Raw genomic sequence first — 210,556 nt, 5'->3', positions numbered from 1 at the left:
GCTGCACATGCACCCCTGAGACCTGGGGGCGAGTGTGGGTCTGGACTGTCCTGGGAGCCCTCCCCCATAAGCCCCTCCCACCTGGGCTTAGTGTGCAGGGTGTCCAAGGAAGGCAAGGCTCCAAGAAGCAGGCAAAATGGCCCCGAGGGGTAGGGCTGCCACCTTCCACCTGCAGGATGCGTGGCCAGGGGCACATATTTGTGACAAGCACAGACGAAGTGTGGGCCACAGCCCTGGCACTTGGACTGCAAATGCTGAGTCCTAAGGACACCAGGCATGGTCCTTGGCCTCAGAGACCACAGCTCTGGAGATGAGAACAAGTCTTAAGGTGTAATTGTGATGCAATGTGATAAGAGCTGGAACAATGCAGCTCAGCAGGCTTCTCATCTGGGGAGAGATCTTAACTGGGTCTTGAAAGATGAATAGGAATTCACAGATGGGCCAGAAGGGTGTTCCAGGCAGACACTAACTCGCCACCTCTCACAAAATATGGAGTCCATGAGTCCTTCACTGGGCTATATTTTCTCTGTCACCTCTCGGCTTCTGATATTGTCACTCTTGGCTATTGGAGCCAGCAGAGAGCCAGATGGAGGAAGAAAGTACGAAGTCATGTCAATCGACATCTCTGGGTGGGCCTTGGTGCCGCACACCTCCCAGGAGCCTCCTGCTGACCAGCTGTCACATCGCTCTGCAGCTGCCTTGGGAGTGGGCCCCCTCCCACAGTGTCTGCAGTTCCTCCTGCCAGACCCTTCTGCAGGTGGCAGCCATGGTGACAGATGCAGGGAGGCTCCTGTCTTTTGGCATGGTTTCCACTGAGGACACATGGGGGAGGGGGGTTAGGACTTGCAAACGTGTCACCCACCAACTGTGCAGGGGGCAGGGGAGAGAACAGGGTCCCAGTGAGTCCGGACAGAGGCCATGGTCCTAGGATGCTCCTCAGAGGCCCCCTGGTTTCCTGTCCCCAAAACTAGGCCAATGCCTGTCCTCCCACACATGGTGGGAGAGGGGTCATATGACAGCCCCTGGGTGTTCAAGGGAAGCCAGGTGTCTAGCTCAAGGTATACTTGGGGTGGCATCACCAGTGACCTCTAAATCCAGAGCTCCTTTGAGCTTGGAACTATTGCATCAGCCCAGGTGCTGTTGCAGCAAGGAAAGTCCCCAGCAAGAAGTGGGTGGATGATGGGGACACAAAGGTAGAGATAAGTCAGAAATAAACAGAGCTGATAGCTGGGGATACGTGTGTGGGAACACCGGACTTCTCATTGACAACCTGCCTTCTGGACTAGGGGAAGGGGGAAAAGGGAGAGTTTATCTCACCCACTGAACAAAGAAGTCAACAGTCTTGAGACTTGTCAAGATAAAAGCACCAGATGGTCTCATAAATTCTGGGAAAAGCCACAACAAAATAAAAGGGGGCCTTGAAATCTAGTCTGTTGTCCAAGATATCTAGCAAAGAACCTTTGAAACTTGTGTATGTATGTGGGGGGGGGGGGGGGGGGGGCGGTGGTATAAAACCTCTCAAGCCCCCACTGGCACACGCTCAGGCTAGCTGAGTTGCTCGCTTATGCTATATGCCAGGAGTATTTTTCCCCCCCTTTGGTTAATGCTCACCTGAGGATATTTTTTCATTGATTTTCAGAAAGATTAGAAGGGGAGGAGGAGGGAGAGACAGAGAAAGAAACATCGATGTGATTATGGATATGAGTGAAAATAACATGAACCTCGGACCAATAGTGAACTCTGGGCAAGAGGGAAAAGGATGAGTAAAGAAGGCACATTTATAATTTTATTTTTTATATAAAACTAGAGGCCCCGTGTATGAAATTCAGGCATGGGAGGGGTGTCCCCTCAGCCCAGCCTGAACCCTCTCCAATCTGGGACCTCTTGGGGGATCTCTGACTGCCAGTTTAGGCCCCATCCTGGGACCTAAACTGTGTGGACATCCCTCACACAATCCTGGACCCCTGGCTCCTAATTACTCACCTGCCTGCCTGCCTGGTTGCCCCTAATTACCCCCCCTCCCCCCCCCCCCCCCCCCGCCAGCCTGATCGCCCCACACTGCCTCTGCATGCTGGCCTAATCACCCCTAACTGCCCCCTCCCTGCTGACCTGGTCGCTCCTAACTTCCCCCCTGCCGGGCTGGTCACCCCCAACTGCCCCCCCTTCCAGCCTGGTTGCCCCCAACTGCACCCCCACCTGCCAGCCTGGTCGCCCCTAACTGCCCCCCCCCCCCGCCGGCCTGGTTGCCCCTCATGGCCCCCCTGCCGGTCTAGTCACCCCATGCAGCCTGCTGTTCAATCATTTGGTTGTCTCTCACCAACCCCCCTGCTGGCCTGGTTGTAGACAGCCATCTTGTGAGGGCATGAGGGTTAATTTACATATTATCTCTTTATTCTATAGGATAAGGGGCATTGAAGCAAAAAGAACAACAACAAAAAATCCAACATCTGTACATCTGGGTAGTGAATATATAGATGACCATTACTTTTTTTTTTCTATCTAATGAAAAGAGAAATATCACCATTTAAGATTTTTATTTTTTTAAAAACATAAAGTGGTTTGGGAGGCAGGGAGAGGAGGTGCTGAGGGAGGGTGAGCCTGGCAGAAGGCAACCCGCTGGCTGGGATCAGAGCACTGGGCTCCTGGAGGCTGTCACTGTCGAAGAGATGTATCAGGCCAGGGACAGGGCAGAGGACCAATTAGAAATCCTGCTAGCATAAATAAATAAATGAATAGATAGATAGATAGATAGATAGATAGATAGATAGATATAGATAGATAGATAGATGTTTCAAGTCAGCCCTAACCGGTTTGGCTCAGTGGATAGAGCGTCGGCCTGCGGACTGGAGGGTCCCAGGTTCGATTCCGGTCAGGGGCATGTACCTTGGTTGCGGGCATATCCCCAGTAGGGGGTGTGCAGGAGGCAGCTGATCGATGTTTCTATCTCATCAATGTTTCTAACTCTCTATCCCTCTCCCTTCCTCTCTGTAAAAAATCAATAAAATATATTTTTTTAAAAAGTCTCAAGTCATTTCAAGTTGTCTTGTTTAATTCTTAGTCCTTGTGCTTCTGCAGTATAATCTCAACTTTCTCTCTACATTAGATTTGCCAAATCCGCTGAAGATGAGGACCTGGCTGTGTCCCTTTGGGCGGTGGGGGGGTGGGTGGAGGTAGGGTGACCTGGCATCCCAGAGGGGAAGCGCCATGTGAGTGCCCACGTTTCATACTGCTCATCTCTGGATCAGATGCACAATCCCTGTGTCCTCCAGGCCGTGGGCCGTCTCATCCTTCTCCTCAAAGTACATCTGAGAAAGAATACTAGAGATTGCGATTCCGGCTTCTCAGAAATGACCCCTAATTTGTTCAATCACAGGGTGGTGCTTGTTGACTGCTCACCAGCAGAAATGGTCTTAGATTTGTGACTACAATGTAGAATAAGAACAGTCAGAATTAAGAGAGTCTTACATCCCTTAAAATGCAACCTTGTTGAAAGGTTAGAGTTGCTGGTGCATGGGCAGGTTAAATAGCCATCTCAGATGGTGAATAAAGAAAAAATGAATTTATTTAAGAAAAGGGGATGGGGGAATGAGGATACCCAAAGGGAAGGGCTACACAGCACTGAGCCAAAGGGTATTGGGCCAATATACTCAGGACAGTGAAACAAGGAAGGGCATAGAAGCAGCAGGAGAGGCGGGGCTGGGCTGCCTTAGCTCACTGGGAGGTCAGAGAAAAGGGGCCTTGGGGACAGGCGGAGGGGGTTAGCGGGGATGAGCTGCCACTGCCCACCGTTTCCCTGGTTGCAAGGCTCATGGGGCCCCTTAGAAGTTAGGGGACACATGCCTGTGGGGAAAGGAGAGGGGGAAGGAATGGCACAGGCATGCTCCCCTGGGGGAGAGTGCTCACTGGGTCCTGTGTTCTGAGTGTATTTGTCGCTCTCTCACGGCTGGGAATCTTAAGGGAGGTTTCAGGGGAGGGTCTCAATAGGATATTCATCAGCTTTCTGGGTGTGCTCTTTCAGGGTCGAGGTCTCCACTGATTGGTTGGCACCAGGGCAGCTAGCTGGTCCTGAGGCAGCCTTGGGGTCGCTGGTCTGGTTTTGCTGCTTTTCTGGACCTGGAGCTAAATATAACTGAGGCCTAGATGTTATCTCTAGGGGGGACAGGTCAGGGGGTCTAAAACCAAATGACTAGGCTATGCTAGGCTTCCCTGGGCACCAGGTTCTTGTTTTCCCAGTTTTGCCCTCGCTAGGCATTGGGGCTTTCTGCCTGGTGAGTTTCTGTACCTGGCCCAGTGTCCTTGCTCTGCTCATGTCTGCCTAATAACTATCTCATGCTTGTTTTTCCTGCCACATCTCCAACAGTGATTAGCCCAGCACTAGAGAGTAGTTTGGGGAGAATTAAAAAGACATTGAAAGCAGATCCCACCCTTAAGAATGTTGTTTGCCAAAAACGAAACAGAGCATTCTATCAGAACTGCAGAGAACCTGTAAGATGCCGCAGGTTGAGTCTTAGGTTGGGAGGCAGCTGGACTGGCCTGGAGGCACGGGGCTGTTCCCACAAGGGCAGGGAGAGCTCTCTGTGGAGGAAGGTTCCTCACCGCTGGCCACTCTCCCGGTGGCTGCTGGCAGGACTCTGGCTGGTTTGTGCTAAAGGGGCCCTGTGGATATTTGCTGGGCTTGCAGCAAGCAGATCTTTTTTGTGCTCACCATCATTTCAGAGGCCTTTTTCCTGCTGTAATGGGTTCCCCTTATGAAGAATTTAATCCACCATGGAGTTGAAAACAGAGTGTGAGATTGCAAAGAATGTCAACATGCACAGGCAAGCGCTCCCCCCACCCTGCACCCCCTTCCTGTCCCACTCGGTTATAAAGGTGCCCCCACGTGCTCAAGACTCATCATAGCCCTGTTTTGCATATCAAATGGCAAGAAGCTAAATAGCAAGGCTCATTAGTCCATTATTCATATGTACATAGCTCTCACATGATATCTTCCTTCTGCATGTCTTCAGGGGTTTTACCAGAGTGATATTTGTTAAGCTCCCACAGGCGGAAACGTTATTGAACCAAGAACAATCCATCAATATTTACTAAACAGCCGCTGTGTGCACAGGCTCCTGCCAGGTGCTGTGGGAGGTTGCCGAGGGAGGAGATGGAGAGGTCACTGTTGATAAGAAAGCTGTAGTCGTGGAGGAAACATCACAACCTCCAAGGCATCCGCACTGTGGAATCCATGTGGCTTTCCTGCTGCTACAGCCACTGCCCTCTAGTGGATCCACCCATAAAGGATTGAGTAGGTGAATACTCGAACTTCAAAATCAAATTCACAAATAAGCGTGCAGTCCCATGGGTGGGAGAGATCTGTGCGCACGGGGCCTTGACGTTAACGCCTCACGCTTCCTAACAGAGGAAATCTTAAAGGAACAGGAGACTCTGAATTGAGCCACACAGAAGTGATGTGACTGAGTCAACGAGGAGGCATTGCCTGAACGTGAGAAACGGGGAGATGAAGGAATCCCCTCTCAGGGAGAGAAGGCGCCTCTCTCTGGGGCATCGGGGCTGAGTGAGTCTGTCCTAGACTCAGAGCAGCTGTGGTGGAGGAGACCCTGGACAGCCCCCCAGGCAGGAGGGTCCCCAGGACCTGGTTTCCAGATGGAAGATGCTCAAGGACCAAGCACAGTGGTCATGACCCTGGCCCTTCATCTTCATCTTGTAGTGAGGAAGGTTGAGAGAGGGTGGCCCGGTAGGGTTAGAGACAGAAGATGGGGTTCAAGCTTTTGTGGGTGTCACGGGTTCCTGAGGGACAGCCATGGCGCCCGCGATGGGGGTGGGCCTCCAGCAGTGATGTGCAGGGCAGCCTAGTGGGTAAACCACCATCATCACACCACCAGCGGGTGTAGCTGCCGCTATGACAGGAGATCCACATGAAAGCAAGGCTTCATTACGTGTGACGATCTTGAGATGCAAACTCTAAGGCATTCTCGGTCCCCCATGACTCCATTCAGCGCGACTGGGTCCAACGCGATGCCCAGCCACGCTGGGTGGCCTGCCCAGAGCAGCTGTCCAGTCCTGGGACAGACCCTTGGCTTCACCCGCCCTCCCAGGTCTTCTCCTGAGCCGCCTCTGCTTACTGGACGCCGCTCTCTGCTCTGCTCCCCAGTACCCCGACTGTGGGAGGATGGAGGGCCTTGCCGGGTGATTGTGGGGGTAGGTGGGTTATGAACAGGATAAGGGATGCTGACCCTGCCTGCAGCGCAGGAGAGGAGCTCAACAGTGCTACACCCTGCAGTTTGGAGTCGCTATTGAGTCGATGGGAAGCCATCAGCAGTGGAGGTGGAACACTCTATCTCCGCACGTTGATCGATCCCCGGTGAAGCAAACCGGGGCAGACGGGCAGGCACCTGCGCTGGCTTTATTGGCTGTAATGAGGATCATCTGGGTCAGAATTCGATAGGCTCCGGTCCAAGGTACACTGTGCAGAGCAGCACGGCCATAAAGCAGGAGCGTCTGAGAGTCGAAGGCTGATTAACAGCTCGTGGGGTTAATGTCAGGTTTAAGAGGGAGGAGGAGGTAAAGCAGGCAGGGGGCAGTGGCTGCCAAGGCTTTAGTCGTGAACACAAAATAAAAAATAATAACAAATAGAACCCTAAGCCCCTTTTCAGGAACTACAAAAATAATTTACAGTAATTTTGTATGGTATAAGACAAAGTGAATTTGTTATCAGTGGAAGTATTTTTTTGATAAATGTGTCATTAAAAATGCAATAATTTATACTATGATCAATTTTTAACATTGATTTTACTTTTTGGAGAAACACTGATGTGTCTATGGCAGTGGTTCTCAACCTGTGGGTCGCCACCCCCTTGGGGGTCGAACAACCCATTCACAGGGGTCGTCTAAATACATCCTGCATAGCAGATATTTACATTATGATTCATAACAGTAGCAACATTACAGTTATGAAGTAGCAACGAAAATAATTTTATGGTTGGGGGTCACCACAACATGAGGAACTGTATTAAAGGGTCGCGGCATTAGGAAGGTTGAGAACCACTGGTCTATGGGATTTTGAAATCAAGTCGTCAGATAACTTACCTGTTGAAGGTCTGAAGATAAGTTTCAGGATTCTTATTTTTAGTATTATTCTCCTTGTTAGCGTCCTGTGTTTCTTGACCAGTATTCTTTTCGCTTTGTGCTTTTAACCAAGCGTCATTATGATAAAAATATTAATCAACTCTCAAACACTAGTAATCAAAAGTGGTTTAAGGACGAAGATGCTGAGCTGAGAGCAGGGGGCATGATCCTGATGCCAGACAGAGGAGAAGTCAGGCCAAAGCGCCTACCCGGGAAGAAGGACAAGATAAGCCACGAGTCACAACGGAGATACAACCCTCACAAGTACATCTGTGCCGATCAAGAGCCAGGCAAAGGTATTCTACTCCACAACGTGGGAAGAACAAATGATGGAGGCAGAAACCTACACAAGCACCGCGGATGTGCCCTGGGAGGCGTGCTGTGCCCATGGGGGACCATTTGGCAAAGTGTTCAAATATTTCAGTCAGGTGCTGGTCTTCTCTGTATTGAGCTATAAGCGTTCTTTATCGATTCTGAATGCAAGTCCTTCATCAGATACATGCTGTGCAAGTATTTTCTTCCAGGCTGCGACTTGCCTTTCATTTCCTTAACAGCATCTTTCAAAGAGCAAATCCTTTTAATTTTGAGGGAGTCCAATTTTTCTGATTCCCACTTGAAGTATCTTCGCCTAATCTAAGGCCACAAAGAGTTTCTATTACATTTTCTCCCAGAGTTTTATAGCTTTAGCTCTTACATTTTGGAGTTATGACACATTTCGAATTATTTTTTCAGCATGAATTTGGGCATTTTCCTTTGTTTTCTCTTCTCTGAAACACGGGCAATTTTTACTGTCCTGAATTGTACCCCCAGGAAGCTAATGTAAAAAAGCAAACACACCTCAAGGTGTAAACATCACCAGGATCCGTATCCCCATTGTGAAGGCAGTGAACTGGTCAATGGAAGGTGGTTCTCTGACTGAAGTGGGTGGCCCCCCGAATTCATATGTGTGACTGTACTTGGAGACGAGGCCTTTATGGACATAATCAAGCTTAAATGAAGTCGTAAGCATCGGACCCTGATCTGATAGGGTCAGTGTCCTTATAAGAAGAGGAAGAGAGACAAGAGCTCTCCCCTCTCTCTCCATGTGCATGTAAGTCCTCCTGTGAGGACACAGAGAGAGGGCGAGGCAGGGAGAGAGCTATTTCTAACCCCCAGGTGCAACTTTAAACAGAATCTCTCCTTCTCGAGCCCTTATCAATAAAGTCAGGCTGATGCGGCTTCATAAGCTTAGCAACTTACACTAGTTAGTGAGATCAATTTCTTGACGTTAAGCTACACAGAGTACCTACATGCCTGAGGTGCCCAGTAGGGGGCAGGTGAAGGTTGGAGAATTCTGTTCCTGTGTTGGCCAGCAGAGGGCACTAGAGGGAAGGCAGCCTAGTGAGCATCGTTGGCCCTGGGAGGCTCTTTAGTGTGAAAACACCTCAGATTCATTAGCCATGTGTCCAAATGGGACAAATAGAAGGGTCCTTCCTTCCCCGAAGTCATGTTCTTGATTGTGTGAAATTAAGATTGAACATGTAAGTGCGGCGCTTTCTTTGGGTCACAGGAAAATAAATCTGGAAGCTCATGAGTCCTTATGGAAACCTGGTTGCCCAGCCCTGGAGCCAGGGCACCAGCACATCTGTGTCTGAGCTGCCAGGGAGGGCTGGCTGCGCGGGAGCTGGGATCAGACACTTTCGGGGTCCATGGGATGGAGGTGACGCCTCTGTTCCCAACCCCCCAGGTGGCAGGGAAGCTAAGGAAACTCCCAGGGGTGTGCTGGGAACTCCCACCACGTCCCACAGATACTGACAGGCCTTCGGGGAGGGGCAGAGGCCTTGAGCAGGGAAGGGAACACCGCCAGCCGCCAGCCGGGCAGACCCCCAGGGCTTTCCCGATGAGGGGGCAGCCTCGGCAGTCAAGCCTGCGATGGGACCACTGCCCACTGGACCACAGCGTTCGCCAGGGCCACTGAAGAACCCGGGGAGGGGACTTGGCAGGGATGGGCCTCCTGCATGAGGAGGTGGCTCCTGGAGGGGCTGATGGGCACTGAGTACATGGGACCACATTGGCATCCTGATTAATGGGGCCTGGCCTATTGGGAAGTAGTGTGTTAATGATAATATTGACTAGCATTATGTTCTCATTAGCAGTCGCTATGTGCCCGACACTGTTCTAAGCTCGTCTCATGAATTAACTCATGAATCCTGTCAAAAGCCTGTAGGGAAAGGGGCTATTAACACCCTCGCTTGCACATAAGTAAAAAGAGGCACAGAGCGTCTAAGTAACTTGCCCAAGGCCGCACAGCTCGGAAGTGACTTCGGTACAGAAACCGTGATCAGCATAAGTGCAATGCGCCTTTTTTGAAGACCCGATACATATAGTATTATTGCAGCGCCCAGACTCCGTGGGGCTCCGTGGAGGTGCACATGAGGCTGTGGCCTTTCCTCCTCCTCCTCTAGGCAAAGGGGTGTCTCCCTGAACCCTGAAGCAACAGCCAGGGTATCTATGCGTATGCACCACATAGAATGAATATTTGCTACCGGTAATGAGCACACAGGCGCTCCTCACTACTCATGGACTCCCTATTCACAAAATTGCCTGCTCGCTAAAATGTATTTGCAACTCCAAAGTCAATACTCCCGGTGCGTGAAGTCACAGGCTGATGCGCGATGCGCAGAGCAGTGAAAACTCGGGGTCCAGCAGGGTTGTCCCATGAGGCCCAACAAGGTGACCCTCTGCCTTCCTGTTTCCACTCTGTAAGCGCATGCCTTTTCACGGCCTGTGTAGCATCTCCTGGCTGGCATTTTTGTGCTTTTTGGTGGTGATTTTGCTATGTGAGTGGTCCCCAAGCTCGGGGGGCAAGGGCTGGCTCGTGTCCTAAGGGCAAGGAGGCTGTGGTGTTTCTTAGAGAGAAAGCAGGTGCTAGACCAGCTTCCTCGGGAGTGAGCTGTGGCTGCAGACGGCTGTGAGCACAATGCTAGTGAGTCAACAATATAAATTACATTAAGTTGCTGCGAACAGAAGCTCACACCAAGCAGTGTCACGTATGGATCAGTGGATGGAATTGGTCAAGACGCTCTTGGGAACGTGGGCGTGTTTCCCCATCCCAGCGGTTCAGTATTTGCTAATTCAGTGCCGGTGATTTCCTAGGACATAACCACCTTGAAAAATGAGAGCCAGTTACGTATATTCAAGGTACAGTGAGTGGGCAGTGACTATGCAGTGAGTGTGCAATGGGAGTGCAGTGGCTGTGCAGTGAGTGTGCAGTGGGTGTGCAATGGGAATGCAGTGAGTGTGCAGTGGGTGTGCAGTGAGAGAGCAGTGGCTGTGCAGTGGGTGTGCAGTGGGTGTGCAGTGAGTGTGCAGTGAGTGTGCAGTGGGAGTGCAGTGAGTGTGCAGTGGCTGTGCAGTGAGTGTGCAGTGGGTGTGCAATGGGTGTGCAGTGGGTGTGCAGTGGGAGTGCAGTGAGTGTGCAGTGGGTGTGCAATGGGTGTGCAGTGGGTGTGCAGTGGGAGTGCAGTGAGTGTGCAGTGGGTGTGCAGTGAGAGTGCAGTGGCTGTGCAGTGAGTGTAATGAGCAAGTGCACAGCCTGCAGCACCCACCCGCACCTGGACGCAGTCACGCTGGCCTGACGCTGTGTGGAAAGGGCTTTGATATACAGACACAGGGTGGCCCTGCTTGGTGTCCGGACAAGAGGAGCAGTCAGACTCCTCTGCCCAGGCTCTCCTGGAAGGTGCTCCATTGAGTGGGGCCAGTAGGCACCGGGCAGTTCACATACATTACTTTTCATTCCCACCACCACCAGCGAGGGGTGTAAGCATGACCCATGCTTTACAAACAGGACTCCTGGAAACCTGAGAGCTAAGAGGAACGCCCAACACCACACACCTGGGACACAGCCCACACATGCACTGTGGTGTCCCTTCCACCAGTGCTGCCTGGTCCCTCTCCTGTGATTGCTTCTCAAACACCTTCATCACCTGAACCAGCCAGCAAGGGCCTGCGTGAGCCTCAGGAGCCAGGAGACCAGGGAGTGTGTGTGTGGGGGGGGGGGGGGGTTCCCCTTCCCCTGCTCCTAAACGCATGGTCGCTGGCGGACCCTCTGCCCCGAGCCTCACCCTCCTCACTGTCATCAGCATGACTGCCAGAGCCCAGCGGAGACTGTGGGTGCCTCTGGGGGGAGAGGGATGGAGGGAGAGAAGCAGAGAATGGAGGAGGAGACAAAATAACTCATCACAGGAGGGAAAGGAGGGGAGGGATGAGACAGAGGAGGACAGAGAGAAGGACAAAGAAAGGTTCGTTTTTCTGATGGGAGAGGGTTCGTATGCACCAACCATTGCTCCGGGGTCAACAAGGACCCCCTGGTGGCCACGTAAAGGAGGAGGAGGAGGGGACAGCGCAATCCAAGCCACGATGGATGCCGAGCAGTGAACTGCCACCAAGGGCTTTGCAGCCGGCAGGAGCTACCGTATCTGAAACAGAGGAAAACGTCCCAAGGACCCCCAAGCCCCTAGCAAACGCCACGGAAATCGCGTAAGACCCCGCAGTCAGTCATCAGAAGGGCCATGTGGGAGTCGGCTCAGAATGAGGGTGTGAAAGCGCCCAAGAGGACCCCAAGGGAGGAAGCGGGGTGGGGTGGGGCCCGAGAGGAGGATTTTGAGAAAACGCCTTCAGGGTGGGCCCCCAAAGGTTCCTGCCAGTGGCCCCCACTCCGCCTGAGAACAAGAGGTCCGTGGACCAGAAAACGCCCACGCTGGCCAGAAGCCAGGAGCTCCCGCCAACCCCAGAGGCAGGACAGCCACGCGCCAGTTCTGGGAGCGGGGCCTCCAGACTCTCGGTCCAGGGGCTGGCAGGGGTCATTCATGTGGCCCCTGGAGGGGGACTTGGCCTGACCCCTGGCTTGGCCGGGCTGGCGGATGGGCGAACCTGTGAACCGCACCCTGTGGGCGAACGTGAGAAGGACCGGCGCCCTGTGATGAACAAATGCACGAACGCCCGTGCCTGTCTCGTTGGCCATTGGTCCCGAGTGTCGCTGAGACCCCGAGCTCCAGCAGCAGCCACCCACTTATTCAGCTGGCGAGTGTGCTGTGAGCAGGAGGAAGGCACGCCGGTGACTGGAGGCCATAGGTGGCCTCCTTCCGCAAAGCGTTGTCCCGGGAGGTGACAGGGGCCTGGCACCCAGTTCAAAGGCAGGTGGTCCGAGATGCCTCTGGTCACAGTGAAGTGATTTTGTAGTTGCATTGAAATCACATGTTACTGCGAGAGGCTTGAGGGCTGAAGTCATGTGAGTGTGTATGCAAACGACCGAGTGCAGGAGTTAGAAAGTGAGGCAGATTCAGGGACTCGCTTACACGGGGCCCTGGATTGCTGCAAGCGTTGCACGACACAGCGGATGGCTTTTTGCTCTTATGGGAAATGAAAGCGCATTAAAGCTACACACACACACACACACACACACACACACACACACACACACCTATCTCCGCCTCTGCGTCAATGAAGCCAAAATAAAATGGAGCAGATGTTAAGGGTTTCCTTTATTTGAAGGCACTGAATGTGAACCCACTGAACCAGGTAAAAAGCGACGAAGAAAACCCAGGCATTCAGGAAACACGGAACAGGAAACGGATGAGCTGGTGAGTCCTCTGGTTGTTTCAGAACATGCAGGAGCCGGCGGGTCCTCTGAAGCCACTGCCTCTTAATAGTGACAGTCTAGGAATTCAAAATGAGAGATGCTGGTGAGAGGTCAGGGAGCCCGGAGCCTGAGCTAAGGGTGCTGTGGGGCCAAACGTGCCCAGCTGTGCCCGTGGAGGGAGCTCCCCTCCTGGGACAAATGTCCAGGGCTGGGGTGTCCTTTGGGGACCACTTTCTCCAAACAGCTGGCCAACTGCCAGGTGGACCCTTAGGTCACACTTGGAAATTTCTGCAAGTGAAGGCTGTGCTCTTCAAGGACCAGGGCCCTCCTCCCGTTTGGGGGAAATGCCTGCTTTTCCTTTAGCTTGCCAAACTCAGTGTCAGGAGACACATTGTGACGGAGGAGGGGGAGGGGCTGGGCCCTCCGGGACTGGCACTGAAGCAGACGCTGGGGCAGAACCTGACATACGTGGCCACGTGAGAGAACATGAGGGCCACAGAGAGGAGGCCACGTCTGCTCTGTTCCGGGCCCCGTCCCCGGGACCCAACACAGCGAGGGCATTTGGTAGCACCCAAAAATGGGGATCGGACTGTGAGGCCACCGATGTGGCCGCGGTCCAGGGGCGTGGCTGAAAACGCTGTGCTTCTAAACCGTCATAAAGACCCATGATGCCGTGTGGCTCTAAACCTATCTGAAGGATGCTGCCGTTGCTGAGAACATTCTGGAATTGCCTCACAGTAAGGGCAGGCTCACCCATCAGTCTACTTGTCCCCTGAAATGGCCACCCCTGGGTCAGGAGCCAGGGCCTCAGTGGCATTCAGGCAGGACGTCCAGGGTAAGGACACCCCCTCCCCAGCCCCCACCTTCCCGAGCAATCCTCGTGCCCAGGCCCCAGACGGCGCGCCCTCGGCGCCGGTACCTTGCACGGGCTTTGGGAAGAAGCACCAGGGCACTTCGGGGATGGTGTCGGAGAAGCAGCACTTTCGAGACGCGCAGTCCTCGGGGCTGATGCCCGGGTAGCCACAGTTCACGCGGGCCGACACTTCCATGACACACTCCTCATTGTCTGATCGCCATCACCGGGGTTGGGAGAGGAGCAACACAGAGACTCAGTTAGACCTACTATTAACTAGGAAATTCCCATGCGCCCCCGGGAACGCCTCTGGATTTACAGCCGGCATGTGTCAGGAGGACCTTCTGGGGCTGGACCACCCAGGGCCTGCGTACGGGTAGGGGCCAGCGGCTGGCCACCCCTTCCTCCCCACAGATGTCACAAGTCAGAAGACCTAAAGTACTGGGGCCTCAAGTACGTTATTTTTCTTCTCTGGACTCGATATTCCCCTCTGTAAAATGGGCTGCCCATATCGAGTCCAGAGAGGAGAAATAACTTTCAGGTTCTAAAGCATTTAGCACAAGTATTAAAATCCTCGAGGGAGGCTCCTGGCCCACAGCCAGCCTCAGAGCCCGGGAGCCTCGCATTCAGTCCCAGGGACTATGGGCGAGAGGCCGGGGTCTGAGTTCCAGGCACGCCAGCCTGCATTGCATCCACTTTCTTGTGTGCACGCCGTGGGATTGACGACCTGCTCCCCTGAGCATCTGACATGCAGCCACTCTCAGAAGTGGTCCTAGAAGACTTAACGTCCTAACACTGAGTCTGTGAGCAGTCACGTCAATGAGGTCCCATGAAATCCTCCTTCCCCTAGAACAGTGGTTCTCAACCTTCCTAATGCCGCGACCCTTTAATACAGCTCCTCATGTTGTGGTGACCCCCAATTTCATTGTTACAAATTGTACATAGTTAAAGCATCGTGATTAATCACAAAAACAATATGTAATTATATGTGTGTTTTCCGACGACCTTAGGCGACCCCTGTGAAAGGGTCGTTCGACCCCCAAAGGGGTCGCGACCCACAGGTTGAGAACCGCTGCCCTCGAAGCACCTTCCGGTCCCGCTTTTACAGAAGGAGAGGCCCCAGCGTTGTTTATTTCTTCAAATACAGAGAAACGGGTTCTGTACACACACGGGCTCCCACATAAGTCTGCCAAAGGGGGCAAGGGCTGGCCCTTGGGGCTCCAGGTGTGGACACAGGTGAAGGGGGACTTTCTCTTCCCTTTGGCGGCCTGGGCACCTGTCCCCAGCACCGTCAGCCGGGGCCTGGGCTGCGGGCTGCGGGCACAGGAAGAGGCCCCGCTGCCCTGCAGTTACCTTGCATGGGGAGGGGGGTGAAGCACCAGGGCACCCCGGGGACGGTGGTGTCGAAGCAGCAGCCGGCGGCAAAGCACTGGTCACTGGTGATGCCCGGGAAGCCGCAGTTCTTCCTGCTGTCGGGGTTCATCCTGGAGCACTGGCAGGGGGCTGTGGAGAGACGCGTCACCACCCTCTGCGCTGCCCTGCCCTGGCACGCCCGGGACACCGTCGTGTCCACCGGGGAAATGCAAAGTCTTGTCTCATCCACATGGGACAGGGCTTTGCTGCCATTGTGTCATTCATAAAATATATAAAAAAATAAAATAACCTTCTAGAAAGAGGTGGACAGATGGACCCACGTGGAGACCAAGATGAAAGGTGATCAAAGCCGGACTCCAAGGAGCCCCTGGTTGGGCCTCCTGCCCAGTCCCTCTCCTCAAGCAGGCCCCCCAGCACCGGAGGTCACCCCGACCTTGTCCGGGAGAGAGGCCTCTCTCTGAGGTCTCACGGACCCCGGGTATCCTCCCTGAATAGCAGGAAAGCAAGTGTGAACGTACACAGGGCTGCACGTGTGGCCCACACCACAGGTCTTAGGTGCCTTTCCGCTGCTTCCTCCCTCCAGCGAACGCAGCCTCCTCCCTTTCCTCCCGAGAGAAGCCGGCAGGAACGGAGACCCCCAGGGGAGCTCCCATGCCCCACTGGGTTTGGGCTCTAGCAGGTTCCCCGGGCTCGCTGGCCCAGAGGCCCCGCTGCCCAGATGTGGACACGGAGCCGCGGAGGGTCACTTCGGGGCGTTCACTTACAAGGTTTCCCGGCCCCCGCCATGGCGCACAGACCCAGGACGAGGACCGCTGCCAGGAGCCGGGCGCCTGCCATGTCTGCGCTCGGCTGCACGCAGGGCCGCTGCAGAATGCAGGGTTCCCGCTGCCAGCGGGCATTTTATCGTTGTCTCTCTGTTTGCTCAGCAAGCGGAAATGACCTTTCTCTCTCACCCCTGGCCACAACACTTTGGATCCTTTGTTAGGAAAGGGGGCTGAGGTAGCTCGGCCGGGAGACAGAGGGCCACGCAGGCGAGGCTTCCGGGCCACGTGCCATGCTCTGGGCACCAGCGCGGCCTCCCCTGCCTGGCCTGGAGCCGGGCCGTTCCAGGATGCCAACGTGGAAGACTGGCCACAGGCATGTCTGGAGCTGGGCCCCACAGGGTCACACCCAGGAAGGCATACGCCATGCATTTCTCCAAATAAAGTAGATGGCTACCACAGGAATTAAACAATATATATATTGGGCCCAAGGCTATCTGGGGAAATGCCCAGGCCAGCTGTCAGCAGAGAGAAGACCCCTTCCTTCAGGAATGGGAGGACCTCCAAGGAGGGCAGGAGACCCCTCCTCCACGGTGCACAGTTAGGGCTCTCCTGGCCCCTGGCCAGCACTTCCTCTCTCCATCTTGGGGAGGGGGCTGCTCTCCACAGAGATGAGTCTGACTAGGTGAAAGGAGAAGCCTGGTGAGTGCAAAAATAAGTTCATTTCAGCCACCCTCCGAAATTCCTCATTTTATCCTCCATGGAGCTCTCTGCATTTCCCAGGAGGTGGCACCTGTAACCGCTGTGCCCAGGGGTAAGATGCTCTGGATAAGGGAGTCTGTGGATGGAACAGAGAGAGAGGAAAGAAGCTGAAGGGGAGACACTCCACAGATAAAGAGGAAAGATGTGGTGGGAAGGCTGAGAAGGGGTCAAGCTCCCCACCACCACAGGAATTACAGGAGTTGCCAATCTGTAAATCATTGGTTGCACAACCAGGGACCCAAAGGTGCGTGGAATCCAAAACCCTGGGTCCTCAAGTCTAAAGAGCAGGCGTCATGCTTCAGGGTTTCTGGGCGTCCAGTCATGACATCTCCAGACTAGGTCCTTGACTGCCCACCGCTGTGCAACCAATGGGGCTCCATCTTTGGAAACTTTGCAGAGTCAACTTTCCCTGCCCCATGTCCCTGCCACCCATAGTCACCACCAAGACATAAGCTCCTTAATCATCTGTTCTCCCCTGGTTTCATGTCCTCTCTGTTCTCTCTGCTTCCTGTTCCTGGACCTGACTTCCCACTGCCCACATCCTGACCCTTCCAGGGTTCCCGCTGAAGCCATCTGATCTGTGCCAAAAACACAACTTGTCATCCTCAACCCCCGTGTCCCTCCCCCTCCTCTGGCCCTAACAGAAGCCTGTGTCTCCCCTGAGATGCTCCCTTGCATCCACCTTGGGCAGAAGTGTTCAGCCCCCTCCCCAAGGCACCAACTGCCCATACCAACTGCTTTTGTGAAAATTGGAGGGGGGGGGGGGAACCCATTTCTTCAAGACAAGTTACTTCCACGTGTGGGGAAATCACTATAGTAGACAGTGCTGTTTGCAGTATGAGTGGCACCCTATGTGAACATGGAGCTGTGCACACATGTGCATCTCCAACTGTATTGGCTGTTCATGCTCCCATTACATGAGCTCAGACGGGTGCTAGACATTGACCTTGAGGCTTGATGTCTCTATCCTCACACAAAAATGATGCTCCTTGGAGATGCAGGCTGCGAACCATACCACTTTCAATGCCTTGCCTCACTGTCATCTGCAAACCATCATTCTGTCTCCTTTCCTGCAAGTCTTTATAAGTCTTAAAAGGATAAATTTAATCTGCAAATAAAGCAACTGCCTAACAGAATAAAACTTAGCATTTGTTAAGGAAAATAACAAAATCCAGACACATAATAATGTTTAACACAAAACCAACATTTACTCATCAGATGAAGAAGCATGACCCATAATCATTAGAAAAATCAGTTAATAGAAACAGACACAGATTCTGCACTAAAGTGCTCAAATATTTAAAGAGAAACATAAAATATAATAAGATTACAAATTTTAAAATTTGAATAAAGAAATGTAGATGAAAAGTGAACCAAGTGGAAATTCTAGACATGAACAAATATATCTGAAATGAAAAATTCACTGTATGGGCTTTAGAATAGAAGAAAAGGCTGATTCACTTGAAGCCTGTGCAGTACATATTCTCCAAACTGAAGCATACAGAGCAAAGATATTAATAAAAAGTTGAATATAACCTCAACGACCTGAGATAATATCAACCATTCTAACATACATATAATTGGTGTAGCATTGGAAGAAGAGCGAAAAAGTACAGAAGAAAAAATGGCCAAAATATTTTTTGAAAACTTGAGGGGAAAAAATATAAACTCATAGGTCCTAGAAGCTCAATGTTTTTTAGAGAAGTTCTAGGTTCACACGGAATTGAGCAGAAGGTATTTTTTCAGTCAAACCAATAGTGAACCTGTCCATTGTAAACCTGTTCTCTAAGGGATTTTGAAGGAAGTCCTTGAAGCTGAAGCTATGGTGGTCCCTTAGTGCAGGGCATGAGTTCTCCAGGTTGCTGCAGCCAGGTCCCACCCACCTGGATTTATCCGGTTATGGCACCTGTTTGACCTCTGTAAGCATTCGCATTTACAACCCACTCTAGTCCTCGTGACTTCTCACTTTGTTTGCTACAACTGTCTAACTCGTCTCTCAGCCACAAATAGTTTTGTCCCCATCCAGACCAAAGTCAGGTGCCTTAATCCTATATAATAAAAACCCAGCAACCATAACGGTGTAACAACCAGAACAACTGCTCAACCAGTTTCTCTGAGGTGCATTGACTACCTCTCGGTCCCTCCCCCCCTTATCCCCTACCCACAGGCTCCTATCGCAGGATAGCGAAGGGAGAACCATGGGTAACAGGGGTGGGTGGTGGCGGGGCAGGACTGGGAACTGGTGAGTGGGCAAAAGATGGCCCTGAGCCCTAACCGGTTTGGCTCAGTGGATAGAGCATCGGCCTGCGGACTGAAAGGTCCCAGGTTTGATTCCGGTCAAGGGCATGTACCTTGGTTGCAGGCACATCCCCAGTAGGAGGTGTGTAGGAGGCAGCTGATCAATGTTTCTCTCTCATCGATGTTTCTAACTCTTTATCCCTCTCCCTTCCTCTCTGTAAAAAATCAATAAAGTATATTAAAAAAAAAAAAAAAAAAAAGATGGCCCTGATCGCAGGCTAGGCCTAGGGACCCTACCTGCACATGATTTCATGTGCTGGGCCTCTAGTTACCTTTATAAAATGAAAATCTATATGTGTCACTTCTCTGCCACTCCCCTTGCTTCTCACGTCCCATAAAGTACCAGGTATGAGTTTCCTGAGTAGGAAAAGCAAGACCCCTTTATGATCTGGACCCACATACACCTCCAGCCTCTTCTGTTGCTGGGTCTCCCTCACATTGTAGAGCTATCACACTCCTCTACACACACCTTGGCCTTTGAGCCTCTGCTTGTGTGTCCTCGTCTCTCTCAGTGCCTTCCTAACTCCCTCCTGTACTTTACCTCTTAATTCAGGAGTCACTTCTTCCTGAAAGATTTCCCTTACTTCCCTCAGAGAGATGACAGGTCTCTCACCCCTCTCCCAAGAACCTTTTGTTCACCTGATTCAAAACATCAGCTGCACCTACATTTTAAGTGGATATTTACTTTTCTTTTGTTAATTGTTCCAAAGGTAACAGCTAACACGTACTGCAGGCTAACAAGTGACCTAAGGATTTCACAGGCTGGATCATATCCTTACAGCAATGCAAAGGAAGGGCTAAAGCTATTGCCCCATTTTATGGTCCACACAGGAAGATATCTCACTCAAAGAACATAGCCAGTAAGGGCAGGGTGAGACCCAGAGCTGGGCCTGTCCACTGTGTATCTCAGCACTGGACCCAGGGCCTGCACATCAGGGACTTCCTTAAAGAGGGGAGTGGAGTAAAGTAGTGGATAGACTGCACCCCAGGAGCTGAGGAATGGGGACTTCCCACCCAGTGTTGCCTGCTACCCAAATTACCTGTAGAATCCATAAGATAATATCTAGACATTGATATATGCATGTAACTGAGGCCAGCCTCCTCGCACCTCTGGATTACAGTGTCATTTGTAAAGGGAGGTGGGGAGAGGGCTTATTGAGTGCTCTCCAAAGTCGCACGTGCCTCCTAAAGCCCAAGAAGAATCATATCTCATTTTACACTATCATCAGGGAAAAAACATTTTTATTACCATTTACATGTCTAGTGCCCCTAAATGTAGAAGAGGGGTGGCGTGGGGGGGATGAACAACATACAATTCAGTTTCCTGCCCAGCTTTCCAGGTTTCTGGAGTTTGGTTGTGCTGATCAGTGGAATGGGTAAATAATAGAGTCTTTGAAAGCCCATGATTAAATATATCTACTTAATAAAGAACTAAGCCGAAGCTAGGAGAAGACATACACAGATGAACTAATGCTGGTGAGAATTTTGACACAGAGTTTGGGAGGGAATGAAATTCAAAATTTCTTGAGGAGTTATGTTTGGGAATATAATTGGGTGGATATAACTTTTAGCACATTTCCCAGTGTGCTGTGCAATGTGATTCATCCTTGTACTTCTTTGAAAGACTTTATTCAAGATGTACATCACTTTAAGATGTCTCTTTGGTATCTGAGCGGGTGCTTTGTTTTACTTTATTTGACACCACCCTAAGACAAGCCACAATCTTGATCTTAAAACGTCAAAATATTTAAATCATTTAGGTTACCATATCTAGGCAAACTGATATATTATAGTAGGAGTTGACAAACTATGGGACATGGACTCATTGCCTGTTTTTAAAAATAAAACTTTATTAAAACACAGCCATGCCTATTTATTTACACATTTGTTTATGGCTACTTCCAAGCTGTGATGGCAGGGTTGATTACTTGTGACAGAGACTGTATGGCCCACATATCCTAAAATATTTACCATCTGGTCCTTTAAGAAAAACAAAATCTCCCCTAGCTGGTTTTGCTCAGTGGATAGAGCACCATCCTGCAGACTGAGGGGTCCCGGGTTCGATTCCGGCCAAGGGCACGTGGGGGGCGTGCAGGAAGGAGCTGATCAATAATTCTCTCTCTCACCATTGATGTTTCTATCTCTTTCTCCCTCTCCCTTCCTCTCTGAAATCAATCCTGTATAATAAAAGCCTAATATGCTAAGTGTCTGGTCGACCAGTCGGCTGTTCAACCAATCAAAGCATAATATACTAATGATATGCTAAGGCTGCTCAACCGCTCACTATGATGTGCACTGACCACCAGGGGGCAGATGCTCCGACCAGTAGCTTAGCTTGCTGCTGGGGTCTGGCTGATTGGGACTGAGCGAGACAGGCCAGACACACCCTGGAGCCCTCCTGCAGTCCCTTCCCGGCTGGTCAACCTCTCACATCCCTCCCCGGCCAGGCCGAGGGACCCCACTGGTGCATGAATTTGTGCACTGGGCCTCTAGTGAAAAATAAATAAATAAATCTGCCTTTCCCTGTATTATCATCTTAAAAACTCTCTAAAAATAAACTTTTAAAAATTTGAAAATTGTTGAAAGACAATTCTCCATGCGCCTCTCATATCTGTGCATGTCTCCCTAACTGTCCTTGTGGTCTGGGACCTAAAATTAAGACTCAGTGTCCAGTGGAACTGAGAGGGCCTCAGGTGGCCTAACCACACGTCCTCCTCCCCACCTGTCCCCACAGATAAGATCCCTGGCCAAGCCAACCTCCTTATCAGGGGACAAGGCACAGTACCTGCTTGCCCTGGGGCTCTCACTTCCCTGCCAGTCCACAGAATTATTCAAACAAGCCAATCTCATGCTCCGTGGGAACCATGGGCACCCTACCTTCTTGATGCAGCAAAGCCTCCTCCTGCAGTGCCTCCATGGCTCACTCTGTTCCTGAGTGCACCCCCAGGTGGCCCTGTATGACATGTGGGTCCCCCACTCCCAGGCTGTGAGCATATGTGATGCAAGCTGGAGGTGATCTCAGCTGTCCAATGTTGGCCATCCCCACAACCCTGGATGGAAATACCCAGCCACCACCAAGGAGATGTGTAGGAGGCTGTCAAAACAGCCCTTCATGCCAGACTATCCTTCCAAGGATGTTTGTGGAGCAAACAATCTGGGAATGCAGATATGGCACTTCCATCTGGAGCAGAGGCAGGCAAGCTTACTGCCCCTAAAAAGATTTGAGTCCTTAAGAAGTCAGGGTTCCTGTCCTGTAATGCAACCCACTGTGTGTTCCAGCATTTGTCTGAGCCCATCTGTGCCGCCCCAGGACGACTTGGGGGCACAAACATGATGACCTCAAGCTGCTTGCTGCACGGTGAGTAACACAGTCCTTTATCTCTGAATCAGGATTCTCCTGTCTTCTGCCAGCATCCATAAAACTATCAGCTTGCAAGTAGGGTAAACTCTGAGCTCTTCTGAGTTCTTGACATTGATGACCTAGAACAGATTAAGTAAATAAACAAAATCCCTACAGTGTTTGCCTTTAGCATAGAGGTTCCCTACTTATTAGGCCCACTCAACTTTATTGCACCTCATATGTACATAGATATATGCAGATCTGCCCAATTTAATCTGTTCGCTACCCCCAAAATGTCCAACTCAGGACAATATTAAGACCTGAGAAGAACAACTAAGAACACACAATCCTACATACAGATGATGTATTATAGAATTGTACACCTGGAACCTATATAATTTTATTAATCAATGTCGCCCCAATAAATTCAATTTTTAAAAAATAGAAACACCTTTAAAATACTGCAATACTATACATCTTTCTTTTACTAACTATAATCTTCTGTCTGCTCGGACCTTTAAGTGGATGGCTTTTTTCTAATAGCCATTGACATTTGGATCAAATGTCTAATTGTTCCCTAGTAGCCACTGGTGTTTTCTGTTGCACTCACATTTATTGAATATTTTCACAACCTGCCCCTCCCACTCCCTCCCATTTCACCTGCACAAAGAAAGGCGAGGGAGTTTTCTTAAGTTAACAATATCCTTCTCAGCGACTCTGCAGATATGATCTTAAGCCACAACTTGGCTGGAGAATTGGTTCCTGGCCTGGTCTTTAGTTCAACATCGTCTGAACAGAACCCTATTGTGTGGGCATTTATCAAGGAGCATTGGTAACCTCCAGTGCACTACCAGCCACAGAACAAACAAGCTCACGGATCGAACTAAGACGCTCAAGCCACGGCGTGTGTGACATCAATCAACAACCCAAAGCGAGAGCCCGGGCAGGTTAGCACTTCCCGCGGGTGCGAGTGGAATGACCGCTCCCCTGGATCCTGGGTCATGAGTTACTCTGTCCTGTCCCTCTTCGCCTTTCCAGCAATGCATGGTAACCAGGCCCAAAACTGGGGTTTGTGCAAGGGGCCAGGACACGGATGGTGCCTGAGGCCACCGCACGCTGGGGCTTTTGTGAGGCGTCTCAGAGCTGGCACTGCAGGCCCCGCTGGAGCCCACGGTGACCCACAGAGCAGCCCCGCTGTTAGTCTGCTTCTGGGCTGACACCTGGGGCCCAAAGGGACCATGATGAGCGTCACAGATGAGTGCCTGGCTCGCGGATGACATGGCAGAGCTGTCAGCCTGGACATGCACTGCTACTTCTGATGGGTGGCCTCTCCGGCCTCTCCCATCCATAGTAACACTTCTGCTTATTCCATCCTTTAGATCAGGTAGCACACCCTGCAGGTTACTGTCACCTGCACCTCAGAGGGAGTTCCCGCTCTCTGTACCTGACACCACTAAGCCATGTATTCAGATGTGGGAGTGATTAGGGGGTTTTCCCTCCCCTGGCTGAAGTCCAGCGGTTTTAGGTGCAGGAGAGCTCTGGCCCCCCATGACCTTCCGCACAGGTGTCCTCAGCCTAGTTTCCAAAGCTGGGGGAGAAGAGGAGCTGGGGTTCTTTAGGGACTGTGTGTGCCTGTGTGTCCATGTATGTGTGCATGTGTGTGCCTGTGTGCATGTACGTGTGCACATGTGTGTGTGCATGATATGCTCCCCAAACTGTTAACTGCTCCTGTGCCTTATCAGCAGCGCTGTTCTTACTAAGGCTTGTTATCACCCCAGCTGGCCTTTCCCCTCCACCCTCCGTGTGCTTCAAGGACTGCAGTGACCCAGAGAGGTACCATTGCTGCCTTAAGACACCAATCTGCCCCCACCTCCTTTGTCCGTGTGCTCATGGCTTAGAGAGACTTAGGTAGGGATGTGGTGTGATACCAAGCACCCCCATCCAGGTCCCCCACCCTGAGATGATCACTGGGGTATTGAAGGGGTGTATGCACCGGGGGTGGGGGGCTGCCGTGGGTGGGGGTGGCCCTGGGCAGGTTCTGAGGCCTAGATTCCTGGGCGTGAGGAGGAAACATCTCATTCTTCTGGGGCCTTTCTGGATTCTCTCCCCAACCTCCTCCTCTCTTATCTCACCCCACCTGGCTCTGAAAAGGAAGTGGCATGTCACCCAGGGCCTCTGTCCCCTCAGGGCCACCTACCCCACCTGTCACCACACCCAGCCTTCAGCAGCTCCCCCCGGCCCCCAAGAGGTGAGTGAGTGCCGTAGGTCCACCGGACATGTGTGGGCAGGCCGAGGAGGGATGGCACAGGGCCTGCTCCTGACATCCTTCTCAGCATCTTGGTTCTGGATCCCTTGCGGGGGCATGGCCCACAGCCTCGCGCTCTGTCAGCTCTCCGTCCTCAGAGCTCTACCTCCAGGTCTCTGCCCCCGCCCGCCACCACCACCCCCCACTGTCGGAATTCTTCTGGGTTTTTGTGAGTTTCCAGAAGGACAGTGTGGCACAGAGCAACCACATCTTCTTCTGCACCCGCTCTCAGTCCTGTGCAGAGTGCTGGGCCATGACGGGACAGAAGCATTGTTGCGGCCAAAGGTAAACTGAGTGGGGGGGTGAAAGGATTAAGGAAAGACAGACAAGAGAATGAAAGCTAGGTCTCGGTGGGACGCTGCTCCCTGACGAGGACACAACGACAGAGCCCACAAGCCGTGTCTTTATTTTATAGCAGATGCCATGAGGCAAAGTAGGGGTGTGATCACGTTGTTTACAGCATTCTCGTGAGCTCCAACCTCACTCAACTACATGCACCTGAACTCTAGCACAAGGCACGTGGGGCTACGTGTTTGAACCATAGGTTCAAGCTTACACCCACAGCCGTTGGCTATGATTGTGCTGGGTGGGCCCTGCCCTCCAGCTGGGACTTGCACGTGGCAATGAGAGGACCCTGTCCTCTCATTAGTCCGAGGCTTGAACCTGGCCAAAACACCGTAACTGCGCCCCACAAAGCATGCCGTCATGCTGAGCGGGGACACCCCCACAGGAGCCCCCAGTCATCTCCTCCACGAGAGGCCTGGCGCCCAGATGGCGGGGCCACAGGATCCACACTCTGGGGGCGGACACTGGAGGAGCTGGGCATGGATCAGGCCTCGGATGCTTTCTGTAACCTGATCGGGGGAGGGGGACGCTGATGCCGCCAGCCCTGTATCCATTCCGTCCCTTCACTGGGCCAGAAGCCAGGGAAACGAAGGAAGGTGGGGACCCACCGAATCGGTCTCCTTGTCACTGGCCTCCGGGCCCGCACGCTGACGCATTCGCCGGGAGGAAGGTACCCGCTGCTGGATGTCCCTGGCAATAAGGCCTCCGAATCAAGGAGCCCCCAGTCTACATGTCGTGGCTCCCTGGGAAGTGTCATTCCACCCGCACAGCCCTCTGGGTGGGAAAGGGGCAGGACCACATGAAAAGCCTGCTGTGAGCCCCACCAGGGGCCTCAATGTGTCTCAGAGCCACGGGAGGAACAGCATGGGCGCTGTCCCTGTGTCCCACACCCCTCCTGGCTTTCTCTTGATGGCCTCTTTGAAATTATTAGTAAACCTGAACGGCGGGCAGATCCCTGACTCGAGAGTGGGCTGTGCCGTCCAATCGGGGGTCTGCTTGCCCTGCGGGTCATTCAGCACTGTCTGCGCCTTGGCCTCAGTTACAAAATGGGGTGAGGACTAGGAAGGGGGTGAGGGTCAAGAAGGGGGAAGGGTCAAGAAGGGGGGAGGGTCAGGAAGGGGGGAGGGCCAGGAAGTTGGGGGGCTGAGACTGAGCAGCTTATTCCCAGGAACTATTGCCTCCAGAGGCTGTGACAGGAGATACTGCATCTCACGAGGGATCAGAGGCAACCATCGGTTTCCCTTTACCTGAACTGCCGGGCAGAGGTTGTGAGCGATCAGATCAGCTATGGACACGAGAGAGAAGGGACATTTCTCTGCACATTCTCCAGTGAGGAAAAGCCCCGTGATCCCCACAGCACACAGAACACGACACACACGGCGGCACACGTGTGTGCAGCTGGCTGCGTGTGCTGGGGTTCCCACCCTGACGCCCCTGCCCGTGCACGCACTCCTGGCTCCTGGGCTCTGGACACACTTGTCCTGGTGGCCACGGGTCAGGGGAGTGGTCGATCTGACTGGATAGTGGAAAACACTGTCCACGCCCAGCTCAGGCCCCTCTTCCTCTTGGGAACCAGCTGGCTGTGGGAGCAGAAGTGCTCCCCTGCTCCTGGGACCCCCAACAGTTGTGCAGGTTGTGTCCAGTGCGAGGGCACCTGAGAGGAGGAGCCAACTGGGGGAGCGATGGACTGAGCTCCTGGGGCAGGAGGACCGCCCGGAGCTGGTGTCTTCTCCTCACTCTCCCTGCAGCTGGGGGCCGGGGCACCCAGGGCCGCTCTGTCACACCACTGGCCCGGGGGGCCGTCTGTCCAAGGCCAGGGTGTCCTGGGCAGGTCCACTTGGCTCCCTGTCCTCCCATTTGCCTGTCAGTGATAAGGTGGCATGTGGCCTTCGCATGCCTCCCTTTCGGAGGGTGGTTTTCCTCACCAATTCCACACTGTCAGCCCCACAGAATTGTTCTTCAAGATGACAGCCAGTTTTGCTCAGTGGATGGAACATCGGCCTGCGGACTGAAGGGTCCTAGGTTCCATTCCGGTCAAGAGCACATACCCAGGTTGCAGGCTTGATCCCCAGTAGGGGGCATGCAGGAGGCAGCCAATCAATGATTCTCTCTCTCTCATGGTTGATGTTTCTATCTCTCTCTCTCTCCCCCTCTCCCTTCCTCTCTGAAATCAATAAAAAAAATTTTTTTTAAAGATGTCAGCTCTGCAATTTTTTATTATTAACACTGTCAGACTCTGCCATGGGTTTTATCTCCTGAGCCAGTGTCCACCGGGGGGAGGTGAAGACATTGACAGGTAACTTTTGCTACACGGCAGTGGGTCATCCACAATGGATTTTGCAAGAACGTTGATAGAGTTTGGTGCCTATTTTCATGACTTGACAAGGGTGTGGCTGGGAGGTGCTTCTGGAAGACTTTGCCATGAAGGGCCTTGTGCAGAGACCCCGGTTGCTAATAGCCACCGAGGCAACTTCTGCAGCCCTGTGGCCAGGTCATCCTCTCCCCCACCCCTCATCTCTCACCGGGACTGTGAATCTGTGTATCACCCATGACAAGAAGCCAGAGGGGACAATGAGCACTTTTCTTGAAAGAAAGAAAAATCATTTTTTATTTTTAAAGAGAACTAAAAGCAGAGTAGCATTCATCTCTATTAATTTTCAGGTCGATTTTGAGCGAGAAAAATCAAGGCAGACCATCCATGCGGTGAGCCGAGGCTGAGACGCAGAAGCTGGAGATGAGGGGGTGGTGGCGAGGCTGAGCGGAGGCCAGGGGCGGGGGGCGGCCCATTCTAAGTGTAGATGCGACTCCCACGGAAAGCGGCTAAAACTCACACTCCTCTGGAAGGGAAGGTGCGGGAGAAGAGATGTTAGTGAGGAGGAGGATGTTCTCTCACTTGGCAATGATTCCAGGGCATTTTTGACTTGAAAGTATTAACGGGAAGACTCTTCAGAAAACATGGACCGTCTTCTTGTTTTGTCGTTCCCTGCCCTCCCACCCCAAGCCAGCTCCGCATCACAAAGGTGATTCTTCAAAGCATTGGGGCGGGGGGGGGGGGGGGGGGGCGCAGGTTCCTCCCCACTGGTCTTTCAGCCCCCCCTCTCCATCCCAGACCCGGATTCATCATGATTTAGGCTAAACCGCCCCTCCCGGGCCCCTGTGGCCACGCTCCGGGTGAAAACACAGCTGGCAGTGCAGAGTCCCGAGGGCCCGTGGGGTTTTCTCACGCATCCCACGCTGTCAGCCCCACCGCGTTGCCATGGACGTACCTTCCGGAACGTTGTTGACGATGTTCAGAGGGTAGAAGCACCACGGGTGCCCGGGGACAGTGCTGTCAAAGCAGCAGCCCTTCTCTGCGCACTGGGCGGGCGTGATGCCCGAGAACCCGCAGTTGCTCCTCTGGCTCGGGGCCATCACGCACGTCTCTAAAGGCACACGGGCAGGGGGCACAGGTAAGCCCGGAGCCGAACTCCTCGCCATTTCTACCCACACCCCGTCCCGCTTCGTTCTCCAGTTACATCAGCAACCGGCTGGCGCGGCCGATGCAGACCCAGGCCTCGGGGTCCGGGAGGGAGACCCTGTCCTCATTTCCTGACATGAAAATACGTCATCTCAGGGAAACTGCAAGGTGCCCGGAGTCTGTAACCTGCACCTACCTGGACAGCGTATTCATTCACTCATTAATTTCAACGAACAATTAGTAAGCATATTTACTCAATCAATACCTCTATTGGGCACTGTTTGTGTGTGCTAGGAACAGGAGATGACACAGCAAACACAGGCAGCGCGGGTCCCTCAGAAACCGAGCTCCTGTCGGGCTCTGTGCCAGGTGGTGGTGACCCAGAAATTAAAAATAAAGGCATGCTTGTTAAGAGACCAAACTCAAATGGAGGAGAAAGCCAAGTATATGTGCAAAGCAGCACAGTGCGACCATCCTAGTGTGTCCAGGTCAAGCACAGAAAGGACAAGTGACAACAAGGCTGAACAAAGCAAGGAGGGCTTCCCGCAGGAGGGGGTTGACCTCTTGAGGATGGAGCAGTGGGTGTTCCAAGCAGAGGGAGCAGCATGGTCGATGGCGGTGAAGGGGGAGAGCAAGGTGTGTTCGAGGAGGTGTAAGTCCGTTTGCAGAGACGATGCAGAGGTTGAGGTGGGTGGTCTGAGAGGAGCTAGGTCAAGGGCTAGGGGACCCAGTTTCAGCCTGAGAGCCACAGCTTTCACCAGGGCAGGGATGAAATGACCCAAAGTGGAAAGCACCCAGGGCAGACGGGCCAGCTGACAGCTCCCTCATGGTCTGGCTGCAAGATCTGTGGGATCTGCACTCGGGGCCAGAGGCTCTGAGAAGGCGAACGGGGCAGGCTGAGGCAGGCAATGGGAGGGGAGCCTGGGAGAGGGGGCATAGGAGGGTAAGGGCTCAGAGGTGCACATGGCCGTGCACCATGAGTGAGAAGACAAGGGGGATGAGGAGCGAGGCCTTGGGAGCATCGACAGTAAAGGGACAGAGAAGGAAGGAGGCTGAATAGAAGGAGGCTGGTCAGAGGACAGGTGAACCGAGATTCAGGGCAGAGGTGGGCACAGTTGGCCTTGACCCGGGGCATCTGACTCCGTGAAAGACAATTCCTCCAAAGACAGTTGGATGTGGGACACCCCCCCCCCCCCTCTAGAACAGGGGTGGGCAAACTTTTTGACTCGAGGGCCACAATGGGTTCTTAAACTGGACCAGAGGGCCGGAACAAAAGCATGGATGGAGTGTTTGTGTGAACTAATATAAATTCAAAGTAAACATCATTACATAAAAGGGTACGGTCTTTTTTTTGTTTGTTTGTTTTATTCATTTCAAACGGGCCGGATCCGGCCCGAAGGCCGTAGTTTGCCCACGGCTGCCCTAGACCGAGAGAGCAGGACGCCCACATGCATTCCTTTGTGAAATCCAGCAAAGCACGCTAACATAAACAAGTAATGTTGATTCAGCACTTTGTAGCTTGCAAAGCACTTTTCACAGACATCACAGACAATTGATCACACTCCGAAGATAAAGGCCTTGAGACACAAACAAGTTCCAAGGAAGCAGCAGTGCCCTCTCTCACTGGGCAACTCCCATGGACTAATATTGATGCAACACGAACCAATGGGGCAGGTGGTTTGGACTCTGCAGAGCACGGGGCCCAGAGAGGTTTTCGGGATGCCCACCTGTGGAGCAGGCACTGGGACATCTGTGTAGACTTTAGCTCAGTGGTTCTCAACCTTCCTAATGCCACGACCCTTTAATACAGTTCCTCAGGTTGTGGTGACCCCCAACTTCATTGTTACAAATTGAACATAATTAAAGCATAGTGATTAATCAATATGTAATTATATGTGTTTTCCAATGGTCTTAGGCGACCCCTGTGAAAGGGTCATTTGACCCCCAAAAGGGTCGTGACCCACAGGTTGAGAACCGCTGCTTTAGGTGGTCCCACTGCCTGGGGTAGGGTTTGGCTGGGACATTTGGAAGTGCTATTCATACACCCTACATCAAAGCTTGCTCTTTAAAATACGACATTCAAGAATAGCCTCATAGTGTCAGGACTGGAAGACAGCGCCGACCAAGGAATCCCAGTTGCTTACAGCAGTTCTCCAAGGTCTCACGGGCCCTTTCTCCCGCTGCTACTACCACTTGCTTTTGCCTTCCAAACCCTCTCAAGGGCCCAAAACAATGCTTGGCTCAAAACCACACACTGTGAAACAAAGGCCCCCATCAGGGGTACCTCTCTATGCCCATGTGTCCCCCCGCTCCCCTCAAGAAGCAGGAAGAGGGCTGCTTACCGGTCTGGACCTGGGCCAGGCTGCTGAGGGCCAGCGAGAAGACCAGGAGCAGGACGCAGATCACCTTGGGCTCCATGGTGGCCATGCCTTTCTTCTCTCTGCTACCAGGAGAGTGCAAGTCAGGGGTGAGAATCTGTCTGAGCCCTCGATTTTAAACCCGGGCTCTGTTTGCTGAAAGAGTGTTAGATAACATTTGCCTAAGGAGGGTCTCACAGTCCTCCACTGATTAAAAGGTGTTTTCTAAACACGGGCAAGCCACACGGACGCGTTTGCTGATAGAGGGAAACTGTGTCTCGTAGTCATCTTGGCGAGGGATTTGAGATTCAGATCATCCCGCTCTTATCCATGGGAGTCTCCTCAGTCCACTGGTCCGTATCGGCTAATGTCAACAGTACACTCACTGGAAAGTGATTCATAGCGAGAGATGGCCCACGAAAGGCGCAGTTGTGTGAACAGTGGCTCACGGGGTCCCTGCCACACAACTCAGGGAGGAGAAGGAGCAGACAGCCCGCCCGCCTGGCCTTAGCCTTTCGACATAGGCCATTTTCAACCATTTTGAGAATCCAAGTCCTGGGCAGGGGGGAGCTGACCTCGGCAGGATGAGCAGGAGAATGACAGGCCTGCCCCCCCCCTCCCCTCCCCAGGGGACTTGAACTTTAAACTTCATCTTCCCTCTGTTAGTGCTGTCTGGTTAGACATTTCCATGGCAACTTCATATGTGAGCTGAGCACCGTCAGGTTCTTCCCCGAGGACACAGGGCCTGTGCGGAGCGGCTCAGGGTCCAGTCGGCACTGCCATCCTCCTCACAGGAACTAGTGAGCATTGTTACTTATTTATCTGAATTAATTCTTTACTTTTCTTTTCCTTTAAAAATGAAGTTGCATGTACAAGAGCAGACATGGAAACTGATGAAGTAGAGGTGTTCTTCCCTCTGGCGGATCCCTTTCCCCGTGTCTGTCAGGTCAGTTGCTCACGTCCTCCCAGGGGATTCCTCAGGGCCACCTCCACCCAGCTGCCTGCAGCCCTGCCTTGCTCTGGCTCTTCCTCTGTCATGGCTTTTTTTAAAAAATTTATTTTTATCTTTGAATGTCTGAAGCGATTCCCTTACACGCCATGTTTGTTGTTTACTGCCCCTCCCCAGTAGAATGGAAGGGTCCTCATGCAGGGGCTTGGTCTACTCTGTGCATTCAGGTGGCCTCAGCACCTATAATGGTGCCTTATTAAATAAACTAGAGGCCCGATGCACGAAATTCGTGCAAGAGTCGGCCTTCCTTCCCCCGGCTGCCAGCAGCGGCTTCCCTCTGGCACCCAGGACCCGGGCTTCCCTCAGCCCCAGCTTAGTCCGGAAGGACATCCAGAAGGATGTCTGGTCTAATTAGCATATCACGCTTTTATTATTATAGATTTCCATTGAGGAATGGATGGATGGAGGGGTGGATGGATGGATTAATGATAGTAGGAATTTTTTTTCTTCAGTGAGAGATTAGGCTCCAAGGAAAGCAAATCTCATCTGGGACAGAAGAAACCAATTCTGGTGGCACCTTGATACCCAACTTCTGCCTTCTAGAGCTGTGAGACAATGTTTCTGTTGTATATTCAGTTGAGGGTACTTTGTTTACAGCCGACCTAGGAAACTAGTACAACCAGGGTGACTGCACTGGACAAAGAAAAATACTTGGACTTTCTGAAGGTCAATAAATAGTAACTCTGAGGGCCATTACATACGAGCTCTGAACTGACACTAATATTCAAAGGCCCAAGCCCCACGTGATTCAGCAAATAGAGAAACTGGATTTCAGGTGTGAGATGGTATCTTGGCTCAAGTCCATCTCCTGGATCCAGTGAGGTCACACCCATCCCTTGGGGATCCCCCCAGGCCCAGGATAGATACACTCAGTAGCTGCATTGCTTCTCTGATCCTTGGAGTGAGGGATGTTACCGTGGAAGTCTCTCACCAAGACAGTGAACCAAAACTAGCATCTCAGTCCAGGAGGGACCTGCAGAAATCAATGCCACCATCAAGGACTTGAGCTTGCAGCCATGGTCATTGCACATGCCCGTTGGCCTCACCTGTCTGGCCAGGTGCGTTGTGGAGAATGACTTGAGAGCAGGGTCAGCACAGGTTCACGGTACATGTCCAGGTAGTCGTTATTTCAGGCTTGGTGGGCCGCACTTGGGCTCTGCCATGTCATCCTTGTTTTATTTTTGCAACCTTTGAAAAATGTACAAATCATTCTTAGTTTTCAGGTTGTGCAAAAGCAGGCCACAGGCAGGATCTGGCCCACAGACTGTCATCTGTCAAGCCCTGTGTATAAAGTGTCACAGATTTCATCAAGTGGTGATGACACCTGCAGCCAGGGAGCTGGATGTGATGTCCTTCCTGGAGCAAACTCCCTGGCACCTGATATGCAGCCATTGACCTAGAAGATGTTTGCTTCCCGCCCCCACCCCCATCCCATTCCTTTCAGAAAAGATGATCAGATGTCTTTTGCCTCCGCATGACAGGGGCAGCAATATACTGCTACGATGTGAACTTGGGGTTGTGTCTCGTCTGCATACTCAGGAGAGACCATGAACATTTTGCTAAACATCCTTCCGGCCTGTTACATTGTAGACTTGATGTTGAATTAACTGGATTTTGAAAACCGGAAGATGCCTTAGAGAAGCACACGTGTGTCAGAGATTGGAGCTGCGAAAGTCCAGGAACCTGGCCCTTTAGTGGACATATCCTCTGTGAAGGGAAAGATGAATGTCTGCACCTGTTCCACTCACCCAGTACCTCCTCACAGGCCTCTTTGGATCTGGGAGGTAATATAGACTACATTTGAACAGGCCGGTCTGGCTCATTTACCAGCTGCCAATAAGGTTTGAAATTTTGAGTGGAGTCAGAATAATAAATGGCTCTGCAGAAATTGGTCCAGGCTGTCACACAAGACACCCTGCCACGTGGGCCCAGAAGTGTGGACGGTTTGTGACGTATCCACGGCAGACATCGGCGTTGTATGGCATCTTGGGGAAATCCAAGATGAAAAACAGCAGGTTCCACATTAGTTCTCTGTCACCATGTGACAAACGACCCCAAAACTTAGCGATTTAAAACAAGAAACACTATCTCACAGTTACTGTGTGTCGGGTGCTGGGTGACAGCTTAGCTGGATTCTCTGACTCACAGGCTACAGTCAAGGGGTCAGCCGGGACTCAATTCAAACTTGTGAATGTGAAGACGTCACGGGGCCACGTAGGAAGTGGGGACGTCCCAGTGGCATGGGCTCAATACCGCGAGTTTCTCCTCATAGGAATTGACTCCACTTCTGAGTTCCCATCCTGCCAGCAGCAGGGGCTGGTGCATGATCCTGGATGTGGCATGGTCCCAGGAGCAGTGGCTGGCAGCCTGGTGGCAGGTTGGTTCCATGAGAGCGTATCCATCACAGAGGGGCAGGATGGAGGGCCTGGGTCTGTACATGCCCTCCCTCTGAGCCGCAGCTGCTGGCAGACCAGCACTGGGAATTTATAGAATGCATAATCCCGTGCAGGGGATGCATCACAACACATTTCAGGGCCAGGAAATCTAACAGCCTCCCTGCAATTCACTGGCCTTCCCACAGGCCCATCACCCAAGAGCAGATAGCTTGGCCGAATGATGGGATTGTCTGCTCCGCTGCCAGTGGGTGGATTCCCATTCGGCACATGCCTAAACCAAAGTGCACATGTCCAGAAAGCACACAACAGACGAAGGAGTGGCGTTCCTCATGTTAAAGGAAGTCACTGCTGGAGGAAGTTTTGCTTCCCGTCCCATGGCCGTGGTCTTACGGGTTGGAGCACTGTTGGTCCAAGAGAGGCTGGCTTCCACGTGGAAACCCCACTGGCAATGGAGACTGACCTCATGCCAGTGAACCAACAGTCAGAGGAGGCATACCCACTAGAGGAACTGGTCCTAGGAACCGAGGGAAACTGTGTAACTGCTACACAGTGGGGATGAGGAGGGAGATGCGTGTAGCCCAAGGCGGTCACTGGGGCTTCTGTGAGTGCTTTCTCACCAGAGGTCCTGGTCGATGGGAAACTGAAGCAACCCAATACATATAAGACCCACAAGGACCCAGATCCTATAGATGTGAAGATCTGGCTCACTCTCACCAGGCAAATGACCACGCCCCGCTGAAGTGGGCCATACATGCGGAGGGGGCTGGGGCCACCAACTCTGACCCTCTGACCAACAACCAAAGCAGTTGCAGTAGCAGCTGTTTTACATAAATTAAAGAAAGTAGCAAAAACTACTTAACTAATTTCTGGAAGATTTGGGTATTTCTTGGGTAAGCCTTGAAAGCAATAGATAACAGAAATAACAGAATAACAGAAATCATCTAAATGTATATTACATATGTAGGTAGAGAGCAAATTTAACTATGTAAAGTATTTTAAACTTCTTTAACTGTAAAATGTTTATCATATATATGATGAACGAAGGTTTAAAATCTTTGACATATAAAGAGCTTACACAAGTTGAATTTTCAAACCCTGGAACTCGAATAGATAGATGCAAAGAGCATGAACATCCAATTACAAAATTACAGGAAATGGGAAAAAATTATTAGCAATCAAAGAAATCACCTAAGGTAACAACAATGTGCAAGCCAAGCAAGTTGTCAGATTTTGTCTTTTAATCAGAAGAGTCCATGCTGCTGAAAGTCAGGAAAACACAACCTACACCCACGGGCGGCAATGGGCCCACCTTCATGGTGATCAGCGTGGGCCTGGAAGCAAGGGGCCTAGAAAGAGCACTCGCTCTGACCCGGTAAATCTCCTTCAGGGGGTGCCCTCAGGAAAGAATCCCAAACACAGACAGATCGTCCCTTATAAAGATGTCCTCAAAAGAAATCTTAGTCATTGTAAACAATTGTAGAGAATGTCGGTTGGACGACGCACGGTGAAATGCGAAGCTCCGTGGAGTCTGTAAGAGCCTGGAAACGCTCATGCCGCATGTTAAGTCGGAAAGAACAGGGTCAGGTTTACAAACAGCTCAGCAGGAAAAGGAGAAAAAAGAAGCCACCCCAGGGGGTGGGCCCGAGGGGTGCAAGGATGTCACACCGGTTTCCTCGGTCTCTGTTCTCCTAGTTACCGAAATGTTTCTATAGTGAGCAATTATTTTTGTAATTGGAAAACATTATATTTTTAAAATAAAATGTAATGATTTTGCTGTTCCCCCAAAAAAGGGAATGAGGAGAGTTCCCCTGCCCCCAGTCGGTGAGTCAGGAGGCAGTCACGGAGGGGTATTTGAGCTTGGAGGGGTTGCGCGCGGGCCACGCCTCGCTGACATGCCTGCCCCATGACCTGCTTCCTCATACCTTCCCTGAAGTTAAACACAGGAGTGGGGCTGGTGTGAGCTGCCTATTATCTCTTAGATTTCAGCAACCCCGGGATTGAAGCCGCCCACTCCCACCCCTGGAGTCCTCGTCCCACCCAGCCTATTCCAGACCCCCGTGTGGGGCATGCGGTGCAGACTTGCTCACGAAGGAACCAGGACACCTCTGGGTGCAGAAGTGGTAGAAACAGGGACCTCCCCCAGGCCCCTCCACACTCCTCCTGGACTCACCCCAGCTCACGCTTCCCCACCTTTTTGGCTCCAAAACCACTGTTAAGTCCTAACTGTGGGTCCTGGAAATGTAAAGGTAGGAGGAGAGACGGGACACAGATACTAATTCCTCACCTCCAGGCCATCCCTGCCTAACCCCCGACTCCGCCAGCCTGCAGTTACTTAAACCTCCAAGCTCAGCTCGGCACCCCTAGGTCTGAACAAAGCCTTCTCCCTCCCAGCAGGTGAGTGTGGAATTCACCTGCTCGTTCCTGGCCTGGGGTCCAGGGAGCGGGGGTAAGTGTGGGCACCGTACCTCCCCCCTCCTCTGTATCTCAGTCCCTGAGGTGAGTAGACTGGCCGGCCCCCTCCGCTCCCGTGATGCTGACTGCGCCCTTCCTGCCTCCTGCGGACCCTGGTGGGGTTTGCCTCTCTGGGCCCCAGTGCTTCCTCTCTCCTGACTGTGAGCACTGCTCAGTCCAGCCCTGTCTCCTGCTCCCATAACCCACCACGCTCCCTCCTGCATTCGCTCCCCCTCCCCGATGGATCCCTTTGATGTGGTTCTTCGGTCCATTTCAATCCATGTCTACCCCCGACATAGGTGTGGGGGTACAGTTTTTATTTAAGGCATGAGGATTTCTATCTGGCCTGCACCGCGTGAGAGATCCAGCTGACAAAAGGACAAGAAGAATTACATGTGCCCTTCCCGGTTTGGCTCAGTGGATAGAGCGTCGGTCTGCAGATTAAGGGGTCCCAGGTTCGATTCCAGTCAAGGGCATGTACCTTGGTTGCAGGCACATCCCCAGTAGGGGATGTGCAGGAGGCAGCTGATCGATGTTTCTAACTCTCTATCCCTCTCCCTTCCTCTCTGTAAAAAATCAATAAAATATTTTTTTTTAAAAAAAGAAGAATTGCATGTAAATTACCCACAAGTAGCGCTTCCCCAGGATGGCAGCCGGCAGTCCCTGCACTGCCCTATGTTACATGTCCCGGGGACCAAGGCCTGAGTGCCCACTGGGTCAGTGAACAGTCACTACTGACCAATGGGGAGACTTTCACGTACTGCACGAAGGCTGTGAACTTGATCATCTCTAAAGATCCTCATTGAACTGTACTTCTAATTTGTACCTTTCATTCACTTCTTCCTTTTTCATTTACTTTTTCTAAGTACAGTTGCTGAGAGCTGGGCTCTAGAACTCAGGCAAACCTGATGGCTTGCCCACCGGTTGGGGAAGGGTGTATAAAGGATTATGATTCCCGGGCCAGGTCCTATTTTGTCGGCTGTGTCCTTCCCTGGTCTTGTGACCCTGCTGGGCAGTGCCTTCCTGAGGGCAGAGGCCACAATGACAGGCGTGGCACCATCAGAGGGGTTGTGGAATAGGCCACCTGTCTGACTTAGTGTCTGTCAGTATCCTAGCTTCTGCGAAATCCTCGCATCTGCTGGAGACAAAACCGAAAACGTTTCTCCCACTCCCACCATTAGAGTTGCTCCTGGGAGTTTATGCAAAGAGAAACGACAGAAATAGTGGCCTAACAAGGGTCCTGTTCTCTCTCCATAAACTCTACCCAATGCAGGTTATAAAGGAGGGTTCGGGGGAGGGGGGCGGTACTGGGATGAGGTTAAAAAATACCCGAGCCCTGTGGTTGCTCTGAGAGCGGGGAGGCCTCGAGCCCAGGCTTCCTCCTCCTGCGCTTTATTTGCTGTTTACTCCAGGGCGGCGCTGCCTCCCTTAGCAATGAAAACCACATAGTCACCTCGAAACAGTCTTCATCCTAACGTCCCAGGTGTCAATCACAACCCCAACACGTCACCACACAGAATAAGAGCCAGCCTGTGCCACTCAGCAGCCGTCCCCATGGTCGCCAGCAACCAGAGTTTAAAAAGTGAGTGGCTCCACTTTTTAAAATAAAGTATAAGAGATCAAGGTCCCCCCTATGTTATTCTCTCTCTTGCATTCTCACTCGCTTCCTTCCAGAGGCAGACAGATGTGGCTGTGAGCTGCTGAGCTGGGAGCCGCCCCGCCCGGGGTCCCACATGAGACACCCCATGCACGTGGCAGGGAACGGCCTCTGACCCACTCCGGGTCTGTGACATTCTACTGCCAAACCCTCCTTTAGAAAGCAAACGTCGTGGTTCTTAAGTGTTCTGACGGGGCGTTCAAGCTGCTGCTTTGCAGCCCGACCCTCAATCTTTCTCACTTTTCCATAGGCGGATACCACTGTTTAAGACAGTGACATGGCTTTTAAGAAATTATTTTGAAAATAATTTAAAATAATTTTAAAATAATTTTAAAATTTCAAAAGCATTTGTCCTCACCAATCAGCAAAGCCTCAAAATATACGAAACAGAGACGGATCCAGCTGAAAGGGGGACTAGGCAAGGCCACGGTTATAGTGGAGACATCGACACCCCCTCCCAGGCACGGCTGGGGGGTCTAGACAATATCAGCCAGGACTCAAAAGACCGGAACTCCCCCACAGCCAGCAGAACCGGCCTGGTGTTTACAGGGCATTTCACCCGGCAGCTGAATACTCCTTTGTTTCTAAGTGCCCGTGCACATTTATCAACACAGACCATACCCTGGGCCATGAAATAAATCTTAACAAATCTAAAAGAACTGAAACCACACAGTGTGTTCTCTGACCACAACTCGATCAAACGAGACATCAGGAACAGACAACCGGAAAATCTCTAAGCACGGCGAAACTCAGTCACACACAGAGCAAAAGCAAGTTTCAGACACATGCCCACAGGCACACACACACACACACACACACACACAGAAATTTCAAAATAGGCAGACCTGAATGAAAAGGAATTACTCTCTATATCAAAATTTGCGAGACTTGGCTAATGCAGTGGGGAGAGAAACATTTATTGCATTAACTTACATTAGAAATGAGAAAAGGTCTCAAATAAAAAAACTTAAGTTTTTAACCTTGAAACATTAGCAAAACAAACCCAAAGCATTGAGAATGAAGATAAGAGCAGAAATGAATGGAATTCAAAATAGGAACACAATAGAAAAAATAATTGAAACAAAAAGTCTAGTTCTTTGGAAAAATCAATAAAATTGACAAATCTATAGCAAAACTGACAAATATTAAAAGCAAAAAGGGACTAATGATATTAGAAATGAAACAGGAGAGATCAGTACAGACCCTACAGACATCAGAGGATAATAAGAGACTATGATGAAGTTTACACTCATAAATTTGACAACTTAGAAGAGATGGACTAATTTCTTGAAAACTACACAGACACACACAAGCATACACACACTCAGACACACACAGACATACACATAAACACACAGACACACAAAGGACAGTCATAAGATAGGTGCATAATTAACTTATTAAAAACTGCCAAACTGTGTTCTAAAATGATTGTTTCCTTTTGCATACCCACCAGGAGTGTGTGAGTTCCATTTCTTCCACATCCTTGCCAATGCTTGGCAGGTCAATCTTTTGAATGTACCCTTTTAATAGGCGAGCAGTGGTTTTAATTGGGTTTCAAGATGTTGAGCATTTTTGTCAGGTGTTTATTGTCATCTGTATATCTCCTTAGTAAAAGGTCTGTTCATATCTTTTGCCCATTTTATTTTTTATGAATTGTGGCTATTTCCCTACTCATTAACAAATCAGCAGTTCATTTTGTTCCTCAAAACAATCAGACACACACTCAGACACATACACACAGACACAAACTAAGGCAAAAACACAGACACACAGACAGACACACAGACATACACACAGACACACACTAAGGCATAAACACAGACACACAGACCACACACACACACACACACACACATACACACAGACACACACTAAGGCATAAACACAGACACACAGACAGACACACACACATACACACAGACACACACTAAGGCATAAACACAGACACACACACAGACACACAGACATACACACAGACACACACTAAGGCATAAACACAGACACACAGACAGACACACAGACATACACACAGACACACACTAAGGCATAAACACAGACACACAGACAGACACACACACATACACACAGACACACAGACACACACTAAGGCATAAACACAGACACACAGACAGACACACACACATACACACAGACACACACTAAGGCATAAACACAGACACACAGACACACACACATACACACAGACACACACTAAGGCATAAACACAGACACACACAAACACACACACACATACACACAGGCACACACTCAGACACATACATGCAGGCACACACACTCACACACAAGTACAAGTAAAATTGGAGAAATCTGTGTAGGTCAGTGGACCTTATCATTGTCAATATCCTGCTGTTATACTGTACTCTAGTTTCACAAAATGTTATCATCAGGGAAAACAGGACAAAGTTTATGAGCCCTCTCTGTGTATTGTTCCTTATGACTGCATGTGACTCTATGGCTATAAAAAGTTCAATTGAAAAAGTCCGATAAGAATGTTTCCGAAATCACAGTTCTTATGACGACCTACACCAAGCACAACCTTAAAAATCATTTCATGGTTATTATTTCTTTCTCAACAACCGAGTGTGTGACTGGTGATGACTCCTGTCCTGGAAGATTGGGAATGTGCCTGGAAGTGTTTACACCGCCCTCCCCCAGGGCCTGTACTGAGAAGATAACACCCCCCACCCCCACCCCCTTACACAGGCCCCACGGACGAGCCCCTGCTTGAGCCGTGGGGAAGAAGCCAGGCTGTTCTCACAAGTCCCAGCCACAGGCCTGACACCTCATGGGGTGCAGGAGGAAGACTCTGGACTCTTGCCTTGGGCCCTGACGCCTGCCCACAGTCTCACCTACTTCCTGCGCTGGCTGTGACTCAGTGGGCACCTGCAGGTGTGGCCTGGCCGCAAGCAGCCCTCCACAGTTCCCCGTGTTCTTCCTCACAGGAAGCTCTCGTGAGCCAGGAGAAGGTGCGATGCAGCACCAAGGTCACAGGCCCAGGAGGCAGTGCCCCCAGCCTGGGAAACAATCTGGAACTTTCCAGGGACCAGGAGGATGGAGTGGGAGTGGCTGCCCTCCCCAGAGCCCCACCTGGTGGCCAGACGTGGGGAGTTCTTAGGTTTCCTTTTGAGGAAGGCTCTGAGGGCGGGTGTGATGATCCAGAAGCCACCTGGACCAGGGACCATCCCTGATCCTATCCCAGCCTTTCCCCTCCTATTCCTCTGGTGTGAGAAGATGCCCTAAATTAAATGACAGCAACCGGAGGGTGCAAGGAGGCGGTGAGGGAGGCTAATGCGTTAACAACTGCAGAGGAAAAACAACAAAACACTGCTCACATTCCCGAGTGTGCGTTGGAACTTTGAATTGACTCCCAGGAGTGGATGCACAGGCTCTGTGTGAGGCGCCCCACCGGCCGCCGTGCAGACACACACAGAAGTCTGTGGGGCGACTCTGACGTGGCAGGGAGCATCCAAGTACCATCGCCAAACGGTGTTCCCTCCCTTACTTCCTCTATCCCCTCTCAGTCTCGGACCTCCTGGGGGGGGGGGGGGGCGGTCTCTGGAGCCGCTCCCTCCCCAAGCACCTGGGCCCACGCTGCTGAGAGACTCACCCACCTTCCCCACTGTTGCCTCCAGGCAAAGGCGCACGTGTACCTTCTCGTGAATTCATCTGTGAGAAAGCACTGCAGCGGTAACTCACCAAGCGACCTGTGTGTGTAATGGGATGACGGTTGTGTGGGTAACAGGAAGGGGCTCTACTGCTGCAGGCGCCTGGCCGGCTAATGGGGCGCTGCAGAGAGGTAGGGAAGCTTTTGGCTCTCTTTAAAAAACCCAGGTGTTTTTAATATGTTTTTAAATTGATTTTAGAGAGAAAGAGAGAGAGGGAGAGAGAGAGAGAGAAAGAGAGAGAGAGGTGAGAGAAATATCCATTGGGTGCCTCCTGCACGCCCCCCTACAGGGGATTGAGCCCATAACCGGGCATGTGCCCTGACCAGGAATTGAACTAGCAGCCTCTCAGTGCACCGGATGATGCTCAACCAACTGAGCCACACCGGCCAGGGCTCCTCTTGATGACATGTGACTATCTGCTCTGTTGGCCTCAGGACCCGCCGTGCCGGTGAGGTGGCCCTGGCTTATCCCACTGTTCTGTTTCTCACTCTGAGTCTCATGATAGAATATGAGGCCATGCTGATCTGCTAAGAAACCTGTTCTAACAGAAACACGCAAGGCCCACCATGTACATAGAAGAGATCAGATTGAAGTGGCCGAGCCTCTACAATCAACCAAGCGTGTGGTTTCAGTTCACACGAGCAGTCGGTACACATTCAGACAAGCTCCCACTGAGCACGGCGTTGGGAGAGCATACGTCCTGTGGAAAAATGGGACAAGAACACACCAGGCTCCAAGTGCTACGAGACCTAGCAGACATAAGCCTTAAACTAATCACTGGGAGACTGTGTTCCCACAAGAAGGAAGCATGGGTTTGGTTCTGGTACCTGGGAATAAAACATGTGGATAGGGATATCTACAGTGACAGCCCCTGCAGTGCTGGGCCGCGTGGCTGCTGGGCCCATGGCTTTGCATGTGGACTTGCTTATGTTGTCACTTGTGTTGAAGGGCTGCTGCAGAGAAAACCTAATCGACACGTGGGAAAGGGTAGCACTTCTTAGTGAAGGTCAGAAAGGCACTTCAAGGTCATTTTAGCCCAGCGCCCCAGTGGCTCGTCAGAGGCCCTTAGAAGCAAACTGTTCTGGGTGGAGAGGTGGTCCGCCTCTCGGCTCTGCTGGTGGTGCCAGCAAACTGAGCACCGAAGGCATTTGCTCATGAAAGTTTCCAGCCGGGAATCCATGGAAGGACGGGGATGTCTCCATCGTGGCAGGAACTCAGCGTGGTGGCTTGTCCCCTTTCTCTTCAAGTTTTCAAGTCCCTCTAGAAATAGAAACGTGCGTGTTATCTTTTCAGCGCTTTCCGTCATCCCTTCCCCATTAGGATGGAGTGGGCACCGGCATTTTAACCTAGTGAAGCCGGCTGTTCTCTGCGATTAACGGGGACGGAGCGGCCTCTGCTGGCGGAGGCTGCCAGCTCCCCACGACCGCAGGCTCCTGTAACACAGCTCCCTCCTGTGGCCCCTCCCAGCCTGCCCGCCTCTGTCTCTCATCGCCGACCCAGATGTTTTCCGTAGTTTCCACGTGAACTTCCCAGCTCCTAGCATCATGTTCCTGAGTCCCGGCCTAGTCGGGGCAATTTTGTTTTAAACTCCAAAGAGACAGAGAAAAACCACAGGATGAAATGGTGGTCCAGCAGGCAGTCCCATCCGCTAACACATGGCAATTCCCTTCAAGATGTGCGAGCTCTGGGAAGGCCCTCACATCCATGTTCCAAAGGGGCAACTGAAAATGCAGACCCCTCCTGCCCCCCGCAAAGCTCTCCTGGGAAGGGGAGCCTCTCCGGTCTTCCCGGGGGACACCTGCAGAGAGACTTGCTAAAGGGAGAGTCTCACCCAGCCAGCGTGGCTCGGTGGTTGAGCGTCAACCTATGAACCAGGAGGTCATGTTCGATTCCTGGTCAGGGCACATGCCCAGGTTTCGAGTTCAATCCCCAGTAGGGGGCATGCAGGTGGCAGTAAATCAAAGATTCTCTCTCATCATTGGTGTTTCTATCTCTCCTCTCCCTTCCTCTCTGAAATCAATTGATAAACATATATTTACTTTAAAAAAGTGTGTGTGTGTGGCGGGGCGGGGGGGTCTCACCCTGGCCTTCAGTGGGCCGGAGGCAGCTCAGATGCTCTCGGGTATCAAGGAACCCATCCGTCACAGACAAAATAGCTCTCCCAGCGTCATAGAGAGTGGAAGCCGTTTCTAAGCCCGACGGAGAGCCACATGGCTCTAAATGTGTTCTCACACGGGGCCCTGAGACCTCGGGCATCATGATCACTAGGGCCCCACCCACACCCTGATCACGCCCCCTGGAGAAGGGCCCCAGGGGCGGCAATGTCCACAAACAGCCAGGTTGAGTCCTGGGCACCCCCACCTTGGAGAACCGCCGATTCTGCGAGGCAGCCTGTGCTGGGGCTGGCGTCCTGCTCTGGGGCCTTCGGCAGGTCCCCTCACCTGTAATATGAGGAGGGTCCCAGGGCCTGCCTGCCGGGATGCTGCTGGGACCTCGGGCGGCACCACTGCTAACAGGCTTGCCCACCCCCAGCCTCCTCCACAGCGTGAGGACTGGGAGGTGGTTTCTCCCACTGGCACCTGTTTCAGGCTCAGCTTTCTTTACCAGCCGCTCGTCACACGAACCCTCAGGCCCCTGCGTGCAGCCTCGTGGAGGGCGCTCCTCCGTGGCTTCGTGGGCGAGTTCAGACCTGCTCCTGTTTCCTGCCCTCCACGCACCAGGCCCACACCGCTGTCCGCACCCCAGGCTCCCACTCACGGGCCATCGAGGCCATCACAGGGCAGGCCTGCTCCTTCCTCCATCTCCTCTGACACTCGGCGAGAGGCTGGTGGGTTTGGACTGAGTTTTGTGCTACAGAGCTTAGTGCGGGGCCAGCCTGCCAGCAAACAACCCGCTGATGCTTCCTGAGGGCCTGTCTTCCAGCATTTGCTGCCCTGCCCAGCCCCTCTCCCCCGTGGGCACTGAGGCAGGGCCTGTGGGCACCTGCGGGGGGCGCAGCTCACAGCAGCAGGGCTGGGATGCACAGCAGGCTGAGTGCCAGGCCTGGGCCTGGGCCTTGCACAAAGGAAACTGCTACGGAACTTCTCACTTCAAGCAAAAATTCCCAAGAAAGACAGGAAATTAACGCCCAGGTTCACATGAAAGGTCTGATGTCCTTCTTAGCCCATGGTTTCAAGTCAGAAGGGGTCTTTAGGAAGGCCTGTGGTCCGCATGGACAGAACGCAGATTGCTGGATGCCAGAGGCAGAAGGAGCGGGAAGGGGCTGATGCTTATCGAGGTCTTGTTGCAGGAGATGAAATGTCCTGGGACTAGAGAGGTGCGCACGGCTCTGTGAGTGCGCTAAATGCCGCTGGAGGCTCACTTTAAAACGATTGACTTTATGTCACGCAAACGTTGTCTCCATTAAAGAAAACGACGTCTTTGAAACTGGTCCAAAGCGTGATGTGGGGCTCAGAGTCCGAGATCGAGTCAGCAAATATTTGCGGAGTGGCCGCAGGTAGAGGTGCCCTGCTTCCCAGGGTCCTGTGCGGCCTGGCCTCACCTTCCTGCAGCCTCCCCACACACACACCTGCTTCCTGTCCCTCTGGAGTCTCCATTCCTTCCTCTGGGGGTGTTCCTTCTTCCTCCCCACCTTCTCCAGGGCTCCCCCTGCCCACCTGTTCCTCCAAGACAGCCTCACTGACCCCTCTCCCAGGTCCCCTCCAGGGAGGCCCCCCAAGCACAGAGCTGCCCAGGCTCCTCCTGGTCAGAGACTCTCCATCCCATCCCTGGCCCCTGGCAAGGTTCAACCCCCTTAGTGGCCGGGGGGGTCCTCCCCGACCTGTCTTGCCCTCATCCACCCACTATTCCACGCACACACATGCCCACTCTACTTGTCCCCATCCCCAAGGACTCCCTCCCCTCGGCTGCTTCTCTTCCTTTCCCTGATTGGTGGAGGCACGGTCACCCGTGTGTGCCCACCCTGCTCATGTCCCGCACCCAGGAGCCACAAAGTCGCGGCTTGACGAATCAACAACTGATGGCTCACTCCCTGGCTCTATAGCAGGACTGGAGTCATAGAGGGCTGACGGGGACCAGCGGGAGCTGGGCGGGCACTGCACCCACCTCCATCTGCTCGTGAATCCAGTCCAGGAAGGAGGTGATGCGGGTGTAGACGCCGGGCTTGTTCACGTCCGCACAGCCGATGCCGAAGCTGGTCGCTCCCACCAACTTCCACTCCCTCCTCTCCTGGCACACCAGGGGTCCCCCGCTGTCTCCCTAGACAGCAGGCAAAGAGACTAAGGGCCACAGAGCAGGCCCCGGCATGGCTGTCCCTGGTTCTGGCGCAGGATTCCCCGGTCACCGCACCACAAAGTCCAGCGTGAGGAGGCGCTGCGCTCCCCCGGCAGCCCTTGTGGACCTGAGTCAGTGTCCCTCACAGTGGGTCCCGTCCCTCTGACGGAGCCCCAGCCATCTCCCAGCAGACACTGAGCCCATGGAGGTCAGGGCAGCTGCGTGCACCCGAGGGAGCTCTCAGAGGGAGGGCCCGCCTGGCCAGAGCCTTTAGCTGACCTCCGGACCCAGGCAGAATTGGGGTCTCACCCACTGTGGCTTTGGAGGCCCCCCTTCACAGGTTCCCACCTGCCTCCCGCCTCTTTGGTCCCCCTGCAAATCTGAGAACCGGGGTGGGAAGGAAGCATCCCTGAGTCCCCTCCTCCCGCCCAGCACCCAGGCAGAGTGGGAGCTGGTAAACACGGGCTGGCCGGGAAAGGGCGTGCTATCTCGAGCAAACTTCTTCCCCGGGCCTGTAAATTTGCTCTCCAGTCAGTCACAGGGAGATGCCGGCAGTGGCCTCTCCCATGGGCTGGGTCACCGTAACAGCCTCGCCTCGTCCACGGCCATGGCCCCTGGAGGTCACGGCGGGCCCCTACCTGGCAGCTGTCCACTCCGCCTTTCAGGTAGCCGGCACAGACCATGGAGGGGGAGATGATGCCGCCATACACGTCCCTGTGGTTGCAGATCTTGTTGGAGATTAAAGGCACAGCTGCGTGGTTGAGGACCGGGGAGGCGTCGCCTGTGTCACAGGAAGAGGGGAACGTGCAGTGGGAACTCAAAGGGCACGCATCCGGGGTGGGGACCAGAGCCAGGGGCACACTACCTACCACCACGGGCACTTCAATGGCAGAGCCATCCGCTTCCCTACACGGACCAACATGGGAGGAGGGGGGGGCAACTGTCACCACCATGGGCCTGCCCGGGGCCTACCCCGGGTCAAGCATTTGATCCACAGCAGGCTGTTTTGTTCTCAGAACAACCCAGGTCACACAGAAGGGAAGCTGCGGCTTGTGAAGGTCACACACAGCTCTTGGAGGAATTTGGGGGTGGTCTGCAGAAAAATGTCCTCCCACAGGTGTCCACGGTCCAACCCCCAGAACCTATGACCCTGTCGCCTTACATGGCCACAGGGACTTTGCAGACTTGAGATGGGGACATGATCCTGGGCTCTCCAGGGGGACCCCAGGTATAATAACAGGATCCTCGAAAGGGTCAAAGGAGAGCGTATGATGGTGGAAGCAGGGGTCAGAGAGGAGAGGGATGGAAGGTGCTGTGCTGCTGGCTGTGAAGATGAGGAAGGGGCCACAAGCCAAGGAATGCGGCCGCTGGAATCTGGAAAAGGCAGGGAGCTGACTCTTCCCAGAGCCCCCCGAAGCGTTGCAGCCCTCCTGACACCTTGATCCCAGCCCACCAAGTCTGATGCAGGACTTCCGGGCCCCACAACCGTGAGAGAATGGGGGTCATTTGTTGCAGCAGCAACAGAAAATTAACGCACCTGCCGTGGATCAGCCTCAGCACCGACCCAAGACTGATACCCTCTAACTTAACCTGTTGGCAAACTGCATTATCTTTATGCTTTAAAGGCATAAAGCAGGCCAGCCCCGTTCTCATTCCTATAGCATGTATCCACAGGTGTGGGTCTGCGCTCCCCAAAACCCTCATTTTAACTGTTCTATGAGTGTGAGTGACACAGTGCTTTCTGCACGGGCTTCTCTAATCTGCTCACATGTCCACGAGCCCCACAGTGAGGACCACCTGGCCATGAGCTTGGGCTGAGATGGAACCTGTCCCTACTCGGTACACAGGACCCAGCGAAGACAATGAAAGGATCCTCGCTGGGCACTCCAAGTTTATGAATAACAACACGGATAGGGCCGTGGGTGGGGAGCACGAACACGGTCCCAGACCTCCCACCACCTGATCGTGTGAGCCCCAGCAAGGTGCTCAGCACCTGACTGCTCCCTCAAAGTGGGCAGGAGCACAGTGCCCACTCAGGGCTGCTATGAGCACAGGCAGGAGCAGTGCCCCCTCAGGGCTGCTATGAGCACAGGCAGGAGCAGTGCCCCCTCAGGGCTGCTGTGAGCACAGGCAGGAGCAGTGCCCGCTCAGGGCTGCTGTGAGCACAGGCAGGAGCGCATTGCTCCGCTCAGTCCCTGGTACACGGGGAAACAAAGCTTAAAGCGTTTGTGGGAGAAGCGTCCACTGTGGGCAGGAAGGTGTGGCCAGCCGTAGGGGCGAGACCCTGCGCTGTGGGTCTCTGGGTCTGGGCAAACCCCAGGTGCCTCGGACACTCGGGAGGGGACAGATGCAGCTAATAAATCTCAAGAGGAAATACTGAACCCTCTCTCCTGGATTGAATGGTGCCTCCCGCAAACATGTCCACCTGCAACCTTAGGCTGTTGGGAATCGGTCCATGCAGGTGTGATTAAGGAAGAGTCTCAAGATGGAACCCTCCTGGATCAGGGTGGGCCTTCACTCCACCACTGCTGCTCTTCTAAGAGGAAGGAGAGGGGAGCCGAGACAGGGGCGGGAGGCCATGTGAAGGCCGGGACAGAGACCGGAGCGATGCCTCCATGGTTTGAGGAACACAAGGGCGGCCGACTACATTTGTTGGAGTAGTTGCCTCGCACCCCCAGCAGGGACATGTGGGTGTCCCACAGAACATCACGTTGGGACATGGGAGGGGGACATGTCGGTGTGGACATCTACCCCAGCCCTCTCCTTCCGGGCTCCCTGGACTCAGAATCTGGACTCCAGGCCACTTACCTCCTTCCTCAGTGGCCCCCCATCCCGACGTCCAGCACATCTTCCCGTCAGGAAAGTTCTCTTCGGAGTTGGGCAGACAAATCGGTTGGACCATCTCTGTTTAAAGAGGAAACAACAGCTCTCACATCTGGGCGCTAACCATCTCCCAAGGAAAGGTCAAGACCAAGGTCATCTGAAAGCCATTAGCTCAGAACAGGGACCCCCTCCCCAATCAGACCCCTACAACTTCAAAACAAGCCTATGTGGCAGCAGCGTATGTTCTAGAAAGGGCCAAATGCACCCAGGCCACAGCAGCATAAAAACAGCCACAGGCAATGATAAACAAATGGGTGTGGCTGTGTTCCAATAAAACTTTATTTACCAAACAGACCAGGGGTCAAGTTTGGCCCATGGGCCACAGCTTACCCACTCCTGGTCCAGACTGTGGGCACCTGGCTTTACAGAACATCCCTCCATGGGCATCCTGTCCCTCCTGTCATACTTGGAGGCCACAGCTCACCTGTCCATATGGGCTGTGTCACATAAGCCTCCACCAAAGTCAGGGTCACGGCTGTCATGGGGCTTTCATGTGAACACAGTCTGAGGTGTGCTAAGCCTTCTGGGTACGCCGATAATGGAAAGGTAGAGAAAGACTATAGGGAGGGCTTGTTTTGATTTTATCCAAGTACCAGCGTTGGCATCTCATTTTTGTATAAATCAAACATCATTAATAATAATTTGCACATGAGCACCACCCTTCCAATTTCTCTTTGTTTCTCTGGCAGGATTCGTGTCACGTGCAGTGTTACATGTGCCCTGCAGTTAGCACACTGCTGACTCTGCCGCCGCTGGTCTGGTGCCAGCGTTCAGCTCTTGTACGGGGCCCTGCTCATCACCGTGCCTGCACCCCACGCTGCTGTACCCCCGGGGGAGGGAGGTTTGATTTGGGAGTGGGCTCATGAGGCTTTGTTTATAGCTTCAAAAAGTTTGAAAGTCCCATCCCTTGTGGCTTTTCTGTAACCTCCACCAGCCACATCCTGACACCTCCCGTAGAGAAGCAGAGCGACTCAGGGAGAGGAGGTTTCTGGGTATTTCAGGAGCCGAAGATGCCCAGCATCTTCCAAACCGTAAGGAAGCAGCTGCAGGAAGGACCCGCCATCACCCGCTGGCTGGCCTGGGACGCACTTCCTCTCTTCACCAGGATCAAGACCCTGGGCAGGTGGGTGGCACACGGGCAGGGGACCTCGCCACGACCAGCACCGGACAGAGAAAGCTCTTTATCCCCTCAGACCAGAGCCCCCCTTGCACCCCTAGAGGCACCGGGTGGCCTTGCCAGGGCAAGTCCCTTTTATGCCTAGGTGGCACCACAGAAAGAAAATGGCACCGGTGGGAGCCCCAGGAAACCCGACAAACCAAATTTATCAAAATAGAACCACAGAGGCTCTGAAATGAAGTTAGCATCACCGTAGTCCACAGTGACCTGAACTGGGTGACCACCTGCCGACACTGAAGATGCAAGTCGGACCCAGCGTCTCCTAGCACAACAGCCTGGAGTCCTGAATACGATCGGAAGCATCTCATCATACCAGGGACCAGGAAAATGCCCACTTTGATGAGAAGAGAGCCGCCTGATGCCCACACAGAAGTGAGTCAGATGTTGGGGTTGCCTGACAAGGCCTGTAAAGCAGTGTCCTAAAGAGGCCCCCACAAGCAACTACAGATTCTCCTGAAACACATGCGAGCCACCGAATGACAAAGAAATCCGGACGCACCGTCGAAGGTGAGCGGCCCCGCCAGCTTCATGAGGGCGATGTCGTTGCCCAGCCTCTTGGGCTTGTACTTGCTGTGGTAGATGATTTTCTCCACCAGGTGGGAGGGGGCTGGGCTGTCCAGCAGCGAGACGAGGCCCACCTGGATGGTCCATGACTTGGGGAGGTACAGGCTGCAAGGAGAAGACAGGGAGGTAAAGCAGGGACAACCCAGCCCCTTTCACCCGCGGGGCTCAGGTGTCCCCAGCCCCAGCCCCAGGGAGATGGCAGGTGTGTACGGCCCTGCTGGCCTGTGCTCGAACCCACCTCAGCCCCCTGCCCTGCAGAAGCACAGAGCCTCCCTCCCCCCACACGTGTCCTGCAGTGGCCTCCCTCCCTGCACCTCTGAGCAAAGCAAAAATAACAGGGAGCAGAAATAGCCAAGTGTTTTCTGCGGTTTTTTCCTCTGCTCACCTCCCTTGAGGGGGACTCTTTGCCCCTGGAACCCTACACTGTCTCTCACCCTCTTGGCCACCACAGGGTCCACCGTGACCAGCTCCTGGGGTCTAAGACCTTTACGTCGGTGGTTTCCTCCTGTGTGGGAGCGTCCTATCTTTTCTGTGAGAGCCGCGGCCTGAGGTCTCCGCAGGCCATGGTCGTGGGTCCACAGCGAGGAGGGAAGGTCCCTCCACCTGGGTATGACTTTGGTCCCTTTGCCTGCTCCTGGACCTGCCGCTGACCACCCAAATCCGCCCGGTCCCATCGCGGCCCGGACTGGACCCCTCCCAGGAGGCGGAGCACTCACTCATAAACGCAGTGGGCAGCGGTCACGATCCACACCGGGGTGATGACGGAGCCCCCGCACAGGTGGTAGCCCTGGAACTGAAGGCTGGCCTGCCAGGGCCACTGCGCGGGCGAGGACATGTTTCCGCCAACGATGCGTGCGGTGTGGCCCATCCTCAGACCGCAGGCTGCCGGGGGAGAACGGGGTTGGGGTTCCGTCCCACAGACCCTCCTCCCCTGACATCTGCCCCCTCACAGAGCTCACAGCCCCGAAGAGTTCTGGGAGGAGAGGCACACGGTGAGGGGTGGGGACAGGCCCCCCGAGACGTGGGATGAGTGGGGTGTCGTGGGGGTACAGTGGAGAGAGTCCATCAGAGCAAAGAGCCTGATGCTGGCCGCACCCCTCCCCCAGGTACGCCCAGGAGGAGCATGGGGAGCCTCTCACAGCCCCTCCTCACTGACACAGGTGCCCGCGCACCTGCCTGACTCCTCCAGACCCAACCCCTGCAGCCAAATGCTGCCCCTCAGCCCCCACCAGCAAGAAGGATGGCCGCCTGGGGGTGGGTCTGGGGCACTGTCCCCGGAGGGGGTAGAAGGAGGAGGAAGTCAGGCCACTGGAGCCACTACAGTGACAGGACCTCACGCCCAGTCACTCTGGGCTGCCTCCCCCACCTGACAGGTGAGACTGGGCAGACCCTCCTTGGAGGTGGAGTCCACAGACTCCCACAGGGCACCTAGGAAGAGGGGGCTCCGAGGAGGAGGGGATCTGAGGAGGAGGGGACCTCGAGGAGGAGAGGAGGGGGAGTCAGTGAGCGAGCTCTGGCTTCCACTGACCTCTGTGTTTGTAAAACTCCTACCTGTGCACTTCAAGGTGACCACACGACCCGAGGCACACCCCTCCCTAAAGTGGAGAAAGAGTGGACTTAATGACAAATCCCCAAGGCTGTGAAATGCACATTTTTAACTTAATCTTGGGGTAAAAGAAAAATAAACTCTATTCCCCTGCTCTTGAATACAGAGTGCAATTTTAGCCTGTGTGACAGGCTTCCCTCAAAATACCGGCAGCGTGAGGACTGCAGGCAATGGGGTGGAGCACTGCTCAGCTCTGCGGAGCTGATGATCAGACACACAATGCACTCTGTCATGCAAACATCTACCGGGGTCATCCCTACGTCACAGTTACCCCAATGTTCTTCACTGGCCCCCGGGGGACTTGGAGTGCCCACTGGACGGGTGGCAGGCTCTCCTGGCACGAAGTCCTTGAACCTGGGACACACACCTGGGCCAGGACTCCTGGAGCAGAGCTGTGACTGCCGAGCCTGGCAGGCATCCCTCTGTGTGGGTGGGAGTGGCACCTGCTTTTCTCATATCCACCCGGACCCCTTCCTAACTGTCCTGCTGTCAGAGCCCCAGTCCCGCCATGAAACGGGCTGTCCCTACGGACTGCGTGTGTGCCCAAGGGTGCCTGTCAATTACAGGACGGACAGGGTGACAAACTTGTTTCCTGGAGCAGAGGACACACTCCTCCAGGGGTTTGGTCCAGGCACCAGGGAGAGCATCGGAACTGGGGTTCAGAACCCTGACTCTCACCAGGCAGGCGACCCCTCTAAGCCTCAGGCACCTGGGGTCACTTAGGGACACTTCATTCTACCTTCCTCCTGACTTTGAGGAACATGAAATGTACATGGTACATGTTAAAGGACTTTGTGAGCAAAAATGTTTCTTCTTTTTAATCATCCCTCCCTCCTTCCTCCCCCCGAAACACACGGGAGCCCCTATTGTGTGAGGTACAGTACCGTGGTTAGACGTACGTGCGCGTCACTGTTCCTCCTCCCCGCTCCTCCCTTCCTCTGCCGGCCACATTTGCTGGTTTGGGGTTAGGTTCTTGCAGCCAGCGTGCCCACCCACCTAACCACGCGGCCAGCCCACCGTGACTCGGAGGAAACGCTCCCGTGCCTCTGTGTCCTGGCGGAGCCGCGCACCCCGTACTGCGGCCTGCCTGGCGCTCACCTCACGTACACCGACTGGTGCAGAGCCGTCACCTTGTCGTCTGGCAGGAGGTGGTTGATGGAAACAAAGTCCTCCTGGAACTGCTCTTCAAGCATGTCCATTCGGAGGGTCTTTGAACTGACGTAGCTACAAGCACATTGGGAACAGATGCGGCGTGAAATTCACTCCGTGCTCCACACCAACCTGTGCCCAAGTCCCAGCACCACAAGTACCTTCCTGGGGACATAGTGTACCCCAAACTGTCATGTACACATGTCACAGTATCCCACTGGGGACATAGTGTACCCCAAATTATCATGTACCCACATCACAGGTACCTTCCTGGGGACATAGTGTACCCCAAACTGCCATGTACCCACATCACAGGTATCCCACTGGGGACATAGTGTACCCCAAACTGTCATGTACACATGTCACAGGTATCCCACTGGGGACATAGTGTACCCCAAACTGTCATGTACGCATGTCACAGGTATCCTACTGGGGACATAGTGTACCCCAAACTGTCAATGTGCCCAAGTCACAGCATCACAGGTTTCCTACTGGGGAACATCGCCATGTTTCCCCCAATAACCAGTGTGCCCAAATCGCACTATTACAGGTACATCAGGGGGATGTCACTGTGTCCAAGAAAACCATCAGTGGTTTCCTCTTGCCAACTCATCAAGGCATTCCATTCTAAACCTGGTGGAGTCTGGAACGGAGGGCCCTTCTGGCTCCACCCATGAGCATAGGCTCCGGGCACCTGGGCAGGAGGGCCAGTTCCTGATGCAGCTGGGTGGGACCCTGACACATTCCACTGCACAGACCTCTGGTTGGCCGGAAGCCAGCCCCAGAGGGAACAGAACATAGAACTGGGTGGGTGCTTCAGGTGGGCACCCAAGTCAGGACGCCGAGCACCCCAAGAACAATAGGTCGGGGAGAATAATTTCCCAGTCTGCCCAGAGTGGGCATGGGTCCCTGTCAGAGAGATAAACACATGGGAGGAAGAGCGTCAGGGGATACCAGCAGCAAGCACATGGAGAAAGTGCCCGGAAACAGGCCTCCTGGAGAACAATGGTAAAGAAGGTCCAACTTTAGGAGTATGTGTGTGTGGAGGCGGGGGGGGGGGGGGGAGGGGGGGCGGGCGGGGACTTGTATCTGTGCTTGTTCACAAGGAGGAAAGTCTACAGGATTCTTGTAGGCACTTGAGTGGTGGTGTTGGCTATTGTCGCTGAGCTGAAATTGCAGCTGATTTCTGAGTCACTGGGGAGATGGAGACAGACCTCAGGGGTATAGGCTGAAGGGCCTCTGGGGTTTCATGGGCTTTGGAGAAAGGAGCTAAGAAAGGAGCTATGATGAATCAAATTTGAAATTGGAGGGTCCTGGAGGATTCAGAGCAGTGAGCCTTAACCACCCAGCCCGTTTCCTGAGATACAAACAGGGATGTGTTTTCAAGGTCACCCCTGTCGCCACGCTCACTTCCTATGTGGCATGTGTGACTCAGGAGCCTGCCTGCTTTGAGCTCAGAATCAAGAGCAAAGAGAGGAAGGTGACATGCAGGCTCCCGTGGAAGACGGCAGTTATCGCATCAAAGGAAGGGACAGGAGAGAGAAAGAGGCCCCTGCACCAAAGAGAAAATGTGTCATTTTAGTGGGAAAAAAAAAGTCACACAGACAACAGCAAACACCGAAAAGTGAAGATTTCACTACAACAGTTCTTTCGCCTACACGTTGCTAGGCAACTGTTATGAATACTTGTGTTATCACCAAACTGCTGACTTTTTGCACTTGGTTATCTGGGGCTGCGTGGGAGTGTGTGCAGGGATGAGGGTGTGACCCCCAGGACCAGGAGGGGTGGTGCCGAAGGCTGCTCCATAGCTGAGACCTGGGGCACTAGGGGCTGGGGATGTCCTTATCTCTGAAGCTCTTTATCACATTATCACATATTTGCACCTGAGTCTCTCCTGGCCCTGAGACACTCCCCGAAATGCCATTTCCTGAGTGATCTTGAGTACCATTTGGTGTGCCGGGGCCTCGGTTTGCACACCTTGAAGCGGAGAAGGTGATGTCTGTCATCATGGGGCTGCCACGAGGGTGCAATGTGAGAGGAGATGCAGCCCTGGAAACGCCCAAGTGGTTGTCTCACCATGACCACTATTCATGTTCTACCCGTCACCTGGAGGTTCTCCTTGCGTTACCTTGGAAACCCCAGCTGGGCACAGGCGATGCTAGCGTGGTGGCCTTTCCAGTCGTCAGAGCACATGGTCCTCCAGGCCGCCTCTGTGAACACCTGGAGCACGCCATTCTGACCGCTCACGCGGACTGGCCGGCGCCCGAGCACAACAACCGGTCAGTGGCCAGCAGAGCCCTGAGGTCACCGCAGAGATTTCTCTGCAGCCAGCCCAGACCCTCCTCTGCTGAGTCTGACCTGCTCCTCGCCCACAGCGCCCCACCCTCACAGGGACCCCTGGCTGCCTGGACCCCCTGAACTCTCTTGGAGATCTCTTATTATTGCTCATGGGGGCTCCTCAACCCAATTTAAGCTTCAGGGAACACCACCACCCTTAAACCCAGCCCAGGATCTCCTGGGGGCCCGTTGGATTGCAGTTGAGAACATAATTTGACACTAGCATTACTTGGACCCATTTCACAGATGGGAAAGGCGAGGGCCCAGTGGTGCTAACTTCCTCCTGTGTCTACAGTGAAGAGGCAGGACCTTACCACATCGGTACTCATCCTCCCCGGCTTTGCAGTCTGAGACACCGTCACACCGAGCCGTGAGTTCAATACACTTAAAAGATGACCGGCACCTGTACTTTCCGGAACAGTCGAAGTGGACTGAGGGCAGGCGAAGACGGGAACGTTAACAGAGGGCTCCCTCAGTACGCAGCACAACAACTATCCACCTGTCTCAGGCCCTTGAGCTTGCCCATCAGTAATGAAGCACCACTGAAATTGCACCTGTGTCACAGCCCAGTTTCTGTTCCAAATTCCAGGGGGTGGGGCTGCTGCACCCCACTCCGTCTCACTAAGTGGCCTTGAGCCACAACTGGAGGTGAACTTAGACCCCAGAGGGCTCAAGGTCAGGAGAGAAAGTGCATTTCAGCAGACCGACCAGCTGAGCCAGCTGAGCAAGGAGCCCCGAGCGAGGACTCTTTGCGGACCCCCCACCCCCCACCCCCCGCAATTGGTCCACCTCCTGTTGTCTGACTCTGGGCAGCGAGTGAAGAAACTGCAGACCACACAGCCGAGCAGGTGGAGAATTACACTCACCTGTGTTCCAGTATTTGAAAGAGAAACTGGGATATTGTTCCCTGTGAGAGACCATCCAAGTGACTCACTTTCCCAAAAGCCACAAGCACCTTCTTTTAAAAATAGCAGGCGTGCTGGGCCTGGCCTGAATGGCCTCCTTGTCTTCTCCCCCAGCCCTGCACCCGCCTCCTGCCTGTGGATTCTATTTCATCAGCTGCCCGTGGACACTTCTAACTGGGCAGGTTCTGTGGTGACAAAGCCCCGAGCGTGGCCAACAGCCCCTGCTGGGCCCCAGGCTGGCTCTACGTTCACACAGGCAAGTTGAACTCAAAGCGGGCAACCCCAAAGGATGTTTGCCTCCAGTAATTAAGGCTGGGTGGCTGGCAGCACCACGATGGCGGAGGGGGGAGCTCATGAAAGTTTAAGTGCCTGGATAGGGAGTTGAGAGCCTACTGAATAATAGATCATACTCACCGCCCAGACCGATGGCCAGCGCTAGTATCAGTGCGATGACCCCAATGACGATGATTGGGAAGAACTTCAACGGCAACAGAGACAGGATCTGTGCGGCCACTGCATCCGCATCTGAAAACCCAAAAAGGGGGAGGGGGCACAGAGCAACAAATTTGAATAAAAGGAAACTTAAAATTTCACTTCATTTTCCCGCCCTCAAATGCAGAGAATGTCCCAGTCAGAGAAAGTTGCCTTCATTTAGGGAAGGGCCACCAGCCAGGGCACATTCTCTGGAAGTCCAGCCCCGCACTCTCCAACCCTGACCCAATTCTGTTCATCATAGGTTAAGAGATAGTGTTATAGGTTGAATTGTGTATCCCAAAACAAATACGTTGAGGTTCTAACCCCTAGGACCCCAGAATGTCACCTTATTTAGAAATAGAGGTAGTGAAGTTCAAATGAGGACATTAGAATGGGCCCTATTCTGTCTGGTGTCCTTACAAAAAGGAGGAATTTGAACACAGAGGCAGACACACACACACACACACACACACTCACTCACACACACACTCACACACACTCACACATACACACACACTCACACACACACACTCACACACACACTCACACACACACTCACACACACACACACACACACTCACACAGGGGGTGATATGAAGGGACATAAGGAGAGGCCATGTGAAGGTAAAAACAGAAATCGGGGTGATTCATCTTCAAGTCAAGAAAGACCAAGATTGTCAGCAAAACAAAACACCAGAAGCCAGGAAGAGGAAAGGAAGGGTTCCCCTGCAGGCTTGAGAGGGAGCATGGCCTGTCAATGCCTTGATTGCAGACTCTAGTCTCCAGAATGGTGAGATGATATTTCTGTTGTTTTGAGCCACCTACTTTGTTTCGTTGGCCTGAGGAAACCAAAATGAAGGGAAAGTAGGGCACCAACTTTCAAGGACATTTTCCCACAGACAAGGGTGATGTGTACAATCCACACGGGGTACTTTCAGGAGAGGGAGAGCTGGGACCTCTGGGAGGGCCACCAGATGATGTAGCAGGACCATTCTTCACGGGTCTTGTGCACAGAGGCACCGATGGCCTTGGTTCCAGAGTGACTTTCCGAGGATGTTGGCAGAGCAAACAGTCTTAGAAGATAGAGACAGTGTTTCTCTGGAGCAAGGGATGGGTTTATTGACTGTGCAGCTTAATAAATATAATGTCTTCCTTTGAGGCAAAGCTTGTGCAGGTTTGCTTACAGTCCATTATAAAGATTCCGGTTCCCTTCGCCGGAAACCTTCGCCATGGGTTCCTCAGCTGTAATGCAGACCCACTGTGTGTGCAACTTATGCCTGGGCTGCTCCACATCACCTCCATGGGACTTGGTGGGCAAGAGCACCAACTCAAACAGGATGTAGGTGCCACTTGTGCTGCGAGTAAGACGTTTCTTGTCTTCTGCCAGCATCCCTGGAACTGTGACAGGCTGACTTGTTAGCTTGTACCAGACCCTTCCCAGCTCTTGCTACAGTACCAGGCAGATTGGGTGGAAGGAGATGTGAAGAGCATTAAGATACCCAGAAGTATGAGCCTCTCTGCACAGCCAGGAGGATTTCCAGGGCTCCCTTTACTCTCAAAGGAACAGGCCATTTTAGGCAAATTATCTCATCAATCCTGAAAATCCATGCATGCCTAAGTTGTCTTCCCTTAATTTAGGAAGGCTGGAAAGGAGGAAGTGAAGAAAGCCTCCCAAGAGCCAGGCTATCACTCAGAGACCACCCCTGCCTCTCTTCTCTGGTCTTGGAGACGCTGAGCCAAAAGGTCTTCCGTGAAAGAGCCAATAAGGTCTCCCCCGACCTGTCTTTGGAAAGACACAACTTCACCTTCTGGCAATCGTATGATTATAAAATGGGGCACGTGCAGGAGGCAACCAATCAATGATTCCCTCTCATCACTGATGTTTCTAGCTCTCTCTCCCTCTCTCTTTCTCTCTGAAATCAATAATTCAAGGCAGTCTTAAAAAGAAGAGAATTTAAATATGGGGTTGGGAAGAAAAGGGGGATTGGGAGGAAAAGGAGGAGAGAGCAAGCAAAAGAAAAGGATAAGAGGGAAAACAGAAGCAAGGGAAATAAGGACACACGTGCAACATATAGTCCTAAGTGACCATGGGGATAGAGCGTGAGAAAGGAGGGGAGACAGAGAGACGAACCCAAGCTCTTTGCTTTGGCCTGGATGAGCAGGCGGTTCGTTCACAGTTGCCTTCTCAGCACCTAGGACAGCCCCTGGTGCCCAGTAGTTCTTTTTGTTTTGTTTTTAATGTTTATTGATTTCAGAGAGGAAGGGAGAGGGAGAGAGAGAAACATCAATGATGAGAGAGAATCATTGATCAGCTGCCTCCTGCAAGTGCCCCACTGGGGTTCGAGCCCAGAACCCGGGCATGTGCCCTGATCAGGAATCAAACCATGACCTCCTGGTTCATGCTCTATCACTGAGCCACCATGGCCAGGCCCCGGTAGTTTCTAATAAATACAGTGGGGCCTTGACTTACAAGTGTCCCGACTAATGAGTTTTTTGAGATACAAGCTGTCTCTCGGCCGACTTTTTGCTTTGAGTTGCGAGCTAAAATTCGGGTTACGAGCCAGCTTCAAATACCCCACCGCTAGTTGGCGCAGCGAACATCACAGTGAACGACACAACATCAGCCCAGCATCATGTGTCTCACTCGTTCACTTTTTTATTTGACATACGAGTAATTTGAGTTACGAGCTCCGTCATGGAACGAATTAAACTCATAAGTCAAGGCCCCACTGTAATAGTAAATTGAATGGATGGATGGATGGATGGATGGATGACATCATGATAACAAAGGTTGTTTTCTCAGGGTTAGAGATCAGTTCCTTTCAAGGCAACAAGAGCATGGTCTTGAGTTAACAGAGCAGAAGCCTCTTGGCCACCCGCCCCCACCCCCCAGAAGCCTGCACCAAGTTAATGTCTGGCTCCTGCAGAGATGCCTTCAATCCATTTACAATTTAAAAGTCAGCGGAACCCCAAGAATGACCTCATATTATTCCAGTTGTTCTCTATCTAAGAGTTAACTTAGGACATGAATCCAGATTGTGGAGTCAACGGTTGTTCAGTTAGAACATTTGTACCGTTCACATTGGCCCCTTTACTGCTCCACCACAGAGCCCTGTGGGCGCTACCATGGCCCCACCCCCCTTCTTGTTCTGTCTTTGAGAACATGCTTAGAAGAAAAAGCAAGATGCACAACATCTCTCCAAAGAGGAATGCAAATAATAAACAAGCATAGAAAAAATTCAACCTCTCTGGAGGTTGAAAAAAAATGCACAAATTAGACACAACTACCTATCAACTTCCCAATCCATTATTATTATTATTATTCTCACTATAGTCCAAAGTGAAAGAAAATGGTCCACCAAGTATAGTCAATAGGGGTTTGCAATATGTAAACTTTTTGACAAATTTGAAATATGTACCAAAAGTTTAAAAATGGATGGAATTTTTGACCTAGTAAATTCAGTCCTAGGAATTTACCCTAAGATGTCATTATAAATATACACAAATATCTACCTACAAGGATACTTAGAGGAGTGACGTTTATAATACACAGGAAACAGCCTAAATGAGCAACAGAAGAAACTGGTGAAATAACAAATGGATAGAGACAAATGAATGATGAGAAACAAATGAATGATGGAGAAGGGCGTCGGCAAACTTTTTCTGTAAAGAGCCAGATAGTAAATATTTTAAACTTATTGGCCATTTGGTCTTTGTTACAACTACTCAACTCTACCATGGCATGAAAGCAGCCATAGACAGTATGTGAATAAATGGATGTGTTACAATAAAACTTTATTTGTAAAAACAGGCATTGGGCCAGATTTGGCCCGTGGGCCATAGTTTGCTAAACCCTGAAGAATATTTAATTAGTTAATGCCATGGAAAAATAAACATGATACAGTTCAGTTAAAAAGAAAAGTTTCAAAATGGTACAAAGAGTATATGTCACTTCCAAGGGAAATAGAGATACGTTGAAAGAAAAAAGGCAAGAAATCCTACCAAGAGTGCTAATAGAGTTATCCCTGAGTGATGGTAAAATTGTGGGCAACTTTCAAAAGATCTTTTTGATTAACTGTATTTTCCAAATTTCTATAATGAACAATACATTGTTTTATTGAAAATGAAACGTTTTAAACAGCTTTTGTTCCTTCCCACTACTGGGAATTCATCATGAGGAAATAATCAAAAATTAGCATAGAGATATATGTATAATGCTATTCATGTTCATATTATTTATATTATAAAAACATTAGAAACAACTACATGTCAAATGGTGATAAAATGGCTATGTAAATGACACATATACTTGATGGAATGTTGTGGAACTATGTCAAAAAGCATTTATAAAAACCAAAAGCACGTGGAAAAACACCAGTCTGTCGGCTCCATGAGTGAACGCGTACTTACAGGCAAGGGCAGCAAGAGAATGGATGTAGACCTTAAAACCAGGTAAAACTGGGGGATCAGGTGATTGCAGGGTACTTTTAAAAGTTACATTTATGTTAATTTGAGAGAAGGAAGTAGTTTTAAATTGTGTATCTTTTCTTTTACTTGGAATCTCTCCTCCCATCTCCCATCCTGTCCACTAACCCCCAACATCAATTGTGGTTTAAAGGGAATCAGTAGGGTAGCCCCTACTCATGCTTTCCGGAATCTCAGCCAGAGCCCCCAGGGGTCCCCTTCACAGCCCCAGAGGCCAGATCTCCTGACTGTGTCCAGGACCAGCGCACACAGCGCACTGTGACAGATCCTGACAGACTGACCAGAATGAGCCTCTTTGGAGAGGCACTAGGAGCCCACTGTTTCTCCACATATTCGTAACTTGTTTACAACTCCAACTGCTCTGTTGCTGGGAGCGACGCCATTGCCTGCTGTTGGAATTTAATCTAAGCCTCTAATACTTTCAGAGATGCCCATCCTATTTTAATTTTCCGGAAGTGTTGGTGAGCGCAGGTTCTCAGGACTTCCTGAAGGGCTCAGGGTCTGGCCAGGATCCGACCCCTAAATCCCAGCGGCTGTTGGAGCCTTCATTCCTGAAACTCTCCATCAGAGAATGCAAACCCCCGTGTCCAGGGAGTCCGCAAGGGGCTGAACAAAACAGCCCCTCGGACACCCCGTCTGTAAACTACAGAACCACATGCGTTTAGTGTAAGGACTCCTGGTGAGATATTTCCCCAGAGGGACACTCAGCCGCAGCACATTTGTCATCTAGATGGGGGCGGGGGAGGGAAAGGGAGGGCAGGGTCGTGCAGAAACCACACCTGGTTCCACCTACCTGGTGTGACAGGACTTATTTTCAGGTCATCGAGGCCAAAAAGGGATCTGAAGGAGAAGGGGGCTTCGGCGGCGGGCGGGTCGTTCTCCCCCATGGTGACTATTTCAGGGCCTCTGAGGTTCGGCTCCACCTCCACCTCCACCTCCTTCACCAGGAAGAACAGAAAGTGTTTGCTTCCCTGTTTATAGTTTCAGCCTCAAATGCATCTTGGTTGTGTCCAATCTTTGAAGTCTGACAATCCTCATCAAGCAAATTCAGTACCGATTAATCAAAACTATTTCTCTGGTGGGCACGCATTGTTTCCCAAGCTACGACGGATAACAGAGAAACTTCGGGAGTTAGCGAACAATGAACTTAATTCTGCTAAAATAACGACTTTCGCAATGCTCGTCCGACCAATCTTAAAACCAACTGAGTGCCCAGCTTTAGAGATACGGCCTTTTGCCATTTAAAGGTTAGCGTTCCAGAATTTCACAGAAGATAAATTACTTTCAAAGCACATCCCTCCTCTTTTATCATGGCTGTTCGTCTCACATAAATTCAACCCTTTGCCTGCACATGTTATAAGTCTATACAGACATAAGAAGTTCTGATACTCACATCACGTCCGAGCCCCTCAAGTGTCAACGGCCCTGGGGAGAGGACACTGGCCCACAGTATTTGTAGCTTTCCTGGCTCTCACAGCCATGACCTAATTAAGGATGAAAGTATCCGGGCCCTTGGGGTGCCTGGTCCCCGCCCCACTCTCATAGCAAAGGGAGGAGTGGCTGGCACCAAAGCTACACTGGGGCTCTGTTTCTTCCTGGAGAATTCCTCCTATCGCAGGGCCCCAGAGGCCGGAGCCTTTGGAATTCATTCCCAGTAACTCCTCCAGGGGTGGAGGGAGCGAGGGAAGGGCCAAGTGTCTCAACCACACCGCAGCTCCCGGCCCCAGGCAGCAGGCGTGACCGCTCAGCTCACCAAAATCCAGAGGTCCCGACAGGCACAGGAGCATAGACCCTTAGGGCACCTGTCTTACTTCCTTTTCGTTTACCTGTTGTCATGTGTGCAACTCAAAAAGGAACTGTTGTCGGCGTTGGTGGTATAGTGGTGAGCATAGCTGCCTTCCAAAAAGGAACTGTTAAGCCATTGAAAGTAGGCTTTGTCTTCGTGCTGTTTCATGTGCTCACAGGAAAACCTAAGTGAGACTGTGCGCTTAAAAATGTTTCTCTCATTCCCACCATAGGAGGAGCTTTGAAGAGCATCCTAGGAAAGTAATGCACTCACAGTCAGCATCTTTGACTATGATTCTGGCTGATACTGGCTGGTTAGCTGTCAGCATGTAGCAAATGGCACAGCCTAATTTATAACAAGAATAGGAATAAAGGCTCAAATGCTTCCTGCAACCGGGAACCCAGGTGAGGAAGCCCCTCCCCAAACACGCCATGGCGGGCAGGTGTCACCACATGGAGGAAGGCAGAGGCGCCATCAGTCCGCAGCGTCTCCTCTCCCCGCCACCCACTTCACTCACCATTTCTGGAGCCGCCATCATGAAAGGCACAACTAATTTCCTTTTTCATTATAAAAGCAAGCGGAATGGTGAGCCGGCGGCCAACGGGTTAGTCCAACCGGGAAATATTTCCAAGTCACTCAGCCTTGTCGACTCAATCGTCACAGCAAATGGCATGGTCGTGGGCGACGGTGTAACCCAACCTGCGTGTGGCTATCAGGTGGCCATCGGCGGCATGACCGCGGGGACCAGGGCGGGGGAAACGTGGCTGCCCTTTAATTAGTAAGTAAGGTAAGCAAACCTTTGCAGAACCCTCACGTCAGGGAGCTGTTGGAACGCAGGCTCTCCTTTTACTTAAAAGAGCAGGGAGGTCTGCCCAGTGCTGAGCAAGCGCACCAAGAGGCAGGTGAAAGGCTTGGTGGGGGTTCCCGTCCCCCCATGTGACTGAGCCCAAGGGTAGACTTGAAGCTGCTCTGAAGACAAAAGGCAGGGAAGCTGACCGTTCTCACAGCCAACTCTCCACAGAGACACTGCGCATGCCGTTCTCCGGGGGCCTCTGTGTCCCAAGGGGTTTCTGCACACAATGCGGCTTAAAGATGTGTTATCGGGAGAGAAAGGGCCCTGCCGCTCTGGGCCCGGTGGATGTGAAACGTGCACTCGTTTATTCACAAATATTCACGGGCCATCTGCCATGAGGCCAGGCATCTAGACTCAGAGCAGGTGGCAGAGGGATCAGAGCATCCACCTGTGGTCTCAGGTGGTGACAGACGCTAGGAAGGGGTGAAGCTGGGGGAGGCTCAGTGAGGGATGGGACAGGGTTGGGGGAGGAAGGCCTCTAGGCAGAATGATGTTTCAGGAAAGACCTCGGCCATGTATCAAGTGGGTCTTGTGAGCTACGAGGGGAGGTTGTTCCAAGCGTGGGACCATCAACGCCAGGTACCCAGAGGGGATGAGCTGGGGGTGTCTAAGAAACCCCAAGAAAGCCCATGTGCTTGGAGAGGCCAGTGGGCGGATCATGGGGCCCAGGCCATTGGAAGGAAAGACTCTGGTTGATTTCTTTGTGGTGGAAAACGGGGAGGAGCTGAGCAGGGCAAGGCTGGGGTCTGAGCATGTGCACTGAGTGCTGGGGCGGGGTGGGGTGGGGCAGGGTGGGGTTGGACACAAGGGAGAGCCTAGAGTAGGCTGCTGAAAACCTCCGCCACCATGGCTGTGACTTGGCCACAGTCCTAGTGGTGCAGATGGAGAGGGCTGGATTTGCGGTTGCTTTGAAAGCAGAATTGGCAGGATTTGCCAATCGTGGTTTCATTCAAGCTCGTTTTCCTGCCTCCAGCACCTGCCCAGGCACCTAGCCATGTCTTCTGGATTTAACACAGATCATCCTTCAAGCTCATAATCCCTTCTTCACACCTTTCCTAACTATGTCCTCTGTTCCCTGAACAAACGTTTAATTTTTTTCCCTGTTGCTCTTGAAAGATAACTGTTCAAGCTAAGAAAAGGGGTTCAGCTAGATGGGTATTTCCTGGTTTGTATAATTAAGCTTTTCCTTTAAAGGAGAATTTTACATTTTAATATGTTATAAGCACAATTGCTCAAAAAGTGGTTTATCATTTAGGACAGAAAAATATATTTGAGTAGAGGCTATATTTCAGACCCCAAATCTAATTTTTTCCCTCTAGGGAACAAGCTTTGCCTATTTTTTTTTTTAATATATTTTTATTGATTTTTTACAGAGAGGAAGGGAGAGAGATAGAGAGTTAGAAACATCGATGAGAGAGAAACATCGATCAGCTGCCTCCTGCACATCACCTACTGGGGATGTGCCCACAACCCAGGTACATGCCCTTGACCGGAATCGAACCTGGGACCTTTCAGTCCGCAGGCCGACGCTCTATCCACTGAGCCAAACCGGTTTCGGCATTTGCCTATTTTCTGACTTTCACATTTAAGCTATCAAATTCATTTGTTCATGAAATTATGTCATCCTTTAAATTTCTCAAAGAAAAAAGATATTATTTAAAAATATAGTTAACTTATATTTAAAGGTGAAACGTTGAAACCTCTTCCTCTAAGATGGAGAATAATACAAGGAGATGCACTATAGGCACACACTATGTCTAGTCAACATTGGAATCCAAGCCAGTGCAATGAAATCAAAGAGGAAGGAAGGAAGGAAGGAAGGAAGGAGGGAAGGAAGGAAGGAAGGAAGGGAGGAAGGGAGGGAGAAAAGAAGGGAGGGTGGAAGGGCAGAAGATAAAAAGAAAAAAGAAGAAAAGAAAGGAAAAAAGAAACTTTAAAAGAAAAGAATATATACTGCTAATAAATAAATAAAACTATCATTATTCATAAACAAAATTATTTTTGGACATTATCTTAAAAATTCTAAAGATAAATGATTAGAACTGACAAGTAAGTCAAGCAAGATTTTTGGATACAAGTTCAATGTAAAATTATGTTAAATCAATAGTATTTTTATTTATCAGCAACAAAGAATTCAAACATGAAATTTTAAAAAGATATAATTTACAGTGGCATCAAAAATGACCCAACACCTCAGAATAACCCAATTAATACTGCAAGACCTATCACATAAATTTTGATAATAGAATTTAAAGAAAATAAAGACCTGGCAACTCTATGCCAGGAAATCTGACTTAGACAAAATGGTCGCATTGTTTGAAAAAACAACTTAATACAACTGATACAAGGAGAATACTCCTATATCTATTAAATAAATTAAATTCATAATTTAAAACTTCTGAACAAAGAAAATTCTAGGCCCAGATGACTTCACTGGTAAATCCTTTCAAACATTTAAGAAATAAGTTCTACCATCTTACAAAAACTCAGAGAATTGGGAAAGAAATACTTCCCAACTCACTTATGAGGCCAAAATAATGTTGATGCTTAACGTGACCAACTGTCCTCATATGCCTGGAACTGAGAGGGGTTCTGTGATGAACACTTTCAGGGCCAAGACCAGGAAAGTCACAGAAAAACCACAGTGAGTTTAGCCACTAAACCCTAACAAGGGAATTACAAGAAAGGAAAACAACAGGCCAAGCTAATTCACAAACACTTATGCAAAATTCTAAACCAGGTATTAGCAAATGAAAGCCAGCCCTCCATGCAAGGCTAACGTTATGAATAAGGTTTTATCTTATGTTTTTTATTGTGGTTTCAATTGACATTTTCCTGGAGACTAATAATGTTGAATATCTTTTCACGTCCTCATTAACCACTCAGGTATCTTCTTCTGTCAAGTGTCTATATAGATCTTTTGCCCATTTTTAAAGTGGATTGTTTTCTTATTATTGATTTGAGAATAAATGTGCAAAAAAAAAAAAAAAAAAAGAATAAATGTGCATACATATACTAGAGGCCCGGTGCATGAAATTCATGTGGGGGAGGGGAGGGGTTCCACTCAGGCCAGCCTTCACCCTCTACAATCCGGGACCCCTTGGGGGATGTCCAACTGCCGGGGATCAGGCCTAAATCGGCAATCGGACATCCTTCTCACAATCCTGGAACACTGGTTCCTAATCTCCTAATCGCTCACCTGCCTGCCTGCCTGGTCGCCCCCAACTGCCCACGTCCCCCCCCCCACCCCCGCCACCGCCAGTCTGGTCACTCCACACAGCCTGCTGTTCAGTCGTTTGGTCGTCCCTCACTAACCCCTGTTCCGGCCTGGTTGTAGGCAGCCATCTTTGTGAGGGTGTGAGGGTTAATTTGCATATTACCTCTTTATTATATAGGATTACATTCTGGATATGCTGGATACAACTCCTTTGTCAGGTGTATATATGGTGATATTTTCTCCCAGTCTATGGCAGCATTTTTATTTTCTTTTTTGGTGTCTTTCAAAGAGCAGGCCAGGGATGCTACAGTGCAGAAGGGGGCAAAGAAGGGCCCAGCCCAACATACCAATAGCTCCAAGGCTGAGCAATTCTGCTCTCGAACTTACCAGGATCCCAGGAGCTCCCCTGCCCCCATCCCCGCCCAGCCTCCTACTTATCTCTTCCATCCCTAAAAAAGCAGCCACTCTGCTAGCTTGTACATCAGTTTTTGAACCTTATATAAATACAAACATATAGCATGTGCTCTTTGGTCCAAAATTATGTGTGTGAAATTAATCCACATAATTGTTTGTAGCCATAAGAAAAACCAAACAACCCATTTTAAAAAGGCCGAAGACTTGAACAGGATCTTCCACAAAGAGTCCACTTATGTGGCCAATTGCCTGTCTCATGGTGCTCAGTGTCATTGCCATGCAGGGAAATACAACTTAGAACCACAGTGAGATACCACTACACACCCCCGATTGGCTAAAAGTGAAAAGACTGCCAATATCAAGTGTGGACAAGGACGCAGAGCAGCCGGGGGAATGCTCACCCACTGCTGGCGAGAGGCAAATGAACAACCGCTTTGTAAAACCACTCGGCAGTTTCTAATGCAGTGAGGACCTGTCCTGTGAGCCAAAAATCCCTCCCGTGGGTAAGTACCTAACAGAAATGTACCTCGGGCACCAAAAGACATACACAAGAGTGTCTGCAGCAGCCAGACAACGGAAAACCACCCAAATGCACATAGACAGAGAAATAAATGATGGTACATTCATCTCGTAGAACGCTACCTAGCGATGCAGAGCGCTAACTATGGCTACAAACAATTATGTGGATTAATTTCACACACATAATTTTGGACCAAAGAGCACATGCTATATGGTTGTATTTATATAAGGTTCAAAAACTGATGTACAAGCTAGCAGAGTGGCTGCTTTTCTAGGGACGGAAGAGATAAGTAGGAGGCTGGGCGGGGATGGGGGCAGGGGAGCTCCTGGGATCCTGGTAAGTTCGAGAGCAGAATTGCTCAGCCTTGGAGCTATTGATATGTTGGGCTGGGCCCTTCTTTGCACCCTTCTGAACTGTAGCATCCCTGGCCTCAACCGCTAGATGCCAGTGACAAACACACTGCCCCCCTCATTTTGAGGATCAAAAATGTCTCCAGAGGTTGCCATGGGGGAGCCAGAACGCCCCCATTTGACAGCCAGTTTTATTGCTGGTCCTGGAGGAGTTAGGGGTGTGTGCTCACTTTATGAAAATTCATTGAGTGGCACATATACAATTCAGCAACTTTGCTGCATGCATAAAAACTTTTTTTTAATGTAAAGCTTTTAAAATTGAAAAAAAGAAGCCAATGAATAACTAAAAGAGCCAAAAAATTTTAGAGTGAGCACGGAAGATAGGTACAGTGCAGTGTCTTGTCTGCACATAAGCGACTGAGACCCAGGTCATGCAGGTTCTGTGGCTTCGGACCCCAGTGGAGAACCCTCTGCCGGGCTCCCTCCCCCTCCCCCTCCTCATGCAGACTTGCTCCCAACGCCGCCCAGTCAGAGCCAAGGCTGGCTCTGCGCAGGGACCTCTGGGACCCGAACCCACTGTGGAAACAGGGTGGATGGGCACTGCACCCCAGCGCCCTGCAAAGAGCACTCTGAAAACCAGTATCACATGCAAACAGGATATTAGGTTTTGTCAGAGAGATCAAAAAAGGCTTGAGGTTTTTCTTCACAGCCTCAGCCGCTCCTGCCGCTCCCTCTCTGGCTTTATCTACTCATTTCAGTCGGAGGCAGGAAGAGATGGCAGCCGGGGAGACCCAGGTCTACGCCAAGGTCAACAGCAAGCTCAAGGCCCGCAGCGCCGCCTCCCTCCTGGACCCCCTTCTGAACCTGGGCTTCCCAGCACACACCGCGTGAGTACTCCCCGCCGGGCACCTGCCCCTGGCGCCCAGCCTGACCTTTCTGAGGTCCCGGCCACAAAACTGCAGGCCGCTCTGAGCACCTACTTCCTGTCGAAGGGGCGCCTTGCAGGGCGAGGTACTGTTGCTAAATTAGGCCCTTTGCCCCTGTCTTTAAATGATAGGATCGGGACCAACTCTGTTGGCCGATTGGCGGGGGCGGGGGGGGGGGGGCGGGGGGGGGGGGGGCCTGAATTTGTGAACATTGGAAACCACGTGTCACCATGGTGCCCCCATTTCTCAGGGTGTGGAGGAGCGTGGGGCCTGTTGTAGCCTCTTTGTGGGCAGCTCAGTGCCTCAGAGAGGACTTTTCAAACTCTAATCTGAAAGGCCCCACCACCCAGTCGGTCTCTAATTCTGGGACCGGTGAGGTGAGGATGTTTCTAAATGGTGCAGGAAACCATCCGTCCTTAGGAAAAAACTCGAGTGCTCGAAAATGAAACAAAATGGTTAAGAATCGACTGGGCTAGCACGATCCTGTGTGTACAAGGAAAAAGCCCACACGTAGAAAACTTGAACCGTAGGAGTCACCCCTCTCAGCGAGGGAAGAAATCCCCAAAGCGACGAGCTGTGATACTGACCCTGGCTTACAGCTGCCACAGAAAACCGATTTCTTAGAGCCGGTCCTTTCCAAGGTTATTCACGTGGAAAATACACCAGAAGTCCCCTTAGGTAGCCCTGGATGTGGGAGGGGGGCAAACTTCCCTTGAACACTGTAACGAAATCCCAACCGAATCGGATGGAATAGTGTAGAAGCTATCCGTTGTCCTCACACTGTGTTCACAATAACCCGGGGCCTGTGAGACGGAGCGGAAGGCAGCGTGAGCAGGGTGCCTGCCGTGTGCGCCCCATCCCCAGCACCTGACATCGGGGGGCAGAGGGGGACACTGAGGCGGGGAGCAGGTGACTTCCTACCTCGGGCAGGACCCAGACCCCACTCTCTAAAGCACCAAGAAAGCCGCGCTCTGTCACACCACTCGCACTGTAGCCTGGACACACACTCAAAATTCCTTCCAACTTAAACATCGGCCGCATGTTGGGGGTAGGAGACCTGTTTTAAACCCCTCATTAGTCTGAAGCACCCCAGGAAGGCTCTGAGCCAAGGCCTCTCTGGGGGAACCGCCCCAACAGGCGCATCCCCTCGGTACTGGCCACCTGGCAGCATTGAGCCGCAGCCACTTTGGGCTGAATCCCTGAACCAATGCCATTAGCCGCATCCCATTCTCTTCAATTTGCTCCGGTTCAGTTACATTGAGCTCAGTGACTGTACCTCCCGGTTACAATGGTGAGAACACACAGTCAGGCCGCAGGGCCCGCAGGCTGGCAGGGGAGGATAGAGGACAGGAGCTCACTGAGACGATAAGCAAGGTGACCGTGTGTGTGGCCGGGACACAGAGGGGCTGCACACCCTCCTGGAGGCGGTTTCGAGCGGGCTTTGGAGGGCGATGTTTGAACCGAGCCGGGAAGACATGGGTGTGTGGGCTCGGGACTGCATTTGGCAGGGACACAGGTGTGCAAGCCAGGCTGTGACTCTTCCAGCTGCCGGAGGACCGGGAGTGTGTCCACCTGACCCTGGTGCAGGGTACACGGGGGGTGGGGGGAGTCAGACTGCAAGCGTGGGTGGACCTCAGGCATGAGCCCTTGGCCTCCAGGCCAAGGACTGAGAGGAAAACGGGCAGGGCCGGTGAGCGGTCTGCATGTCCACAGAGCACAGCGAGGGCCCGGGGAGGACAGAGACCTGCTCTGCATCCAGCTGTGAAGTGTCCAGCCCCTGGGGGACAAGGGGCAAGGGACAGGGCCACTGTGTGGCAGGGCTGCCCCCGCCTCTCGCCCCTTCCACACACACTGGAAGGCGGGTTCTGAATGCCCTTGCATCCGCTTTCCTGTAGGCTGAAGGCACTGGCAGCCACCGGGAGAAAGACGGCGGAGGAGGCCGCAGACTGGTGAGTGGGGCTGTCTGCACAGGGGAGGGCCTGTGGCTTGAGGACTCGCAGGGTGGGCCCTAGGAGGTGCTCAGTGCAGTCTGGTGAGGCCGGGCCACCTCTGTGCCAGCCCACCCAGCACTGGGGGAAGGGAATAAGGAATCCACCTTTAAAACAGAAAACAAGAGAGAGAGAGCTTGAAACAAGCCCCTCTTCACTTAAAATCGGATTTAATCCGATGCCGCCGTCAAGGAAGAAAACAAGCCACGTGACTTGTTGCACAGCCAGCGAAGAGCCCTCTGCCGACATAAAATAGAGGTTGCCGGTCCTCCGGTTGCCGCTCGCTAGGCCGCCTCTGGGGAGAGGATTTCCAGGGGTTGTAAATGTCCCGAGAATCCGCAAGGTGATCTTAGGGGCGCCAGGTGTTTGGGGGCGGGTGAGGAGCTCCGGTTCCAGGCAGTTCCCACCCACCAGCTATGTGACTCTGCACACCACCCACGGGCCTCGGTTGTCTGCTCTGGGAATCTGGAAAGGGCACCCCGTTCTCTAGAACCCGGACCTGCCTGAATGTGCCATGATGCCACCAATCTGCCCTAGGCGGGAAGTCCCCTCACTCTGCCCCGAAACAGCCACAGCGGAACTCAAACAATAAAGACCGGGTCCCATGAGGCTGGGGTGCCCTCCACGGAGCAGGCGGCAGACACTGGCAGGGGGTCTCTGAGTGTCCAGCACGCCCTCAGTGGGAATGCCCTTCCTCCTCCGGGAACTCTAGGCCAAGGGCAAGCACGTGGCCCCTCCACAGGACAGAGAAACACCAAGGCTCTGGGCTAGGCTCGCTCTAGTCAGCCGCCAGATTTCAATTAGAAACCAAGCCCACCGCTGGGAAGGCCCTGGTTGGTCCCTCCGCCATGAGACTAGAAGTCCGACCAAGAAACTGGGAGACGGTAGGATCCCCCAGTCTCAGTCCAGAGTGGGCCCAACCTCACTCATAACCAGGGAGCTGCAAATTCAGCTGCCCTTCAAGACAACAGGACCTTGAAGGGTTGGTGAGGGAGGGGAAAGGGGTGGCCTCTTACTTTCCTGGTTGCAGCGTGAGGCATCTATGAACACTGAACGTGTGGGTAACAGCCCAAAACCACAGTTCCAAGTCTAAGGACATCCTCTGGAGAAATACAAAGGGGCTACAAAAGCAGGAACAAGACCCTTAATTACAGAGTTAAAAAGAAAACTGTTTGAATGCACACCAATGGGATGGCTGAAGGGAAGATCGCACATGTGCATACGTGATGGGATGTTCCACAGTCCTGAGAAGGTTCCTGCTTAACCAGGAGTGTATGTATTAGCCTGGGGGAGTCGGAAAAACATTGCTGAGTAAAAAAATGCAAGTGGCAGAATAATTTCAACAATGGCTTATGATTTATATAAAAGACATACACAAGTGCTATCTATGAATTTATTACTTACGTATCCAGAAGAAAACAAAGCAGATTAACCATTGAGGTTGCCCTCTAGAAGGGGGAGGAGCCAGGATGAAGGGGAGGAGCCAGGATGATGAGGGAGGAGCCAGGATAAAGGGGGATGGGTTTTTTTATTACTATTAGGGAGATGTATTTGCATGTAACTAATGTTTTCCCCGAGTGGTTGCCTACTACTTTCTAAACTTAATATCATCTCACAAGCACTTCCCTGAGTCATTAGAAATTCTTCAAAACCACAATTTCTAATGAACAGATACGTAAATTCACTATTATTTATCTAGTTTGTCCTTCTTTTCTATTGTAAATAGCCCTACATTCAGTATTCCATACATGTAGTTTTTTCCATACGTTTTGTTTTTCCCTTTGGCTAACTTTCTGGAAGTAGACTTATTAGTTCAAATGGTCTGGGTATTTTAAGGCTCTTGACACATACCAGTAAGTTGCCATATACAAAGGAGGCAAAAATTCACCCTTAAAGCTCACTGCACCTTTACACCATTGAGCATAACTTTCATCCTTTGAAAAATATTTTGTTCATTTGACAGGTGAGCAAATGGTTGTTTTAATTCTCATTTTTCTCATTAATGAACTTGAGTTTTGGTTTGTATATTCTTTTTCCTTGTATCGAAAATAACTTTTTCTGAGGTGAAAGAAAATATCATAGCCACCTAAATTTTGTCTAGTTCTTTGTGGGTTTGATTTTTACATTGAATTGGAAGTGTGAGATAAAATTAAAATGAGAGTATTTTCCACAAAATTTTTCAACACTAAGTGGATGGCTGGACCACAAAGGTCATTTGAAGACCAGGTTTTACTTCACTGTCGCCTTTCTCTCAATTTCTTGACCTTTGACCAGGGGATCAGACTAAGCTGGGCTTGAACCCTGAGTGAACTCTGGCCCCCTCTGTGGCCACGGGAAGCTAACGTTTGGGGCTGTCACAGTGAGGTGGCTGGAGGACTGGTGGATGTGGCCTCGGGTGCTCAGCACGGCCTGTTACTCTGTCCTCCCAGGGGAGAGAACCTTTTGTCAGGACACAGGTGACAGTGGCCGCTCTTTGTTGCAGGCTGCGCTGTCACTGCAATGACCCTTCTCTGGATGACCCCATCCCGCAGGAGTACGCCCTTTTCCTCTGCCCCACGGGGTCCCTGCTGGAAAAGCTCCAGGAGTTCTGGAGAGAGAGCAGGCGGCAGTGCACGAAGAACAGAGCTCACGAGGTCTTCCCTCACATAACGCTCTGTGACTTCTTCACGGTGAGTCGGCCCCCGCTGCCTCTCAGGCTCATTACCATGGCAGCTGAAGTCATTTTCGGTGATAACTCGGCAGGGATGGGACGACACTGAGGGCAGCCACATGATTTGTTCTTACAGGGCATGCACAGCTGTAGTGTTAGCTGACCTCTGTGTGAGATGTCCCTTACTTTCCTCCTCGCCTTTATCTGGTCAACTCCTAGTCATCCTGCAGAACCCAACTCATTTATCCCCTCCCTTTTCTAAGTCTTTCCCCGATTCCCAGGCAGAAGGGATGGCTGCCCTTTGTGCTCCCACCTTCCTTTTGTCTGTATCTCGATTGGCACTTTCCTGTTGTGTGACAATGTGTCTGGGCATCTCTGCATCCCTCACCAGTCAGAACCCCTCAGGTAAAGGTGGAGGCTTCCCTCATCTGTGTACCCCCAGAGATTAGCACGGTGCCTGAAACAGGGGAGGTGCTTCAGAAATGTGTGATGGATCAACCGAGGAATGGGTGAGCTTGGCCAGTCACAAATGCAGGACTGTTCCCTGCCTGGAGGACCAGCCCTGACTTAGAAAATGGTCCAATAGGCAGCTCCGTAGGCTTCCTGGGCTGCTCAACAGAGAAGAAAGAGGTGTGAGAAGGAGGGAGGGAGGGACAGACGCCACTTCCTCTGTGGCTCCACCAGAACAACCTGGAGAGGGCACACCCTGGCCCAGCCCTGATGCCAGCTAACTCTGTGGGTTCCACCCAGCAGTCAGGCCGGGCAGTTCAGGCAAGATTCTCCAGGTGACTGATGGGAGCCTGCCTGCAGCTTTGGGGTGAGGAGTGGCATTTGGCACTAGGGAGAGTATTGAGACAGAACTGAGTGCAGGGAACTGGGGGGCAGTGTCTATGTTGGTTCACGGTCCTCCAAGAAGCAGCCCCCAGAATTGGAAGTGGAGGAGATTTCTGTGGGAGAAACACCCGTGAGGGATAAAGGAGAAGGAAGGATGGCCAGGGTGAGCCTTGCAGGGCTGACACCTGTGGATGGGGGTGGGGGAGATGGGGCACCAGAGTCTCACCTGCACTTGCTGCTCCCAGAAAGATGGGGAGCCTGAGAGCCGAGACCCCGCCAGGGGCCATGACTGACCCAATCACTATGGGAGGGTGGCCTGTGGCTGGGTCACAGGTGAGTCCCCGGGCGCACAGGTACTGCCCTCCTTGCTGTAGGCTCTGAGCAGTGCACCATGGCTGCCCTGGAGTCTATGGAACCGAAGGCTGCCATGCGGAGCATAGCCCTGGGCCACAGGGCGGAAAGGGTGCTGGCTCAGGATGTGATGCGGAGGCTGAGTCAGCATGACAGGGCCTGAGGGACTGTAGTTAAGTGGCAAGGGATTTCCTACCTTGAAGGAATATTCCATTCCACAAAGAATCTTAACCTGAAATCTCTAAGATACTGAGGACCAGGTATAGCACAAATCCCTAACCCCAAACACATGAACCAGATCAATTACGCTGCAGTGTGGGATAATTTTTATTAATTACATTAACCGGTGTTAAAAATACTAAACGACCTGGAGACTCTTATGCTTAGTGAAATAAGCCAATCTGAGAAAGACAAATATCACCTGATCTCACTTATTTGTGGAATCTAATGAACAAAATTAATTGACCAACAAAATAAGACCTGAAGCATGGAGGCATGGAACAGACTGACATCCTCGATGTGGGGGTAAGGGGACCAGGAGAGAGAAACCAAAGAACTTATATACTTACTAGTGGTCCGGTGCACAGAATTCGTGCACATTAAAAGGGGATTAATTAGAGGAAATATTTTAATACTGCTATTTGCCCTTTCTCTATAATAGAAGTGTCAGAGATGAAAGAAAATTAGTAAAATGTATATGAAAATCTTCCTCCTGTCAGAGACTGGGGCGCGCTGCGGGACCCAGAGTTAAGTCCCCACACACCCACGGTGCCTCAAAATTGCACAAGACCCAGACCCAGCCGGCCGCACCCCCATTGGGCGAGATCCAGACCCAGTGGGCCCCACCCCTGTCAAGCCCTGCTGGGCAGGGGGTGCAGCCTCAGGTCTCCTGGCCTGGCACTGGGCGGGGGGCACAGCCTCAGATCCCCCAGTGCACCCTCAGGTCCCCAGCCCAGTGCCAGGGCAGGGGGTGCTGCCTGAGGTCCCCTGTCAAGCCCAACCAGGCGGGGGGCGCAGCCTCAGGTCCCCTGCCCTGGCCCAGTGGCACACAGCCTCAGTCCCTGCTGATTGCTCATTAAGGCTCCTTATGGGAACTCAGCCTCCACTGTGGGCGCAGCCATCTTGTGTTATGGAATCCCTGCCTCCGCTATTGGCGCAGCCATGTTGACCGTTACTGCGTGGTCAATTTGCATATTCCCTCTTTATTAGATAAGATATGCATAGCCCATGGACATGGACAAATAGGGTGGTGGAGACCTCAGTGGGGGGGGTGGGGGTAGAGGCTGGGCAGAAAGGGGTACAGGGGGGAAAATGGGAGACATCTGTAATACTGTCAACAATGAAAAATCTATTAAAAATTTAAAAATGATAATCAACGGAGCCACTTTAAATGGAGCCGGAGCTGCCATCCCAGAAATGCCCTGCACATCTCATGCCTCAAAGCTCGGAATGTTAGAACAGGCAAAACAACCTTCAACTGGGCCTGAGCAACCTTGTTTCCCAAAGGGCTGTCCGCAGGGCTAACCAGAAAGCAGTTACGGTGACTCCTGGGCTGAAAGTTAGAAACATCGTTTAGAATTAGCGTCGCTATAGTAGCTTATCTGCACCAATAGCAATGCCTTCCTTCTATGGATGTAATTGCCCCCCTTCCCTTTCCCATCAATATACCCTGATCTTTGTCTTCTGCCTGAATCTGTGCTTCCCACACAGCTGTTCTTGTCTTTGATCACAAGGCAATGCCATTGCCTCTCACTTTGAAAGGCCTCTATTTCAGTTTAACATGGTGGCCTGGTAACAAGAGCTGAGCGAGCACATGGCTGTCCCTTCCCGCAGTGTGAAGACCAGAAGGTGGAGTGTCTGTACGAGGCTCTAAAGAGAGCTGGAGACAAGGTGCTGGGCTCCTTCCCCCCGGCGGTCCCTCTGGTTCTCCATTCTTCCGTCAGCTACCTCGGCTTCTTCGTGAATGACAGCCCTGCGGACGTCATCCGGGAATTCGCCATGACATTCGCCACGGAAGCAGCTATCTTGGCAGGTAGGCAGCCCCAGCCAGTCGAACACACTCGGCCGGGTCAATAGAAAGTGGCCCCTCTGTGTGGGGGGCTGTGCTCTCCCCACTTGGACACCGTGGGTGGACCCCACACAGGAAGCATGCAGGCTGATCCTTAGCACAGTGATGGTCGAACAGCTGGCTGGACCTGCATCAAGGGTGCACCCATCCTTGCCCTGGCCATACCCATTCCCCCCTCTCCCTTGCCAAGCGACTTCTCTGATACGGCCTTAAGCCAAGGCTGAACGATTTCACCAGCTCCTCCCTAGGGAGTAGGTGTCCTTACAAAGAATGCAAACAGGTTCTGAGAACCAGCAGTGTCTTGTCTCAAAGTGGGAATAGCCTTGTTTGCATCGATTTCAAATGGTTTTCTAAACACTTGCCATATTCCAGCTGCCGAGGAAACTGTCCCAGGTGGACGTGTGGAGCTCTATAAAGACAGGGATTGTCTGCTGGTGGGCACACAGGGGGACAGGGGTCTCTCCCAGCCCTGTGCCCAGCTTGAGCAGTGACCCTCACCGAGTCAGTGCTGTGTGTAAAACACAAGTCCTAGCTGGTTTCTTTTAATTTTTAGGCATGAGCTTAGTCCTCTCTCCTTGACTTCTTGGGGAAAGATTCTTTGAGAATCAACAAAATTCCTTTTTCTCCAAATGCCAGTCTTCACACCTCCCCAAAAAGTGGGTCTCCTGGCCCATTTCCCAAATGGAGGCACTGAGGCTCTGAAGGGTAGTATGTCTGCCGCAGGTCACTGTCATGGGTTGAATAGTGTTCCCTAAAATCCCTGTCTACCCACAACCACAGAAAAGGACCCTATTTGGAAACAGGGTATTTGCAGACATAACTGGTTAAAATGAGATCACACTGGCGTGGGCTGGACCCTAAATCCCATCGCTGGTGTCGGTGTCCTTGTGAGAAGAGAGGAGACCCAGGAGGAGGCCACAGGAAGATGAGGCGGAGATTGAGTGACACAGCCACAGCCAAGGAGGACTGGAGGCCCCAGGAGCTGCGAAAGGCCGGAAGGACCCTCCCCTAGAGGCCCAGAGGGAGTGAGCCCTGCCAACACCTTGATTGGAGACTTCTATCTTCAGAACTCTGAGGGAACATGTTTCTGTTATAAGCCACCCAGTGTGTGGCAACTGATGAGAACAGCCCTAGGGAACCAACAGTCTCCTACCCAGTGGGTGGTGGAACTGGACCTCGAGTCCAGCTCCGTCTCACTCCCCACCGGCTGGGTTTCATGCTGAGCAGCCACGGTCCTGAGAGATTGGCCTTGACCTCATGTCCATCTCTGGACCCCGAGGAGCCTCTGCCCTGCCCTTCCCTTCCGCTGCCTGTGCCCTGCACCTGACCCTGAGGGCGTAGGAGGGGCCAGCTCCGGTGTCTCTTGGGTCCCACCCCAATGAAACGTCCCCTTGGGCACAGGGCACAGACAGAAGAAAAGACAAGGGCCCATTCAGAAACAGGGTGACTCACTGATGGCCCCGATGTGGAGACCAGTGGGTCTTTCTCAGGCCGCACTGACTCAAATGGTGAGGCCCTGCCCCCACCGCTGAGACACCCGAGAGAAGGAATTTCCCCGACACCCACTCACTCTCCTGTCTCAGGCTTCTCACCTCCACGGTGTCTCGTTTGCCACTAAAGGCGGGTGCATCGTGGGCGGGGCTGCCACGTCCGGGCTTCAGGAAGTGCTCACAGCACCCGAGACATTTTTCAGGGGAGAAAGGCCTGTGTGCTGGTGTGTGCTGCCCGGGGGAGGGGAGGCCGTAACTGATAATTACTGAGACTCCGAGAGCCTGGTTCCCACAGCAGCCCCAGCAGGCAGCCCTCACTAACCTTGTGCTGTTGCCACGGAGGCTGAGGCAGGCTAAGGTGGCCCCCCAGTAGGGCAGAAGCGTCTAAAGCCAGGGCCATCTGACACCAAACTCAGAACTGCTCCGTCCGTCCGTCCGTCGGTTTGTCGGTCACCACCTCCCAGAACATAAAGTGCTCGTGGCGTCGCTGAAATCAGACCCTGGCTGGCTCGACAGCCCTGAGTGAGGACCTGAGGGCTGGGCCCCAAGGGCAGAGACCCCCAGGAGGACCAGGGCCAGTGAGCGGTGTCCGAGGGACGGTCCTGTTTAACAGAGTCACGTTGCCTCTGGTGTTTTCTCCCTGAGACTCTGCAGCTGAACAGTCATTGACCCAGAGAGGGAGCCCACCAGTCCTGGCCGCTGGTGGCACCCTGATGACAGGGAGGGAAGCATCTACTCCGTCCATGTTAACCAACTGCTTGGGCAACTCGTTTACAAACTGATAGGCCCAAACACCCCCTAAAATCCATATCTCTACGCCCACCTCTCTTACACTTCCTTATAGAATCTGCAGGTACCAACCAGCTCCTCTAAAGGTGAGCTCTGCGAGATGGCATAAGCCGGCCGAGGGTGCTCCAGGGCGGAGGCAGGGAGGCCACGTATACAGGCCTGGGCAGCTGAGCCTGGGCGCGTAGCCATCCTGGCCGCGCAGTGCTGACGGCGGGTGTCCCTGGGTGTACCCGGTTTTGCAGACTGCACTGTGAAGCCTTGCACCAAGCAGCTGCACCTGACGCTGGCCCACAAGTTCTACCCCCACCACCAGAGGACGCTGGAGCAGCTGGCCAGAGCCGTGCACCCCGGCCACAGCTGCCAGTGGACCGCGGCGCTGTACTCGCGGGACATGCGCTTTGTGCACTACCAGGTGAGCGGCCGGACGGGCGGGCAGGCGGGGTCCTCCCACAGGAACCAATGCATGAATGGCCCCTCCGACCAAGCACTGACCCCAGCAGCCCTCCACTGGAGGCATTTTAGTAGAAGGAAAACCTTCTATTCTTTCTCTAAAACTATTTCTCTTTTCGTACAATTTGCAACTAGCGTTCTTTTATATATACAGGATGGGACAAACGTAGGTTTACAGTTATGAGTACACAAAACAGTTTATTCTTATATTATTTATTAATTATTGTATTATTTTTCCATACAAACAACTGTAAACCTACTTTTGCCCCGCCCTGTATAAGTTACAGACACACAACTTGGGGGGGGGGGGGGGCGAATAAATGGAAGCATTTCTGGTCATTAAAAATAGAGGATTGCAAAGGTTTATCAATATATTGTGTTGCTTATTAATTTATTTAGATAATGATTTGGGCAAAGACTTTCTCTCACTAAGTTGATTCGTTCAAATGGAAACCATGCAGTGCTCCTTACAGACGCACAAAATAAGTAGGAATGAATCCACCACGTTCCATATTGTAAGAGAAGCTATAAAAAACTTCACAGCAAGGAAGGTAGACGTGAAAGTCTGATTATACTTTGAGATCTTTCATATAAAATGTAAGCACAAAGATAGATGGGTAGGTGGGTAGGTAGGTAAGTAGGTAGGTAGATGAATAGATGATAGATGAAATGATGGAAAGATGGTCAGATAGAGAGATGACAGACATGGTAGAGAGATGATGGATGATAGATCGATGATAGATAGATAGATGCATACATGCACAGACAGATGATAGACACCAACATTCATTTCTAAATCTATCCAAAGAATTCTATGCTGTGTTTTGTTATATTCTGCACTGTCATCAGACAAAGGCTTGGGGAGTGTCTTGGAGACACAGCCCCCTAGGCAGCCTGAAAGCCAGAGCAGGAGCCTCCTACGGTCGTCCTTCCCAGCACACGTCCTTGCAGGAGCCGTGACCACCTTTGCCTCTCTCGCAGACCCTGAGGGCCCTGTTTCAGTACAAGCCCCAGAACGTGGACGAGCTGACACTAAGTCCCGGCGAGTACATCTTCGTGGACCCCACTCAGCAGGAGGAAGCCAGCGAGGGCTGGGCGATCGGGATCTCGCAGCGGACCGGCTGCCGGGGCTTCCTGCCGGAGAACTACACGGAGCGAGCCAGCGAGTGTGACACCTGGGTGAAGCACAGGTGAGCGTCGCCTCTAGCAGCTGCCCAACGGTCTCTGAGTTAGTGCCCGAGAGCGTCCCCCTGAAAACAGTGGGCACAGTGTTGGCATGCTTCCCGACCATTCCATCGTTGGTAAAAATTGCCTTCTCCGTGCCAGCAACGTTCTCCCTGCAGGGATACGGTGAGTGTCCTGGCTGATTCGTGGTTTTCTGCTGATAACGTTCAAAATACATGGATTGCTCTAATGGCTTCTAAGACCATACTCCCAAAAGACTGCACAATACCACTTCCTTCTTATGGATATAAATTATCATCAGAGGTCCTGTGCTTGGTTTTACTTATCCTTCCATCCAATGGATAGACTGTAGGGTCCTACGGTACATTATTGGTTTCCTATTGCTGTGTGATCATGTCCTTAACAGCTAAACCACCTCCATGTATTATCCCACAGTTTCCATGGGTCAGGAGTCTGGACATGGCTTAGCTCAGAGGCTCCCAAGGCTGCAGTCAGGTTTGGCTGGGGCGGGAGGGTTATCTGAGGCTCACATGGTTGTTGACAGAATTCATTTCCTTAGAGTAGTTACTTCACAATTAATGTCAGTCACTCCTTGTGACTTCAGCTGGAATTTATTTTTTATGTTTTTATTGATTTCAGAGTAAGAAAGGGAGAGAGAGAAACATCCATGATGAGAGAGAATCATTGATCAGGTGCCTCCTGCACGCCCCCTACCGGTAACCAAGCCAGCAACCCAGGCATGTGCCCTGAGCAGAAATCAAACTGTGACTTCCTGGTTCATGGGTTTACACTCAACCCCTGAGCCACACTGGCGGGGCTAGAATTTCTTAATTTTAGCATCTTTAACATTACCTGAGAGTCTGAGGATTTTCACCATCACCAAGTACTGGTTCCTCTTATTTAACAACTAGAGGCCCAGCGCACGATTGAAATCGCACGAAGAGGCGCCCCGCCTCCCACCATGTGAGGAGGCACCCCGTGGGCCACCGCAGGAGTTGGGCCGGACCCGCGCCATAGGTGGCCGGGACCCGCACCTGACTTCCACCCCAGGCCCCCCCTGTCCCTCTGCTCTAGGCCACCGGAGCCGCTGCGCCAGCTCAGGCAGGCTCCCCTATGTCTGTCTCTGTCTCCATCTCTGCTCCGGGCCTCACCTGTGGGCACAACCTCCTCCTGTCTGGTCATGACCCATCACAGCGTCCCGGCCTAATTTGCATATTACATATATATATATATATATATATATATATATATATATATTCTTCCCTCAATTTCTCTCTCTCCTCACACCTTTAACACACTGCGTGGATGTGTCCTTAGCCACATAACCAACTTCCTCACTTACAAGTTCTGCTTTCCACAGACAATTTCACTAAACTTTTTTCCACTACATAATAAGGACACCCCCTTCCTTCAGTTTCCTATAATGTGTCTCACTCCTTCTGAGTCTTCACCAGCAATACCTTTAACATCCATATTTCTATTACGGTTTAATAGTAATTTTTATATTATATAAGGTGGGGCTGAAGTAGGTTTACAATTGTGAGTATGCAAAACAAGAGTTTATTCTTGAATTATTATTGATTGATTATTGTATTATTTTCTATACGATAAACCTACTTTTGCCCCACCCTGTGTATGTATAGATATATAGATAGATAGATAGATAGATACTAGTCTATAGGTAATATTTAATTATTTATAATATAATTTATATTTTGTTATATTACTTGTATTATTTGTATTATAACATATACATACATTGCACACATGTATGTACATGTACATATATGGATTTATTACAGGGAATTTCCTTGTGCAATTGTTGGGACTGGCCAAGCAAGGGCAGGCAAGAGGGACGGGAAGGAGCCCACAGCTGCCTGGAAACCATGGGCGAGCAAAAGCTGGTGGTCTAGGTGTGACAATCCAATAAACTTGCATATAAATACATATCATGCAAGGGCAGGTGGATGAGCAGTTGCAGACACAGCTGCTACTTGGAATCTCTGAGCTCAGGGAAGCCCTAAGCCTTTTTTAAAGACCTTCCAACTGAATGAGTCAAGCCCAGCCAGGACACTCCACCTTTTGATTAACTTAAAGTCAACTGATTAAGGACTTTAATCACATCTGCAAAATCTCTTCACAGCAGCACCTAGATGGCATTTGAGTGGATAACTGGGAAAAGGTGTGTGTATGCTTTCAACCAAGACCTAAACTGCCTATGGAAGAGATAGCTAAATTTAAAAATAAGTCAGTGAGCTAAACTGGGGTACGTCCACACAATACAATAGTTGCAATTTTTTGAAATGGTCATGAGGAAGTGTTTTATGTAATCCTAGGTAAGTTGAAAAAAATCTTAGGTAAGTTGCAGAACACAGTGTATAGTACCATTTGTGGAGAAAGGATGAAGTTAAACATACTTGGCTATGCATATCCATGCATGATATGTATTTTAGGCAAGTCTCTGTCTCAAAGTTCCCTGGAAAGGAGAATCTCTAGAAACTTCTAACAGAGGTACCAGTGAGGGGTGGGGGTTGAAGCTGGAGGATGGAACAGGAATAGGAGGAAGACTTTCTAGAACCATTCCTTAATTTTTACAATTTGAACGCTATAATGTATTACTTATTCAAAGGAGAATTTAATCCATTTTAAAAGTAAAGATTATAAGGGAATTGGGTCAGAGGGAGAGAAGTCAGACGATCCAGGGCTGAGGTTTGTGCCCCAGGTGCATGCTGTGAGGTCCCGGCTCCAAGCTGTCCCACACCCAATGGGAGCAGGGCTGTGGCTTCTACCAATGACCACAGCCATCCCACAGGCGGGTAGACCAGTTGCTCGGGAGAAGCACAATTTTGCAGGTGTAGACAGGGTCATGGATCCCATGGGCCACCAGAAAATCACAGGATGGTGGTGCCACCAGGGACTGCAGGGGTCATCAAATACCTCCCTCCCTCCCTCTGGAGGGCTGAGCACCCTCGGACCCAGGGGGTAGAGAGGCTGGATGATGTCATATAGTTAAGGAAGCGCTTGCTTCCTCTTAGTACCAACTCCATCCTCATCTGATCCAAGACACTATTTCAGCAGGAGAGGAGATGCCGGTTCCAGCCTAACAGACTGAGTTCCAGGGGTCGTGGGGCTCCCCGAGGCCCCTGTCCTTCAGTGGGTCTCCTCTGAAGGACAGGGGCCTCAGACCAGAGAGTTTCACTGTCGCCAGGCAATTGGCAACCTGGATGTTTCTAGAAGACCTTGTAGCAGATAAGCTTGTTGCTATAACATTTTTTACTTCACAATTAATGTTAGGCACCAAAATAATCATTCCAGCCTTTAAGCCTGACATTTCTGGGACTGTTCTCCTCAGAGACAAATTTCCCTTAGGAATTAGTAAGTATTAATAAAAACTGCAACAAAAGGAGAGAAAAGTAAATACTAGACTAGGCTATGGGGCGTCTGCTTGGCTGTGTTTTAGAAGTAGCCCGTCCTCCCTGGGGGAGCAGTGAGACAAGCTGTGACATGATTCTTGGCCAGAATGGCAGATAGCCAGTGTGCTGTCAGACTTGGGGTCCTGGCCCAGCCTTTTAAAACTGTGCTTTAAAAAAAAAAAAGCTTTGAGTAGTGGGCTTGTGGTCAGATGGCACTGTCCAGAGGCCAGCTTAGCTGCGGGCAGATGTAGATACCCCTACAGCATCAACTGCAGGGCTCACCCTCGGCCCCTGCACTGGTTGGCTTGTTGCAACCCAGTCAGCAAGAACTGCCGGCCTTACAGCACCTGGGAGCAGATGCAGGAGGAGTCCTTCCGGGACACACTTCCAGGTGTGAGTCTGCAGCTACGATGCTCATTGCTTGGCGACTAAAACATCAGGCACCCCTCACCAGTACAACAACCTCAGCCTAGACACCGATGGTTCGTTCCAGTAGCCTGGATTTCCTTGACAACAATTCACATGACAATGTTTATCTGTTACTGTGAAGAAAAGGATCAGGGGTGATGGAAGACTGTAGTCTTGAATCGCAGCAGTTTTCAACCCTCCACACAGAACAGTGCACGTAGCATATCGTAGAACCAAGAGCAGAGAGGCCCGGAGGGTAGGGCTTAGAGAACATTTAGTCACCTTCTAGCCGAGAGGAGGTGTCCAACACTGAGCCTGTAACTTCGCAAAACCACAGTGTGAGCTGGTAGCAAGCAGCTCCGATGGAATGATGGTATTGTTCCGGGCTGAACTGTGTCCGCCCAAAACTCACATGGTGAAGCCCTGACTCCTGGCACCCCAAGATGTGACTGCGCTTGGAGGTGGGGTCTTTCAGGAGGAGATTTGGTTAAAATGAGGCTGTTAGAGTGGGCGCCAATGCAATCTGATTGGTGTTCCATAAGCAGAGAGATCAGGACACAGACACCCAGAGGATGACCACGTGAGGACACAGGGAGAAGTCGGCCATCTACTAGCCAAGGAGAGAGGCCTCAGGAGGAACCAACCCTGCCAACACCTGGATCTGGGACGTTCAGCCTCCAGACTGTGAGAGAATAAATTTCTGTTGCTTAGCCACCCAGTCTGCGGTACCTTGTTATGGTGGCTTTAGCAACTAATCAGGGACCTTATCCACACAACCCCATTTAAAAGCCAGGGAGAATTTAAACACATCTATGGTATAAGTTAACCAGTAGGTGTTTCTTTTAAGTTAAAGAAAAAAACAGAAATATTCAAATGTGAGGTCCTTTCTCCTCTCGTTGCCAATTCCATGGTCATTTTGATTGCGTTGCACTTGAAATACTAGCAAAAACAAGTCAATTTTGTCTCTAACTGTAAATTGCACGGATGTTATTTATAGATAACGAGGCTGCTGTCTACACGGCGAGCCACAAGCAGGGTGCGGGTGTGCCCCCCTCGCCTGCAGGAAGAGGAAACCAGCCAACATTTCCTGTGTCAGTACGAGACTATGAATAGCGCTTTCGCTACTGAGAGCGTGTGCATTTGAAGTGGGAAATGTCAATGGTTCGACTATACTATCGGTGTTCTGGGCCTATGCTCAGCTAAAGCTCACATCTCATATGAACACACTGAGTCTATTCGACCTGGTTACCACCCATAGGAGTTTACAGCTCAAGACAGGACAGGCAACGTCATGGAAAGAGAAGGTACAAGTTGCAGACAATGTAAGAAATGCATTGACTAAAGCAAAACACTGTGAGGATGACGAATGGCCCAACGCATGTGGCCCATGGTGGTGGAAGCAGGCGACCTGAGCCGCTGGATGGTTGAGATGATGCAGGACAGGTGCCCCTGAGATGCTCCCGGCTCTGTTCCTCCTCAGGGTCTTAGGATGGAGGCTCGGAAACTAGTGGTTTAATGAGAACTTGGGGCCCTAAGGCCTCTATAAGAGAATGCAAACTCAACAAATGGGCCGATAAGTAGAAACACACCACATTCGTGATTTAAAAGAATGAATCATGTGAACATAGTCATGCCTCCTGGAGTCATTTCCAGGTTTTAAAAAATTCCAGGAAAAATCCCAGGGGCGTCGTTTTCTGGAACTTCCATGAATAGCTGAAAAGTTTATCTGGAAGAATAAACAGGAGAGATACGCCGAGAAAACTTGGAAAAATAAAAACAATCAGAGTAGTTAGCCTACCAGATGTTAAAAATGTATGACAAATCTATAATATGGTTTTGGCTGGAGGGAAAAAGAAAACACAGATCGGTGAGACAGAATAGCTAACAGAGCAGTACACTCGGGATATTGAGAAGTTCACATCTAATAGCTACATCAGAAACAGGGAAATAGTCTGGCCAGTGTGGCTCAGTGGTTGAACATCGACCCAGGAACCAACAGGTCACCAGTTCAATTCCCGGTCAGGGCACATGCCCGGGTTGTGGGCTCGATCCCCAGTAGAGGGTGTGCAGGAGGCAGCTGATCTGTGAAGTTTCTCTCTCATTGATGTTTCTCTATCTTTCTCCCTTCCTCTCTCTCTAAAAATCAATTTTAAAAACATATTTAAAGAAAAGAAGTAGGGAAAAGAATGGGTGTAAAATAAATGGTATTTTACATGACTTCACGTCATACACTGAAATCAATTCCTGGCAAAGCTAAGAATTAAACAGAAAAGGAAAATTACTTAAAAATGGAAAGCAGTTTAAATTAGTGTATTTCTGATTTCTGGACTCTCTGGGGAGAGCTTTGAAAGCACATAAGGGATGGAAGAGGTCTTAAAGAGGCATTTAGATCTGTCTCCCTTTTTTAAAAACATTTTATTTATGTATTTATTTTTGTTAATCCTCACCCAAGGATATTTTTCCATTGAATTTTTTTTTGTTTTTAGAGAGAGAGTGGATAGAGGGAGAGAGACAGAGAGAATGACACTTCAATGTGAGAGAGACACATCGATTGGTTGCCTGCACAGGTGCCTGGATTGCAACCAAGCCTGCAACTAAGGTTTGTGCCCTTGACTAGAATCAAACCCAGTGTGTTCACTGTTCATTCATTCCTGCATCCCAACCACGCCGACCTTTACACCACTGGCTACTACAGAGGGTGACTCTAGGAGATTGTTGCACAGTCTGCTCAGGCTGCTGTAACAAGGTACCACAGGCTGGGCGGATAAATAGTAGAAACTATTCTTTCACAGTCTTGAGGCTGCAAGTCCAAGATCAAGGTGTCTCTGGGGCTGGCTTCTCCTGAGGCCTCTCTCCTTGGCAAGCAGATGGCTGTCTTCTCCCTGTGTCCTCACATGGTTGTCCCTCTGTGTGTGTCTATGTCCTAGTCTCCTCTTCTTATAAGGCCCACCCTAGTGACCTCATTTTACCTTAATTACCTCTTTAAAGACCTCCTATCTCCAAATATTGTCGTATTCTGAGGTCCCAAAGATTCAGGACTTCAACTTACGGATTTGGTGACCAGGTGGCGAGATGGTGACAAACGGCCACCATTGACTCGGGATCTTTTCCGTGCTGAGCACTGAGCTCTTTGACCTCATCATTTCGCTCGTCCCCACCGTGACCTTCCATCTGGACGTGTACGTGCAAGACCAGTGCTTCCCACGTCATCCTGACGCAGCACCTCGTTTCCTCTCCCACAGGACATACACCTTCAGTCTGGCCCTGGACCCGAACCCCAGAAAGGACGGTGAGGCCAGCAGCAGGCGGAATGGGGAGCTCCTTCCCCCGCCACGGCCAAGGAGTGCCGGCAGCCTGCAGGCCCTACAGGTGAGGGAGCCCTTTTTGTAAAGTGGGGCCCTTTGTATTAACTCTGAGTAGACACAGCCTCACGGTGCAGCTTTTGTTCTATAGACACATACCCCCTGCTTCCCAGAGTAAAGCACAGACAGGGTGGGGGTGGCAGGAGGCCCTCCCCTTCGGAGCTGAGGCATTACGCTGCTCTGTCACCTTGGCACAGAGTGAACCCCACCCCACCCCAAAAAAACAGCTGTGAAGCGGCCTGCGCTCCAGAGAGGCCTGCTGAGTCTGCAGAGTCTGCAAGAACAGGGAGCACATGGCTGTAACTCATCAAGACGCTAGGACACAGGACAGGGAAGGGACAGGGACACAGCCCTGCCTGGAATCCAGGCTCTCACCCGATTCTCTCATTACAAGCTGGGTGACCCTGATGAAGTCCCCTCCCTCTGGGCCCCCAAAAGATGGAGCTTCTGAGCTTGCAAGTCAGGCTGGGGGAGGTAAGGAGGCTCAGGGCAGCCTCAGGACCTGGGTCAGGGGCATGGCAAGGGCATCTGAGCCCACCACCTGCATGGGGAGCATCAGGGTGAAGGCCGCGGGCAGGTCCCCCAAGGAGCAGGCAGCATCCCTCTGGACAGAGCCCCAACCTTCCCTTATGAGGAACCCAGGGGTTGGGCAGCACCTAAAGCTGGCCCCTGGCCGGTTCCTCTCCAGTACAAATGCCTCTGTGGCCTGAGTGAACAGTCCCTCCAGGTCCCTACTCTGTGCCACACCCATTACTTTAGGCTTTCATTCCAGCTACTACCACCCCAACCAGCACAGGTGGCATTAGTCCCACTCCGTCCCCAATTTACAGATCTGAAGACTGAGGCCTGCAGAGGCTGGGAAGCTTGTGGGAGTGCAGACACCTAAATGCCCCCCACATTGGGCTATTTTAAGAATTACATGAGACGGGATGTCCCTTGTCCACTGCAGGCCAGGCCCTGGGGCTGATAGATCGTTCCTGCCCAGAGGGCAGGGCCACGGCATCTGGCTCATCCTGTGTCCCAGAGCCTGGCTCAGGTCCGGCCCACAAATCTCATTGGATAAACCATGGAATGGCCTTAATAAGGGCCCTGATCAAGACTCCCGACTGAATCACCCTCAATCCAAAACGCCATCCCCAAGAACCCGTCAGTCCCCCGGAGGCTGCCTTCAGGCTGGGGTGGGCTCAGTTCGGACAAAAGCTGAGCACAAAACGGTGGATGCTGGGGAGACAGACGGCATCGCCATTAGCCAGGTCTCCAGTTAGAAAGAATGGAGCAGGGCAGAGGAGCCGCTGACGGCAGCTAGAGACCTGCCAGCCACAGAGACAAAAACGGGGTTCCCACCCCCAAACTGCCCAGGCTCTGGAAGGCGCAGTGGAGCCTGAACTCACCAGGTGGAGAGTGTGAGAGCATACATAAACCAGGGGGCTCCCCAAGACTGGACCCCCTTTCCAGATTGATGGGCAGGGAGAAGCTGGAATGAAAGACTTGCGCTAACAATAGCTCGGCCTGTGTCTGAACTCACTGGTGCTTTAAATGCATGAAAACCTAACACACGCCTCCTGAGTTCTGAACGCTCTCACCTGGTCTGCGTGTGCCCCCTCCAAATCGCAAGAAAAGAAAACTGTGGCATCAAGTTTGGCAAAATGGACATGTAGTGGCTGAACAATGTCCTCAATGATAGGAGTTCCTAATCCCTGGGACTGTGAATGTTACTCTCTAAGAAAAAAGGGCCTTTGAAGGGTCTTGATGGGGAAAGTATTCTGGATTATCCCGGGGGCCCTAAATCTAATCACAACTGTGCTTATGAGAGGAAAACAGAGCGAATTTGATTTGCACAAGAGGAAAAGACACAGCCACACAGGGAAGAGGCCACATGAGCACAAGGCAGAGATTGGAGTAATATGGCCACAAGCCAGGGCTTGCTGGCGCCACCAGGACCTGGAGGAGGCAGGAAGAACCCTCCCCTATAACCTCTGAGGAAGCACGGCCTCACAGACACCCTGATTTCAAAGTTCTATTACCCAGAGGGAATTGAGGGAATACATTTATTTTGTTTAAAGCCACCCAGTTGGTAGCACTTGGTTGCAGCAGCCGCGGGACACACATACCGCACCTCATGACTAAAGAGTCAGCACAACCGTGTTGTTCTGTGGACCCCAGGGCTCAGTCATTCCATTCCCCATGGAACTTTCACTGTATCTAAATATTCGTATTGCCAAGCTCTGCTTTTCAAAGTCAAAGTGCTCCAGGATCTTCTAGGGAAGAAAATGCCCCAAATCCAAACCCTCATCCCAACGCACTGAGAGTACGCTGAGACGGTCAGTAAGCAGACAGCAGCCAGGAGCACCTGTGTGCCTTGCAAACTACTTGCAGCTCAAGTAGAGACGAGGGAATGGGACAGGATATTTTCATATTCATTCTTGGAGGGGAGAGGAATCCTGGTATCAGTATAGGCAACCCCTGAGCCACCATATGCAAATTTGCAAGACAGCTTTCCACCTGGAGCTCTGCCCTAGGAGGTGGGTGTTGGCGTCCAGAACCAACAGCTGCGAACTCCAGTAAGAGAAGATCATGGCACTTGCTTTGCCTTGTCCCTAGGCCCTGGGGTGATGGTATTAACAGGTGGGGCCTTTGGGAGGTGCTTCCGTCCTGAGGGTGGAGCCCTCGTGAGTGGGATTAGTGCCCTTATAAAGGAGACCCAATAGCTCCCTTGCCCCTTCCACCACGTGAGGACACAGAGAGAAGTCTGCAACTAAGCAGGGGGCCCTCACCCAACCACGCTGGCACCCTGACCTCTGGCACTTCCCCCCTCTGGAACTGGGAGAAATAAATGTCTGTTGCTTATAAGGCACCCGTGTGTGGTGTTCTGTTAGAGCAGCTGGAATGGACTAAGACAAGAGATAAGGACTAGGAAGAGCCAAAGAGTAGAGAAGTTAATGTGCTATGATTTGGGCATTTTGTTTCTTTTCATTTCCTTTATAATGTGATAATGCTCAGGAGATAAAAAGGTGCAAGAAATTAAAGACATTGGAACCTGCAATTCCTAGTCCTCTTTCACTGTGATGACGGTGGTAAAATGGGACGTAGCTACGGACCAAGGAAGGAAGGCACCCATACCCAGGCCAGCTGTTGGACGACTTCTGTTTTTGAAGAAGTCTTTTAATGCAGATGTTAAATTGCACATTTTAACAATGTTTGGCTATGCTATTCAACGGATGGACATATTTTTTAGCATGTCTGTTGCTTACCCCAACTTTTCTCCCCTTCCTCCATCGCAGGCCACCATCGTGAGGAGAAGCGTGCTGGTGGTGCGCCACGGGGAGAGAGTGGACCAAATCTTCGGGAAGTCGTGGCTGCAGCAGTGCTCCACTCCTGACGGTGGGTCAAGGCCGGGCGGCCTCTAACCACAGAAACAACATGAATCTAACAACTGAGACCACTTCCCAGGTTTCCGAGCTAGATTCCCCAGGGTACCATTCTTTAGAACGACCCCATATAATTTTACACAGGGAATGGATGCATGCTACATCTTCCCTGTAGGGGTTACATGGAAGCATTTGAGAGTGTGCATTGTCTATGAGTCTCTTAGGTCAAATGCATTGTGGGAAATGAAGGAACAGCTTCAATAGTAAGCAAGTCCACTGATGTGACACATGGCCAGTCCACTTACTTCCACAGCACGCACAGTATTTGGTTAGTGAGTGCAGCCCTGACTTCCAAACAAGTCACCCTGGCCTGCGGTCTCTGAACCCTCAGGTGCCAGCACATACCCTATCTCACAATCAACTTGCCCTATCTCTCCCACTGATCTTCACTGCAGTGGCCACTTCCCTACCATGTTTGGCTATCTTTCTCAACCAAAGGACATTGTCTCTTGCTCACCCCAACTGTACCCCTCTGGATGCCAAGACTGTGAACAGTGCTTGGAAATACAACATACCCACAAGCTGATCTCCGTACTGAGGATCCACATCTGTATCAGTGCTTGTCCCCTAACGGAGAGCCACAATTTCTAAGCCAAGGCTAACTGCATACACGAAGGTATTAAATGAACACAATGGTAAAATTCGTTCACAGAAGCTGGGCTAGTCTGGCCCTTGGGGAACCCTTCAGGAGCCCAACAGGCCAAGAAAGGAGGAAATAAATTGGGACAACCATTAGCAGATGACCAGCACACACCAGGAAAATTCTGAGTAGATGACATCATGACTGAATATACCCCTAAGAGCCCACAGAGGTAGTGCTGTGGTTGTCTCTACAAAACAAGGTCAAGTAGAGACACCAAGTCTCAGGAAAGAAACAATAGGACAATAGGTGGATGTAAGGAATAGTATTTGGTCATCTAGACAAAAGATCAAGTCACCTATTAGGGAAAATATTTTAAGGCACTGAAATTACCAGCTTAAAGGAAACTCCTGGTGGATCTTTATATATAGGACTAGAGGCCTGGTGCATAAAAATGCATGCACTGGAGTGGGGGGGGTCCCTCAGCCTGGCCTGCCCCCTCTCACAGTCCAGAAGCCCTCAGTGGCGGGAGGCGACCCGGCGATCAGGGGAAGGCCACACCCCCATCACACCTCTGCTGCTGCCACTGCCAGCAATGCAAGCCTCAGCCAGACCTGGTTACCTGAGCCTCAGGCTGCCCTGGGCAGCTGGGCAGCCAATGTCCGAGGTTTGCCTGAGCCTCAGGCATCGGCTGAGCAGTGCCATCCAAGGTTTGCCTGTGCCTCGGGCCGGACCTGGGCAGTTGGGCGACTGAGGGGACTGGGGGACTCCAGAGGCAGGCGTGCCAGCAGGGCTGAGGGGATTGGGTGCCGCCATCTTGTGGCTGTGGGCTTTGCCATCCTTGAGGGCGTGACAGTCAATTAGCATGTTTCCTCCTTATTGACTGTGGGTGCCTCCATCTTTCAGGTCGGGGCAGTCAATTAGCATACTCCCTCCTTATTGGCTGTGGGTGCCGCCATCTTTGTGACAGCATGAGGGTCAATTAGCATATTCCCTCTTTATTAGATAGGCTAAAGAACCCCTTGATAAAGTGAGTGCTCACAGTCTAATTCATCTGCATTTCACAGACTGTGCTGTTTAATCAATGACAACAGGGCATTTGGGGGCACTGCTGGCCTCTCCTCTGATTCCAGTTTTCCTCCTGATTTGTGCTCACTTCTGGCCTAAGTACTCACACCTCATAGGGCCACTGACTTCCCAGTGGTGCTAGCCCAGAGCACCCCCTATTCTGTAGACTCCACTCCCATCAGAACCTAACCTTGCCCCATGGCCTGGTCTTCTGAGCTCTGCTCTTTGCCTCTAGCAGTGATCACAAAGTGTCACCGAAGGCAAAAAACCTAAGTGGAGCAGGTTGACATCTTTTGAATCCCAGAAGCCTTTGAGAAGATGACACAACTGATGGACCTTCTCTTTGAAGAAAAAAAGAGAAGCAAACACAGCTAATACTTTGGCATTTAATAAAGCCCTTTACTTTCACAGATCTAGAACAAATACTCCAAAAATTTATATGGAACCAAAAAAGACCCCAAGTAGCTGCAGCAATCTTGATAAAGAAGAACAAAGTTGGAGGGATCACAATACCGTATATCAAGCTAAACTACAAAGCCACTGTACTCAAAACAGCCTGGTACTGGCACAAGAATAGGCACATAGATCAACGGAATAAAACAGAGAACCCAGAAATCAACCCAAGCCATTGTGTTCAATTAATATTTGACAAAGGAGGCAAGTGCATACAATGGAGTCAAGACAGTCACTTTAATAAACAGTGTTGGGATCATTGGACAGGTACATGCAAAAAAATGAAACTAGATCACCAACTTACACCATACACAAAAACAAACTCAAAATGGCTAAAGGTCTTAACTGTAAGTTGTGAAACCATAAAAATCCTAGGAGAAACCATAGGCAGCAAAATATCAGACATCTCACAGAGCAGAATTTTTACCAATACATCGCCTAGCCGTGGTCGGCAAACTGCGGCTCGCGAGCCACATGCAGCTCTTTGGCCCCTTGAGTGTGGCTCTTCCTAAGCCTTAGGAGTACCCTAATTAAGTTAATAACAATGTACCTACCTATATAGTTTAAGTTAAAAAAATTTGGCTCTCAAAAGAAATTTCAATCGTTGTATTGTTGATATTTGGCTCTGTTGACTAATGAGTTTGCTGACCACTGGCCTAGGGCAAGAAAAACAAAGGAAAAAATAAACAAATGGGACTACATCAAAATAAAAAGCTTCTGCACAGCAAAAGAAACCAACATCAAAATGAAAATGGAACCCACTGTATGGGAGAACATATTTGCCAATGATACATCTGATAAGGGGTTAATTTCCAAAATATATAAAGTACTCATACAACTCAACAAAAGGAAGACAAACACTCCAATTAAAAAATGGGCAGAAGACCTGAAGGGACATACAAAAGGCCAAGAGACATATGGGAAAATGTTCAACATCACTAATCATCATCAAAGAGAGGCAAATTAAAACGACAATAAGGTACCACCTAACACCTGCCAGAATGGCTATCATCAATAAATCAACAAACAACAGTGCTGGGGAGGATGTAGGGGAAAAGGAACCCTAGTGCACTGCTGGTGGGAATGCAGACCAGTATAACCACTACAGGAAACAGTGTGGAGTTTTCTCAACTAAAAATGGATCTGCCAAGTGATCCCACTTCTAGGAATATATCCTAAGAAAACAAAAAATATCAGAAAGAATATATGCACTCCTACGTTCATAGCAGCACAATTTACAATAGCTAAGATCTGGAAACAGGCCAAGTGCCTATCAGTACATGAATGGAGAAAAAAAAAACCTGTGGTACATCTACACAATGGAATACTATGCAGCTGTAAAAAATAAAAAGAAGAAGAAGAAGGCTGTCTTACCCTTTGAGACAGCAATGAGGGGCCTGGAGAGTATTATGCTAAGTGAAATAAGCCAATCAGAGAAAGACAAGTACCACATGATCTCACTTATATGTGGAATCTAATGAACAAAATAAACTGATAAACAAAAAAGATCCAGAGACATTGAAGCATGGAACAGACTAAAGTATTTCAGAGGGAAGGGGGCAGGAAGAGATTAACCAATGAACTTATATTCATATATGCATCGCCCATGGACAGACAATAGTGCGGGGAAGGCCTGGGGAGGGGAAGGGAGCTGGGTGGAGGAGGCCAGTAGGGTGGGGGGAGGAAACCTGCAATACTTTCAACAGTAAAGATACATTTTTTTAAAAAAAAGAGTGGGTGGTCCTTTCCAAAGAACCAACAAGATGGGGGATGTGGAGCAGAAGAAGTGGACCTTCCACAAGTTCACGTACCGTGGCGTGGGTCTCCGTCAGCTGCTTGACCGGTCCTGTGAGCAGCTGATGCAGCTGTGCAGTGCCCAGCACTGTGGTGGCTGAGCCTGGGCCTGCAGAACAAGGAGCAAGGAGTAAGGAGCACTCGCTGCTGAAGCCCTGTCTGTTGCCCAGAAGGAGGCCCCGCCCATGGAGAAGCCTGCGGAGGTGAAAACGCACCTGCACCTGCAGGACATGATCACCTGCGGGAGATGGTGGGCAGCGAGGTGGGCGTGTACAACCACAAGTCCTTCAACCAGGTGGAAATCAAGCCTGAGATGATTGGCCGTTACCTGGGCAACTTCTCCATCACCTACAGGGCAGGAAGCACAGCTGGCCGGTATTGTGGCTACCCATTCCTCCCCCTTCATCACTCTCGAGTAGCCAACAAAAGCACAAACTTTTAATGGCCTTTAAAGTCGATGATTCAGACAGTTTCTGCCAATGGAATTTCCAGGGAGGGAGCTTTCAGGAAAATCGTGCATGAAAACTAAAATCATGGCATGCAAACTAGCCACTGCCTGCCTCTGCATTGGCGAAGGGCTGGGAGGCTGAGGGGGTCTGGTGTGGGGTAGTCAGACGCTGCCATGTGGTGTACACGGGTCGCAGGAAAGGAGCTGAGCTGCTAGAACCCTGTGCACCAGGTTTGGGGGTGACTTGGGAGGAGGTGAGGTCTTGGTGTGGAGTGGTGTCCTCTGTAGGATGACGGATAATTTGACAATGAGATCAGACCTACCTCTTACTGACCTCTTACGGGAGCCAGGTTCTGAGCATTATCTCAAGGATTCATGGAAACATTCCCCCTTTAACCAGTGGTTCTCAACCTTGGCTGCACATTAGAATCACCTGGGAATCTTTTAAAAATCTGATTTCTGGGCCTCATCCTCCGGAAATTCTGTTTCTTTGTTATGGGGTGGGGCCACAACCTTAGTAACAAAGAAAGAATTTCCGGAGGATGCGGCCCAGAAATCAGGATTTTAAAAAGATTCCCAGGTGATTCTAGTGTGCAGCCAAGGTTGAGAACCACTGCCCTTTAACTGATAAAGAAGATTAAGTCATTTGCTTCTAATCACACAACCAGTAACTGGTGGTGCCAGGATTTGCACCTGACTGTCAGATTAAAGCTCAGGTCTAAGTGAACCATGGTCGGGGGGTGTGGGGGAGGGAGTCCAAGGAATCCCTAGATTCCAGTCTCGCCTCAAGTGATTGACTGAACAATGCACAGTGCAAGGGCACCGCTGGCCATATGGATTCCGTCCCCATCAGCAATATGACACACTTAAGCTATGGGAATGGTCAAATTTCACTAATTAATTCATGCCAACTTGAGATTCTTATCAAATTAAGCTCTATCAGTCATGGAGACACTTGGCTCTTCATCAGGAAAATTGTCTGAGCGAATCTTCAGGAAGGGTCAGGAGAGGACATAGAGGGTCTGGAACCTGCGTTTCCTATATTTGAGGAAATGTGTGCACGTTAAAGCGGCATTTTCTCCTCGAATTGAATCCACGTTGTAGAACACATTTGATAGAAACACGGTGGTAACAGTTTAAATACTGACCATGCTTCTCACGTGGGCCTTGATCTTGGGAGTGTCGTGGCACTAACTCGGGGGAACTAAATGTCTGGTGCGTGTTTGTGCTTTAGGGAAGTACTACCGGCCAGACCTGAACTTCCCCTGCAGCCTGCCCCAGCGGAGCAATGGCATCAAAGGCTTTGAAAACGACCCGCCATTATCGTCTTGTGGAATTTTCCAGTCCAGAACGGCAGGTATGTTGGGGGGGGTCATTCTATTAGGAATAGTAACAATAATCATGGCAATGTTTATCATTAATGAGTATTGTGCCCTTTGAGGCCCGTAGTAGCATTATCCCCCCTTCTGCTGATGAGGAAGCTGGGGCACAGAGAGGTTAAGTAAGACACCCAAGGTCACACAGCTAGTAAGTGGAAGCTCAGCGATTTGACTCAGGAACAGATGGCTGGGGAATTCGGGAAGAATGAAAGGTATGGAAAGAATGGCGAGGGAAGGAAAAAAATTAGTGACCACTGTGTGCACTAAGGGTGTCATTTAAACACACACACACACACACACACACATCCCCTCTTTGATTTTATTTCAAAATCCATCACTTCAGGCTTTTGTTTTATGTCTGGGGTTCTGGTTCCACATGATGGATTTTTTAGAAGAGGCCATTGAGTTCATCTGGTCTTCATTCTATGAATTAAGAAACTCAAGTCTAGACCCAGGAAGGCACGTGGGCTTCCCGAGTCACAGCTGGTGAACAGAAGCAACTCACTGGGACCTGGTGTTCCTGCCCCCCAGCCCCCCAGCCCCCGTGGTGTGATGTAAACTTTTAGTCCCTGGCCATCTGGGCAGGCAGGACAGCTCTGTAGCATTTGCTGAGTTCAGTAGTGCAAATAGTGTGCTCACACCAAGGCTGGTGTCAGGATCACTGATGTGAGGTCACTTAACGTGGAGTTAGGGATATGACACGTTTGGGACTCCCACGGATTAGTGTGACCTGCCCCCCCCACAGCCCTGCCTGGGCTCCTTCACCTGCCACACACTGTGGTGTAGGTGTGTGTTTCTGTGTATGGTATGTGGGTCTGTGTCTGTGTGTACATACCGTGTGTGTATGTGTGTCTGTGTGCACTGTGTGTGGGTATGTGTGTCCTTTCTGTAAAGTACCTTTGCAGCTCTGTGTTTCATGCCTAAATTCTCACCTGGATGTTTGCACAGTCTCCATGTGTGTATTTGGGAGTATCTGTGAATGGGTAGATATGCGGGCAATTGTCAGCCTCTGTATTCGTGTCCTGGGACTGCCATAACAAAGCACCACAGATCGAGTGGCTTCATCGACAGAAATTTATCGTCTCACAGTTCTGGAGAGATCACGGTGTGGGCAGGTTTGTTTCTTCTGAGGCTGTGAGGGAAGGACCTGCTCCAGGCTTGCTCCTTGGCTCCTAGATGGCCGCCTTCCCCCTGTGTCTTCGCATCATCTCCCTCTATGTGTGTCTGTCTCTGTGTCCAATTTCCCCCTTTTTATAAGGACAGCAAACAGGTTGGATTAGAGCTGCCCTCATAACCTCCTCTTAACTTGATCACCCGTGTAAAGACCCCATCCCCAAAGGAAGCCACCTTCTGAGGCACGGGGGGTTAGGACTCCAACATATGAATTTGGGGGGACACAATTCAGCCCATGACAGTGTCCACTAAAACCTCCTGACTCTAGAGCTCCTCCTGAAGAGGTCCCCTTCTTTACCAAGGATGAGGCCCTCTGATGCTGCAAGAGGAGGTGTGGTTCACAGTGTGCTTCCATGAGCTTCAGGTTTCCATCCCTTCAGAATAAGCTAACAGGAACTGAACAAGCACCCACTTGTTGGCTCACAGTTCTATAGATCGGACACGCAGACACAGCATGGCTGGGTTCTCTGCTCAGGGCCTCACAGCCTGAATTCAAGGTGTTACTGAGCTGAGTTCCCATCTGGAAACTCTTGGAAGAGTTTCAATCTCATCAGGCTATAGGAGAAGTCAGTTCCTTGTGGTTGTAGGACTGAAGTCCTCACTCCACTGTCAGCACAGGGCCACACTCAGTTCCGAGAGACCACCCACATTTCTTGCCACGTGGCCCCTCCATCTTGGAAGCCAGCGGAAGAGTTTCTTACATGTTGAATCCCTCTGCCTTTGAATCTCTCTGACTCCTATGGCAGCCGGAGAAAATCTCTGCTTTTAATGGGTTCACCTGAATGGGTCCTGCCTTCTTCAGGTGGTAAGCCTCCCGTCGGAGCTGCCACCTCGGGAAGTTACAGATATACAGAGGCATTTCCCACCTGCTTTTTTCCAGGAGAAGCACTACTGGACAGCGGCATCCGAATCTCCTCCGTCTTCGCCTCCCCGGCCCTCCGCTGTGTGCAGACAGCCAAACACATCCTGGAAGGTGGGTGAGAACTCAGGGACCTGCTCAGGATGCCTTGACCTCATGGTTATTCTCCAAGGGGACAGGGTGATGAGCAGAGGAGAGAACTGGATGAGAGGCAATGAATGGCCACCTGAGTCCTAGACAATTATGGACCAGCCCTCTCAGAACTGTTAGCAGGCTCTGAGCCCCTTCACATTTCTATGCCAGGATTGTAACTGAGTACCGGGGCTTGTCATCACGCTGTCCACCTTCAGCGGCTTCTGTTTAAAAAAACAAAACAAAAAACAAAAAAAACTTCTGGGGAGGAGCATTCAGAAAGCCAGAGAGCTGGGAACTGCTGTGATCCTTCCAGATCCAAAAAGCATGACTCCCAGGGCAAGGGACTCGGCTGCTGGGAGCTGTCCAGCACCATCAGAGGCTGATGTGTATCAGAGAGCCCCTGGCAGAGCTGCTGGGCCTCCCCCTACAGGAGGAAGGACAGTCCTGCCTGCCGGGAGGGGCAGCTATTTGGGGGGCCTTGGTTCTGCTCCTCCCTCTGGACCCTCCCTGCCATCCTTGTGTGGGGAGGAGGGACATGATGTCGTTCACCATGCCAGAGACAGCAAGCCCTCCACGGTGGCAGGACAGAGGGAGAGCAGGTGGACACAGACACCACAGATGGGCAAGTGTGGAGGAGCGGCTGGCTTCTTCTCTCTCAGAGACACAGGGGTCAGGTCCCCAGCTAGCGTGAGAAAGGGGAGGGCCACTGCAGGTTTGAGGAGCTCTGAAGGTCTGAGATCTTATCAGGGAGAGGGGCCAGGACTTGGCCTGGAAATAGAGGATGGCCACTGGGCAGCACACAGAGCCCTCTGAGGTCAGGGAGCACTTCACACCGAGACCCGTCAGCTGGGCGTGGGGCTTCCTCCGGGTGCTGACATGGAGAGCTGGGTCTAACTCTGGGCGGGTTCAGAAAGTGAGTGCAGTGAAGCAAGAGAGGGGAGAGGAGTTGGGGGTGCACCCAAGAGGATGAGGGTCCTTGACTGTGGATTGTAAGCCAGGTAAGGTGGGGAGTTAGAGGCCAGGGGAGGTGAATAGTAGAGAAAAAAGGTGAGCTCAGTGGAGTAAAATCCTGGTGGGACCACTAGAGTTGACTTTTATTTTATACTAGAGGCCTGGTGCATGAAATTCATGCCCTCAGCCCAGCCTGCACCCTCTCCAATCCAGGACCCCTTGGGGGATGTCCAACTGCTAGTTTAGGCCCGATCCCAGTTGGATATCCCTCTCACAATCCAGGACCGCTGGCTCCTAACTGCTCACCTGCCTGCCTGCCTGATCACCCCTAACTGCCCCCCTGCTGGCCTGGTAGCCCCCAACTGTCCTCCTGCTGGCCTGGTCACCCCCAACTGCTTCCCTGAAGCCTGGTCACCCCTCACTGCCCCCTGCCGGCCTGGTCGCCCCCAACTTCCCCCCCCACCCCCGCCAGCCTGATTGTCCCATGCAGCCTGCTGTTCAGTCGTTTGGTCATCCCTCACTAACCCCCCTGCCGACCTTGTCGCCCCACGCAGCCTGCTGTTCAGTCATTCGTCCGGTTGTTTCAGTCATGAGGGCCCCTGGCTTTTTATATATTGGGATAATAAGAATACTATTGCCCTAGCCGGTTTGGCTCAGTGGATAGAGCATTGGCCTGCAGACCAAAGGGTCCTGGGTTCAATTCCAGTCAAGGGCACGTACCTTGGTTACAGACTCCTCCCAAGCGCGGGCCCTGGTCAGGGCTCATGTAGGAAGCAACCAATCAATGTGTTTCTCTCACATCAATGTTTCTCTCTATCTTTCCCTCTCTCTTCCACTCTCCCTAAAAGAAAGAAAGAAAGAAAGAAAGAAAGAAAGAAAGAAAGAAAGAAAGAAAGAAAGGATATTATTATCATTATTATTAATATGCCTGTTAAAGGGCACATGTTGACACATCCTCTGCTAATTCAGAAAAACAAGGGTGCTGAGCCTTCTTCATAGGTCTTTGGACATGACCAACCTGTTTTTCAGACTGACATCTGAGACACTAACGTGCTAGACTTTATTTCAATGCCGTGTCCGTGAGCGTCCAGATGAACCACCTCCCAAAGTGTGACCACAGAGCAGTGGCCTACAAGATGTCCTTGAAAGGAAGCGTGGCCAGCTCCATTTGGCAAACTCTTCTGACTGCTCCTCTCTGTGATGTATTCTCAGTGGACGGGAGCCCTTCACAGCCGGGGAGCACGCAGGGGCCTGCAGCCCGGCCCACTCTGTTCTAAACCTGCTTGGACCGGGGGTATAGGACCAGGACCCTTTGGTCTGCAGGCCAATGCTCTATCCACTGAGCCAAACCGGCTAGGGCAGTGGTCAGCAAACTGCGGCCCCTTGCGTGTGGCTCTTCCACAAAATACCATGTGCAGGCGCACATGTACAGTGCAATTGAAACTTCGTGGCCACACTCAAGGGGCCAAAGAGCCGCATGTGGCTCGCGAGTCGCAGTTTGTCGACCACTGGGCTAGGGCAATAATATTCTTATTATCCCAATATATAAAAAGCCAGGGGCTCTCGTGACTGAAACAACCGGACGGACGACCAAACAGCAGGCTGCGTGGGGCGACAAAGCCGGCAGGGGGGTTAGTGAGGGATGACCAAACGACTGAACAGCAGGATGCATGGGGCGACCAGGCCGGCAGAGGGGGGAGTTGGGGGCAGGTTTAGAACAGAGTGAGCCGGGCTTCAGCAGAGGGAGCAGGCTTAGAACCCATCCATGGGCCGGGGGTACATTTTGGGAACTGATTTTATTGCCAGCATTTGAGCTTAATGTCGTTTTTTTTTCCATTTCAAATAAAAGCAGCAAGGTCTATTTTTTTCCACTTAAAAAGAGATGGTCTTACTTCATAGGCATTTTGGTCAAGACATAAAATGCTTGGGAAGGGTGAGCTGGGAGGAGTCAGAACGTCCCAGAAGACAGCTCCCTTCCATCCGCCAGCTTGTGCCCAGTCTGGTGTGTTTGTCAGGAGACACTCCCGTGTGACTAGCACCCCCCACGATTAGCTCCATCCTCTCCGTGGGTCATTGGATTGGCCAAGTCCTTGTTGGTGGGCTCTCATCCGAGACCCTCAGCAAGGCCCAGTGTTGATCTGGCTGTAGGCTTGCACTGGGCAACCAGGCCGGGCACCGGGCTGGGCCTGCTGCTGGTGGTGCGGGGAGACTGGGAGGCTGTCCTTCCCTGGTGGACAGAGGGTCATCACTCCTCGGATACCTTCCAGCTATCTCGTGGTTTTTGTCTCAGAAATAGCAGAATCCTGGGTGGTCACAAAACAATATTGGCCAAGTGAAAGTATCACATTTTTGAAAGGTGTTATTTAGACCTAGGAAGAGTCTTATTTGCATAAAGCCAAAGCGGACACTGAAAAAGATAAACACTTGAATTCTGTTGACTGCAGAGCTCAAACTGGAGAGAAAAATAAAGATAAGAGTGGAGCCCGGGATCTTTGAATGGACCAAATGGGAGACGGGCAAAACCACCCCGGCCCTCATGACCCAGGAGGAGCTGAAGGAGGCGAATTTCAACGTCAGCACCGAGTACAGGTATGCACTTCTCACGGCGTCTGCGCTGGGTTTTCCAATTCTTGTTAAAGACAGTAAGGAGGGACCATTGCAATAGGGGCTGTGCAGGAGGGAGAGATTGGACTCACCTCAGAATGCTATTAGGACAAGCGGGGTGCAGAGTTGGTAGATGGAAGAAAAATATTAAGAGGGTATCATGATTCTTGCTAAACTGACCTAACAGGATTCCTGCTAAAGGCAGACCAGGATGGTCAGACAGGGAAGGGTTGTGGGGAGGGGTTGCTTGGATATCAGGAAGAGGGATCAGATATGCAGGTGGGGAATTCTTGCTAAACTGACTTAGCAGGATTCTTGCTAAAATGGACCCTACAGGGACAAGCATGAAAGCAGAAAGTTCGGGCCAATTGAGAAAGGGCTCCAATTGGTCAAAGAGAGCACCTGAGTCGCTCTCTGCCAGTGGCTGGCTCTTCGCCATCACAGCCCCTTGTGGTGCTCAGTGAGAATGCACATACACGTGGGACTGAACACCAGCCCTTTGCCAGGTTTGAACACAGACTGGAGCCTTGAGCAGAGCCAGCCTGGAGCACTCACTCCCTCTCCAGTAACCACAGCTCAATTCTAGGTTCCACCCCCACCCCCACCCCCACGCAGGCCAGGCTGTCAGCGCTCCCTCTCTCCCCCACAGGCCTGCGTTCCCCATCGCCTCCCTCCTGCCCGCGGAGAGCTACGACGAGTATGTGCACAGGTGTGCGGTGAGCATGGAACAGGTCGTCAGCAGCTGCCCACAGGACGGTGAGTGCCTCCACCGGGCTCAGGATGAGCAGCCCCAGGAGTTGGGGTCTTACCGGTGGGATGGAAACTGCACCATTTTTTAAAACATATTTTCGTTGATTTCAGAGCCAAAGGGAGAGGGAGGGAGAGATAGAAACATCAATGATGAGAGAGAATCATTGATCAGCTGCCTCCTGCATGCCCCACACTGGGGACCGAGCCTGCAACCTGGGCATGTACCCTGACCAGGAATCGAACCGTGACCTCCTGGTTCATAGGTTGACGCTCAACCACTGAGCCACACCAGCCAGGCAGGGCTGTTTTTGAACCTGATAATTCTCCAACCTCCTCCCCACTCCCAGGAACAGAGTGGTACATCACTGCCTCTGTGGTAACCGAGCCCGTAGACACATACTCCCCAGCCACTTAGGCCCGAGGACCCCAGTTCTAGGACTGAGAGCCTATAGGACCTAGGACTGCAAGATCAACACAAACCACCTGTGCCAGACTCTTAGGAAACAGAAACTCGGAACCGAACAACCAAATGTCAGGACATGTTTGCTCGACAGTGGGGAAACCATCTGTGGATCATTGCAACCATTAGAGACATTTGAATAAGGTTGGGAATATGGAAATATTAAAGAATTTTTGTAAATTTTGTTAGGTGTGAGAATAGCAGGATGGTTGTGTACAAATGCAAAGTCCTTGTCACTTGGAGGTGCAAACTGATGTTTGCGATGTGCTCTAAAATAATACCGGGGGGGGGGGGGGCGGGGTAGAGAACAGATGATACATGGGCTACATGTGGGCAACTGTTGGAGCTCCATGGCAGGTATGTGGGGTTCCATCAGACCCTTCTTCGGTGTGTATTGGAAATGTCCATAGTAACAAGTTAGAAGTCAATTTTCTAGAAATTGAAGTCAGCAAGCATGTCTTGAACACAGCGAAGTGGCCAGCATCCAACAAGACATGGTGGGCGGTCTAAGTGAAGAAGACACACTCTACCCTCGAGGAATTTGAATATTGTTGGGGGAGGGGCACCAACATCTGGAATATGACGAATATTAATGACACGAAGAAGAGTCTCAGAGTCCGTAAGAGACCACCGGCCCGCTTCCCACCTGCGCTCTTTCCGTCCCTGTCCCTCACCCCGGCGATGCTCCGGGGATGAAGAATTTCTGACAGGGAACACGGGCGGCAGCTGAGCACCTGGCCCCTCCCAGAGAGTCACTGAGACGTCTACAGGAAGAGACCCCAAACCTGGCCAAACCCGGCACCCGAACACGCCTGGCCTCGAGGATGGCCGCATTGCCTGTTGACTGATCTGAACCTGGGGAAATACTTCGGGAAACCATGTCGCAGTGACATTTGATTAATTGTCAAACACCTGTTGCTACAGTTATTGCCACAGGACATCAGAGGACAGAAAGTGACAGGGCCTTTCACTGAGCTTTCGGGGCCCCACCCTGCCCACCCCTCTCGGGCTGTCCCATTGCAAGCCTCCGCCACCAGCTAAATGTCAGTGCCAGGCATGAGCCCCCCTTCAAGGGCCCCCTGCAGTCCTTCGGGAACTCAGATGCAGGACCACGGCTCCGTCAGCTCTGATGTCCACGGAGCACCGTGTGTGCTGCTCACCGCAGGGAGCAAGCTCCTCCGTCCCTGAGGAGGCGGCCCTGGGTAGGAAGAGGAGGGTTGGGAGGTGAATGCGCCCCAGGGGGAGGGCCCATGAGCGAGGCAGGAGGGCGAGGGGTGTGGAAGCAACAGGAAGTCCAGCTCATACCTAGCGATCCCCTGGCACCGGCGGGCCCTTCACAGGCATTACGTAATCTGCTAAGTCCTCGCCTTCCCGTGGGGTCTGAAATACCACCTCCCAGCACAGCACCCTAGCAACCAACCATGAGATTGGAGGCCAAAGATCTGAGCGTGAAATTAATAGGAAATACCACAGGAAGAGAAGATCAGAGCTTCAGTCTGGGCTCACAATGGAGGATTTGTAGTCACATTAGGAGGTGACTGGCTTGAAGGGACTGCTCTGTGTCCGCCTGGCCTTCCGAGGGAGCGCTGGCCTGATTTCCTCCTCTAGGTGGAGCCGGTGAGTCGGGCCCAGACACCTCCCTGACTCCCAGGGCGTGAACCTCCCCAGCTCTGCTTTGTCCTGGCTCTGGCTCCCAGGTCCTGTCACCAGAGGGAGACTCACTCAGCCAGTGGACTCTGGATGTCCTTACCCACCGTGAGTCATCAGCAGGCTCATCGTGATCAGCCAGCTGATAGTCCTCAAGCTAATCGGATCAGCTGGCTGATGATTCTCAAGCCAATCGGATCAGGCTGGGCGGCAGCCGCCACTATGTCCCAAGAGAGTTGGCGGCTCAGAGCCCGCTGCTGGCTCACATCACGGCGAGGTCCCACCCCAGATCCTGCCTGAGGATGTGATACCCTCTAACGAACCAACCATTTACAATGAGAGGCGGGAGTGCTTTACTGAGCCATGACCAGCCACACCTATTCTACCCCCGGGCCTCGCAAGGTGGCGGGGGGCACCATGAGGTAGCCTCACCCCAGGAACTGTGGGGACCTCCAGTCTAAGAAAGGCGCTCCCTGTGCCTGCTTGGACCTTGAGCTGTTCTTCTTCCCAGCAGGCGTCATCCTGATCGTGGGCCACGGCTCAACGCTGGACTCCTGCACGCGCCCGCTGCTCAGGCTGCCGCCCCGGGACTGCGCGGACTTCGCCCAGCTGGTGAGAAAGGTACGTGCCCGCCCTTCCTCTTCAGACCACAAAGTCAGGCAGCCCAAGGACGCAGGGTCATCACAGGCCCTTCTCAAAATGACAACAAGCAGCCTGACAGCGCAGGGCAGCAGGGGCCCGCCTGTCCCCTGAGACTGTGCCCACAAGCTCTCATGCACAGGGCAGCCTTGGGCAGGGGGCTGGAGGGCGAGGTTGTCATCTTGATCATCAGGGTGGCAACTCTTGCCATTTGCTGCCAAGATGATATTTTTTTAAAAAATAAAAAAAGACATGGGGCTTTTTAAAGGCCAGTCCACATGATAATTCCTTGCAACTCCCGGAGTTGAACAGATGGTCCAGTAAGAAGTAAGCAATTTGGATAAAAAGAGAAAGGACAACAGCTGGACTGGCTTGCTCTAGGGACCCAGGGGGCAGAAAGGAACCCCCCCGTACCCCCCGTACCCCGCCCCCCCCCCCCCTCGCCCGCCTCTTGCCTTGGGAGCCGTCCAGCCATGGGACACACAGAGTTTGTTGTAGCTGCCAGAGTGCTCAGGGCTGGCTGGGCTGTGTCAACAGTTCTGGAAAAATCAAACCGGTGACAGACGCGTCGAGAAGGATAATGGGTACTTGGACCAACTTGTGGGACGTCACCAACAAGGCAAAGGTTGCTTTATCCGGTTAGTGAGGTGAATTGAGGCGGGCAGACTCAGAAGCTGAGACCTCACCCCCTGCCCCCACAATCTCCTCAGGGTCAGATGCGCCCTCTGCCCTTGTCTTTGTATCAAATTGACCAAGGAATTGACCAATGGCCTTGAGGCTGGGAGGACAGTGTGTAGACAACAGCTGTGATAGAAGACGAGTCCTGGACATGATTCCGTCACACAAAACTATCATGGCGCCACTGGCCACGGCTTGTTTGCGCAGGTGTGGGCAGCAAGGTGTCGCCCGGCCCCGAGGGGCCTGGGGCTGCAGAGGAGTCCAACCACATGGGCTCTGTGCCTGCGCAAATCACTTGTCTCCCTGAGCCCCTCCCGGCCCTCCTCTCTCACCTGGAGAGCATCAGAGAGCTTCTGCACCTGAGACGCTCGGTCATCTGTGCAGCGGGTGCCCACTCTCTCCTGATCCAGTACCCTCTGGATCTGAGAGAAACTTGTCCAGGTGGAGTTCCCAGGTGTCTCCAGGTGGTGTTGCCCAAGTATGACCGAGATGTGTCTGAGCTCTCCGGGTTCCAGGACCACCAGCTGACCATTGTCCGCATGCATGGCTTGAGCCCCCCCAGGCCACACTGGGACACTTCTGTATAGGTTTTTCTCGGGGTCTCCTGGAAAAAAAGTGTTGCTCTTGCTTCTGCAGTCATCACTGTCTCCCCCGTGTGCTCCTGTGCTGCCCCCATGGGCCGCTGCAACCGTTCCCACAGCCCCGGGTCTCCTGGGGGTCCCGTCTCCACACAGACAGCCGTGCTGCACACACAGGCACTGGCGAGAATGGCATGTTGCTGCTGTTCCAAACCCATTCCTTTTAGTGACCATATCCCCACCCACACCCCAGCCCTTGGCCTCCCTTCTGGAGATGCCAGCCTTGAGTTTCCAAATTCCTGTAACTCTCTTTGTTTTGTAAATATATTTTTATTGTTTTCAGAGAGGAAGGGAGCAGGGGAGAGAGATAGAAACATCAATGATGAGAGAGAATCATTGACCGGCTGCCTCCTGCACACCCCCTACTGGGGAGCGAGCCACAACCCAGACATGTGCCCTGACTGAGAATGGAACTGTGACTTCCTGGTTCATAGGTCAAGGCTCAACCACTGAGCCACACGGGCTGGGCCTGCAACATTCTTGTGCTGATGATTTGGTGTCCACACCACCCCACCCCCAAATAAGCTGCTCTCGCAGGTCAGAAATTCATCAAGGAATTCTGCCCAACCCTGGGCCTTCTAGTCAGGGGCAGCAAGAAACAGACCCTCTGCTCGCCCCTCACCCACCATCACACCCTCCCCCCAGTCTCTCTAAGCAGAAGGAGGGAGTCATGACCCCTGAGTCAACACTAGCCTCCACTTAGATCCCCCACCACTCCCGTGTGATGGAATTTTTGCAAATTCTGTCTGACCAAGGAATTTCTAGACATTAAAAAGGGAGAGTAAGGAAAGGAAAGCAACACAGGTAAACACAAAGGCCTTCAAATCAAAAATCTACTTCAACACGGTCATTTCACAGATGAAGGAGTTGCCTCAAGTTCCACTTTGTCATTTTTTCCCGGGGGTCTGAAAACTCATCACCTGGATCTTTCTGTGATGCTAAGTTTGAGACTGTACGCCACTCTTCTAATGGTAGACAGGGTTCTTAGCCTTGGCACTGGCACCCCAGGCACGTGGGCGGGATAACACTGTGCATTGTGGGATGCTAGCAGTACCCCTGACCTCCACCCACTGGATAGCATCCCCAGTTGATAGCATCCCCATTTCCTATTGTCCTGGGCGCCCCCCTACCCCACTAAGAACTGCTCTGTTAGGTGTCGAGGCAGCAATGACAGTCTGGGCACATCACGCCAGCCTCCAAGGCGCACCTGTCTGTTGGCGTTAGAACGAGTCTAAAATTGATTGACTTGGTATAAAGTATTAATAAGTGATGTAACTCTCCTCTAGATCCCTTCTCTGGGAATGTGCTTCTGCGAAGAAAATAAAGAGGAAGGAAAGTGGGCGTTGGTGGCCCCCCCTGTGAAGACACTGACCCACGGCTCCAACTCCGCGTTTAACTGGAGGAACTGGATCCTGGGCAACTGAGAGCCCCCGTTATGTTTGCACAGCTTCACAAGGAAGAGGCGAGATTCATACGGAGGCTGAAAGATACTGTGATGGGAAGGTACCTTAGTCCCTCCTAATGGGATTGGTAGAAGCACAAAGCGCACTTTTAGGTTCCAGGCAGCCTGCTGTGGCTTTCAGTTCGTTGCCGCCACCTGTGGGTCTGTGGCCTTGCAGGCTCAGCTGCCCGATGCCACCCTGTGACTTGTGTCTGCCATGTGGTTTGGAGGGCAATAAGAACTGTGACTCTAATTTCCAGGGATTAAAGACCCACCACACACACACCAAAGGTTATTTCCACTTTATTTTATACTAGAGGCCCAGTGCACAAAATTCATTCACTGGGGGTGGGGGTTTCTTTCGGCCTGGCCTGCGCCCTCTCACAGTCTGGGATCCCTTGCTCCTTACTGCCCGCCTACAGCAGAGGCGAAAGAGGCTACTACCACCGCCGCTGCGCTCGCCAGCCGTGAGCCTCGCTTCTGGATGAGCAGCGCTCCCCCTGTGGGAGCTCACTGACCCCTGGTGGTCAGTGCGCATCATAGCGATTGGTCGTTCCGCTGGTCATTCCGCCATTCGGTCGATTTGCATATTAGGGTTTTATAATATAGGATGTTCCTATTTGCCAAGTTCCCAACTGTTTTTCCCTTTTCTATTTCAATCACTCTTTGGCTGTGTGGGGCAAAAAGAGGTAGAATGTTCAATAAAAGGGAGAAACCAGACCAACACCAGGAAACTGCTGCTTGGTGACCCCACCCGGGTATTAGTTTCCTGTTGCTGCTGTAACAAGGCACCATCACGGAGTGCTGAAGATAACACAAATTTTAACACACACACACACACACACACACACACACACGATTTATTCTGTTGCATTTCTGGAGATCACAAGTTCTAAAACAGGTCAATAGGAGGCACTGGGGGGATTTATTTCATTGCCTTTTCCAGCTTTTATAGTCGCCCCACCCCCACTCCTTGCCCCATAGCACCTTCCTCCATCGTCAAAGACAGTGGTGTCACATTTTCAAGTATCCCTGGTCCCTCTGTCCACTGCCTCACTGCTTCTCACTTCTGACCCTCCTGTCTCCCTTTTGTAAGGCCTTTTGTGGTGACATTGGGTCCATCCAGTGCAGATAATCCAGGATCATCTCTGCATCTCAAGATCCTTAACTCAATCCCACCTGCAAAGGCCCCTTTGCCCTGAAAGGGAACACATGCACAGGTCTGGGGATTGGGATGCGGATATCTTTCAGGGCCACTCTTTTTTAAAAAATGTTTTTATTGATTTTTAGAGAGAAAGGAAGGGAGAGAGAGAGAGATGAGAGAGGAACGTCACCAATCAGCTAGCTCTGGTTCACAACCCCAGCATGTTGCCCTGACCGGGAATTGAACCAGTGACCTCTCCTGAGTCAACGCTCAACCGCTGAGCTACACAGGCCAGGCTTCAGGGGCCACCCTTGAGCACATCACTCCCCAGCATATCGGGGCTGCTATTACAGGGGCCCAGGTGTAAGGATTTGAGACATTCCTCCCCTTGGTGTAGGGTGTTTTCAGCTTCTTGTTTATCTCTTTTGATCAAGTGGAAAGGGGAGAGAAGCTTTGAAAATGGGGGAAATGGGTTCTGCCCTGACTAACAGGTAACACAAACCAGACAGGGGCCCACGGCAGTGAAATCTGCCCAGGTGACAGGAGTAAAATGGTACCTCTGACGTTGAGAAGTTGGTCCAGGTGGTTGATAGGGGTCTCACAGTGGTGTCCTCTCAGCCCAGCCCTTTGGAAGAAAAAGGAAAAGCCATCCAAGTGCTCAGAGTAGGACATAGTCATCCCTGGATGTGCTGCCCACCCCAGGCCCTCTGCTTGCTCCCCTGGGTACCCGGTGCCACACCGACCTCACTAGTCATCATGAAGAATAAAAGCTTTACAGGTCAAGCTAATGGAATTTGGGGTTGTCCACAGGTGTCTGGATTCACCCTCCCAGGGGTGAGGCTTCTGGGTGTCAGGCCCCTGGATAATAAGAGGGGCAGATCATGTCCTTTGCAAGGGACACTGAGAGGTGCTTGACTCTCCATCTCCAGGTTAAGTGTGCAAGAAACACCATTTTGTTTCTATTTTATAATTCTGGTTCTGACTAGACCCACCCCCCAATTCTGCTGCAATGACAGAAAACCTAGTTTGGTCCTTCTTGGCTTCCAGAATGAACCTCATTGTAAGAACTGAATCCTGGGAAATGGGCTGAATAGGGCAGAGATGGAAGTGACTAAGTTTCCAACTTTATGAACTAACAAGAAACCAAATATTAAACAAAGAAAGAAAGATTTCTGACCAGCGTCCTCTTCCTTCGTTCCTGTCCTGGAGCTGGTCCTCGTGTTTACAAGCCTAGTCTGACCCCCTGCTGACGTCATCTGGAAATGGACGTCCTGTTACCAGGAACTCCCACTTCCAACACCCATCACATCAGCTCCTTGATTTCCTCACCTGTGGGCTTAAAAGCACAAACCTGGAAGGGACTCTCGCGTTTTGACATGGCAGATGTTAATGATATTAATACACCTTGTGTTGCAATGACTGGATGGGAGGTGGTGAAAATGGGAGGGGTAGCTGGCCTCAGGCTAGCAGCAAAGGAATCGAGGAGCCTAACTCGGTGCCTCTGATGGAGAACTGCTTAGGGACAGGTCTGGGGCCACCGCAACCTGGCCAACACTCTCCTGTGTTTATCTGAGAAGAGTCATCATCATTTTCCCCTGAATTAAGTCTTATTTTAGGACCAAACTTGGGATGTTTTAAATATGAGTCATGTTGGTGAATTTTATAGACTGAATTGTGTCCCTCAAATTCATAAGTTGAAGTCCTAATCTGAGAACAGGTCTTTAAAAAGGTCATTAAAATAAAATGAGGTCATTGGGGTGGACTGGTGTCTTTATGAAAAGAGTAGATTAGAACACAGACACACACAGAGGGACAACCATGCGACCCATGATTGTGACGTATAGGTGTGGGGTCAAAGGTCAAACCTCAACCTGAACTTGTCCAATGGATGCCTTCTTGAGCACCCATGAGCTCCCCTGGGGGCTCCCAGAAATATGTGTTGTGTTTTATGAGAATCACACAGGCATTCTTATTGTCTAGGTGCTTTCCTAGTGTCTTGAGGGAAAAGAGAGGGAATTCAGTCTGTAGTCACTGTCCTAGCCCAGCCGGGAGTCCACTCCGTCGCCATCTCCTATGGAGGGGCAGGTGTATGGCAATTCTTCATCCTAGGAGAAGACACGCTAAAACCAGGGCAAGGCAACCTGGGAACTCTTAGTTTAAAGAGCTGGAAGCACAGGCGATTTCAACAACAAAGGAGAATGAAAAATTTATTTGCAACTGTAAGCCATTTTCACAAACAACTAAATATGAACTATCAGTAACTGATCGGTGTTAACTCCCCGAGCGCCGGGCGTTGGGTGGCACAGGCCCCTCACTTTGGGCCCATCTTAGTCTGGAGGATCGGATTGTCTAGTGTCATCTTCTTCGAAACCCACATTTCCTGGGAAGGAAAGGGAAACATGAGTATTTGATATGAACTTTTTTCTATTTTAAAATTCTTTATTTGCTGAGTTGGCATGTTGCACTGGATGGTTGTCCATGTGAGGCTGTCCTGTGCATCATAGAACATTTAGCAGCATCCCTGGCCTCCACCCCAGAAGATGCCAGTAGCACTGCCCACCACCCTGCCCAGCCCTCCAAGTCTCTAGATGCTGCCAAATGTCCCGGAGGCCAAAACCACTGAGCCAAGGCAATGTCCTTCTGTCCAGGCTGTTTCAGGAACCTGAAGTCTCAGACACCAGCTGGTCCTGATGTCATGCCCACTCTCTCCCAGCCTGGTTCTCAGATCCTCATCCTGAGTATTGCTCACGCCGGCCCACTTCTCCTGCTCCCCCCACCTCGGGTTCTGGGTGGGGAAGGCCTTCCCAGGACCTGCAGTGGCAGAAGCTTCTAGATTAATGGTACAGTCAAACCCATTTAAAAAGGGCTGGTTGCCAAACCGGTTTGGCTCAGTGGATAAAGCGTTGGCCTGCGGACTGAGAGGTCCCAGGTTCGATTCCGGTCAAGGGCATGTACCTTGGTTGCAGGCACATCCCCAGTAGGAGGTGTGCAGGAGGCAGCTGGTCGATGTTTCTCTCTCATTGATGTTTCTAACTCTCTATCCCTCTCCCTTCCTCTCTGTAAAAAAATCAATAAAAAATATTTTTAAAAATAATAATAATAATAATACATTAAATAAATAAAATAAAAAGGGCTGGTCCCCGCCTGGCCAGTGTGGCTCAGTGGTTGAGCATTGACCATGCACTAAGAGGTCACCGTTTTGATTCCTGTTCAGGGAACATGCCCGGGTTGGGGGATTCCATCCCAGTAGGGGGCATGCAGGAGGCAGCTAGTCAATATTTATCTCTCATTGATGTTCCTATCTCTCTCTCTCTCCCTTCTAAGAATCTATTTAAAAATATCTATATTTTTTATAATAAAGGACTGGTTCCCAACACTGCCAGCTCCTACCCCTGTGCCTCAGCCCTGCTAAACCACGTGACAATACACAGCCAAGCTCTGCATTTCTAGCGGAGGCCTGCTCGCCTGTTAGAAACGGAGATTAGCCGAGAGCAGAGAGAGAGCGTCCGCGGGACCTGCTGTCCCTGCCGTCGCGGGAGGTTTGCAGGAGTACCTGGGAAGGAGCAGCACCCCTGTGGGTCCCACGTGAGTTCACAGAAGGAGCTCAGAGACCTTCTCCCAGCCTGGCCCAGGGTGAGGGTCAAAGGGAAGAGATTCTCCCAGCCTGCCCAGCGTGTGTGACCCCCCAGAGCTCAGGCTCACCCTGCTGGTCTATGTTGTCGAAGCGGAACTCCTCCCGGCCGTACTCGCCCTCCTCCCTGAAGGTATCAGCGTCTTCCTCTCCGGGCCTCATGAAATCGGCCTCCCCATCTGAGAGATCCGCTAGGGGCTGGGCCTCCTCTCCAGGCTCCCCCCGGGCTGCGAAGAAACAAAGGAAGACAGCGTCCAGCAGGCAGCAGGCCTGTGCAGGGTGGCTGCTTCCTCCCCTGCTCGGGACCTACTCTCCCTCCTGCCGAGAGCAGCACCCAGCTTCTCCCTCAGGGGACCACGCCTTCCCAGTGCTCCAGCCCAGGCTGGGCCAGCAGAGCTTCCGGTCCCCGGTCACAGTGACCGTTCTGGGAGGATGACTATGTCCCAAGGGTTCTGAGGATCAGACTGAGAAAGAAGCTCTCTGCTCCCCGGGGCTCTCGAGCTGACTGGGTGACAATCTGATAAAGTCATTGAGGATGAGTCTCCAAGGGGAAGAGAGCAGAGCCCCTGCCTGTGAGAGGAGAGACCCAGAGCTGCGGCCTGGCCCAGCCACGCCTGAGGCTGGCTCCTCCCGCCCTCCCAGCTGTGTGAGCCAATGAACTGTGTTATTTCACTGAGGCCAGCTTGACCCGGCTCTAATCACTTGCAATTCTCCAGCATCCCAGGCCGCCTAACTGCCCCTTGGGAAGACCCCTTGTGAAGGACTCGTCCCCCAGCTGCTGTCAGCTGGCTTTCCCGAGGCCATGCCCACAGGCAACCATTGGCCAAGGTGAGGGGAGAAGTGTTCCAAGGGACTTTAGCTCCAGGGGCTTCCCATGGAGTCAACCAAGGTGTTGAGGGCCTGAGCCATGGCTGGGCTCTATGCTCTCAGTCCTGCTGATTCGGGCCTTGGAGGCCCGGGTCCCAGAGCCTCTTCCTCATAACCCCATGCACATGGGAGGAACCAGCAGAGGCTGTGCTCAGCCCGCCGCACCCCACGCCGCCAGGGGCCGTACCCTCGGCTGCTGGGGTCTCCTCCTGGCCAGGCACATCCACGGGCGGCGGCTCTTCAGCGAGGGTGGGTGTCCACAAGGCCAACTCTGTGATTTTGATAGCTTTCCATTTTGGAAGGGTAGTTATTACCGACTCCTCCTCCTCTTCCTCTTCCACTCTTTCCTATTAAAGTTTAAAAATGTGAACTTGCCTACATTTGTGTAAATGAGGTGTGGGGTTCTTAGAGGAAGGGGAGAAAAGGCAGGTGTGTAACTGCACTTGAGCACCATTCAGAGAGCAGATCAATTGCCAGCTTCCCAGGTTCAGTCTACGCGGCTCTGGAAGGCACTGGGATGGGAAATGGAAGGGCAGCGGGACACTGTGCCTACCCTCTCCCTGCTGGCGCCGGGAACGCCTGCGGACTCACTCCCCAGCCCTGGAAGAGGTATGACGTGACCAGGCCGAAATGGGCTTCTCCATGCGCTGCTCAGCCACCCTTTCCTGCTCTAAGATTCCTTCTACATAATAAAGCTAGCACTGCAGGAAGAGGAGGCCTCGCAGCTAAGACAACCTTGCAATGATGTCGAAGGGGATAAAGACTGAAGCTCTAGTTTCACAGATTCTGGAGGGAAAATAAAATTCCAGAGCAGCTACTTCCCGTGGCTCAGCCACAGGAGGAAAGCCACGGCATGCCACCACCCCGTGCCACGAAGCACAAGCCTGAAGCCAAATCCATGTGCTTGTCTCCATGGCCAGCATCCACTTTTATTCCATTTTCAGTTTTGTAAACGTTGCTCACAATAAACTAATATGAGTCATGAAACGGTTGCAACGTGTACTTTGAAAAACACTGTTCCAGGACTAGCGTCAGTAAACTTTTCCATCAACTATCCGGGGCTTTGCTGGCCACCTGGTGTCTGTGGCCACTACGCACCCTGCCGTTGTCGTTCAAAACAGCCGCAGGTGACGGGTAAATGAGCAGCGTGGCTGGGCTCCAGAAACCCTCATCTACAGAACAGGATGTGGAACCACATGCTCTGAGGGTGAGGATGTAAATGGTGCCGCCTCGAAGGAAAACTTTGGGAAGTTCCTCAAAAAACGAACCATAGAATCACCCTATGACCCAGCAATGCCGCTCGGAGGTATACACCCAAAAGGACTGAACATAGAGATTCAGGCAGATATGCAGCATTATTCGCAGTAGCCAGGAAGTAGAAGCAACCCAAGTGTCCGTCAATGGGTGTTACTCAGCCATTAAAAGGACGTCCTGACACCTGTTAGAACATGGCCAAACGCTGAAAACACTATACTAAGTGGAAATCCAGACACAAAGGACAAATGTATGATCCCACTCATATGAAACATCTAGAACAGGCAAATTCATAGACGGAAGGTAAATCAGAAGTGACAACTGGGGGGAGGGGGAGGAAGACACTGTTCAACGGAGACAGAGTTTGGAAATAAAGAGTTTCAGAGATGGATGGTAGTGATGGCTGCATGACAGGTGAATGGATTAAATGCCACTGGAGTGTACACTTACAAATGGCTAAAATCGCAAGTAGTGTATGTATTTTAGCACAATTGAAAAAAAATCAAAACAGGCTGCCACCAGGTTTGGTCCATGGCTGCAGATCACCACCCCTTCGCTAAGGGACTGCATTCCCCTTTGGGAGCCAGAAGTGAAAATTTAGGCTTTTCTGTTTCATCACAGTCTGACCCTCACCAGAGCACAGTGGTGGCCGAGGACAAAGGTCCTTGAGTCAAGTGCGCTAGTTCACAGAGTTATTCCTGAATGGGGACAGCGGTGGAGGTCTATATCAATGTTTCCCTCCTTAGATGTTACCGATGTCCTTCCAACTTGCTTCTCATCATCCTGAAATACTGACTTCTTTTTCTTTTTATTAAATTTATTGGGGTGACATTGGTCAATATGATTATACAGGTTTCAGGTATGAGTTCATATGTTACAAGACCTATATATTGCACCGTGTGCCCACCGCCCCAAATTAAACCTCCTCCAGTCACTATATCTCCCCCTTCCCCACTCAGAAAAAGCTAAGAACCATATGATTTCACTCAACAGTGTGGTGGTTGCCAGAGGGGAAGGGGGTGAAATACTGACTTCTAATTTAACTTTCGCCCCAAGAGCCTAAACTGAAAAATATATAAGATGTGTGTGGGTTTTTTTTTTTTTTATCACTTCACAAGTTAAAACAACTGCTCCATCACCAATAAGACCATGGAGGCTAGATTTGTGACTAGTAGCAGTACAGTGAATAGCAGGTCCTTCAAGGGCCACATAAGAGGTGTCCAACCGCAGGGAGAGCAAAAGCAGGAAACAGTCGCTGTCAATCGAACAACAAAGCCAGTCAGATGTGTGTTAAGTTCGGGGCTAGTGTGTGGGCGACACACAGAGACAAACATGCTGAGTAGTAGAACTGCGTGGGAAGGTGGCGTGTCCCGAGGACTTCTGGACACCCTCCTCACACTCAGACTGGACGTCCTGGGAACCAAGAAGACACGATGCTCAGGGGTAGTGGGGGCCTCATGTTTAGCAGCAAAACCAATCACTCCAGCCATTTCATGTTTTATAGTTGACTGGGAAAATGACCTGGCCAAGGGGGTCATTGAGATTCTGGTCACAGAAAGAAGGTGGACATCAACCCACAGACCTTGGGGAACCACGGGCTGCTTTGGGGAACACAGTGGCTATGGTGGAGTGATACAAGGGAAGTAGAACACCACAGGGGAAGGAACCAGGAGAAGAGCGGGGCTGAGGGCCTGCCTAGTGGGGGGATGCCCTGGTGGGGTGCCCTGGGTGAGCCTTGGGATTGTGGGGGTGATGGGTGATGCCTGAGGTATTTTAGTAAATTTCTTATTATCTACAGGCCTTAGCCAGCCAATAATAGCAGGAATACACACACACACACACACACACACACACATTTAGATGCCTAATAGTGACAAATTAGCTGGCTAATTTCAAAACGAACCACAGAATATCAATTTAGTATTAATATTAATGTTAAGTATTAGAAAGGAACAAAAAGAGAAAATTGTAAGTGGCGTGAGTCATCCAAATATACCCGAAGCACTGGCTTGTTGCACGATGACATCGCCGTGACATAGAGTTCAGTGGACATTTCTGGGCCCTAGCTGCCCAGAGCCCTCTGGCTGGCTCAGAATTAGCTGGTTTCTCTGCAGGAAACCAGGCCTGGCTTTCAGCAATCACTGTGACATGATCTCGTTGAGTTCTGGCAACGAGAATGCAGTTCCAGACTAACAGAGGCAAGTGAAGAAGGAACGGGGAAACAGGAAAGTCCCTGAGAGCTGGCACCACTCTCCTCTGCGGCCTCTAGGGCAGCGGTTCTCAACCTGTGGGTCGCGACCCCTCTGGCGAGTGAATGACCCTTTCACAGGGGTCGCCTAAGACCATCCTGCATATCAGATATTTACATTACGATTCATAACAGTAGCAACATTACAGTTATGAAGTAGCAACAAAAATAATTTTATGGTTGGGTCACAACATGAGGAACTGTATTTAAAGGGCCAGAAGGTTGAGAACCGCTGCTCTAGGGGGTCGATGTCTCTGGGCAGCTCTCCTGCCCACAAGTGCAGGAGACGACAAATCCCCTGCCACTTACCGCATCTGTGACCCGATACTCCCCGTGCTGCTCACATCCAATGTCAAACACATACTTCCCGGGGCCCATAGGCTACAAGCAAAGAGAAACCAAGAGGTACTTCACTCTTGAGAGTCAGCACCCAATAGGTAGTCCAAAATGCTTTAGAAATGCTACCCCCATAAAACCTACCCGCATCGTGCGATTGGGGGGGAAGTCCAATATAGGTCAAAGAATGCGTTTAAGAACTAACGGCTAACGGAGTTGCAAAGTACAGGGCCTATTTTGTTTGTTTTTAAAAACTTAACTACATTGAATCCCTTTATACAAGTAATGCATTTATTACAAAAGTTTTACTAAGTCCACAGCCACGGGCAAACTAGATAGAGATAGAACTACTAATAACATTTTGATGTAATCTCTGTAACCTTGTTTCTAGGACAGAGGGGTCTTGATTTAAAATCTGATCATAATTACATATACTGACTGCTACTCGGTTTTTACTAGACATATGGCATGAGTGCCTTCCCATGTGTACAAATATTCTTCCACAGCACCAGTTGTCAACCTGTATTTTATTTCGAGAATTATAATCTATTTTACTTATTCGCTATTGCCAATATTTGGTCTGCTCACACTTTTCTTGGACAAAGACTGCCAGAGTAAACATATTCTGGGTTAAATCACTGTGTACACTTTGGAGAGGTTCCTCTGGGTAAAGTTTCAGAAATAACATTTCTGGACAAAAGTTTGCACAGTATATATACATGAGAATGAGGCTCCCACAGAAGCAAGTAAGAGCCTCGTTGTCCTCAAACCCTTGTTTTTTTTCTGGACCTTAACATTTTGCTCTATCTTTACATTTTTAAATATATACACAAATCATTGTAAGTCATATCTTTTAAGTTATTTAGTAAGGTTGAATATTTTTTAATATTTTGACCATTTAAATCACATTGATTGATGTGAGTCTTTTATATATTAACCTTTGCACATGTCCTAACCCCATTCATCACATAACTCTTACTAGTAAATTTCCTTTCTAGTATTTTCTAATCTCTAAGGGATTGTTTTTTGTAGGGAGCGGCTACAGGGCCACAAGTAAGTCCCAGCTTGGAGGGCAGAGCTCTCTTAGCATAATTACGCTTAACCTTGTAGCCCTCCCTAGTTCCTTCCTAGGTAGCTAATGGGCTGTGGGAGGTGCAGCAAGTGCTGCCAAAACAAGGTGAAACTCACAAAAACATTGCAACCATGTTGATTACTTCCTTGTTTTGCTTTGACTATAAAATAAAGCCTCATCCAGGCATGGGAGATCCACTGAGCCCCAGCTGTATTCTCTTTGTCTGTCTTCTTTAATCCTTCACCACCGCTCCTCAGGTTCGCCCTTGGCCATGCTGGCATGGCACGGTTTTTATTAGGCAAAATCTCCTGGCTTTTTGTTTAGAAAGTTTTCCTCATTTTAAAGTTAATAGCCTATTTTTTCTCGCAGTGATTTTTGTTTATATTTAAATCTTCATTTCTTTGAGAAAGCGTCTTTATCTATAAGCTGGAGGACAAACGCTGATTTCCTTTTTCCGCCCAAACGGTTACCAGCACCATTTCTTGGCTTCTCCCGTCATTTCCTTAGTAATCTGAAATTACATTCTTATCACACATCCTTGCATCTATCACTAGACTTGCTGCTTCTCTGATCTGTGTATCTCCATCCTAATGATTACCCACAAGGGCAATGCTGGGAACCACATGGGCAATGTGTAGGTTTGAGGAAAATGCACTGCTTTGCAAAGACTAACAGGAGAATCTGAAATTAGGGCTTAATCATATGTAAATGAAAACTGAGTTTAAGAGAGTCTGAGGCTACTTCATTGTATCCGTTAAGTAATTCCAATGTTAACATCTAACAGCGTTCACTTGCCCAGCAAACTCTTTCTTCAGGGACAGTGTCTGCTCAGCCCCGGATCAGAGCCATAGGAACACCAAGCTGGTAGGTTCTGAGTCAGTCGGGGTTTCTCTGCACCCCATCAGGGCTCAGACAGAAGGGCAAGCAGAGCCACAAAGTCCTGCCCACGGAGATGACCGGAGTGGGTACTGCAACCTGGAGGCCTCAGACCCAAGGTCTGGTGCTCCAGGCGGTTCTCCGGTTCCACAACCACCAGGTGAGGAGGGGCTCACAGTCTTCCTCCCCAGCTCCAGCCCTGCACCCCCCAGGGGAGAGAAAGTCAGAACCCCCACATGCTCAACCACAGAAAACGTTCAGCTGTTCCCGGCAAACGAGGATCTCACAGCTGATTCCCCCATGAGACTGAGCACACACAAGAGGACAGCATGCCCCGTGTTAGAGGGACGTGCCCGGCCACTGCTGGGAGAGACTGGGGTTTACTGAGATGCAGAGAAACTAGCCAGGCTCCCCGCCCCCACCAAACTCTGCCCTCTGTGGGTTATCAGGATGCTCAGAGGTAGACACCGCTGCCCTGTTTCCCATATGCGGAGGGATGGAGGGTTTCCCCGGGTTTCCAGTATTTCCCGGGCACACGAATACACAGGCTGGGGAGAAGGGTACTGCGGACTTCATGGGCAAACATCACTTCCTGCTGACTTACGTTTTTGTTCGAGAACTTGCCCTGGTACCTGTGGTTCAGGTGAATGATCTCGGCTGCGCCCTCCTGCTGTCCGTTCACCCAGGTCCCCACGTACTTGCTGCCGGTCTCTGCATAGAAATAGGTGCCTTGCCCATGCCTGGGGGAGACAGGGGCACAATGCCTTTAGATCTGAAGCATGAGAAACCTCCCGGGTGTGTAGGCAGGCCGTTCACTGAGAGGCCCTAGGCTGACACAGGGTCACGGCCATCATCTTCTATCTCTGCCCCAGCAGAACATGGCTCCTGCTCCCTGTGCCCATGCATGGGGCGGGCATCGCCTGCCGGACAGTGGGGGCCTTCCTGCGGGTCAGATGGTCCTCTCGTGAAGAACAGTGCTCCTGGGAGCCGAGGCTCAGTCCCCAGAAGGTTCTTGCTCTGTGCCCTCCCCCACCCAGGGCCCTGGGGTGCAGGACCCACGTGCTCTCCCCCACGGGTCTGCACCTGCATCGGCCAGCAGCCTCGCCTAAAAGCCTGGCAGGGTTTGAACTGCCTGGCAGACTTGGCACGTGAACTTTTGTCATGATTCTTAATAAGAACTTTTGTCATGTTTCTTAACAAGACATCGTCATATTCTCGTTACATGAATTATCTACAGGACTAAAGAGAGAACCAAACCTTTGGTGGGCGAACCACTCTCCAGTGTAGGTGTCGTTATTGACATAGTAGTAGACGCCGTGGCCTTGCCTCAGGTCATCCACCCACTCCCCTGGAAGACACGACACAAAAACAAGCCCTGGTGAGAAGGGAACCCACCCTTCATCCCTGTCCCTTTCTACTCCGACTCCCCACCGGCCCCTGCCTCCCGGCCGGATGGCATAGAGTAGAAAGCTGGTTGAGGGAGGCTGAGTCACACGGTAACTGAGCACGGGGGTGGGCCCATGTATGCATCAGGGCCACAGTCACGTGTGTGTGGCCAGCAGCACAGCGAGGGTTCAAACCAGGGCTTGCCTGCCCTGTTGCCGGCGGTGCCAGCACCACACTCCTCTGCCTTGTGTGTGGTTAGGGATCCAGCAACCACATCAAGGCTTGATCCTGGCCAGGTGCCAGCATTTCACTCCATTCCCCACCTCACCCTCTGGTTTCTAAGAGGTGATGACATCCCATAAGTAAGTGGTTACGCAGCCAACATTTACTGAGTGCTCCCCGTCCATCAAGCATGATTCTGAGTGTTCCACTTGTAGTAACTCACTGCAAATGAGAAGCCAAGGCATGGAGGGATGAGGTCCCCTGTACAAGGTCACACCGTGTCTTTTGGGGTCACAACTCTTTGGGGAAATCTGATGAAACTAGATAACTTCTTCCCAGAAAAGAAGCCCAGAACATAGAATTCTGCACACAGTTTCTGAAGGCTCATGCCCACCCCCCACTTGTCTCTCTTCCCAGGAACTTCCTTTATCCCTTGTTGGAAGACTAACACTATAGGCACCACCAGATGACAATGGTGCCGGGGGCAGCAGTGGGGTTCTTGGAAATAAGGGAACCAGGATCTTCCTGAGACATAACACTGGCATGTAAAGAACTATCGCGGAAATAAGAACACCAGTTTAGTCCAGCCGGTGTGGCTCAGTGGTTGACCATCGACCTATAAACCAGGAGGTCAGGGTTCGATTCCTGGTCAGGACACATGCCCAGGTTGTGGGCTCCATCCCCAGTAGGGGGCATGCAGGAGGCAGCTGATGAATGATTCTCTCTCATCATTGTTGTTTCTATCTCTCTCTCCCTCTCCCTTCCTCTGTGAAATCAATAAAAAAATATTTTTTAAAAAAAAAAAGAACACTAGTTTAACAAAGCAGAATGCCTCTCTGCCCAGAAGCCCTCAGTGAAGGCACTACCAGGTCTAAACAAGCAGCATGTTCCTCAGAAGAGAGGTCTACCAGAAATGGAAACAGCAAAAACAACTTCAAAGAGACAAATGCTACCAAGCGTTGAACGTCCTGGGTGCAACCCACTCCCCAAGGTCTGTGCTTGCCCAGCAGCCTCCTCCCCTGGCATTTGCTCCTCAGGACACAGGCTCACAGGAGAGAATGTGCTGGGCACAGGGACAGTCACATTTCTCATAATTGCAAGGCTTTCTGGTTTCTGCATCAGCCCTGTGAACATAGGAGCACAGTGTGTGTTTGTTGAGTGACTGACTAATCCAGAGGACTTTAAACTTTCTCATTCTTCTCAGTAGTCACAGAAGAGTTCAATCCCAAGAGCAGATGTCTGCGGCACAAAAAGCTGCTTTGCGAGAACATTTTACCTTCATATCTTGATCCGTCTGGGTATATAAAAATGCCTTGACCATGTTTTTTATTTTTAACGTATTCTCCAGTGTATCGAGCACCATTTTTAAATTTGTAGATGCCCTGAAACACATTGATTATAGGATTCATATCATTCCTGAGTTAAATACTCACTAGTAGAGCATTAAATATAGAAAACTACCCATGCGAGTCACCGATTCTGACCTGGCCGTGTCTTTTTCCGTGTTCATAGCTCCCCTCATAGGTATCCCCATTGGGCAGTCTGGCTCTCCCATGGCCGTGCCTTTCACCTGCCTCATTTCGTTCCCCTTCATATTCCTGGCAACAAGAAAGTCAGCATAATTACAGCTGCCACCGTTTGAGTGCCAACCATGTGCTAAGCATTTTATAAATAGTATCCCACTGAATCCTCCCAGTCCTCGGAAAGGTAGTTTACCATACCTGGGCACTAAAAAATTACAAACCTGCCTGGCTGTTTTGGCTCAGTGGATAGAGCATTGGCCTGCGGATTGAAGGGTTCTGAGTTTGATGCCAGTCAAGGGCACAGACCAGGGTTGCAGACTCCATCCCAGTAGTGGGTGTGCAGGAGGCAGCCAATCAATGATTCTCTCTCATCATTGATGTCTCTGTCTCTGTCTCTCTCTCTCTCTCTCTCCCTTCCTCTCTGAAATCAACTTTTAGAAAAAAAGTTACAAATCCAGTGGGGCCATTGAGGAGAGAAACTAGACAGCTGACTGGGCAGGTGTTGTAGGTTGGGTTCCCTCAGAAGCAGACCCTGAGCAAGTGGATTTTTTTTAAGTGCTCCAGGGAGAAACCAGGAAGAGGTAACAGATACGGCAGAGGAGGCCACCAGCACGGCTCATGTCCAGTGATGTCCCAGACTCAGCCTCATCACACAGGGGATTCTGGAGTGCACATCACCGCAGCTTGCCCTGGCTTTCAGCACCAGCCCCTGGCTGCCTAGGTTGGGCTCCTGGCACTTCCAGCTTCCAGGTGGCTCCAGTGCATGGAGGGGCTCATGGACCAGTAAAGCAAGTAGGAGCTGGGAGATGGAGGTACAGAGCTAGTTGAAAGGTATGGTAGCCACAGAAGAGGTGCTAGGTTTTTCTGTTAATTGGAAACTATTTCAACCCTGTGCCCTGCGCACACACAGAGGTCAAGGCTAGGAAATGGCCTCCCTCTGGCTTAGAGAGGTTAATCTCCCAACAACATATGCTCACACAGAGCCCCGCTCACCTCACTGTTTGTGGGTGCCTTACCTCCTCTCTATTGCCTGAATCAAGGAACAATTCCAATAACCTGGGTCGGTCCCACAGAGTGAAGAAAGCACAGGTGAATCTATTCTAGACCTAAATGGTGAGCTCTCCAGGAAACCTTGGCTGAGCCCGAGGTGGCCTCAGCTTTGCTTGAAGGCTGCCAGGAAGCGGCTCTTCGCCATCCACCCCAATCCTGAGGAACCAAGCCCACTGCTCAAATACTCACTCAACAATAGTATGCCCCCTTGGGAGGAGCCAGCCATCCAAGAAAACCGCCTGGGTGGGAGGTAATGGCAGGGAGGAGGTTGCTTGGGCCTTTGACTTGGAAATCTTTGCCTTTAACGGGAGGAGGGTTGGGGAGGGGGACAGAGCGAGAAGGGATGTGGCCAGCGGACGTCATGACGTTTCCCCTTTCACCACCGACTTCCGAGACGCAGCGCCCACTGTGGCCCGCGTGCTCTTCGTCCCTGGCTGGGCCTCCCGGAGCAGGGGGCGGGGGCGGGAGTGGGGGGGCCGTAACTGGCCTCCAGACCTCCCTATTGTGCGAACCCGGCCTGACCTCCGGGAGTCCGCCTGCCTCCGCGCACCCCAGGAAGCCCCTCCCTCTGCCGAAGCTCTCACCCCAAGATCAGTTTCTCCCTCCTCCTCCAACTCCTCCGAGCCCAGGTCCGACATGGCCTCGCCTCAACCTAGATCCCCGCCGCCTCCGGCTCCACTCTAGCTTGTAAGTACCACCACCGCGTCCCCGTCGCCATAGAGACGCGTCCAGCCCCGCCTCCCTCCCGGAGCGGGCGGAGGGATGGGACGGCGCCTGGAGGAGCCACCCGCAACCCTCGGGTGCTGTCATAGCAACGGGACACATCGGCCAATCGCCGCCCGGGACAATAGGGAGGCGGGGCCTGGGGCGGACTCGGTACCCGCCCGCTGTCTAACCCTATGCCACGTGGCTGACCCAGGAATCCCTGTTTTCGGGCTGCTGGGTGATGCTGCAACGCGGAGCCACCCTGAGTCAGGCCCCTAAAGAGAAGGGGCGCAGGAGGCGCTTGGGACCACCTCCAGAGAGAGCTTCACCCTGTCGGGTGTTGGCACTGGCCCTTCCGACCCGCTCCTCGGTTTCTGGGGCACCTGCGGACTTGCCGCGCCACCCCACCCTCCGGGCTCGTCCCGCCCTGCGGTGTTGGGGGTCCACAGAGCTGTGTCCTCTGAGGTCATTCGTCGTGTTCCTAAGCCTCTCCTGACTCAGAGGCAGCTCTGACCTCTTAGCAGATGCGCGTCCACGTGCACACACGCACAGGCGCTCGCATGGACTTACACAACTTCCACTCCTCTTCCCGTCACCTGACGTCTCCTGCAGACAGCTGACCCCGCCTGCACAGGCCGCTCTTGATCTCTTTCCCAATTCCCCGGTCACCACGGATCCAGGCCGTCTACTCACCCTGTAATCTCCAGCAGTAGCCTCCAGCCTCGGGCCCTCTCAGCACCCACACTCCTCCTCAACCCAGAAACCCAAATGCGGACCAGTCTCACAGGATGGAATTCAGTATCTCCATGTTCAATGCCCAAGCCATCTTCTTAGCCTCAGGGCCCACCATCCCCTCCCCTTCCTGCATTTGTTACCTGCTTCATACAAAACCAAACCACAGGCAGTTCCCCCAGATACATCCTTCCCGCCCACTTCTATGCCTTTGCCTGTGCCATGCCCTCTCCCTGAAATGCCTTCCTTCCCCCAGCTCTATCCATTAACAAGCATAGCCATTCTCCAGACTAAGGGGCCACTTCCCCCAAAATCCCCAAATTTATAAGGGCACACTCGGGGGTGTGTGGGGGGGGGGGGGGGCGGTATGGACTTCAACTCTATGTATCATCTATCTGTCCATCATCCATCCATCATCTATTTTAAAGGTCTGAGTGTGACAAAATGCAATATCACTTCTATGTGATGTGTGTATTCATATATATTAAGCATATTTCTCTGTATTTTAATTTTTTACTTTAAATATGTGAAAACTCCTTCCTGCAGCTTCTATAGATACTTCTAGTTAGATGCCCTTACTCTCTCTCTCTCTCTCTCTCTCTCTCTCTCTCTCTCAACTCCCATAGTACCTCAAATCATCTTTATCACACACAAGACAAGTTCTGTCTCATATAATAGTCATCTGTGTGGTTATCTCATTTCTGGATACTCAGAAGCCGTGCCACCCTTATATTTGTCTCCCCATGCACCTAGAAAAGTGTTTTCACACAGTAGATGCTCAACCAAGCCAGTGAAATATGGTCGAGGTGGATTTTTTTAAAAATATGTTTTTATTGATTTCAGAGAGAGTAAGGGAAAGGGAGAGAGGGATAGAAACATCCATGATGAGAGAGAATCATTGATCAGCTGCCTCCTACACATCCCCTACTGGGGATTTAGCCTGAAACCTGGGCATGTGCCCTGACAGGATATCAAACCTCCATCCCCTGGTTCATGAGTTGAGGTTCATCCACTGAGCCACACCAGCTGTGGTTGAGGTTTTTGTTTGTTTTGCTTTTAATTTGTTTTACTTAAAGAATCTTCTTGTATGTGGAAATACACAAGACCATTAAAATGAGAACAATCAATGACTATTTACTCAGAGCTTGATCTAGCAAGGGAGTAAGCCATTGTCATTTGCATTTGGCAGACTCCAAGGTAGGCAGAGATGTGGGAATACTTTATAGGAGAAAAAAGGGAAGGCTCGCGTGTACACTGATTGGAGGTTGTTGATGTTGGGCATCAGCAGGAATGCCAGGTAGAAGTAGGGAGTCCTATGTGATGGGTTAGTGTGCAAATTCAACTTTCTGTCACTGGTCCTAAGTTGTAAGTGCAGGAAAAAAATGAGATAAACTCTCCATCATTAATCAAGTCCTGGCCCCTTGAGATCAATTGTTACAGGGTTACTGTTTGTTCCTGGATCAGCTGGTAGAGATAGCAACCGGATTTCCTACAGGTCTGACTTACAGCAGCTGGCATTGTGGGATGTTCACTGCAGAGAATGGGTTGGTTTCCGGGGCTGGTTGCTGCAGGTTTGGGGTCAGAGTTCTATGTTTACATATGGTCTGTCCAGTGTACATTTGCATATCCAATTTCTAGTGTGTTTTTGCAAATTACACAAATAAGTGCTTCATCTTAAATCTAAATATTGTATAGTGCTCTTAGTTGCTTTTGAAATTAAAACCTTCCACAATAATCATAAGCCAATGATTTTATTTCTTTAAATCTAATATTCAAGTCTTAAAAATAATTTATCAAAATGGAAGAACAAGAGGTCTTGAAGTCATTGTCGTCTGAGAAAAACATTGCTTACCTTCAGCCAGAATGCCCAAACTCTGGGATCCCAGGGCTTATCAGATTTGGTCACCTCAGGCAACTGATGAGAAGCAAAGTTTGCCACCCCAAAATATACCTTTTTGGAATATTGATTATTTTAAGCTGGTTGTTTTTATGAAATAAAAGACTCAGGAAGAATCTTTGACCCTCCCCCTTACCTGCTTAAAGGAATTCACATAGAAAAACCTGCTTAAACAAAGAGAACCTCACCTTAGCATCACAGTATGAATTAAGTGTGATAGGCAGACAGGAACCTCTGTGTCCCACTGTTCCCGGGTGGCCCGGATGAATTTGTGTACCAAAGGTTCGCTCCTTCTCATCTACCTGTGCCTTGCCTACTCTCAGGTCCTATATTCTTAAGAAACCCCGCATGTACTTATGTAACAAATGTGATTATTTTTCTCCTGTTGATCTGTCTCACATTAATTTGATTATTAGACCAGCCTGAAGAACTTGGGTAGAGAAAAAATTATTTTTCTTCTCCCTCAAAACTCACTTGTACGCTGGGCCTCAGTTTCCTATTCTGTAAACTGGGTAGAATAAACCTTAACAATCTCAAAGAGCTTCCATGGGGATCAAAGATGATATTTTATTAATGTATTGTTATTTATTATGATAACCACATAATGCTAATAATGAAGAAATCACATACCATTAATACAAAGGTCCCCTCCCACCCATCCCAAGGTGTGGTGTTTGCTGTTGCTGTGGGGGAAAAGGGGAGGAATGGCTGAGTAAACATAGAGTTTGATCCTGCTGGCAGCATTATGGATGCCAAATCCACAGATGAGTAATCCGCAGATCCTTCTGAACACACAAACCATGCAGACCTTTCCCTCAGAAACAATGAAATAATGGAAGGTGTAATCTTAACCAAATCTCAGGCCCAAACACATGGCTTAGTGAAAACAAAAGTGAAACAATTTACAAGCAAATTAACACACAAGACCTTACAATTATATTGTTAATTAGTTGCAAAGATGAAAAGATTATAAACAACCAAATATAACAGTTTTTTGTGGGGATGGGGGCATGAGGAGTTTGGAATAGGTCATTATTTTCTTCTTTAAACATGGCAGTTGCCACGTTTATTACAATTGAGCACGTCTTTAAAATAAAAACATCAAAAATATTTGAAGTGTTAGAAATCTGGAATGGTAATCAAGAATACACAAATAAATGTTAGTTTTTTGCATATAAAAATAATTGTCAGAAATTTAAATTTCAAATTTGCTCTAACAATGACAGTAACTATTTGCTAAGTTCTGACTCTGCTGGTAAGTTTTAAGAGTTTTATACGAATTATCTCACTAAATCCTCATGGTCATTTCCCCATTGCACAGCTAAGGAAAGGCAACCTCAGAGAAATAAAATTATTACTCAAGATTATTCAGCTAGTGGGACTTAAACCAAGCATTCTGACTTAAGAGCCATTACTGTCCATCCCTACCCTCTCCTGCCTCCCAGACCTCCGATTTAGATGAATCACTGGTTTTCTGGGAGTGGCCTTAAACCACTTAGGAAGCGGTGAAGCACGGCTCAATAAGTCTTAGACTGAAAGAAAAACAAACAGAAAGTGGCTTAAGCAAACCCCGTTCTAGATCACATCGTTAGCAGCTGGCTGCCTAGCCATAGTGCTAGGAAATCCTAAAATTCACAATTCGATTTATGTCCCACGCATGCGAACCGGTCAGAGTTTCTCCCCCCAAAAATCTTCCAATACAGTAGTTTCACTGCACTCCAGGTTTAGCAATTGTCCAAATAAGGTAAGACGGAATACACCACAGGGCTGCAGCTCAGCTCCCAGCAGCAGCCACTGGACAAAACCCAAACTCCTTCCAGAAACACGTTGCTCCCTGCGCAGGTCAGGCACAGCCGCACCTGCTCTCTTCCCCTGGAGCCTGGGGAGTCCTGGGGAGAGCAGTTGATTCCTGGCACCCCACACTCCCCGACCCCCTATCCCCTGGGTGTCTTAGAAGTGCTTGGTGATCATAGAAGCAGCTCATTCCAATGCCGGAGGCCCTCAAAAGGCGCTTAACTCGTCTCCCTCCTCCCTAATGGGGAATTCAGGGCACATAGGGAAGGGCATCCTTTGCTACCTCTTAAAAACCTTGTCGGGGAGACACTTCCCATAACCCACCAGCAGGGGCGTCCCATAATCCACCGGCAGGGGTCTCCCAGCCAATATTTCCCATCATTCACCAGGACGGGCTTCCCAACATGCTCCAGGAGGATTTCCCATCATTCACTAGGACGGGCTTCCCATCATGCCCCACGGGGGATTTCCCATCATGCCCAGCAGGGCACTGGCACAGAGGCAGCCATTCCTGGAGAAGGGCTGGTCCTAGCAGCAGGGCCTCAGGTGAGTGGAGAGGAAGCTGCCCGCGGTTCCTCCTCCACTCCCTTTCCCCGGAAGAAGTTACCTTCCTGCCTTTCTCACACATAAATGAGAGAAGCCGCCTCTCTCTACCGAGCTCCCCGCCAAGTCCGAAATGAGAGTAAAGCAAGCCCGGTCCTGGCGGGCCGTGGCCCTCTCCGCCGAGGCCCTGGTGAGGGGTCCTTCTGCTTCCGCATGGCACTGCCCCGGGAGAGACCCTGTCCTGGAAGCCCTCCTGGGTCCCCTTCCTCTGCCACACCTTCGTGACCCACCTCCAGGCTGGGGGCCGGGCGGCCTGGCAGTTGCCATGACAACTGGCTGCCCAGGACAACCCAGAGAAAAGGCCTTAGGAACGGAGGGGAACCAGAAGAATGCAAACAGGGTATTTTGTTTTTTATTTAAGCGTCTAGCCACCGCCCAGATAAAAAGCAGGGACATGCAACAGAATGAATTCAGGTCCCTCTTAGCTATGGAAACGTGAGGCTATTAAAATATTTGTATTGCAAGGTTAACTATTATGTACATGCACATATATAGACATACACATGTAGACATAGGTAGATATATAGGTAGATATCAAAAAGACAGGAATTGCAACTTCTCTTTTTTTAATAGTTCTTATGGCATTTAGTGGGTAGGCGTCAGACCCAGGATCTAACCCTAGCTGTTTGCTTCTTTCTGAAGCCAATTCACCCATTTGTAACAAGAAGACAATATGAACTGCCCCCTTGGGGCTGCTGCACGGTCTAAATAAGATGTTTATAATGAGCTTAGCACAGTGCCCAGCACACAGTAAAGCACTTAGTGGATGTTAGCTGTTACTTTACTAATTATACTGTCACTCATAGAGTAGGCTAAGCACCTTTTGTCTATCAGTCGGTCTTTGGGGAACTTTTGACTCATTTTCAATCATGATTTCTTCCTGACCAGGATCACACTGCTAAAGATGGTTCTGTCAATACCTGTTAGTGTCCACCAGAAGCTAGTCCGTGATGAAGAGATTATGCTTAATGCATAAGCATTAGCACCAATATACAGGAGGGTGGGAAGAGACTGGAGTTTCTAAAAATACATCAATGTTCAGATTCTTAAGTGTTAGTAAGTATTTTAAGTGTTTGAGGTTCTGTCTCTTGTAAAAATAGCAACCAACAAGGAGGAAATAAACAGATACATCCACAGCTTGGGATATTGAAGATACTGTCATCAAGAGAGGAACACAAATTCTTTTCCGCCCAGAAAGAAGGATTATTCAGCAATGCACCGCAACCAGTGGGGCAGCCGGGTTAGTGGGGTCAGCCAGGGTGGAGATGGGCTGTCAGGAAATCCCGCAGACTGGAAGTTCATGTTGGGCAGCAGCTCAAGGGTAGTGACTCATCGCTGCTCCCCTCCCCCACCACATAGCACAGTGCCCAGCATATAGTAAGTGTTCAATCCACATATGCTTCTCACATTGAATGTTAGATCTGTTTTGCCACACAGCTGTACTTGATGCAACACTTGGGAAAGAAGAAAAAAAAAGCAAAGTACATCCGTTTTTAACTCTTTTTATTATCTTTTTTAAATTTTTATTCTTCTTAAATCAGATTCCATTTTCCAGGGGCTCTCTCAATACATCAGTTAAATAACTACAGCTGGATGTGCTGTGTCCCTAGGTCATAAGGTCATACTTGGGAGTGGAAGGGGGAGGAGGCTATGAGGAAATGAGAAAAAAATTACAGACCCGTTTGTGGCAAATTCTGTTAAAAAAAAAAAAATTAGCCAAACTGTGATACCTTGTGGCTACATGTTAGTTCCTCATTCTAAAATGGATGTCACTCTTCCCTACCAGTGGATATGGAAGGTTGGATCTACTTTTTATATTATAGATGGCCTTGCTTTGGCCAGTGGTGGTGGTGGGAGACCCCATGGTACAAGGGGCTGCACCTTCCAGGGGTGGAGCATTAAAACCAAATACATACTATCTACCCCATTGCCTCCTAGAATGGCCCAGCCCCAACTCTCTCCAACAGAGTGACCCCGGCTGCTCCCTCGCCTCACCTGCTGTGAGTAACTTTTCTTCTTTGCTAATGTAATGGGCAGAGCAGCGTCTCATGGTGCCTTTACTTTGTATTCCTCGGTCATTTGTGAGGGTAAGCCCCTTCCCCCAAAAGGTTATTTCTCATCTACATTAACTACTGTCAGTTATTTAGATCCGTTTTCTACAGGATGCCCTCATCTGTCCGAGTGGTTGTCCCTTCTTTCTGAAATGTGATTCCCATGTTTCTCTCCCTGGTAAACAATCCTTCAGCTCTACTACCTTACCCAGATGTAACCTCCTTGGGGATACCTTTCCTCGTTGCCTTAAACCCCTTCAGACCATTGCTGTGCTGCTTCTGTCCCTGCACAGTTGTGACATGTTTCCAGGTCACCCCCTCCCCCACCACCACCTTGACCCCCCCCCCCCCACCCCCAGTCTAGCACAGAGCCTGACATATAGTCTAGGCTCAGATTATTAAAATTACTAAATGCTGTTGGCAAATTGGGAAAATACTGGTACAGTAAAAGATAAAGAAGAAAGTGAAGATGATCAATAGCCTCACCTCCCAGAGATGGCCAGTCCTGGCCTTCTGGTGTGAATCCTTCTAAACATTTTAAATGCATACCTATTTGCACTTCGTTTCATTTATTTGCCATGATCTCAGACCATTATGTGGTGAAGATGTCAAAACTTCTTCAAAAGTGTTTTAAAAGACAATAGTAATATTTCACTTTAAGGATAGTTGACTCAATCAAGGTTCTACGAAAGAATGAATGGACATGTTTAATACAAGTGTGAAGGAGGAAGGGGTGGTACTTGAGCATATTGTGTTCCATTACTTTATTAAGAAAATACCGTTTCAGGTGTCTCTTCTGGGTACCTACTCTGGGACCATCACCAGAAGCCCTTTGTCAGCCCTTGTCTGTCTGTCTTTCTCTCCTCCCCAGGAGGATCTGGCTCCTAGGCCAAGCCTCTGGGCAGTTATGGACCAAGTACGGTGGTCAGGGTTACTGGATGAATCATTTCCCTCCCCTCTACCGAGGCGAGAGCCAGTCAGAGTTAAACCAGGCCAGCGGTGTTGGGTGTCCCAGGACTGGCCCCGCGCCATCTGCACACTGAGGTCTGGCACTGAGAAGGGCCGGGCCGGGATCCACTCTGGGCCATGCTAGGCCCCTGACAACCGCCTCCAGGCAGAGTTGGAGCTCGTGGGCTTAGTGTTGTTTATTCAGGGCACTGGGCACAGGGTCTCCATTGCAGGGGCCCTAAAAGTGTCCTGTTGAACAAGAATGGAAATGTAAAAATATGCATTTATTAAATAAGCAGAATCAGTTAGGAGAAAGTAATCTCACTTCACTGGTTCATTCCTCGGATTAGTTCCCTTAGTACAGTCAAAAGGTTGTTTGATTCATAAAAATTGCAGTATTCAATAAATGCATATTTTTTTCCTAAAAGAGTTTTAAAATCATTGACACCAGAAAATGGATAGCATGTTCAATAAGGACTGGGGGGGATTTTTAGGTCCTGTGGCTTGAGGTTCTCTGTAGTCTTGTTCCGATTACATTGTGAGCTCCCTGAGAATGGACCTGTCCAATTCACCTTTGTAGCAAGGACAGTGCCTCACAAAGCGCTCGGTGGGCCTACAGTGAAGAGAAGCCGGCAGCCCCTGCAGCTGGGCTCTAGTTCCTCCCCAGGGCGCTGGGGCCTTTCTCAGCCACCGCGCCCCTTACCACGCACAGTGTGTCCCGGGGACACGCTCCTCACATGGACAGTCCTCTTCCCTGGAGAGACTGAGCTCCTGGACAGACGGTCCTTTCTGAAAAGTCTTACTTCACATCACAACCCCAGGTCCTAGCAAGGGCCTCATTCTGCACATAAAATCATTCTCCTCCTAGTGACTCTCAGGTGAAAGACCAAACTTTTCAGAGTTGCCTCTTAAGCCCAGGAAAGGAGTGACTCCTCACTGCAGGTGGGGGGATGGCAAACGCCCTCCCTTCAAATTGGGCCCATCCACCTGTTTGTCCTCTCAGCATTGGGCTCACTGACACACTCACACCGCCACACAGATGGGCACCCATAGAAATTAACCACCTCCTTCCTTCCAGCCGTCCCTAGTTAGTGTTCTCACTTGTTACCCTAAGTCCTTGGTTTTCCTCAAACACCAGAGGCCACCTCCGCTCTCCTCGCTTTCAGCGACTGACTTTACCTCCTGCAACAAAGGAAAAACAGATACGAACTCTCAGCTCTTGTCTTCCCACCTACAATGAGCTGCCTGCAGAGTGCCTTCTCCAACCTGGGGCTCATTCCTCCTCCCGTGTTTTGGATTCCTTTTCTTTCTTCCTCTGAGGGGACTTGTGTCCTTGAGGGTGCGGCCTCCTTTCCTGTACATACCTGCTGGCGTCCTCTCTTCTAACTACTTGAGGAGCCGGCCTCCAAGGAGAAATGGCAGATTCCAGGTCTGAGGCAGGAATTGTATGAAATGAGCTCAGAACAACATCTTGTCACAATAGAAAGCAAGGACACTATCATGTACCAGGGTCATGTCAGACGGACTCAAGACGATTAGTAGAGGCCCCCACTGGCCAAAGACGGGCAAATGAGCTGCAGTCAGGAGCGTCACTGCAGTGGGTCAAAATGCACCAACTGTGACTGTGTCCACTGGCGCATACAATAAAATGCCAAAGAAATGCATGGGTAACTTTTGAAGAATACTAGAAAACCAACTCATTTTGAAAAGTGGCAAAAGAGGGAGCTTGCATTTATCCTGCCTTTCCTATGCAAACTGTACCTCAGGGTCCACTAATTGATATTAAATCATTGAAGAGGAGTCCTCTTTACAGAAGTGTGCTAGCAACGAGGAAAGAAAGACTGAAAATAGCAGTTTCACCACTTCTGTGGATTCTGACTTCTGATGAATTAATGAACCTAGACAAGGAACATCTAAGACCGGAAAGCTGACCAGATGCCATGTGCTTGCATTGAATCTACCCAAGTCTGATTGAGCCTCTAGCCCTCATTGTCAATTTCAGAAAAAACATGTTAGACCGAATCATGAAGACAGCGTCAGCACAAGCAGAGGGAGGGAGACTGCATGACGAATGGCCTGGCCTCTATAACAATGACGGCAACACATTGCTGGGGGAGGGGGGCGGGGGGGGGGGGGTGCTGGGGAAATCTACAGAGGGGAGACCTAGGAGACACAAGCCATACACGTGTGGACTGTTTGGATCCCCATTGAAAGACAAACAAAACTGAGGGCCAGAACATTTTCAGGACAGTCAGGGAAGTGAGAACATGGGCTGGGCACTGGATGCCATTATGGAACTGTTCTTGTTGGGGGAGCCTTGATGATGGTATTGTGGTTACGTTTAAAACCATACCTTTTAGAGATCCACATTGAAACTTTACAAATGAAATATAATGTCTGGAATTTGCTGCAAAATATTCCTGGGGAGAAGGAAGTGGGTCGAAACAGAAAGGACAGAAGGTTGGCTATGCATTGATCATTGATGCAGCTGGGTATTGGGTACGTGGGCTTTACTGTAGTGTTCTCCCTTCTTCTGTATATGCTCGCAAACATCCCTACATTTAAAAATATCCTTCCTCCTCCCCCAGTCCCTCTCCAGCCTTGGGCCCTTCTCTCTCCTCCTCTCCTGAAACGTTGTCTGCTCCCTGCTGCCTCTTCTTCCCCACGCCCACTCAATCCCCCCAGCAGCTGCCGCCCACCCCACCTCCATGGACGCGTCAGCCACGATCTTCTGGGTGAAGCCAGTAGACCTGGCTTCTTTGCAGCATCCCACTCTCTCTCATTCTGGAAACACTGCCTTCCTTGTGCTTCTTGGACATCACGCTTTCCTGGCTTTTCCCACCCTCCATCCATGGTTCTGGCCCCCACTCCCTGCCTGGCCCTGAAATATTAACCCCCCTGGGGATTCAGTCTAGTCTCATGCTGTCAGTTGCTGTCAATACCAGGCCTCCTTTACTAGCCTAGGCTTCTTCCAGAGACTCCAGACCCACAAATCCAACCCTGGTCAACATCTCCACTGAGAAATCCCCCAGGAACCAAATGCTCAAAAGTACAAGTAAATTCCTAGCCCGGTCTCACCCCAAGTCTGTGTGTCCTCTGTATGTTCCCTCTCTCCATGAAGACTCTACCACCCACATAGCCGCCCAGGCCAGACATCTGGGTGTCATCCCGGCTCCTCTCTTTCCCTTGCCTCCTTTATCTCACCTTCTAGACCTTTCTGGAGTCTGCACTCCCAACAACCATAATCTCAGGTCTGGATTACCACAGGAGCTCTCCTCCCCTCTCCACATTATTTGCACCATCGCCGCTCCCCAAACCAGCTTGCAGCTTGCATTGTGCTCTTGGCCAACTCCTCCTCTGCTGCCGAGATGTGACCACCTGTGACCATTTCGTCAGGGCGAGGTGACCCCCTCTTGCACCCCGTGGTGTGTCCTCTATTATAATGTGTAGCAGTGCTGGGGTTGCTGGTTACCTGTCTACTGCCTTCATTTGAGGGGAGGGGCATCAGTGGGGCTCTTGGCCTCCATGCCTGGGCTGGCCGGTGGGAGGCAGGAGGAAAGGAGAGTGGGCTGTTTGTTCCTGCTCCTTCCCTGCTGGGCTGCACGTCCACAGCGGCTGCATTCCCTCCCCACACTCCTCCTCTTATCTAGCAGTTTCCTCTGCAGCCTCAGCTCTCTCTTTCTTCAGGCTTAGGGTGCTAAGGGCTTCCTGATGTTGCCACCCTGGGGATGCATTTTTCACTCATTTCCCCTTATGTAATAGCCCAGTGCTGGGTTAAATAGTGACCCCCCCCCCCCTAAAAAATGTCATTTCCTTCCTGGAACCTCAGAATGGGACCTTAATCTGACAAGTCACCCCCCACCACCACCACCACCTTGACCCCACCCCCCCCCCACCCCCCAGATGTAACTAGTTCAGTTGAAGCCCTACCAGAGGAGGGTGGCCCCTAAATCCAATATGACTGGTGTCCTTAGGAGAGGAGAGACACACACACACACACACAGAAGGAAGATGCTATGAACAGACGCACAGGAAGACACCATGTGACGACAGAGGCGGACTGGAGTGATGCAGCTACAAGCTAAGAAACACCAGGAGAGCCAGCGACACCAGACGCTAAGAGAAAGGGGCGGGCAGATTGTGGCCTGGAGCCTCCAGAGGGGTCATGGCCCTGCCAGCACTTTCATCTCGGATGTCTGGCTGGCCAGTGTGGGTACTTGGTTAGGGCAGCCCTAGGGGATGAATAGAAACCCTTCCCCTCACCCTCACATCCGCCTCCCTGTTCTTGCCACCTGGGCTTTTGCTCTATGAACTCTTCAAAGGCAAAGACCCCTTGTTGACCTGAGGCCTCGGTGCTGGCACAGGGCTGGCCTCCTTGGGCACCCAATTAACCCCTGTTGCGTAAGAGTGAACAAACCTCTCATTTAGTCCTCCTCTCGTACTGAAATAAAATCAAAACAAAAGCAAAGCAAGCATGAACGTTTTGGGTTAAGGCAGGGTCCTGCCAAGGCAGCGTGCTCAGTTGGCAGCCCGGAGTCTGGGCACCTGGAACCCTGGCCACCGCTGTGTCAACGGCAGCCCGAGGGCAGCCCGCAGCAGGCCTAGCACACTTGGCCATGATTTTGAAATACTGGATCTGAAAAATCCAACTGGATTGGAAGTTCACTGGATTCTCACCAGAAATGTCAATATTACACATCAATGAAAGAAAAGGGAGAGTTGTTTGGTTCTTTAAATATCAGTTCAACTGTTGTAAAATTTGTGTGATTGTAAATAACGGCTTCAAAGCTAGCTACCTGTGAGAAGGAATGTCTCGATAGTGATGTCCCAGCTGCCTGCTCTGTCCTGAGCTTGTGTGCAGCCATGTCAAGCATAAAGCCTAGATGTTTTTCTTCGGACCAATCACAAGCTTTCATTTCAGAATGGGAACTTCTATGTGGGAGTCTTATACAAACTTACTGAATCCTCTAATGCATGTTTAACTATTTCTTATAATCCTATAAAAGATTAATATTTGCTAAATAACTAAGTCTTAATCTTTATAAAATTAGAAGATTAATCTTTCCAATTAGCAAATATGATCTGGACCACCCCAGGTCCCCTCTGGTTTTGCCCAGCGTGCCATACAGATATTTTCTATGTGAAAAACATCAGGCTGCCCTGTACTGTCCACACTGCATTCATTCGTACAGTTACAAACATGGATCAGTGTCCTCCAAGTCAGTGCACAACCTGGGGAATCTCTCTGACCCCCAAGATAGATTTAGAAGGAACTAGTCCCGGCTCATGTGGTAAGTCAGGATGAAGAGGTGTCCACAGTGCCCGGAAGTGCAGTGAAGATGGCCAGAGAGAACGGAGAATGCTGACCTGCCTCAGAGTTCGTGCTCACTTGGAAAGGCTGGGGTGGGAAGGGCCAAGACAGAAACACCAACTCGTGAGAAAGCGCTTGTCTTGGAAACTGCAGAGCCATCCAGAAGGTTTGGGCAGGAGGCTGCAAGCATGAGTTCAGGCCTTGCTTTCCAGGTACTAAAGAATGTGCTCTCCTTCCTGCAGGCGACAGGGATCCTGAAGGGTGTCCAGGAGTGACAGCATCCGACCTACTTCAGGACAGCAGCTGGAGGCAGCTGGGAAAGCTCTGCCTGAGGGAGAGCTTGGAAGTGGGGAGGCTGATGCCCAGGTCCCAGGAGAGCGGAGGAGCCCTGAGCAGACTGTGGTGTTAGCCAGATGGAAGCCAGACTGGGCTGGTTTGGGCATCACCAGGAATAGAGCTTTAGGGGAAGGAGGAGAAGGAATTGGCCGAGAGAGGAATTCCACAGAAAGAGTCCTTGCCAAAGAGAGAGAGAGAAGTCCAGAGGCCCTGGGCTAGGGTAGGAGGCACCCTGTTGCTGTACCTTGGGGCCACAGTGAGGCCGGCAGGTTTCCTTTCTGCATAAACAGTTCTCAAAAGGATAAAGAAGGGGTGCATTTGACATGACCCAGCTCAACCAACAGGAAAGGGTATAAGGGTGCTCTGGAAAGGGGGGAGGGGCTATAAGGCCTGGCAGGGAGGAGGCCTGCCTAAGGGGTGCTGGGCAGGGCAGGGCAGTGTGCCTCGAGGTCCAGGGCACTGTTCATACAGACCTTTGGAGCACTTACAGCCTAACCTTGGTGGGTTCTAGCCTTAAGGATTGTTTTAATTAGGGGCAGTCTTTCAGGAATTTCGTGGCAAGGTGTTTTTCTGCCTCTCTTTGCCCTCCCTGGGAGCTGGGACCTGGCTGTGTTGGATGCAGTGTGTGCTGGGAGTGCTCTGTGGGTACCCCAGGCTCATCTATGACCCAGCCCTGCTAGGGGCTGCCCAAGGTCAATGTTTGGCAAGAAGCGAGAGTGGAATTCCGAACGGTGTCCCTTGGCTGATACTGGGTTGACGTGGAAACTGTCTGTGAGGCCCCAGCAATGGTGGGTGTCAGTGCAAGTGACTGGGGCCAGGCTGGAGTCCAGAACGGCCGTGTGAGCTGCGTGCCACGCGTGTGCAGGTGTGATGGGAGATGGTTCAACACAGCCTGGCCGTGGCCCCATGTGCACTTAGTAGAGCACCAGCTTCATGGTTCTGACCCTTGAGAAGGGGCAGCGGGCGGAAAGGCTGGGAGGCCCAGGCGGCCCCCTTTAGCTGGTCCTGGCTTCGCGGCCATTAGGTAAGACCTACCTTACAGACACGGGGCCTTTGGGAAGCTCCTGGTGGCCAGTGGAGAAATGCCAGGTGCGAGGACACAGGATTCCCCAAGAATCCTGAGCGGGCACGGCGGGTGGGAAGTGAGGGGTAGGGGACGGCCACAACCACCCAGGCCCCCCCAGGGCTGTTTGGGATCCCGGGCCGCTCCGAGGCCTGGGGAGGACCAGGCAGGGACTGAAGGAAAGGGGAGGGGCCGAGCCGCTGCCACCGCCCGCCGCGCCCGCGGCCGCAGGAAAGCGAAAGGGCCGCAGGGCCTCGCGCCGCCCCAGGAAGTCGCGAGCAGGAAGCTCCGGGAGCCTGCCGGCTGCGGAGCGGGTCCGGCGGCGCAGGTGAGGCGCGGGGGCTGCGATCGATCCACGCGGGGACCCTCCTCGCCGCCTGCACCTGCGGGGCCGCGGCCGCGCTGCACCTGCCGCCACGGGCGACAGGCGGGGACGCCGTGGGCGGGGGCGCCCGCTGCCCGCGCTGTGGGGGCGCCGCGCCGGTGGGACCCAGTCCCTGCGCCCGGCTCCCCCTCCGCCCGTCTTTGTGCTGGTCCGTGGCCGAGCCGGGCGATCTCGCTCTCCGAGGCCTTTGGAATAAGGGGTCCCGAGGCGCGGCGGCGCCCCTGCCGGCGTCCCGGGCTGCGCGGACCGGCATCCAGGCAAGTGGAGGCGAGGGCGCCGGGCTGGGCCAGAGCCGCGCGCTGGTCCCCGGGCAGGAATGGCACGAGCTGTCGCCGGTGCCTTCCCACCCGCCCCGGCCATGATAACAGCCAACAGCCGGTGCCCAGGGACAGGGCCGGGGGAGACCCAAGCATTGTCCGCCTCGCTGTGGGGACGTGGGCGTGCCCGCCGGGTCCACCTGCGCCGGGACCGGCACCGGGGACAGCCGCTTCAAAAGCCGCCTGGAGGCTCCGCGTCAGCACCCGGGCCTTTGGGTTGTTTGTTGAGCAGCTGGTTCCGAGCCCGTGAGTCTCCCTGCCAACACGGGCGACGGCGCCTTCTGTATTTGTAGGGCTTGAGGCGCCAGCAAGTGCCCCAGCCGCCGGCCACCGCCGCGCGCCTGTTTCCTTTCTCCCAGCTTCAGGCTGCCTCAGCCGGCGACTGGAGACGCATTTGAATGGAGGACTCTGGAAAGTCTTCTAAAGGCGGAACCCTCAGCCTGTCTTTCCTTTAGTCTGCGGGGCTCACTACCCGGAAAGCTCGCCTGACCTTGAACTTAAATTGGGTGAGGTGGTTTGCGTGGGCAACTAGCCCAGATTTACCCCCGTTGCTCGCTCCTTAAACTCCCTTAGATCCAGCTTGCCGGCTGCCCCAGCCCTGACTCCTCGCACCTGCTGGGCCTGCACTGGCCGTGGTCCTAGGGGAGGAGAGGATGCGCTTTTGTATTTGAGCCTCAGGGAAGCGCTAGGGCCATTGTCATTCATAGTTCACATGGAGCAGAGCCTTTAAAGCACAAACCACAGAAAGTGTTTTCTGGAAAGGAAGTTCCTCTCTCTCAGAACACGTTTTGGGGGGACATGCAATTCTCACCCACCTTTGCCTTAAAAGAAGATCCACTGGAGAAACTGTGTCTTTAATGGGCCCTTTAAAACACGCGTGGGCTGGTTTGAGTACCCACAGCCACGCTGCAGCTCTGGGAAGACCTTCCACCTTACTCTGGCCTTTACTGTGGAGTCTCACTATTTTCTTCTCCGGAGAGCACAGGGCTCACCAAGGGGGAGTCTGCGGGTGCCCCCCCCCCCCATGCTAACTTCCCTCCGGCCGTTCCTAACGGTTGACTAGTTGGGCTGTTGGGAAGATAAGAAGAAAAACGTGTGTTTTGCACATTTTCATAAAGATGCTCTAATGGGTGTTTCCCAAGCTGCCCTCTGACAACAGAATGAAACCGATATTCTGACACTTTCCCTGTTGTGGTGGTGAGGTCCAGGGGACGCCCAGTGAGAGCCATTTTTCAAAAAGCCCTCTGATGTGCCTGGGCTGTGTGCCCACAACAGGTCAAGTCAAATGATTCCCAGTTCTGCTGCCCTCTCCTTGAAGGGGCTGGGCCGCAGGAAGTGAGGTGGAGGGGGAGGGGACTGAGGGAAACTGGACCGACCAGATTTGGCCCCACTTAGTCCAGCAGCTGGCCTCATTGTTCCTCTGGAGTGAGCACAGGCTGCCTCTTCCTCGGAATGGCCGGAATGGCCGTGGGCTCACCTACGGAGGCCTCGAGGTCCCGCCAGCGCTCAGTGGAATGATTTTCTGAGGGCACTGCTCGCGCTTTGGAGGAAGAGGACTCATGACACTGAGCTCTTTTTCTTTAATTGTTTAAAGAATTACATAGGTCTCCTTTCCCCCCATCGACCCCTCCCCGGATGACACTGAGCTCTTAACACCCCACATGTAGACTCGCAGTCTTCATGTGCCCTAATTGCACTTACTATGAGGCTGTAGCACTTGCTCACCTGGTTTACAGGAGGAAGAGCCCGCATGATTTTAAAAGAAAGGAAGCTTTTCTTCCCGTTGCTTTTCCAGCGCCTTCTGGATTGTTGCTGCTGTTACAGGTTTGACCAGAATTGAGTTGAGGTTGGTTGACTGACGTAGTGATGGCAGGAATGAACGCGGGGAACGGGTCTAACTGAAAAGACAGGCACTTACAAATCTAAGTGTAAGTACTCCAAGTCTGAACTGTTTGCTGTTATTGTCTGTTACCCCAAGGAAATGTTTTGAAGACATTAAATAAATATCAGCTTCTTTAAATCAAGATTAGTGTTTACTCAAAAGTAGCTTTCTTTTTAAAAATTATATAACCTGTGACTTTTCAGTGAGTGTAAGACAGAACGGCCCATGCACTGTGTACCCTGGGAATTGTGTTATTTAACACATTGGTCCAAAGGCTCCTTGTTGCCAAGTGTAGAAGAATGAAAACTACAAGTCATGGCTTTGGGACAGGAGACCTGCCTGGTGTGCTGGGGCCCCTTTTCTGTTTGGGGACACCCCTATGCATTCCTTTCTGCCTTCAGAATGGGGTCATTTCCCATGGCTTTTGGGGTGGCCTCAGGAGAATTGGAGAAGCAGCTAAGAGGTGAAGTTCATTCCCTCAGCTTTAGATGCATTTTGATTCAGTTGCAAAGCCACAATTAAATGATTGGTTTGATGGCCTGCCATCTGGTCCAGGCCCACATTCCCCTCTGTTATTGTGGCTCAGCTGTGGCCTGGTCCAGCGTGGGTGGAATGGAACACGTCCGGTTCCCTGGCCTGCTCTGTAACCACTGGGCGCGTACTGGGTTCACGTGAATGTCAATATTCTGTAGAGTATTGTGATTAAGGTTGAATGGGTTGATCTCTAGATGCCTTCCAGATAGAGATGAACTCAGTGGTTCTTTTTATATCATCAGAACATCATGTGAAATTCAGTTCAGTGATCTCTGACCAAGCCCCGCCCCCCTCCCCAGGCAGACGCTGTGCTGCCACCTAGTGGCCCTGGCGGTGGGCATTCCCATCACCCGGGAAGGCCAGCTTTGATCTGGACTGGCTAACAACTGTATAGGGAGTTCCTCCTGCCCGGGACTCCAGGGTGCCATTGTCAGCACCCCTGACTTTTCAACTCCTCTTTCTCATTGTAGAGACCTAAGCCTCTGCAGAAAGGAGGAGGGGGCACGGGCCGAACAGGACATCTCCGCTTCCAGCCTGTGCGAGTGCAGGGACGAGAGAGAGACTGGGAGCCAGGATTACTAACCTCTTTATGAAGCGTCTGATTTCGTGGCCAAAGCTCTGAGGTCCACGTGTAAATGGCTCGACTCCCTGCCGGCATTCGCTTCATCATCTCATTCTCCCGGGACCAGTGGTAAGTCCTGGCGGCTCTGGCCTCAGCATGGCCCTGAGTGTGGGCGAGGGCCACTGTGCAGCCGGCTCTCCCCGCTTTCATGATAAAATGCACACGGATGCTGTCCTCCCTGTAACCATGGAGTCACTTAGCGGTGGTGGAAGCTGTGAGGAATGTTGCCGTTGTCCTCCGTCTTTGGCTCTGGCGCTGACAGGTAGCATGTGGACTCCTTCATGGTCTTCAGTGGTTTCTGTAATAATCACAGCTCCCACAGAAAAATGACCGCCGACCACTGACAGGGTTATAACATGCCTGTGAGTGAAAAGTATATGAACTCTGAGCTCAATGAGTGGCCTAACTGGGGCAGAGCTCCCAGAGAAAAAGTGAAATCTTAACAAGTTAGATGCTGACCAGAACGCAACTCTCTCTTCCGAGACACCCTGCTTGTGTGCTCTGAGAATCCTTTTCCGGGAAGGGCGGGAGTGGTCATGAATTCCGTGCCCCTTGGAGGGAGCCGATGGTGAGGACAGAGTCTAGAGCTGGGCTCTCTGGCCTCTAACCCACAGTCTCAGTGGTGTCTCCCCTCCTGATCTTATTTGGGAAGGAAAAGTTTTCCTCTACCCTCTTTGGTTCCGTAATTGGGAGCATGCAAATAAAACTGACAAAAAGATTCACAAGAGAAAAGAAACTTAATCACATATATATAAGAGTTTACAGAAAAATGTAACTCCAAGAGGTATTAGAATTTGGGGCTAATATGCCACCTTAATAGGGGAAGAGGAGGAGGACAGGGACACTGATGGGAAAACAGATGCCTTTTTGGAAATGTGAGTGGGCCTTAGGAGAATGGACGGGAGATATGATAATGTTGGTAGTGTCTGTGGGTGTGAGGTAGACACTTCTCACCTTCAGTAATGAGTCGGTCTCCCCTGTGTCCTCCCAGGGAGGGACTTAGGACAGTTGAATTCTTTCAGGGGCTCTGCTTTTAGACATAAGAGATTTCAGGAACTCAAATGCTTTCCCCTCAAAATATTTTTATGCCCTAGTGGCGTATTCTGGACCTCTTCATCTCATCACGACAACCCACCTGTGGTCTCCACACCCTTTGCATCTTCTCAGGCCTCTGCTGGGTGTCAGGAGGGACTTCAGACATGTCATTCTTTCCAGAGCAGTCCCCTCATTGACTCATTTCATGCCTACTGCAAATCTAGCCACGAGTGTTCCAACACTGACCTTTTATTTGGGGGGAGTTTAACTTCTTGGTTTTATAACTTTATTTTGATATAATTTTCAAACTCACAGAAGAAAGTTAAAAGAATGTTACAAAGAACTCCTGTGTATCGCAGATTCTTATTTTTTTATGGGTGATCCCTACAGAGATAGAGCAGGGCTTCTCTAACCTCAGTGAGCATGTGAATCACCCCGAGAACTTGTTAAAATGCAGATTCTGACTCATAGGTCCGGGGTGGGCCTGAGAGTCTGCATCTCCCAGGCGATGTGCCATCAGTCCATTGGCCACACTTTGGGTAGCAAGGGTACAGAGTATTTGTCTCAGTTCTCTTCCATCTCTACTTCCAACTTGTTCTTTGACCTTTAAAAGTTATTTTTAGCTGAGATTTAGCAATCCTAAAGAGACTGGCTTTAACATTCCTACGAAGGACATTTTCTATGTGTTTCTACCCAGCACACCCGCCCCTTTCTAGCATCACTTTGACTTCCGTTGGGGAACTGACATCCCTCCTTTGTGTGCAGTTGGGATAGGCAGGTGAGTCTCAGGGCTTTCCGTCTCACGGCAACCAGTGGAGGCCCTCAAGGCCGAGGCCTTGTTCCCAGGACCTTCCTCAAACAGCGAACAGCGCAGGTGCAGCAGGAGGCAGGGCGGAATCAGGGGCAGGGGGGTGGGAGTAGGGACTACAGGTCTCTCTCCTGGGCTTTGAATCTCAAGTACAGTGACCTAGGGCAGCTTTGAGGCCTGGGCTCCACCTGCAAACAAATCCAAAGCACTGGTGTTTTTTGCTTCTGCGTGCATGTGCGTGTGTGTGTGTGTGTGTGTCTGTGTGTGTGTGTGTGTGTGTGTGTGTAAAATGCCTTATGAACATTTGAGAGTAAGTTACAGACATTATGTTGTTTTATTTCTAAATACATCAGCAAGTATTTTCTATAAACAAGACATTCTCATATAGCTACACACACAGATCAAAATCAGGAAATTTAACACTGATTAGGTTCTATCATCTAATCCATAGTCCATATTCAAAATCCTACCAGATGTCCGATAATGTCTTTATAGCTTTCTTCCTGGCCCAGGATGCAGTCCAGAGCTGCACACTGCATTTAGCTGTCCTGTAAGTTTAATCTCCTTTCATCTGGACTGTTTCTTGGCCTTTCTTTGTCTTTTATGACCTTGACATTTCTGAAAGGTACAAGCTTTTTTTTTAATAGACTGTCTTTTGTTTGGGATGTATCTAGTATTTCCTCCTGATTAGATTCAGATTTTGTCAAGAATACCACAGAAGGGAAACAGCTGCTCACTGATGGTGAAGGAGTTAAAAATATGGGCAGGGAGGGACTGAGTGAATCGTGTGGTATTGGATAAGAATTAAGAGGAACTGGTGAGAAAGCAGGGGAGAACTAGATGTATATGCCTCTGTGTGTGTACGTGGTGTGTGTGTATGTATTGCAGGGGTCCTCAAACTACGGCCCGCCGAAAACATTTATCGGGCCCGCCGGGTGTTTTTGCCACCGCTGCCTGTCCTGCTTAGCAGCCGACTCGTTCCGGGCCCGCAGTGCGCATGTGTGTGTGTGTGTGTGTGTGTGTGTGTGTGTGTAAAATGTCCTATCCCTGCCCACCAAGAGGCCCTGGGAACAGCAACACACCACAACAGGAGCACACCTGGTGCCAGATCTTGGTATCTATGTGCCGTTTCCCATAGAAGGAGCTGGGCATCTTTGGAAACTTGGCTATGTCAGCACTGGGGCAGGGGAAGTAAGAGGAGCCAGGAATATCTCGCGCCAGAAAATAAGGGTGTGCTTAAGAACAAAAGGGCTCTCACTGCCAAGTCTGAGATGATTTGATATTTAAATTAAATGATACTAGTAATGGATTATAGCCTTTGAATATAATTGGAATCCAGTGAGTCCACGCGGCTATAATTCAGTAAGTGGGTAAGCGGGAGAAAGGAAAGCCCTTCCCCACAGCAGAAGGGCAGCTCCTAAGGACGCGGGAGTGTCCATAACCTGGACAGCCAATCTGTCACCATTGGCGATGCTTAGTTTAGGTGAGGATCACCGAGGGACGCACAGTCTTGGGGGAAAGTTGGAGGAAGAGCTTATTTACTTAATCTCAAAGTATGTTCCCACAAGTTCCTTACTAGTTACTTAGAGAGAAAGGTTATAGCTTCCCTAAGGGGAGTGGGGGGGTGTCTGGCAGGCAGCCCCTTAACCAAGTGATCAGGGCTGACGTCACCGAAGTCATGTGCCTCCCTAGGATGCTGTGAAAAGGACTCGCATCACAGCTGTGTGGTCTCATTGTTTCTAAATTAAGGGTGTCTTTGGGCTAATTTCGGTGCCAAGTCAGACTGCTCAGTGACTCTCATCTACAGCATTTGTGTATTCCTTATTTGCATATGACTGAGATAAATAACACTCAAAGGAGGAAACACATTCTGCATTGATCTTACCATGGAGCAGGCTGCTCTTCAGCTGGGAGCATTTCTAAGGAAGCTTAGAAGGTGCACCTGTCCTGTGCCATCATTGTCAAGATGGGCTTTTTTTGCTAGAAACTTGGGATTAACCCAAACACTCTTCCTGCAGTATTGGTAGATGCAGAGAATGCTGGAGTCAGGCATAACTGCACAAAGTAAGTGGGACACTGATGAATGAAAGGATCCGATCATTCATTTTTAATTGTGTTTTCTTAATATTCACAAGCCTAAATGTAACACAAAACACAAAAGCAGAGGACTGTATTAGTGTCCTAGGGCTGCTGTAACAAAGCACCACACACTGTGTGGCTTAAAACAACAGACATGTATTCTCACCGTTCCGGAGGCCAGAAGTGTGAGATCGAGGTGTCAGTAGGGCTGCTCTACTGCAGGCTCTGGGAAGAGTCCTTCCTGCCTCTTCCAGCCTCTGGCGGTGGCTGACAGCCCTCTGCCCTCCTGTGCCTGTTGTCACAGGGTCTTCCTGTCTGTCTGTCTGTCTGTCTCTGTGTCTTCACTTGGCTTTTATAAGGATGTCAGTCACTGGACTTAGGATCTCATTGGATTTGAGGTCATACATGAGTTAAGTATGACCTCAGCCTAACTAATTACATGTGCAAATAAAGTCACATTCTGAGACTCATACTGAGTTGCACACTGCCTCCCTAAATTCATGTCCACCCAGGAGGGCAGGTCCTTCTGTGCCCTGAGACCCAGCCCCTCACCCTGAAGAACTCGTCCTCTTTCTGGCCTGGAAAGGCTGGTGACTTTCAAGTGGAGTGATGGCTGGGAGTGATAATTACCCAGGACAGAGGCGGCGGAGATAGGAAAGAGGCAGGAGGGACCCCAGCCCACAGAGGAGCCATGGCCACTGGCCTTGGTGGTGCTGGGATCCTCCTCCAGGCTCCTCCTGGGGGGAGCCCCTCTCACTATCTCTTGCTAAATACTTTTTCCTCCTGATGTATTTTTTCCCCTTAAGAAATGTTTTTCCATAATAGCATGGTTCAAATTTTTAGACTGGAATGAACTTTTATCTTCTTACTAAAGTATCTTTTTTTTTTTAGATGCCCATATATTTCAGCACTCCCCCTCCCCCTCAACCCCCACCTCACGACTGCTTTTCTCATAAACCAGAAAGAGCAGCAGGGCTTTGGCCAGTATTTTTATGCATTGGCCTTATTCATAGCTTGTCAGCATCACTCAGTTTTTCTCATTGAGGTCAGTGAGATATTTGTGTCTCTGCCTTGCTTGTGTCCTTCGGAAAAGTTGCATAGAAGCTAAAAAGTAAAAAATATGATCGTCAGTGCCCAGGATAGCCACTTACAAGAAGCTTGCAGTTAATTTTGTTTCAGACTACAGAATCATTCCTTTCTGTCTGCTTTGTAAACATGTGTTCATCTTCTGAGTCCCAGATTTCTCTTTGATTATGGTGTTGTTTTTGTTGTTGTTGTTATTAATCCTCACCCAAGGATATTTTTCCATTGACCTTTTAGAGAGAGTGGAAGAGAGAGGGAAAGACAGAGAAACATCGATGTGAGAAAAACACATTGCCTCCTTCACACACCCCAACCAGGGCCCGGGCCAGGGAGGAGCCTGCAACCACCATATGTGCTCTTGACCAGAATCGAACCCAGGACTCTTTTGTCCACAGGCCAATGCTCTATCCACTGAGCCAAACCAGCTAGGGCATTTATAGTGGGGGTTTTTTAAATGAAAGTTTAAATAGTTTCAATTTGGACCGAACAGAAGTCTCACTTTTAAAATATAATATTATAGTGATACTAAAGGCCCGGTGCATGAAATTCATGCACTCAGGGGGGTCCTCAGCCTGGCCTGCATCCTCTGGCAGTTTGGGGGCCCTCAGGGGATTTCTGACTGCTGGCTTAGGCCCACTCCCTGTAGGGAGGAGTCCTAAGCCAGCAGTTGGACATCCTTAGTGCTGCCACAGAGGTAGAAGAGGTTCCAACCATTCCCGCTGCATTCGCCAGCCATGAGCCCAGCTTCTGGCTGAGCAGCACTCCCCCTGTGGGAGCACACTGACCACCAGGGGGCAGCTCCTGCATTGAGTGTCTGACCCCTGGTGGGCAGTGCACATCATAGCGACCAGTCGTTCTGCCATTAGGGTCAATTTGCATATTAGCCTTTTATTATATAGGATGATCAATAGGATTCAATACTTGATAATGACTGAATGAATAATATGCAGCATAAGAAAATTTAAGAGTTACAGTGGCCATGTATTCCTCATGCAGCTCATGTTATTGGGCATCATTTCCTACACTGTTTTGTGTTTCAGGTATCGAACTTTCATTTTCATTTTGACATTTTTGCTGTATGCGAGTTTCCACTTATCTCGAAAACCTATCAGCATTGTTAAGGTAAGAAATCATAGAACACTTAGTTTCTTATCCTTCCTGTAATCTCTGTAAGGAACTAGTCACTTTAAGAGACAACTGACAAGGGGGGCGGTGGGGGGGGGGGGGGCAGGGAAGGTAAATGGGGAAAATGAATTATGTAGAAGCAAGTTATTTGGCAGCTTTGCTTTTTAAGTTTCTCTTTTCTGAATTTAAAATGTTTTAGGATTTATACTTTCAAAGGTAGTATACTCTCAGTAATATTAGTTGACAGTTTCAGAATCCTAAAGTATAGTTCAATATTTATTCTTGTGTGAATTTTCTCTCCAAAACATCCAATCCTAAATTGTTCCCAAATCACTTCTATGATCATCATGCTTTGACCGTGAGTTGGGCTGTGGTGGTGGCTCTTCGTTATTCTTAGAACGCCGAGTTCCTGCTTGCGTGATGGGCGGGCAGGAAGCTGTTAAACTGGCATTTAACTAGACTTTGAGTAAAGAAGATTCGAGTAGATAATAGCCTACATAATAGCCAGTTAAACTTGACTTTGAGTAAAGAAGATTTTATAGCCTACATACTAGCCAGTCATAACCTGGGGAAAAGCAAGATAATTTTCTGACCCTGTTGGAATTCCATCATTTTGCCTATAGATTGTCAACAGGCTTGGGTGGCGTTTGACTCTTCATTGTAGGAGGAACAAGGAAATTGTCCTTTGCCAAAGACAGCTCGTTACAGCTCGATTGTCCCTCCCTCACTTTCTCATCCTTGACAGGACACTGACCCAGGACTGTAATTCTTTTGCCCTCTGCAGCCTTTCCTCCACTCCCTGTCAGTGGTCTGCTGAGGAAAGCTATTTGGCAGATAGCTACTTAGAATTTGTAAAGCAGAATCCTTGGCTAGATTTTTAGGGCAGTGCCCTGGTGATGATGACATAGCCACATGAGCACAGGGCGAATGAGTCCCATGCACCATGCTCACCCAGAAAATCATCACCTGGTCGAGCTCTGGCCCTTTGCCAATTCCCAGAAGGCTCCTTGTGCCCGGCCATGGTAATCAAGGTCACCATGGAGTCATTTTCCTGTCCTTGAACATCGTAAATGGAAATAGAGTCCTACCCTTGGAGCTCCTTTGTGTCAGGCTTATTGTTTGTGGGGGGTATCCTATTCGTTGCATACTATTCTCTTGTACCGCCGCAGCGTTTAGCCCAGCCATATAGATCTAGCGAGATGAACCCGTTGGTCCATTCTGGGCAGGTGGCCCGAGGATGATGGGCAGTGGTCCAAGGATGACGGGGCAGGCGGTCTGAGGATGACAGGCAGTCAGCGTTCAGCTGCACAGCTGCTCTGAGCAGTCCTCTCTGGTGCCCTGGACATGCTGTGTTTGCTCTGTGTGCTCAGGAGCGGGTCTGCGGGAGAGCCCGGGAAACCGTACCCGCCCGCGTTCTGTGGTCCCCAGGCAGACTGCCCACGGTGACATCCTCCCCTAGAGCCAGGACCCCTAGGAAAGCTGATAAGAGGGGGCGCTGTTCTGACTCTGCACCCCTGCTGAGTGCCCTTTCTCTCTGGCCTCTGTCTCCCGTGGGTGTCCCAGGGTGAGCTCCACAAGTACTGCGCTGCCGAGAATGAGGCTGAAGTCAGAGTCAACAGCCAGAGCCAGAAAGCCAGCGCCCTCCCCTCTCCCCAGCTACCGGACAATGAGACGGACTGCGGCTGGGCCCCGTTTGGTGAGTTCTCTGTTCCTGCAGCTCTGAAGTGGGCTGTTCTTCCACGGCGGGCGCTGGGATACGCTGGCGTGGCCCACTCCTCCGGCTCCTCCAGCCTTGCTAATTCAGCGCAGTGCCCATGTCCTCGAGGGTAACTGTGTCCAGGGAGCTGACCTACCACAGTCCCACTCCCCCAGTCACTGCCCTGTCACGGGGCCTGTGTGCAGAAGTGTTACCCCCAAACAAAGATCCTCTTAGTGGGGAAATCTGACCACGGTTTGCATGTCGTACTTGTCAGAGTGGGAAGTTACGGTGCGCAGAGCACAGACTGCGGGTGGAAGGGAGAGACCACTGAGGCCTGGTGCGGGCTGGCCCAGGCGGGTGCTGGAGGCAATGAAGAAATGCATGCTCACCCTGAGGCAGGAGGGTCTATCCACACAAACAGTGACTGCCTGGTGGTTGTTTGGAATGTGGTGGCTGTATTTCTGTTTGCCAAGCAGCCCAGCAGCACGCATCCGCCACGTTCTCCATCCTCCTCGGAGAGCAGAGGTTCTGTGTATTGTTGCCCCTCGGGAACGCGCACTGACATTGAGTGACAGCTAAGCACCACTCACCTCCACCTGTTGCTTTTCACCGTGCAGATCAGGACAACTACCAGCAGCTGCTCGGGGCCCTGGACTACTCCTTCCTGTGCGCGTATGCCATCGGCATGTACCTGAGGTAGGTCCGCCTGAGCTTGCGGGACCCTGGCCCGTTACACCATTCCATGCAGAACCTTCTCAGGTGTGTGAGCCGACGAAGGCAGGATGCGTGACACTAGGCCCCGCCTGCAGACCCCTTACCTTCCAGTCTCTTCTCAGAGACCAGGAAAGAGTGAAAGCCGGTGCGCACTGCTGGGCAGGGTGGACTCTCCACGAGGCCTTCCTGGCCCTTGGGTTTCGGACACGGCAAGCCCTGCCGGGATGTGGTCACTGAGGAGCAGGGCACTGTAGTGGCTCCTCGTGATGCTCAGCAGAGCACATCCTCGCCTCTGCTTTCTGGGGCCGCCATCTGTTTACGTCCCAAATCACTGAGTCCACGGCTTACCCAGTGTGTGCTGCACGTGTCCACCTGCACACACAGGCTCCTCACCTGAGCGCAGGGGCTGTGCGGGTGAGGATGCAGAGACACTGCTGGGATCTGACTCCCGGCTCCACCACCTGCTCATGTGGCCGTGGGCAAGTCCCTGTACAGCTTTGCACAACGGGGGAAATAGTCGTTCTCACCCCAGAGGACAGGTGGGGATGAATGCGTTAATGCATGCAGGGCGCTCGGCACGGTGCCGGCATGTGGCGCATGCCTAGCATCTGCCACACGTGATTACTCTCCTGGGTTCTCCTTGCTCCCATTCTTGAACGGACTAGGAAGGCGGTACATGTTAAATGAGTAACAGCACATGTTGGGGATGGGTTAAATACTGGAATGATGTCAGTCCAGCCGGGTTGTGGGGGAAATGAGCATAATAGAAAGTAAGGCCTTTAGCCCAAGAGGCTTTTGTTTGGAGACTGAGATCTTTAGAGATTTGAGAATCTCGGGGATTCTGTCCATGTTGAGCCTCTTCCCTGAGACCCACCAGATGCGGCATCATCAGGACCTGGGCCCCGCCCTAGCCCAATGCCCTGTGGGTGGGTGGTGCCAGCCGGGCAGTTCCCGCTGGTGGAGGGCGGTTTCCTTTCTTGTGTTTGCGTATTTGCATGGTGCTGCAGACATGGGCACAGCAGACAGGGAAGCTGAAGCGAGTGGCACAGCAGAACAGGAGAAGTACGTGTAAGCCTCCGGCGTCTCAGGCCGGGGTGGCACCCAGGCTGCCAGCCTGTCCCATCTTGAGGAATAATGTTTCTTCTAAAGATTGCTCTCAGTGGACACCAACAACCTGTAGAATAAAAGACCCACAGCTGGAGTATGTTTCTCTCAGTGACTAGAAAACAGTATTTAAATGTCCTTCTCAGCTGGGAGTGATTTTGTCCCTCAGGAAACGTAGAGCAACATCTGGGGACATATTTTTTAAATATGGTTGTCCCGGCTGGAGAAAGGGTGCTCCTGGCATCCAGTGGGCAGAGACCAGGGTGCTGCTCACATGCCACAGCACACGGCACAGCCCTCGCCACGAAGGTCACCTAGCTCCAGGTGGCAGGAGTGCCGAGGTGAAGAAACCTGGTTTAAATGAAGTGCTTCTATCATTGCTTATTTACCAGCAAAGACCCTTTTTCAGGCAGCTGGCCAGTGAGCGTGACCACGAGAATCTGGCCAATGTGGAGTCCACGTGGGCTCTCCACTGCAGCAGGGGGTACACCGCTCCCTGGCATGGCCTTTCAGCGCCACCTCGGCATGCAGATGGTGTGGCACGGCAGATACAATTAGACTTGGTGGGGACCTTCATGGCCAGCTCCTGCCTGGCAGGTGTCAGCAGGTGTGCGTGGCCTAGAGTCGGGTAAACATGGAATGATGTCCATTCCATCAGCCTCTCCCGGTGACTTAATAGCAACTCCAGGCCAAGAGGTTTGCTCATGGTCACGGGTGATTCCTTTTTATGATGTTTGCCTACAGTTTGACAGTTGAAATTTTAACTGGATGTTATTTATATAAAAGCAGGATTAACTAGCCGGGCAAGTTTGTTGTTTTTTTTAATTGGCTGCCATCATATGTGTAAGCCATGGTGTTTGATGTTTATTACTTGACAGTTAGTGACTGTCACTAGAAATAAAAAGTCTTAAAAGATGTTTCCAATGACCAGTTTCTGGTTAATAAACGCCCTATTGGGAGGTCATTGTGATTAAATCTTCTTGGAAACAGTAGTGCTCTGGAGTTCTAAAAGCTCCGAGAACAGCTGGAAAGCATCCGGAAGGAGATCGCTGGATCATTTGTACTATGGGTGTGTTTGTTTTCTCATATTTGTCTTTCTTTTTTTTCTCCTCAGCGGCATAATAGGGGAGCGCCTGCCAATTAGGTATTACCTAACTTTCGGAATGCTGGCCAGTGGTATCTTTACTGCCCTGTTTGGGTTAGGGTATTTCTACAATATCCACAGTTTTGGATTCTACGTGGTAACTCAGGTAAGGTCTGGGTCGATGGCTCACCACGCATGGGGTTTCCATGATGAGCTGGACAGGGTGTTCATGTCGCAGGTCCCTCCCTCCACCAAGAGAGAAGATGGCAGGGGGTGGAATCGGGACGGGGGGCCTGGCAGACCTGTATCCTGTCTGACATCAGGGTCAGTGCTGACATGTAAGGTCTCTCTTCTGTCTTCTCTGAAATTCCAACATCCATGCAGTTTTCCTTAAGTTTCAGGATTTGCCTCTTTTAAAAAAATATATACTTTTTTATTGATTTCAGAGAGGACTGGAGAGTGAGATAGAGATAGAAACATCAATGATGAAAGAGAATCATTGATCGGCTGCCTCCTGCACGCCCCACACTGGGGATCAAGCCCACAACCCAGGCAGGTGTCCTGACTGGGAATCAAGCCATGATTTCCTAGTTCATAGGTCAACACTCAACCATTGAGCCACACAGGCCGGGCAGGAGTTGCCTCTTAGGGAATCCTATCTGTCCACACCCCAGCTGGGAATCAAAGCAGGAGCCCTCTGCCCTCATCTGGATGAGTTTAGATGTTGTGCCTGTGACCAATCAGACCACTCAGGAGTCAGAGGGGTGTGGGGTGCAGCGAGGGCAGGAGGAAGGGAGGACGTGGGCGTCATTGGTGATGGGACAGGGTTGGAGGTCGTCAGTGGGAGGAGAGAGCCTAAGGGTGCTCACAGCAGGTGAAGCCAAGACAGGCCCTGTGGCTTTGCCCTTCCAGCTGGGCCCAGCCCTTCCTGAAACACTTGGCTACTGCCCATCCCAACGTTCTTGAGAATAAATATTTACTAGAAATGGAAAATTACTTAAAATAATGAGTTCAACTTCAGAGGCTCTCCAGATAGCCTAGCGGGTGTTATAAAATCATCAAAGCAAATTAGACATAGTTTACCTTTAAAAAGGTTGCCACGGACCTTGAAAAAGTTGGACTGTTTTAATTACAAAAGCAAGTTACACTTTGTAGTAATATTTAAAATTATAAGGAAGGAGAAAAAAATTTCCCCAGAGTTCCAGCACATTCCTGGAGGGAAGGCCATGCCTGGCTGGCCCTGAGGCTGGACCGGCGTGCAGCCCCAATGGCTTCTGCAGAGCTGGTTGTCCCAGGGGTCATTGTAAGAGGTGCAAGGCGGGACCTGGTTTCATGTCGTCTTGTAAAGTTGCCCCTGACGCTCCTGAGATTAAAGTGAGCTCATTCACTAGTGCACTTGCTAAGTCCCTTCTTTAAAAAAAAAAAAAATATATATATATATATAGAGAGAGAGAGAGAGAGAGAGAGAGAAGCCTAAGCGACCATTATGACCAGAATGACCAGTTGCTATGACACACACTGACATCCAGGGGACAGACGCTCAACACAGGAGCTGCCCCCTGGTGGTCAGTACACTCCCACACCAACCGCCTTTGGCCAGCAGGCCCCTATCGGTCTGCCACCCGCCCTCCACCACCCGCCCGCCATTGTGGTGGTGCAGCAGCAAGGGAAGGAGGAGGAGGAGAGGCAAGGAACTGCATGGTGGTGGGGCGCTGATGATGGCAGCATTGGTGTCTGGCATCCATTCCTTTCACACCCAGCTGACTGTCACCTCCTCTCCTGACCCTGCTGGGGCCTTTGGGCCCCGATTAGCCTGGCCCCGATCGGCCCTGATCACCAGCCAGTTCTAGGGACCCCACCTGTGCACAAATTATATATATATATATATATATATATATATATGAAACATCATGCCCCCTACTTGGGATCGAGCCCGCAACCTGGGCATGTGCCCTGCCCAGAATCGAACCGTGACCTCTTGGTTCATAGGTTGACACTCCTCAACCACTAAGCCACACTGGCCAGGCATTAAGTCCCTTCTTGAAATGTAAGCTCAGGGTATTCTTAGAAGGAGGAGAAATACTTTCTACAGGCTTTAGCTCAAAGTTAATCTCACTTCAGAGTATCATTAACAACAGTATTTTCTTCACAACATAAGAAGTGAAAGCATGCAATTTGCAAGCCATATTTATAGGACTATCACATTTCTAGATAAAGAAGACAATTTTTTCTCTTCTTATAAATTTGGATTAGACAGCGATTGAACCCCTTGGCCCCAGGCTGTTAATAGTAGTTCATCTTCTAGCAAGAGATTTCCTTTTCTTTCTTTTCCCCACAGGCATGTATTAGATCTGTAATTATAAATATAGATTAAAATCTCTGGCTCTTGGGGCTCACATCAAATAGGGTCTGACCCCCTTCTTTTGTGGGCACCCCAGCTGTGCTCCCAAACGTGCGGAGAAGGGCAGCGTCCGTGAGCCCCCTGAAGCAGTGCTCCCCGCGAGCTGAGCCTCCCTTCACTCTCTGTCACAGGTCATCAACGGGCTGGTGCAGACCACCGGCTGGCCCAGCGTCGTCACCTGCCTCAGCAACTGGTTTGGAAAAGGAAGGTGAGACTTTGTAAAGTGTGTGATTGTCTAACCACCTGCTGTACGCCTGGGACTAAAGCAAAATAACATTGAAGGGCAACTGTCACAGAAAAATAAAAGGTTTTAAAAAGGAAGGTGAGAAAAGGCCACCCTGTTTCCAGCAGCATTCTTTTGTAAAAGATTTTTTTTAAAAAGACTTTATTTTCAGTTTTTCTTTAGATTTATTGTGTATGGGGGCAGGGGGGGGGGGGGCGGGGGACGACACTTTAACTAGTCTATTAAATAAAATTATTAAAACTACTGGGACCAGAGGTTCTGAAATGCAGGTGGCCTTTGTTCCAGGAGATGCCCACCCTGCTGTGGGCGGGGCGGGTCTGTGTCATTCTGCAAAGCTGACCAGCAGCATGGCCTTTTCTGGCCTCCTGGGGGCCTGGGAGATGTGCAGAGGACACCCTGCTTCAGGCCACATTAAAAATAAGTCCCAAGGCACATGGAAGTGTGACAAGTCCTGACTAGTCACCCAGCGCCTGGGAGCAGAGGTGCGCTCGGCCTCTGATGACCTGACTGCAGTCCAGATGCCACAGTAATGCTGTGTGACCCACAGCTCCGGCCAGGGCTAGGGTTAGGAAGTGTGGGGAGATACTGAAAATGGGGAACGAGAACGGGAAGCCAGCTCCCTGAGCCTTATTCAGCTACTCCATCCATTGGGCCAGTCAGCGGAAACTCGTGTTGATGGACTAGTTCATCAAATGATTGGACTCAGTCTGCAGAAGCACACATTTAAATTTGGGGTCTTCCAAGAACTTCAGGAAAAGGCCTCATTCCTCTTTTTAATCATCAATAAAGAAGCTCTGAGCGAGATGTGTAAACACACCTAAGTCTCCGAGGTGAGAGGAAGCCCAGTTGTCTGCAAGCATCCCAGCCCTGCGTCATGCAGAAGTTCCTGCACCGCCTCTAGTCCTCGAGCAGCTCTCATGCGTGGCACCAGTGCCGTGTCCCACACAGCGGGCCCACGTGAGCTTCTGGACATCATTTGCTGCCTTGTGTCTTGTGTTGCAGGCGAGGTCTGATTATGGGGGTCTGGAACTCCCACACCTCAGTGGGCAACATCCTGGGGTCCTTGATTGCTGGCTACTGGGTGTCAACGTGCTGGGGCCTGTCCTTCATCGTGCCCGGAGCCATCGTGGCAGCCATGGGGATCGTGTGCTTCCTCTTCCTCATTGAGCGTAAGTACCCGTGGCCTGAGAGAGGACCACCCCCGAAGGGCTGCGGCACGCGTTGCTAAGAGAACGGGCTGTTGCTTTGTCCTGTGCAGGTGTGTGGTTGCCCTGGCTCCCTCCACACCAGGTAGACTTCCTTCTTCAGGTGCAGGCTTCCCCGTTAGCTGTTTCTCTGCTGGTCATGCTGGATTTCCTACTGTTTCCTGGTTTCTGGAGTAACAGGTTGAAATTCCTCCCACCTGTCCCCCTGCCCTGCAGCGTCAGGCATGCGGGGTTTTCCTCGTGTCCGGGAGTCTCTCGACTTCCTCAGGCCTGCCACGTCGCTCACCTCCAGGGGCGCGGTGCCCGGCCCGCACCTGCTCACCCAGACCTTGTGTGCTTTCTGATAAGGTGTATCTTGGACAGTGTTGTAAAACCATGGCACATATATCTTACCTGGGTGAAGAGTGTCCCATTCTAGACTCAATTCCAAGCTTGTTTTAATTGAATTTTAAATTAATTTTTAAAATAGAGGCCCAGCAGGACAAAGGTTCTTAGGTGTGCCAGCGGTGGAGAAGCTGGTGCTGCCGGATGCCAGGGCGCTCAGACTCACACGCCTTTAACTGGGCCCGAGTGGCACCGAGTTCTGGGAAAGGTCCTCTGTGCCACCTGTCTTCCTCCAGGCTGGGTCCTGCCCCCTGCTCTCCAGGGCGCCTTCACGCATTAGTCACCTGAGAGCCAGGCACTTCCTCTTCGCCAGCGCAGGGTCCCCTGGATGCAGTGCCCTGTTCTGCCCGAGGTCTGGAGTCCACAGTGACCTTTATTCTCTTCCTCATCCGATAAGAGGCCGGTGCTGGGGGAAGGAGGAGGGTGGCAGAGGGCGGGAGCTTGCCTGCTGGCCTGGCCTGGGATCTGAGGGCCAGTCCCTGCGCAGGTCCATCCGCAGGGCCGGCCGGGCAGGATTTCCAAGAATAAGGAAGCGTTGGCTTGGTCTTTTGTAATCAAATGAATGAGAGCTCCTTCCCACTGAGCCACCATTCCTGTGGCTCCCGCGGGGTGTCGGGTTTGGGAGGCAGGGGTGGTACTGAGATTCTGAACAGAGAGCTTTCCTGGAACTGCCTTCCCATCATTCCCATCCCTCTTGTCAGCTTCCTCTGATTCCAGGGGTCCCCCTGCTGACTTCCCACTCCATACTGTGGTGACCGTAGGGCTCTTTCTCTCCTCCTGGGTCCGCTCTTGGGGCAGAAATGCCACCAGAGACCATGCCTGTAAGGCGGTCCTACGAGATCTTACCGATGTGGGGGACAGGTGAGCACATCCGGACCGACACTGTGCCTTCTGCTCCCCTGGCTCTCCTGGCCACAGCCAGCACTGACGGCGGGGGAGGTGCCATGGAACCGAGCCCGGCCACCGAGCCCAGCCTCCCTCCTGGCTGCTCTCTCGTTCCTCCGCTTGGTGGTTTTTCTGACCGACAGTCTTAGCCTCCACCTTATTAGTAACTGTATTCAGGGTTCCACAGCCCCTCAGTGAGGCCCCTATCCCTGTTCTTCTTGGTGCCACCAAATCCTTCCCTGCCCCTCCTTCCCAGCTCACCCCACCTCTGGCCGCCTCTCCCGCAGGTTCCATACTCTGGGGGGCAGTGTCCTCAGTGCACTGGGTCTCCCACCAGAGCCCTGGTCCTCCAGTACCTGATCTCCCTCAGTACCTCATCTCAGTACCTCATCTCTCTCAGTACCTCATCTCACTCAGTACCTCATCTCACTCAGTACCTCATCTCAGTACCTCATCTCTCTCAGTACCTCATCTCACTCAGTACCTCATCTCACTCAGTACTTCATCTCCCTCAGTACCTCATCTCTCTCAGTACCTCATCTCACTCAGTACCTCATCTCAGTACCTCATCTCTCTCAGTACCTCATCTCACTCAGTACCTCATCTCAGTACCTCATCTCTCTCAGTACCTCATCTCTCTCAGTACCTCATCTCAGTACCTCATCTCTCTTAGTACCTCATCTCTTTCAGTACCTCATCTCTTTCAGTACCTCATCTCTCTCAGTACCTGATCTCACTCAGTACCTTATCTCAGTACCTCATCTCTCTCAGTACCTGATCTCACTCAGTACCTTATCTCAGTACCTCATCTCAGTACCTGATCTCTCTCAGTACCTGATCTCAGTACCTGTTCCTGCAGTCACTCTGCACCGCTGGCACTTCCTTCGGATGGCTCATTGCTGCTGGAGGTTGGCTGTCCTTGTCCCACTGCCCTGGCTACTCCTCTCTCCTCCCCCAGCCTCTGCTAAGGCCGGTCCCCCATCCCTGGTTCACGGCCCACGGGCACCTTCCAGACTTGGTGTTTGTCTGCCTTCCCACTGCAGGTCTCCCTTTCAGCCTCCTCGGTGTCTCCCACGGCCGCAGCTCTGCCTCTGAGGTCACACCTGCCCCTTGATTTAAAATCTGAGGTTGGCTGTGATTTGTGTTGGAATGAAGACATCTCTCAGACTCTTCCTAATAATGAGTGAGCGCACTCCCTGCAGCTGTTCTTCCCATGTCATCAATAGGCCACTTTCAGGAGGGAGAGGGAGTGGCTACCGCATGCCGTGCGCTTCCTGTGTTCCAGGCCCGGGCCAGGCGTGTGGCTGCCCAGAGAAAGGGCCTGAGGCTCAGGTGCTAACAGACCTGCCCAAGGTCACTCAGCAATGGGGATGTTGGATGTGACCAGGTGCCAGCTCACCGTTCAGGCTTTCTTAAACTCTGGCCATGGATCCCTTAGGTCCTGGGATGGGTTCAATTAAAAATAATTTTTTTTATTTAGATGATAATCTTTTTTAAATTTTATTTTTTAATTGAGTTTATTGGGGTGACACTTCTTAATAAAATTATATAGGTTTCTTGGTTCATTTCTGTTCCCTCCCCTCCCTACTCCCTGAGGGTGGGACTGAGCAGCGAAAGCTTTGGGTGCCCCCTCCTTGTGACCTGCTCCTTCTTCCTGCCCAGGGTTAGGCCCCGAGGACAGAGTGCCCACCTGTGGGCCCCTCGTGTCTGCCTGTGAAATGGCTCTAGGACGTGTCCCAGCCAAGGGTCGTGTGTGCTAATGTCCCCCAGGCAAAGGCCCGGGAGAAGCCCTCTTGTAGGCACTGGCCAAGCCTCGGGAGCAGGGAGGCCTCCTGGCTGGCGGGGCACAGGGCGGGGCACAGGGTGGCTGCGGAAAACCCCGGGTGAGCTGCTGACATCACTTTCGTGGCGACCACACATGTCAGGTGGGACCAGCAGTGCCGTCCCTGCCAACCCACGTGGGGTGAGCGTGGAGGAGCCTCCAGTCCCTCAGAAAGTGCCCAGCGAGGCCCAGGTCACCCTCTGTGTCACATGGGAAGGAGCTCAGCTGTGGGAGCTTTAAAGCCCATTAGCTCAGTTTGCTTTGAGGCAGTTAAACTGTTTCACCAAGTGATTCAAAGACCAGCTTCTGGATGTGGGGAGGGAGCAAGCTGTGTAAAGGCAGCCTCCGGACGATGAAGAGATGAGTTTGCTTCCCTTGTGCCCCACAGCTGTGCTGGCCGCTGGTGCCCAAATGCACCAGAGTCATTTCCAAGGCACAGGATGGAAAGCCGAGCTTCCAGCTTTGTTACTCCTTCACATGTCCTTCCTCCTGGCATTTAGATAAAAGGCACTTTATTCTATATCAAGATGGATGTTTGGTCCCCAGTAATTTTCATTTCTAATTCATTCCATACGCTCAGCAACTCCTCACCCATGTCCCCTGTGACCTTCTGTTCTGAAATGCTTTTCCTGTCCTTACATTTCCTCCCGGAAGTCCTCCTTCCAACAAGCTTCGCGTGGCTGTCACTGCGGTGTGCGTGCACTCGGCGTGACTGGGGTCACATGTGACCAGTTCTCCGTATCGCACAGCAGGCTTCATGCTCCTGCCACTCGCATTTGTTGGGGGCCGAGGGCAGGCAGGGGATGTGGGTTCTCTGTGGGGTGGCCGCCTGCTCCCTAACCCCACCAGGCATGCTGCCTCGGGCATTGTCTTTTTTCTGAAATTGCTGCTAATTGAGTAAAAGTATCAGATGGGTCTTGTTTTGGTTTAGTTTTTGTGTTGGAGGACACGCCTGGCCCCGGGTTCACACATGACTGCATGTTTGGTTTTTCAGATCCAAAGGACATCGCCTGCTCGTCCACCCTGGTGGCGGTAAGGACTCACTCTCTGCTTCTTGTATCCCTGCTACAGTGAAGTGAGGTGTAATTTCTGGCTGTGGATTCAGTCCTTGCTCTAACTAGTTTTTCTTCTCCCAGCATTCAAAAAGCTATGAGAATGGCGTGCACAGGTTTCGGCTGCAGAAGCAAGCCCTACCTGACGAGAAGAAGCTGCTGGTGAGTCATCCCCGAGCCGCTTAGCAGGCGGTCAGAGTCGCTGCCTCAGGGACCCGTCCCAGACATCCAGGGTCCTCACAAAACTGGGTCTCACGTTTCATTAGTAAATCTCGAATTTGTCCTTGTTAGGTTTCTTTGGGTAGCAGGCTAAGCTTACTTTACATTTTTAAAATCAAATTTGACAGTCATTCATTCCTTCCGAACGTATTTGCAGCATTCCGTGTAGCGGGCACTGCTCCAGGTCAGGCTGTGCCGTGAGCATCAGTGACACGTCTTGCTCCTGTGGAACTCCCATTTTGGGGGGTGGGGGGACAGCACCAGCTAAATGCCAGGAAGACAGAGAGCAGGGAGAGGAGCAAGCTCTCCGGTGTCTCTTCTCATAAGGGCACTAATCCCCTCAAGAGGGCTCCCCTCCTGACCAAAGGCCCACCTCCACATACCATCACATCAGAGACTGGGGTTCAACACATGAATCTGGGAGGAACACAGATATTTGGTCCACCCCATCAGGTCTTAATCGATGTCCAAATGGTTCAATTCCTCTTGGATTGTTTTTTCAAACTATGACCTCCTGGTTCATAGAGCGGTGCTCAACCTCTGGGTCACGCCTGCCGGGCCCTCTCCGACTGATTGAAGACTTGCCTTTGCCCTTGATGCAACACCTCAGGCCCGTGTTCTGGTGCAGCTACTCACCAGTAAAGCTGGCCATGTCTTCTGAATAAATGCCACTCTTCCCTTTCCTGGTCCGTCTATGAAAGTCTGTTTACTAGCTGTCACCAGACAGTTACCTAGTTAGAGGCTGCACCACAGGCAACCTCAGTACAGATGCCATCAGGCGGTTGTTGGCCCTTTCAGAGGGGCCTCTGAGCACTAACCGGGCTTTGGTCCTCGCCCTATGTTGCAGGAAGAGCTCACACACTGCAGGTGGCTCTGGCGGGCAGGCAGGGTGTCCCCCAAGTTCAGCAGGAAAACCTGGCGTCCCCTTTCCCCGAGTGACCCGGCTCAGACCACAGGACCTGAGTGGAGTGTTACTCAGCCCCCATCATGACTGCCTTTCAGGCGGCACTGCCTACTTTGTGTTTGTAAACTCTGTAGAGTTCTGCAGTTCTCAGCCGGGACAGCACCTTGGGCCTGCTGGGGCCTGCTCCTAGGACCCCTGTAATTGTCCGGGAGCAGCCTGCGCCCAGACTGGCTCAGAGCCCTAGGAGACTCAGGGCTCAGCCAGGGTTGAGAACTGTGACTTAGTCTCTTGACCTGGACAGCTAGCATAATTCATGAGAGAAAAGTTTACTTCCAAACTCAAGTGGCAGCTCTTCATGTTCATGTATTTGTATGGAATTGGCCGTAGGAAGACAGTGTGTTTTCACATTGGGGGCTTGTCATTGTCATGCTAAAGCATCACATGTGCGGTAAACATGACCATGTTTACCCAAAGGCCAGTCCCCTGTGCCACGTCTGCCAGGAAGCCACTTCCCGGCCCTCAGGATGGCGTCCTGCTGCCCATGCGAGGTGCTGGTCTGAGCCCACGTTGCGACCATGGCTGGCGCCTGCCCCCCACCATTATCCCAATTGTTGTTTTTCACTAAGTATCGAGAGACCGATATGGCAGGGCATTGTCATCTTTTGTTTTTAATAAACTGCATTTGTAATCCAACTGGCATAGACTGTAGTGAGATAAATACTTACAGGCTGTGTGATTTTGTGGAAAGTCTGAAATAGAGAAACATTTTAAGTCCTTGAACTTCCTAGTTCAGTCATGAGCAACAGTTTCAGGCCATCTTGCTTGGACTTGAAACCCCATCCCACCTTGGGGACCGCTGTTCTTTGCTTTAATAGTGCAAACTTGTCCTTTAGCAATGTCCAGAATCAAAATTTATAAAATATCAGAATTGATTTATGCATTTTAAAATAATATTGGTTCTGATCATGTTCATCCATTGTGAGCTCCTTAAAAAATGCAGGCTCATAGAAAGCATTTATTGACATTTTCATAAAAATTGCATGTGATTTCACCACTTGATGATAATCATTGCCAGGTTAGAATTTAGCTTCTCTCTATAATACATTATATAGTTACCTTGTTATATCTGTACACTAGAGGCCCGGTGCACGAAATTCATGCACAGGTAGGGTCCCTAGGCCTGGCCAGCGATCAGGGTGGATCGGGGCTCTGGCTGCTGGCTGGGGCCTTCCTTCCAACTGCCGGCCAGGGCCTCCCTTCCCTGGCTGCTAGCTGCTGGCCAGGGCCTTCCTTCATTCCACGCCACCCCATGGTGGTCAGTGCACATCATAGCAAGCAATCGAACTCCCAGTCTCCCGGTCGAACTCCTGAGGGGACACTTTGCATATTAGCCTTTTATATAGAGAGATATTTAAACATATATAAATATTCATAATATATGTATATATTCCTGGAGATCATGATAAAATATAATTTTGAGTATTTTTTAGCATATTTCCATGTCATTAAAATCTATAACTTTTTTTATAACTTCAAGATATATTATTACTATGAATGGACTTAACCAATTTTCCTCAATGGTGGTTGACATTCATTTTATTGTATAAGTAGTTTTCCATCGTCCAAATTATTTTTCACAAGCAGATTCCTAGAATGGCTGGGTCAAAGGGTTTTGCATGTTTAGCTAGTGCTTTCTAAAAACACAGGGAAGCTAATGATTCTAAGCAATGACTGCGGTGAGAATGTTCTCCAAGATGCCCTGAGACGCTCAGGGAGCCCTTAGCCAGCAGGAACCCTGGCCTCCCTTCGCCAGAGGCATTGACAACCTCTTCTTTCTCTTTCCGATGGGCCCCCTCCAGAACCCAGAGACGCAGTGCTTGCTGCTGTCGGACGGGAAGCGTGCTGTCCATCAGAACCACGTGATCACCCTCCCAGCCGAGGGCGGGGGCAGCATGGCCGCTATCAGCTTCACTGGGGCCTTGAAAATCCCCGTGAGTACCGGCCTGGGGAGACTTCCAAAGGGGGGTGTCTGTGCATGTGGTGGATGAAACTGGCCTTAGAAAAGGCAATTGTGATCAACAGTGCACAGGTCAGAACCTCAGCAGGGCCAGTTCACAGGCAGCCCAGCCCTGAGCAGGGCCGCAGTGTCTGTCTGCCTCACACTATGTTTTAAAAAGTTTTGAAATGAGTTGTCTCCATTTAGAAATTCAGAAATTTCATAGACAAACAGGCCTCTCATCATCCCTTGAAAAACCTGAGTTCCTGGCCCTGCTGGGCCTCCATGCCCTGTGCTCACTCCTCCCTCCCGCCGCCTGCTGGCCCCTGAGCACCTGAGGTGGCCCCTGGGAGGCACCGGCCCTGCGTTCTGCTCTGCGGGGTGGGCCCGCTCGACTTCCTCACCCATGAAAGTGCTTTAGGAGCCCGGACCTGGTCTCATTGAGCTGTGCTCTACCAGGAAGGAGGGCGAGGGTGCAGACAGAAAGCTGATGGGCCACAGAACCTGGGCTTGTTCGTTGTTTAAAGATGAGGTGAGCTGTGTGCAGGGAGGCAGCTGGTCCTGGCTCTGGGCAGACGGGCATGCGCACTGCCTGCTGGTGGGCCCTGTATGTGACCAGATGTGAAGGAGATTCGGGGAGAAGGTGTTCAAGACAGGGCTGGGGGCCCTGGCTGGTTTGGCTCAGTGGACAGAGCGCCAGCCTGTGGACTGAAAGGTCCCTGATTCAATTCCAGTCAGGGGCACATGCCTGGTTTGCAGGTTCAATCTCCAGTAGGGGGCGTGCAAGAGGCAGCCAATCAATGATTCTCTTTCATCATTGATGTTTCTATCTTTCCCTCTCCCTTACTCTCTGAAATCAATAAAAATATTCTAAAAAAGGGGGGGGGGCCTAGGGGTGGTGTGCAGTGGTGAGATTTCTTGTTGCTTCGGAGTTTTCTGGTATTAAATTCATGGGCTCCTCAGCAGAGAACCGGGGACTGTCAATGGACATGTAGAAGCCGTTTTCCTCTAACACTGGTGACCAGAGAGGCAGTGAGGGCACAGCAGGAGCAGAAGCAGCAGAAAAGGGAGAGCGACCCTGCCCCAAGGGCCACGATGGCCAGGCCGTGGGGGCCGCTCTGGAAACTCCTGAGCTGCCGCCCATGGGCACTTGTACTCACAGGAGCAGGCATGGCTCTCACACGGCCAAGACCAATTCACTGACGCTCGCCCTCCGTGAGAGGGGCAGAGGGACGCAGCCCCGGAGGCCCCTTAGTGCGTGTGTGGGGCTGGAGGGGGAAGGGCACACCCAGAGCGTAGAATCACGCAGTCACAGCCTTAAAGGGACTTGAGGGACCCGCAGTGGAACAGATGAGACTGGGTGGGCCCGGAGTCCGGACCTGCTTTCAGTCAAGGGCGCTGCAGCCCAGCCTGGCCGCCCGACATTGAAAGAGAGAGAGCTCTGGGCTGGCCTGCAGGAAACACTGTTTTAAATAGAAAGTTATTTTTAAAATTGTCTTGTTAACACTAGTAACCTTTCCGTTGTACCTTATTGTGTAGCTGCCTCAAATACTTTTACTGAAAGTGGGGTACACACTAGTTAAGAAATGCAAGTGGGGTTGTGCAGAGAGCAGGCTGAGAGCCCTGGCCAGGCTCACCCCGGCCCTGCCTCCGAGGAGCTGGGTGTCCCAGCAAGTGTCAGCCACTCGGAGCCCCCACTCCCTCATCCGTCACTCGGCTCAGTGCCTGGTGTCATGCTTACTGCTGTTCAAGGATTGAAGGAGGTCACTTAATTAGAGCTCTGAGCACAACGCCAGCTACATGGTGAGGATGCAGTGAATCACACACACCCTCCTGCTGGGGTATCCCCTGTGCAAACATCAGCTCCTGAACACGGAGCTCCTGGAGGAGCCCGGGACGTAGAGGAGTCCTCTGGTCACTGCATAGACGGCGTGTGCTTGCCTCGCTGTGGTGGGGCCTGGGCACGCAGCGTTGGGGGGGCCGGGGGGGACGTGTGACCCGGTTCTCACTAAACCTTCCCAGGCGGTACCTGGAACTGGCTCACGGGCACCCGCTCTTTCTAAAGGAGGCCTCCAGGGACCACAGACAGGCATTGTCCGTTAGCCATCAAACTCCAGCCCTCGTTTCCTCATGAAGATCTGCACTGCTCTTCCGGGTGTTCCCCAGCACCCACAGTCTGGGTGCAGGCAGGGCGCAGCAGCCCCCATCCCTCAGAGAATGGGCACATGTTCTGTGTTCCCCATCACTGTATAACGTGCGATGGTTTTGAGTTTTGGTTTCAGGGGAGAAAGAAATAGCATGAAATACTCAGCAACCAGGTGACTCTCCGCTTCGTCCTGAACTCCTTCAGAGCGAAGTGGTGTGAGGGCCACATCAGTGCGTATTGTCACTGACTGAGCTGATGTAGTGAGCTGTAGGAGCCTGCGGGAGTCGTCCAGGACCCGCATCCCAGGCATCCTGTGCAGCCACACTGCCCCTCTCCCCCGCCACCGGAGGTGCCAGCCCAGACCAGAGCTGTGGTCTATGGGCGTCGGGGAACTTGGGGCGCGGCAGCATATTGAAGTGAACACAGTGAGTGCACCTTTGGGATAAGCGGCTCGCTCTCTTTCAGGGTGTGGTCGAGTTCTCCCTGTGCCTGCTCTTTGCAAAGCTGGTCAGCTACACGTTCCTCTTCTGGCTCCCTCTCTACATCACAAGTGTCGGTGAGTGCCTGCGGCTGGAAGCACAGGCGTTAGGCTCTGTGCGGAGGCTGGGATCCGAACTCCCTTCAGCTGCTGGTCCCTTGGACGTGGAAAGCAGAGTTTCATGATGCGTGAGGATGTGAGAGAGACACTTTTGAACCCAGCGACATGAGTAGTGGACACGTATAGACAAAAAGGCAATTGGGCTGGGCAGGTTCTGTGCCATGGTCTTAACCTTGATGGGGTTAAAGGGCTGACATGCCTGTCCCAGCCGTGGCTGCTGGTTCCACGGGGTTTCCCTGTTCCAGGGCAGCCTGCGTTTAAATCTAGTTCCATCAAACGGTGGGCCACAGCAGGTGGCGAGCAGGAGCGGAGGCCCTGGGGAGCTGAGATAATAAGTGTTTGATGGTCTGACCTGGAAATTGCTTCCTGGGGACGAGTTCCAATTTGAGGGAAGAGCAGGTAGTTTGTCTTATTTCCCAAGTGCAGCAGGGCTGACGCTGTAGGTGGTGACAGGACATACCAGCTCAGTAGCAGCATGCATACCCATGTGTGAGCACGGCAGGAAAGGTGCAGACCACATGTTCCCAGGGTCACGAGGACAAGCAGACGTGGCCTGAGCCCGAGCAGGAGGGCTGACTGTCACAGGACGGAGGCTGAGGGGACAGTGAGGGGACCAGCATGTCAGCAGGGGCGGGGTCTGTGGGGCACAGGGAAGGCAGTAAGGAGCTCAGGGATCCTTCCCTGTCTAGCGGCCCCACTTCTGTCCTGTGCTGCGTGGAACCCTGGCGACACTGAACCAAAGTGGGAGCCAGTGAGACAGCAGGACCAGTGCTCACTGGGGGGCTAGTGTCTGGTTCTCACCTTTCTGTGTGTCCACCGCATGCTGGGCTGCTTGCTTTCCTCCGTCGGAGTTAGCTGGCAGCTCCTCGGTGTGCATCATGCTTAGGAAACAAAAGGGTGTGGTGTGAGGACCTTCCTCACAGCGACACCCTTCGGTCTAACAGATCACCTGGACGCCAAGGAGGCGGGCGAGCTGTCCACCTTGTTTGACGTGGGCGGGATCTTCGGTGAGTCCATCACCCCCGGCTCCGTGCGTACAAACAGTGGCACATGAGTACCCAGGGCCCGGACCTCTTAGAGCTGGCTACCCCTGAGAGGACGATGTACCTCCTGGGTACACCTGCGTGGGCGCATCCCCTCCCGAGTCCTGGCTCTGCCTCTGCACCTGAGCTCTGTCAGGGACGGGTGCCCAGCAGGCGGCAAGCGGGTGGTGTTAGTAACCTGACAGGGGAGGCGGGACAGGGGCTTTCAAGGCCTAAAGCAAACCCGAGGCTCCCTCGTTGTCTCGTTGTCTCGTTGTCTCGCTGGGAGGTGCCTCTGGGGCACTCGTGTCTGACCACAAGCACATCGGCCTGTTCGAGGTCAGGCATGGCTGAGGCGGCTTCCTGCTAACGGGGACGTGAACGGGGACTTGGGAGAGGACGTCACTGCCTTCTCGCCCTGTGACTATATGTATATCCTGCTTCCTCTCTGTGGGGCCTCACCCGGGGAGGCAGCCCTCAGCACCACCCTCTGCCTGGCAGGTGGGATCCTGGCAGGCGTCATCTCGGATCGGCTGGAGAAGAGGGCCTCCACCTGCGGGCTGATGCTGCTGCTCGCGGCCCCAACGGTGAGCTGCCCCACCGCTGCCTCCCTCTGTCCTCCACCAGCCAGCACTCTCCCCCCCCGGCCCAGGCTCGATCCCTCCATGGCTCAGACCTCCCTCGGCAAACCCCGTGGGCCTGCAGAGCCCTGGCCTCCCCCGCCCACTGCACATCAGGGCCCTCCCCGCTTCCTCCCCCCAGACTCCCACTGATCCTTCAGGATCCCCGGTGCCATCCCCACCTCCCCTCAGCGCTGACCCCGCCCATCATGTCCACAGCGGGTCGCACTGTTTTTGGTATTCAGTGGAGCTGGACCTTGGCAGGGGACTTTCCACTCTGCAGCTCGGTTCCTTTTCTGCAAAGTGAGGAGACCGCAGCAGCACCTCACATTGTCAGTGTGAGGGCTAAAGGAACATTGTATCGTGACTGTCTTTACAACATGTTACATGTAACATTATTACTCCCCAGCTTGCATCATCATTATCTGGTCTGCCACTCGGCTGGGCTGTGACTGTCCCCAGACCCAGGCCTACTTTTCTGCCTTCTTGGGTGGTGGGCACCGCCCAGCACAGACACTCAAGAACCTTCACTAAGGAACTAACTGCGTGTGGCCCCCAGGCCTGGGCCCCCGCTTCCCCAGTGCAGCTGTGGGGTCAGTGGTTAGACTCCAGGAGAACTGTCCCAACCCAGCCCATCTGGCCAGGAGCTCAGAGAAGGAAGCACCGCAGGGTCCCCGTTCAGGGCCCCCAGCTCAGCGAGCACAACCGGGACCCGCGTGTCAGGGACAAGGCCAGCGGCTTCTGTGCTGGGTCCTCCACAGACACCTGCCTTCAGCCCACCCAGCCAGGGAGCAGGGCCTCCGTTCTGTTTAGGGCTGCCCCTGTCTGGCTCCTGAGAGCCACCTGCCTGGCTTCTCGGAAGCACAGACTCCAGGGCACTCTCTCGGCCACTTGTAACCCACTGTTACCCTGTTTCCGCCCGTTCACAGCTCTACATCTTCTCCACCATCAGCAAAATGGGCCTGGAAGCCACCATCGGTGAGTCCACGGGCCCTGCTTTTCCTTCACACACGTCTGTTGACCCCACAGCTTGGTGAAATGAAATGAAAAATTAACAAAGGAGCATTCAGCTGGTGTAACGGGCACTTGGCGAGGCTGAAATAGTCCCCGTGACCTCTGGGTGGGACGTTAGGAGAAGCCCACAGGACTTCTGCTCCCAGGCACCAGGCCTGCCCATGTGCAGGTTGAGAGCCAGTGTGGGAGCGGGCAGGCCACCTGCCTCGGGCAGTGACGGGCCTTAGGTGCCCAGTGGCCAGGAGCCACTCAGAGGCCAGATATCACCTGCACCCCGGGCAGGTGAGAGCAGGGCAGGCCCCAGCCTTCCTCCCAGCTGGCTCCTGTCACTGCCACTCTGGGGCAGTTGCGTAACCCTGAAGGACTGTTTTTAACTCGCACTGCCAACTCATGGCTCTGACACCTAGAAATACTGTTTCCATCCTAACAAGCCAGCGGTGGGATGGGCAGGGATGAAGGCTGTGTGATCCCACGGAAAGTTACGGGGAGGCAGGTTGCTAATGGGGGGATATCATGGAGGTTGCTGCTACCTGGTCCGAACGCGTCTGCACAGAGGAATGTGAACTAGAGGGCGGTTTAGGAAGTAACTGCGTTTCAGAAACAGGCACCATGGTACCGCGGGGACCAGCATGTGGGTGCAGGGAGGCCTGCCGCTGCAGATAAGGCTGTGGCTGCTGGTGGCCAACAGACCACGGGGGCATTTGCTATCCCGGGGCACGTGTGGTCACGTGTGTACTCGGAGCCCCGGGTTCTCGCCCCCTCGGTGTGTCAGCAGCTGCTGTCCGTTGAGGTGGAAGAACGGAGTTCCGGGTCCGAGCACAGCCTGACTCTTGGGAAAGTGGCTGGACTTGCCAAGCACGTCTCGGGGCAACTCCAAAGGAGGTGTTTATGACGATGGCCCTGGCAGCCCCCCGCCCTGGATTTGTGGGCCATCTTCCCAGCATCCCACTGGGGCAGGACCCCTTTGTGATGCCAAGCTTCCTACTTAGGATTTGCTGAGACTCTCCCGGGGGCCCAGTTCTGCTCCCTAAATCCCCTGTGGTTTCTGGTTTCCACAGCCATGCTGCTGCTCTGCGGGGCCCTAGTCAGCGGGCCATACGCGCTGATCACCACCGCCGTCTCCGCAGACCTGGTGAGTGGGCGCGTCTCAGTGCAGAGCCGGGGGACAGGAGGGCAAGTGCTGGCCGAGGTGGTCACCTCTTCCATCCCTAACAACAATGGTCTCTATTAGTACCATGCTGTGTTTAGAAAAGCACTTAAAAAAATTTTTTTTCATTGATGTCAGAGAGGAAGGGAGAAGGAAAGAGAGAAACATCAATGATGAGAGAGAATCATTGACTGGCTGCCTCCTGCATGCCCACCCCCCACCCCCCCACCAGGGATTGAGCAATCTGGGCATGTGCCCTGACTGGGAATCAAACTGTGACCCCCTGGTTTATAGATTGACACTCAACCCCTGAGCCATCGTGGCCAGGCTAGAAGCACTTTTTTTAAATGACCAGTATCTATCCATTTAAGAGTTTTCTGAGCAAATGAGGGGAGATTGTAGCCCCCATTCTATAGACGAGGAGGCTGAGGTGAGGCCAGTGGCCTGTCTCACGCCTCTGTGCTGGCCTCGCAGGCCATGGGACTGTACACCCAGAGCCTGCCCTGGGGCTGCGGCAGTGAGGCCCACTCCTCCCGGGTTCGGCCCAGTCTGGGTGCCCACCCTGTTCCCGACCCTCCACTGGTGTGGGGCCTGCAGACAAGCCAGACGGGGTCCCAGCCTTGGGAGGACATGTTCCAGACAGGATGCCACCGTGGTAAAGAGGCAGTTCCTGTGCAGGACGGTAGATGTCAATGCCACGGTGGCAGGAACCACCCTCGGCCTTGGGACCCCAGGGACCACTGACCGTCTTCCTGGAGAAGGGCTGCTGACCAGGCGACAGGTGACTCCCGATCCCGTTGACCCCAGTCCAACCCGAGGAGGCAGGCCATTCCCACCTACAACATGGAGGACAGACATGTCACACGGTATCATACACTGGCACCTGAAGGGAGCGTGGCACTAAAATACAAAATACCTTTTAAAAGTAGTTCCGTGTATAGATGAATGGGGAGAAGATACATGTGCCGAACTCTGCCCTCCAAGAGGAAGCGAGCCTCCCGCTCCTCGGGTGTGGGTTGTCTGCCACCTCCTTCCACAGGGGGCAGGTGGGACAGGAAGGTAATGTGATTCAGGGATACCTGACAGACCCGACCTCTGCCAGGGGTCAAGGTCAATGGCAACAGCGATAAGCCATGTCGACACGTGTGCCCTTGATATGAAGGGCCGAACACGGCACTTATCCTCTAGTTTTCCTCCCCCAAGCCCACTCTCCATCTAATCGTGAGGAAAACATCTGACAGATCCCAACAGAGGGGCCTCCTGCTCCTCACAGCTGTCCGGGTCACCAGGAACAAGGGGAGCCTGGAATCCGTCACAGCCAACACGATGACTCAATGTCGTGAGGGCTCCTGGACGGGAACCTGGGACAGAAAGAGGTTAAACGTCCGATAAAAAACCAATGCTACCCAAATAACGTATAGATTTTAGTGAATGACGTCCTGGGTGGTGAATTATAACAGACGTAGCATAACCGTGTAAGGAATGAACACGGGGGAAGTGGGTGCAGGACGTACAGCCACTCGAAACCTTGTCAGTCTTTCCAAGATGGGCCCTAAGGGCAGATGCCCACGCTCAGAACTGCTCTGCTGAGTTCTTGTGTAGGTTGCCCTGTGGAAGGCTGGGCTCCTTTCTCCCCCCGAGGCCCCTGGGACGAGCTTCACACCGATTTCCCTCTCTTCAGGGGACTCACAAGAGTCTGAAAGGAAACTCCCACGCCCTCGCCACCGTGACCGCCATCATCGACGGAACCGGGTCTGTAGGTACGTGGGTATTTTAGCTCTAAATTTAATTGTCACAGGGGAACCGCATCATCACGTCCTAATTAACAGATACCACGATTCCAATTGCTTTGGTGATGTTGGGATCAGCCGGCCTTCTTAAAATATGAGCAGAGCAGAAGCACGTGCAAGCCCAAGGGACCAGGGGGTGGGCACAGTCTGTCCTCTTTGGCCGGATGGTTCCAGAGACGACATGGGCGTGAGGCTGGTTGGAACCCTTCGTCAGTGTGAAAGCACCCAGGGTTTTATAAAGCCGCCTGTCGGCAAACTCCGGCCTGGCCCGCGGCCCGCTGGCCCAGGGATGTGTCTCTGTCATCTCCAGGACAGAACCTATGGGAATGGAAATGGCAGGAAAAATAGCAGGTCCCAAAGCGTGCCGGATTCCAGTGTGAGCAGCCTTGCTGAGGTTCTGGGAGAGCGTTCAGTAGCATGTTCTGAAGGACAGAAAGGTGGTCAAGTACGAAACTCATCCTCAGAGGGGCAGGTGGGCACCGGAAACTACCAGCCTGTTCTTACCAGCCAGTCCGAAGGCTGGCAGCCGCGGGCCATGTCCTTGCCCTCCTGGAGCTTTCATGTGCACTGTGACCGCTCCCTGCGGAGGCCCTGGAGCCCCCTGTGTGGGGCCTCGGCCGCCCGTTGTCTAGGAGCTCGGGCTCAAGCTTCTGCGCTCCCCAGGGTCATAGCAGCCCCGTCTTTGTCCTCATCGTTGGTGCCTTCATTTTGCCGGATCTGGGGGTGGCTTTGAATTTGCTGGATGGGGCTAGTGCCCACCTCTCTGATGTTTGTTTTAAAGTGAGACCATCCCTTTTAGGACATCTCTCGGGCCTGCAGACATGTCAGGAAAGGGAGGTGGGTGCTCTGCCCCCTGGTGTCTGCGGGCAGCTCGACTCCCCGCGTGGAGCAGGCCCACTCTCCCCGGCTCATGTGGCCCACGAGAAACTTCCTCAGCTGGGAGTCACACTCACGGGAAGTCGGGCTATGATGCACTGGGACTGTGCAGCCTGCGCTCCGCCTCCTGTCCCGGAGGCCTTGGTGTGAGTCAGTCGACTCCCACTGTGAGCCGCTGTTAGAGGCCCTCACAGCTGCTGGCAGCACCGGTTGCTGCCAGAAAGCAAGGATGGGGCTCAAAAAGAGGGAAGAATGAATGAGGAGAAAAACACATCTTTCTTGATGTTCTCAAAACAAGAGGGAAGCAGAGGTAGCTGCCTCAGAGGGAGTCGCTGCATCTGTAAAGGGGCTGCGCTGAGCTGTGTGGGAGAAACCCAAGCGCAGCTCTGAACCCCTCAACCTCTCGGAGGATGAAAGAGGGCACCCGAACCACATGTCACCCCTCCACTGACCCCAGCACTCGCTGATGTAGACGGTCGCGCCCACACGCACAGGCCTGGCAGGGACCCGGACCTCCAGGCTCTGCCGCTCCAGTGCACAGGCCCCGAGGGGGCGGTTGCCATGGAAACGGCACACGCTTGTCCACCGCGGTGTCTCCCTCATTATTTCTCTCCGGAAGTGCTGCCCAATGTGGCAGAAGCAGAGAAAGGCTCGAGGGGAAATGCCCGCTGGCAAGGCCACGGTGTCTGAGTTATGCCGTCACGTGGAGAGTCTGTCCCACGGAGGAGTCCACAGTGGTGCTTCTCCCCGGCCTTCGTGTCTGGCCGTGGTTTTCCCCATAGGCTCACATCTGCATCTCTGAGGCCTCTCTTCACCCGCTGTGCCCTGGGCACCGGGGCCCTCATCGCTGGCACAGGGGCCTCTGTTTGTTTTTGTTAGTTTTTTTCTGCGGGGGTTTTTTTCTGGAAAACTTACTCTTCAGATGTTGAACTTTCTGGATTGATCTTCCATTTCCTTTTCTTCCTTTCTTTCCTTCCCACCTGCACCGTGTTTTTCTTCTTTCTCGGAGGCGTCTTGACGGTCTGACCTCTGGTGACCTTTTCCTCTGGCTCGCATAGTGTTAATATTCGTTAGGTTCGCCTGCCTTTCGGTGCGGCCTCCTCTTATCTCCTGGCTGCTGTTAGACCGAGTCATGTGAAATCGCCGACACCGACCCGGTTTGCAGACACAGAAGTGGAAGTTCCGGATGGTTCAGCCTAGTTGTCCGTTAGCTCTGAGGGGATTACACTCCTGGAGTTTCCTTCTCCCCAGTCGGGGCCTTTCCTGCTTATTTGCTTTCGCTGAGGTTCCTCAGGTACCGGCGGATCCTGGCCCGGCCCTTCATGCTCATTCTTCAGGACGAGCCGCTGAGCACCTATTAGAAACTTGCTGCAGGGGAGGCGTGTCGCTGCTGGTGCTCAGGGTCGTGGGTCCGCCTGGAATCTGGAGGAGATGCCCCCAGTGCCCAGGGGGAGGAGGGGGGATTGGCTACCACCATTCTGCTGTGTGTGGGAGGGCAGGCGGCGGCTTGGCAACAATGGTGGCCTCCCCCGCATTCCCCTGTGCTTGGCTGCTGCTGACTCATCCTTGCCCTACACTGGCCTTGGTGTCCCGGAGCCCAGAGCCTCTGGTGCAGATTCTCCAAAGGTTAAGCTGTGCTCGCCTGCAGGAGTGGGGGTGTTGGGGGAGGGGGGTGTTCACTGGAGTATTTGTGGAGGAGAAACCTGGGATGGGGGGTGGAGGGACATAGGGAACAGTGCTTTAGACAAGACCACAGCCAACTCCCCTTTTCCTCCCCTGCCGCCTCCCCCTCCCACCCTCTGCTCCTCCCTCCCTCCCTCCCTTGCCTCCTGGGCCTGGATGGGCCTGGCCCTGAGCAGGGGTCCCTGGCCTCTTCCTCTAGAACAGCGGTTCTCAACCTGTGGGTCACAACCCCTATGGGGGTCAAACGACCCTTTCACAGGGGTCGCCTAAGACCATCGGAAAACACATACATAATTACATATTGTTTTTGTGATTAATCACTATGCTTTCATTATGTTCAATTTGTAACAATGAAATTGGGGGTCACCACAACATGAACTGTAATAAAGGGTCATGGCATTAGGAAGGTTGTAACAATGAAATTGGGGGTCACCACAACATGAACTGTAATAAAGGGTCATGGCATTAGGAAGGTTGAGAACCACTGGTCTAGAACATGAAGTAGCACCTGCCATGTCTGCTGTTGTGTCCTTTAAAACCCACCCTCCAGGGACCGACGCCTTCTCACCTCCCTTCTCTTCGTGGGTTTATGAGTTTTAAATTCAATTGTGGTTCGTTTGTGGTGTTTGGGAAGTTAGAGAACAACCTACCCTGTTTACCTGGAAGTTCTTCTGAGACAAAGAAAACCACAGTCACATCTCAGGTTACAAAAGTAGTAAGTGCCCTTTGCAAGCACTTGGGGGAGTATCGGTAAGTAAAGGAGTAAAGTGGGGACCTCCCTCTCTGAGGCCAAACCTCAGAGTTCATGCCCCTGTGTGAACTCTTCATGCCTCTCCAGTTCGCCATCCACACACGTATCACAATCATTCCGTTCCTGCAGGAGAATAATGGCCAAACCCACCCGCAGACATTCTTGCACAGGGGTCTTTGGGCATCTTGAGGAATATTTCTTTTCTTTTGTTTTTATAATTTTTTTAAAAATTGTGGTCATAATTTTAGACAAATACAAAGAATTCACACAATGTTTGCCTTATCATCTCCCCATTCTCTCACCCCACACACCTATAACACGCACCTGTCCACACACATGTACACTTATGGGGACATGAGCATATTTTTCTGAACCTCTTAAGAGTGAACTGCATTCATGCTGCCCCTTCACCAGCAACTATGTAGTCAGTGTGTTTTCCCCAAAACAAGGAACTCCCTGACGTGACCTCAGAACAGTGATCAGAATCAGGAAACTAGCATTGATACTGTCTTAGTATCTACACACCTTACATTTCTCCAAATGATATTTTTATAGCATTAGACTCGGATTTCTTTATTATAAAATGTTTCGATAGGATTATTGGATCAAAAGAACATTTTAATGACAATACATATTTTAGATTTGCGTCTAGAAAAAGGTTGTGCCAATCGTGCCCTGGGCAGGACTGAATATAATTCAGCTTCTTACCCCTCACCACTCTGACAGGTGAGGCAGCGCCGCTGCTGTTTTCATGCTTTTGCTTAGTTATCAGTGAGGGTCTGAGCCCCGCTCTGGTGCTGCAGACAGCCCCGCCCGAGGCCGTCCTCACGCAGAACGCATGCCCACTTGCCTCATTTCAGGAGCGGCCCTGGGCCCTCTGCTGGCCGGGCTCATCTCCCCGTCGGGATGGAACAACGTGTTCTACATGCTGATGTTTGCAGATGCCTGTGCCTTACTGGTAAGTCTGTGGCTCCTTGTCAAGCAGCCTTTCATGAGCGTCTCCATGTGACACCTTCCCCGAGGGCTCCTGCAGCTCTCAGGGACACTGGGCCTGGGGCGTGTCCTCACTTCTCTAAATGTCACTGCCCGAGACCCTTCCTCTTCCTGGTTTAAACAAAGGGCAGAAGCAGAAGCGGCCATCTGCTGCTGGTGCTGCAGGACCACGCAGAGAGGCCAAGTGCAGGCTCCCTGGGGCTCCCGGCCCTGTCACCTGCAGGCCAGGGGGACTGCCCATGGCGTGTGGTCAGACGAGCAGCCGGGCTCTCACATCCACCGGCCAACCCTCTGCAGTGCATGCAGCAGCCAGGCCGGCGGGGCCTCCCTGCCGGGAGAGGTGCACACGGGCCGGAACTTTCCTCGTGTGTCAGAGGTTGAGCTCTGTCCTTCAGAATTGTCACCACTATTGAGGGCTTGTCCGACACTAACAAACAGCAAGTATTTTCCTCCTGCTTCCCTTTCTTTCAGTGACCCGCTTGTTATAATCACAGGCTTCTTCCTACCCACACTTCTCACCTTTGGAACTTGGTAGAATTGATGTCAGAAAAATGCCTCTTCTCTCTCTCTAGTCTGTACATTCGAGGGGACTTCTAACCTCCCAATTGAACCTGAAGCCTCCAAGGAGACGAACGTTCCTCCCTCGGGGTTCTGGCTGAGGTTCTGGCTGAGGCTCAGTCCTGGGTCCTGCATGGCTGCGTGGGTTTCACGCTGTCCCTCCAAACCCTCCCACTGGCACAGCGTCCCAGAACCAGACGTCCCTCAGGGACCCATTCAGAGCCCCAGGGCGCTGCCCACCGTGGGCCTCGAGCTCTTCTGGGGGCTGGTGTCACACTTGGGGGAAGACTGGAGACACACAAGGAAAACCAGTTAAATTCAGGTGGTGTTTGGTCCTCAGTCTGGACTTGGGAGCTGGTCCTGAGCCCTCTCGGCATGAAAGAGATCATGAAGGCGAAGAGCTCGCCAAGGCGAAGGCTGGGCTGTGCTCGGTTTACCCGGCAGCATCAGCAGCGCCTGGGGGCTGCGGGCGGGATGACTGCCTCAGCCGCCAGAGCCCGTGCTGAAGGCTCGCCTGGCTCTGAGCCCCCTGCGCGGCTCTCCAGTCCCCCGTGTCACGTGGTTGTGGGTCACCTTGTCTTTCTGCCTTTTTCCCACTGGGACATTTCATGACTGGACTCACTTCGTTTTAAACATGACTTGCACCTGCAGTCCCTCTGGCTGAAGTCTCTCCTGCAGCCTCATTTCCAGCAGCACGTCCTCCACAGGGATTCGTAAGCAGCAGCCCTGCGCTGGGGCTTCTGCTGCCTGTGCGCAGGCCTCAAGGCCTTTATGTTCTGAAGAAGTGTCCGGGGGCAGACGCTGGCATGTGCTGGGCGAGCCCAGCAGGCCGGCTCCAGTGGGGGCAGGGCGGCACTCGGGGTCTCGGCTCTCGGGGTCTCTGTGGCAGTGACCGCGGTCTTGTCTTTGTTTGGGTGCAGTTCCTGATCCGCCTCATACACAAGGAGCTGAGCTGCCCAGGGTCAGCGACAGGGGGTCAAGTTCCGTAAGTCCCCCGGGCCCCTCCTCCCTGTGATTACAGCGCTGCTGCTTCAGACGTCTCTCTGGCTTATCTGCCGCCCACACCTGGCTGCTCTCACAGAAGAAAGACAACTCCCGCTTCCCCTTCATCCCACAGCTCGCTGGCTCCCCTTTTCCTTTGCCCATAAATGGCTGATGTGGATCGATCCTGGTCGTCTCCCCTCCAGATCTGAGTGAAAGACGGGAGCCGGGAGCCGGGAGATGGCAGACGGCCTCCTTTGTTCTCAGGGAGCTGGGCTCTTGTTCTCAGGTGGCAGCCAGAGCTCAGCCCGGCCCCTGCCCCCTTCCTGTCTCCACTCCCCCCTTGGTCCCCAAGGCTGTGGGGCGGGGCAGGGATGGGCAGGAAGCCCCCCCACCCCCCCCCCCCTGCAGAGGGGAGGGAAGCTGGCACTCCCTCCGAGGGGCTTGTGCAGGGCCAGGGGCATCTGTCCTCCGACCGCCATGTCTGTGTGACCAGCTGCTATTTCACCCTTTCCTTTCAGGTTTAAGGAACACTGACCACTCAGTTCTGCAGAGGGACGCCAGGCCCATCCACAAACTGTCTTTCAAGGAAAAGTTCATGTAAAGGATCCTGTGTTGAAAAGAATGACTTACTCCTGCCTTTTGCACATGCACCTGGAAAAGACACAGAAGCCACCTTGAGAACTCCCGGTGCTGTTTCAGACGGGCCTGGCGCTCGGGGACCGCAGTGAGGAGGTGCTGTGGCCATGGTGGAGCCCGGGGACACCTGGCATGTGCTGTGGGACACTCAGGTGCCCTGTCTCTCAGGTATTTCGGCGTAGAATGCTAGAACGGGGTGAGTGCCCGAGGGCGGGAACTCCAAGGACACTCGTGGAAGACAGTCGGCTCCAGCAGCACAAGGGAGGAGGCAGCCAGCAAACAGCCCCTTCCCAGTGACGGAGCCTCACAACTGAGTCAAACCCACGGAGCAGGACTGCCAGCACTTCCTCTCTGTGCCCACCTGACAGCCACTGTGAGACAGAGCAGCGAGGAAGCATCCACGCCTGCGGGGCCCCGGGGGCACCAGGAATGCCAGCCCCGGGGCCCCCGGGATTCCCGTCATCCCAGCTCTGGGCCCTGACACTGCTGGCCCCCTGTGGGGTCCGGGAAGACGGGCAGGGGCCTGAGGGCTGAGGGGGGAGGCACTGGCAGTGGCTGGTCCCAGTGCTGAATGTGTTCACTCCCCACGGGCCAGACACCTGGGACGGCGGGTTTATTTATTTAGAGTGTGTGCTGTGCTATGAGCCTGGCTCACAGGGCATTTGTTATTTATTAAGACAGACTGATTGTTCCGTGGCCACTGTTCTCTCGGTTGTTGCCTAGCAAAACCCTTATCTACCCTTTGAAATAAAATGTTTTTTTAAAAAACTCAATCAGAATGGTGATTGTTCCTGCTCACTTTCCAATAGAACTGCGTGTTCCTGGTTTTCTGTTCCAGCAGAGAAGGGCCACCCTGCTGGGGAGCAGGCCGAGCTTCCTTCAAATACAGGATGTTTTGTAAGTCATGCAATTGAAGGCATAAGCCAAGATTTGTCCTTGACTGTGAAATGTCACCCAGGGGAGGAGCGGGCTGCCCTTGAAGTCGCACACGGAGTGCAGGCTTTCAGACCTTCCTACACAGGCATCTCCAAGTCTGCGTGACGCGCATTTCCCTCAGGAGGATGCGTGGATAGCACTCCCCGCTGCCCCTTCACAGCATGAAGGGCGGTGCTCGGAGCCGGTCAAGGACACCACCAAGGTCAAGGTCACTATCGTCATTCCCACAAGGGTCAGAGAAGGGCCAGGCCTGATGAAGGTCTTCTGAATGGCCCTGTCCTCACAAGCCGGCTAGCTTTTTCCTAACAGAAGTTACTGACACATTTAAAGGGTTTCCTCCTCCTATAAAGTTCCACAAACACCAAGTGGATTATACACAGCTTCATACACACAGTTCACTCAGCTCACAGGTTTGTTTCTCTTTTCCATCCTGTGTTTTGTCCTTCACCTCCAGCAGCTTCCTTTTCCTGGGTCCCTGTCCCTGGCTTTCAGCTGCCCCTCCAGGCCCTGCCCACAAGGATCAAGGTGGCCGCGCTGGTCCATGCCCCTGCGGTTGCAGCCCCCTGCTCACCACCTCTGTCCTCGGTGCTCACTTTAGAATTAAATTGAATAAACAAAGGGCCACTCAGTAATGCACAGAGAATTCTTTTCTAGTCTCTCTGACCTCATCAAAGGCCGAGGTCAGGTGTTAAGTGGACCCACTTCCTGTTTGCACCTTCCCGAGAGCAGCCACATCTGGAGTGGAGTGACAGGCGGCTGAGGCAGCGGTTGCCTTCCACAGCCACGGGGGAAGGGAGGCCTTTGGAAACGGAGAGCCTGCGCTTTTTGAAAATGAGGACCCACGGCCAAGTGTTAAAGCAGGTCAGAGGAAACACATTCTCCATCCATGACGGGAAGATTTCATCACGACTTTTAGGGAGAAGGTGTATGATTTGAATATAAAAACACACTGCGCTTCGCCTGATCCAGAGCAGCGGCTGAGGTGCCTCGTCCGCAGAGCCCGAGGGCGCAGCCACTTGCATCCGTATGGAAATGGCACTGCCTCTCATGAATGTGTATGCGCCTGAGATTTTCCCATTCAAATCCTCACAAAGTGCCAGGATGATTGAGATGCAGGCTGGCGAAGGGGCTGTGACAGAACCAGGGTGGGACCACAGTCACAAAGCAAGGAAGACGCACAAACATGCCCCTTGAAGTCAAAAACCAGGACCACCCCTGCAATCGCAGCTGCAAAATCCAAGGAAACAAAACTACTAGAAAAAATAACTGAAAAGAAACACAAGTCCTAATGTCTTATTGTCAGATTCTGCCGACATAAAACCACTCGGCCAAGTCAGGGCAGAAGCTGGTGACTGCTCACTCAGTCTCTGCGTATCTGATCGGGAGCTGGAGCAGCGCAGGAACTGGCCTGGCCCGGGGACCACACTTGGAGGAACAGCACAGAGGGAGGCGTGTGGCCGTGTGGCCGTGTGGCTGGGGGGTTGCTGAGGGAGAGCAGAACGGAGGCTGGCGTGGGCATGCGGGGGCTGCTGTGAATTGCCCACAGTGTGTCGTGGGGACGTCCCCAAGGGGCCTGAGCTGAGCCGCAGGCTGGCTGAGCCGCAGGCCTCCGCTTCTCCAACCGGGATCCTGTGCCAGATGCAAACAGGAGCCCCTAGTTCAAAAGCAGGAAGAGGTGCTGTTCAGGGTTCTGAAATACAAAATGCTTTCCTGTCTTCTGCTGTAGGAGGCGGTAGGAGGAGGGGTCACAGAAGGGGGGCCTCGGCTCCGGTCCCCGGCACCCCCTTCGCTGTCCCACCAGCTTCACTGACAAACCACAAAGGCAGGGATGACATTATTCAGAATTTCAACCGGCGACTGCAGAGCATTCAGCCCCAAGCACGGGGCCCTCTGAGCACAGGGTCCCGTGTGACGGCACTGGTCATGTGCCCATGACGCTGGCACAGACTTACAGTGGGAGCCGAGGGCCAGATTAGAGCCTGGCTGGTCCTGGCAGGCCCCAGAGACAGAGCCAGGAAGGAGGGGCGGGCTCACCTGGTCTCCCTCCCTGGGGGGCCCTCCATATGACACAGCCAGTTAGGGTAACAGCTGCCCCGAGGGCTTCCCTTTCCAGTGTGTTCCGGAATGTTCTGCCCTTTAGAGAACAAGTGCACTGTGAGCGCCTCCTCCCAGGCCTTCCACAGGGAGGGCCGTCAGCCTTTGTTATCCTACACCCGTCGCTTGGTGTCATTGTCACCTGAGGCTCACGCCTGGTGCGCTTACTCCCTTGAGTCAAACTAAGCTGATGGCCTAAGACACGCAGGTAATTCTTTCTGCCTCAAAGTAGGTGTGAGTGAGGCCCACGCAGGAGCTGGGTCTGCACCAGGAAACCGGGGTGCTTTGGTGGACACCCGAGAAGCAGGCAGCTTGTTTCCTGGGTGTCCATGGGCAAGGACTACAGCCTTTATTCCCTAAGCATGTGGGACCCCGAGACTGAGCGTCAGCATCGCATCACGGAGACCCAGGCCCTGGCCCGGGAGCCCCGGGCAGCCGCTGTGTGCAGTAGCTGTAAATGCACAGCGTGCGACCGAATCCACGGCCAGGGAGAGACGATTACCAGGCCCAGAACAGGCCCCTGGCCCTCCCTGCTCTTAGAAGCACACATGACTCTGACCTTAATGTTTTTCATTTAATACGGTGAGTGAGCGGCGACCACGTGCCTGTCGGCCTCTGGGGCTCCCTTCAGAGCCGTCCTCTTTATAGCTTTGGCCCCGTTGGCCCCAGACCACAACAAGCAGATAAGTGAGCAGGCCATTCCAGGGGGCAAGGTCTAGGAAGAAATTAAACCAGGACCCAGGTCAGGAAGTGGAAGTGGCATTTTACACCGGACGGCTGTCTCTGAGGACAGGACAGCTGAGCAGGAAATTCAGTGAACGGTGGAGCAAACCATGCAGGAGAAGTCCTTGCAGGCCCAGAGGTCTTAACAGGATTTTTCCAGACAAGCAGGGCAAGGGGGGAGGACGGGCGAGGGGCAGGGGAGGGGGGAGGCCAGGAGAGCAGGCCCCGTCCTGCTAACAGTGCCGAGCCCAGCTGACCTCCGCCCCAGGTGCCGGGAGGTGGCATATGTGCAGGGCCCCTCACGATGCCCCAAACCGGAGGCCATCCTGGCTCCATGATCACGGCCATCGCTGCAGATCCGGGGTGGGTGCCGGTGGTGCTGCGGGGTCCAGGCAGGGGCCGTATCATGGCCTCCGCCACGGACGGAAGAGGGGGGTGAGGAGGGGCACAGACTGAGGACAATCGACTTTTCAGGGCCTGCGTGCTGCTCCTGCCTGGGGTCTGAAAGGCTGAGGGCCCACTTTTTGTTGTTGGTCTCTTTCTTTTGTTCTAACTTAACCCGACTCCTTTGCTGCCACAAGGGGGCCCCTGAGAGCTGATTCACAGATGGGCCCGGAGAGGACAGTGCCCAGGGCAGCGTCCCCTGCAGGGAAGAGCCCAGCAGATCCCCAGAGCTCCCCGCAGGTCTGGGTGTCGGTCTCGGGGCACATTTAACAGGTGCGAGAACCAAAGGGCAGGCGCTTTGCTTCAGACCGCCAGCGCCAGCAGGGCCAGGTGGGCCTGCAGGCAGAGGGGAGGAGGGTGGGCACAGGTGCGGGGACAGGACTGCCCAGCACAAAGGTAGGACGCCAGACAGACGTCAAGTTCCAGCACAGGGGAGCCTCCCACACAGACACCACCCGCTCCTCCCCACGCTTCTCCTGAAGCCTCGCCCTCCCTCCTTTTATAGTAACAAATACATACATACATACATACATACATACATACATACAATGAGGGAACTGAGGCCCGGGGAGCTTACCGCACTCGACCCCCTCGCCCTCTGTGGCTGAGCCAGGGTCAGCATCCGCCTGCGTCTGCAGCTCACAGTCCGTCTGTCCTTCCCCAGCCAGCCTGGGAGCCCAGGCTCACCCACTCTGACCGGAGACGCCGCAGCAAGCCAGGCTTCCCTGTGGTTCCGTTTTACGTGGGTTTTTAAAAAACACTTCTTATGGGAATTCTCGTGTGTCACAAAAATAGACAAGAAAATAGATTACGTTCCTGGTGCCCGTCACCCAGACTCACAGTCAGCACCACCGCGCCTTCACTGTGTCATCTTGACCTGCCCCCGTTCTATTCTCATGTTCCCCTTAAAAGGTTGTGTGTTTTTAAGAAAATTCTAGAATCTTGTCATTGCAAACCAAACAATGTCACTGCCTGAACCAGACCTTTTTGCTCGGCCTCTGGTTCTGTGGGAACCAGGGTCAGACACCGTTTGCCACGTCCGGACAAAGTCATCGAAGCCCCGAGAGGTCAGGCGACTCCACGAAGCCGTCCCCCCAGGGCCCTGCCTGGTGACCTAACCCGTGAGCACGAGGAGCGAGCCCCACCCTCGCCGTCCCCCTGGGCCGGTGCTCACACCTGTGCCACGCAGACGGAAACGGAAGAGCGGGCACGAGCGACGAGGACAAGCCTGAGCACTGGTCCCTCGCTCGCCTCCTCAACACAGGACTGATCAATCCCGCCGGCTGGTGTGGAAAGGGAAGGGAAATGAGTAAGAAGCTCAAGTCGCCACTAACTTTATTTATAGAAACGCAGGATGGAGTGAGAAATGGATGTCGCTGGAATTCCAAGGAGGGGAAATGATAAATCATTGCCTCCAAATCACTTGGAATGCAAGAAAACCACCCAAATGCCAGTGACTCAGCAGAGCGGGGAGGGGATTTGATCAGGACTGGGGACTACTGGAGGCCTTCCGTTTGGTGACAGATTGCGTTCCCGACGCCCTCCAGGACAGACCCGGCTCTCCTCCGAAGCTGCCCAAATCGTTTGCAAATGTGGGCTGGGGAGCAGCGAACACTGAGCCCTTCTCCCTAGTGAAGCTGGAGCACAAACCCAGGACCTGCCCCTGGAATTAGACCCTGGGAGGTGGTGGAGGGAACACTGGGGCTCTCAGGTGAACAGACAGGTGTGCGCCAGGGTTTGCTGCCTCCTACCCCGTCCTGTGTGCAGCCAGCACAGACCGAGCAGGCGATGGGCCACAGAACAAGTGTGTCCTCTCTCCTGGCCCACCTTGGTCAGCCCCCCACAAGGCTGGTCCCCGGCCCTGGATGCTACCCAACAGGCTTACAACGCTTCCTTTCCCTTGAGTTCCCCAGAAGTCCTTGGTGTCTGTGGTCCTCTGGGGGTCTCATTCGCATCTTGTTGCCAAATATTTCCAACTCCTGCCCCTTCTAAGCACACGCGGTGATGGCACTGCCAGCCCCTGCCTTGTCTGGCCAACGTACTGTGGGGGTGACACGTGCCCCTTCTGGGCTGGAACATTTCCTTGCCCAAGCGTGACCTCCCTCTGAGGGTGCCCGGTGAGGTCTGAGGAGCTGGCTGCTGCGTGCGTCCTGCTCAGGTGCGAAGCGCAGCCCCTGACAGTCTCCGACGACCCCCGACGGTCCCCACCTGTGACCTTCAAGACAGAAGGCTGGCGGGAGGGCAGTGAGGAAGCTGTGACTGAGGCAGGAAAGGGGTCGCTCTGGGCAGGCTGTGGCGACTCATTAACCCCCTGGGAGCAGATCTTACTGCTCAGCAAATCACAGCTCCAGGGGAGGTGGTTGGAAGCCAGATTGTGGGAGTGTGTGTTGGTTACTGGGAAGATATTATAAGAAAATATGAACTCAGCAAACAGCGATGGGGTCTGTGAACAGACAGGACCTGAGGGTGAGAAGGAAGCCCTGCTCCTCCCACACCAGCAGCGAGTGATACAAGGAGCACAGAGCAGGAGGCACCCAGCGCATCCGTGAGGGAGCCCTGCAAGCGGCCAGGCAGGGGCTCTGCCGGCCGAGCCTAAGAGGCTGGCCACTCTGAGGATGGCTCAAACCTGCAGCAAGGCGGGCAGCCCTCCTTCTCTGCAGCAGCTTGTTCTGTAAAGGCTGCGTGCGCACTGACATAGCACAGAGCGCCCATCGCTCCTGGGGGAAGTGCAGGGTCTCGGTTTTCTAAGCCTCTGGTCACAGCATTGTCCTGTGACAGGGCCGGGGGGCAGATCTCAGCCAAACTTTCTAGAAAGTTCTGAAGCTTGACTACAGACGGACGTAAAACTGAATAGGTTGCATCCCAAGTTCATTTGTGAGTGATTTGTCCAGAGTCTGTGTTCCCACGTAGGACAGGCCAGCCCTCAGAGCCCTGCCGTGGGCCACACCACCGAGGCCAGGCGGTGGCCTGACTTCTGTGTCATGGAATCGGGGTGCAGACGGAAGGAAGAGCCGTGCCGCGCCTCCCTCCTTACCAATCATGAGGTGGCCCCTCTGCCTTTGGCACTTGCCTGCCTCTCTGTGTTCTGAGCACCGGCCTCAAGGCGCCCTGGGGACCCAGGACCCTCGGGAGAGTCCCATCCAGCCTGTCCCCCCGCCCCAAAGTGCTCCATGTCCCCATCCACCTCATCATCCTCTGTGACAACAAAATCTCAGCGTCCTTCGTCTGATCCTCTCGGCTCCGAGATGAGGGAGGGGAAGCCACGGTGATGAAGGCACACTCATCCTCCGACTGGTTTTTACAGAGGCACTTGTCCTAACAGGTGATGTCACCTCGAAGCAGAGGTCAGAGTGGGGAGACAGCCCAGGGAGGGTCGGTGAGATGGCAGGGGACTGAGCGGTCACTAGACCTGACTCGGTTCCCTTCCTGAGGTCCTGCTTCTCCTGCTCCTTCTCCCTCTCACTCCACCTCCCGGGAACCTCTCAGGATCAGCATCTGCACAGCTTTCCATCGCCTCCAGGGTGGATGGTGTCAGTGTTGTGTGACGAGTGGCCAATGACAGGGGAGACGGGGACAGGCAAGGACAGGGCTCCCTGGGCGTCGGGACTGCTTGTATTTATGACTGTTTATACCACGGGCGTCTGTGAGGCTGAGGTTCCCTGGCGTCATAGAGTTGAAATCTTTTGCCGTGGATGAATCAGATGCACTCACAGGCTACTTCTCTGTTTCTCTTTTTATTATCAGTTGAAAAACAGAGCAGAGTCCCTTTTGCGTTCCCGGCAGGCTCCGGTCGCCCACGCCTTCCTCCCGCGGACGGCTCTGGTGCCGGCAGCTTTTCTGGGGAGCAGAGAGGCTCCCGGGTTTGTGGTCGCCGCAGAGGACCATGAGGGCTCTAGAGCAGGGTCGGCTCTCACCGTGAGCCCAGCTTGGCCCCCACACCCGCAGGTCAGTGTGGCTTCCCCATCTCACAGGGGAAGAAACGAGGCTCACGGAAGCCAGGGGCCTTGCACGGTCACCGCTGGACAGCCCAGGGCTACCGGCCCACGCGTGCCCCCCTGAGGCACAGGCACCCACAAGGACGAGTCTGAGTGGCTCCCTGGAAGTGGGTGCAGGCCGGTGGCTCTCCCAGGTGATTGCAGGGGTGATGTAAGGATGAGGACCGTCGACGGTCGGGTGCTGCCGTAGAGGACGGCGGGTGCCGAGGTGGCCGTGCCATGATGGCGAGTGTCCGAGGCCCCAGAGCTGTCACCGACCCTCCCCAGGACCCCCTGACTGTTCCCAGCTGGTGCCTGCCCGCCGCTGAGTCCGCTTTCCACCTCCTCCTCAGTTCGGGGCATATCGGCTACTGAGTGGGTGTTGGTTCCTGTGGTTTCAGAACCAGAATGCAAGCGGGTACCCAGGACTGGATCACCTGGCGGGTCCCGGGAGAGTCCACGTCCTCCCAGCCACAGACAGTCCTGTGGCAGCTGAGGGGATCAGCTCCATCTTCATTTCTAGGCTGCGGCCCAACCACAAGGCCCGGTCGATACCTTCCGCTCTCCGTGAGTTTATTAAAGAGCTTTTTGTCACAGAGGCACCTTCTCGAAATTGATTGTTTTTCTCATCGGGAAGAAGGAAACCGCCATGGTCTGTTAAGAGGGGGAGAAACGGACCGTGTGGAGACCTCTGGCCACACACAAACCACCGCCCGTTTGACCCGCAAGGCTCCCCTCTCAGCGTGTCACCTGGCATCTTCCACAAGACATTACCCTCGAAGAACTTATACAAACGAGGCTGGAGGACTGAAGGGGCGAATTAAAGTGGGTTTCCCCGCTGCCCGCCCATTCCTAGCGTCTCCGGGGGCCGCAGTGAGATCTGTCACGGGAAGCAAGTGTCCACCACGCTCAGCCCTCGCTCTGCTCAGCTCACGTCTCGTCAAGTGCGTCCAACAAAACAAACATTTTAAGTTATTTTCAGTGCTTGTCTTCCAAATGGCAGGGCCTCACCCAGACAGGACCTCCTGGGGGCCTGGGAGTGTCCGCAGGCAAACAGCTCGCATGGGCCCGTTGCTCCCGCAGGCTTCTGCCCAGGAAAGTCTGCTCCTGAGCTCCGAGGGCTGACCTTGCCCCGTCCCCGCCACACGCAGGGCACACGGGCTATTGTTCCCGCAGGAGCAGCACGGAGACTCGCCCCGCTGTCACAGGAGGTGCCCGCGGTGCAAGGGCCCGACATGAGTGTGACTCATTCAAAGCAGATGCTCTCGGAAGCCTCCTCTTTGTCCAAAGGCGCCTGAGGGCGACGATGGGAAGGCCAGGGTTCACCCCAACAACTGTCACCTTGAGACGACAAGCCTGGACTCAAACCCTGCCTGAACATTGCGCTGCAGGGCCCGGCTGTGCCCGCGGGTAAATTCATCGTTTCCCCTTCCAGGGTCTTTCTGTCCCGTGTCATGAATGAACGGTCCATGGGCCTCCCTACTTCAAAGGGTTACAAGGCACTGGTTCTGGCAGCAGAAAACCGGCAGAAATAATCTCAGGGATGCGTGGAAGCACCCGTTCCAAGGAATGCCATCTTCCCGAGGCTAACGGGGGGCAGTTCCATCTTCCACCTCCCAGGTGCTGCTGACTTTATGGATTCGTTCCTTAAAAAAGAAAATGATTCCTATTATGTGTCTGACATCAGGCTGGATGCTCTGGAAATTGCTGAGATGAGTAAGACACAGCCCTGGGGGAGTTTAAAGTCAACGGGAAGGGGGGAGGGGGCGTGACATGCGATCAGAGTGGGGGATCCCACAGAGAGACGTCCAGGGGCGGCAAGCCTCTCCCTCGGTCCTGCTGAGTCACGTTTTTGCAGCTCAGAGCTCTGATTCAAGGCCACCTCGACTTCATTTCCAGCGCAAGCTGTGCCTCCAACTGTGAGGTCTTAGAAACCCGGCCTGTTCTATTTTGATGGCGCTCCTGTCATCTGCATTTCCATTCTGAGACAAGCTGTCAGTCACCCCTCCCCTGAAATGCATGTGGGTAAGCACAGACGAATGTCGGGGCAGCTGGGCGGTGACTCATGTTGAAAGGAACTAATGAGAGCGTGTCTCCTTTGGGAGGCCAGTCGGGATGGCACCGGCCCGTTAGTGCTCGTCAACTTTTAACCTCCCTGTACGGCAACCACCACCCCTTCATGTGGTCGCCAGCGTCCTGACCGAGGGGCCGAGAGAATGCGGGTTTCCCCCTGAGCCTCACGACGGAGGCTGGGAGCCACATATCAGGGGGCCCCACCCCTCACCAGCAATGCCCACCCTGTCCCCTGCCCTGGCCCAGCCCCAGTCACAAAGCTCGGGGCTTCCGGCTGTGCAGCAACGGGGAATCTCTCTGCCACGGCTCTCAGCGCCCACCTGGGCTGGGGGGCTCTGTTGGACACACGGGTTCCCAGGCCCACCCTCAGAGAGCCGAGTCCTTCGGTCTACGGGGCCCAGGCACCGCATCCTTAGATGGAGACGCCTGCTCTGCATAAGAAGGGAGCATGGTGTTCTCCCGGACTCAGCTTACGCCAGGTCTGAAGCAATGCCTCCGAACGCCGTTGCTTGAATTAAAATCCTGGCCTCTTCTGAAACTCCTGGGATAACTTAGCTTATATCACATGAGAAGCCAGAATTGCTTTTTCCAAAACAATACAGTAAAATGACTGTTTTCCATAGTTACCAATTTATAAGGTAAAACTTTGTGTAAAACAGACCCCGTAGGAGAAAAAAATGGCGGAGGCTTAGACGGACGTGTTGGTCCTTCGTCCCGGAGCAGATAGGGGCGAGCAGCTGAAACGGGTAACAACCAGCCCGATCAAGCTGGGGAGGTTCAGCTGAGAGACAGTCTGCAGCCAGGAAAGACAGAGAACTCCTGAAAAATGCGGATGGTTAGAGATTGAGGCTGAAACTTCCCCCTGGGCGCCAGCGCAGCGGCGAGACCACGCCATCTTGGGAAGCGGTTACCTACCGGCATCCAGAGATCGGCTACTAACCCAGCGGCTACTAACCCGGAGGCGGCGACTTGCGGGCGGCGCGACTGCGGGAGCCCAGAGGAGGCCTGCGCCCCTCCACGGAGGGGCGGACACTCCTGGGCAGCCAGCAGAGGCACAGCGACCACGCCATCTTGGGAAACAGAGCTGCTTGAGACTAGGATCCTGGCCTCAGCACCACCCAGTCTGATCTCAGACGCATACCAGGACCCTGCAGCCACTGGGGACAGAGACCTGTGACCACAGCTACAGACCTGCAGACACGGAAAGTTCGGAGATCCCTGCTGCAGATCCGTGAGTAGCAGAGCCCATCCCCCCTTCCCCCAGGATCGCGGGCAGTGCCAGAGTAACTAACTGATAGACCTACCCCTTGCCGGGGCCTCAGCGCTGCAGAAACTTTGGCCTGAAAGTGCGCGAGCACCTTAGAACTGATCCTATGCGCACTTCGGGCTTCAGAGCCCTGGGCTGGGAGCAAAAACGCGCACAGCACCAGGAACTAATCCTGTGCGCACTGCTGGCATCAGAGCCCTGGGCTGGGAGCAAAAACGCGCACAGCACCAGGAACTAATCCTGTGCGCACTGCTGGCATCAGAGCCCTGGGCTGGGAGCAAAAACGCGCACAGCACCAGGAACTAATCCTGTGCGCACTGCTGGCATCAGAGCCCTGGGCTGGGAGCAATCGCGCGATCGGGAGTTTGTCCGCCTAGCACAGGCCCAGGAACCCCGTTTCTCAGGGCAGGAGGCAGCACCAAGCACCAGTGACTTGACTGTGTTTCTTATCACCTGCGCCTGAGATCCTGATTTCCTGTGCATTCATACTAAGAGCCAGTGAATCCAATTCCTGGTGCAAGGGCACACAGGGACCCTGATTCTCAAGGTGAGGTTGCGCGAAGCAACAGAGACTCTGATACTGAACTCTTGGGGAACTCTGACTCCTGGCGCAAGCTAGGGGGCTCTGCTCTGGTGCTAAACACGCGTCAGGGGGGCCTCTATTTCAGCACAGTGCAGGCAGGGTCCCTAATTCTAAGGGCACGCGCGAGGCCACATTGAGTGTTGGCAACACTGACACAGAGCGAGCCTGGTTCCCACCAACCAACAACAACCACACATCTTAGTGTCAGAGCTCTTCAGTGACACTAGGGTGGTGGGAGCCTCCCACTGCGCACGGCCCAGGCCCACGCAACTCAACCTTTGAACCATCAGGAGATAATCAGAATGAAGAGACGACACAATACCCAGAGGAAAGACAATGAAGAATCACCAAGAAAGGAAATTAATGAAGCTGAAGCGTGCAACATGACAGAAAAAGAATTCAGAATGATGGTTGTACAATTCATTCACCGGATGGATGAGAAAATCAACAACCTATGCAAGAATCAGGAAGAAATGAAAAGTGATATAGCTACAATCAAAAACACCATGGAAAGTTTCAACAGCAGACTAGAAGAAGCAGAAGACCGAATTAGTGAGTTAGAAGATAAGGCAGAGAAACAAGCTCAATCTGAACAGCAACTGGAGAAAAGAATTAAAAAACAGGAGGAGAGCCTAAGGGAGCTTCAGGACAACATGAAACGAAGTAACATACGCATAATAGGGCTGCAAGAAGGACAAGAAGAGCAGCAAGGATTAGAAAATCTATTTGAAGAAATAATGACAGAAAACTTCCCAGATATGGGGAAGAAAAAAGTTACACAAATACAGAGAGTCCCAGGCAAGATGAACCCCAAAAGACCGACACCAAGACACGTCATAATAACGATGGCAAATGTACAAGACAAAGAGAGAATCTTAAAGGCTGCAAGAGAGAAACAGAGAGTTACCTACAAAGGGTCCCCCATCAGATTATCAAACGATTTCTCAACAGAAACACATCAGGCCAGAAAAGAATGGACGGAAATCTACAAAGTGATGCAAAGCAAAGGACTGAATCCAAGAATACTCTATCCAGCAAGGCTATCATTCAAAATTGAAGGGGAAATAAGAAGCTTCACAGACAAAAAAAGGCTAAGGGAGTTCATCACCACCAAGCCAGCAATGCAAGAAATGCTAAAGGGACTGGTGTAAAAAGAAGAAATAAAAAGCCCAGAAAGAAAGCAGCCACAAAAAAATAGAAATGGCTACAAACAAGTACCTTTCAATAATAACTTTAAATGTAAATGGACTAAATGGTCCAATCAAAAGATATCGAGTGGCTGAATGGATAAAAAAACATGACCCATACATTTGCTGTCTACAAGAGACCCACCTCATTAGAAGGGACTCACACAGACTGAAAGTGAAGGGATGGAAAAATATCTTTCAGGCAAATGGAAATGAAAAAAAAGCTGGGGTAGCAATACTTATATCCGACAAAATAGACCTCAAAGTGAAGGCCATAACCAGAGATAAGGAAGGCCACTTCATAATACTAAAGGGATCAATACAACAAGAGGATATAACCCTGATAAACATATATGCACCCAATGCAGGAGCACCCACATACATAAGAAAACTCCTGGAAGGTATCAGGGGAGAGATCGACAACAATACAATCATAGTAGGGGACTTTAATACACCACTAACATCACTGGATAAATCCGCTAGACAAAAACTCAGCAAAGAAACAGCAATCCTAAATGACTCACTAGATCAGATGGACTTAATTGACATCTTCAGAACACTTCACCCCACAGCTGCGGAATATACATTCCTCTCAGGTGCTCATGGGACATATTCAAAAATAGACCACATATTGGGTCACAAGCAAAGTCTCCACAAATTCAAGAAGATTGAAATCATAAAAAGCATCTTCTCAGACCACGATGGCATAATGTTAGAAATAAACCACAATAAAAACAACCCAAAATACTCAAACACTTGGAAGCTGAATAGCATGTTATTAAATATTGATTGGGTTACTGATGACATCAAAGAAGAAATTAAAAACATCCTGGACACTAATGACAATGAAAACACAACAATCCAAAACCTCTGGGACACAATGAAAGCAGTCCTGAGAGGGAAGTTTATAGCTCTACAGGCCTACCTCAAAAAACAAGAAAAAATGGTAGTTAATCATCTAACTCTACAACTCAAAGAATTAGAAAGAGAGCAACAAGAAAACCCCAGAGTGAGCAGAAGGAAGGAGATAATAAAGATTAGAGCAGAAATCAATGAAATAGAGACCAAAAAAACAATACAGAAAATCAATGAAACCAAGAGCTGGTTCTTTGAAAGGATAAACAAGATTGACAAACCCCTAGCCAGGCTCACCAAGAAGCAAAGAGAGAGGTCCCAAATAAACCAAATCAGAAATGATAGAGGCGAAATAACAACAGACCCCAAAGAAATACAAATGATTGTTAAACAATACTACGGACAACTCTACTCCAACAAACTAGACAACCTGGAGGAAATGGACAAATTCCTAGAAAAATACAACATTCCAAAACTCAATCAGGAAGAATCTAAAAATCTCAATAGGCCAATAACGATGGAAGAAATTGAAGCAGTCATCAAAAAGCTTCCAGCAAACAAAAGCCCAGGACCAGACGGCTTCTCAGGGGAGTTTTACCAAACTTTTAAGGAAGAACTGAAACCTATCCTCCTCAGATTACTACAAAAAGTCCAAGAGGATGGAACACTTCCAAACACATTTTATGAAGCTAGCATCACCCTAATACCAAAACCAGGTAAAGACAACACAATGAAAGAGAATTACAGGCCAATATCCCTCATGAACATAGATGCCAAAATCCTCAACAAAATCTTAGCAAATCGGATCCAGCAGTACATCAGAAGGATCATACACCATGACCAAGTTGGATTTATCCCAGGGATGCAAGGATGGTACAACATCCGTAAATCAATAAACGTGATACATCACATAAACAAATTGAAAGAAAAAAACCACATGGTCATATCAATTGATGCAGAAAAAGCATTTGACAAAATCCAACACCCATTTTTGATAAAAACTCTCAGCAAGGTGGGAATAGAAGGATCATACCTCAACATAATAAAAGCCATATATGACAGGCCCACAGCCAACATCATACTCAATGGACAAAAACTAACACCATTTCCCCTAAGAACAGGAACAAGACAGGGATGTCCACTCTCTCCACTCCTGTTCAACATAGTCCTGGAAGTATTAGCCATTGCAATTAGACAAGAAGAAGAAATAAAAGGCATCCAAATTGGAAAAGAGGAAGTAAAACTGTCCTTATTTGCAGATGACATGATATTATACATACAGAACCCTAGAGACTCCATCAAAAAACTACTAGACTTAATACATGAATTTGGCAATGTAGCAGGATACAAAATTAACCCCAAGAAATCCGAGGCATTTCTATATACCAATAGTGAACTTTCAGAAAGAGAGATTATAAAAACAATCCCATTTACCATCACACCCCAAAAATTAAGATACCTAGGAATAAACTTAACTAAAGAGGTAAAAGACCTCTACTCAGAAAACTATAGGACGTTGAAAAAAGAGATAGAGGAAGACATAAACAGATGGAAGAACATACCATGTTCTTGGATTGGTAGAATCAACATCATTAAAATGTCCATATTACCCAAAGCAATCTATACATTCAACGCACTTCCCATTAAAATACCAATGGCCTTCTTCAAGGATCTAGAACGAACTCTCCAAAAATTCATCTGGAATAAAAAAAGACCCCGAATAGCTGCAGCGATCCTGAGAAAAAACAAAGTAGGTGGGATCTCAATGCCAGATATCAAGCTGTATTACAAAGCCACTGTTCTCAAAACTGCCTGGTACTGGCACAAGAACAGACATATAGATCAGTGGAATAGAATAGAGAGTCCAGAAATTAGCCCGAACCAATATGCTCAATTAATTTTTGACAAAGGAGGCATGAACATACAATGGAGCCAAGATAGTCTCTTCAATAAATGGTGTTGGGAAAATTGGACAGATATATGCAAGAAAATGAAACTAGACCACCAACTTACACCATACACAAGAATAAACTCAAAATGGATAAAGGACTTAAATGTAGGACAGGAAACCATAAAAATTCTAGAAGAATACAAAGGCAGCAAAATCTCAGACATATGCCAAAACAATTTCTTCACTGATACAGCTCCTAGGGCAGTTGAAACTAAAGAGAAACTGAACAAATGGGACTACATCAAAATAAAAAGCTTCTGCACAGCAAAAGAAACCATCAACAAAACAACAAGAAAACCCACCTCGTGGGAAAACATATTTGCCAACGTCATATCTGATAAGGGCTTAATCTCCAAAATTTATAGGGAACTCATACAACTTAACAAAAAGAAGATAAACAATCCAATCAAAAAATGGGCCAAGGATCTAAATAGACACCTTTCAAAAGAGGACATTCAGAAAGCCAAGAGACATATGAAAACATGCTCAAAGTCACTAATCATCCGAGAGATGCAAATCAAAACAACAATGAGGTACCATCTCACACCTGTCAGAATGGCCATCATCAACAAATCAACAAACGACAAGTGCTGGAGAGGATGTGGAGAAAAAGGAACACTTGTGCACTGCTGGTGGGAATGCAGACTGGTGCAGCCACTATGGAAGGCAGTATGGAGGTTCCTCAAAAAATTGGAAATGGAACTCCCATTTGACCCTGTGATCCCACTTCTAGGAATATATCCCAAGAAACCAGAAACACCAATCAGAAAGGATATATGCACCCCGATGTTCATAGCAGCACAATTCACCATAGCTAAGATCTGGAAACAGCCTAAGTGCCCATCAGTAGATGAATGGATTAGAAAGCTGTGGTACATCTACACGATGGAATACTATGCTGCTGTAAAAAAGAAGGAATTCTTACCATTTGCAACAGCATGGATGGAACTGGAGAGCATTATGCTAAGTGAAATAAGCCAGTCAATGAAGGAAAAATACCACATGATCTCACTCATTCATGGATAATAAAGACCATTACAAACTTTTGAACAATAATAGATACAGAGGCAGAGCTGCCTCAAACTGATTGTCAAACTGCAGTGGGAAGGCCAGGGAGGGTTGGGGGGGAGGAGGGAGGGGATTAAGAGATCAACCGAAGGACTGGTATGCATCCATATAACCATAACTAATGGACATAAGACACTGCGGGGTAAGGGAGGGCAGGGGTCTGTCAAGGGCGGGGGGGAAAAAAGGACACTTATGTAATACACTTTGTAATACTTTTAGCGAAAAATAAAAAAAATAAAAATAAAAAAATAAAAAAATAAAAAAAAAAAAAAAACAGACCCCGTACTCGCATAACATTAACCAAGTCACATGGTGCCTCATGATATTCTCACTCCCTGAAAGACAATGAACCTGAAACCACGCTCCCACAGAGCCGGACCCACGGTGCGGCCACGGGGAACCCTCCACGGCCCCTGGGTCAGGGGAGCCTGACCCAGAGACCCTACAAATCCCTGGTCACCCCGATTCTACAGTAAGAAAAGACACAGAGCAGCCCGGCCTCGGTAACAAAGCCAGGAAAGCGTGGCTGTGCTAGCTGAGGCCTCCAGGCACAGACGCGGGCCTTGGCGAGGGGAGGAGCCCCTGGGACCGCTGGTGCTGAGCTGGACACCGTTTTCCATCTGGAATGAGGTGGGTGCTCCCGGCATGACTACAATGCTCCTTCCTGTCCCGGGCAAGGGCTTCTCCCGGCCTCTCATCATTTGTTTGCAGTTTTCTATCCCTTTTTTTCAGTTAATGATATTCGTGAGTAACTGGTCATCCCTCATGACGATGTGCCGGGAACCAATTCCAGCATGTCATAATTTCAAGAGTTTCATCAAAAGGTTGATGAGACTTGGGGACTCAACAGGGTTGAATCACACATGTAGTCACCATCTGGGAATGGCTGAAGGCATTTCCCCAAACCTGAATAGGAAACTGATTGTGGCTGCCAGACAGTTAAAGGGCATCTTAATCTACATGTTATTGCCTCCTACTGGCCAAACACCTGAACAGCCGTAGGCTATTCCCCCATTCTGACAATGGACTCTGTACCCTTTGAAACCTTACCCTTTGAAGTGTATTATCTCCACCTTGCCTTAGGACAAATTGTGTTAATAAAAGCAAGGGTCCTAGACAAGAAGGGAGTCTTCAGTTCCTTTAGCTGAAGGTCCTCTGACCCCCAATGCCTTTCACAATTATATCTCCTCTCTGGACTCTTTATTAGTCTCTGGATTCCTATGTCATCTACACATAGCCCCTTTTCCAGATTCCTGAACCATTCTTTTCTTTTTTTTTAAATATATTTTATTGATTTTTTACAGAGAGAGGAAGGGAGAAGGATAGAGAGTTAGAAATATCGATGAGAGAGAAACATCAATCAGCTGCCTCCTGCACACCTCCCACCGGGCATGTGCCCGCAACCAAGGTACATGCCCTTGACCGGAATCGAACCTGGGACCCTTTACTCCGCAGACCGACGCTCTATCCACTGAGCCAAACCGGCCAGGGCCTGAACCATTCTTGATGCTGGGACATGAATCCCGGCATAAATGGATGCCCAAAGTGGGGCTTTCTGAACCCTGGAAACACCAACAATAACGATGTGGCACGGGTCACAGGCTGACCCAGAGAGAGAAGAGAGCTGAGCCACGTGGACTATTGACAGGGTCCCCAGCACAGACCCTCCCTGGCGTCACCGCAGATTCCATTTCCCAGGTCGCCCACACCTCCCTTCCCATTCTCCTTCCCTGTGCAACGCTTAACCTCCAAGGAGGAGAATGGATGGGGCCTCTGGATCCTGAAGCAAATCTTTCTCCCAAAGACCAGCTGTTTCCTCCTGGCCCTCTTTGGACTCACTGCTGTCCGCTGACAATCCTGCATGCTGGCCGACCTGACCCTTAACATCGGCCCCGGGCCTGATGCCTCTGACACGTGCCCTGCAGGACGCTGACCTCCTGACCCCCTTCTCTTCACCGTTAGAGCTTCACCTACAGTTTAGGGGCCACCTAGAGGGGAAGTCCCCTAACTTCCTCCGTGAAGCTCCTATGTCACAGGCAGGCACTGCAGGACGCCACCTGCACGCACCTTCCCCAGTCACACCGCCCGGCCTGCTTTGCAGACCCACTCAGGTTGTGCCCCACAGCGTGCTGGCCGGAGGGGCGGGTGCCAGCTCATCTTGGTGAATCGTCACAGGCCCCTGGGAAGTGGTGGCCATTGATGCCCATTGCCGAGACTGCACACCTGAGCCTGAGCCTCGCCAAGGGGCTTCTCGAGCGGCAGCATCAGTACGGGAGGCAGGCCTGTCTCGCTCTGGCGGCCATGCAGGCGTGTGGACACATTTGTAAACTGACATGAGCACATTCCAAAATGCAAGGAGCCCAACCGTCTTCTCCCACCTTCTCGTGGGTCAGCGAGAGGCTTGCTGCCCCTTCTCCCCCAGCCCCCGCTGCCACCCTTGGCTCCTTTTTTGGAGGTTCGTGTAGAAACACACAGGGACACTGAGATGTAAATGTCATGGGCCAAGAAAGCACTGCCTCTCATAGGGTCGCCCTGGCCTGTCTCCTCACCGAGGCACAGTCGCTGGCTCACTGACCCGGTGCAGGGTCAGCGTTCCCACGCCCACCACGGGCAGGCGAGCAGGGGAGCCCTCATTGGTTGTAGCAGTTTTGCTTGTTTGCCCCACAATTAAAGCAAAGACTCGCACAGGGAGAACTCCGCAGCACATTCTCTGGTTTTCATTTGGTTTGCTTAGAGGCAGCTTTTTCCTTCCTCCGAGAGGCAGCGAAATAGATGTAACAGTGACTCATTAAAGTTCCGTCTGCAGATCATCAAATCAGTCACTGGGTAGGTTTACATTCAGCCAGATAACCGGATATTTATTCCAGAGTGATAAACCCCCAATCTGGCTGGCTCTCTCGCTGAAGCAAATGGCTGTTTTCTTTCCTGTAATATTAATACCATAACAATGTGCTATCGCGTAAATATTAATAACACCCTACAGACACCACCCTCCGCTAAGGAGCATTTCTGAAGAAGCCTTGCACTGTTTTCCAAACAGGTCCGCCTTTTGCAGTTTTATGCTGTTTTATACAGCAATTTCTCCTCTTCTTTAAGCTGGAGATGAGCGGAAGGCCAGTTGCAAACCCCACCTGTCACACGGGACCTGTAATGGCATTAGTGGGAGGCGGGTGATTATTTTTGCCGTGCACATAATTACATCAAACCCATGTGCCTGGTAACAGCATCTCCTAAAAGAATTAATCTGGGTTGCAAATGATGAAAAGGAGTGTTTCCCACATAGTGAAGGGCTGTGTGTTTTCGTAAGCCGCCATGATGCGAATTCACGGAGCAGGCCTCAGAGGCTGCGTGTGTTTTGTAGGTGGGATGAGATGAACCAACGTGCAGCACTGGAGGGATTCGTGTAGAGTTCCCATTGGTGTTAACTGGGCTCGTGAGTAGGATTTGACAGTATGCACACATGCACCCACAAACATACACATGCGCACATGCACACATGCACGTGCACGTGTGCGCACACACACACTCACCTGCACACACGCATGTGGAAGGCGGCCTCTGAGGGCCCACACCTCCTCCTAGAACTACCACGTGCAGAGCGCTGTGATCTCACTTGCAAATTCCAATAAGAAGCGACAACTCATAATAGGGAAAGGAACCGGTGACATGAGGCTACGCCCCCTGCCTGTGGAGAGGTGTAGGGGACACAGCGGGAGTTGTCTTCGTCCCTCTCTCGGCAATCTACAATTGACAGCCCGAGTATCGACAAAAAACCAGGGTCAGGTTGCACGGGAACTTCCCACGCTTCCCGATGGTTAGTGTTGGGCTACTTCTGAGCAAAAGACTCAGGCCGGCTCCCTGACCCCCCAGGCACAGACAGCGGGACTCCTGGCACAGCTGCCGCTCGCAGCGGGGCTACCACAGCGGCAGGTGGCCAGCCCCAAACACACATGCCCAGCCATCCAGGGAGGGCAAAGGTCAGGAAAGGCTTCAGGGCCGTCCCGGGGGTGGGGGTGCTCATGCGGGAGCAGACCCCAAGGCAGATCCTTTCATAAAGCCGTCGCTCCCGTCGGGGTTTCTGCCCAAGCTCCCTGGGACCTGGCTCAGGCGGGGACTTCTCAAAGGGAGGCCCATTTGGATGAAGGGCTACCTGTCGACGTGCTGCTTTGAAGTCACCTTTTCAACCTTGGGCCCTATCGAGAGGCTCACTGCTCAGTTCCAATGAACTTCCGCCGTCAGCACGTGGGGAGTCAGCTCCCTCTACAGCCTCCCTGGTTTCAGCTCCTCTGGCTGGTCCCATAGGTCCCCTCCCAGTGCCTTTGTTTATCCTCTCACAGCCTTTGATGCTCTGCCAGCTGTGCACGCTCCTCGCCTCCCACACATGAAGGGCTCCTGAAAACATCTCCTCTCTGTCTTTCTGCAGCCCCCACGCTCTGCCCACGCTGACGCTGGCCCCTTACCGGACCTTCTGCAGGGAAGCAGCTCAATTGTCTGTGAATTCCACAGCAGGAGGTTAACTCCTCAAGCACTGCTGGGCCTCAAACTCCAGCCTATACGGTCCTGCAGCCGCCATCCTGGAGCTGGAGCAGGGCAGCCCACACAGTGTCCTGGTTCCCCAGCCAGACTGCCCAGCTAGAACCGCAGGCTCTTCCTCACCTCTGCACCCAGCTGGCCAGGCCCTGGAGGCCCACCTGCCCCTGGCCTGCTCTCCAGATGGCAGTCCACATGGACAGCACTGGACAGTTAAGTAAGGGGCGGCGGAGGGTGGGAGCCAGCTCTCTCAGAGGTAACGTACGCAAGAGGAGGGGCTGGAATGACCCGTGTGATCATGGATGAGAGTTGGAGATGCCAATAGGATCACATGAATTAACATGGATACAGAGGTTATATGTGGAAACGTTTAAACTGCATGTACACAGGTCAGTATACACACATATGTTTTCTTGCGCTGTCAGCTGAGAGGGTCTAGAAGCAACGACACCCAGTGCCAATGAGCACCCCTGGCACCAGATGTTGGCTTCTAATCACATTCTCCTGTGTAAGGACCCAAGGCTCCCGGAGAAACGGCTGATTCTGGGGCAGGGGCAGAAAATGTGCAAGATGAGCCTAGAACAGGGGTTCTCAACCTGTGGGTTGAGACCCCTTTGGCAGTCGAACAACCCTTTCACAGGGGTCACCTAAGACCATCCTGCATATCAAATATTTACATTACGATTCATAACAGTAGAAACATTACAGTTATGAAGTAGCAACGAAAATAATTTTATGGTTGGGTCACAACATGAGGAACTGTATTTAAAGGGCCAGAAGGTTGAGAACCACTGGCCTAGAACATCTTGCAGTGCCAGAAGTAAGGAAGTGCTAAAAGAGAGAGAGAGAGAGAGAGAGAGAGAGAGAGAGAAGAGGAGAGAAAGAAAGCACATGGTGGAAAGTCCAGGAGCCAACCCAAAGAGCTCCCAATGGCCAAAGCTGAGACAATTTGAGCAACAAAATAAATAGTATTGGATTATAGCCCAAGAGTAAAATAAATATCCATGAGTCCATGTCGATATAAATAAATGGTTGAATAAATAAACCCACAGGGAAGAAGAGACCAATTTCCCAGGAAAAAGAATTCAGCATGTGTGCAGAGTCTCTGTCCTCCAGGGGTGAACGTAACCACCCCCCTCTTTTTAAGTGTGGGCTGTGCGAGGAGTCTTCTCCCAGAGAGGACAGTGTGGAAAGGGGGAAAGAGGAACTTTGCAGTGGAGAGGCTGACAGCAATGACCTATGCCAGGTGGTCAAGGTCAACATCAACAGTGATAGGCCATGTTGATGGCAGCACCCTGGATACGATGTAATAAAAATGGCACTTCACCTGTGCCATCTTCCCGCCCCAAACCCACACCCCATCGAATCATGAGAAAAACATCAGACAAATCCTGATTGAGGGGCAGCCTGCAAAATAGCTGACCTGCACTCCTCAAACCTGCCAAGGTCATCAAGAGCATAAAAAATAAAAATAACAGGAAAATCTGCTTGGCCGGTGTTGTTCAGTGGTTGAGCGTCGACCTATGAACCAGTAAGTCACAGTTCTATCCCAGGTTGTGGGCTCGATCCCCAGTAGGGGATGTGCAGAGGGCAGCTGATCGATGGTTCTCTCTCATCAGTGATGTTTCTATCCCTCTCTCCTCACCTATCCTCTCTGAAATCAATAAAAAATATATATTAAAAAAAAAAAAAAAAAAAAAAAAAAAAAAACAGGAAAATCTGAGAACTGTCACAGCCCAGAGGAGACTAAGGAGATGTGATGACTGGTTTCTGGATGGGACCCTGGGACAGAAAGAGGACATTAGCGGAAACCAGTAACAGTGAATAAACTATGGACTTCGGTTAAGAACCATGTGTCAGCGTGGGTTCATTCATTGTGGCAAGTGTATCACACTAAGGTAAGATAGTAATGACAGGAGAAACACGTGTTAGGTATATGAGAACTCTGTATCCTATCTTTGCAATTTTTCTGCAAACTTAACACTGTTCTAAAATAAAATCTTTATTTTAAAAATTATAATGAGCATATTAAGCTTGTGACTCACGAATAGCATTGCTCAGGATGTGACCAGGCATCGTCGTCGGGCCACCACAGTCCCTGCTGAGGTGACGCATGCTGAGCCCAGTCTGGCCCCTCGGGGTTCTCTCCACAGCCTTTCCCACCACGTTCCCAGGAAGTTGCTCTCTTTCTACTTGGGTTGCAGGGCTGCTGAGCTGTGAGTTCTGGGCAGCCCGCCAGGCAGGACACTGGCCACATGAGGAAAGCCCATTGGAGGAAGGGGAGACAGACAGACAGACAGACCAAGACCCTGGATCTATTTGCATCTAATGCCAGACCCACCCTGGACTTTTTAGTTGTGAGTCAAAGCGTTGCCCGTCCTTACCTTTGAGCTGACATTCTGTCACTTGGGTATAAAATGGAGGTACATGATAATAGCTCGTCCTATTTTAGAAAGAAAAGAAATTTGGGGAACCGTGTCTTGCATCGTCAAAAAAATTGTATTGGGCACCTCATAGATGCAAAGCTCATTTCTTCCTGAAGCAGCAAACTTTCCTATACACAGTGGCTAGACACCCTCGTCTTTTCACCTCACTAATTATGTGGCTGACGCCTGCTTGATGACAATGTAGAGCTCCGCTGGCAAGCTTAGACCTCCTCCTGCCATTGAAGAAGAAGCAGCAAATTTATGTTTAAACAGCAGCAATGACAACCCATAAACCACTGTTACAGAGCACTAATGTCGCCTAAATGTGGATGGCTGGTCACCAGGGAGACCGCCTTTGCAAAGAGACAGTTCCGTGCACACACACAGGGAACCCGGCCCCCGCGCTGGCTGGTGGTCAGCAGGACCGGCTCCATTCCTGGAAGGTCGCACTGTGCCCCAGGTGACTCTCATTAGAGACCGAAGCTGGCCCCACACCCCCTCCCCACATCTGGATGCCATTACGCGGAGTTGTCTCGGGGAGAAACCGCTGCCTGCCTGCCCTGATGTGGGAGCGGAAATTCTGTTTAGAATGTTCAACTTGCTCTAAAGGGGCCTCTTCAGCAATTCTTAAACCTACACTCCCAGAGGGAAAAAATTACAACTGCCATGGCAACAGTGATTTAGTGCCTGTTAAACAGAAAGCCAACCGCAGGCGCTCACACAGCGGTTCCAGCCTATTCCTGTGTTAGAAAGCAGAGAAGAGGCCAGGAAGGAGAAGAGGAAAGTCGCGGGTAGGGCAGGCTGTGGGCGGCTAAGTGCTTTACACACGTATACCATTTAGTCCTTGCAAAGGCCCTGATAGCCCATTTTACAGAGCAGAAAGCTGAGACCTAGGAAGGTGAAACAACTTATCCAGAGTTGCCCAGCAAATAAGAGCTGGATTCAGACCCCAGCTGACCAGACCCCAGGACCCACGGGCCCGGCCACTACAATGATCAGCCTGGCCTCCTTACACACATGTCACCTGCATCCAAGTCCACTCAGGTCACTCCACAGCTTTGGATCCGCCAGTGGCTTTCATCACACCCAAATGAAACCCCAAACTCTGCAAACCCGGCCCGCTCTGCTCTCTGCTGCCCCGCTGGCTCTCCTCCGCCATCTCCCGCCCCAGCACCAGCTGCCTCTGGCCTTCCCACCACTGCTCCCTCCACACGGACAGCCCTTCTTTTGAACCAGTCTCCTCCTTCAACTGATTCATGTCTCTGCTCAGATGTCACCTCCTCCACAATGCCTTCCCTGACCACCATATCTAAAGCTGTAGTTCGAAGAATCTTCTATGCTCTTCCTTGGCTTTCTTTTTTTTCTTCTTCTTTTTTTTATTTTTTTTATTTTTTTTTTATTGCTAAAAGTATTACAAAGGGTATTACATATGTGTCCTCCCTCCCCTCCCCCCCCACCCACCCTTGACAATCCCCTGGCCTCCCTTACCCCCCAGTGTCTTATGTCCATTAGTTATGCTTATATAGATGCATACAAGTCCTTCGGTTGATCTCTTACTCCCCTCCCTCCTGTCCCCCAACCCTCCCTGGCCTTCCCGCTGCAGTTTGACAATCAGTTTGAGGCAGCTCTGCCTCTGTATCTATTATTGTTCAAAAGTTTGTAATGGTCTTTATTATCCATGAATGAGTGAGATCATGTGGTATTTTTCCTTCATTGACTGGCTTATTTCACTTAGCATAATGCTCTCCAGTTCCATCCATGCTGTTGCAAATGGTAAGAGTTCCTTCTTTTTTACAGGAGCACAGTATTCCATCGTAGATGTACCACAGTTTTCTAATCCATTCATCTACTGATGGGCACTTAGGCTGTTTCCAGATCTTAGCTATGGTGAATTGTGCTGCTATGAACATATGGGTGCACATATCCTTTCTGATTGGTGTTTCTGGTTTCTTGGGATATATTCCTAGAAGTGGGATCACAGGGTCAAATGGGAGTTCCATTTTTAGTTTTTTGAGGAAATTCCATACTGTCTTCCATAGTGGCTGCACCAGTCTGCATTCCCACCAGCAGTGCACAAGTGTTCCTTTTTCTCCACATCCTCTCCAGCACTTGTCGTTTGTTGATTTGTTGATGATAGCCAGTCTGACAGGTGTGAGATGGTACCTCATTGTTGTTTTGATTTGCATCTCTCGGATGATTAGTGACTTTGAACATGTTTTCATATGTCTCTTGGCTTTCTGAATGTCCTCTTTTGAAAGGTGTCTATTTAGATCCTTTGCCCATTTTTTGATTGGATTGTTTATCTTCTTTTTGTTAAGTTGTATGAGTTCCCTATAAATTTTGGAGATTAGGCCCTTATCAGATATGACGTTGGCAAATATGTTTTCCCACGCAGTGGGTTTTCTTGTTGTTTTGTTGATGGTTTCTTTTGCTGTCCTTGGCTTTCTTTTATCCTTTGTAGGTTTTATCTCCGTCTTGGCATTATACATCTTTGGTTTGTTTCTTGTCTATCTCCCCACCAGAATACAAGTCCCAGGTGGATGTTTATTGTCTGTCTCCTTGCCAGAATACAAGTCCAAGGTTAGGAGAATTCTGCCCGTCTTAATTATCGGTAGAGCTTTTTGCAAACCTGTCCTAGAGATAGCTCTCATCACATTGTGTGCATGTGTCGGGCGGGTGCAGGGTGGAGGACGTGTGCGTATCTTCCTCCTCTGTCTGCCTGTGAGCTCGTCAGAGAGCAAGGCCCGGCTGCACGTAGCTCTGCCGAACCCCAGCTCCCAGCTCCTGGCCCAGTGCTCCCCCTGACCCCTGCGCAGTGAGTGTTTGTTCGCTCGTGTCCGGGTTTGGGCTGGCCCACAGGCAGAAAGGCCCGGTGGCTCCGGCCAGTCCACCTGCTCCACCGTTGGCCTTCATGACACCTGCCCATAACAGGCCATCGAAAGCTCATGTTTCCAAACTGTGGCAGATTCTTTGGTTCCCTCCGTGGCCCACCTCACCTAACTTCTTAGTAGAAGCTTCTTTGGAAAATTCCAGTCTCTTCTGGTCTAAACTGGTCAAGAAAGGTGCTTTTCCTTAGTCCAAAGTCAGGCGGCGAGAGTGGACACGGCCCAGAGGCCAGGGCTGGGGTGTCTGGACTGAATTCAGAGCCTCCCCCCAGGGACCAGAGCAGGGGGAGGAACACCCCGGGAAGCCCAGGGGTTCGGTGGAGTTCAGAGAAGCAAATCGAGAGCGAGATGAGAGAGCAGTAGAAGGAAGACGCCTGGAGGTGTGGACTGCGGGGAGAGCTGGCTTCGGCAGTTGTGACCCCAGCCGAGTTAGAGTCATGAATGTCACAGACGAGGGGGACCTTTCTGAGGGCAGGCGGCCAGCAGCTCCGGAGACCTGCTCCCTGAAGCCACGGTCGGGGCCGTCCAGGTGATGGCAGTGGCTCTGGAGCATCACCCATGGCCCATGGCTCTCAGAGCCAAAGCGTTTAAACACACAGATATCGAGAATGGCTTGACCGTTAAGAAAGAAATAAAAAGGAAAAGGATTTTCTTCACTGTTAAGATCTCACTTTTCTATCATCTGCAATTTATAAAATATACTATGTCACACATATTGGAGGAGGGGCACGGTGGCAGTTTTTTAACTTATTTTGTGGGAAGCAATCGAGGAAATACCCTGCCCTCTCCCCCCACGAGGACTCAGAGGCCCCTTCCCTTGACCCTCATAACCCCTTGGGGTTTGGGGCACCTGGGAAGGTGAGGGGCTCTTATCAGGATGCAAGAGAGGGACCTTCCTGTACATTTGGACAAGCAGGTGCTCAAGTAATTAATCACAAATTTACCAGCGGCGTGGCCACAATCAAAATTTAAGTTTATGGAAGCTAAAACATAGGCCGGCTCCAGCCCCTAAAACTAGCATTCGGTGTATTTCGTTAAGCATGTCAAGCCCCGTGGAGGCCGCCGAAACCAACGTACACCACCCTCCTCTCAGGAGCGAAGTGGGAGCCTAGGACTGAGGATACGGGCTGTTAGCGAATCCTCGGTGCAGGGCCACGTGCAAGTCGGGCTGTGTGTCCTGTTTCTGGAGATGAGGTCAGCAGTTTGCAGTTGATTCCAGGGACAACCCTCAGCACCCAGCCAACCCTGAGGCAGGAGGTCCCTTGGGTCCTAGGGGCCGCCGGACGCTGACTTACAACCCTGGCCTGTGCCCTGCGGTCCCCCTGGGAGCCCCTGCCGCAGGGAGGCTGAGGACAGACAGACGCAGACGCCCACCGCGCTCTCCCAGTCCCATCCCAGAGCCCAAGCGAAAACGGAACCAGCCTGTTGGGTTGGCGTCTGGTGGGCGGCCATTCCCCCGCCAAAGAGTGTAGGGAGGAAGTGAGCTGACTACAGCAATGAGGCCTCGTTGGTGAGCCGCCGCTTCCTGACGAGTCTCAGAGTCTTCCCCGTATCACTGGGCCCGAAGGAGCCAAGCCCCCGCTCACCCCGCTGTGTCATATTTGGAGCCGCCTTCAGTCCTCAGTGCCATCGCTCTTGTTCCTCTCACAGCGCAGCTCTGAGAGCTGGAATGAGCTCTCTGCTCTGCCCGCCTTCTGATCACAAGGAGCCGTGGGCTGGAGAGCGTTGGGGTCTTTTTGCAGCTAAAGAGCCTTGAGCCCCCCCCCGCCCAAGCTGTCCCTCAGTCACACTCACATACGGCCTGGGGCTCCTATCAGGTGACCTCAGGGCCGGCCGAGGGCACCGGAAAGCCTTTGCAAGGGGCAGGCCCACTGCGGTCCAGCAGTGACACAGCCACAGTCAGCACCGTCTATGCAGCAGGCGGGGAAGATGAGCTAGAGGCACGTCCAGCCTTCATGGGGCCCCCTTCCCAGCACACAGAGGCCGGCGGCCCCGGTCCTCTCCAGCTGAGCCCCATCACTTGGCTGCGTTGACCCCCGGCTACTGAGCACAGCCCATGTAGCTTCCACATTTGCTTCTCTGCAGCCACAGGGTGTCTGGGGCGGCAGCGCTGGCCTGGCTGAGTGGGCAGACAGGAAACACATTCCTCACAGGGGCTGGATGGGGAGAGAGGCCTCGCGGGGTCAGCACAGGGCAGCCCTTTCCTCTCAGAAAAGCAGAAAAAGCATCGTAGCCGAGGGGGCAGGGAGTGCCTAGCTGCTCTTAGTACCGGCTTGA

At 51.8% G+C, this 210,556-nt stretch overlaps 6 protein-coding genes and 1 pseudogene across 10 annotated transcripts; 3 read left to right on the top strand and 4 right to left on the bottom strand.

The window, feature by feature from the left end:
• Positions 1-12,630: 12,630 nt before the first annotated feature.
• On the bottom strand, positions 12,631-15,845 carry TFF2 (trefoil factor 2). The gene is made up of 4 exons (XM_070407144.1): positions 15,740-15,845; positions 14,955-15,104; positions 13,668-13,814; positions 12,631-12,825 (listed from the first exon to the last, which is right to left on the bottom strand). Exons 1-4 carry the CDS (start codon positions 15,810-15,812, stop codon positions 12,812-12,814), a joined length of 384 nt encoding a protein of 127 aa, XP_070263245.1. The 5' UTR covers positions 15,813-15,845; the 3' UTR covers positions 12,631-12,811.
• An 11,520-nt stretch (positions 15,846-27,365) lies between these two features.
• Positions 27,366-30,722, bottom strand: TFF1 (trefoil factor 1). Its single transcript, XM_070407145.1, has 3 exons — positions 30,586-30,722; positions 28,053-28,208; positions 27,366-27,623 (listed from the first exon to the last, which is right to left on the bottom strand). Exons 1-3 carry the CDS (start codon positions 30,668-30,670, stop codon positions 27,607-27,609), a joined length of 258 nt encoding a protein of 85 aa, XP_070263246.1. The 5' UTR covers positions 30,671-30,722; the 3' UTR covers positions 27,366-27,606.
• Positions 30,723-41,736: 11,014 nt separating this feature from the next.
• Positions 41,737-64,038, bottom strand: TMPRSS3 (transmembrane serine protease 3). The gene is made up of 13 exons (XM_070403673.1): positions 63,958-64,038; positions 62,448-62,592; positions 57,110-57,220; positions 56,105-56,221; positions 55,582-55,705; positions 53,403-53,528; positions 52,250-52,293; positions 51,415-51,580; positions 50,634-50,803; positions 48,883-48,978; positions 46,713-46,855; positions 45,907-46,059; positions 41,737-43,062 (listed from the first exon to the last, which is right to left on the bottom strand). Exons 1-13 carry the CDS (start codon positions 63,976-63,978, stop codon positions 43,045-43,047), a joined length of 1,434 nt encoding a protein of 477 aa, XP_070259774.1. The 5' UTR covers positions 63,979-64,038; the 3' UTR covers positions 41,737-43,044.
• A 5,519-nt stretch (positions 64,039-69,557) lies between these two features.
• UBASH3A (ubiquitin associated and SH3 domain containing A) lies at positions 69,558-113,749 on the top strand. Of its 2 annotated transcripts, XM_070407142.1 has the most exons (14): positions 69,558-69,681; positions 71,616-71,669; positions 74,191-74,377; positions 77,377-77,575; positions 80,133-80,302; positions 81,322-81,530; positions 88,589-88,715; positions 91,990-92,089; positions 97,714-97,836; positions 99,912-100,004; positions 103,421-103,565; positions 104,230-104,336; positions 106,952-107,058; positions 109,679-113,749. In XM_070407142.1, the coding sequence occupies exons 1-14, from the start codon at positions 69,569-69,571 to the stop codon at positions 109,814-109,816; spliced, it is 1,872 nt and encodes a 623-aa protein (XP_070263243.1). In that variant the 5' UTR covers positions 69,558-69,568; the 3' UTR covers positions 109,817-113,749. The 2 variants fall into 2 exon arrangements, with proteins under 2 accessions (XP_070263243.1, XP_070263244.1); XM_070407143.1 differs by lacking the exons at positions 104,230-104,336; positions 106,952-107,058.
• On the top strand, positions 96,001-96,450 carry LOC139002331 (small ribosomal subunit protein uS19-like; annotated as a pseudogene).
• On the bottom strand, positions 113,172-126,140 carry RSPH1 (radial spoke head component 1). Of its 2 annotated transcripts, XM_070407140.1 has the most exons (9): positions 126,027-126,140; positions 124,354-124,467; positions 124,146-124,251; positions 122,519-122,609; positions 121,866-122,001; positions 119,287-119,358; positions 115,663-115,822; positions 114,680-114,835; positions 113,172-113,357 (listed from the first exon to the last, which is right to left on the bottom strand). In XM_070407140.1, exons 1-9 carry the CDS (start codon positions 126,078-126,080, stop codon positions 113,305-113,307), a joined length of 942 nt encoding a protein of 313 aa, XP_070263241.1. In that variant the 5' UTR covers positions 126,081-126,140; the 3' UTR covers positions 113,172-113,304. The 2 variants fall into 2 exon arrangements, with proteins under 2 accessions (XP_070263241.1, XP_070263242.1); XM_070407141.1 differs by lacking the exon at positions 119,287-119,358.
• On the top strand, positions 126,039-182,056 carry SLC37A1 (solute carrier family 37 member 1). Of its 3 annotated transcripts, none has more exons than XM_070407139.1 (20): positions 126,039-126,129; positions 144,471-144,691; positions 150,668-150,749; positions 152,316-152,448; positions 153,069-153,147; positions 155,384-155,519; positions 157,886-157,962; positions 159,001-159,167; positions 163,289-163,326; positions 163,431-163,508; positions 166,329-166,460; positions 169,077-169,167; positions 170,154-170,216; positions 170,733-170,818; positions 171,781-171,829; positions 172,924-172,997; positions 174,694-174,772; positions 178,973-179,070; positions 180,584-180,648; positions 181,166-182,056. In XM_070407139.1, exons 2-20 carry the CDS (start codon positions 144,636-144,638, stop codon positions 181,179-181,181), a joined length of 1,599 nt encoding a protein of 532 aa, XP_070263240.1. In that variant the 5' UTR covers positions 126,039-126,129; positions 144,471-144,635; the 3' UTR covers positions 181,182-182,056. The 3 variants fall into 3 exon arrangements, with proteins under 3 accessions (XP_070263240.1, XP_070263237.1, XP_070263238.1); XM_070407136.1 differs by lacking the exon at positions 126,039-126,129 and adding an exon at positions 141,124-141,210; XM_070407137.1 differs by lacking the exon at positions 126,039-126,129 and adding an exon at positions 143,430-143,512.
• The last annotated feature ends 28,500 nt before the right edge of the window (positions 182,057-210,556 follow it).

The sequence above is a fragment of the Myotis yumanensis genome, unplaced genomic scaffold (genome assembly GCF_028538775.1).
Source record: "Myotis yumanensis isolate MYYU_CA2020_CCGP unplaced genomic scaffold, mMyoYum1.0.hap1 SCAF_2, whole genome shotgun sequence".
NCBI lineage: Eukaryota > Metazoa > Chordata > Mammalia > Chiroptera > Vespertilionidae > Myotis > Myotis yumanensis.
Note: the sequence above shows the minus strand (reverse complement) of the source record. Positions and strands in the feature narration are given on the sequence as shown.

Coding starts and splice junctions, on each gene's coding strand:
- TFF2 (XM_070407144.1), bottom strand. CDS start 15,812: ATGGCAGGCGCCCGGCTCCTGGCAGCGGTCCTCGTCCTGGGTCTGTGC. Junction 15,105..15,739: donor GGCGGGGGCCGGGAAACCTT/GTAAGTGAACGC, acceptor GTCTCTCCACAG/CCCCCTGCCAGTGCTCCAGG. Junction 13,815..14,954: donor CACCCCCCTCCCCATGCAAG/GTAACTGCAGGG, acceptor GATGGCGATCAG/ACAATGAGGAGTGTGTCATG.
- RSPH1 (XM_070407140.1), bottom strand. CDS start 126,080: ATGTCGGACCTGGGCTCGGAGGAGTTGGAGGAGGAGGGAGAAACTGAT. Junction 122,610..124,145: donor AGACGGATCAAGATATGAAG/GTAAAATGTTCT, acceptor CGTGTCTTCCAG/GGGAGTGGGTGGATGACCTG. Junction 113,358..114,679: donor CGACAACATAGACCAGCAGG/GTGAGCCTGAGC, acceptor TTTCCTTCCCAG/GAAATGTGGGTTTCGAAGAA.
- TMPRSS3 (XM_070403673.1), bottom strand. CDS start 63,978: ATGATGGCGGCTCCAGAAATG. Junction 62,593..63,957: donor TGATGGCGGCTCCAGAAATG/GTGAGTGAAGTG, acceptor TTCCTGGTGAAG/GAGGTGGAGGTGGAGGTGGA. Junction 46,856..48,882: donor GGGGGCCACTGAGGAAGGAG/GTAAGTGGCCTG, acceptor CCTGTGACACAG/GCGACGCCTCCCCGGTCCTC.
- TFF1 (XM_070407145.1), bottom strand. CDS start 30,670: ATGGCCACCATGGAGCCCAAGGTGATCTGCGTCCTGCTCCTGGTCTTC. Junction 28,209..30,585: donor CCTGGCCCAGGTCCAGACCG/GTAAGCAGCCCT, acceptor GTGTGCCTTTAG/AGACGTGCGTGATGGCCCCG.
- UBASH3A (XM_070407142.1), top strand. CDS start 69,569: ATGGCAGCCGGGGAGACCCAGGTCTACGCCAAGGTCAACAGCAAGCTC. Junction 80,303..81,321: donor TGCGCTTTGTGCACTACCAG/GTGAGCGGCCGG, acceptor CCTCTCTCGCAG/ACCCTGAGGGCCCTGTTTCA. Junction 92,090..97,713: donor GCAGTGCTCCACTCCTGACG/GTGGGTCAAGGC, acceptor TTTGTGCTTTAG/GGAAGTACTACCGGCCAGAC.
- SLC37A1 (XM_070407139.1), top strand. CDS start 144,636: ATGGCTCGACTCCCTGCCGGCATTCGCTTCATCATCTCATTCTCCCGG. Junction 153,148..155,383: donor GCCATCGGCATGTACCTGAG/GTAGGTCCGCCT, acceptor TTTTCTCCTCAG/CGGCATAATAGGGGAGCGCC. Junction 163,509..166,328: donor CTGACGAGAAGAAGCTGCTG/GTGAGTCATCCC, acceptor GGCCCCCTCCAG/AACCCAGAGACGCAGTGCTT.